Here is a 277474-nt window from a genome sequence, read left to right on the forward strand (position 1 = left end):
TCACGCTAAACGCTGCTGCATGTCGGCCCAATGGGACATTACCTTTACACTTCAAGTATACTATATAGCTGAACTTCGTCGATAAGCAATGAATCCAACCCTAAGTTGTGTAGGAGCTCAAATTAACTATTTTGCAGTACCTTAAAAACATATTCCTAGGTCGTGTTCATTAAGTCATGCAAAGGAAAACATTTGTGTTTTCCAATTGGAAACGGTTGTTTCTTATTGGCCAATAAATGAGTACATACAGCATAAACCTCACATGCACCACAAACACCGAATCATTTATGTGAATGCATTACCAACTATGCTAGACAATCAAACAGCGTTTACAAGAGCAGTTCCCTGCAAGTAAACTTAAAGTTTCCAGAATTGTGTGGTCTGTTCAGGTATGTTATACAATATTAATATATGCATTTTGTAGAGCAGATATGATTTTCCATCTTGTAAAATAACTCTATTCATTACATTTCTATCTGCAATGTTCTGAGCAGTTTACTTATCCATTGACCTGAGGGCACATTCTGTATAAGGCTTTGTTTCTGTGCAGTGAAAATGTGGCTTGGAAAGGATGACATTTCCATCTACTAATAAATTATATGCTTCCTTTGATACCTCACTGTCTTTGATTGGTGTCTGAGACCAGCGAGCCATGTAGCCCAAAGGCTGGGCAGATGGTGATATTGAATCATTTCACAGTCCAAATGCATTGTATGCAGCCAGACACCCCACAGCCCCCACGAGAGGGGGACCACGAGCGCTGAGGGACCATGTGCCTGACATCGGACAATTTTTATGTAATACATCATTTTGACAGTAACCCTCCTAAAAGTCATTCAGAAACATTTTTTAATTTCCATATGTACTAGGAAGCTAAGTGTTTGTTTCTTGGGCTTCAGTAATGTAACTGAAAAAGTGCCTCCCCACTGGGCACACACTGGTTGAATCAACATTGTTTCCACGTAATTTCAATGAAATTACATCAAATGAACGTTAAATTGATGTCTGTGCCCAAAATAAATATATATATAATAATAACAACCTTACTGGGGTCCAGAGAAACTGCGTATCCCCCATGGATCAGTTTGTACCTAAAACATTCTCTATTCAGGCTGAAAAGTTATCCATTTCCTCCTTAAATATAGTTAATGGTGAGAAAGGGGGGAAAATAGGCACACTTTCTTTATGAAACACCATTTTCCACAATCATGCTAGAGTGGCTAATTCTACTTCATGATGTTGCTCCCTGCATTCAGCCAGGGGTAAACAGACTGCTGCAACCCGATTGGCTGAAAACGATACGCAACATTGGGGACTACCATTCCTAGGCATTTTTGTTGCCTTCTCACCATTAAATATAGTTGAGGAAATTGACAACATTGCGGCCTGAATGGAGAATGTTTTAGGTATGAAGTGGTCCACGAGTGACAAGCGTTATACAATGCGTTTGGAAGGTAAGATTAAACGACTCAATATCGCCAATCTGCTAGCCTTTGGACAAAGAGCCATGGGGCTCCAAGGAGCTTGTCACGTTCCAGGCCGACTACATTGCAGACATGCATTGCATCAACCAATGGTTGTGTGTCACATCATCGGCTGCAGAGTTGAGCATCAGATTAATTTATCATATGACATGGTAAACTAATATTAGGGTTAGGGGTAGTGAGATCTGAATTGCTTCCGTAATATAGTCAGCCTGGAACGCAGCCTTAGTGTTGTGGTAATATCCATACTTTTTGACTGAAAACAGTCACAGAAAACAAAGGTTACAAGTGTTGCAACTCTTGCCCAATTACATTATCGAAGTAAACTCAAACATCCTAAATCCTGAACTTAGTACATCTAATGACACTTTCCTTTGTGAACACAAATATAGACTTATCTTAAGCACTCTTAACACAGAACATCAGCGCAACCGATTATCTAACAAATCTAGTTTTTGCTTAAATTGGCAATACCAATGTAAACATAACTTGTATTACATTATATACAAGAATTCATTGCGCTGTACAAAAGGTCTTGGTAATAATTATAGTAAGGCCGGGATTCAATCCAGAGCATGTTATAGTGCAGCACAGTTGACATGCGACAACGCCCACTTTAAAAAAAGCAATTTCCCCAGTGTTCGTGGAGATAGCATTCACGGCAGTGAAAATAAATTCAGTGTAAATTAACTTTAAAAAAGTGCACTGCTCTATAACAAGCCTCTCAGATTGAATCCTGGTCTAAAAAAGCCATTTGGAGTGAGCGTAATGACCCGTCCCACCTGTAAACAAAAATCCCTTTCTATATGTACAAAAATGTATTTTGTATTATAGTGCACTATAATAACTAATGTCTTCTTGACAACTTTCATTGGTACAGTATTCTGAAAGACTGAATAGGTATACACAGCTTGATTTCAATCGTCTTCCTTTAGGGTTCTAGTCAGTCTGTATCCTGAAGCATTACTGAATTAAAGGTCATTTCCTGTTGAGCCGACATCTGTAGTGTTTACCATGAATGCAGTCTCTCTAACCCGGGAACATCAATCAATTTCTGCAATTAAAATTGAATAGAGCCCTTAAGCACCCTCCTTGTGCAGTATGTCAACATTTGTATTCATGTAATTCATATAATAATTTGTGGATTATTTTCATTTTGCAAACCACATATACACACACAAAAGTATGTGGACACCCCTTCAAATTAGTGGATTCGGCTATTTCAGCCATACAGATTGCTGACAGGTGTATAAAGTCGAGCACACAGCCATGCAATCTCCATAGACAAATATTGGCAGTAGAATGGCCTTACTGAAGAGCTCAGTATCTTTCAACTTGGCACCGTCATAGGATGCCACCTTTCCAACAAGTCAGTTCGTCAAACTTCTGCCCTACTGGAGCTGTCCCGGTCAACTGTAAAGGTTGTTATTGTGAAATGGAAACGTGTAGGAGAAACAAGTGGTAGGCCACACAAGCTCACAGAACGGGACCGCAGAGTGTTGTCCTCGATTGCAACACTCACTCCAGAGTTCCAAACTGCCTTTGGAAGCAACATTAGCACAAGAACTGTTTGTCGGGAGCTTCATGATATGGGCTTCCATGGCAGAACAGCCACACACAAGCCTACGATCACCATGTGCAATGCCAAGCGTCGGCTGCAGTGGTGTAAAGCTTGCTGCTATTGGACTCTGGAGCAGTGGAAACGCGTTTTCTGGAGTAATGAATGACGCATTAACATCTGGCAGTCCGACAGACGAATCTGGATTCTGCGGATGCCAGGAAAACGCTACCTGCCCCAATGCATAGTGTCAACTTGGTGGAGGAGGAATAATGGTCTGGGGCTTTTTCATGGTTCGGGCTAGGCCCCTTAGTTCCAGTGAAGGGAAATGTTCAGCATACAATGACATTCTAGACGATTCTGTGCTTCCAACTTTGGCAACAGTTTGGGGAAGGCCCTTTCCTGTTTCATTATGACAATACCCCCGTGCACAAAGTGAGGTCCATACAGAAATATTTTGTCAAGATCGGTGTAGAATAACTTGACAGGCCTGCAGAGAGCCCTGACCTCAACCGTATCGAACACCTTTGGGATGAATTGGAACGCCAACTGCAAGCCAGGCATAATCGGCCAACATCAATGCCCGACCTCACTAATTCTCTTCTGGCTGAATATAAACAAGTTCCCGCAGCAATGTTCCAACATCTAGTAGAAAGGCTTCCCAGAAGAGTGGGGGCTGAAAGGGGAGGGGGGGGGGGAACCAACTCCATCTTAATGCCTATGATTTTGGAATGAAATGGTCGACGAGCAGGTGTCCACATACTTTTGGTCACGTAGTGTGTATCCTACAGTTACAATTACATCCTGCCTGGCAGATTGTGAAAGCTTAAAACGTAATTATATGGTATATTTACTTGCCAGGAAGACCGCATTTACCCCCTCAGATTTTGTTAAGGAATTAAAGAAGAGGGAATGGCCTAAAAAGGGATGACTTGTTGTGTTCTAGCCAACAGATTTGGCTGTAGTGCACAGAAAGGCTTGTTTTAATTCCAGATTAGTAACCTCTGGCTAGAGTCTTTGGCTCCAGTCATGTTGTTTGTTGGTCTGCCACAAGCTTTTATTCAACACCCCTTAAGCAATAAAGCAAACACCAATTCCATACATGAGCTGGCGACAGGGACATTTGTGCTTTCATATTCACTAATCAAATGATACAGGTTTTGTCCCAAATAGCACCCTATTCCCTATAGTGTATTACTTTTGACCAGGGTCCATAGTGACTATGTAGGGAATGGGGTGCCATTTGGGACACAAGATGAGTCTTCTGTCATGTTGCTGTTGCACATACTGCTGTACTATTGTCCTCCATACTACAGCCTGTCTACAATGGGCATCTCAGAAATCTATTTTCCCTGCTGTTTTGGGGGGATAGAAAACATGTCCTACTGCTACTAATAGTTGCAACTACCATCCTAAGTGATACTTTATTTAACTAGGCAAGTCTGTTAAAGAACAAATTCTTATTTACAGTGACTACTTAGGAACAGTGGGTTAACTGCCTTGTTCAGGGGCAGAACAACATTTTTACCTTGGGGATTCGATCGAGCAAGCTTTCGGTTACTGGCCCAATGCTCTAACCACTAGGCTACCTGCCACGCCTACTAAATCATGACTACATAAAAGCAACACATCTACTTTGAACAGTGGTGTCAAACAGAAATAGGTGTATGTGCTAAATGCCACCCTAATTGATGCACTTAATGGGCCATGGTCAAAAGTAGTGCAATAAAGGGAATAGGGTGGTCAAAAGTAGTACCCTATAAAGGGAATAGGGTGCCATTTGGGACACACTCACAGTGTTACTCATCAAAAGAAAGCGCCTATTAGAAACCATTGAAATCCCATAAGGACTGAGATCCTACAATGCGTATCTGAATCAGCCATGTTGTCCAAGGGGAGATAGAGATATGAACGAACACCAGACTAATCAGTGGAGACGGTGCAGTGCCTTTGTAGAGGCAGTGACAATTTCCTGACGACTCAGCAGCGCACGTTCCCGCACGTCCTTCCACCTCCCCCTGCTTCGGTAGAGGAGGAGCTATAGAGGGAAACCTCAGTCTTCTCTTTGACTTTGACTCATATGGACGGATCAGGTTCGGAGTTAGAGAGACCGGAGGAACGCTGCAAAATGGACCACTTGGGTATAACTAAAAGGGCTGGCACCTTGAGGTCTAAACCAATCAATAGGTTTGTCATGGTGACTGGAGAGATCTACCAGGAAGAATGGAGCTGAGCTGGATAGGGACTGGGCGTAGATATACATACCCTAGAACAGACACTGGACGTACTTCTACCGTATATAACCTAGAACCCATCCCCCTCACTGCCCTCACTGCCCTTCTGTCACTCAAAGCGCTCGTAGTTCCTTGTCTGTTGCACTCGAGGGACCATATCAACCAGCAGCCTGGGACAGGAAAGAGACATTCATATTAATGAAAATCGCTGACATTCACAGGTACACACACAGTGAGAGCTGCAACTCCATTTCATTGCCAATATTAAATTAGTGAAAACCGTTCTTTGTAGTGATATTCTGAAATTAATCTAGTTCAGAATGTGTTGAGTAACTGAATCCATCACATCAGATCATTTTAGTACATTTGTATAACCACTGCAGCTGCTTTTGTTGATTCATTTGTTGATGCACTCTGTGTCGTCATCTTTGTAAATTATTTCTCCCCCGAGTCTCCAATAGCGCCACCTGTGACCACATTTTTTGGGGGGAGGAACTCCTCTTGGACACGGAGACCAAATTTTGCTGTTTTAAAGCTATTTTCCTGCAATTCTACAGATTCTGTCAAAGGACAGAAAAATGTAGGTTTTAAAGCTAATTCCAAGCAATTCTGCAACTTTTGTCGTGGCTTATGCCATCTGAGTGACTCAAACATAACAAAATCAATGATGCCCCATGCTATGATATTTTGGGAATTTTAGATGATTCTCCCTCACTGTCAGGCTTTTATTTTGGTGGTTGTTATTTCAAAGATTATCATATTTAAAAATACACTGAGTATACCAAACATTAGGAACACCTTCCTAGTATTGGGTTGCATCCCCCTCATTTTGCTCTCAGAACAGCCTCAGTTCGTCAGGGCATGGACTCTACAAGCTGTCGAAAGCGTTCCACAAGGATGCTGGCCAATGTTGACTCAAATGCTTCCCACAGTTGTGTCAAGTTGGCTGGTTGTCCTTTGGGTGGTGGAGCATTCTTGAGACACGGGAAACTGTTGAGCCTGAAAAACCAAGCAGCGTTGCAGTTCTTGACACAAAATGCTGCGTCTAACCCATCTTCTTCCCTTCATCTACACTGATTGAAATAGATTTAACACTTGACATCAATAACAGATCCTAGTTTTTATATATATATATATATATCTCCTTCCAGTTCTCTGCTGCCAATGATTGGAACAAACTACAAAGATCTGAAACTGGAAACACTTGTCTCCCTCACCAGCTTTAAGCACCATCTGTCAGAGCTGCTCACAGATCACTGCACCTGTGCATAGCCCATCTATAAATAGCCCAAACAATTACCTCATCCCCTACTGTATTTATTTATTTTGCTCCCTTGCACCCCAGTATTTCAACTTTGCACATTCACCTACTGCAAATCTACAATTCCATTGTTTTTAATTGCTATATCGTATTTACTTGGCCACCGTGGCCTTTTTATTGCCTTTACCTCCCTTATCTCACCTCATATCGTATATAGACTTATTTTTGCACTGTATGTTTGTTTTACTCCATGTGTAACTCTGTGTTGTTGTATGTGTCGAACTGGTTTGCTTTATCTTGGCCAGGTCGCAGTTGCAAATGAGAACTTGTTCTCAACTTGCCTACCTGGTTAAACAAAGGTCAAATAAATAAATTAAATAAAAATTCCCTGGAGAGAGGCCTATACAGTCTGCTGTTTGAATATATGGAACTGCCTCACAGAACACAATATTGCAGAAATCACTGACACTGGTCTTCAGGCCTTCAAAATGCCGAGCACATCGCCAAACCAATGATTACGTCAATTGGGATGTTGTCTGATATTCCTTTTGTTCACAATTACACCCAATTTCTTTAAGCAAAAAAAGATGCCTAAGGCGGTTCAATACTGATGACGATTCTTAAGCCATTATCTTCCAATACTGATATGAAAGCTGATATATCATGCCATCCTGACACCAAAAACACTTTCTCAAGAATCTTTCATAATGGTTCTTCTAGTTCACCAGTAGTGCTGTCAGGGGACATTTGAATTCCCTTCCTCCAATGATCGCACATTAGGGTGAAGCTTATGCAATGTTCTATATTTCCATAGTTTCGCTTTTAGTTTTCTACAGCGCATTAGTTTCCTCTTGTTCAATGTAAATATGCTAAAAGTAACCGTATTTGGTGTGGCCACCACCTGCATTGCTGTGAGATGTTACCCCACTCTTCCACCAAGGCACCTGCAAGTTCCTGGACATTTCTGGGAGGAATGGCCCTAGCCCTCACCCTCCAATCCAACAGGTCCCAGATGTGCTCAATGGGATTGAGATCCAGGCTTTTCGCTGGCCATGGCAGAATACTGATAGTCCTGTCTTTTAGGAAATCACGCACAGAACGAGCAGTATGGCTGGTGGCATTGTCATACTGGAGGGTCATGTCAGGATGAGCCTGCAGGAAGGGTACCACATGAGGGAGGAGGATGTCTTCCCTGTAACGCACAGAGTTGAGATTGCCTGCAATGACAACAAGCTCAGTCCGATGATGCTGTAACACCGCCCCAGACCATGACAGACCCTCCACCTCGATCCCGCTACAGAGTACAGACCTCGTTGTAACCCTTACAGCTGCCTTACAGCAGGCCTACAAGCCCTCAGTCCAGCCTATTGTGGACAGTCTGAGCGCTGATGAAGGGATTGTGCTTTCCTGGTGTAGCTCGGGTAGTTGTTGCCATCCTGTACCTGTCCCGCAGGTGTGATGTTTGGATGTACCGATCCTGTGCAGGTGTTGTTACACGTGGTCTGACTCTGCGAGGACGATCAGCTGTCCGTCCTGTCTCCATGTGGTGCTGTCTTAGGCATCTCACAGTATGGACATTGCAATTTATTGCCCCGGCCACATCTGCAGTCCTCCTTGCAGCATGCCTAAGACACATTCACACAGATGATCAGGGACCCTGGGCATCTTTCTTTTGGTGTTTTTCAGAGTCAGTAGAAAGGCCCCTTTAGTGTCCTAAGTTTTTAGTGTCCTAAGTTTTGTGACATTAATTTCCTACCGTCTGTAAGCTGTTAAGACACTAACGACCCTTCCACAGGTGCATGTTCATTAATTGTTTATGGTTCATTAAACAAGCATGGGAAACAGTGTTTAAACCCTTTACAAATTATCTTTGAAAGACAGGGTCCTGAAAAAGGGACGTTTCTTTTTTTGTCTAGTTTAGTTAATGCCTAAGAGATACCTGAAATCCCAGGTTCTGGTAGCGTGTCCAGCATTTGAGCACATGGAACATTGAGAGAAGATATCACTAGGAGAGCTCCTCTGTCTAGTCAGAAATGCAGTTCCAGTTTACTGAGATGAGTTACTTGGCCTTTGCCATAGTCAACATTCCTCTAGCTGTTCTCAACATATTGGCAAACTTATTTTTGTCCTTCTGCATGCTCCATCCACCGTGAGGCAGAGAGAGACTGAAGCAGCATGTGAAGATACTAGTGGGATCTATGGTGTGATTCACCAGTCTACAGTACCTGGTTTCTGGTATTGTAATTGAAGTCTGCAGCTAGAGCTCATCTTTATCTTTTATTTGGTAGTGAGGTACACTGTATCCGGCAGCATGTCAAACTATTTGGATTAATTGTTTCTTTTACAGCCAAATAATCCCTGCCCAGAGAGCTCTATTCACCTGGGTGAAGAGGAACATCAAAAACATCATCTACTGGGCAATATTTAAATCAACAGGGTGTTGTTCTGTTGGTTTGACTTCGCTGTTGAACTTTCAACTAGTTTTATTTTTCCCTCAAGCTTTATCAGGAAAGACAAACAGCACTTATACTGTGCATCAATAAATGGCCTCGTTTCTGGTCCTCCAAACGTCCTGTTTTAAAAATAATGTAAAAATTGTTTTTGTCTCTCCGATGGTTTGGTTGAGATGTGCTTCCTGGGAAGACACATGAAGAGCATGAAAGAGAGCGGCAGCACCTTCTCTCCCGACTGCACAGTCAGATGAGGGTCACCATCGCTGGGATCCAAGCTCTATTTCTCTGCCACGCTGCGGTTCTACATTCATTACTTCTGCGGCAATGTTTCCCTCTACATACTTTGACATTCCTTTTTTCCCCTGACTGTCCAGAGAATAGTAAAAGTGAAGTAGGTAAAAATCTGTAAAATACCCTTCTATTTTTTTTTTTAAAGTGTGTTATTGGCACTTTATTTTTATTTATTTATTTTACCTTTATTTAACTAGGCAAGTCAGTTAAGAACAAATTCTTATTTTCAATGACGGCCTAGGAACAGTGGGTTCCTAGGCCGTCAGGGGCAGAACGACAGATTTGTACCTTGTCAGCTCGGGGGTTTGAACTTGCAACCTTCCGGTTACTAGCCCAACGCTCTGACCACTAGGCTACCCTGCAGCCCCACTACAGACAATTTCAGACAATATGTTTTTATTTAGGAGCAGTTGATTTACCGTGTAAGGGAAACAATTAACTTTTTTACAGTTAACACCAAAAGTGTCTCCACTAATGTTTACAAGCGTATTGAACGTTTTGGTCTGAATGTTGCTTTCAGCCCCACCAGGAAAACAATCTAAGTGAAACGCTGGCCGTGTTCGTTTTGCATCATTTCATTGATGCAAAACGTGGTGAAATCTCCACCCACTGGGGCACCGGGCAATGTAAAACGTATGTACAATGGAAGTTTCTACTCCAAGGGCCTTCTGAATGGTTACAATTTAAAATGACAACATTTCTGTTATTTAAATAAGTGTATTTCTCAGGGGACATAATGTACGTGTGTGTAAATATTAAGTTTCTTCTAAATACAGATCTAAGATTAGCTTCCCCTCCCTGAATCCTAACCATTGCCGGACAAAACTGACCCAAGATCAGTGTTTAGAGGCAGCTTCCCCCTACACCTGGAGTACTCAACTCTTACCCTACGAGGTCCAGAGCCTGCTGGTTTTCTGTTCTGCCTGATAATTGCACACACCTGGTGACCCAGGTCTAGATCAGTCCCTGATAAGAGTGGAACTGGCTTTGAGGTCCAGAGTTGAGTTTGAGGGCCATACACAAAATGTACCCACTTACTTGACCCCGTAGGCCAGGATGATGAGGCCTATCAGGACCCCTATGGACCCGTCCAGGTACCACACTTTGGGATCGTGCTTGAACACCTTGGCACTGATTAGGATGGAGAAGCCCATGACCCCACCCACCAGGGAGTTGAAACCTGTAGATCGGACAAGACAGGCAGTTTAGTCAACTGTATTTTCCCACAGAGGGAAATAGAAATAGCTTGAACATTAACAACAACGAACACATGTACATATATTTCATGAAAGTACATGTAGTCTGCCACAGAGTCTTAATCCGAAAGTCCATAAAACAGAATGAACAGAGACGATTTTGAATCCTTTTCGATTGGGTCTCCTCATTCGATTCATAAGAGCCCACTCAACTGGCTCTCTCTGCACCTCAAAAACACACCGACTGACAAGGACCTCTGCCAGTTTTTTACATACCGTATGTGTGATAACCAGACTGGGCAGGTCAATTACCTCTGTAAAGAATATCATCTATGGCGCTGTATTCCTAGGGGCAATCTGCAGTACTAACAACAACAAAGGGACATCCCGCCAGTGTTAAACAGCTAAGTGACAGGGCTGGAGAAACGTAACCACTCAAATTGGATGCAAGGACTGAACATCCATGAGATCAAAATTACACGGAGACTACAGTGGTTGTTTACAATGACATTTCTTAAAAACAAGGGAGCAAAACTAGCTTATACTTTGGGCTCCGATGGGGTACAACAGTTGAACTAAGCTTATGAAGCATTTATAAAGTTATATACTTCAAGAATCAATGAGTGATGTATACACTGCTCAAAAAAATAAAGGGAACACTTAAACACCACAATGTAACTCCAAGTCAATCACACTTGTGAAATCAAACTGTCCACTTAGGAAGCAACACTGATTGACAATAAATTTCACATGCTGTTGTGCAAATGGAATAGACAACAGGTGGAAATTATAGGCAATTTGCAAGACAACCCCAATAAAGGAGTGGTTCTGCAGGTGGTGACCACAGACCACTTCTCAGTTCCTATGCTTCCTGGCTGATGTTTTGGTCACTTTTGAATGCTGGCGGTGCTTTCACTCTAGTGGTAGCATGAGACGGAGTCTACAACCCACACAAGTGGCTCAGGTAGTGCAGCTCATCCAGGAAGGCACATCAATGCGAGCTGTGGCAAGAAGGTTTGCTGTGTCTGTCAGCGTAGTGTCCAGAGCATGGAGGCGCTACCAGGAGACAGGCCAGTACATCAGGAGACGTGGAGGAGGCCGTAGGAGGGCAACAACCCAGCAGCAGGACCGCTAACTCCACCTTTGTGCAAGGAGGAGCACTGCCAGAGCCCTGCAAAATGATCTCCAGCAGGCCACAAATGTGCATGTGTCTGCTCAAACGGTCATAAACAGACTCCATGAGGGTGGTATGAGGGCCCGACGTCCACAGGTGGGGGTTGTGCTTACAGTCCTTACAGTGCTTACAGTTTGACATTTGAGAACACCAAGATTGTCAATTTCGCCACTGCAACATCCTCCAGCATGACCGGTTTGGCGGTGGGTCAGTCATGGTGTGGGGTGGCATTTCTTTGGGGGGCCTGTGCTCGCCAGAGGTAGCCTGACTGCCATTAGGTACCGAGATGAGATCCTCAGACCCCTTGTGAGACCATATGCTGGTGCGGTTAGCCCTGGGTTCCTCCTAATGCAAGACCTCATGTGGCTGGAGTGTGTCAGCAGTTCCTGCAAGAGGAAGGCATTGATGCTATGGACTGGCCCGCCCGTTCCCCAATTGAGCACATCTGGGACATCATGTCTCGCTCTATCCACCAACGCCATGTTGCACCACAGACTGTCCAGGAGTTGGCGGATGCTTTAGTCCAGGTCTGGGAGGAGATCCCTCAGGAGACCATCCGCCACCTCATCAGGAGCATGTCCAGGCATTGTAGGGAGGTCATACAGGCACGTGGAGGCCACACACACTACTGAGCCTCATTTTGACTTGTTTTAAGGACATCACATCAAAGTTGGATCAGCCTGTAGTGTGGTTTTCCACTTTAATTTTGAGTGTGACTCCAAATCCAGATTTGATTTCCATTGATAATTTTTGTGTGATTTTGTTGTCAGCATCAGCAACTATGTAAAGAAAAAAGTATTTAATAAGAATATTTCATTCATTCAGATCTAGGATGTGTTACGTTAGTGTTCCCTTTATTTTTTTGAGCAGTGTATATATATATATCATTACCTTAAGTCTAAAAATGTATGTGGCAATCACAGATTGCCCCTTTGATGGCTTGTTTCATGTCACATCGAGACAAATCTGGTAGGCAAATAACTCCTACTCTATTCTGCTAGCTGTCACTCTCACATACAATTTAACGAACCCCACACACTTTAATGAGCAAGTGTCTCCATCCAAAGCTGACCTTTCAAACTGGTTTGACGCCAGCCTGTTTGCCACAAATCTCTTATTGAAACGAGAAGGGACATTAAGAGCTCAGCAGCTACGGAGTTGTCAATAAAGACTCATAAGTAGTGAACAACTTTCTCAGGTGTAGAAGTAAATAGATGTGCGGCCCAGTACCTGAGGGTGGCCTTGCTGTTAAGGCCGCCGCCCTCAGCACATACTATATGCAATTCACCGTCTGTGTGGGTAAAAACCCAGCACCTGCCGGCTCTAAAAATATAGAAAGAGTGCATATTTGAAATGAAAGGTTTTAGTTATATCTGTTTGGGCTTCTTGCGGTCAATTGCAGTCTAAAAATTATTTGTAATTATACTGAACAAAAATATAAAATGCAACATGCAAAGTGTTGGTCCAATGTTTTATTAGCTGAAATAAAAAGATCCCAGAAATGTTCCATACACACAAAAAGCTTATTTCTATAAAATGTGCACAAATTTGTTTAAATCCCTGTTAGTGAGCATTTCTCCTTCGCCAAGATAATCCATCCACCTGGTAGGTGTGGCATATCAAGAAGCTGATTAAACAGCATCTTGTGATGGGGACAATAAAAGGCCACTCTAAAATGTGCAGTTGTGTTACACAACGCCACAGATGTCTCAAGTTGATGGAGCTGCAATTGGCAGCAATGTCCACCAGAGCTGTTGCCAGAGAATTTAATGTTAATTTCTCTAAATAAACTGCCTCCAACATCGTTTGAGAATTTGGCAGTAAGTCCAACCGGCCTCACAACCGCAGACCATGTGTAACCACGCCAGCCCAGGACCTCGTCTGAGACCAGCCACCTTGACAGCTGATGAACCTGAGTATTTCTGTCTGTAATAAAGCCCTTTTGTGGGGGAAAATTAATTCTGATTTGCTGGGCCTGGCACCCAAACGGGTGGGCCTATGCCCTCCCAGGCCCACCTATGGCTGCGCACCTGACCAGTCACGTGAAATCCATAGATTAGAGCCTAATGAATTTATTTCAATTGACTGATTTCATTCTATGAAATGTAACTCAGTCAAATCTTTGAAATTATCAAATCAAACTATTGGTCACATAGTAGAATGGAGTTGTGATCTGATCTTCCAAAGTGAGGGCTCGGGAAGACCTTGTAGGCATCCCAGAAGGGGGAGTAACAGTGGTTGAGAGTTTTAGCAGCATGAGTACTACAGTTAATGTGTTGATAGAACTTCGGTCGACTTTTCCTCAAAATTGCTTTGTTAAAATCCCCAGCTACAATAAATGTTGTTTCCAGTTTGCACAAAGTCCAATGTAGTTCCTTGAGGGTTGTCGTGTTATTGGCTTGAGGGGGATTATACACGGCTGTGACTATAACCAAAGAGAATTCTGAGGTAATACGGTCTGCATTTGATTGAGGTTTTCTAGGTCAGGTGAACAAAAGGACATGTGTTTCTGTACATTATCACACCATGAATAATTAATGATGAAACATACACCGCCAACTATTTTCTTCCCGGAGAGTTCTTTAGTCCTGTCTGCGTGATGTACTGGAGAACACAGCTGGTTGTATGGACGGGAACAGTATATCCGGAGCGAGCCATGATTCTGTGAAACATTATGTTACGGTCCCTGTTGTCTATCTGAAAGGAGATCCTCACCCTGAGCTCGTCCACCTTATTGTCCAGAGACAGAACATTAGCGAGTAATATACTCGGAAGCGGTGGATGGTGTGCACGCCTCCTGAGTAGGACTAGAAGTCCACTGAATAACTCTTCTCCGCCGGCGGCGTCCTGGAGCAGCCTCAGAGATAAGTTAAATTGCTCTGGATGGTACGAACAAAGGATACAATTTGGGAAAGTCGTACTCCTGGTTGTAATGCTGGTGAATACCGCCGCTCTGATATCCAAAAATGTTATTTACCAGCTGTATGTAATAACAAAACAAACTGGGCTAATGTAAGAAATAAAAAATAAAAAAATTGTGCAAAGTTGCTCAGGAGCTAGAAGCAGAGCCACCATGTCAGTCGGCACAATCTTCAGTATATGTTCCAGCCCCCTGACCATCTGCTCAAGAAAAGAAATTGGCCTGCAGCTGAATCTAATTGATAGTCACTGCCCTATATAGTGTACTAAGTAGTTCCCAATATATTTCACAGATTTCATGATGGTGTCTAAGCCAATAACCTTCCATCTTCGTGCACTATGGGAATAGGGCGCCATTTCAGGCACAACCATAGCCTCCTATACACCATACCTTTTCCCCTTTGAATTTCTCTCAAAGATTCCCTACAGAGTTTTTCACCCTCGTGCTCCACCTTCCCCCAATTCTCTAACTGGCTTGAACTCAAGTGGCCTAGATCAGGCAGAAGTATGCGTTGCTTCCTCAGAGTTGGGTAGCTCCAGGGTGAGGTTTCCCCTAGTTACAGATCAAGGATAAATCTTCTCCTAACGATCCTAATTGAAGAAAAAAAATAACAAAAACTGACTGAAGCTCATTGTCTTGGAGCAACTACCCGCCGAGTTAGGTACCTACCGTCTGTGATGAGGGCTCTGCTGGTGAGCACCCTACCCAGCATGAACTTGACCACGGCCAGAATGACACACATCACGCCACTGACGATGGACACACTGAAGAGGAAGTCATCCTGACAGAGAAGAGTAGATGAGAGGGTGATTGAGAGAGAGAAAGAGAGGTGACAAAGAGGGAAAGAGAGCGGGTAAGTGTTGCAGAGTGCCTCCGCAGTAGCATTAATATTGCACTATGGCCTTAAAAGGCATGAAAAGCTGCATTTCTGCAAGGTTAATAACCTCATCAGTCCCATTAAATCCCCTAGTGAAAAAAATGCACCACTTTCATTAATCTGCTCGCCCTGCCCTCATATTTAGCCTCACATTGAAGTGTTTTACCATTTTATTTTCAGTACAACCATAAAGTTTAATTTATGAGTTTTTGAAAAATGTCAACAAAATAAGGCCGCCAAACAAAAATCGGACAAAATGAATTTATAAGAATGCTGTAAGTACAGGAATTGTCTGCTCAGTGGGGAATGAATATCCAACTAGCCAGTGACAACTGTGTGGAGTTCGACAGCAACTATGTGAGCTTATTACAGTATTAGACACTGTCTTGGGATTTCCAATGATCTTCTATGTAGAAGAACCCCTTACCTTCTAACGATTTGTGTGGCCTGTGAGTGCCAGAGCAAAACAGGTTGCATGTGCATGTTCGTGAGAGTCTTTTTCATATAGGGGTCATAATAGTTTGTAGGTCAAACCGTTCAGATGTTTTTGTTAGACGAACCGTTTTCGGGTCCGCCCTGGTCTCACATACAACACCCTAGCTCAGTCCCCGTTAAATCACACTTATGGTTGGTATCATCATGCAGAAGAAACAGACCAATCAAATGCAACAACCCAGCAGTCTGTAGCTCAAACACACAATGCTTACAAGGGGTTAGATCCTGCCGGTGTGATGGTGGGACTCAAAGCATTTTAAAAACAGGCAAAAAATAAAAGCCAGAGATAATTGTAAACTAAGTAGAAGGACAGTGAAGCCTGCAAGCCCAGTAAACACAGTATATTCCTGAGTCATTGTTGAGCTCAGAAAGAAACAGATGTTAGTGCAGGGGCGCAACAACCACTGCGGACGGTGAAGGTCATGACCCTCACGTTCTAAAATTCCTTTCCTAGTTTTATCAATACACTGATACAAAAAGGACCCGTGTTCTTTAGGACTATGCAGAATACTCGGAGCAGTCGGGCAGGCTGTGTGAAAGCAAACTGAAAGGCTGGCTTTAGGACCATGGGAGAGTTGAGGCAGCTGCTGTCAGTGTATTTTTTTGCACTCTTTTTATGGCAGAGAGCTAGCCAATGGCTAGCTAGCACTAGCTATTAAATTGCCTCACTCTGGACCAGAATCAAATCAAGATAAAACCAGCGGCCAAGCGATTAAAGATTAATATTCAGATGTTTTTTTTTCCACAGCGAGTCGGTTTAGCCATGTATTGATTTACCAGTTTCCCTAGCTAATGCATTTAAACTTTTTGTTCTCACACTGACAATATGCAGGAACTTAGCTTAAGATTAGAAATTGTTTGTCCTCCCCCACTTCTAAACCATTGTTGTGCCCCTGAGTGAATATACGTAGTTAGCTATAAGTATAGTATACAAGGGCTATAAAGTGAATTGTATACATGTGATAAACTTTTAAAAATGCCATTGTTTTCTATGTGGATGTTTAAATTCATGAATTGAATAATTTCACTTCCTGAATTTAGAATTGAATTGACCCCAATCCTCCTATGCTGCGCAGTGCACACCATTTCAAATCTCTTTTATGGGAAGTCTTCAAAAAGTCCTAGCCTGGTCCCAGATCTATTTGATCTTCTATGGCTGTAGAAGCTAGATATACAGCACAAAAGAGACCTGCTCCCCCAATGACTTCTGACACTCCTTTTAATATTAAAAATTCTTAGCACTGAGGTGCTTGGGTTGAACGAAGCACCGGCACATGGCATTTAAAAGCCATCTGAGGAGATGAGAGCTGGCTAAGCAGAGATCAGCGCCGTACAGAGGGTGAGTCACGCTCTCTAATACACCCCCCCCCCCCCCCCCCCCCCCATCTAGTGCACTACTTCTGACCAGGGTCCATATGGCTCTGGTCAAAAGTAGTGCACTATATAGTAGAGAATAGGGGGTTGTTTGGAATGCAGACAGGCACACACACTCAGGTGCGTTTACAGTCCAGGATTTTTTGTGAGGAATCGAATGCACCTCATCTCAAAAGCTGAGTCCCGATTTTCTAGCCTTCTCCTGAAGTGTGCATTTGTCTTACAATGGTAAATCTATTCAGCCAATGCAGAAAGTGTCTCTCCTCTTAAACTGAATTTTAATACACCTGTTTCGGAACAACTCCGGCCCTATTCTCACTACGAGATATGAAGGAGAGAGAGGAGCAGTTCACATTCCATCCTTGCCTTACCATAACTTTCGTTGTGGCTGGCAACACAACATTGGTCCACAGTTCAAATTGACCGTAAATATTACAGTAGCCACTAAGCAAACTATTCAACAATGACAGAAATGTTTCTCCTAAAACATATTAGCTACACTGTTGAATGCAACAATTCACAAACGTGTGCAGACAATTATGGTTTATTTTCTCGTCTGTAGGCTACTCATTACATTTGAGCTTCAAGACATAAGCAGAGTTGCTAACACCATGTCTTCAAGTAACAATAGCGTATTTAAAAAAATTACGATTAACCTTCTCATACTAATATAAAAAGCACAGTAGGCCTACCTTTCAAGATTACAACAAACCAGGCTTAATTTGTATAACTATTATGCAAATCATTACATGTGTAATAGCAAATTGTAACTGAAAACATGGGTATAAGTGAATTCACTGGGAAGCCCATACCAGCATCCCCAAAAACATTTAATAAAATGCCTATTGATGTGTCAACGTGTACACTGTCTGTGCTTCAGTCTGACTGTAGTCTACTGATAACCACAGCTACTAGTAGCCTACGTGCTCTGATCCCATCTGGGCCTGGCCAGGAAAAACATAACGTCATGTTTTTATAGCCTAAAATAGGCCCATTACTTGTGTTCTGAGAAAATGTGAATGTGATCCAACTTCGGTTAATCGAACTGTATGTGGCTCGGCTAACTAGGCCTTTTTAATTAAAAAAAATAATTGACTGGAATTAAATAAACAATAATGACGTGCTGTATGAGTATCGTTTTAATTACAAATGCAAAGGCCTACACAATTCAACCCTGCATACAGCGAGCTCAGCCCTTTTAGTTTTATTGTACAATTGCAATGGTTCTCTTTGTCTGTGTAAAGTGTTTTAATGTTTTCATCAAAGCATTTATGAAACAAACTTTCAAAAAGAATGGAAACGTCTTGGCAGGGAAAAAAACTAAATGTAATAAATGTGGGTTTTGACACTTACAGTATGAAGGTGTCAGCCAGCCATAAAATAACAATATATGCCAGAACCGGTCCAAATATAAGTGTCATGACCATGTTGTGACTATTATAAACAGGTTATGACAAGTTGTCAGCTGTTAAGACAAACTCAGCAAAAAAAAAAAAAACTGTCAACTGCGTTTATTTACAGCCAATTTAATATGTGTAAATATTTGTAGATTCAACAACTGACAACTGAACAAGTTCCAAAGACATATGACTAACAGAAATGGAATAATATGTCCCTTGACAAAGGAGGGGGGGGGGGGGGGGGGGGTGTCAAAATCAAAAGTAAGTCATTATCTGGTGTGGCCACCAGCTGCATTAAGTACTGGACTACACCAGATTTGCCAGTTCTTGCTGTGAGATGTTACCCCACTCTTCCATCAAGGCACCTTACAAGTTCCCGGACATTTCTGGGGGGAATGGCCCTAGCTCTCACCCTCCGATCCAACAGGTCCCAGACGTGCTCAATGGGATTGAGATCCAGGCTCTTAGCTGGCCATGGCAGAACACTGACATTCCTAGCTTGCAGGAAATTAGTCATACTGCTCATTCTGAGCGGTGGCATTGTCATGCTGGAGGGTCATATCAGTATGAGCCTACAGGAAGGGTACCACATGAGGGAGGAGGATGTCTTCCCTGTAACACACAGCGTTGAGGGTCATGTCAGGATGAGCCTACAGGAAGGGGACCACATGAGGGAGGAGGATGTCTTCCCTGTAACACACAGCGTTGAGATTGCCTGCAATGACGACAAGCTCAGTCCAATGATGCTGTGACACACCGCCCCAGACCATGACGGACCCTCCACCTCCAAATTCATCGGGCTCCAGAGTACAGGCCTCGGTGTAACACTCATTCCTTTGATGATAAACGCGAATCCGACCATCATCCCTGGGTGAGACAAAATCACGACTCGTCAGTGAAGCACTTTTTGCCAGTCCTGTCTGGTCCAGCCACGGTGGATTTGCGTCCATAGGCGACGTTGTTGCCGGTGATGTCTGGTGAGGACCTGCCTTACAACAGGCCTACAAGCTCTCAGTCCAGCCTCTCTCAGCCTATTGTGGACAGTCTGAGCACTGATGGAGGGATTGTGCTTTTCTGGTGTAACTTGAACAGTTGTTGCCGCCATCCTGTACCCCAGGTGTGATGTTCGGATGTAACGATCCTGTGCAGGTGTTGTTACACGTGGTCTGATAATGCGTGGACGATCAGCTGTCCGTCCTGTCTCCCTGTGGCGCCGTCTTAGAAGTCTCACAGTACGGACATTGCAATGTATTGCCCTGGCGACATCTGCAGTCCTCATGCCTCCTGGCAACATGCCTGGGCATGTGTTCTTCAGAGTCCGTAGAAAAGCCTCTTTAGCATGGGAAACAGTGTTTAATCCCTTTACAATTAAGATCTGTGAAGTCATTTGGATTTTTACCAATTATCTTTGAAAGACAGGGTCCTGAAAAAGGGACGTCTCTTTTTTGCTGATTTTATAACATGCTTATGAGGGTCATTACCCAGTGTCAATGATTTTTTTTACTATTTCATACCCTACTTTCAAACATTAGCAAAATGACTATACATTTAAACCGTTTCAAAAAGATTGCTCTGCTAGTACCATTTATAATGTAGGAGTGTTGGCTCAACAAGAATTCTGTTTAGGGGGGATAGGGGGATAATTGTCGGGCGAGTTTCGTGACCGACCTCAGGTAGCAGTCGAGGCATAGCAAGTACGCATTTGTACATTTGAGTAATAACTGTAGTCAACAGTGTTTTAATGAAAAGCGTAGCAGCAGTCTAAGGCACTGCATCGCAGTGCTTGCGGCGTCACTACAGATCTGGGTTTGATACAGGCCTGTGTCGCAGCCGGCCGAGAACGGGAGACCCGTGAGGCAGCGCACAATCGGCCCAGGGTTGTCTGGTTTAGGGAAGTGTTTGGCCGGCTGGGATGTCCTTGTCCCATTGCGCTCTAGGGACTCCTATGGCGGTCTGGGCGAATGCAGGCTGACACCTTTGCCAGGCGTATGGTGTTTCCTCTGACACGTTGGTGCGGCTGTGTGTGTTGCAAAACATATCCTTGACACTATCCAAGTTGATGAGCGGGGAAAACGATGCCAGTCAGCCTGCAAATCAAAACTACACCAAAATGAATTTCACACATACGAGTTAGAAAGAGCATATTCTGCAGTTTCTATGACACTCACCTTTGTCAAGTAACTCTAAAAATTCAAGGAGGTGCCGCTCTTGTTCCAATTTCACTTTTGCCAAGAATATCTGTGCATTCAGCACATGACCACTCACGTGGCAGCATTGCTCTGGCTACTAAGCAAAAATGAGTAACAGTAAATGATCCTGTTATCATGTCATCAATGGATGAAAGAAACCTGATAGAAACTGATAATGGTGCATGTGACTTCAGTTAAGTTTTGGTTAGCTGCCTATGTCGAAACCAAGTACTTGCTCAATGGCTTTCCATATCAGTGGAAAAATTAAACCAGCCAGCGACTGGTTTCACATCAATTTCCCTGGCAGACAAGTTGATTGCAAAGGCTAGCCAGTAAAACAACAAGGCGGGAGCTGCCCCTCTCTGCGCAAAACATACCAGCGGAGCAGTACTCCACAGTGATGGAGAGTGGTAAAGCACTCAATGTACAGATGTAGAATAAGAGTGTTTGCATCCTCAGCATCCTCGACTTTGTCACTATATTTATTTATTTTTATTTTTTTTATTTCACCTTTATTTAACCAGGTAGGCTAGTTGAGAACAAATTCTCATTTGCAACTGCGACCTGGCCAAGATAAAGCGTAGCAATTCGACATATACAACAACACAGAGTTACACATGGAATAAACAAAACATACAGTCAATAATACAGTAGAACAAAAGAAAACAAAAAGTATATATACAGTGAGTGCAAATGAGGTAAGTTAAGGAAATAAATAGGCCATGGTGGCGAAGTAATTACAATATAGCAATTAAACACTGGAATGGTAGATCGGCAGAAGATGAATGTGCAGGTAGAGATACTGGGGTGCAAAGGAGAAAAATAAATCAATAAATAAATACCAGTATGGTGATGAGGTAGGTATATAGCCTATCTGTAAACAGCCCATCTAAGTACAGGTGCAGTGATCTGTAAACTGCTCTGACAGCTGGTGCTTAAAGCTAGTGAGGGAGATGTGAGTATCCAGCTTCAGAGATTTTTGCAATTCGTTCCAGTCATGGGCTGCAGAGAACTGGAAGGAAAGACAACCAAAGGAGGAATTGGCTTTGGGGGTGACCAGTGAGATATACCCGCTGGAGCGCGTGCTACGAGTGGGTGCTGCTATGGTGACCAGTGAGCTGAGATAAGGCGGGGCTTTACCTAGCAGAGACTTGTAGATAACCTGTAGCCAGTGGGTTTGGCGACGAGTATGAAGCGAGGGCCAACCAACGAGAGCATACAGGTCGCAATGGTGGGTAGTGTATGGGGCTTTGGTGACAGAACGGATGGCACTGTGATAGACTGCATCCAGTTTGTTGAGTAGAGTGTTGGAGGCTATTTTATAGATGACATCACCGAAGTCAAGGATCGGTAGGATGGTCAGTTTTACGAGGGTATTTTTGGCAGCATGAGTGAAGGATGCTTTGTTGCGATATAGGAAGCCGATTCTAGATTTCATTTTGGATTGGAGATGCTTAATGTGAGTCTGGAAGGAGAGTTTACAGTCTAACCAGACACCCAGGTATTTGTCGTTGTCCACGTATTCTAAGTCAGAGCCGTCCAGAGTAGTGATGCTGGATGGGCGAGCAGCGATCGACTGAAAAGTATGCATTTTGCTTTACTTGTGTTTAAGAGCAGTTGGAGGCCACGGAAGGAGAGTTGTATGGCAATGAAGCTCGTCTGGAGGTTAGTTAACAGTGTCCAAGGAGGGGCCAGAAGTATACAGAATGGTGTCGTCTGCATAGAGGTGGATCAGAGAATCACCAGCAGCAAGAGCAACATCATTGATGTATACAGAAAAGAGAGTCGGCCCGAGAATTGAACCCTGTGGCACACCCATAGAGACGGTCAGAGGTCCGGACAACAGGCCCTCCGATTTGACACACTGAACTCTATCAGAGAAGTAGTTGGTAAACCAGGCGAGGCAATCATTTGAGAAACCAAGGCTGTAGAGTCTGCCAATAAGAATGTTGTGATTAACAGAGTCGAAAGCCTTGGCCAGGTTGATGAATACGGCTGCACAGTAATGTCTCTTATCGATGACGGTTATGATGTCGTTTAGAACCTTGAGTGGCTGAGGTGCACCCATGACCAGCTCTGAAACCAAATTGCATAGCGGAGAAGGTATGGTGGGATTCGAAATGGTCAGTAATCTGTTTGTTAACTTGGCTTTCAAAGACCTTAGAAAGACAGTGTAGGATAGATACAGGGGTAGGGGTAGCCATGTGGAAAGCATGGCCAGCTGTAGAGAAATGCTTATTGAAATTCTCAATTATAGTGGATTTATCGGTGGTGACAGTGTTTCCTAGCCTCAGAGCAGTGGGCAGCTGGGAGGAGGTGCTCTTACTCTCCATGGACTTTACAGTGTCCCAGAACTTTTTTGAGTTAGTACTACAGGATGCAAATTCTTGTTTGAAAATGCTTGCCTTAGCTTTTCTAACTGCCTGTGTATATTTGTTCCTAACTTCCCTGAAAAGTTGCATATGACGGGGGCTATTCGATGCTAATACAGAACGCCACATGATGTTTTTGTGCTGGTTAAGGGCAGACAGGTCTGGCGTGAACCAAGGACTATATCTATTCCTAGTTCTACATTTTTTGAGGGGGGCATGCTTATTTAAGATGGTGAGGAAGGCACTTTTAAAGAATAGCCAGGCATCATCTATTGACGGAATGAGGTCGATGTCATTCCAGGATACCCCGGCCAGGTCGATTAGAAAGGCCTGCTCGCAGAAGTGTTTCAGGGAGCGTTTGACAGTGATGAGGGGTGGTCATTTGGTCGCAGACCCATTACGGATGTAGGCAATGAGGCAGTGATCGCTGAGATCTTGATTGAAAACAGCAGAGGTGTATTTGGAGGGCGAATTAGTTAGGATGACATCTATGAGGGTGCCCGTGTTTACTGATTTGGATTTGTACCTGTTAGGTTCATTGATCATTTGTGTGAGATTGAGGGCATCAAGCTTAGTTTGTAGGATGGCCGGGGTGTTAAGCATGTCCCAGTTTAGGTCACCTAGTAGCACGAACTCAGAAGATAGATGGGGGGCAATCAGTTCACATATAGTATCGAGGGCACAGCTGGGGGCAGAGGGAGGTCTATAGCAAGCAACAACAGTGAGAGACTTGTTTCTGGAAAGGTGAATTTTTAGAAGTAGAAGCTCAAATTGTTTGGGTACAGACTTAGAAAGTAATACAGAACTCTGCAGGCCATCTTTGCAGTAGATTGCAACACCGCCCCCTTTGGCAGTTCTATCTTGGCGGAAAACGTTATAGTTAGCAATGGAGATTTCAGGGTTTTTGGTGGTTTTCCTAAGCCAGGATTCAGACACGGCTAAGACATCTGGGTTGGCAGAGTGTGCTAAAGCAGTGAGTAAAACAAACTTAGGGAGTAGGCTTCTAATGTTAACATGCATGAAACCAAGGCTTTTACGTTTACAGAAGTCAACAAATGAGAGCACCTGGGGGGTGGGAGTGGAGCTAGGCACTGCAGGACCTGGATTAACCTCCACATCACCAGAGGAACAGAGGAGAAGGCCGTCTAGCACGTTCAGAATAGAGAGTAAAGGGAGCAGGTTTCTGGGCACGATAGCATAGATTCAAGGCATAGTGTACAGACAAAGGTAAGGTAGGATGTGAGTACATTGGAGGTAAACCTAGGCATTGAGTAATGAAGAGAGAGATATAGTATAGTGATAGTGTATGAGAAAGTGTTGGCTATGATGGGACCAGAATTTCTATAGTCAGGGCATATTGTTAAAAAAGGGGGGGAAATTCCTCTTGGAAATACTCCTGGGCTTAAGGTGTATGAAAACAAAACCCTATACAGACGAGACAACAGCTGCGATTGGACAAAACAAAAACGAGCTTGCTGTATATGCAAGGTAACAGTGTAGGTCATTGCATTTGTAATTAAAAAGATACTCATACACTATTGTGTTGATTGATTAATATTGAAGCAACATCTCAAGACATCAGTCAAGAAGTTAAAGCTTGGTCGCAAATGGGTCTTCCAAATGGACAATGACCCCAAGCACACTTCCATATTTGTGGCAAAATGGCTTGAGGACATCAAAGTAAAGGTATTGACTTCAAAGCACTGACTTCAATCCTATAGTAAATATGTGGGCAGAACTGAAAAAGTGTGTGCGCACAAGGAGGCCTACAAACCTGACTCAGTTACACCAGCTCTGTCAGGAGGAATGGGCCAAAATTCACCCAACTTATTGTGGGAAGCTTGTGGAAGGCTACCCAAAACATTTGACCCAAGTTAAACAATTTAAAGGCAATGCTATCAACTACTAATTGAGTGTATGTAAACTTCTGAAAAAAAAAAGCTGAAATATATAATTCTCTACTATTATTCTGACATTTCACATTCTTAAAATAAAAGTGGTGATCCTAACTGACCTAAGACGGGGCATTTTTACTAGGATTAAATGTCAGAAATGGTGAAAAACTGAGTTTAAATGTATTTGGCTAAGGTGTATGTAAACTTCCAACTATGTGTGTGATATACACATATAACAGCTTGTCAGTGAATACATTTCTGCCAACGTTTTCAGCTGCAATTACCACATGTAATGCTTTGCATGATATTGCAAAAAAAATTTGCTGGGTTTGTTGTAATATTTTAAGAGAGGCCACCTGTACTTTTTATTCGTATGAGAGGGTTAAATCATACATTTTTTGATAGGCTAATGTTACTTGATGAAGACTATAGCAACTGTGCTTTTGTCTTGAAGCTAAAAATATTTGTAGCATACAGTACAGACGAGAAAACCCTTTGTCTGCACATACAGTGCACAACAAATTCTTATTTACAATGACAGCCTAGGAACAGTGGGTTAACTGCCTTGTTCATCAGCAGAACGACAGCTTTTTACCTCGTCAGCTCAGGGATTCGATCTAGCAGCCTTTCGGTTACTGGCCCAATGCTCTAACCACTAGGCAAGGTAACCTAGTTACTCCTCTGTTTTTGACAAGCAATTTCAGCACACCAACCAGATGTTCATTGGAATCCCTTTGCTGCAGTAAAACCTCTTTGCCAAGGCTGCTGGCACTGCCAAGACTGGTATTACAGTACCCAGAGCTGACCTTAATGAACACCCACATGCCCAGACATGTGGAGCAGAGAGCTTTGTTTCTCAAACAGCACCCTATTCCCATAGGGTTATGTAGCGCACTACCTTTGAGTATTTTCGTTAAGCTGGACCATATGGCACAGGTAGCCTAGTGGTTAGAGTGTTGGGCCAGTAACTGAAAGGTTGCGAGATCGAATCCCCGAGCTGACAAGGTAAAAAAAATATGTTGTTCTGTCCCTGAACAAGGCAGTTAACCCACTGTTGCTAGGCCATCACTGTAAATAAGAATTCATTCTTAACTGACTTGCCTAGTTTATTTTTTAATATATAATTAACCTTTTATTTAAGTTCACCAAAAAAAGCTTTATGTGGCTCCTGCACCTATAGCTCTCAATCCAGGGGTGGCACACTGTGTGCCACCCCTGGACTGAGAGCTATAGGTGCAGTTAAGGGTAAATGCCTTGCTTAAGGGTACAACATCAGGATATGGCATCTTACCACTTCAGGCATTAGCTTGGTAGCCAGGTCATGGATTGCCTTTCCCAGGATACACAGGGAGGACAGGATGAAGACCACACCCAGGATCACACAGGCTCTGTAGAGAGAGAGGGGGTGAGAGTTAGAAGGGGAGCAAGAGAGATGAAGGGAGACAAAGGGGAAATGGAAGGAAATAGAGTCAGAGAACAGTGATTAAGAATATTCTGCTTTGAAAATATACAGTTCCACAAGAGAAAGAATGTGTCAGTCATTTACATTATCCAGTCATTTATATAGATGTCAGTGAGGGATCATATAATGCATTAAAACATTTCTAAAATCATTGCCCACAGGAAGACCTTTCCATGACAAAGGAGACCTAATGCAACTACACATCATACAAGTCCATTGCAACTTACAGTAAGTAATACAATAGCAAATCGTCTCCATTACGTCCATGCACGTGGAAGAGAAAAGGCCTCCATTAAATAAACAACCATTTTGCTTTTCTCTATGGCAGATTTAGAGAGTGAACACAGTCTCAAAGGATCAATTTGAGAAGAGGTTTTTTATTAATTTTTTTAAACAGTTTTATCCAATTAGGTAAGCCCACAAAAAAAAAGTCATCTGGGGTAGTCAGGTTAGCCCACTGTTTATACCGTCTGCCCTCTCCCCTACTTAATCTAGTAGTCTAGCGCAGATTTACTATACCCAGCAAACACATCAAGAGCCCAAAAACAAGAGAAATTGTTGAAAAATAAGTATAGTGTATTATAGATAACATCCATGATGTTCAGACAAAAACAATAATGGATGCCAGAGTGCGCTTACGCTCATAGCTGGCTCGTTCTCAGCAGCACCCAGTCCCCTGGGTCCAAACCGGAAGGTAACTAGGCAACACAAAGTAGCGAGAGGAGAGGAGCCATGTAGGAATGGTTTCAGTGGTGCAGCGGGAGACGGAGACCCAGAGCTCTGTCTGTGAGTGAGAGAGAGACCTCCCAGAGCTGTGTAAAGTGCAATAACAGACTCTCCCTCACAACAAACCTGCCCAACCAACCTTTTTTTAGTCTTGTCGACTCAAGGCAAATTGGCATCAAGCACATTGCAAGATTGATGGTTTTGATATCAAAGTCGCAAGATGCAAGGACTTGACAGAACTGTGGTTGACTAGACTGAGGACAAACGCACGCAGTCCAGTCGGTCGACCCTTTCTCTCCTGCTCCGTGTGTCATGTCAGCAGGTGAATACAGCAACGTTCTTCCAATTACAGTGGGGAAAAAATTAAAAATAAAAGTGCGCAAATTCATGCTGCTCGCTCATTCGTCTCCAAACCTGGTAATTTGATTGTCCGGTGGCCTAGTGACTTACTCCTGCCTGGCCTCTCCCCCGAGGGATCACACATCTACACACACACACATTCACCCCCCACGACACACACCTAGGAGAGGCCAATTACTAGCTGCTGGGTAACAAACCTTCCAATTAGGATTCTGAACCAAAGCAATGTTCACTGCTACAACTGAAGGCTCATATTAGCCTGGTTAAACCAGATTGAATGCTGCCCTCAAAATGGCGAAATTAGCATTCAAGCTCATTTAACCAGGCTATAGGCTAATACACCAGAGGCTCCATGGCGATCTGCATTCACGAAAACATCCGAGACTACAGCAGATGATGTCTGTCAGGACGGAAGAAGGAGGGGGGCAGCTTGCCAGGTCTTCACCTCCTTTGTTTCCCCTCTCCTGCTTCTTGCCTCTGACACCCTGCACATTCATTCACACACACCATAATCAGTTATGTGGTTGCCATGGCGCCGTGAGGAAGCCTGAGCAGGGAGCTCTCTAAATATTGTACATATTTTAAAATGTATTTAAGTGTTTTTTTTATTGCATTTTTAAATAAACCTTTTGAGAGGTTAACTGAACTATATGGTGGTGACCTACGTACTGCAGGACTGATTATGGCAAGTCAGTTTATATTTGGCCTGGCTAGATACTGTAGCTAATAAGATTTGAATGACGCAGCATCCGCTTTTGGCCTGCCCCGGTTCCTAGGGGGAAGTGGACTGCGGTGTGAGGGGACAGATGCTCGCCTTGTAGGGGGCTTTTCTGGACTACTGCCAAAGTATGGAGGTCTTACTGCTACTTTTACAGTCGCCGCTGCATCACCCAGGTGGGTGCTACACTTCTGAGAGTGGACAAGCCAGCCTACCTACGAAAGAGGAGCTGTGAACGTCGAAGACGACGTGCCCTGTGAAGAGCACCGGGGGGGCTGTCAGATGTTTTTCTACCTCCCTGCACCATCATTGCACCCTCCACTCAAGATGTTACTTTTCCACATTAAGTTTTGGAAGACCAACACGTCATAAGAACATCCAGATCGGTATTTTTTTTAAGCGACAGATTCTATTTGTAATGAAAAACGCTATATCCATTTATTATTATAATAAAATAAAGGGCTCTGTCTGGGACAAAGGCCCCAGGTGAGACAGTTCTGCCTGGGTCTCGAAGGACCTGCCACTTGGCCTGGCTACATGGGGTGGAGTTGGACGCTGGAGGAAACCAGCGGGGGGCGCATTGCTACTAGCTTTAGCGCAATGACATGCTAGCGGTTCCCATAGACTTCGTCGTTGAACCAAAGACTATCCATTTAAAGGGCGTCTCAGCAAAAATATATATTTTCTGCAGTGGTGTGTGACCGCTGCTAAATGAATGTAGGGGAAACATTCACGTGTGAAGTTTCACATGTTTTATTTAATCCCCACATTTCCTTTTTCACTACTTCCAGCTACAGTGCCTTAAGAAAATATTCATACCCCATGACTTATTCCACATTTTGTTGTGTTAAAGCCTGGATTCAAAGTGTATTCAATTGATTTCTCACCCATCTACACACAACGCTTAGTGAAAACATGTTTTTTTTTTTTTGTTGCTAATTGTTGAAAATGAAATACCTCATTTACATAAATATTCACACCCCTGAGTCAATACTTTGTAGAAGCACCTTTGGCAGCGATTACAGCTGTGAGTCTAAGAGCTTCCCACAACTGGATTGTGGGACATTTTCCCAATCTTCAAGCTCTGAAATTGGTTGTTGATCATTGCTAGACAACCATTTTCAGGTCTTGCCATAAATTTAAGTCAAAACTGTAACTTGGCAACATTCACTGTCTTCTTGGTAAACAACTCATGTAGATTTGGCCTTGTGTTTTACGTTATTATCCTGCTGAAAGGTGAATATCTCCCAGTGTCAGACTGAACCAGGTTTTCCTCAGATTGCCTGTGCTTAGCTCCATTCCATTTCTACTGTATCCTGAAAAACTCCCCAGTCCTTACTGATTACAAGCATACACATAAGTCACCACTATGATTGAAAATATGGATAGTGGTACTCAGTAATGTTTTGTATAGGATTTGCACCAAACATAACACTTTGTATTCAAGACAACTGATTGGCACATTTTTTGCAGAATTACTTTGGTAACTTGTTGCAAAAAGGATGCATGTTTTGCAATATTTCTGTACAGGCTTCCTTTTTTTCACTCTGGATAGTATTGTGGAGTAACCACAATGTTGGCAGCCTTGGCAGTGCCAGGAGCCTTGGCAAAGAGGTTTTGTAACCGTTTTAAGGTCACCATTGGCCTCATGGTTAAATCTGAGCGGTTTAAGAAGGACGGCTGTATCTTTGTAGTGACTGGATGTATTCATACAAGGTGTAATGAATAACTTCACCATGCTTAAAGGGATGTTCCATTTATTTTTATTTTTTTCATTGCTCAACTGAGGGACCACTATCATTTTGCACAGAGTCCATGCAACACACGATCACAGCTTATTGTGAAAGACAAATTACTTATTCAAAATGTACTTTGTGTGTGCCTTTCTTCATAACATTAGCTAGGCAGCTAACGTTAGCTTTAAGGTTAGGGGTTAAAATTACGGTTAGTTAACACGCTAGCTAAGTGGTTAAAGGATTAATGTTAGGGTTGGCTAACATGCTAAGTAGTTGCAAAGTAGCTAATAAGCAAAAATATTAAAGTTATCCGTGATGAGATTTGAACGCAACCTTTGGGTTGCTTGACATTCGCGATATACAGTACACTCACCAATCCTTCCCGACCAACCTCCCTCCTATCGTTTCTATCTTAAGTAACCTACCGTCTTTATCTGCGATTGAAATGCACTGTATACAGAATCATGTATACAGAATCATGTATAGCACCATTTTTGGGGCACCATTTTCCTGCATATGAACCTGAAAATTTAACATTTTCACATGATTAAACTTGCAAAAAGTGACATTTTTAAATGTGGAGTTGTTTTACATGTAAATTTAAGCTCAACATGTGAAAACAGCAAATTCACATGTGAAAACGCACATTTGACATGTATTCTTTTTGTATGGGCACACAGCCATTTACAGTGCACTGAGTAAGGTGGAGGAGAGACAATGCTGGGGTTCTAATACTGTACACTGCAGTCCCAATCTGAAGAGAGCTTAGTGTGCTGAAAAGAACACTGCTAGTATAATTTCAAGGCTTTATATAGTTTTGCTGGTCATCAAAAACAACAAATATGGTGGTGCTATATCTACTCACATGTACTCCCTGTGTGCAGAGTGAACGGCGGAGGCATTACTATAGCGCCACACCACGATGATGGAGGACAGCACGTCCAGGGCGGCATCAAACTGCAGAGGGTAAACATCAACACTCACCAGCTTTTCAGCAGAAACCCATGAGAAATGGGGGTTCACTTATATTATCGTACCCTTCAGTTATCCTTATCCCAATAACTCCAAGACAATGCAAAATCTTGCCTAAATTACAAGCTTAGACTCGATATGGCCAGGCCCTTGTGGAACTAGTGTGTTTTTGAGATCGACTACATTGTAGTTGGTCTGCACGGAATCATCTTGCATCCTAAATACAGTGCGAAAGTATTCACCCCTTTGCATTTTTCCACCTTTACAACATGGAATTAAATTTGAATTTTTTTTTTTTGGGGGGGGGGGTTGTATAATTTGATTTACACATGCTTACCATTGATGGAAACTTTAGTGAAACAAACAAGAAATGAGACAAAAACAGAACTTGAGCATGCATAACTACTCACCCCCCCACAGTCAATACTTTGTAGAGCCACCTTTTGCAGCAATTACAGCTGCAAGTCTCTTGGGGTATGTCTCTATAAGCTTGGCACATCTAGCCACTTGGATTTTTGCCCATTCTTCAAAGCAAAACTGCTCCAGCTCCTTCAAGTTGGATGGGTTCCGCTGATGTACAGCAATCTTTAACTCATACCACAGATTCTCATTTGGATTGATGTCTGGGCATCGACTCCCCTCAAGAATCTCCCTGTATTTAGCGCCATCCATTAATCCTTAAATTCTGACCAGTTTACCAGTCCCTGCCGATGAAAAACATCCCCACAGCATGATTCTGCCACCGCCATGCTTCACTGGTGCTCTCAGGGTGATGAGGTGTTGGGCTTGCACCAGACAGCGTTTTCCTTGATGGCCAAAAAGCTACATTTTAGTCTCATCTGACCAGAGTACCTTCTTCCATATGTTTGGGGAGTCTCCCACATGCCTTTTGGCGAACACCAAATGTGTTTGCTTATTTTTTTCTTTAAGTCATGGCTTTTTTCTGGCCACTTCCGTAAAGCCAAGCTCTGTGGAGTACAAGGCTTAAAGGGGTCCTATGGACAGATAATCCAATCTCCGCTGTGGAGCTTTGCAGCACCTTCAGGGTTGTTTGTTGCCTCTTATTAATGCATTCTGCAGGTTTATTGTGGTGCCATATTCTTTCCATTTTTTTTTATAGATTTAAATGATACTCCGTGGGATGTTCAAAGTTTCAGATATTTCTTTTTTTATAACCCAACCCTGATCTGTACTTCACAACTTTGTCCCTGACCTGTTTGGAGAGCTCCTTGGTCTTCATGGTTCCGCTTGCTTGGTAGTGCCCCTTGCTTAATGGTGTTGCAGACTCTGGGGCCTTTCGACAGATAGACACACACATATACATACATACTGAGATCATGTGAGTCTTAAATAAAGTCCACCTGTGTGCAATCTAACTAATGTGACTTCTGAAGGTAATTGGTTGCACCAGATCTTATTTAGGTGCTTCATAGCAAAGGGAGTGAATACATATGCATGGCCCACTTTTCCATTTAAACATTTTTTTAAACAAAATTCAACAATGACTATTTTGTGTATGTTCATTACATGAATTCCAAATAAAAATCAATTTAATTTACAGGTTATAATGTGACAAAATAGGAAAAAAGCCAAGGGGGATGAATACTTTGCAAGGCACTATAACTAGCTAGAGCTCAAATTGGCCGAATACCTTACAGTGAAATGCTTAACCAACAATGAAGTTAAGAAAAATACCTGCCAAGTAATTAATTTTTTTATTTAAAAAAAGTTAAGAGAAAAGTAACAAATAATTAAACAGCGCCAGTAAAATAATTGTGAGGCTATATACAGGGTGTAGCGGTACGTATTCAACGATGCATGCAGGGGCAGATTCATGCGGGGCACCGGTTATTCAAGGTAATATGTACATGTAGGTAGAGTATTTAAAGTGACTATGCATAGATGGCACTGCAAATAGTCTAGGTAGCCATTTGATTAGCTGTTCTGGAGTCTTATGGCTTGGGGGTTGAAGCTGTTTAGAAGCCTCTTGGACCTAGAATTGGCACTTTTGGCGTGTCCTCTTCACGACAGTCTTGGACCATGTTAGTTTGTTGGTGACGTGGCCACCAAGGACCTTGAAGCTCTCAACCTGCTCCCTGTCGATGAGAATGTGGGCATGCTTGGTCCTCCTTTCCTGTATTCCACAATCTCCTTTGTCTTGATCACATTGAGGGAGAGGTTTTTGAGTTCTCTGACCTCCCTATAGGCTGTCTCGTCGTTGATCAGGCCTACCACTGTTGTATCATCGGCAAACTTAATGATGGTGTTGCAGTCATGAGTGAACAGAGAGTACAGGTAGGGACAGAGAATGCACCCGAGGGCCCCCCCCCCCGTGTTGAGGATCAGTGGTGGATGTGTTACCTACGCTTACCACCTGGGGGAGGCCCGTCAGGAAGTCCAGGATCCAGTTGCAGAGGGAGGTGTTTAGTCCCAGGGTCCTTAGCTTAGTGATGTGCTTCGTGGGCACTATGACGTTGAACGCTGAGCTGTAGTCAATGAACAACATTCTCATATAGGTGTTCCTTTTGTCCAGGAGGGAAAGGGCAGTATGGATTGCGATTGAGATTGCATCATCTGTGGATCTGTTGGGGCGGTATGCAAATTGGAGTGGGTCTAGAGTTTCTGGGATAATGATGTTGATGTGAGCCATGACCAGCCTTTAAAAGCACTTCATGGCTATCGATGTGAGTGCTACAGGTCGGTAGTCATTTAGGCAGGTTACCTTAGTATTCTTGGGCACAGGGACTATGGTGGTCTGCTTGAAACATGTTGGTATTAAAGACTCCGACAGGGAGAGGTTGAAAATGTCAGTGAAGACACTTGCCAGTTGGTCAGTGCATGCTCAGAGTACACGACCTGGTAATCCATCTGGCCTTGTGCATGTTGACCTGTTTAAAGGTCTTACATCGGCTACGGAGAGTGTGATCACAGTTGTCCAAAACAGCTGATGCTCTCATGCATGTTCCAGTGTTACGCGCCTCGAAGCGAGCATAGAAGTAATTTAACTCGTCTGGTATACCAGGCTCGTGTCGACGGGCAGCTAATACTCTTTATGTGATCAAGATCCGTGAACCTGTGCCTCACCTTGCTCAAACTGACCTCAAAACACACTGATTGTAACGTTAGTAATGACATCTGCCCTATAGCACGCAGTAGAAATTAAAATGCATTTTTAAAAAAAGTACCTACAGCGAATCCGAAAGCCGAGGCACTGTGTCTCATGAAGGAAACAGCTGGAAAAAAAACAAGAGAAACAAGTTTTACTATACATGAAGAACATTCATACATGAAATATCAGTGGTACTGTTGTGAATGACTTGAGAATACCCGTTGTACACCAAACACTGACGGCCGGTTAGCTCAAAACCGACTCAGCCTACCAGTAGTCCCTGGAGTCAAACACTATTGGTTCTCTTTTAACTACTTTAGCTGCACTTGATTGAACGCCTGCGACAAATGGGACCAATAGAATAGTCCAAAAAGTGCAAACCCCACCCATCTGGCATTTCAAGATAACAAGACAGGCTCAATTAAATGCTCAAAGTAATTAAACCCAGGTCTCATATGGCGCAACTACAACACTTAGTTATATTTAGCAGGTGAAGTAGTAAGATATAATGTAGTGCTAGCATTCAGCATCCACACCATAGTCAGTTCACAGGGTTGAGTATGCCACCAGTGTGTACACAGCTGTTTGTAATGTAGCCTCAGACTCTGCGAACACACACAACCTTACCCCAGAGTTGAACTCCAGAGTGATTACCATATTCAGGACATGACATAATGGAATTCAAAACACATCCAACCCCAAACCAGAGGGATTACCCAGCACTGAAGACTACGCAAAGTCCATACTAATGCAGTCCAGGCTAATGACAACTGGCTTTGCTTTCCAAAATAATGGCATCCTAATTCCCAATTTAATGCACGACTTTTGACTAGGGCCCATAGGGCGCTAACCTGTCCCTCAACGTCAACAAAACCAAAGAGCTGATCGTGGACTTCAGGAGATCGCAGAGAGCGCACGCCCCCATCCACAGGGACGCAGTAGATAGGGTGAAAGGGTGAAAAGCTTCAAGTTCATCAGCGTGCACATCACAGACAACCTGAAATGGTCCATCCACACAGACTGAAGGTGGCGCAACAGTGCCTCAACCTGAGGAGGATGAAAAAAAGAAGTGCCTAGCCCCTAAGACCCACAAACTTCTAAAGATGCACCATTGAGAGCATCCTGTTGGGCTGTATCACTCCCTGGTACGGCAATTGCTGTTAAATAGCCAACACTAACCAGCCTCCACCAAATACCATCCCCTGATCTTAGTCACTGTTACTAGCCGGCTACCACCCGGTACCTTTCGAGACCGCTGCCCTATGTTCATAGTCATTGAACAGTGGTCACATTAATCATGTTTACATACTGTTTTACCACTTCATATGTATATACTGTATTCAAGTGTCCGTGGATTGCTATAAAGAAAAGGCATTCTGTTATTTTTTGATTGAATGTTAGAAGAATGGGCAAAACGAGTGATCAGTGCCAAGCGCGCCGGATCCAGTACCTCAAACGGCCGCCCTCCTGAGCTTTTCACACACGACAGTGTCTAAGGTTTCCTGAGAATGGTGCGACAAACAAAAAAGCTCGTTGAGAGAGGTCGAAGTAGAAAGGCAAGAATGGTGCAAGCTAACAAGACAAATGATGGCGCAGTACAACAGTGGTGTGCAGAACGGCATCTCGGAACGCACAAATTGGCGATCCCCGTCACAGACGGGTTAATTGCAGCAGACAACCACACTGGGTTCTACTCCTATCAGCTAAAAACAAGAAGCGGCTCCAGTGGGCAACTGCATGATGCCATCGTGTCCGCATGGACCAACATCCCTTTGGAACCTTGCCGACAAAGAATTCAGGCTGTTCTGGAGGAAAAGGGGGTCCGACCCTGTACTGGATGGGTGTACCTGAAACTGCAGAAATGTAGATTTTTTTTCCCACTGGCCGAGACACAATGCATTGTTTTTACAAATTAATTATGAATTCAAATCTGAAATATCTTGGGTCAATAAGTATTCAAGCCCTTTTTTAGAAGAAGCATAAGTAAGTTCAGGGGTAAACATTTGCTTAACAAGTCACATAAGTTGAATGCTCATTCGGTCTGCAATAGTGTTTAACACGATGTTTGAATGACTACCTCATCTCTTTCCACTACAGTACCATTTTATTTAAGAGACCAATAATGATAAGAGACCAATAAGGCTTTTACTATTCTAGGTAGCGTTCATAAAGGCACCAAACAGAAGAAAATAGACAAACAGGGAGGAACTACATGGACTTGTCCAATAAGAAACTATAATTTAAAAATTATTTAGCTTGCGTGCCCTAATGAACAAGACCCAAGTTCTCTTTCTGAAGTCCTCCTGGGGTGTAAAGCCCCCATCCATTTATCCGTCTAAACAGTGACACACGGTGGGTGACAAACAGATCTTTCTGGGTCATCCCAGTCCAAGTCAAACCTCCCACCCTCCACTCATCGTCACGGTGACAGAGGCTGGCACATCACCCTGACAGAACACCAGCCACACAGAGAACAGAAAGACTACACCCCAAATGACACCTTTTCCCCCTATATAGCGCACTTCTTTTGAACAGGGCCCATAAGGCACTATATAGGGAATAGGGTGCCATTTCGGACACAGCTAGGGTCTCCGTGTGACAGAACAGATTAGGTTAGTGACCAGTCGTTTACAAATGAAGGCAAAAGTGATAAATTCTCCTCACTTTGTCAAGCCAGATCAAGTGTCGCAGAGAAAGGGTTTAAGAGGGCTTAAACCAACGCAGCACAGTAAAGGCATCCATCTTAGTGTTGTCACATTACTCGTAGGTATCATGGTGTAACAGGAGTCACTGATTAAGTAACAGTACCGCTTACTTCCTCAAGAGCCCATACTGATATTCAATGTTTGATCCTCTGGGTGTTTCTCAATATGCATTCTCCAAGGGCGTTCTCTTGAGTACGTTCTTGTGAGGATGTGTGGAGAATGCATAAAAATGTACTTAAAGAAAATGCAACGTTCATAATTATCAGTTATATGTGAATTGTATTAATCAAACTGGCCAACTAGTTTTACATGTAAAAAAAAAAAAAAAGACCTAAACAAAATGTTATGAAAGGTAAATGGCCAGCGTTAGCTACAAATTCTTTGTGGGTGGCTAGCTAGCCACATTGACACATTTTGTCAGTCTTGGCACAGAGGTTATTCTATGGAGTTAAACAGACCAACATTTACACATTATGGTTAGTCAGGCATCATATGAGGAGAGTTAGACAACTTCTCATTCCAATGTCCGAGTTCTCACGTCAGCTCAAAACCAGCCGCCATTGACTTCAGGACATTTTGCGTATTTTTTTTTAGGTGGTTGCGTTATATTACGTCAACAATACTGGGCATATTTCAGTTGAAGCTTGCGTCAATGCATGCTTAGAAATATGTACAAACGAAGAACACATCTGAGAACTGCCCTCCAAGTTCCATTTCTCATACTTTGATTTTGACTCATACGCCGACCTGTCCCGTGGTCCACTTTGCGTGCTCGGAGCATATTGAGAAACCCCTCGTCTCAAACACATGTAACTTACCTATTGACACGTCTTAACCAGCTGCACCACCAGAAAGCTAGGAATTCAATGGCTCAGGCAGCAGTATTTGAGGTTCAAGAGTTAGTTTAACCAATTAATCTTGTTTACGATAGGGGGGAAATGTAAGAGCACTCCATTTCTTGAGAAAAACAGTCCTATTGTTGGAAACAAACAGCCTAATGTTACATTTGTTTACTTTCCAAGCTACAGCACACAGTGACAACACTAATCTCTGTATGATCACATACATGCATATCTTTGTCGTTCTCTTCCGCCCTCTGGCGCCATCTACTCCGGTCACCCAGAGTGACAGAGACATCAGAGCAGATGGGAGATAGGTCTCCGGAGAGACAGTGACACAAGTCAGTCCCTTTCCACATTATAGACGAGAGTTCTTTGGATCCTCAACCACTCCAGATTACTTCATTTCTGTGTCAATTCTCTTTGTAAGTGTCAATGCAGACAGGATCTGACTATGATCAAATACTTTGACAGGGATCAAAGATCTGACAAAAATATGATATGCAAGTGTTAAGATATACCCATGTGAAATGTACAAGAGAACACCATCTCACAGTCACAGGAAATATGTCAAGAGTGGAGAGAGTTTTAAACAAATATGCTAGCTCTGCCTAGGTTTTGAAAAGAACCTTAAGGTTCAAAGATCCTATATGGGACAGTGGGCAGAGTCAGAAAATACACTGGACAGAGTAGCTACCCAGACAGACTGTTGCAGTAGCAGTGTGGGGGTTATAAATAAATAAATATAGCTGGGGAAGCCAAGCATGAATGCAATATTACAACCTATGTGTTGTGATCTTTGTGTTTGCTCTAATAACCTGTTAGTTCATATGCCTTGCCACTGTGATATATACAGTAAGCCTAAGGCAGAGACAAGAAGACAGAGTGGCAGAATAAATTCAACAACAACTTTGTTTCATCACAAAACTGGAGAGCAACATCTGTCCACAAAGCATATTGCATGTAACAAACAGTTATGACCTACAGCAAGGTCAATCAAGTTAATGTTTCCTACATTTTCAGACTACTAAATAACTATTGATTTAGAACCACGGAGAGTTACAAGTCACGAATAAAACAGGGGCTGCCTCCACTCTTCCAGCACCATTTCAACTTGCTCAAAATCACCTATGCTTAGTCTAACAGTGACAATTAAAAAAAGGTAGCTAAAACAATTTCGTCCAATCAACGTAAGCTAAATATGATATGGCTGGGAGGTGAAGTAGACATGACAGAAGACAATCACTTTGTCAACTCCATAGCCCTACACCCACTACTCTGAGCCTCCGTCCCCTTCATCCCTCAGACTGCTCCTGCTGTTCGTGTGAGAACAGATAAGGGAGAGCTCCCCTCCCTCTTTCTCTCAAAATGCACCTCCTGCAGCCCTACTTTTTTTTTTTAGACTGCAGACTCTTTGGGGGCTTGCGCTCCAGCTTATAGACGCGCACAGTTCTGAATGCATTTAGATTGTTCCTTTTTGGTTTGTTTTTACTGTGCATGTGGCCTTGAAGTTCTATATAGCATCTCAATTGTATGTCTGTGTGGTTGGTTGTGCGTGCATAACTGCATGTGCGTACGTCTGTGCATATCGCTGTGTCTCCGTCTCTCTCCAGGGTACACAGAGCGATGTTATCTGTATTCAGGGTGTGCCTCAGGGCTGTAAGCCCTGGCATCGATCGCTCAACCACCATCCAGACCGGTAGGGCACTCCCACTCAAAACACAGGGAACAGACAGCATGGTGACATGTGGCTGGTATTTCACTAAGCCCTGTGTTGGGTAATGTGATTTGTTGTGAAATTGATATTCAGGCTACCCAAAAAGCAGTCAAATGGAAAAAAGGTATTTGTAAAGCAAACCAAGGAAAAGCTATTGAAATTCAAAAAAGGTATTATTTAGTGTAATCCAACAAGCACGACACATTTTCAAAGAGGGAACACACACGGCAATTGCGGAACCGGCTTATGCTGCGACATCCAACGAATGAGGGGGCAGGAAGAGCGAAACAGAAGCTCCACCTGGAACAGGGGTGGAGAAATCCACATTGTCAAAACAGTCAGAGTTGAGTCAATTGACAGACACACGAGAGAGAGAGAGCGAGAGACTGGCCTCAAATGGAATGCAAATGAATCTGCCATTTGAGAGCCGATGACGTGCCACTAAACGCTTGTTAATTGGACGATGTGAAGTATCTGGGACATTTTTGGCGCACGTTTTCTTCCCTACCTCCTTCCCCCTTAACCTGTCACAGATGACAAGCAGCTTAGAAAATGCCATTTCCATAGTGTGATTTAATTGTGGTCAAGTATCTTTGAAATCACATAAAGACTCAGCAAGCAGAGGACAATTAAATAACACAAGCAAGCTAGCTGTGCTTTCCACGTTGATAACCTTGAACACATCCCTATTGATCTGCGCACCAAGGAATCTATATGACCCAAGGCAAATGTATTTGTGCAACTGCACGCATCACTGAGGATGTGCACAAAAAAAACTACAAAACTGGTTGAGACAGTGTTTCCTTAATGCTAATGTTTTCCTGTTTGCATGCCCCAGTTGCCATCGTTCAGGTAGACATCTACAGTACATAGAAAGACCCTAGGTGCAATAGATATCCATAATAGCCAGTCACTTTTCTTACACAGAAAAGATACACTGATGATACAGTGCACACCAAAACATCTGTTTTGGATTACACACAAAAATCCAAAAAGGGTAGCAGAGCCATATTGTCCCATTTAATCTCAATGTCAAATAACGTTAATTACTTAACCTACACCACTGGTGTGATAATGCAATATGATCAATCAATATTGGCTTTCATTGAATTCAGAACTGCGAAGGGGTGTGTACATATGGTTAATGTACAGTACAAGTCAAAAGTTGAGAATGCCAAGAGTGTGCAACGCTGTCATCAAGGCAAAGGGTGGCTACTTTGAAGGATCTCTAATATAAAATATTAATTGATTTGTTTAACTTTTGGTTAATACATGATTCCATGTGTGTTAATTCATTGTTTTGATGTCTTCACTATTACTCCACAATGGAGTGGACAGCTCTTTTCACCCCCAAAAATGCAAATTACATAACATTCTCAGTACCATTTGAAACGTCATGACCTAACCGACTTGGAAATATAGTATACAAGCATGTCTCGTGAACTGTAATAAGAAGGGTTGAGATTCATACACTGGCTGGGGGAAAAAAGCTGATTCCATACTCAACACTGCAACCCCAAAGCACAACACGAGTCATCCTGAGGAAACCTTGTGGAGCTATATCACACAAAAGAGATATTGTGATAACTATAGAACTTAATGTATACTAATACAATACAGAGATATCGGAGCTTTTCAATAACTATTTGAACATGCTTTGTTTGCTTTATTGTCAATGTGTCCACCACAGATGATGTCTAATGTTACATGGAGGAAAGTTGAACAGAAACAAACTAGTAACAGTCTAGAAATAACTCCTTGACCCCCAGCAGAACTGTGTGCTCGATTTTATACACCTGTCAGCAACAAGTGTGGCTGAAATAGTCAAATACACTCATTTGAATGGGTGCCCACATATACTTTTGGCCATGCAGTGTGTTTAGTAAACATGTGCAATATGGTATGTGTACCGTATATTATGTGTTAGAGTAGATATACCCATACAGCACTCCACATGTTATCAATAAGTCATAAGATTTGAAAAATTGACAGGTTCATCAGAGTCTAAAGGGAACTGTTGCATAGAAAAATCATCACCAGGAAGACATTGCCTGGTCACAGATCTGTTTGTGCTGTCTTATCAACACAACAGAAACAGATCTGGGACCAGGCTTATTCCCTCAGAGAGAACAAAGTAACGTATGCTCACTGAAAGCTGCTACTGCCAGGATCAGCGTCACAAAGATGGAAACCCAGGAGACCCACAACGCTTTCTTGCGGTATCTTTGAGCTTCGTGGGGCTTCAGCCTCATGCTGCTCTCCAGTAAGCCTGTCAAAAGCAACACAGTAATAAGCAGGGGTGAGATTCCAGAACGCTTTTAGCACTCATATCCTAATTTGTCGATTGCATAAAATAGACTTATGATTATCTACGTGCCATGAAGATTCCTGGTTTCTGAAACAAAAGAAAAATGAAACAATGCACAAATTTGAAGGATCGTTGTATTGTAGTCTACTGAAAGCCCAGGTGTGAGGACTGGCACTGGTGTGATAGTAGTGTATGGTTACACAGTCAACTACAGTCTCACAATAGTGATAATGAGGTCCTGTGGGCCATCATTTTTTTTTTTAAATTCTAGACATTAAATCAAGTTGGTCACTAGCCGATCATTAGGTCTAACAACAAGAAACTATTACCGTTTAAGAACCAATTGGAAGCAAACAGAAGAAAAAAAACCTACCTGAATGCAAAACTTTTTCAGTTTGGAGTAAACGGTTTCTGTTGCGAAATGTTTTGCAACAGAATTGGCATAATAAATACATACAGTCACCTAAAATGTGTTTTGAACAAGGTTAATTGCATATAGGAGCTAGAGGGTGTGGACATTTTCAGTTTGGAGTCCGCATGTAGGCTATATACTATGATGGTCATTGAGACCTCTCAGATGCATTTCTTAGATGTGTAGGATCAGTGATGGAGTTAGTGCCCTGATATTATCAAGCAGCTTGTCTGTCAGTGTAAAACTAAATAAATGTGTTATGGCTGCCTTACTATACCCCCTTCAAGTAAAGTCGTATCCATAATTGTTTCAGGTATCCAGTCTGCTAAGAGACAATGTATAATGGAAATTCGAAACATGCTGGGAGTAGCCTATAAGCGTTCTGAGTAACACAAATGCATTGCATTGACAGTTTAATTTGTGGAGATATTTCTGCTAAAGTAGCCTAGTCTAAGTGTAAATAGTATGCGTATTCTATTTTTGTTTGATTTGTCATAGATATCGGCCTACCTTGCCCCTCCACGCTATCGCTAATTTTCATCTCCTGGTCCATCTTGAATTTAGGGTGGCTGTTGATTTTGGGTGACAGTTGATGTGTCGGGTCGCACTGGCCGTTTACAGTCGACTGATCGACAATAATTGGATCCGGGATGGTGTTCACCCGGTCTGAGGCTGTTGAGTCCGTCATTGTTCTAAATTGCGGTTCCAATTAGGCAACTCCAAAAACGGTTCCAATTAGCACAGGATGCCGTGCGGTGAAACACCACTTCCCATTCATTCCAACGGAAGGAAAGCTGAGAGTGCCTGGTACCTTTAGGCGGTGAAAAATATAAACTTTTCCCAACGTTATGCAAATCACCAGCGGCGACCGCTGGGCGATGACCAATCATAGGGAGCAGTTCCCATGACGAATTTGACGCTATGCGTCCCAAGGCTGGAGACTTTCTTCAGCGAAGATGGCTGACAAAAATACTAGAATGGATTCAAATGAAAGTGATTCAAACGTCATAACGAATCATGCAAAAAATATGTACAGTTGACAGGAATATGTTAGTTAATGTAGAGACAAACGATTATGCATATTTTAAAGTTAATAAAGTTAATAAAGTTAATTTTCGAAAATCGCGATTTAGCAAGCTAGCTAACATTAGCTGGCTAGCTTTATGGGTGTTGTGACGTGAGTATGAAATTGTAATTCTGGTTGTTTAATGTTTTAGGGACTCCTGAAACAACCAGCAAACCAGGCTGTCGTCTCGTGAAACAGTGAATGTAAAGAATCTAGCTAGATAAAGCATTTACTGCTAATTGAATGTACAAAGGTTTAAGCTTGCCTTGCTGATATTTTCCATGCAATGCATATAGATGAAATAAAGTAACTAGCTATGTTCTTGCTTATTGTGCAGTGGAGGATAAAAATACCTGTATGCTTCTGGATCGGCTATCTAGCCCTTCTATGGACACAAACGTTTGGTATACATATTAGTTCAGAACCTAGCTATGAACCTCATATCATAGCCAGTTGTATCAACTTCAAAACAGTCTGAATGACATTAATGAAGCCTATGGATTGAGTAGAATATAATATAACTTGTATAGGATGCAACTCGTATATACATGTAGTTATTACCATGCATGAGATCCCCACATAGTAGCTTGTATATTCACTGATCATGTAACCTACCTTGGCAAATAAAGGTGCAGTTCATGTATGAATGTCTGAGATGATTTTTCAGTCATATCCAATACCAGGAGTATCAAATTCCAGTCTTTGAATGATGCTGTGTCTGCATGTATGTATTACAATTATACATGTCAACAGTGTTTACCAATCTTCTCACTGGTTACACATTGTAACTAATAGACTAGAAACAGGATTTAACTAGTTAAAGGCTGATTTGTAATTCATATATACAGAAATATATATTTTTTTAAACAGTTCACTACACTTCCTAAGCATCATGTAAATACTCTACAACCAGTTCATCTCTATCTAATGCCCTTCATCTGCATTGATCTGATAAACACAGGATAGGTGTGGCATTTCAACCAGGAGAGAATGTGAAACGCTTTATTGAAAGAAGTTAATTATCCAAGTGTTATAAATACATGCATTACAAATATTATAATTGTAATATTATAAATACAAGTTCAATCTGTACTTCAATGCACATCTGTTGTGCATTATAAAAACAGGAAGAAAGAGGCAGTGAGAGAGGTGTAAAAGACAGGGAAAGAGGTAAGAACATAGGAGCAGGGAAGGCAGCATATGATTAATGATTAGTGCTACCCAAATATTCTCTCAGTTCATAACAATTACCTAAGTGTCTAGGCGGCACGAAAGTTGAGGTGGCGATGGTGGGACGGGGTTGGCATCCTCTCAAATAAAAACATATCTGCAGGAGAGAGACAGCATGTTTAAGTTTTTGTTTTATTCTAACATTATCATAAATCAAGAGGTGAAACGCAAAACTGACCTTGGATCATTAACTCTGGGTCTACTGCATCTCTTATCTGTATTTCAATGTAAAGCATCTCTTTAATAATACTTCCTGTTGACCTGACCAAGTGACCTCTCACCTCTGATCATGCTGTGCCATCTATGAAGCCAGTTCAAATGTGGGAGGGTTTCACCGACACAGCTGATATAACCTAGAGGATTTAGGGAGAAGAGGAAAGAGGGATGAAGTGAAGGAGATAGACTTATTGAGAAAATAAGGTAATTAAAGAGACAGTGTTCAACAGGAATCTGTGTGGCTGCAGATACTTTCTGCCAAAAAACATGAGCGGACACACGAGGACAAACAATATAGCGTAGTTATAGAAATAATGAAGTGTCTTACTATTCGCCATGGTTGGCCCTCTTGCCTATTCTTTGAAGGTGGAAGGAGCCACAGTTATACACCTGAGCCTGTTTACTGCACAACACAATCCATCAATCAGATTGATACATGAGTGTAGGTATGGGTTATAGGGTGTCTAATTGCTCTACATTTTTTCAATATGGGTGATTTTAAAATAGCCTGTTTTGTTTTTGTACAGACAATCACACCCTTACCTAAACAGCACCCTCACCTTAGAAGCAGAACTCAAAGGGAGAGAAACTGGAAATTGAATAACTGCAATTGACATAGCTAAGTAAATGGAAGACTACTCTTATTGCAATGTGAATGGCTCTTAAAAGAGCCTTTGGTTGTGCATAGTGTAGTCTATTGTGTTGCCAGGGAACAGCACCATCTTCAAAGAAGTAGGAGGTGAAGATGTCCCGCACACGGATTGCCTCTCTTGCTGTGTTGTTGTACCCCATCCTTGAAACATCCTGCAGAGCAGCAGACTTCTCCTCTGGCACACGGCAGCTGCATATCCCCTCCTGGTCCTCATGTCCATCCTCATGAAGTTATGCAGGACACAGGTAGCCTTCACACACCTGAATTCCTCAGTCCCAGATGGCCCTGGTCACCCAACCGTGCAGTGCCCTACACGTTAACTGTAGGCAATAGCTTTGAATGAATCTCCAGTTACAAGGTATCTGTAGGAATATGGAAGACAATTAATAATAATGTAATTATTAGAGTTTTACATCACCAGATCATTGTTGATTACTAAAGTATAATATCCCTGATAACAAATCATGATAACATTGGATTGATAGAGGCATGGCCACACATATGTGCATGTGACAATAACAGGATCATATCAAGGATAGGGTCACAAAAGAATACATAAATACCACTTGAAGCTTGATGAGGAGTTGATCATTTGAATCAGCTGTGCAGTGCTAAGACAAAAACAAAAATGTACATCCCTTTGAGCCCCCAGGACCAGGACTGAGAACAACTGCTCTTCATTGGGACCTCTTCATATATAGACAGGCTTTCATATCTCTCTTTATGAGGACAGAAAACCTCACAAGAAACCGACTTCATTATAGTCAAATTACACCACACTGAATATTATGTTACTATTATCTCCATCCTCACTTCTAGGGACAGGAACTATACAAAGTGCCTGCCTTATCCAGAATAGCCTACTCTCTCACTGACAGTTGGGGCTAACGTTAATGTTCTGTCATCCTCCACCATGGCTGTTAACTAGCTAACGTAAACTCACAAACTTTTGTACATCGCCTTGGTCCATACAATTTACCTTATTTTAGCGCCCCAAAAACGTAATACTTCCAGATCAACTGTAATGTCAATACCATTGTAAAGCACAATTTCTCCCCTTTCCAACATAATCAATTACATGACCCCCACGCTGTCCGTTTCTGCATAATTTAAGAAGACAATGAGCCCCGTCGGGTCTTTTTAAAAATGGCGGGTGGGGAAATGAAACTAATGCGTGATAGTGAGAAGGAGAGATGTGTGGGAAAATTGCTTTTTTTCCCTCGATCTGTCCAACTTATCACCTTATCGCCTCTAAAATGTAAATAAAACACTATAAAGAGTTTATATAATGTGTCATTACATACCTATTTGAAGGTTTGTGTCGAATTTGAATCGGGTTTTTAGGGCAGCGCTAAAGTGATCTTAGAAGTAAAACAGCCACTTTGAGAATGATGATCGCATGCAATGATGACGCAAAAAAATGACTAGGTACACCCCCCCCCCCCCCCCCCTTCACTGTCCATTTCTTGTTTTTAAAGGATGAGAGAAGTGCTACACCTGGTGGAGAGAGATTGTAAGACAGAAATAGTTGCTTTATGCGTGCTGTACGTTACGGCATGACACGTCACAATGTAACTGAAGGTCAGTTTTTTCAACTTTTCTCCAATACTATAGAGCCATTACCATGTCGATCAACACTTGAATAGAAACCTAGTTCACACCCTCGATTTTGAAGTCAACACAGTCGCTACAATCCCATCAGTTCTTTGTAGCCTCGTTTGAATGTTGCGGTTGCGCACATTTGTACGGAATGGGGTGAGTTTACGTTAGCTACCTACAAATGCATTTGGGGTTTGTTTTTAGTGATAAATATATCAAGATTGCTAGCTAATATGAAGTTAGGTAGATAGTGATATACTGATATTTCATTCACTTAGCTAGCTAACGTTATCTATACAGTATGTGAAGTTGGGTAGATAGCTAGCCAACTAGCTAGCCCATTTGAGTTAACCTACACTGTTGCTAATAGATTGTTTGTTTTATACTTTCGAAAATGTATTTACTTACTTAGGTTCTCCCAGCCATGTGGACAATTGGAAACAGGGCAGCAAAGTGTGTTTGTCACCAGAGCGTTTTAGAGTATATTACTATTGAACTATGTTGAACTAACCCATTTAATAACCAGACCTTCATACAAACTTGCTATGCTGAATTCTTGACATACAGCCGAACATGCTGCTATATGCCGCCAGCACGCCCACAAGTGACGGCGCATGTACACTAGATAGCGGTAAATTGCCGCGTGTCGCTTAGGCCACCCATTGTGACTCGATTGTGAGCGTTCTGGCAGCATACGGCAGCATATAGCAAGCAGCATGTTCGATCGTACGTCAATAATTCAGCATAGCAAGTTTGTATGAAGGTCTGGCTATTAAATGGGTTTACAAATAAGGTACTCAACACGACCTATGACCCTGCATCTTCTTTCCCCTTGCTCTAAGGATATGCTGTATCACCCCTTTAGAGGTGTAAAAGCATCATTATTAAACATTGTTTTTTGGACACAGTGTTCAATACTGAAAGGTTTTACTATATGTGGGTATATGTACTGTATTGTCATCAGTGTCTACGAACAGAAGGTATAACTGTTATAACTTCTGTAGTTCATCTCTATTTTGCAGGTTTGTCCACAATTAACAAAATATTCACAAATGGTTTTAAGTCATGTTGGCTTATAGTTGAATGAAAACAAACGCACACAAAATAAAATGACTGACATTAGATTTACACTGAAATTGGGGAATAAAGGCTCACAATGAAATTACAAGTGATAGCTTTATAAATGAATGACTTATTTATTGATTAAAGAGAAAGTGAACATGAATAGGCAAAGCAGTGCACACATATAAAGATTAAAGCTGAAATTTAAAAAAAGGTCGTATTGAATCGAAATTGCATTTGTGAGACTTACATATCATGTGTACTACGTATCATGTGTGGTGGTATCCATGAGTTCATCTGACTCTGGGTAAGTAGAAAAAAGGGCTTGATTGCCAAAATATCGCACTATCCCTTTAATGTGAGATAGTTAGGCCTACTGTATGCTGCAAGGCTAGACTTGGCAGTCACACTTTATTTGCATAGATTGAAAATCATTTGAAATGTTTGAAACCCTGCAGCAAGCAATACCATTCACCTGAATCCCACTTTGTTATTATACATATGAAAAATACTGCATAGGTCCAAGATAAAACATACAGTACACTCATTCCCACAGACATTCTTTTCTACCCCGCACTAACCTCTGGAAGAGCAATGCTTCTTTGTTGGTTATCAGATCTTTCTTGTAGCCTGCCCTGAAGTGGTTGATCCGCGTGTCACAGCTCAGCAGCTGCTTGGGCTTTGTAGCAGGACAGGGTTCCCCTGTGCAGGGATCTGTGTAATTGCCCAGCGGCTGCTGGTTGGTTGGCCGGCACAAGTTACACATGGTGGCCTCAGACAGTAATCCAGAACGGAATAGGCTCTTGTAAAGAACCCGGTCTGTCCGTTCCTCATGTAAGCGTCGTAAAACACGAACTGCCTCACTTGAATGGACCACTGTCACCTCCACCTGTACAGACCCTCCCACAGTAATGGAAAAATTGTAGAGTAGGTCCCGTTCCGGTGGTCTAGCACCTGCCCTGCAATGCCCACCCCCAACTGTGGGGAGTGCAGTTCGGCCAGCAGGACGTCCCCACCATGGCTCTTGGGTCGCCCCTGGAACTCGTTCACAATGACAAGAGCCTCTGCTGGTCCCCCGCTACAGAAGCACCGCTTGCGGTCCAGGAGAATAGGGCCCATTGAGTGGATGCTACAGACGTCCAAGATGCAGTTGAGCTTCCACTGTGGGGGAGAGTAGAGGTCACTAAAGGTGAAAGGGTGGTAGGCTAATGTGGATAGTGATGGATGAAAGATAGTGTTGGAAGCAAGGTTGAACTTGTTCTGGGGGAAGGTCACCTTTCCTCCTCACCTCCAGAACGTTGATGTTGCGGAACAGGAAGAAGAGGCCTGACAGGGCCAGCAGGAGGAAGATGCAGACATATTTGGACAGGCAGTTCAACATGGCCCCTGTCTCCCGTCCCCCTGACATTGACACATAGAAGCTGGTAACTGTACTATTGCTCTGCGTTTGCATTGCGTCGCTATCAGATGAAAACATCTTATCTTAAAACCAGTTGCGAAGAGCAAACCCGGATCCGGGATCCTATTTATAGCCTCAAGCTCATTACCATAACGCAACGTTAACTATTCATGAAAATCGCAAATGAAATGAAATAAATATGCTAGCTCTCAAGCTTAGCCTTTTGTTAACAACACTGTCATCTCAGATTTTCAAAATATGCTTTTCAACCATAGCAAAACAAGCATTTGTGTAACAGTATTGATAGCTAGCGTAGCATTTAGCGTAGCATTTAGCATAGCATTCAGCGTGCAACATTTTCACAAAAACAAGAAAAGCATTCAAATAAAATCATTTAACTTTGAAGAACTTCAGATGTTTTCAATGAGGACACTCTCAGTTAGATAGCAAATGTTCAGTTTTTCCAAAAAGATTCTTTGTGTATTAGAAATCGCTCCGTTTTGTACATCACGTTTGGCTACCAAAAAAACCTGTATCCAGGAGTGTAATTATCCCTGCAAGCTCATTAGCATAACGCAACGTTAACTATTCATGAAAATCGCAAATGAAATGAAATAAATATGCTAGCTCTGAAGCTTAGCCTTTTGTTAACAACACTGTCATCTCAGATTTTCAAAATATGCTTTTCAACCATAGCAAAACAAGCATTTGTGTAACAGTATTGATAGCTAGCGTAGCATTTAGCGTAGCATTGAGCGGGCAACATTTTCACAAAAACAAGAAAAGCATTCAAATAAAATCATTTACTTTTGAAGAACTTCGGATGTTTTCAATGAGGAGACTCTCAGTTAGATAGCAAATGTTCAGTTTTTCCAAAAAGAGTCTTTGTGTATTAGAAATCGCTACGTTTTGTACATCACGTTTGGCTACCAAAAAAAAACGAAAATTCAGCCATCAAAACGCCGAACTTTTTCGTGACAAAGCATCTTTTCGTGACAAAATATTGTGCTTAAAACGGGAACGTTTTTTTTATCCAATAATGATTACTATTGCAACAACACATCATCAGTAGGGTAAAACTAACCTGTCTCACGACAGTCCCCCATAGTTACAACAGGTTAAACTTTTAAGGAAATTGAAAGAACTGCCATAATTGGTAGCACTTTATAATAACACCTGGTAGTAAAGCATTGATATTGCATGAATAAATAGTTCAAGTATTAATCAATATTCCTAAATGTTTAAATGTTAGTAAACTATTCATAAATAATTGTGGAAGTCCTACACAGGGACACTCAAAGACAATCTTAAATTAGAAATTCTTTATTATCAGTGCGCTGGAGAGGTTCCAACCAACTCAATGCACCAAGTACACATGTCGATCAGGAGCTCTACCCGGGGCAGTCCTGTTAGTTATCTTATATACAGACAAGTTATATTTGCATGATTTAGCTTATTCATCATTCATAATTAATTCATCATTAACGTTTACTTCCTTCATGTGACCGACCAATACAGGGTCATGACAGACTGATACCTCCCAAGGCTGCTTTTCTCTAAGCTGAGACCTTGAAACTGAGATATCTCTTTCTCAAAATAAGGTTCTGGACGTACCGTACTGCCAAATTGCAGATACTGATAGTTAGGATTCGTTCAATGAGTCACTCATGATCACAGAAATTGGCTATTAGAAAAGCACATTAATAGAACAGAGAAATTGATTATTAGAAAAGCACAAACAAACATTTCCACCAAACAGTATTTTAATAAACACTGTAACAACATATTTTGTCATGTTTAATATAATAAAATGATGACTAAGGTGTCTGTTAATTGCATTTTTATACTTTCTAAATTATTTATTATTTCAATTACAAACCAGTTGTAAATGAGTTATTGGTTCATGAGATCAGTTAGAAAACATACACATAATGAATTGGATATTCACTAATGGTTATTAAGTGTGATTAGAACTATTATCATCAACATTTACTAATAGTGCAATTGATGAATAGACATGGAAAACCAATCATTATTATTTAACTGTCATTTTCGTCAGTATGCTAGCTAATGCTAGAAGTATTTCAATCTTCTTGATTTTCCCATATCGGAAAATGGGATCATTAGTACAGGCACATCTTCCATCCCTGGATTGGGGTAGGTTTTCTAGCCATATCCGCATTCATCACCGTGGTACAAACATTATGGCTGAGGATCGTTTTGACTTGAAGGGGAAGATGTATTTACTGCTGAACCTCAAGTCGAAACATATCGGCTAGTAGAAACCCTAATACCAAGGCCTCAGTCTTTCTGTCTCTCTCTGAAGCTGGTCTCTCTCTTTAGTCAGGTTGTTGTGGCTGGTCTATAGTTGGTCTCTCTCTTTAGTCAGGTTGTTGTACTCATCACAGCAGGCACATTGGCCTATGATCCTAGCCGGTAGGGGAACACACAGCAGCCCCAGACACACTGCAGCAGCTCCAGAGGGTCTCTTCCAGCACCAGCTCTAACCTTCTTGCTGGGCTTCAAGGTTCTCGCTTTTCGAACATCTCATTCCAAAATCATGAGCATTAATATGGAGTAGGTCCCTCCATTGCTGCAACAACAGCCACCACTCTTCTGGGAGGGCTTTCCACTAGATGTTGGAACATTGCTGAGGGACTTGCTTTCACTCAGTCACAAGAGCATTAGGGAGGTCAGGCACTGATGTTGGGCGATTAGGCCTGGCTCGCAGTCGGAGTTCCAATTCATCCCAAAGGAGTTTGATGGGTTTAAGGTCAGGGCTCTGTGCAGGCCAGCCAAGCTCTTCCACACCTATCTCAACAAACCATTTCTGTATGGACCTCGCTTTGTGCACGGGGGCCTTGTCATGCTGAAACAGGAAAGGGCCTTCCCCAAACTGTTGCCACAAAGTTGGAAGCACGGAATCGTCTAGAATGCCATTGTATGCTGTAGCATTAAGATTTCCCTTCACTGCATAGCCCGAACCATGAAAACCACCCCAGATCATTATTCTTCTTCCACCAAAATTTCCAGTTGGCACTATGCATTTGGGCAGGTAGCATTCTCCAGGCATCAGCCAAACCCAGATGTGTCCGTTTCCACTGCTCCAGAGTCCAATGGCGGCGAGCTTTACACCACTCCAGCCAACACTTGGCATTGGTCACGGTGATCTTAGGCTTGTGTGCAGCTGCTCGGCCATGTATATCGATGTCATTAATGTGCTGATGTTTCTTCTGAGAACAGACCATTTTTATGCCCTACATGCTTCAGCACTCGGCGGTACCGTTCTGTGAGCCATTGTTGCTCCTAGACATTTCCACTTCACAATAACAGCCCTTACAGTTGACCAGGGCAGCTCTAGCAGACATTTGAACTGACTTGTTGGAAAGGTGGCATCTTATGACGGTGCCAAGTTGAAATTCACTGAGCTCTTCAGTAAGGCCATTCTACTGCCAATGTGTGTCTATGGAGATTGCATGGCTGTGTGTTTGATTTATATACCTGTCATCAACGGGTGTGACTGAAATAGCCAAATCCACTAATTTGAAGGGGTGTGCATTCTTTTGTATATATAGTATATTGTCCACATACTTTTGGTCACCTGTACTGCTCTGGTCTGTGTGTGATTTATTGTGAACTATTTTTACATTTTAAACTACAATGAACAGGAAATCAACACACTCTGATCACCTTGTGACTCCTGCCAACCTTAGCTTCCCACAGTGTATTGTAGTTTTAAAACATGCAATTGAAGAATTGAAGTCAATATGTATTAATAGGACACAGTGAAGTGACCAATATAGAATGACTAAGGTTTTGACAGTTCGGCTTGCACATGTGACCAGCCAACAACGGCCATAAAGGGGTCTTTTTTCTATCTATGCGGTCTGTATATGGCAATGACATCTGTGTGAAGATTATTCTGAGATGTGTGTGTCACCATAGCAGTGCAATGATGGTATGTTTTCTAGCCATGCTTCAAACTAAAGGGAAGCCAGTGGAAAAAATTGACATTCTCAGAAAGGCCAAAACATCAACATTTAAATATCTAATTTCATTATTGTTTTCTGTTGGAATATTCATCTTGTTACACCATTAGAAGCCTACACACAGAGAACTGTCAACACAATTATAGTTTTAAGCTTCAAAGCTGTAGGAGGATATACAGTTGGAATAAAACAAAGTGTCTATGATTTCTTACTACAAAAACATGAATGCTGTGCTAGGGTGACACTAGGCTGGCCTAGCGGTCTAAGACCCTGCCCATGGAACACCACTTGCAGCTGCATGGGTTCACATCAGACCCATTGCTATTTCAGCACTCTCTCCCCCGTCTTTCCTCTCCTCCAACAAACAACTCATTATGTCATGATTGGGACTGCCCTACTCCTTAAAAACACAAAATGATGATACAATTTACAATCATGTTTGACAGACACGCACACAAAACATACTTTGATAAAAGGGATTACTTTGGACAAAATCAGACGTGAAACTGCTCAGGTTTTCACAGACAACTTCTCAGGGGCATAAAGTGTTGCAGGCTGACTACACCGCTCTCGTTGCGTGCGCCAGCGTTACAAAATAAATGTAGAAATCCATGTTATTCAATTATTGCACACACACTGCTCGCGCCCGCCAACGAGCGTCTGCGTTGCCAAGGGCTAAAATAGAAGTCAGTTCTATTTCTGACGCAGATCGCGCTGCAAGTCCTGCCTCTCCCATCTCCTCATTGGTTTATAGAAGCAGGTACCCACGTGCCATCTCCTCATTGGTGATACCCACGTGGGTGACTGAAAGACGAACGAGGTCAGTGGCGGTAATGCACCTAATTTATGAAAGTTGCCAATCACTTTATAAAGTCAAGAGAAGAAAAGGCCTGGAAGGTGTAGAAATGACTAGAAACGATTTGGTTGACCGTTTTATGTGTGGATTAATTGGCGGCGTAGAGGACCTTGTGCATTTCAGGTAAAATAACAACTCAATGTTTATATCCTAGGACAAATTAGCTAGCAACAGCAAGCTAGCTAAATAGGACAAATTAACTAGTAAGTGCAAGCTAGCTATCTAAATTGCCATACATGTTTAATGCTTTCGACCTGTTCTCAAATTACTATCAATGGTTCAGAGTTTGTTTTGATATTTTAACCTGTGTGTCGTGATAGCGTTTGGTGTGGGGGGACAAAATACATTTATGCACGATGGCGCACACACGCAGCCGGTTTGGGTTCCGTGTTAGGGTTGGGGTTGTGTTTTCTGAATGACTCTGAGAGCGATACTCTTAAGAGCGAGGAGGGCTTCATTGCAGGCCTTGGAGATTAATGATGGCGGTAGGAGGAAACCATATCGACCACGGTCCTCCAGCTCAAAGGTGAAGGAGTAGTGGATGCCCAGGTTGTAGGCCCAGTCGTCAGAACCTCCAGGAGCTAAGTCTGTAGAAGGACGAAGGAAGAACAAGGAATTTAACTGGTTTTGTAGTGACTGTTTATAAAGAAATAACTTAAAACAGCTTTACAAAGCAATTGTCAGGATTTTATTATGAAACAGCCTGGTCTCATAGACTATCTGGGACACTCAAATTAGTATGATATGTTGCATTTGGTATGGTTACATAAGAGTGATGGTTGCTTAATGAAAAAACGAAAGTAGAATGGTTGGTCAAGGTGGATTGGTGGGCGTCTAGCAACCCAATGGTTGCGAGTTTGAATCTCATCATGGGGAACTTTAGCATTTTAAGCTAATGAGAAACTTTTCAACTACTTACTACTGTTTTGCTACTTTGCAACTACTTAGCATGTTAGCTAACCCATCCCCTAACTCTAACCTTAACCTCAACCTAAATCAAAAAACATTGTACATTTGCACATTCGTAATACCGGGAGCACCCCCCTATCCACATCGACAGGACAGTAGTGGAGAGGGTAGTAAGTTTTAAGTTCCTCGGCGTACACATCACGGACAAACTGAATTGGTCCACCCACACAGACAGCGTCGTGAAGAAGGCGCAGCAACGCCTCTTCAACCTCAGGAGGCTGAAGAAATTCGGCTTGTCACCAAAAGCACTCACAAACTTCTACAGATGCACAATCGAGAGCATCCTGTCGGGCTGTATCACCGCCTGGTACGGCAACTGCTCCGCCCACAACCGTAAGGCTCTCCAGAGGGTAGTGAGGTCTGCACAACGCATCACCGGGGGAAAACTACCTGCCCTCCAGGACACCTACACCACCTGATGTCACAGGAAGGCTATAAGTTTTGGAATTGTTAGGTTAGATTACTCGTTGGTTATTACTGCATTGTCGGAACTAGAAGCACAAGCATTTCGCTACACTCGTATTAACATCTGCTAACCATGTGTATGTGACAAATACATTTGATTTGGATTTGATATATTGTACCTTTTGCAAATTTGTAACATACAGTACCAGTCAAACGTTTGGACACGCCTACTCATTCAAGGGTCTATCTTTATTTGTACTATTTTTTACATTGCAGAATAATAGTGAAGACATCAAAACTATGAAATAACATATGGAATCATGTAGTAACAAAAAGTGTTGAACAAATCTAAATATATTTTATATTTGAGATTCTTCAAAGTAGCCACCCTTTGCCTTGATGACAGGTTTGCACACTCTTGGCATTCTCTCAACCAGCTTCGTGAGGTAGTCATCTGGAATGCATTTCAATTAACTGGTGTGCCTTGTTAAAAGTTAAATTGTGGAATTTCTTTCCTTCTTAATGCGTTTGAGCCAATCAGTTGTGCTGTGACAAGGTAGGGGTGGTATACAGAAGACAGTCCTATTTGGTAAAATACCAAGTCCATATTATGGCAAGAACAGCTCAAATAAGCAAAGAGAAACAAAAGTCCATCATTACTTTGAGACATGAAGGTTGTGCAGTTGCAAAAACCATCAAGCGCTATGATGAAACTGGCTCTCATGAGGATCGGCACTGGAAAGGAAGACCCAGAGTTACCTCTGGTGCAGCTGCAGAGGATAAGTTCATTAGAGTTAACTGCACCTCAGATTGCAGCCCAAATAAATGCTTTGCAGAGTTCAAGTAACAAACGCATCTCAACATCAACTGTTCAGAGGCAACTGTGTGAATCAGGCTTTCGGGGTGGAATTGCTGCAAAGAAATCACTATTAAAGGCCACCAATAATAAGAAGAGAATTGTTTGGGCTAAGAAAAATGAGCAATGGACATTAGACCGGTGGAAATCCATCCTTTGGTCTGATGAGTCCAAATGTGAGATTTTTGGTTCCAACCACCGTGTCTTTGTGAGACACAGAGTAGGTGAACAGATGATCTCCGCATGTGTGGTTCCACGGTGAAGTATGGAGGAGGAGGTGTGATGGTTCTTTGCTGGAGACACTCTGATTTATTTAGAATTCAAGGCACACTTTACCAGCATGGCTACCACAGCATTCTGCAGCGATACGCCATCCCATCTGGTTTGCGCTTAGTGGGACTATGATTTGTTTTTCAATAGGACAATGACTCAACACACCTCCAGGCTGTGTAAGGGCTATTTGACCAAGAAGGAGAGTGAGTGCTGCATCAGATGACCTGGCCTCCACAATCACCTGACCTCAACCTAATTGAGATGGTTTGGGATGAGTTGGACTGCAGAGTGAAGGAAAAGCAGCCAACAAGTGTTCCGAATATGTGAGAACTCCTTCAAGACTGTTGGAAAAGCATTCCAGGTGAAGCTGGTTGAGAGAATGCCAAGAGTGCACAAAGCTGTCATCAAGACAAAGGGTGGCTACTTTGAAGAATCTAAAATAGATTTTGATTTGTTGAATAGTTTTTTTGGTTACTACCTGATTCCATGCATGTTATTTTATAGTTTTGATGTCTTCACTATTATTATACAATGCAGAAAATAGTGAAAATAAAGAAAAACCCTTGAATGAGTAGGTGTGTCCAAACTTTTGACTGGTATTGTATAAACTGAACAAAAAATAAACACAACATGTAAACTATTCGTCCCATGTTTCATGAGCTGAAATAAAAGATCCCAGAATTTTTCCATACGCAGAAAAAGCTTATTTCTCTAAAATTGTGTGCACAAATGTTTGTATCCCTGTTAATTAGCATTTTCCTTTGCCAAGATAATCCATCCACCTGACGTGTGGCATATCAAGAAGCTGATTACACAGCATAATCATTACAAAGATGCACCTTGTGCTGGGGACAATAAAAGTCCACTCTAAAATGTGCAGTTTTGTCATCAAACAATGCCACAGTTGTCTTTAGTTTTGAGGGAGCGTGCAATTGGCATGCTGATTGCAGGAATGTCCGCCAGAGTTGTTGCTAAGCAATTGAATGTTCATTTCTCTACCATAAGCAGCCTCCAATGTCGTTTTAGAGAATTTGGCAGTACGTCCAACCGGCCTCACAACCACAGACTACATATAACCACGTCTGCCCAAGACCTCCACATCCAGCTTCTTCACCTGCGGAATCGTTTGAGACCAGCCACCCAGACAGCTGATAAAACTGTGGGTTTGCACAACCAAAGAATTTCTGGACAAACTGTCAGAAACCATCTCAGGGAAGCTCTTCTGCAGGCAGTTTGAATGCACAGAGATACCGTGACAAGATCCTGAGGCCCATTGTTGTGCCATTTATCCATCAGCATCACCTGAAGTTTCAGGATGATAATGCCCGGACCAATGTCGGAAGGATCTGTACACAATTCCTGGAAGCTGAAAGTGTCCCAGTTTTTCCATGGCCTGCGTACTCACCAGACATGTCCCCCATCGACTTGTACGACAGTGCATTCCAGTTCCTGCCAATATCCAGCAACTTCGCACAGCCTTTGAAGAGGAGTGGGACAATATTCCACAGGCCACAATCAACAGCCTAATCAACTCTATGCTAAGGAGATGTGTTGCGCTGCATGAGGCAAACGGTGGTCACACCAGATACTGACTGGTTTTCTGATCCACGCCCCTACCTTTTTTGTTGTTTAAGGTATCTGTGACCAACAGATGCATATCTGTATTCCCAGTCATCCAATGACTAGGGCCTAATTCATTTATTTACAATGACTGATTTCCTTATTGAAACTGTAACTGAGTCAAATCTTTGAAATTGTTGCATTTATATTTTTGTTTAGTGTTATACGAATTGTAATTCGTAACATATTATATGAATTGGGTGATGGACATCCACAAATTAATACATACTATACGAAAAGTAACATATCATACTAATGGATTTATGTACAGAATACTACTAAATGCTCTGAGACCAGGTTGTATTAAACGGTATATTTGGATCCTGGATGCTGATAGCCAGGAGTTATTCACAATAATTCCCGGGTAATACCTGTTAACATTTCCATTTTAATTATCAATGTGCATCCACTGTCCCACCGCCCAGCCAGGCAATTCATAAACATAATCTCCACTGGAAAAAAGCATCTAAACATTATATCCCCATGCTTCTAGCCAGCATTTGGTTTGCAACAGTGGGGGTTTGTCTGAACCTTGCTGCCTGCCTCACCAACCTATGTGATACAGACAAAATGCTGTGAGTATCACAATGTTGTTTTTGATGGAGACTAGGGTTGGGGTCAATTAATTAATTCCAATGCTTCCTGAGTTGGCAAAATGTAAAATGGAATTGACCCCAACTCTGATGAAGACTAACTCACATATTGTTTTTGCTGATGCACCGTATTTGTAGTTGTTCCTGTAGTATCTTCTGACTTTCATGGCTGCCTCCTGTACAAGCTCAAACTGTTAAAAAAAAACAATGGAACAGAGTTAATAAAAAAGAAAGGCATTTGTTGTTGTTGATTATATACAGTGAAGTCCAAAAGTATTTGGACAGTGACACATTGTTTGCTATTTAACTCTGTACTCCAGCACTTTGGACTTGAAATGATACAATCAGTATGATGTCAAAGTGCAGACTGTCAGCTTTAATTTGAGGGTAGTTACAGCCCTTTTTGTACATAGTTTAGGGAACCAAAAGTATTTGGACAAATTGTATTAAAGTAGTCAAAATGTCAAGCCCTGATCTATTTCACCTGTCTGTGATTGTGTCCACCTACCTCCAGGTGTCTCCTGTTTTCCCCATTAGTCCCCGGTGTATTTATCCCTGTGTTTCCTGTTTCTCTGTGCCAGTTCGTCTTGTTTTGCCAAGTCAACCAGGATTCTCCTAGCTCCTATTTTTCCCAGTCTCTGTTTTTTTGACGCTTGCCTGTCTTGATGCCGTATTCGCCTGCCTGACCACTCTGTCTGTTCTGACCTCGAGCCTGCCTATCCCCTGGTACTGTTTGGACTCGGACCTGTTCACTGAACCCCTGCCTGTCCTGACCTCGAGCCTGCCTATCGCATGGCCCTGTTTGGACTCTGACCTGGTTATGAACTCTCGCCTGTCCCCGACCTGCCTTTTGCCTAACCCTTTTGGTATAATAAGTATCGGAGCTCAACCACCTGCCTCCTGTGTCTGCATTTGGGTCTCGCCTTGTGCCCTTATACAAAAGCTTAGTATTTGGTCCCAAATTCCCAGCACGAAATGACTTCGTCAAGCTATAGACTCTACAAACTTGTTGGATGCGTTAAAGATGATTTTGTGCCAAATAGAAATTAATGGTAAATAATGTAGTGTCATTTTGGAGTCACTTTGCTTGTAAATAAGAATATAATATATTTCTGAACACTTGATTACCATAATTACGGATAAGCCTGAATGAATTGTGAATAATGATGATTGAGAAAGTTAGAGGCACAAAGACACACACAAGACATACTAACCTCTCACCATTACCAATACCAGGGGAGGTTAGCATTTTTTGGGGTAATGATATTTACTGACTGTTCAAAAAACAGTACATGGATCACCATATAGGCATTTATAAGTAGCATCCTATGCCATTTCGGTACTATTAGCCATTTATTGTTTGTGTGAATAGAAAAACACTGAAAAGGCTTAATAAATGGCTAATTATACAGAATATTGGCCTAATTAGCTACTTACAAACACCTTTATCAACTGCAAATTAATGCCTAATATGTGATCCCTAGGATTCATCCGCCCATTCATCTCTTCCAACAACTCACCAACTCGGCGTGGTTAGGCACCTCCTCATTGGAGCAGGAGTATGGGAAGAGCAGCATCTGACCATAGGAATGGATGGAGAGATAGAGCTTTACCGAGTCTTTGTGGCTGCGCAAGAAGTTAGCCACGGCTTCTGCCTCAGGCTCCGACTCTGGGAACTGGCCGCAGTATATCTCATCACAGGGCCTGTTGGAGGCTCCCTTTGCTGCAGAGGGAATATAATAGAGCATTTATTTTCCATTTGGTTAGAACACAAAGTCGTCTTCTGCCTTTTTCCCAACACCCCCAGAAACAAACACACGCGTTGAGCGACACAGAGTCAGTTGCTGTGCAACACCCCTGGATGGAGAGCAATTTTAGGGATAAGAGGCTTGCCCAAGGGAACAACGGCAGTAGTTTGATTGTGGGATCAGAGACCAGTAGCCCTCAAGCTGCCAGTTCAGTTTCCATTTCAGACTTACTGCACCAGTTTGCGTCAAAGTTTCTATTGAGGTCGGTTCCAACACAGTTGCTTTCCTTGCTCAAGGAACGATTCTTTCTCCACATTCGGTTCTGGTCAAATAAAGGAGCACACACAGTATAATCACAAAACAAATACTGACAATACTGTATCCACTCAAAACATATAAAACGTACACTGACGTAAACTCACAAAATAAAAAATCTCTCTGACATTCTGTTTATACATTATGCAGAATAAAGTTGAGTTGTTTAGGAGTGAGTGGAATGGATCTGTGTGTTAGATCATGGATCTTGGCTCATAGATCATTCATATGCACTAAGTATGTCCATATCATGCACAGTGCCCGTAGAGATTACCATTTTTGTGTAGCTCAGATTGACATATTTGTAGGCACTGGCAGCATTCCAGACTGACATTGCAGACTCATGCCAGATCTCACTGGATCGGTGTTTAACATATGAGCTAACCACATCACATAGCAATCTGACGCATGACTGCACAGTCGATGAGGTGGCACACAACTATTGGTCAATACCACGTCTGCAATGTTGTCGTCCCGGAACGCAACCACTGACTCAATTTCTTATTAATCGTCTTGTTCTTTACCGTTGTCCATGTGTACTTGTATCCATCCGGGTTCATGACAGGCAGCACATAGATGTCCATACTGTTCAGCATCTCAGTGATGTCATTGTTTAGATTATAGAAGTTCAAGGACTGAGGAAAGAGCACAAGGAAGAGTCAACAGTTTAATATAGCTGTCTATGTTCCAAATCAAAATAGTGAGCAATACTATTTAATACAATTCCAGAGCCATCATAGACATTTTCATTCCAACTTCATAACCAATGAGTTATGAAGACGCTATATAACCAAATATGTATACAGTAGGGCCTATCAGAATAGATAGAGCATAAGTTGGTAGAGAATCGGGATTTTAGGAACAAGGTACTGACATATTGCACAAACCACAGGCAGAAAGCTGGGGAGATCCACTCTCTAGCATGAATGCCACAGTCAATCCATATTGCTCTCTTTTCAGCTCTCTCTTGTCGTCCAGACAACTGATGAAGACAACAGAGAAATGCAATCATTTGATCAGATGATTTGGATATGACTGTTGCTTGTATGAAATGAATAGGACTTATAAACGGACTATGACAATGACATTACTTTAAAATATAATAATTGTATGAATCATTGCTAAAAAGGCAACTTGGGGAACCTTGAGAACGTAAAGTGGGCGTTTTTCATATGATGAGCCAATCAGGGTGACTTTGACCATGTCTGGGTAGTCCTGGGCAGTCTTGTTGATCCAATAGTAGATCTATAAAAGAGACAGCATGTAAACATTTTCATAATAAATACAAACTTGATATCTAGCAGCTGGGACCACAAAGACCAGGGCCTTATATTCATAAAGTGTTTCACAGTAGTAGAACTGATCTAAGGCTAGCTGCCCCTGGCCATATAAAGTTATTCATTATTATCTAAAAGGCATCATAATGATCCTAGATCAGCACTTTTACACTGAGACGTTGTATGAATACGGGCCCAGAAAAGGTTATGACTTTAAAGTAATGTTAATGGGATGTTACATTGAGATTATGTCAATGTTACATTACATTATGGTTATGTTAATAACAGTAGGAAATGACATGACACAATCCGGTATCTTACGTCCTCCAGAGAATGGTATCTCTCATAATAAGATGCACTGCTTCTAGGGTCCGACGATTCATTCCTGGTCTGCATCTCGATCAGTTCCTCTGTGTTGTCCAGTAGCACTCTGAAACAAACACACATTCCTGCTCTTGGGCATTTCTCTGAACTATTAGAAACATTCTATATGCATTTCATAATACTGATAGCTTATTCAATATCATGGATATGACCATAATATGGGCATAACACAACAAAATCAATATTGAAGTTAAAGCGAAGTCAGCTGGTAGTCCAAACCAGGGCTTGAACTCAATCTCTTGCTACTGTAAACCCAACACCTTAGCCATTAAGCCAATAAAACAGAACTTCTTGATGAGGCAGTTAGGTGGTATGTTAACGTTGCTAGTGTCACTAAAATATGACAATTGATCACATGACATACTGGTGTGTTAGGTGGTGTGTCTGCAGCAGGTCTGTGACAGTCCCCAATTTGTTGGCAGGAACAAACAGGTGCACCTCAGTGTGTGCTCCGATGTACTCAGGTGAAGTAGGTGACCACAAAACTGTCTGGGAGACACACAAACACACATGTTCATACACACACAAATGCATGAATAAACTTTAAAAGAATATATCCTAATTGTGTGTAATATGAAGTCTGAAAACAACACACCGTAACCTAGTACAGAAACAAAAATAGTAATTGGCACAATGTTTTTGGTTTAAGTGAAACGTTTTTTTAAAACAAGATAATTATTAGTTTATTATCACATCATTATCGTACCTCATATTGGCTGGATATGTTCTTCACAATATCTGCTTGTTGATGTGTTGTGACTTGGATTGAGAGAACTTGGTCACTGTGAAAGACAAAGGAAAAATAGGCTAGGTCTCAATAGTCCTATGTGGCTTCCTTTCCTCGTCTCCTCTTCATCTGCACATAGGAAAGGAGATGAGGAGAGGTCACTAGACTATTGAGATATAGAGGAGAGTGAGGTAAGTTGAGCCAAAGGGGTAAGTTGAGCCACCCTTGTTTCTAGGAAACCAAACACAAAATGAATAATTTGACCAAATATTTAGGAAGAGGTCATCATTTCATGGAGTCTGTGAAGGAATAAACCACATGGAAAAAGTGTTAAGCAATTTCGTAAAAAAAAAAAAAAAGATTTTCACCAAGTCAAATTAATTTATTGGGTTACAGGTTTCATGATGCTTGTATCTAAACCAAAGTAGATCATTTTGAGATTGTTCTATACACCAGTTGGGGTCTCTATAAGCTTAAATATGAGGTCTTAAACCTAGCATGAAAGTGCATCCTTGAAGCTGTGTGGGCTAATATAGTCAAAATGTTTGGCGTGGACTAAGTTGAGCCAAAGGCAAATTGACCAAATTGAAGTGTTATCCTTCACAGATTCATGTAGTTCGTTATTCATTACAGTTCTGTATTATAGCAAATACATGGGTTTATATTTATCCTGTCATCTCATGAATTCTTGTGAATGTGAATTCCTTAAATCATATCAATGATGTCAACTTCATGTCAATGATCACTTCATTCTACTTTAAATAAAATACAGAAAACATGTAGGAGGATATACAGTAGAAAGAGTAAAAATTATCATGGGGTGGTCCTTCTGGATCTGTCAATCAAGCGCATCTATTTTTCATTTAAGTTAAGCAAAGTTTCCTAAAAAATTATGATAATGTTTACTGTGGGAAACTTACTGTGTTGAAGCGCAGTCACCTGTCTTAGGGAGCTTGTAAAAGTTCAGCAAAACAGCCCATATTAGAAGAGCCTTCATGTTTAATGTGTCCAAAACTTATGCAAGATGTTTGGTTAACATGAGAGAGAGAGAGAGAGAGAGAGATCTGTGTTGATTTAGCCAGAGTAAAGTCTAAGTTAAACTTTACTTTTTCGAGGAGAGCTTTGGGCTGCTTTGCAATAACAGTGAGCTGTTTACTACACCATGACCCCCCCCCCCCCAAAAAAAAAGATTCAATAATATAGGTCTTTCTTTTCAAACCTTTCCACGCCTTGAAATTATATATTGTAATTTATTTGGGTTAAACTTTATCCTGGAACTGCCTTTAGCCAGAAAAGAATTTTCTTAAGCTAGGCCTAATATTTGCTTTGGTAGGTCTACAGAATATTGTATATTCATTATGCAAAATCTGTCAGCTCACAGACAAATTCACTGTGCTACACCCAATGACGTATATAAACCATAGATTGCAATTTGTTATTTATTGGCCATTGAGAGGCTTTGAAGCCACCAGACGGCCATGTTGGCCACCAGTCGGCCGTATTCTACAGCATTTCAATTTCAAGGTTTCAAGGACATATTACATGTTGTTGTTGTTGTTGTTGTTTTTTTGTAGTGGGGACATTAATATTAGTACTCTTAAAAAAATACTTTAATACTTTTTGATTTATTTTATGTTTAGCACACAGAATATAATTTAAAAGTATGCATTAAGGTGTCTGTAATAGAATAAACGTGAAAAACGAATGTAGACATTAATAAATTACTTTCTATAGCTTCCAAAATATTTGGTACAATTGAGGAGTGCCAAAATGATTTTATGCACATCATTCACTACACCAGGTGGCGCTATGCTCTCACCGAGGTATAATAAGAACGGACGCGCTAACCTAAAATAAAAACCAACCAACCAAACTTGCAGCACAAACATTTCCGGTTTGGAGGTTGTGTTGTCAAGATGTCTGTCCATGATCAACTTGCTCAATGTTTGTGTGATCTAATCAGGTTGGATTTTTTTTTTAATGTACATCTTTATCTAATGATGTTAGATATTTGCCCAGTTAACTAGACAAAACATTGTGCTATTTATTGTTTTAGTCAGCTAGCTAGGCATTATCGCTAACCAGCTGGCTAGCTAATTAGCTGTCAACAGCAGTACATCACCTACGTTACAGTTAGCTAACGTTAAGCCAGCTATTATTTTATCACAAGTAATTCATAGCTTATGTTTATCAATGTCGACTCGTGTCATTTTTCTTAAGTCGTGTCTTGTTGCTCATGGAATGTAGCAAGTCGTGTCTTGTTGCTCATGGAATGTAGCTAGCTAGGTCTCAAACTCTTATTCGTGGCGTAGGGTTTTCAGCGCTTAGCTTCGCCCACGCAGTAAGTTTGGGTGGCTGCATATGAACTACAATTCCGACGCTGTGTGTTTTGACGTTTAGAAACGTCAATCATCGCTTGCAAAATGGTTTTTGAAACACGCTGATATGCCACCCCTTATCTTTCATGTCAACTAGAAAGATGCATACAAAATAGTTACTGTAGTAGTTTTACACATCCATAATCCACATCCCCCATCCCCTTAACACTAGTTAAGTCATAAACCCTGCCTATTTCTACAATGTATCTTTTTAAATATCTGATTTTAAACCTAACCTTAACCTCTAACATTATACCTAACCATAAATTAAGAACACAAAGCACATTTTTTATTTTCATGAATTTTTACAATAGCCAATTTTGACTTTGTATTTGTGGTAAGTGACAACCAGATGTCTGCCTATTTCTTCAGTCTTCTGTAAACAAGCAAAGGTAACATGGAGATATGGCCATGTGAGAACACTAGCACTATCAAGATGTGTAATAATTTAACCATTTTGTTTTTTGAAAATGATTTCTGATATGAAAGATACGTTCATTATGTTTCCATAACCGTACCGCAAGCAATGTGTTTAAGCATTCAGAATGATCGTCGGGGATCTTAACAATCCTCCCCTGGCCAGAATATACTATCCTCAATAGGGTATATCAGCACGTTTTGTAAACCAGTTTGAAAGCCATGATTATTTACGTTTCTAACGTTAATACACAGCGTCGGAATTGGAGCCAATGGTGGGCGATTGTAACCGCTGAAATCCTACGTGCGAAGGTTTTTCTAAAGCAAACTTTTGGTATAGATAGGGTCGGAAACTTTCCAGTAAATTTCCAGATTTCCCCCGGAAATGTTCTATGGGAAGTTAAGTCTGGGAATTTAGCTTAAATTCAACAAAAAAGTTAGCATATAACAGTGAACCTTTTTTGTGGGATACAGGAGGCAATTCTAGGTCTTGTGGCATATTTTGGTTAAACTGTCCCCAATTAAATGGAATTGCAACCCTCTGCATGCACAGTGTATTCTTCCATCACATGTACAGTTGATTCTCAAGATCTTGCACAATAATGAGATGCTATTGAGCCCACACTACTACACTGTCTGAGCCAAGGACTGCATGCTTTCTGGTAAGTTTTGATTACAATGCAGGGTGGGGTGAATATATTTTATGACATGCATGATTTTTTTGTTAACTAGTAAATACAGCCTGGAACTAACTTATTAACAATTTCTGCTAGTTCGTTTTTGCTACCATGTGGGTTTTAGCTTGCTTGAGCTTGCTAACTGAGGAGTGTTACTTCACCTGTTTCCATACATGTTTAATTTTAAAACATGTATCTTACAAAGGAGTTGTTTTAATCTAGCTATCTGTACATGGAATTGTATTTGTTTTGTTTTTTACTCATTTTTTTCTTTGCAGGAAAATGCCACAGGCACTATCTGATGTGTGGAGACATTTCACTGCAGCTAATGTAGACAGAAAAGTGGTGTACATTTGAAAATACTATGCCAAATTATATGTAAAGAATGCAACAAAGATGCAGAATCATCTGGCCAAGTGCATAAAGTTCCCTCAGCGCTCTCAACAAGCAACCTCTGACAAAAGTCCCTCTACTTTTATTCAAGGTGAAAATGATGAATCGACACCTTATCGATAGCAACAGCTCATGGTCCTCCTGGAATTTTGACTCAATGGAGGAACATAGTCAGAGAAATGCTGATGAATGTCTTGCTCGAGCTGTGTATGCAACTGGTTCACCTCTTGATGCTCACAGGCAATGTGTATTGGAAGAGATTTCTGAATGTTCTTCGCCCAGCATACACCCCTCCAACCAGACATTTTCTATCTACTGATTTGCTGGATGCAGAGTTCAAGTGAAGGTCAATCAAATCGAAGAGAAAGCAGACTGTATTGCAATCATCTTTGATGGGTGGTCGAATGTTCGGCCATGGAATAATTAACGACAATCTCCTCCCCTCAACCGGTATTCTACAAGAGCACAGACACACGGGACAACAGACACACCTGTCTCTACGTTGCAGATGAGCTTAAGGCAGTCATCAATGACCTTGGACCACAGAAGGTATTTGCACTGGTGACAGACAATGCTGCGAACATGAAGGCTGCTTGGTCTAAAGTGGAGGAGTCCTACCCTCAAATCACACCCATTGGCTGTGCTGCTCATGCATTGAATCTGCTCCTCAAGGACTTCGTGGCACTGAAGACAATGGGATACACTCTACAAGAGAGCCAAGGAAATGGTAAAGTATGTAAAGGGTCATCAAGTTATAGCAGTAATATACCTCACTAAGCAATGTGAGAAGCATAAGAGCACCACATTGAAGCTGCCCAGCAACACCCATTGGGGTGGTGTTGTCATTATGTTTGACAGTCTCCTGGAGGGGAAGGAGTCTCTCCAAGAAATGTCCATATCACAGTCTGCCGATAAGGACAGCCCCATCAAGAGGATCCTCCTGGATTATGTATTTTGGGAGAGAGTGGTAAGCAGCCTGAAACTCCTAAAACCTATGGCAGTAGCCATTGCATGGATTGAGGGAGACAATACCATCCTGTCTGATGTTCAGACTCTGCTTGCAGATGTAAGAGAATAAATACGTACTGCCCTGCCCACTTCACTGTTCCTCCAAGCAGAGGAAACTGCAGTTCTGAAATCCATCAAAAAGCGTGAAGACTTCTGCCTGAAGCCCATACACGCCACAGCGTACATGTTGGACCCCAAGTATGCTGGCAAGGGCATCCTGTCTGGTGCAGAGATCAATAAGGCCTATGGTGTCATCACTACTGTGTCTCGCCACCTTGGCCTGGATGAGGGCAATGTTCTTGGCAGTCTGGCGAAGTACAATATGGTAGTCGTGCCAACATATCTCATCAGCCACTTGGTGGAAGGGACTTTGTGGATCTGAGGATCTTTCCCCTGTTGCCTCCATCCTCCAAATCCCACCAACATCAGGTGCCTCAGAGCGCAACTGGTCTTTGTTTGGGAACACCCACCAAAGCACGCAACAGGCTGACCAATACAAGGTTTGAAAAATTGGTGGCCATCTGGGCAAATTTGAGTTTTTTTTTTTAGGCTGACAACGAGCCATCCTCAACAAGGTTGGAAAGTGACAGGGAAGATGAGGCCTCAGAGTCTGATGTTCAAGAGGTGGACATTGAGGAGGTCCAGGGAAAAGGCATGGAAGCCTGAGAGGAAGAGCTTTAATTTCTAGACTATCATTTTATGTTTATGTATGTTTATGTATGTTGAAAACACTTTTGGGCATTGGGGGTCATTCAATATCCCTTTCTTTTGGTGTTCAGTGAAATCATCCCATGTGAAGAGTCAACTCATTTAAAGTTCAATTCGTAGCTAAATAATTTTATTTATATTGGGAGGATTTTATAATTTGCAATTAGGTCTACTTATATGGTAAAAGGTTTATGTTTCTGTCTCCATATGATATTGTAAATATATCCAATGCAAAAAACATCTACATTAGATTCCGTAAATTCCCATATATTCCCACGGAAAGTTTCCACCTTAAGTGTAGATTATCAGTTTAACAGGGTTCCTGGGCCTTGTTCAGTAGTAACGTTTGGCAAACGTTGTGGAACGTTGCAGGTAGAAATGTCATGAATAGAGCTGCTATAGCTCATATGGCTCTCTTTTTCTACATGTCAGAGCGGTATGTTTGCTCTAGCTAGCTACATATCTGAGCATTCAGTGGGAAAATAACAGATGGTTGCAGATAGAAATGGCATAAATACAGCTGATGTGATTCCACATTCTACAAGTCAGAGATGCGTGATTGTTCTTGCTACATTATATATTTCTATCTGAACGTTACACAACGTTGTCTTACTGAATTGGCCTTACCTTTTCTGTAGAGCAGGTCTGTCACCTTATCTCTTATAGTTCTCTCATTACCCCAGGTTGTTGTGGACATTGCTTCTGCCATGCGTGTTTCTGTGCATGCTCCTGACCGCCACCCTGGTCGTGCTTGTCATGGGGGTGCGCGTGTGGCTGCAGGCAAACAGGAACGCACGGCGAGCGCGTGATGGGCGTCCCACGGTGGCTTTCTTTCACCCGTACTGCAACGCGGGAGGTGGTGGCGAGAGAGTGCTGTGGTGTGCCCTCAGAGCTTTGCAGAATAGGTAAGGGAAAATTGCACTTTCAATGTATGTCGTTGCACCTTGACTAAGCTAAGCCACACCAGCTAATAATCACCAGTGACTAATAATATTATTATTGTAAACTGGGTGGTTCGAGCCCTGAATGCTGATTGGCTGACAGTTGTGGTGTATACCACCGGTATGACAAAACATTCATTTCTACTGCACTAATTACGTTGGTAACCAGTTTATAATTGCAATAAGGCACCTTGGGGGTATTGTGTTGCGTTGTGCATAAGAAAAGCCTCGGGCCTTATTGCTTAATAATAATATTCCTAGCTATAGGATGTTACTACATATTGCTCAGTGCATTCAGCATGAATAATATACTTTGGTGGATTATCTACCGAATCTCAGCTTGCTACCTGTTTCTCAAGCATTATGTTGATTAGAATGTTCACACAGTGAAAAAACCCATATCCAACAGTAATTCGTTGCCATGTTCATTAGGCACCAAAGGGAAGAAAAAGGATTGGAACAGGGAGGGACTTAACGCCCATTTTAATTTCCCCTTGCGTAACATTTTCTGTATTGTGCCCTAATGAACATCTCCCAGTCTTCCACATTAATTCACTCACCTGGGTCATATTCACTAGGAACCAAATGGAAGCAAACAGACCCACAGGGAAGGGAAGTACAACCAACTGTACTTTTACAATAAACTTTTTTTGTTGCAAAACGTTATCCATTGCAAAGGGTTTGCTACTGTATCCAATAATAAATATGGTCTTCTCCATGTCATAGGTACCAAGATGTCAACTTCATGGTGTACACGGGTGACCAGGGTGTGACGAACCAGCAGATTCTTGATGGCGCCCGGCGGCGCTTCAACATCCTTTTACCTCGACCCGTCCAGTTTGTCTTCCTCAAACACCGCCTGTTGGTCGAGGCCAGCCTCTTCCCCCACTTCACTCTGATTGGTCAAAGTGTAGGCTCAATCTTCCTTGGTTGGGAAGCCCTTACGGAGTTTGTCCCAGATGTCTACATCGACTCCATGGGTTACGCCTTCACTCTGCCTGTGTTTAAATACCTAGGGGGTTGTCACGTGGCTAGCTACGTGCACTACCCCACCATCAGCACAGACATGCTGTCGGTGGTGCGCGAGAGGAACCCCAGGTAGGTAATCGTCTCAGAACCCTGTTTCTCACTACAGACCCCTGGCCCCCGAGACAGTCAAACTAGGATAATATACCCAGGTCCATATCGGAATGCGCTTTAGCAAATGCCTCTCTGCCGATTATTGTCAATGTCACACTCTGACTACCATGGCATGACAATGTTAGTCAGAAAAGTTAGCTAAAAAGTCACCTACAGATCTGGACTAGGCTAAGATCAAATCAGGCTAAGGAGAAATTGGGAATACTCTGGAAACTTACAAGCACTATCTAACACGTAGCACCGCTGTCATTGTTTTGACTGTCATCAAACCTGCATCAATCAGCGTTGTAACTTAGGTCCACTTTCCGCTATATCATTGACATCAGGGTATGACTTCCCCTTGTTGTTTATTCTTCCCTTCACCTGATCCTATCATGTTATCATTTACCATTCCCTAACCAACCTCCCCCCTATGTTTCCAGGTTCAACAACGCAGACTACATCTCCAACAACCTGTTCCTGAGCGCGGTCAAGGTTGTCTACTACTGCCTGCTGGCGCTGCTCTATGGTCTGGCCGGCTCCTGCAGCGACGTGGTCATGGTCAACTCCAGCTGGACCCTGAACCACATCCTGACCCTATGGCGAGCGACCAACCGCACCTGCCTAGTCTTCCCGCCCTGCGACACCCGCGCCTTCCTCCAGCTCCCGTTGGACTCGGACTCGGACCGGAAGTGCCATTCCATCGTTTCCATTGGTCAGTTTCGACCGGAGAAGGACCATCGGCTTCAGATTCGCGCCTTCCGGAAGGTGCTGCAGAAGAAAGAAGCGGGGCTAGTTGCAGGGCCGGGAGGAAGGGAGTCGCTGAGGTTGGTGCTGATTGGTGGATGCCGGAACCAAGAGGATGAGGATAGGGTGTTGATGCTGAGAGGTCTGTGCCAGGAGCTGGGCGTGGCGGACAGGGTGGAGTTTAAACTCAACGTGCCGTTTGAGGAGCTGAAGAGGGAGTTGGGGGAAGCTACGGTGGGACTGCACACCATGTGGAACGAACACTTCGGGATAGGTAAAAACAGAAGTACCATCATTCTATACAACTGTCATTTATATTATTCAACAGCTGGAGTGGCTATTATTCCAAAGCAAAGCACTCGTTCTCTACATTCCCAACATTTAGTACTGTATAATCCTGTACTGACTGGAGTCTCATACGCCTATATTCAACAGCCCATTCTGAAATTGTAGTACATTGTTCTGTTACAATATGCTTTTGTTAATCCTCCTCTTTATAAAAATAAAAGATGAAGGCATACAGGCATTTTTAACACCCATAGCAAGTTTCTCAAAATGTCTGGGTTGCTAGCCAGGTGGCTGTGGATGCTAAAATGCTATTTTCAGTGTTCAATATACATGCAGTATATTGTAATGTAATGTGTCTAACTTTAAAGCCAACACTTACCCTCTGCTCTCCTCTGCTCTCAGGGGTGGTGGAGTGCATGGCGGCTGGGACCGTCGTCCTGGCCCACAAGTCTGGAGGCCCCAGGCTGGACATTGTGGTGCCCTACGAGGGCCGCCAGACGGGCTTCCTGGCCGAGGATGAGGACGGCTATGCAGACGCCATTGAGCGCATCCTGGCCCTGTCACCCTCGGCCCGCCTGGAGATCCGACGCAACGCCCGCCTCTCGGTCACCCGCTTCTCCGACCAGGAGTTTGAGGCCTGCTTCCTGGCCGCCATGGAGCCTCTCATGGGGACACTGGAGCGATGAGGGGGGTGGGTGGAAGTGTGTCACGCTCATGGGTGTGCGCGTGCATGCATACTAGCCATTCTTTTAGTTGACATAGGATACAGTTTGTGTTAAAATGCACCAGGAATACGTTGACTTAAATGAAAGATGTATTTATTGACGCGTCAGTCCAGGCGTCCACTCTCTTTCTAGAGGGTCTTAAATGTTTAGTATTTGTTTTGTTTTCAAGACCCATTACATTTTTCCAGTGTATTTTGTACTTGAGGCATAACATTTTTAGTGCTCGTCTAGCCTCCCAAGTTCCCCGTCTCGATTGTCAACGCATACAGAGAGCTGGCTGGTAGACTAGATTAGTGCTCGTCTAGCAAGGACTGGACAACTGTGATTTTGATGGTATTCCAGGTTGTCTTTTTTTCAGTCAAACTACAAATATCAGAAGATTAAGATAATTAGGTGGGTGCTTACATTTGTATTATTTCACACGTGTGAATTGGAAATTGTTTATATCCAACGCAGTCAGGGATCAGCCGTTATTGACGGCAACCCTGGAGCAGATGCCTTGCTCACGGGCATGTCGACATATTTTTTTCACCTAGTTGGCTCGGGATTTGAACCAGCGACCTCTGTTACTGGCCCAACGCTCCTAACCGCTAGGCTACATATAGTGTTTAATGTGGTTCTTGGGATGTGAAACATCTCTAGGCATTGTGAGATCTGATCTCTTGTGTAGTGTGTGACTACAAAAAAAAGACTACCTGGAATGACAGCAGTGTCTGACTGTCTTTGATGAGGACCAAACTCTGTTCACTGACATCGTTGAGCGAGAGGGTGGTGACGAGCCTGTAGAGACTAACTTTACAAATATGATGACTGCTGTGATATTTAAAAATGTTAAGTAACAATCTTAATTAACTAGAAATGCCGTTCTGTATCCTAAGTAGGAAGTTTTTTTTATATTAAAACGTTTATAAAATACATTGGTTTTGTCATCTTTAGTGCAATTATAAATTGTTCAAGCATTTGAGTGCAAACATGAATAGGACAATCAGAAAACTGTTGTAGCAGTCTACTTGCAAGCAAACTTGTGTTTTTTAGCACTGCCTTCGCACATGGCGGATATTTGAAGGTTTTACTTGCAATTATTGTGAAATGTAGTTGTTTGCACTGATTTGTAAGATGGTAAGTGCATCTGGTAAATGAACATGTGGCAAGTTTAGTTCCAGGAAGAAGACCACTTGAAAGTAATGAGATTTCCGCCTGTAGGTCAATACTGTTGGCATTGAAATAAACCCAAAGCACTAAGGTTAGTGGAAGGGACAGTGCCTGATCGTACTGTATTTAAGGAATGGGGGAGTTGATGATCGAGGTGCTTTGTTTTATGCTAGACAGAAGATGAAGTGGTGTGTTCTCATGCTGGCCTTGCTGCAGTCTTTGTGCTGCTCAGGTAAGTGATATACAATCCTTTCAGGTGTAGAACTCAATTTTGCAGCTGGTTCTAATAGTGCTTCTACACATGCCTCAGTCCATTTGATTTTGTTCATACACGTCATCACATGCATTAAGATCTATCTTCTCTTCCAGGTAGTTAATTTGGGATAAAGGAGACAAACTGTCTGAAGAGCTCTGGAGAAGACTCACAGAGATGTACTTTCAGAGTGGGACCTTTGTGGTGAGACTCGATCCTCGATTATTGGCCAAAGATCTGATTTGTCAGGACCAATTAGAGAAAAAAAAAATCAGAATTGGGCTACATGTGTCATCTCAATCTTCGACCAGACAAACAGCTACATAAACTGCAGTAGCTGTATTTTACATCAATATGAGCAAATTGTTTGGTCGTAGACTACTGTGGTAGTCGGATAAAGGGTTTGTGAGGTTCATCTATAAACTGATGGTTTTTAGGACATTCTCAACTGTTGACAGACTCCACACACTGTTGATTTTGGCATGGGATGCTGTTTGTGTGACAGACAGGGGAGAACAGAATGTCACCAAATTAGTTTCTCTGCCTTGACCATTCCAACAGGACTGGTGCCTGTTATAAAAGCTAGATTTAGAAACGCTAAAGATATAGATTTTTAGATAGAGAAGCCTTCATTGTGTACTAGCATAGTGATCAAAGTGCTTTATTGTATGCCCATTTACTTAACTACCAGTAATCCTCCCCTCCCTCCCACCTCCTGCACAACACGTGTGTGTGCAGAGCTCACTCAGGTTGTGTCCCTGAACTGTGGCCAGGACACCGCCGAGTCCAGTAGTGAAGAGGTGAGAGAGAGAGGGGGGGGGGGGTTGCCCAACAGATTAAGAGAAATAAAGGGTGTTTTCACATTAGTCCTCTTTAAAATAATCCATCTCAGTCCTCTTTAAAGTGAGCTCTGGGGATTTGAATGAGGACTCGGCTCCTTTGGGAGTCCTTTTTGCATTCAAATTGCTATGCTTAGAAAATAACCAAGATTTTTCAAAAATGTACTCATAACATCAGAACCGGTTATCGAACAGCCAGGGGTTTCCCTACATACATTTTGGAAGTTAATGTCGTTTGCATTTAGTTACAAAATTAAATGTACATGTAAAAATTACTGGTAAAAGGATAAATGGCAGAACAATAACTGCAGATTAAATAATGCTGTAATTGGGCTCCCGGGTGGCGCAGCATCTCAGTCCCTGGTTCGAATACAGGCGGTGTCCCATAGGGCGGCGCACAATTGGCCCAGCGTCATCGGCCCGGGGGAGGCTGTCAGAATTTATTCTTAACTGACTTGCGTAGTTAAATAAAAGTTTACATTTAAAAAATAAAACTGGGATAAGCAATTTCCTAAATGTGTCAAGTGCAACATCTGTGTGCGCGTCTCATTACACTACATCAACAACAGGAATCACTACCAAACTTATTGTATGACCTCATACACTATTTTAGGCCCAGCCTTTGGAACTTTAGTTTTCCTAGCTATGGCTACTATACTATGATCACTACATCCAATGGATCTGGATACTGCTTTCAAGCACATTTCTGCAGCATTAGTAAAGATGTGATCAACATGTGCTGTTTAACTACCCTGGTAGGTTGACTAATAACCTGAACCAGGTTGCAGACACTGGTTACAGTTTGAAGCTTTTTCTTGATTGGGCAGCTTGATGAAAGAAAATATACATCTGTTGGTATCACATGCATTTCACACGTTATCCAGATACTGACTGTTAGCACTTGGTGTATAGCAGCTTCTCACAAGAATGGGCTTTAGGTGAGGCAGGTGAACCTGTAGCCATATGACTTCAATAGTATTTAACATGGGATCTCCTCAAATCTGTACAGGAATGTGGTTCTGAATAGAAACACCACCACCACTGGCATTTCTGGAAATGTTTTAACCTTCTATTGCTACCACTATCAAAAGGTATTGTCTGCGTTTCAGAGATACTAGCAAGCTATTCATTTTATTAACCTTGTTTTTTAAGCTACATACAGTGGGGCAAAAAAGTAATTGTGCAAGTTCTCCCACTTGAAAATTACAGGCCTCATCTTTTTATCATAGGTACACTTCAACTATGACAGACAAAATGAGAAGAAAAAAAATCCAGAACATCACATTGTAGGATTTTTTATGAATTGATTTGCAAATTATGGTGGAAAATAAGTATTTGGTCACCTACAAACAAGCAAGATTTCTGGCTCTCACAGACCTGTAACGTCTTCAAGAGGCTTCTCTGTCCTCCACTCGTTACCTGTATTAATGGCACCTGTTTGAACTTGTTATCAGTATAAAAGACACCTGTCCACAAGCTCAAACAGTCAAACTCCACTATGGCCAAGACCAAAGAGCTGTCAAAGGACACCAGAAACACAATTGTAGACCTGCACCAGGCTGGGAAGACTGAATCTGCAATAGGTAAGCAGCTTGGTTTGAAGAAATCAACTGTGGGAGCAATTATTAGGAAATGGAAGACATACAAGACCACTGATAATCTCCCTTGATCTGGGGCCCCACGCAAGATCTCACCCCGTGGGGTCAAAATGATCACAAGAACGGTGAGCAAAAATCCCAGAACCACACGGGGGGACCTAGTGAATGACCTGCAGAGAGCTGGGACCAAAGTAACAGCCTACCATCAGCAAGGGCATTGAAGATGAAACGTGGCTGGGTCTTTCAGCATGACAATGATCCCAAACACACCGCCCGGGCAACGAAGGAGTGGCTTCGTAAGAAGCATTTCAACGTCCTGGAGTGGCCTAGCCAGTCTCCAGATCTCAACCCCATAGAAAATCTTTGGAGGGAGTTGAAAGTCCGTTTTGCCCAGCAACAGTCCCAAAACATCACTGCTCTAGAGGAGATCTGCATGGAGGAATGGGCCAAAATACCAGCAACAGTGTGTGAAAACCTTGTGAAAACTTACAGAAAACATTTGACCTCTGTCATTGCCAACAAAGGGTATATAAAAGTATTGAGAAACTTGTTATTGACCAAATACTTAAATTCATTAAAAATCCTACAATGTGATTTTCTGGATTTTTTTTCTCATTTTGTCTCATAGTTGAAGTGTACCTATGATAAATTACAGGCCTCATCTTTTTAAGTGGGAGAACTTGCACAATTGGTGGCTGACTAAATACTTTTTTGCCCTACTATGTTAACGTGGGCTATTTGTAGACGCATTTCTTGAAATGAGGGCAAAATCGGAATGTAGACAAGACCAGGACAAAGGATTCATGTTTACACCAGGTATAAACAGAGCTAAAGTGTAGCTGGGCCATACAGAAAAAATAACTAAATCCAGATTCTCTATCAACAGAACTCCACGAGTAAGAGGCAGCAGTTGAATGTGTAACAATTTGGGAACAGGGGTAAGCAAACCTAGCCTGTTCCCAGATCTGCTATTGTGGTCTTTATCTCCTTTGGTCAGTCGGCAAGATGGCACAAACAGATCTAGGGACCAGGCTAAAGCAAATCTGCTTCAGTTGACACCAATGTATAGAACACTAAAAAAAATCACTGTGCTAACCAAAATGATGTATTGCTGCAGGCCCTGCCCTGCCTGTGCCTGGCATCTGAGGCCCCTCTCTTTCCCAGCCACACTTTCTCCAGACAGGAAATGGAGCCTCTGCTGTCGCCTCTTGGGATCAGCTTCGGCAACCACCTGGAGTATATTCAGTGATGTGAAACGTTCCGAGTGTTGCAGATAGAATAGTGAATTGTCAGCTCTATACATTACAATTCTGACAGACAACCATATCTGTTCTACACCATACAATTCTATAACGTGACATTCTCCTGATCAGGCCCTGACAGTACTCGTTGGAAAGAAGGGAGGTTCTGATGGTGGCGATGGAACGTGAGCTAATTTCCAATTAAATTGATTACTCGTCTGAATGTGAGTCGTCATTCATTTTCATGTTCAGTAAATGAGACATACAAGCCTCCCGGATTTAATAGATCATTTCTAAGAATGACAAATGATCCACTGTCCATCGTGATTGAAAGACAGATGCAGGGTGATCCTGTGTATGCAGACCACAAGAGAGCACTCAAAGCCCATCAACCCAGAGCTACATTCCCTCTTATCAAAGATAGTGTTTGTCTGCGTTTATACAGGCAGCCCAATTATGATATTTTGCCCCATTATTGGAAATAGAGCTCATTTGACTAGTCAAAAGACCGTTTAATGGAAAATAAGAATTGGATGGCCTGAGTGTACAAAACATTAGGAACACCTTTCTAATATTGAGTTGCAACCCCTTTTGCCCTCAATTCGTCAGGGCATGGACTCAAAGGTGTTGAAAGCGTTCCACAGGGATGCTGGCACATGTTGACTCCAATGCTTCCCACGGTTGTGTCAAGTTGATTGGATGTCCTTTGGGTAGTGGCCCATTCCTGATACACACAGCAGACAGGTGCTTCTACACCTGCATTGCTTGCTGTTTGGGGTTTCAGGCTGGGTTTCTGTACAGCACTTTGAGATATCAGCTGATGTACGAAGGGCTATATAAAAATAAATAACATTAGATATGAAACGGTTGAGTGTGAAAAACCCAGCAGCGTTGCAGTTCTTGACACCCTGATACCTACTACCATAACCTGTTTAAAAGGAACTTAAGTATTTTGTCTTGCCCATTCACCCTCTGAATGGCACACAATCCACATCTCAATTGTCTCTAGGCTTAAAAATCCTTCTTTAACCTGTCTCCTCCCCTTTATCGACATTGATTGAAGTGGATTTTTAACAAGTGACATCAATAAAGGATCATAGCTTTCACCTGGTTCGTCTCATAGAAAGAGCAAGTGTTCCTAAATGTTTTGTACACAATGCTTATCATACCAGTGACGGGTATATAAATTAGCTCTTCTAGAATACAACAGGACACTAAGCCTAATTTAAAAAAAAAAGTTATTTCCTTGAAGTAACCACTGATCCAACATCACTGGATTTGTATAAGCAACCTCTCAATTGCATTGGTTACACTATATACAAAGTATGTGGACACCATTTCAAATGAGTGGAGTTGACCACTTCAGCCACACCTGTTGCTGACAGGTGTATAAAATCGAGCACACAGCCATGCATCCTCTGAAAGGCACACAATCCACATCTCAATTGTCTCTAGGCTTAAAAATCCATAGGCAAATATTGGCAGTAGAATGGCCTTAGGAAGAGCTTAGTGACTTTCAACGTGGCACTGTCAAGTCAGTTTGTAAAATGTCTGCCCTGCTAGAGCTGCCCTGGTCAACTGTAAGTGCTGTTATTGTGATGTGGAAACATCTAGGAGCAAAAACGTCTCAGCCACAAAGTGGTAGGCCACACAGGCTCTCAGAACGGGACCACCGAGTGCTAACGCATGTAGCGTGTAAAAATAGTCTGTCCTCAGTTGCAACACTCACTACCGAGTGTTGCAATATCAGCACAAGAACTGTTAGTCGGGAGCTTAATGAAATGTATTTCCATGGCCCAGCAGCCGCACACAAGCCTAAGATCACCATGCGCAATGCCAAGCGTCAGCTGGAGAGGTGTAAAGCTTTCCGCCATTGGACTCTGGAGCAGTGGAAACGTGTTCTCTGGAGTGATTAATCACACGTCACCATCTGGGTTTGGCGGATGCCAGGAGAGCGCTACCTGCCACAATACTGTGCCAATTGTAAAGTTTGGTGGAGGAGTAATAATGATCTGGGGCTGTTTTTCATGGTTCGGGCTATGCCCCTTAGTTCCATTGAAGGGAAATAACGCTACAGCATACAATGACATTCTAGACGATTCTGTGCTTCCAACTTTGTGGCAACAGTTTGGGGAAGGCCCCTTCCTGTTTCAGCATGACAATGCGTCCTTGCACAAAGCGAGGTCCATGTCGAGATCGGTGTGGAAGAACTTGACCGGCCTACACAGAGCCCTGACCTCAACCCCATTGAACACCTTTGGGATGAATTGGAACGCTGGCTGCGAGTCACGCCTAATCGCCTGGCCTCGCTAATACTGTTGTAGCTGAATGGAAGCAAGTCCCAGCAGCAATATTCCAGCATCTAGTGGAAAGCCTTCCCAGAAGAGTGTAGATAGTTGTAGCAGCAATGGTGGACCAACTCCATATCAATGCCCAGGATTTTGGAAAGATGTTTGACGAGCAGGTGTCCACATACTTTTGGTCATGTAGTGTATGTCAGATCAGTGACTACTTCAAGGAAGGAAGCATTAGATGCTCCAGCCTCAATCTTTAAGTTCCATTCTTTCACAACAGTAGACAAAGGTTAAAGGGACAATCTGAGATTGGTACATCCAATTCGACTTCTAAATCAATTATATATAGCCATTATTTTTGAATAATGCCTTGTGAGCTTAATAACACTTACCAAAATCAAAATATAAGCTTGTTTTACTCCATTGCAAAACGATAAACGCTGCAGATGTCGGTTAAATTGTAAATTACCTTATGGTGCATCGTTGACAGGCACAAGCAGAATGAATCCCAGCCCTGGTTAATCGTTTTAGTGGTTATATTGCTCCAGTCCCATTTCCTTAGCTATTTAGCAACAACAACAAAAAAGCTGTTTGAGTCCCAGATTGCCCCTTTAAGTTAACCAATACATTAACCATGTTGGTGATAAACAAGACACTGGGACATGGTCGAGGTATGATTTGAACATTTATATTGTGATCTTCGGTTTATATGCAAGTAGAGACATTTAGTCTGCAATCTCCCCCCGTTTTCTTCATTTGGCTCCCAAAATCAGAAACAACACTTCAATAATTTAATGCCTACTTCAGTTTGACATACTGCAAACCAACAACCTGAAAAGGATGATATTCAATCATGAAAATGCACAGGCTCTGGGGTGAAGTTTCCCCTAGGTACAGATCTAGGATCAGCTTCCCTGCCCCCAACCATTAGCGGCAAAAACGACCCAAGATCAGCAACTAGAGCCAACTTCACCAATACAGAGCAATGTAGATACGCAAGATTAATATGACAGCATGTGTGTCTAGTAGTGGTCCCTCAACATTCATGGTCCACTTGAGTTCAGTACGGGCAATTCAGCTTCGTGGTTATGGTCGCTATACTGTACCTATTGCTAACAATGGTGGGAACCGTAGCTAATGCTTATATCAATCCAATCCAGGATGTTCACAATTTGGGAGAAGAGTGGAGAATTGGGACAAACCCTACATTGAACATAAGATGTCTGCCCATTGATATCCGGACTTATTAGGATAATAAGCACTAGCACCCTTGAAATGAAGACATTGCTGCGAGAACACCGCCCCCTCTCTCTGCACTGCACTTTGGCAGGAGAAGCAGGAAATTGCACTACACTGGAATGTTTAGGCCATAAAAACAGGATATAGAAAGCAACAGAGTAGAAAGCAACATTCCATTTTAATGCGAGCCAGACAGGAATTTGTGGGTTAATTTTGCCAGTCAGGTCTAGCCTAATGCTAATGACAACATAATTCAATGCTCAGTACCTTCAAGCACCAACGTGTTGCTTCAATTTTAGCCACCATGTTGAGAATAACTGAGTATATAGTAAACTGCACCTGGAGCACAGCTGTCCCCACTCTGTACATTATATTTCTATCATTTTTAGGCCATGTCATGTGACAATTTAAAGGCAGCAGGGGGCAATGGGAGGGAAGCAAGGGCTGTTACTGTACAGAAACAGAAGCAGATGTTCATTAGGCACCAAACGTTTTAGAACATGTAGCAACGAAAAGTGAATGTGTGTGTTTATTGGACAATCCAGTAAGTTCCTCCCTGTTTCACAATCCGTTTTCTTCTGCTTGGTGCCTAATAAACACGACCCAGATGCAGGTCAGGTCAAACAAACACAGCACACACCCCACAGGGCCCTCGAAGACATACACACAATATGCCTCGTGCCATTTCAGTCTTCAGTTAAGCAAAAAAATGGTTACGCATTAAATAAAACATTTATGAACAAAATAATTCCAAGTCACAAACGTTTCCAGTTGCACAGTCATGGCTTCGTGCCTTTAGGAGGAGGGAATTTCCTTTTTTTATTTGGAGATTCTTTCGAGAGGGCAATCGTCTGTGAAAAAAGGCGTCCTGATTCACGTGTCACCGAATGACAGCACAAAGAGCGAGACACTTGTAAAACATTCAGGGAATACTTAGGAAATGTTGGGAATTCATAGCTCATTGATTAAAATAACCTCTCAGCCTATACTCTAAAGTGTTTCGATCTCATGATTTCCAATCAAATTGATTTATCCTACTAGCTTTTAAAAACTTAACAAAAAAATAAGAAAATCCTTTCATGTATTAAATAATTTCATATAAAAACAGAGGCAAAATAACAATCCCTATTACAGAGGCCTTCCATTATGGGCTGTTAACCCATTTCCCCTTCTATCTCTCGCTCTCACACACGGATGCATGTGAACACGCGCATGCACACATACACGGGTACGCACACAAACGGGTCCACATACACTCACCAAAGAGCTTCATGTTTTACAGCATGTCCATGCAGTACCAATGCAGAATGAATCCTAACGTCGTTATTATGGTTTTCTGATTACGTGGCACAAACATATGGCAAAGAAGAAGAAGCGGATACATGGTTTGGCGTTTCCTTATTTACATGGTTAAGTATTCACCATCATAATCATGGAACACGAGGAGTTCAGTTTGTCAATGTCCACTGACGGTCCTGTGTGATAGATAGAAGCTCCTCTCCAAGAGAGGTAATGTAGGCATCATCCAACAGTCTCCTTTTCTACCACTCCCCTGGTCAGTGTGTCAGTTTGGTGTTGCCCCCCCTCTTGGGTGGGGCCGGAGGGGGCCCCCGCCGTAGCGTTGCATAGCCTGAGACGTTCCCCCCCGACAGCAACTCGGGTGGCGGTGGGGGCAGCGCCAACTCCATGTCGTCCATGGTGCCCGCAGCGGGTTCCAGGTTGGGACCGGAGAGGCGGGACGAGGAGAGCGAACCCTGCCGGCTCACCGACTTGCGCTTCAGAGTCCGGTTCAGGTCGTCCATGAAGTTGCCCGGCTGGGGGACGCCATTGTTGCCGTTCCCATTGGGGGGCGAGGTGGGCAGCTTGGGAGGTGGGGACAGGGCCGGGGGAGATGGCTGGTTCCGCTGCAGCGTAGGGGGAGGGGCCTTCTTCAGGGAGCCCTTGCCCCAGGAGGAGTTGATGGTGGCGGGGGGAGGGGGACCCGGGGGGGCAGGCGGTACTTTTGGCTGGGGGTTGACCACTGCCACCTTAGGTGCCCCAACGTGGCCGTCACTGGGCAGCGGAGGAGGGGGGAAGAGATCAAAAGCCGGCGGGGGAGGGGGGAAGTCAGCGGTGGACTGGCGCTGCTGACCCACTTTGGCCTGCAGGGCCAGGTTGGCCAGGTTCAGCTTGCCTGGCTTTGGGGGCGCCGCGGGGCCGGCCGGGGAGGGGTCCTTAGAGGGAAAACTACCCAAGGGGACGGCAGGGGAGGACGGGAAGGTGGAGGGGGAAGAGGACTGGGAGGCAAACTTGCTGAGAAGGTTCATGCGGGACTCCTGGTATTCAGCAGAGGAGTTAGACTTGATGCTGGAGGCCTTCTGGGGGGTGGCAGGCAGGGGTTTCTTGCCCCCCCAGACAGAGGAGCCCGAGGAGGAGGTGGAGGAGCCCAATGGAGATCTCTTCAGGGGCGAGCCTAGGTTGCCGGGGGGGAGAGGGGGAGGCGGAGGGGTGGGGCCAGTGATGGGAGGGGGAGCAGGAGGGGCAGGGCCGGTGACCGGAGCAGGCGGAGGCGGGGGAGGAGGGGGGAAAGGCAGGCTGCTCTCAGAAGGGGGTGGAGGGAATTCTGGGGCCTGTTGCTGGGCCTGTCCACCACCTGGCTGCCATCTTGGTTTGGCCTTCACCGCAGGAGGAGACAGGGGGGCTTTGGGGCTCTCAGTGTGATTGGTAGACAGTGTGGACCCTGGGAACTGGCCTGCCATCTGTTTGACCAGAGAGGTGGTGGTGGGCGGAGCCATGAAGGACAGGGGTGGCGGCTTGGAGAGGCTGTGCTGCTTTGGAAATGTGGGAGGGGGCTGGTTGGGGGTGTGGCCTATCTGTAGGTTGTGCTGCTTCTTCATTGACACCGGCGGAGGCGGTGGTGGGGGAGGAGTTGGGGCAGCAGGTGGGGTGGGAGGGAGAGGGGAAACTGGGTAGGGAGGCTTCCGGGCACCATGGTGGAGCAGAAAGCCTGGGGAGAAGGTTTTGGGTAGGGCAGTGGGGGGAGCAGCTGCGGGCGAGTACTGCTGCTGAGGAGGTGGGGGAGGAAAAGGGGGTGTCTGCACCGAGACCTGCTGGGGAGGCGGTGGGGTAGGTGGGGGAGGTGGTGGGGGAGGAGGAGGAGGGGGTGTCGGCACCGAGAGCTGCTGGGGGGGCAGTGGGGTAGGAGGGGGAGGAGGTGGGGGGGGAGGAGGAGGAGGAGGGGGTGTCAGCACCGAGACCTGCTGGGAAGGCGGTGGGGTAGGAGGGGGAGGTGGTGGGGGAGGAGGAGGAGGGGGTGTCGGCACCGAGAGCTGCTGGGGAGGTGGAGGCGTTGCCGGGGGCGACTCGACCAGTCTGGCAGTGGGGGGAGAGGGGCCCTGGGGGGGACCGCTGGGGAACTTCTGGGCCAGTGCCTGCTGGAGGGCGTTGGCGCCGTAGCGCGATGTACACAGACCTGGCATGGTGTCTGGGTGAAGAGGAGGGGGAGGGGGGATGTCGTTGCTCTGCGGCGGCGGTGGGATGAACTGGGGCACGACAGCCGGGGTGGGGGGCCCGAGCCGGAGTGCGGCCATGGCCGACCCCAGGGCAGGCATGGATGGTGGGGGAGGGGGAGGCGGGGGAGGCGGGACATTGATGTTGTTGACCAGCGGATTAACAGCCGTCTGATGGGGATGTGGCGGGGCTTGAGCTAGCACCCTTGGTGGGCTCTGGTGGTTGTTTTGCGCCCTTTGGAGATTGGCGGCCTGGTGGGCGGCGTTCTGGTTCTGCAGCCGGGTGATGGTGCTGTACTTGGCAAACACGGTGGGGCCCGAGTGGTGGGGGGTGCTGCTGGCAGGCAGGGGCGGCGGGGGAGGAGGCGGCGGGGGAGGGGGCGGCGGGGGAGGTGGGGGTGGAGGGGGTACAGCTTGGTTGTAGCTGCTGCAGGGCTGTGGGGACAGCTGTTGGGGTGGTGCAGGAGAGGGCTGTGGCGGCAGGGAGGGCAAGACCTGGGTGTAACTGCTATGGATGTGGGGGGGCAGCTGTTGGGCTGGTGGAGAAAGTTGGGGGGGCAGGGAGGGTGGTGTAGGGGAGGGCAGAGAGGGCAAGACCTGGGTGTAACTACTGCGGATCTGGGGGGGAAGCTGTTGGGGTGGTGGAGGGGAGGGCTGGCGGGGCAGGCAAGGCAGGACCTGGGTGTAACTGCTGCGTATCTGGGGGGGCAGCTGTTGGGGTGGCGGAGGGGAGGGCTGAGGGGACATGGACTGGGTGTAACCGCTGCGGATCTGGGGGGGCAGTTGCTGTTGAAGCAGGGGGGAGGTGCCCTCCTGTGGCTGGGGGGGTGCAGCATGGGTGTAGCTGCTGCGAGACTGGGGAGGCGGCTGCTGTTGTGGCGGCGTAGCCGACGCAGGGGGCTCCAGTTGTGGGGTCTGGCGGTGCGCATGGACAGGGTGGGGGAGGGTGGCGCCTCTGGTGGACTCCCTCATCTGTGTGGGGACAGAAGTACACACAATGAGTACAGGATCACCATGGACCATCTGTTGATACGCAACAGTTACAGGTAAGGGTTAGGATAAGGTTTAAGGTTAGGGCTAGGGTTAACTTTAGGATAAGGGTTAGTAGATAGTGAAATTAGCCCCCGCGTTATGAGTGGGCATTAGGTGGCCTGGACCGCCCTACCGTACCTCCTTGCCCGTCCAAATTGATAATTTATTTGACCGAGATGAGCGCAGACAGAAAGATGCATCAATCTCAGATAAATCATCAGATCGAGCGAAACAGCGCCCCCTCTGTCTGAGTATGTGTAACCCATGTATGTAATGCTGTCTGGACAAAAATAGTATAGCAGGTCATACTCTTTTTGACCAAACAGCATCACATACATGGGCTAAATAAATCAAATCGTATGGGTCACATACACATATTTAGCAGATGTTATTGGGGGTGTAGTGAAATGCTTGTGTTCCTTGCTCCAACAGGGCAATAATATCTAACAATACACAACATTACACACAAATGTAAAATAATGGAATTAAGAAATATATAAATACTAGGACAAGCAATGTCGGAGTCCGGAGTATAAATATACATGATGGGATGTATAGACATTATTATGGATCGATTATTTAGTACATCTGTAGAATACGTAGGATAGAATAGTATATATACAGCAATAGTTGAATAAGATGGCATTGACTAGAATACAGTATGTAAACATTATTAAAGTGATTAGTGTTCCATTATTAAAAGTGACTAGTGATTCCATGTCTATGTTCATAGGTTAGCAGCCTCTACGGTGCAGGGTTGAGGAGTCGGGTGGTAGTCGGCTAGTGATGGCTATAAAACAATCTGATGGCCTTGAGATAGAAGCTGTTTTTCAGTCCCAGCTTTGATGCACCTGTACTGGCCTCGCCTTCTGGATGATTGCGGGGCGAACAGGCCCGTGGCTCTGGTGGGTTGATATGCTTGATGATCCTTTTGGCTTTCCTGTGACATCAGGTGCTGTAGGTGTCAGGCGGTGATACAGCCCGACAGGATGCTCTCAATGGTGCATCTGTAAAAGTGTGTGATTGTCTTAAGGGGCCAAGCCAAATGTATTCAGCCTCCTGACGTTGAAGAGGCGCTGTTACGTCGTCTTACCCACAATGTCTGTGTGGGTGGACTATTTCAGATTGTCTGTGATGTGTACGCCGAGGAACTCAAAGCTTTTCACCTTCTCCACTGCGGCCCTGTCGATGTGGATGGGGGCGTGCTCTCTCTGCTGTCTCCTGAAGTCCACGATCAGCTCCTTCGTTTTGTTGACGTTGTAAGACAGAGGGGGCGCTGTTTTGCTCGCTCGGATGCTTTCTCTGGTGAGATAGTTGTTTCAGCCACTTGCAAATTGTTGGCAGGTGCACAGTGCACTGTTTGGATGCTGGAATTATTTTAGATGAACGTCCAAAAGGTAACCTACCTTTTGAAGTGATTTGTATGACAAATCAGTTGAAAACATCACGACTGTTTGTGTTCATGCCACATAAGGTAATTTTATTAATTACTCTGACATTTTAAGTCATGCTGCCTTTTGACTTTACCTAAATAATTCTATAAAACACAATGCCATTGTTAGAATCTTAATATCACAAACAGAACTGGTGTTATAACCAGTGTTAGGAGGGCATGTCATTTTCTTTATGGTTTCCCCCATTGCCCTCCCCTCCTCCCGACAGTAGGGCCTGCTTCCCTCCTCCCGACAGTAGGGCCTGCTTCCCTCCTCCCGACAGTAGGGCCTGCTTCCCTCCTCCCGACAGTAGGGCCTGCTTCCCTCCTCCCGACAGTAGGGCCTGCTTCCCTCCCCCCGATAATTAAGGTGCTGTACCCAGTTGATAATTACACCAATAATTTCCTCGAAACTGAACATATACCACAGATGAAAATGGTAAGTACCCGATATCAGTCCACCGAATCCAAGCAGTCTACACCGGCCTACTTGGAGTACACAGTGAGAGTGTGCATAATTTACTATAGCAAGTAGACCAATGGATGCACGTGCAGCGCTGCGGCAAAATCTGAACGAAAGTGGGGAAGAAATGAATCACGATGACATCTCTGATGATTATTCTTCTGATTCTGAGCCTCAGCCTGAATCTACACCTCCGAGGCCTAAGCGCAAAAAAAAGCCAGAACTGGGCGCACTGAGCAGGTGCCCGCGCCACCACCAAATGAAAACGGTGAGACAGGAGAAAGGAAGGCACGGCGCCGTTTGGATAGAACAAGCCAGAGACAATGCAACTGGCCAATTATCACCCCAAAATGTCATCACAGAGAGCAGGCCCTACATCTCAAACAAAAAAACAACGTCAGCAATGCACTCACTAGCTTTCGTTGTTTATGTGACATGCTCCAACATATGCCATTGAGTGAAGACTCACACCATGTAAGCACAAGCTGACAATAATTGATTATTTTGGACTGCGGTCAAATATTCATTAGAATGCCATTTAAGCTTTTGCGATGCTTTTCCCTATTTATCAACCACACTTGGAGCTGATAATAATGTTAAGGCAACTAATGTTTTCATTATTTGACCGTGCATCTTGCTGACTGTGCGTCTTGGTGGTTGGGGTATTATCTTTTTTTGCCCTTGTAAAAGCTGTTACTGCGTTCCAACATATGCTTTTCTGTTTCATATAGTTGTAACAAAGGCCCTCCACAACTAAAATGTGTTTTTACATAAACTAACAAACTAATGAACAGTAACACTAATGAAAACGCCTGTGTGATTTGAAATACCTTTTTTTTTGTACTCTAATGTGACCTTCGTAAAAACAACCAAATTACTCTTTTTTTGAGATTGCATATATGAAATGTATTATTAAACTGTTAGAATGTTGCGGTCCGAATGACTGCACATCAGCTTAAATGGCGGTTCTAGTTTTTCCACGGAAGGAGGTCCTGCAAAAAAAACTTGCCGCCGCCCCCCCTGTTACTGATAGTCCATCTGTAAATGCTCTACAGACTATCAAAATAAAGTGTTACCCTAAAGTAGAACCTTACTAGAACCAGCAGTGAGTGAAAGAAAAATTCAAGCAAAGAGAGAGGAAAAACTTGCGACGGAGACAAAAAATCAACCATTTCAGTAAAAAAATCTGATGGAGACAAAGAGGAGAAATAGAGAGAAGAGAGAGGAAAGAGAGGAAATATAAAGGAGGGATATGCTGGAGTGAAGAGGTCAAAGGGGAGAAGGACTAACCCTGGTGTTCTCCTCCATCTGCGTTCCTCTCTTCCAGGCCTCAGAGAAGATGGAGCTGACCACGCTCTGGGAGCGCCCGTGGCTGGAGGCCGTGTCCACTCCACTGTCTGACTGGCCCGAGTGGTTCGACTGGGACTCTGGGACACACACACACACAGCCATGGAAGAGAGCCGCTAGATGCTGATCTTGGGTCATTGTTGAATATCCCCACTAAGGTTAAGGTTAGGATTGGGCAAGGGGAAGCTGATCCTAGATCTGTACCTAGGGGGAAACTTCACCCCGGAGCATATAAACACTAGATTGCTGACCTATGCATTAGCTAACAAGAGGCTCTGAAGCCACCGAACTGCCATATTAGTACTCGCTATTTTGCAGATTTGAGTAATGGGAGTGAGTGTGTAAAAAAAAGGTGAATCCATGTGTCTATAGATAGATTTAAAGCCACAACAACTGATTCAAGATCAGAACTAGAATCAATTTACCTACTGCTTGACAGGGGTTGTGGTCAATTCCATCTGAACTCCCAATTCAGAAATTGAATCAAAAAGTAGTCTTTGGACTGAATTCGAAATGACAACCAAGCTGATGCCGGATCTGTGCTTGTCTATCACAGTCCCCCAGACACTACCATTCGGCCTCAGTGGACCAACGTGGATTTGAGCAGCTGATCCCAGAGCAGTTGGAAGCCCTGGAAGGCTGACTCACCAGGCAGACTGGCTGACCCGGAGCTGGAGCCAGAGCGGATGCTGGAGGTGGAGAGGGAGGACCAGTCGTAGGCCGCCTCTGTGCGTTTCATGGCCTCCTGGTAGTTAACATACAGCTGTTTCCCGTACTACACCACCGCCATCGTGGGGGAAAGAGAGAGGTCACAGTTGCTAATTGTTTACATCGAATGGTGTATATTTTTTTCCCCCAGTGTATTTTGGTTGCATGCTTCATGTAAATATAGGATTTAATATTGACCAAATCTTGTAAAACACCATCTTTAGTTTTCGGGGAAATTAAAAAAATTAAAATAAAAGCTTTAAGTTTAGGGGACCCCTTTTGGCTTAAGAGCAAAAGTTCTATATAGCCTCTAATAGTCATGTTTGAGAGTGACGAGGAGGTTAAGGTTTACCTTGGCGATGCGAATGCCGTTGAACCATTGGTGGAGGGTCCTGACATCATCACAGCACAGATACTTGATGTACTGGGACTTCTTCTGGATCTGGGGGTGCTGAACACACAGAGACATGCGTGTTACCATGACAACACTACAAATGTAGTTTCACTTCGTTCTTTGGAGGAATGGACAATATGGAATGGCCAATCAGGTCCTTCTGCTGTCCAGAAGTTTGATCCCATGGGCTAAATTGTCCTGATCAGTGGTTTTAAGTTTGTATTTTTTACAAGCTGATCATAGTGAAAAAGGAAACACTTCTACATTTCCCGCTGTGTAAACACATTGCAAATAGATTCAGGATAACTCCTCCGGAAAAAGTTGGGTAGGAGTTTAAATAGCCAAATTGATTACTCACGGGAATCAGGACTAATAAAGACAATGCAACAGACAGTTTATTTATTTATTTTTTACAAACGGTGGGCCTACCCACATGAATGGGCATTCCTAAAATTCCATTGTGGGCCACACGGTAGGCTACACCCCAGTAAGCGTGGACCGACACTGACGTATTTTTGGATCTGTCCGGACGTCTTTTTTGGGTGTTTTACAAACGGTAGGCCCACCACATAGATGGGCATCCTAAAATTCAATTTCAGGTGACACTGTGGTCTATACCTCAATAAACAGGGACCAACACTGACACCTTTTGTGTTTTTTTGGTCCTGTCCAGACGCCTTTTTTTGTGCCGTTTAAAACGGTCTGGATTTCCACGTACGTTGGGTTTTTGGTCCAGTCCGGAACAAATCGAACCAATCATAGATGTCTATGTTCAGATTTTGTCCGGTCTAGACCAGCCTTGATTTGGCCCAAACATAGACAGGCTATAAATTCCATCTGTTCAACTTTCATTCAGAACCGATTTGAACATCCAGAAAATACATATTTACAACGTTCATTCAGCACCTAAATTGAACCCAACTTCAACGTCGGGAACACACATATTTTAGACGTCTTCTCAAAGTCATTTTCCTTTCTAGTTCTATTTGAGTTCCTTTCTAGTTCTATTCTGTCTAGGTGTCGGAGCAGCCATGATCGTTCCGGGAAAAGATATTGATTCCAAAACCATCCTTGATAATTGCCTTTGTGCCTGTTAGTTTGACTACAGCTAAAGACAGATCAACATTAATAATATAGGAGAGTGGCGCCTTAAAACTTATTGTTGGTGTTTTTCAGGGGTTGTGTGATTTTAAAAAGAAGTGGCGTGGAGACAGGCTGAAAGTGACTGATGAGTTTGACAAACGATCTTTCCAGTATGCAGATCGTAATGGTCCTATTAAGTGGACAGGGCATTGGTGTTAAGACCTCACAGGATGGCATTACCCAGACCACATCCACTCACACAGCAGATCCATCTTAATGGGCTTGTCCAGGCTCACCGCAACATCTCTACTCTAAAAATGTGCCACCCCTTGTCTAAAAATGAGTCCCTAATCAATTCTCCACAAGAAGCAGAAGTGGAGTGTTCCATTAGGTGAAAGGGAGGAGGGGGGTTTGGCTTACCTTAAGGGCCAGGCAGTAGTCTGTGGGGGCCTTGTACTTGCTGCGGTAGTCCTGGCCGTAGTACACATTAACGTGGTCCAGCTGTAGAAAGCATACCAGGTCCCGGGAGGCCTATATAGAAGGAGAGACAGGATTCATATCTTTAGATATGATTGGTTATATCATTAATTGCAAGGGTACTCAAATACTATTTGATAAGGTCCGGTCACACAATTTCCTAGGTGGCAAAGGTCTGGATGGATATTGTTGTTTATCGGCATAGCAACAAACCCCCACTCGGGCCACCTTCCAACATTGGGGAACATCCCCCCCGCGCATCTATTTCTACTGGCACAAGCACTGTTCATGACACAAACGGTTCACACCCCTCTTGTTGGTGGAGAGAATGTTGCAACGTTAAAACGTATTTCCTGCAATTCAAACATTATGTCATGGGGTGCAAAGACAGTTTTGCAGTTTTAAAGCACATTTTCTTGCAATTCTATACATTTTGCCATGTCTAATGTGTATTCATGTGATATTTAGTGACATGAAAATTACAACAATATCTATGGGCTACAAAAACGAAATAAAATTGTTAACCGACATGGGCTAGTTGATCTGGACATTTCTATCTCTCTAAAGGTATATAATGACTAACATGACAAGAGGAAGTGATGATACACTACCCAATTTCCAAATTGCACCTTGTGCATTCCACTATTACAAGCGAGTTTAAAGCCGGACTGAATTCCTTTTTTTATTTTTTAGTTTGGGAACAACTGCTCTAAGGTCTGTCAGTGAATGACGAGAGGAAAACTGCCCATGCAATACCACATTTCTAAATACTTCTTGTGCCGTCTACTATTGCAACTCTCAACAGCAGTTCCAAGTTAAAAGGCCGACCGATTTTCGCAAAAACTTTAAATAAATAAATTGTCCGAGGCTTTAGACTAGAGAAGTCTATATGGAGGGAGAAAGAGGAGAGTGAGTAGAGATATACTCAGCAAAAAAAAGAAACATCCCTTTCTCAGGACCCTGTCTTTCAAAGATAATTCATAAAAATCCAAATAACTTCACAGTTCATCATTGTAAAGGGTTTAAACACTGTTTCCCATGTTTGTTCAATGAACCATAAACAAGTAATGAACATGCACCTGTGGAACGGTCGTTAAGACACTAACAGCTTACAGAAGGTAGGCAATTAAGGTCACAGTTATGAAAACTTAGGGCACTAAAGAGGCCTTTCTACTGACTCAAAAACACCTAAAGAAAGATGCACAGGGTCCCTGCTCATCTGCGTGAACGTGCCTTAGGCATGCTGCAAGGAGGCATGAGGACTGTAGATGTGGCCAGGGCAAGAAATTGCAATGTCCGTAATATGAGACGCCGAAGACAGCGCTACAGGGAGACAGGATGAGCAGCTGATCGTCCTCGCAGTGGCAGACCACGTGTAACAACACCTGCACAGGATCAGTACATCCGACCTGCAGGACAGGCAGCTGATCGTCCCTCCATCAGTGCTCAGACTGTCCGCAATAGGCTGAAAGAGGCTGGACTGAGGGCTTGTAGGCCTGTGGTAAGGAAGGTCCTCACCAGACATCACCGGCAACAACGTCATCTATGTTGCACAAACCCACCGTCGCTGGACCAGACAGGACTGGCAAAAAGTGCTTTTCTCTGACGAGTCGTGGTTTTGTCTCACCAGGGGTGATGGTCGGATTCGTGTTTATCGTCGAAGGAATGAGCGTTACACCGAGGCCTGTACTCTGGAGCGGGATCGATTTGGAGGTGGAGGGTCTGTCATGGTCTGGGGCGGTGTGTCACAGTATCATCAGACTGAGCTTGTTGTCATTGCAGGCAGTCGCAACGCTGTGCGTTACAGGTAAGACATCCTCCTCCCTCATCCTGACATGACCCTCCAGTATGACGATGCCACCAGCGATACTGCTCGTTCTGTGCGTGATTTCCTGCAAGACAGGAATGTCAGTGTTCTGCCATGGCCAGCGAAGAGCCCAGATCTCAACCCCATTGAGCACATCTGGGACCTGTTGGATAGGAGGGTGAGGGCTAGGGCCATTCTCCCCAGAAATGTCCGAAAACTTGCAGGTGCCTTGGTGGAAGAGTGGGGTAACATCTCACAGCAAGAACTGGAAAATCTGGTGCAGTCCATGAGGAGGAGATGCACTGCAGTACTTATTGCAGCTGGTGGCCACACCAGATACAGACAGTTCATTTTGATTTGACCACCCTTTGTTCAGGGACACATTATTCCATTTCTGTTAGTCACATGTCTGTGGAACTTCAGTTTATGTCTCAGTTGTTGAATCTTATGTTCATACAAATATTTACACATGTTAAGTTTGCTGAAAATAAACTCAGTTGACAGTGAGGACGTTTCATTTTTTGCTGAGTTTATATTGACATATAATTGATTATATGATATTGGTTACAGGCGGGCCAAGGCCCATGTCTAGAGGCCAACCTGGTTTGTTAAGGTATTAATGTAAGTAGAGGTTGAAATACGCACTGTTTTGCCAACACACAGTGACAGGCTTTTAGTGTTGTGCGTGTGTGTGTTGCAACAACTCAACGTGCCAAATCTTATCAGATTTCTGGTTCATTCACTGCAGAATTAACACCCCACAAGGTGGCATTGTATATACATAAAAAAGGAGACAACTGATGGGATAATCAGAGAGGACAAGAAAGAGAATACAGAAACGGTGTGGGAGTGGGACAAAAAATACGATTTGAACCTCTACTAACCCCAACGCAATGGGAAAACGTTTTGAAAAATACAAGTCCAAGGTTAACTTCTGAACACGACCCTGGGTTAAAAGCTAAAGCACACACACAACACGGGGCTGCAGTTGAGAAATATTGGTCTCAGGGGGTAACCAATGACCCATGATGCAATAGGAGAGGAGGCACATGCTCGGTCGATCCCGGTGGAGTCATATCCCGAAACAGGAAATACCAGAGAGATGGTGTAGATCTGTTTCTCATTAACTGACAACATGTGAACCGAATACACACAATCAGGGACACACACACACACACACACAGGGTTAAACACTTTTTACATCAGCAGTTGTCACAAAGTGGTTATGATCGACGTAGTCAGTGGGTGGCTAACCTTAGCTTTGCCTTTGGGCACGTAGTAGATCCCTGATGCGCGCAGCAGGAAGTATCGTTTCTTCCACGACTTCTTCCCGTCATCCTTCAGCCATAGGATTCCCTCTATTTCTGGTACTGAAACCGAGCTGCCACAGAAACACTCCTGCACAAACACATCATTATTAGCGTAATCAAAGGGGGGGGGGCGAGAGAGATGTGGGTGGTAGATTGGGAGAGACTGTGTGAGTGAGCATGTATGTCTCACCTCCAGTAGGGCCTCTTTATTCCTATCGGCCATTTCAGAGGTCTCCTTCCTCCCCAACAAGTAGTTCTGTAAATAAGTGGGGAAAATAGAGAGAACGAGGCAAGGAAAGCAAAGGAGAATTAGACACGAGTTGAAAACAGCAGATCACACACACTCCTCCAGGCAAGCTGGCTCACCTAGCCTTCTCATGTCCAATGCATTATTCAGTCGTTTATTGCCAGAGCTGTGACCTACTTCTTAAAAACACACACTCAAGGGCTCTTAGCAGGCATAAGAAATGTGTGTACTCCACACTAAAGCTGTGCGAGTAGTGTACACACAACACATTGGGAGGGTTTCCTAGTTCCTACCTGGGGGTTCTTGAAGAGGGCATATTTCTCGATGCGCTCGATGAACATCAGTTTGTTATGGCTGTCTCTGGTCCAATTCAGTAGGTTCTCCACCAAGTTCTCATGGTCCTCAAAGATCCGCTCTGAGGACAGAAAGAGCGAGGGAGTGTGTGTGTGAAACATGATTCAATCCGGACTAAGCATACCCTGGTCACTATAGAAGGAAAAGGGCGCTATGTGTGACGCAGCTTAAATAACCACGCTGCCTGCGCCTAAACGCGAGTGCTTCGTCTAGCATTATAAAGGCTGGGCGCCCATCCCTGCCTCACACCGTCAGACAGATCAACAGTTACAGAGGCACTCTAGGGCAGTCTTGAAAACACAAACGGATACAATACGAGCTACTACCTAGACTACCTAACACTACAAGCTGATACTGTCCGAGTGTCCACGTTTGTCTCAGTGGCACAGTACTTCCCCAGTATGCCTCACTCTCCCCCAGTTTATCCACCAGTATCATCCTCAATATCGCCCCCAGGGTCCTCCAGTATCTTCTCAAGTATCTCCCCAATATCTGACCTCTCCCCCCCAGTATATTCCCAGTATCTGTCTGACAGTATATCCATACCCATTTGTAGCTCGTTGATGGTCTCCACCAGTGCCCAGTCGGGGCTGTAGCCACAGTGGGACTTGTCCAGCAGGCTGTCCAGCACCTGTCTGACAGTCTGTCTCTCATCCACCATCACGGTCTTGGAGCTCTCGTCCGACATGTGCACCCGGATCACCAGCTGAGGAGGACGACGAAGAGGGATGAGGAGAAAGAGGCGGCGGAAGAGGTGCAGAACATTCAGGCTCTTTGTATGGAACAGTTCTCACACTAGCCTGAGTGCCAGGCTGTTTGTATGGAACAGTTCTCATACTAGCCTGAGTGCCAGGCTCTTTGTATGGAACAGTTCGCACACTAGCCAGAGTGCCAGGCTGTTTGTATGGAACAGTTCTCACACTAGCCTGAGTGCCAGGCTCTTTGTATGGAACAGTTCTCACACTAGCCTGAGTGCCAGGCTGTTTGTATGGAACAGTTCTCACACTAGCCTGAGTGCCAGGCTCTTTGTATGGAACAATTCTAACACTAGCCTGAGTGCCAGGCTGTTTGTGCCACCGTGCCAAACCTCTGGTCATAACGAATGTTTTGGCTTGAGAATGATGGCAATGGAGTTAGCAAGAACTTAACCTCGTCCACCAGCTGGCTCCCTCTCGGTTGAGTTTTACAGCGCCTCAGAACAGGACTTGACCGAAAGTCTATGGCAGGAGCGGACTAAACAACCGCTGGTTTTAAATTGGCTGATCTATTAGTCCATCACTATCTAGCATAACCCCTAACTCCCCCCTACATTGTAGACTTCAAAGGACGTGAGTTTGGAAAGTCTGAAAGTACATACCTTAGAAATAGTTCACACATAACAACGCCCTAACAAATGGGTCTTCCCCCAAATAATATGGTCAATGTGATAAAACTTTTATTTTGATTGGCAATTTGCAATTTTTCATCGAATACAAGTCCCATCTAATACATCTAATACAAGTCCCATCTAATACAAGTCCCATCTAATACAAGTCCCATCAAATACAAGTCCCATCAAATACAAGTCCCATCAAATACAAGTCCCATCAAATACAAGTCCCATCAAATACAAGTCCCATCTAATACAAGTCCCATCTAATACAAGTCCCATCTAATACAAGTCCCATCTAATACAAGTCCCATCTAATACAAGTCCCATCTAATACAAGTCCCATCTAATACAAGTCCCATCAAATACAAGTCCCATCAAATACAAGTCCCATCAAATACAAGTCCCATCAAATACAAGTCCCATCTAATACAAGTCCCATCTAATACAAGTCCCATCTAATACAAGTCCCATCTAATACAAGTCCCATCTAATACAGCTGAAGCAGGCTCGCTCCCTCTCCTGCCTCAATTTTTAAAATCACACCCCTTTCAAGTCCCACTTTGTTGCACAGTGTTACCAGGCTCTATGCACCAGATACTTGAGCCTGGGGACGAGGTCAGCAAGAGCATAAACAGATCTTGGACCAGGCTACTTCATAACATAATTGTTGATATGAAATCAATAAGAGGGATGTTTCCATGCCCCCAGGACCACTATTGAGGATGTAATTTGAACCAGTGATATCAAATCAAATTTATTTATATAGCCCTTCGTACATCAGCAGATATCTCAAAGTGCTGTACAGAAACCCAGCCTAAAACCCCAAACAGCAAGCAATGCAGGTGTAGAAGCATGTAGAAGATATGCCACAGCGTGGAGTATGGTGTCACGACATGATGGTTAAAATGCAGGCTGCACCTGAAATGGCACCCTATTCCCTATATAGTGCACTACTTTTGACCAGAGCCTTCATACAGAGAATAGGGTGCCATTTTGGATACAGACACAGTGTATTTACCAAGTGGATCTAAAAAGGTCACGGCTCCAAAGACTGAAACAGTCTTCAAATGAACTTAGTCCTGCCTCCATGCTGCCATCTAGAAAACATATCTAAAGTATACAATGTTCAACCAATTCAGGCCTCTGTTCTGCTGCAGTCCTGGTCTCCAGCGCTGGTTTGGTCCATTGAATGCACCCCATAGGCTTAACCTTATCTGAGACCACTGCGACAAAATCCCCCTTGTGACACAACCGGGCTCCCATAGCCCCAGCAGTGAGAGTCTAGGCGGCAGGTAGCCTAGCAGTTAGAGAGGTGGGTTAGTAATCAAAAAGGTTGCTGGTTCAAATATCAGAGCCAACAAGGTGAAAAATCTGTCAATGTGCCTTTGAGCAAGGCACTTAACCCTAATTTGTTCCAGGGGCGCCGTACTTCTAATGGCTGACCCTGTAAAATACAATTTCACTGCACCTAATCTGGTGTATGTGACAATAAAAATGTTTGTTGTTGTTGTGTGTACGTGCTTATGAGCGTGTGTGACATGGTAGGGAGCAAAAAACAGCAAGCACCCACGGAAGTGCCCAGTAATCCCCTTCCACAGGGACTACAGCATCCAATCACTAAGTTAGTAGAGCCGATCAAATAGATCACTAAACCAAACTGTAGCCAGGAAGCGACTGTGCCCTAGACATGGGCATCCATTGAGTTTGACCTACATCCGCAGTCATGGGTTTAGTCCCAAATGGCACCCTGTTCCCTATATAGTGCACTACTTTTAGTCAAAAGTCATGCACTATATAGGGAATAGGGTTCCATTAGGGACGCTGCCATAGACCCCCCCCCACCCTAAAAAAATCCTCCGATTCTAAATCATAGGAGTCCAAAATCTGCCCTCCTAAAAACAAATCTAAAATCCAAGCCTCTAGCAAAGTGGAGGTGTAATCGGTTTCAATACAACGTTCAATCTTTGCTGCATTTTATATTGCAATACGGTAATATAGAGCCAATTCAACAACACACACAGTTTCAAAGCAAGATTCACAAAATGTCACATATTTTTCTGTGTTCTATACATTTAACATACTATCTACCGTGGTGTAAAACACCAACATATTTGAAAAGGGCACAATTGTTGCATGCTAATATCTTGTGCATTTTGTTGGGCTCAAACAGCTGGCTCAATCAGTCAGTGTGGGCTGAAATGGTGGGTCTGCTCTCTCCATAATGTACTGGGAGAAAAAAAAAACACTGTGTTCAATGGAGCTGTTTCATTCAGAGCAGTTGCACTTCATTCAAGCTCACTCACACTGGTGAACTGGTCCGATGGGCTGAAATGGTGCCTGGTGTGGCTCACAGAACCAATTCACTGACTGGAACACAATGCAAAGGACCCCAGTTGTTCACGAAAACAAGACTTGTTTAAATCAACCCAAAGAATAAGCAGTCTTACGGATGCCAGTGCAAAATGTCTGATTGTCTCTCATTCTCCGTCTCTTTCAGAGGCACACACTGCAGTGACCTATTTTCACAGCGCTTCACTGCAGCTCTCTGAATGAAGTCAGTTCACGCAGTGAATCTGAAGCAGATATGGAGGAGAGGATCTTAGGGAACTATGTATCCCAATGGGAATGTAAAGCACATACTGTGGAAAAACAGGTGTAGAAAAACACAGTGTATACTGTGGGTTAGGTCAGAACTTAGGGTTGCAAAATTCTGGTCACTTTCAATAAATTCCCTGCTTTTACAGAAGTCCTGGTTGGAGGTCTTCGGATTTCCTGCTTATTTCCTCCTGATTCCAGAAATCCTCCAACCGGTATTTTGGGAAAAACCAGAGAATTTATTGAAAGTTCCAGGAATTTTGCAACCCTAGTCAGAACCTTACCTTTTTGACTTGCGCCTCCTTGATCTTCTCCAGGGCCACTCGGATCTTCTCTGCCTTCACTTTGGCCCCCTGCTCCTCCTACAGACACACAGCAACAGTTAACACACACACACACACACACACACACACACACACACACACACACACACACACAGGCAATGGTAAAACACATACATGCACAAAAACCAACAGGAGCCTTCAATACTGAGCCAACCTCCTCCTCTATCACCTTCTCCTACTCGTTCCATACCTCTCCTCATCGTAGGGCAGACAGTTCAGTTGATGCCCTCTGAACTCCATTTGACAGAGTGCGACCAACACCTCACATATCACTTTCTACCTCTCAGTCAGCCAGAGATGCGTAATCGTATACATACTGTGCATTCCATCAATGGCACTGGAATCGTTTACCTGGCCCCTCCAGCAAGACGCCATCACCTCCATCTCTGGTAGCCACAGCACAGAAGGCGTGTGTCCTCACACACAGATCAGCCCAACACTTCCGACTCCAACCCAACGGTAGATTGCCCTAAATCACCAGTGCTCCATTGGTAAAAAATGAGGGGGAAAAAAGCGCTCAAAGATGGCCGCTCTTTCATCCCTTTCTCCCCATTATCGTCCTCTCGCTCTTTCTCTCTACTAGAGCAGCAGCCGAGGTGTGGATTTCCCTTTGGTCTCGCTACACGGTGGATGGGAGACAATAGTGGAGGATTCCCCAAACGGCAAGAATCTGCAGATGATATGAAGTTGGGTCCTAAAAGTATGCGTTTCCTCCACAACAAAACAAAAAAACCAAAGACACTTACATAGTATATAGAGAAAGCCTAGATACTACAAAAACAAATTGATTTTCCCGATGTTGGAATGTCACCATTCCAAAATCCCGATCTTCTCCTTCCAAGACCCTATCGAGTCAAGATGAATGGCAGAAAGCAATGTATTTAAGAAAAGGAAATAAGAACAAGAGCGAAGGAGAGATATTTGTTTAAGTCCTTCGGGAGTAACTGAGACCAATGCAAAGCAACTTCAACCTGCTTCCACTCACAGACTACAGCCAGGAAAGCAAGACCGGAGTGGAGTGTGAGAGTACAGGCTCCTTGGCATACACACACGTACTCTACGCACAGGATGAGCACCACTAACCCCTCTAACTCAGAGAGACTGGGAGGCGAGACGCCCCTCCCCCTTCCATCCTTCCACATTCTCTTGCTTCCCCCCTCTCTCTCTCCCCACTCTCTCTGTGGAACAGCTGCGGAGTCCTGGGAGCGTGCCCAATCGCCGAGCCATAATCCCCATACAAACAGGAGAACCCCTTCACCGGCTGGCGACAGAGGACCCCTCTGTCCCGTCACCCAATCACAATGTGTACCCGCTCTCCTCTCACCAACCAAGGGGACCCATTCGCCAGACCCTCTTCCCCCTTATCTAATCAGTGCAGGGTAGCTGACCCCCCGCCCCCGGATAACAGTAAACAGGGAGCGGTATTAGAGGAGTGGGGCAGTGAATATTTGGAGGGGGGGGTTGTGGTATTAAGATCCAAGCCTCTTATCTGGGCACCCCATCCTTGACCCAGACTACCTTTCTGCATGAGCGGCAGGGGTAATGCAAGAAACGCACTGTTTGGCCAACACGCAGTGACAGGCTTTTAGTGTGGAGTGTGTTTGTATGTGTGCGTGTGTGTAAGGGTTCAAAGGACCAATGGAGGATTACAATATGGAGTCAATCCCAGTCACACTGTTAATTTAGCTTTTGGACTTCCATCCAGAGAGACCGCAAAGCCTCTTCTCCAAGCCGCCCCCCCCTACCCCCGCCTCTACAGCACTTTGCTTCCTGCATGCTCCTCGGTAAACACTGGAAACTAGATATCCCTCAGTCTCTACTGTAGGCACTTTCCTACTGCATTTTCACAGGATTCCATGGAGGCTGAATTCAAAACAGGATTTTCTGCTGCGCCTATAAAAAGCCGGTCTCGCTATTTCCCTTTGAAGTTTGACCCTCTTTCCCTTTCTCTTGTTCCCCCCCCTCTCTCCCTCATCATCCCTCTGTACTTCGTTGTTCTATTCTGACTCATGAAGCAGGGGAGAAGGGATAGTGTGGTGAAACGGCAACCCTTTCTTTCCCTCGCTCTCTCGCCGTCTCTGTGTAAAAGTGTAGTGTAACACTGACATACAAACCCTCCCAATGCCACAAACACCTCAGGCACTCTCGCTCTCCCTCTAAACCCATTTACATGGCATTCTGAATACAGACATAGACGGACGGCTTGAAAACAGCTCATAAACAAATAGCCTTGTGCAACATGGGACTATAATAACTCCATAATTAGTCCATAATTAGTCAATTAAATCATAAGGCCCCAGGTCCTAGCCATGAAATGTTGCGTTTGCATGTGTGTTTAATAATTTGAGATACTATGTCAGAAGACATACAGATGTATGTCTCCTCCTACCCACAATCCTCCAGGTGTTGGCATCCAAAATATTCGAATGAGCAGAAATACAGTTAGCGTCCCCCCGAGAATGACTGCATAATTACGTTCCCATACATTATGATAATTTAGGCCTTCCGTATAAATTAAAAAGTGCTTGACGAATTTGTTTTGGGTCTTTTGTGTAGAGATAATTGTTTATTAACAGATGTACTAATATGTCAGATGGCCTTGGCTAGCGTTTGCGCTAATAAAGGAAAGCTGAAAACAAACGCTCTTGGGTCTGTGCATCCAAAACAATGTTGAAGCATCACAATAGAGAGATTTGTCAAAATGTTGCCTCCTGGGTGGCGCAGTGGTTAAGGGCGCTGTACTGCAGTGCCAGCTGTGCCACCTGGGTTCGCGCCCAGGCTCTGTCGTAACCGTCCGCGACCGGGAGGTCCATGGGGTGACGCACAATTGGCCTAGCGTCGTCCGGGTTAGGGAGGGTTTGGCCGGTAGGGATATCCTTGTCTCATCGCGCACCAGCGACTCCTGTGGCGGGCCGGGCGCAGTGCACGCTAACCAAGGTTGCCAGGTGCACAGTGTTTCCTCCGACACATTGGTGCGGCTGGCTTCCGGGTTGGATGCGCGCTTATTTAAGAAGCAGTGCGGCTTGGTTGGGTTCTGTATCGGAGGACGCATGACTTTCAACCTTCGTCTCTCCCGAGCCCGTACGGGAGTTGTAGCGATGAGACAAGATAGTAACTACTAACAATTGGATACCACGAAATTGGGGAGAAAAAGGGGGTAAAATTGTATTTACATTTTTTTTTTTTTTTTGCCATTTACAGCATTGACAGAAATACAGTATATCTCCATTCTTCACCCTGGAATACAGTATCTATCACTACTGCTCCCTGTGTATCCCAGGACGAGCACTTGGCTCAGCGGCTTTTGTTTTGAAGGCAAAATAAATCATGATCGAAAGTGGCCAACTTTTACAATCCACCAAAGTCAACATCTGACACACAACCATCAAACAAATGCCAAGAATGTACTTTACTGTGCAAAGCTGTGGGGAGGGAGGGGAGAAGGGGTTCTAGATTAAAGATGATGGATAAATAAACACACATGATAGAGAGAGAGAGAAAGAGAGCGAAGGAATAGTGGAGCACCGAGAGGGGGAGAGAGCGACCCTCTTTTCTAACCCGAAAGAAGATTAAGGCCGATTCAAATGAAACAGGCCAGCTATTTGAGACAAATATCTTAAACATACTACACTGCTCCTTATTTTCTTCATGGAAATGTCCCTGTGTCATTTCACTGCACCAGACCAGTCAGTCATCTATAAAATGACCGGGCTTGTTATTTCTCTTTAGCTTTGGAGAGGAGGGCTCAGGTCAAATCCATTGACGTTTTCAGCTAAGTAGCCTTGTAACAATGTCAAAGTCTCAGCTCCTGTTGGTTTCAGGATCATGCTTACCATACCAGACAGGGTTGGGGTCAATTCCATGAACATTGTCTCAATTCAGTAAGAAACAATAAAGAACATTGGAATTTGAATTTCTGTTAACTTCCTGGATTGATCTAATTGAAATGGAATCGACACCAACCTTGATACCAGTGTTTCTCAACCTTTTTTGGACCAGGGGGCTGCAAGCTACTGTTTACGTATGTAAAATAACCATTCTTCCCTGGTTGACCACTTCCATTAAACCGAGCACTGGAAAGTTGACCGAATCAGTGTCCGACAACTAACCGCCTGAGGGACCGGTAAGCAACATCCCAAGGACCAGACCCGGCCCGTGGACCGCAGGTTGAGGAACACTGGTTTATACCATAGCATTAGTGGCTCACACATCAAAGACTTCATAATATAAAAGGGAGCGTTCAGTCACACACACACACACACACACACACACACACACACACATCTAGCTCCATTTCTCTAAGCTCAGGCACATATCAACCAGCATCGACGCACACAGGCATGCAGTCATGCTCCAGACCTAGTGCAACTGAACGCAGCCCATATGTATGGGGTTATTATAAAACAACACTCCAGATTTGGGTCAAACGCATGTCACGTACTTTCAAATTCAACTCAGGAAAAGTATGGTCGGTAGGTGTGCTTGGTTTTGCACTTTTGGGATTATGTTGGTTCTATTGTCCCAGGCAAATCAAGTCAAGAACATTTGAAAGTCTTTTACATAAGTGTATATTGACCCAGGTCTGTCTGCAAGACTGTCATGACAGTGAAGTTAGATAGAGTGCAAAACTGTACTGAGCCGCAGTGCCAGTTACCTACCCTACATTTCTTTCCCCCTACTAGAGGAAAGGAGGGCAGGTAATAAAATGGACACATCAGCACAGGGAGGAACACGAGAAAAATAAAATGGACAAAGGAGGGATATAAGCAGGGGGCTGCATACAGGAGAAAGGCGAGAAAAGAAAGCTACGGAAGGATGAGAGAGAAGTAAAACAAGCCAAATCAGGTCAATCAAGCATTGTGGGTGGGTGTTGGCACTGTGGGAGGAGCTTAGGGAGATGGTAAAGAAGTGTAGTTCAATCACAAGCAAGCATAAGCAAGCGAATGAGGCGTCACCTTGGTCAGCAGGTGAGAAGGCTTTCCTGCAATGCTTTTCAGAATGAGGGACGTTTCTCTGTCCAGATAAGAGTGCTTGGTGGCGCAGAGGTGAGGAGAGAAACAGATAAGACAGTCAGGGCAATGATTCTCAATGGCTCATTAAAAATGCTTTTGAAAGGGGGGGGGTTAAAGTGTGGAAGCAAGAGAGGTCCAAAAGTTGGAGCATTGTTTGTGGTGGTAGTCATATTAGATCGCTGTGGATGGGGAAGAGAGACGATTTATCAAAAGCATATTTTCTAAAGATTATACTGCTGTGATTACTGAAGTTGATTGCTAATACCCACCTGTACACAATCACACACCTACTGTATACTACATACAGGTCTTGCTTTTTCTCCAGCACACGCACACACACACACACACACACACACACACACACTTACAGTGTCCAGATCCACTTCACCCTCCCGTGAAGTGAAGTCAAGCTGCCGTCTGGCCGGCTTACCATTGGCCCGTCGCAGTAGTGAGGCATGCTGGGAAATGGGGAGATGCATTATGGGTGCAGAGAGGATGCAAACACACACAAACAGTAAACATGCAAGGGGACGGGGGAAGGTGCACTTTATTCAAGTAGGCGTTAAGCTCTCTTTCTCCATTTAAAATGTTCACATTATCCTTTCAACACCTTACCTTCCACTTATTCAATCTCTCCATCGCATACTGATTCTATATGTGGTCATGTGTGGCGTTAGCAATGCCAGGGTGTGGGTTCAAATAGTGACAACATACTACATACTGTATGTATGCAGGCACTGTTCTGTTAGTCGCTTCGGATAAAAGCCTCTGCTAAGTGGCATATATATTTTCTCCTTTCCATCTTGTAAACCTAAACTAAGTTCCCGTACTTAAGTCAAGCAGGTTGAGTTTACAGCAAAACGGGTACAGTAGATACATTGTAATCCATATCACACATGCAGACTTCAGTGATTACAATGATTACAATGCATTCGCTGTACTGTAAATGTATACTACCCATGTTTCCAATGGGTAGTATACACACACACACACATAACATTGCGTGTTACACGGATAGCAAACAAATGTAATACAATGAGTTGTACGGTGCACACTTGACATGCAGTTGGGACGTGAAAGTGGAAGTGTACCATGCAAGGAACTAGAGAGGGTGGTTTCGAGAGGACGTGCGTACACACACACACACTCATCATCATACCATTCATCATCATTCATCATATTTGAACAAACAAACCACTGCAGCAGTTTATTTCCCCCCCTAACCAAACAGCCTTTCACTGTCATAACTCAGACAGCCAGCCCACCCTTTTAGTCTGAATAAAGGAAGTCCCACAATGCCCCATAAACGGCAATCATTACCCTGCCCGAACTAAAAGCCTGCACATGAAAAAGGGCTTTTGATAGGCTGAGATAACTGGGCCTTGTTTGCAGGTTGACTCTCATACAGACAACAGAGGATAGAAATGAACTATCAGTGGTAATAATGTTTCACGAAGAGATATTGCTATTCATGGTACATTTTAGTTAGTTTTTAGGAAACAATTGGGAAAAGAGGATTGTGAAGATTGGAGTGTGTGTATGAGTGTGTGTGCCTTACCTCAGTACTGGCCGGGCCCTGTGGCGGCTGGGGGCCTTGTGAACCCCCGTCCTGCTCGGGCCCTCCTACTGTCTTAGACAGCACCTTGTCGATATCCAGAGAGTCCATGCTGGACGCGGATGCAGAATTAACACTGGACCTCGAGGAGTGGCCCCCCGCCTCGTGTTCACTAACCGTGCCCACCGAGCCCGTCCTCCGGTGCTGCGAGGACGAGGAACCTGCCGAGGAGCGCCGGAGGGTGGTCGAGGTGTAGGAGGAAGAAGTCTGGTGCGCCGCCTCATCCATGCTGAGTGACGCCTGCTCCAACTGGGCCGTGATGTCGTCCAGCGAGAGGTTCGATGCCGACGGGCGCCCGTGGGAGTTGGAGCTGCCCCCTCGGACGGTGGAGGCCGGTGAGGCCCGGGTACTACTGCTGGTGCTGCCCCCGCTGCTACTCCCCCCACCACTGCCAGTTTGCTTGACACTGGCGCTGCGACCCCCCGGGCATCGCTGTTGGCATTTAGCCTGGCGGGCGGTGCCGGTGTTGGGCTTGCCGATGGTGCTGAGCTCCTGTTCTATGGAACACAGGTCAGCCATCAGGGCATCCAGGTCTACGGTCTCTGTCGTCTGGTTCAAAGCCTCTGTAAGGAGGGGGAAAAGGGGAGTGTGAATCCATGTTATTTTGTATACACACATGCTAGTACACACACACACACACACACACACTAAATAGAAGCTAAAATATTGATTTCATGAAAGTGTGACAGTTGAAAAGGTACTTTTGCACAGCAGTAAAGCAATGGTTGTGTGGGTCACACAGGCATGTCACAGACACCATTGCTCTGCAGGAAGTAGGTAGGGCATATAGGTCTGAGTGTGTGTCTTACCGTTGATGTTGTACATGGAGAAGCGGTACGAAAAGTTAGCCATGTTGGTTTCCTGTCTGAGAGGGGCCTTCTGGACCAACTTCTGTGGCTTCCCGTCATCCAGACTCTGTAGAGGACAAATCACACTATCAAAATCCCCAACATCTTAAAGATGGTCTCTGATACTTTTTAGCCACTCGTTCTGAATAGTCACCGAATATTGCGTACTACCTCACAAATTATTGCCCTCTCGCTCTACTGTGTGTGCGTCTTGCTAGCTGTCACTCAAATGGCGAGGGGCGGAAGCTCATTGGCTGAAACGCAAATTGCTAGGGGACTGGCCCACGTGGGGGTAAATGTAGGGAAAATGGCACCCCACGGATTCCAGAAAACAGTCGCTGTTCAAACTAGGGATTCCATGGCTAATTGAGGTAAGACATTCTCATAGATTATGCATGTATGAACTACACAGAGGTTGACCGATTAATTAGCATGGCCGATTAATTAGGGACGATTTCAAGTTTTTCATAACAATCGGTAATCTGCATTTCTGGACACCGATTATGGCCGATTACATTGCAATCCACGAGGAAACTGCGTGGCAGGCTGACCACCTGTTATGCGAGTGCAGCAAGGAGCCAAGGTAAGGTGCTAGCTAGCATTAAACTTATCTTATAAAACAACTATCAATCTTAACATAATCACTAGTTAACTACACATGGTTGATGATATTACTAGTTTAAATAGTGTCATGACGTTGGCCTGGGGGTAGGTTTATGACAGTCAAATACCTCTCACCCCCTTTTTCCTCTCTCTACCCTACTGATGTTACATTTGCAAAGTTAACAGAGATTCTGGGAACATCAGAAGGTGGGGGGAAATGAACTATATTCTGGTAATCCGACCAATTGAACATATGCGGTGGTACTTAATAAATATGATGTCAGTTCGGTTGTCAATTGAGATATTCTCATCAATGATAAGATGACAAACTCTACAGTGGAAAGTCTACACATCAGAGTTATCGGATTCACATGGAATTGTTGTTCAATTTAAATGTTTGAATATGAAATTATTCGTGATGGGATGAAATGTGATTTTAGCATCTAAAATGTGAGATTTGGGTTTTCATAAGATAGGGCTCTGCTCAATCAGTGGCCCGCCCCTGTGACGGGACATGGGCTATGAAACTTTTCAAACACACCCTCCTCTTCCTTCCTATATAAGCCCTTGACGACAATATAACCTCCTGTTCCGAGGATGTAGGACGGCGGTCCTATGTCAGAATGGTTCTGATAATAACTACAGAACGAAGCCAACATCAGCGTGAGCTTTGGTTGTGAATGGTATGAACTTTGCACTCTTATTCACTACAGAAGTGATACCTCCTAGCCGTTGAGTTAGCAACAGCAGCTGCAGCGAGGGTTAGGAAGGAACAGACAGAGTATTCCGTCTATCACCCAGCGACGTTACTACAACGTATCCAATTGACAACCAGAGACATTCTTCAAAGGACTCGGTTTGGCAACACGGACTTCCATCTACCTCCAACCTACCAAAGCGCAGCTCAGAGTAAATATTTATTGCATTTTCCTTTTCCAAATGGTAATTTAGAATGCATCAGATACTGTATTTACGATAGCACAGTTTCTCCCTGTGTCCCTCAGTCTTCCCGCTCTTTCACTCAAACCAAGCCCTTTTCTTTTGTGTAACCAGCTGTCATATCTGTTCCGCCCGCTAGGGAAGTTTCCTTTATGACATAATTTGTAATCAAGTTATGATTTAATTATGTGTAATTCTGTGTGATTAGTTAGGTATTTAGTAAATAAATAATTAAACCCAATTTTGTATTGCTGATTCAAATTGTTAACCAGGGTTCGTGCAGATAACCAAGAATTTACAACTTTCAGATGAGACTGAATTAAGATGACGATTGATATTGACTGCTATTGATGTAAAATATTACTAGGTCTTATATTACAGCTCTATAAATATTATGTTGTGGTGCCCGACTCTCTAGTTAATTACATTTACATGATTAGCTCAATCAGGTAATATTAATTACGGAGAAATTATTTTATAGAATAGCATGTCTTATCACTTAATCCGGCATAGCCAAAGACACGACACTAGCTTGTCCTGAGTTGCATATAATCAATGCGGTGCCTGTTATTTCATCATCGAATCACAGCCTATTTCGCCAAATGGGTGATGATTTAACAAAGGCGCATTCGCGAAAAAAAGCACAATCATTGCACAAATGTACCTAACCATAAACATCTTTTGCTGTTTTAAATCGGTATCGGCGTTGAAAAATCAGAATCGGTTGACCGCTACTACACATAAAACAAAGTACAGGAGCAAGTCTTTAATGCATAACAATACCAGCTTTAACAGGCTTGAAGGAAGTGGAAGAAAGCTAACATGACTCAGCGAATGGGTGGGAAACTAGGATAATATAGTTGGCGAGATACGGTTACCAGGATACGATTGCAAGGGTACGGTTACTAGGTTACAGTTACTAAGACATGGTTGCATGGATACTATTACTATGATATTGTTACTAGAATATGGTTACTTGGATTTGGTTTGCTAGGATTCCATTGCCAAGATATGGTATCCATGACACGGCTACCAGGATACGCCCATCCTCCCCTACTGCAATACCTGTGTGAGTTTGTCCAGTTCTCCCAACCAGGCTCCAAACATTTTGTCCAGGTCCTGGTCTTCCTTATCACTGTCCTCCTCCTCTGCCCCGTGGTCCAGCTCATCGTCAGACATATCCGCCATCTGTAGGCAGACACAGAGTACCTCATTTGAATACAGGAATCACATTACAATTGAAAGGATTAAAACATTTAAATTCACGTGCACACAAGCATACGCAGACACATTTACTAAGAGAGAATTTCATCGCACAGTGGCCGCGATGAATCCACAACTTCACCAGCTCAACCTTCTTACATGTTACCATGGCAACCGCCAAAAAGAGCTCTATAATGTGGATAGATACGGCTGCGCAACGGCAGGAGGCTATTCCCTGTTGTCTGCCAGAGATACAGTATAACACATGCTGGATGCCATAATACCTATGTTCAGACATTGGCGATAAGAGTCGAAGTGGACTGTCAGCCACATCTAGTCAATAACTGTGTCCCAAATTTCACCCTATTCCCTTATTGTGCACTAGGGCTCTGTAATGCACTATGAAGGGAATGGGGTGCCACTTGGGACGTTATCGTGGTATTCTGTATCACAAAGCCTCGTTGTGCCATCTAATGACAATGACAGAGCGCCCTCTTGTGGACAGATTAGAAAATAGGTGATTTAATTATTTATTTCCCACCTTTTACACTGCTGACTAAATGCCACATCGGTAGATCTTGAGCCAGTGACACTACAAGCCTTTAAAGCCCCTAGAGGTTTTAAAGGCACACACACACACACACACACACACACAGACACACACGTCACCGAAGCCACTTCCCCTAACCCCCACCCACATCTGTGTGACTAAACCAATCTCTGACCACTCCTTTCTGATCCCCTCCAACCTCGGGCAGACAGAATCATATTGGTGTAATAGCTGACCCCTTCACATCCTGTTCCTATTGCATCACTTCCTGGTTGGAGAGGGAAACAGTTTAGTATTAGTGTCACACAACCTTAGGAATGAAAACACAGCACGGGATCCAGTCAGGGGAACGCTTTCTTATCTTTATCTACTGATAGGCTGCATGAGGACATGGGGAGGCACAGCCACACACAGTGGGACACAAGAAAACACTCCCTCACACATGGTCACATGCAGTTGAAGTTGGAAGTTTACATCCACCTGAGCCAAATACATTTAAACTCAGTTTTTCACATTTAATCCTAGTAAAAATTCCATGTCTTAGGATCACCCCTATTTTAAGAATGTGAAATGTCAGAATAATTGTAGAGAGAATGATTTCTTTTAGCTTTTATTTCTTTCATCACATTCCCAGTGGGTCAGAAGTTTACATATACTCAATTAGTATTTGGTAGCATTGCCTTTAAAATTGTTTAACTTGGTTCAAACATTTTGGGTAGCCTTCCACAAGCTCCCATAATAAGTTGGGTGAGTTTAGTTTTTTTGGTGAGCTATATTTGTTTCATCAGATCAGAGGACATTTCTCCAAAAAGTACAAATCTTTGCCCCCATGTGCAGTTGCAAGCCGTAGTCTGGCTTTTTTATGGCAGTTTTGGAGCAGTGACTTCTTCCTTACTGAGCGGCCTTTCAGGTTATGTCAATATAGAACTCTTTTATTGTGGATATAAATCCTCTTGTACCCGTTTTCTCCAGCATCTTATTCTGGGATTGATTTGCACTTTTCGCACCAAAGTACGTTCATCTCTAGGAGACAGAACGCGTCTCCTTCCTGAGCGGTATGACGGCTGCGTGGTCCCATGGTGTTTATACTTCCGTACTATTGTTTGTACCAATGAACGTGATACATTTGGAATTTGGAAATTGCTCCCAAGGATGAACCAGACTTGTGGAGGTCTACATTCTTCTGAGGTCTTGGCTGATTTCTTTTGATTTTCCCATGATGTCAAGCAAAGAGGCACTGAGTTTGAAGGTAGGCCTTGAAATACACCCACCGGTACACCTCAAATTTACTCAAATGATGTCAATTAGCCTATCAGAAGCTTCTAAAGCCATGACATCATTTTCTGGAATTTTCCAAGCTGTTTAATTACACAGTCAGCTTACTGTGTATGTCAACTTCTGACCCACTGGAATTGTGATACAGTGAATCATAAGTGAAATAATCTGCCTGTAAACAATTGTTGGAAAAATGACTTGTGTCATGCACACAGTAGATGTCCTAACCGACTTGCCAAAACTATAGTTTGTTTACAAGAAATGTGTGGAGTGGTTGAAAAACGAGTTTTAATGAATCCAACCTAAGTGTATGCAGCTTCCGACTTCAAATGTACACACGCACGGACGCACACCCTCTACCACTAAACTGTAACCACAGATTTCAATGACTCGCCCCCCCGTTCTCTCTTTTCACACACACACACACACACAACTAGTGAGAAGTGAGACAGAAACAAGCACACACACGGCGACATGGTATCACAGGCATGGCAGCAGTGTGTGACAAAGTAGCCTAAAGACACAAAGGCACAGTGTTATCCCCACAATATTTCCCTGTGTTCCTACAGTACATTAACCCCTACAACAGCCAGACCTGGGTTCAAATACTATTTGAAATCCAGGCAGGCAGGTTTGCAGTTTGGGGTATATTCTATGGGTTCCATTGAGCTCAATCAAGTATCTGAAGCCAGGTCTGATCGCAGCCCATTCAGATGAACAGACTATTTAGAAGCTCAGGCCTCTCATTGGCCAGGCCTAAGGTAATCTCATTGGTCTTCCAGGGGGGTATAGTGCTTCCCCTTAACCGTGCTGTGAGCCCCTTGATGGGTGACTGTACTGTACCAGACAACAGGACCCTTTACAGGTACATAGGGGGGGAAACCCCAAATTGAGCGCTGCTTTTGATACTGTGTGTGTGTGTGTGCGCACTTGTTTTCCTAGCTTAACAGGACCCCAATGCCCTAATAATTCACCCGAATATCTTTAGTGTAGAAAAACACTTTTTTTCAAATGCTATTTTAAAGCTTAAGGGTTAGGTTTATGGTTTTGGGGTTAAGGTTTAGGACTTAGGGATAAATAGGATTGTTAATGGTCAAACATTTTTAGTCAAAAATTCCTGAAATTTCACGAGAATAAAGCTGTGTGTGACCCGCAATCTGATCCAAGATCAGCATTGAGCTTAATTGAGATTGTATCTGTACAGTATAATTTTCTGCAGCATTATGTTGGAGTGTGTGTGTGTGGAAGGTAGTATAATGTAATAGCAATGTCTCAAAGAGAGGAGCAATGTGTTTAAGTGTGGAGGGAGCAGTGGAGAGGAAAGGCAGGAAGGGCTTGCTTTGAAAATCCCCTCTCCTCTTATTCCCCTGAGAGAGAGCAGAAAGAAAAGAGAGCGTACATACTTCGCTGCATTCTCTACCTCCAAATCTTTATTTTCTTCTGTGTTAACAGCTCAAAGAAAGAGTGAGAGGAAGAAGCAGAAGAGTGAGAGAGGAAGGGAGAAAGAAAAGCAGAGAGCAGAGAGCGAGAGAGAGAGCAGGGAGGGATCAGAGTGAGGGAAAGAAGAGAGAACAGGGAGGGATCAGAGTGAGGGAAGGAAGAGAGAGCAGGGAGGGATCAGAGTGAGGGAAGGAAGAGAGAGCAGGGAGGGATCAGAGTGAGGGAAGGAAGAGAGAGCAGGGAGGGATCAGAGTGAGGGAAAGAAGAGAGAACAGGGAGGGATCAGAGTGAGGGAAAGAAGAGAGAACAGGGAGGGATCAGAGTGAGGGAAAGAAGAGAGAACAGGGAGGGATCAGAGTGAGGGAAAGAAGAGAGAACAGGGAGGGATCAGAGTGAGGGAAGGAAGAGAGAGCAGGGAGGGATCAGAGTGAGGGAAGGAAGAGAGAGCAGGGAGGGATCAGAGTGAGGGAAGGAAGAGAGAGCAGGGAGGGATCAGAGTGAGGGAAAGAAGAGAGAACAGGGAGGGATCAGAGTGAGGGAAAGAAGAGAGAACAGGGAGGGATCAGAGTGAGGGAAAGAAGAGAGAACAGGGAGGGATCAGAGTGAGGGAAAGAAGAGAGAACAGGGAGGGATCAGAGTGAGGGAAAGAAGAGAGAACAGGGAGGGAGAAAAGGCCTGCTGTGCTAAGTTGCAGTTAGCATCCTGTGGTTAAACAGCCTGTGATTTGGGCCTAGTTTGGCTGAGTGTGTGTGAGTGGGCCTGGTGGGCACTGGCACAGGCCATAAACACACAGACAGACACGTATACCCTCACTCACAACACACAAAAGTTAATGCGTGCAAAATACGCACAGCAGCTGGAAAGGAGTCTGTTTCGGATCATGGGCGGACACATTCAAGATAGCTAGCTTACACAGAACCACTGTGTTGTGTGTGTGTGTGTGTGTGACTGTGCAAATTTACAGGCATGGACAGTTACACGCACACAGTCTTTCCACACGGTGTCACTTCAGCTGCCCAATCATCGCCTACCTAAAGCCCCTTGGCCATCCCAGTCAACCATTTAGTTGGCATGGCCACCATATATGTGAGATACACAATGTACAGTGAACAGGGCACACACCCGTGTGTATGTAGTAGCTGTGCGCGCGGCAAGTGGGGGGGGGGGGGGGGGACAGGGTGTCCAGAACAGGAAATGGCCTAATTTCCCCCACGGGCTGTTCCATAACAACGCCCAAGCCCAGCAGTCAATCAAAACCCAGCATCGCCATTGTTACAGCGCCGGGGACAGGGCTTCTTTACAGCCATGACATCATGGCTAACCGAGGAGGACAGGAAAATAACAGAATGAAATAAGCCTCCTTTCTGTTTGCAAATACACTGGTGGTGCTATCATATAGACTGCTGTGTCTGAAATGACACCCTATGGGCCCCGGTCAAAAGTAGGACACTATATAGGGAATAGGGTGCCATTTGGGAAGCAAGTACAGAGATGAGCGATCAGCCACCGTCTATAGTCTGACAGCACTCCCCTTGCTGTAATAAAATTATAGACACGCACACTTTTTGGGTTGTTGACCATAAGCTTTAAACAGTGCTGCCAACTATTGAAGATAGGAATTCTCACTCCAAGCTGTTGTCATTGGCTCCACTCCTAACTGGTGGTCTGGTGGTTCCCAAAAATGCCATTGGTTTTTGGTTAGAAAATGCTAATACTAAAAGTTGGTGGCAGAGTCTAACCAATAGGACCATAGAAAATACTGCATAGGAGGTAGCTCTCTAAGAGGGTTCGCCGCCCCTGATCTAAGCTTCCCAAATACTTGGGGTTTGAATATGTCCACGTGACATTTGATTTCTACAAAATTACCCCACATTCAAGAAGAATCTCATGAAAATAAATCTTCAGTGAGTGAGGATGACTGGCAAAACATTGCCACCATCTGACTCTACATAGGCAGGATACGTTGCATTTATGCATACCGTTTCTGCCTAGCAGCTTGTGCACAATACTAAAGACCGGATATTTTAGGCAATGGCCGTTTCAATATAGCCTATTCTCATGACTTCTCCTACACTACCTGGCCAGTGTATTAGGTACACCACCCCGTTAACAAAAAATGGATTGCTCCAACAGTGAGTCACGTGGCCGTGGCTTGCTATATAAAGCAGGCAGACAGGCATCCAGTAACTGTTCGATTGAACGTTAGAATAGGCAAAACGAGTGACATAAGCGACTAATGAAAACATTATGAACACCTCTTTCCATGACAGACTGACCAGGTGAATGCTATGATCCCTTACTGACGTCCCTTCAAAATCAGTGTAGATGAAGGGGAGGTGGTTTGTGGCAAGAACTGCAACGCTGTTTTAAGAATGGTCCACCCACCAAAGGACATCCAGCCAATTTGACAACAGTGGGAAGCACTGGAGTCAACATGAGCCAGCATCCCCATGGAATGCTTTCGACAACTTGTAGAAGATCAGCATCAACTCACCATCAGTACGACCAAGAATATATCCTGTGTGCTGCCCCAGGACAACGGAATCCTATGCAGCGACACAAAAAAACGCTCCGAAAGAGAGGGAAACGAGGCGGTTCTCCGGAGACGGGCACAGCGCGCACCACTCCCTAGCATTCTTCTTGCCAATGTCCAGTCTCTTGACAACAAGGTTGATGAAATCCGAGCAAGGGTAGCATTCCAGAGGGACATCGACGTTCTTTTTCGGAAACGTGGCTTATGGAGAGAGCGAAGCGGTACACTACGCATCGCGCAGACAGGAAAAAACATTGGTAAGGGGCGGGGGCGTATGAACTAACGTGACATGGTGCGATGAAAGAAACATACAGGAACTCAAATCCTTCTGTTCACCTGTGGAATTCCTCACAATCAAATGTAGACCGCATTATCTACCAAGAGAATTCTCTTCGATTATAATCACAGCCGTATATTCCCCCCCCAAGCAGACACATCGATGGCTCTGAACGAACTTTATTTAAGCACACTCCGGAGGCTGCATTCATTGTAGCTGGGGATTTTAACAAGGCTAATCTGAAAACAAGCCAGCATATCGATTAGGGGATGGACCATTGTTACTCTAACTTCCGCGAATCGGAAAAGTTCCCACGCTGAGGTCTGTCCAATCCGACCAAGCTGACTCCACACTCCAAGACGTATTGCGTCAGATAACAACATTGACGAATACGCTGATTCGGTGTGCGAGCGTTGAAGATGTCGTTCCCATAGCAACGATTAAAACATTCCCTAACCAGAAACCGTGGATTGATGGCAGCATTCGTGTGAAACTGAAAGCGCGAACCACTGCTTTTAATCAGGGCAAGGTGTCTGGTAACAAGGCAAGGCTATCAAACAAGCTAAGCGCCAGTACAGAGACAAAGTAGAATCTCAATTCAACGGCTCAGACACAAGAGGCATGTGGCAGGGTCTACAGTCAATTACAGGAAGAAACCAGGTGAGGACAATACAGTGCCACTGACACGGCCTGCAACGAAAACATGCGGTCTCTCCTTCACTGCAGCCGAGGTTAAACGTGTTAACCCTCAAGCCGCGCCCTCAGAGCATGCGCAGACCAGCTGGCCGGTGTGTTTACGGACATATTCAATCAATCCCTATACCAGTATGCTGTCAAGAGGGCCACCCTGTTCCCAAGAAAGCTAAGGTAACTGAGCTAAATGACTACCGCCCCGTAGCACTCACAAAATAATTTTGACTACAGCTCGGCATTCAACACCATATTGCTCGAGTCTCGACCCCGCCCTGTGCAACTGGGTACTGGACTTCCTGACGGGCCGCCCCCAGGTGGTGAGGGTAGGCAACAACATCTCCTCCCCGCTGATCCTCAACATGTACTCCCTGTTCACCCACGACTGCGTGGCCACGCACGCCTCCAACTCAATCATCAAGTTTGCGGACGACACAACAGTGGTAGGCTTGATTACCAACAACGATGAGACGGCCTACAGGGAGGAGGTGAGGGCCCTCGGAGTGTGGTGTCAGGAAAACAACCTCACACTCAACGTCAACAAAACTAAGGAGATGATTGTGGACTTCAGGAAACAGCAGAGGGAACACCCCCCTATCCACATCGATGGAACAGTAGTGGAGAGGGTAGCAAGTTTTAAGTTCCTCGGCATACACATCACAGACAAACTGAATTGGTCCACTCACACAGACAGCATCGTGAAGAAGGCGCAGCAGCGCCTCTTCAACCTCAGGAGGCTGAAGAAATTCGGCTTGTCACCAAAAGCACTCACAAACTTCTACAGATGCACAATCGAGAGCATCCTGGCGGGCTGTATCACCGCCTGGTATGGCAACTGCACCGCCCTCAACCGTAAGGCTCTCCAGAGGGTAGTGAGGTCTGCACAACGCATCACCGGGGGCAAACTACCTGCCCTCCAGGACACCTACACCACCCGATGTCACAGGAAGGCCATAAAGATCATCAAGGACATCAACCACCCGAGCCACTGCCTGTTCACCCCGCTATCATCCAGAAGGCGAGGTCAGTACAGGTGCATCAAAGCTGGGACCGAGAGACTGAAAAACAGCTTCTATCTCAAGGCCATCAGACTGTTAAACAGCCACCACTAACACTGAGTGGCTGCTGCCAACACACTGACACTGACTCAACTCCAGCCACTTTAATAATGGGAATTGATGGGAAATGATGTAAATATATCACTAGCCACTTTAAACAATGCTACCTTATATAAATGTTACTTACCCTACATTATTCATCTCATACGCATACGTATATACTGTACTCTATATCATCGACGGTATCCTTATGTAATACATGTATCACTAGCCACTTTATACTATACTATGCCACTTTGTTTACATACTCATCTCATTTGTACATACTGTACCCGATACCATCTACTGTATCTTGCCTATGCTGCTCTGTACCATCACTCATTCATATATCCTTATGTACATATTCTTTATCCCCTTACACTGTGTACAAGACAGTAGTTTTGGAATTGTTAGTTAGATTACTTGTTATTACTCATTGTCGGAACTATTTCGCTACACTCGCATTAACATCTGCTAACCATGTGTATGTGACAAATAAAATTTGATTTGATTTGATTTAGAGTCCATATGCCCCAAAGAATTGAGGCTGTTCTGAGGGCAAAAGACTCAAGCAGGCATAATCGATTTCAAATAGCCTAACTACACCAGAAAAATTGGTAAGTGAAAATAATAACAAGTAGGTGGAATAACAGTAGTGTTCTTGCTAAGATAAGCACACTCAGTCTATTTTAGCCCGAGCATTGTAACAGTAGCTAATGCAAGTGGTGGATTAAAATAATTTAAATAACTGTATAACATGCTGTAATAAGGAAGCATTCTGCGACAGGGACAGTAGCGACAGCAAATTCATTTGTTGAAAATTGTGTACAAAACAGTGCTACAAGTTGCCGTGCTGCTCTTTTGGAAATTGAATTCATAAAATGCCCGTCTTGTCTGCTGTGGCTGCACACCAGACACGGCATAGAGGGGCGGTTCTTTATAAAATGTGCATCCAATTGCCTTGGCCCCGGACCCTTACTAAACCCTTACAACCTTCAATCTGTCGGGGTACACAGTGCAGTGGCAGGAAGATGGATCTCCCAGGTGAAGCTGCCACGGTTACAAAGCAAACTTTATTTGTCACATGCACCAAATACAACAAGTGTAGAACTTACCGTGAAATGCACTGTTGGTTAAGAAAATATTTACCAAATAAAGTAAAGTAAAAAAAAAGCAAAAAGTAACAAAATAACAATAACGAGGCTATATATGTGGGTATGTGCGGAGGTACTGGTTAGTCGAGGTAATTTGTACATGTAGGTAGGGGTGAAGCGACTATGCATAGATAATAAAACAGCGAGTAGCAGCAGTGTACAAAACAAAAATGGAGGGGCGGGGGGGGGGGGGGGGGGGGGTTAGAAGTCAGGTGGCATTTGATTAATTGTTCAGCATTCTTAAGGCTTGGGGGTAGAAGCTGTTAAGGAGCCTTTTGGTCCTAGACTTGACAATTGTATGGGCTTTCCTCTGACACTGCCTAGTATATAGGTCCTGGATGGCAGGAAGCTTGGCCCCAGTGATGCACTGGGCCATTCGCACTACCCTCTGTAGCGCCTCGCAGTCAGATGCCGAGCAGTTGCCATGCATTGATGCAACCGGTCAGGATGCTCTCGATGGTGCAGCTGTAGAACTTTGAGGATCTGGGGACCCATGCCAAATCTTTTCAGTCTCTTGAGGGGGAAAAGGTTTTGTCGTGCCCTCTTCACGACTGTCTTGATGTGTTTGGACCATGATAGATCGTTGGTGATGTGGACACCGAGGAACTTGAAACTCTCGACCCGCTCCATTACAGCCCCATCGATGTTAATGGGGGCCTGTTCGGCCAGGCTTTTCCTATAGTCCACGATCAGCTCCTTTCTTGCTCACATTGAGGGAGAGGTGGTTGTCCTGACCTCCTCCTATAGGCTGTCTCATCATTGTCGGTAATCAGGCCTAACCCTGTTGTGTCATCAGCGAACTTGGTGTTGGAGTCTTGTTTGGCCACGCAGTTGTGGGTGAACCGGGAGTACAGGAGAGGAACTAAGTACACACCCGAGGAGCCTCTGTGTTGAGGATCAGTGTAGCAGACGTGTTGTTGCCTACCCTTACCACCTGGGGATGGCCCGTCAGGAAGTCCAGGATCCAGTTGCAGAGGGAGGCGTTTAGTCCCAGAGTCCTTAGCTTAGTGATGAGCTTCGTGGGCACTATGGTGTTGAACGCTGAGCTGTAGTCAATGAACAGCATTCCCACATAGCTGTTCCTTTTGTCCTGGTGGGAAAGGGCAGTGTGGAGTGCGATTGAGATTGCGTCATCTGTGGATCTGTTGGGGCGGTATGCGAATTGGAGTGGGTCTAGGGTATCCAGGATGATGTTGATGTGAGCCATGACCAGCCTTTCAAAGCATGGCTACCGATATGAGTGCTACTGGGCGGTAATCATTAGGCAGATTACCGTCGCTTCCTTGGGCACAGGGACTATGGTGGTCTGCTTGAAACATGTAGGTATTACAGACTCAGTCAGGGAGAGGTTGAAAATGTCAGTGAAGACACTTGCCAGTTGGTCCGGGCATGCTTTGAGTACACGTCTTGGTAATCTGTCTGGCCCCACGGCTTTGTGAATGTTGACCTGTTTAAAAGGTCTGGCTCACATCGGTTACCGAGAGCGTTATCACTTAGTCATCCAGAACAGCTGGTGCTCACGTGCATGCTTCAGTGTTGCTTGCATAAAAGGCATTTAGCTCATCTGGTAGGCTTGCGTCCCTGGGCAGCTCACGTCTGGGTTTCCCTTTGTAGTCTGTAATAGTTTTCAAGCCCTGCCACATCCGAAGAGCATCAGAGCCGGTGTAGTAGGATTCAATCTTAATCCTGTATTGACGCTTTGCTTGTTTGATGGTTTATCTGAGGGCATAGCGGGATTTCTTATAAGCATCCGGATTAGTGTCCCGCTCCTTGAATGCTCATGATATAGAATTGCAGATGAATATGATCCCATTTCCAAACACAGTTGATAAGTTAAACACACTGAATTGGATTAATTACAAAATAAAAGCAGTACTTTTTTAATAAGTGAAAAATAAAAAGGTGTGGTGTGTGAAGAGTGTCAAATGCATCTCAAGGTCCAACACGTGAGAGTTGGCCGCACCGTTTAAATCAGCGTCCCAGGTGATAATTCACTTAAAACTGTTAGAACACCTGCTACGAAGGGCATGATTGATTTACAACCGGGGGCATCATCACTACCTGAAACAGACAGCGTGTGGGTGTGTGAGTTATATGTGAGTTATCACAAAAACAAACACCAATCCCTTCTTCACTCCCTCTCACCATCTTTCTCTCCCTGTGTCTCTTTCTCCCTCCATCACTCTCTCTCCAGGCTTCTGTGTCTATGAGAAGCCTGAGCATGACACTCACTCATCTGTCTCCCATCACCACCGGGGTCAGAGCAAAGGGGCCACCTCAGGGTTCAGAGGTCACCCCACTGGGGATGTTGTGGTGTTAAGCCTCTGCCAGAGAGGGAGGGGTACATAGGAAACACACACACACACACACGTCTGCCCCACAGAAGGCCACCAGTTTGGGTTGGCCTGTGCCTCCGAGGAGGGGGATATAGAGGGAGAGAAGAGAAAGAGAAAGGGGGAGAAAGATTGAGGGGACTGTTCTGGAAAAGCACTTCTCTAAATTAAAGAAGGTAATGGCTGGCTTCCAGTTCTTAACCATGAGGCTGGGAATAGAGAACAGAACACAAACTGTCAATGTACTGTTGAGTGCTCAAGCTGGGCAAGGGCGAAGAGTGTTTCATATAGAGAAGGGAAAGGATGCGATGTTGGCCTATGGAGGGTCAACAGGCAGCGTCATTAAAGGTCATACATGGGATGCTCACTGACAGTCAAGTCAGGAGGTGTAGAACCCTAACCTGTAGCCAATGCATCTGTATCTAACCACACACACACCCCAAATGTGAATTTTAAACACTACAAAAATCTCAATGACAGAGATAAATGCAGGCTGATGTTATGTAGCATGTAGCCTAGTAGAACAGTGTTTAACCTAGGTGTTTGGTTGACTTCCGTGTAATCTGAATAGAAATCAGCCAGCCACTCATGCTTCACATGCAAACCAATTGACCTTATATAAGTATATTTGAGAGGGGGAGGGAAGGAGAGAGATAAGAAGCGTTTCCAAAAGAATGGAGAAAAACAAGGATATGAGGATTGATAGAGCAGAAAGTAGGGAGAGAGGGGGAATGGAAGGCAGATAGAGGAGGGGAGGAGAGAGAAAAAGGGAGAGAATAGGAGAGTTAGGCAGAGAGAGGGAAGGAGCATGAGGGAGAGAGAAAGAGGGAGCTAGAGATAATGAGGACGAGAGTGGGGGGGAGAAAGAACAGGAGAAGGCATTCGGACAACTCCACACTAATAGAATGAAACTGGCAGCTTCATTAAATAGTACCCGCAAAACACCAGTCTCAACGTCAACAGTGAAGAGGCGACTCCGGGATGCTGGCCTTCTAGGCAGAGTTCCTCTGTCCAGTGTCTGTGTTCTTTTGCCCATCTTAATCTTTTACTGGCCAGTCTGATATGTTTTTTTCTTTGCAACTCTGCCTACAAGGCCAGAATCCCGGAGCCATCTCTTCACTGTTTAAGGTAAGACTGGGGTTTTTGCGGGTACTATTTAATAAAGCTGCCTGTTGAGGACTTGTGAGGAGTCGGTTTCTTAAACTAGACACTCTAATGTACTTGTCCTCTTGCTCAGTTGTGCACCGGGGATTGCTTTCTATTCTGGTTAGAGACAGTGTGCTGTTTATGACTTCAAGCCTATCAACTCTCGAGATGAGGCTCGTGTAACCGAAGTGAAATGGCTAGCTAGTTAGCATGCGTTAATAGCATTTGAAACGTCACTCGCTCTGAGCCTTCTAGTAGTTGTTCCTGCTGCTCAGCATGGGTAACGCTGCTTCGAAGGTGGCTGTTGTCATAGTGTTGCTGGTTCGAGCCCAGGGAGGAGCGAGGAGAGGGACGGAAGCTATACTGTTACACTGGCAATACTAAAGTGCCTATAAGAACATCCAATAGTCAAAGGTTAATGAAATACAAAATGGTATAGAGAGAAATAGTCCTATAATAACTACAACCTAAAATGTATTACCTGGGAATTTGGAAGACTCATGTTAAAAGGAACCACCAGCTTTCATATGTTTTCATGTTCTGAGCAAGGAACTGAAACGTTAGCTTTCTTACATAGCACATATTGCACTTTTACTTTCTTCTCCAACACTTTGTTTTTGCATTATTTAAAGCAAATTGAACATGTTTCATTATCTACTTGAGGCTAAATGGATTTTATTGATGTATTATATTAAGTTAAAATAAGTGTTCATTCAGTATTGTTGTAATTGTCATTATTACAATGTTTAAAAAAATAATAATAATAAATATATTTTTTTTAAATAGGCCAATTAATCGGTATCGGCTTTTTTGGTCCTCCAATAATTGGTATCGGCGTTGAAAAATCATAAAATCGGTCGACCTCTACTCTGTATACCTATGTAGATATTCCATAAAAAATCCGCCATTTCCAGCTACAATAGTCATTTACAACATCTACACTGTATTTATGATCAATTTGGAGTTATTTTAAATGGACAAAAATGTTGTTTTTCTTTCAAAAACAAGGACATTTCTAAGTGACCCCAAACTTTTGAATGGTAGTGTATGTACTGAAAGTGAATTAATGAAGAGGCCACAGAGTTCCAGAGTTCCAATTTCCAGAGAATTTGACAAAACCCATTTACTTGAAGAACAGTACAGATGCAAAGTTTGGTAACATGATGACGTTTTGTGTGCTTTGTGTCATCATTTTGTTACTGTGGAATTGCCCATTACATCATAGATAAGATTACGTGGAACTCTGCAGTCTCTTCGTTAATTCACTTTGCATCCGAGTAGGAACAGAACACTTGTTTATTTGGTTTGTTCTCAGCTTCGTCCTGGGTCCTGTTCATTAGAGCTTACAGGAGCAGAACATTTTGCCAAGGAAAACAGAGTGTTTCTTGTTTCTTACTGAACAAGTTCAGAATCAGATAGAACATCACTTAGTTTTGGAGCGCTCTCTGACTTTGTGCCCACCGAACAAGACCATGGTAAGGGTGAATGCAAGTGTGCACACGCACACACACACACACACACCTCACCTTTCTACACTAGCTTCACTATCTCCAACACAGAGGATTGATGACCCTTTTATGATTCAGAAAGTGGAAGCTGTAAAGTTTGTGACTATGCCGTAAGCTGTATGAAAACACATCATGACTAATGGCTGAATAGACATTTCCATAAACCAAACTTCTAAATGGGCGTGGATGTAGTCTAATTTTGGTGTCGTACCCCACCACACACACAATGCTCTCACACACACAACCAACTCCCTTGTGTGTGTGTGTGTCTGATGCATGAATGACAGAGGGGCTAATAAAACAGTGGCAGCAGTGACACATCGTCTCAACAGCATCCTCCATAGAAAAACATGACAGCCAGACAACACACAGACCAACCCATAATACTATTTCTCACTCTGCAACTAATTTTCTCTGTCTCTCAAACTACAAACTCCATCGTGACCCCAATGTAGATGAGAGCCTTTTCAAGTCCAAAAATACATCAACATCACATCGTATCACAATGAATGAATTCTCAAAAGGAGAAAAACACACTCTTATTACAACAATGGTAACATTTTAGGAAAATCAGCTACAGGGGAAGTTAATAATAAATGCCAAGTAGAAGGCGCTTTTATCCAAAAATACTTAGTCATGTGTGTACACGTTACTTACGGGTGGCCCCCGGAATCAAACCCATAATCCTGGAGTTGAAAGTGTCATGCTCTACCAACTAAGTCATACAGGATGAGTAACAGTCTTACATTAAGTTGTAAAATGCTGAATTTCCCCTGGAGAGGTTGAAAAAGAGGGGGGGGGGGGGCACATTCCCCCACTATTCCATTCCAGTGTGGAGGAGGTAGAGTGGGTCCCATATTCTCAGCAACGCTAAATTGTCCCCTGGGAAGTGTGTGCGCACATGTGTGAGCACATTGCTATAGAAGACAGTGGCTTGAGCACACATTCTGTCTATAACATTTAACTGTAGGGCTCAGCTGTAGTCTGGCCTTGGGTTCTGTTCTGTTCTGGAGAGGAACATAGATAAGGGTGTGGCTGGACTCTCCCAAATGGTAGGAGGGGGTGGGCGGGGGTTATATGAGTAGGCCAAACACAGTTGGTATTACTGCTCTCAAGTGCTTTGATCGCCTATGCGACAAAGCAGGCGGGTGAGCGTGGACGAATGAATAGCGGCTATTTCAGGGCACAAGGCACTGCTCATTTTCTTTTCTTTCAACCCTCTCCATCCCCTCTTCTCACCCTCTCTCCCGAATCCCCTCTGGGCAAACAGGCCTCATCCATCATGCTCAGTCAGTCAATAAAAGGGCCCATTTGCACACTGAGGGAGTGGCCAAAGAGATCATTAAAAACGTAGGCTGAGAACGTCATCAGTTCATAACTGTAAGACTACTGTATACGGCTAGTAGGCTACAACCCCATACGGTGTGCAAAAAGGAGAATATCGTCTCCACACTGGCTATGAAAGAGACCCATTGACAACGGCAACAAGTCTAAAGTAAATTTGGGTGTGGATCACTCCTGGCCCCGCATTCAAAAAGCGTCTTGGCGTAGGAGTACAGTTCTAGGATCCGTTTGTCCTTTTAGATGATAACGAATACGATTACGTGGACAGTGAGGACCTAATCCTAGATCAGCACTCTTAGTCTGAGACACTTTATGAACACAGGCCCTGGAACCTTTGTGCTCGGGAGAGTAATTCGAGAGGAACTCACTCCAGGCCAAGGTTGTGCTCATTAGGGCACACCGTAGACATGTTCTGATGGTACCCGAAGGTTTAGTGCCTAATGAACATGACCTTGCTTTGATTCAACATCATACAGTATATCAACATCCCCTGGTAATATCATCAATGGGAAAACCGCACAAAATTACATACAGCCTAGATATAAAATCAACAAAATGCATACAATGAAGCAGAGATCCAATACAGAGACATTTTGCCATCTTTGTGCCATTAAAGAAAGCCAGAACACAGCACTTCCTACAATAAGCAGATAAAGGGAAGGATGGGCAAGTGGGAGAGAGGAAGACAGAGATGGTGAGATGATGGGGGAGGGAATGGACCATTGTAATATGTGTAGGGGGAGGGCCAGACTGACAAAACAGCATCAGTCAAGCACAACTGACAGCCAGCAGACAGAGAGGAAAAGAGGAGAATGGAAAGAGTAGGAGGAGAGGATCACTCAGAGTGACTCTGGCATACGCTGCCAATTAAAACAGGGGGGGGGGAGAAAGGAGAGAGCAAGAAAGCAAACTAACAGAGATATAGAGGAGAGAGAAAGAGATGAGAAAGACAGAGGGATACGGGAAAAGAAAGAAAGACTAAAGAAATAAGGAGCGAGAGGAGCTGACCAGCTGATATGTTCCCATCCAGAGGCAGCAGCTAGAGGCAGCAGCTAGAGGTCAGCAGGTTTCTCCATAGTAACAGCAACAGCCCATAGTAACAGCAACAGCCCAACCCCCATAGCAGCCGTCTTACTGTGCAAATACAGTGTCTTCAGAATGTATTCACACCGCTGGACCTATCCCGCATTTTTCTGTGTTACAGCCTGAATTTAAAATGGATTCAATTAAGATTGTGCTACTAATCTATACAAAATACCCAATAATGTCAAAGTGTAATTATGTTTACAAATGCATTAAAAAAAAATCAATTAAAAAAATGTCAATAAGTATTCAATCATTTCATTATGGCAAGCAGAAAAAAGTTCAGGAGTAAACATTTGCTTAACCTCTTGAAACTAGGGGGCACTATTTTCATTTTTGGAAAAATAACGTTCCCAAAGTAAACGGGCTATTTTGTCAGGACAAGATAGAAGACACTAAAGTTTCCAAAAGTGTACAAATATTGTCTGTGAGTATAACATAACTGATATTGCAGGCGAAAGCCTGAGAAAAATCCAATCAGGAAGGGACTCTTATTTGGAAAGCTCTGCGTTCCTATGCGTCCCTATTGAGCAGTAAATGAGATATCAACCAGATTCCTTTTTCAATGGCTTCCCTAATGTCACAATACCTATTTTCAGGATTTGATTTTGAAAAATGAGCCTGAACGACAACATTGCGTCAGTGGTCAGCTGGAGGCTCGGAGTGTTTTGTGCGTAAAAGACAAATGCGGCCATTGTTTCTCTCTTTCCTACTAAGAAGCCACCTGTCCCGGTTGATATATTATCGAATAGATATTTGAAAAACACCTTGAGGATTGATTTTTTTGCCATGTTTCTATCGAAATTATGGATCTAATTTGGAATATTTTTCGGCGTTGTCGTGACCTCAGTTTCCGGTGGATTTCTCAACCAAACGTGAAGTACAAACAGAGGTGTTTCAGCTATAAAAATAATCTTTATGGGACAAAATGAACAATTGCTGTCTAACTGGGAGTCTCGTGAGTGAAAACATCTGAAGCTCATCAAAGGTAAACGATTTCATTTGATTGCTTTTCTGATTTTCGTGACCAAGCTGCCTGCTGCTAGCTAGGCATAATGCTATGCTAGGCTATCGATAAACTTACACAAATGCTTGTCTAGCTTTGGCTGTAAAGCATAATTTCAAAATTTGAGATGACAGGGTGATTAACAAAAGGCTAAGCTGTGTTTCAATGTATTTCACTTGTGATTTCATGAATATGAATATTTTCTAGTAATATTTTTTGTCTGTTGCGTTATGCTAATTAGTGTCAGTTGATGACAATTATCCCGGATCCGGGAGAGGGAGTTCCAAGAAGTCACATAATAAGTTGCATGGACTCACTGTGTGGGTGCAATAGTGTTTAAAGTGATTTTTAAACGACTACTTCATCTCTGTTCCCCACACATGCAGATAAGTGTAAGGTTCCTAAGTGGAGCAGTGAATTTCAAGCACAGATTCAACCACAAAAGACAGGAGGAGAGGTTTTCATTTGGATTGTAAAAAGGGGCACCTATTGGTAGATGGGTATTATTATTAATAGCCATTATTATTTTTACTTTTACAATTTGGGTGGTGTATCAATACACCCAGTAACTACAAAGATACAGGTGCTCGTCCTACTAACTCAGTTGCTTGAGACGAAGGAAACAGCTAAGGGAGTTCACCATGAGGCCAATGATGATTTGAAAGAGTTTAAAGACCTGTGATAGGAGGTAACTGAGGATGGATCAACATTGTAGTTACTCTACAATACTAACCAAATTGACAGAGGGAAAGAAAGAAGCCTGTACAGAATGCATTCTGTTTGCATCAAGGCACTGAAGTAGTACTGCAAAAAATGTGGCGAAAACATTTATAAAAGCGTTACGTTTGAGGCAAATCTCTTCATATTGTCAAGATTGGTGGTGGCTGCATCATGTTATGGGTATTCTAGGGAGTTTTTTGGGCTACAATAAACAGAATAGAGCTAAAATTCCTTGAGGAAAACCTGGTTGTCTGCTTTCCAACAGACAAATTCACCTTTCAGCAGGATAACCTAAAACACAATGCTAAATATACACTGGAGTTGCTTACCAAGACAACATTGAATGTTTTGACTTAAATCTACTTGAAAATATGTCAAAACATGAAAATGGCTGTCGAGAAACAATCAACCAACAACCAACTTGACAACTTTGTTTAAGAATAATGGGCAAATATTGTACAACCCGGGCATTCAAAGCTTACTAGTAACTTAGCCAGAAAGACTCACAGCTGTAAATCGCTGCCATAGGGGATACTAACATGGATTGACTCAGTGGGTTGAATACTTATCTAATCAAGATAGTGCTGTATTTTCCATTAAAAATAATAATAATTGTCTACCTCTGTGCTGTTATGTAGCTCTGCTAAAAATGGCACATAGTATACAATTCATTTATGTTGTGCATGGTCCTTGGAAATGCAAATTACTATGGAAATGTATGATGCAGGAATAAATAGGCAATTATGTATGAGAACCACTAGCTCTGTAACCATAGACTATCTGATATCAATCAAATCCATTTATAAAGCCCTTTTTACATCAGCGGATATCTCAAAGTACTGTACAGAAACCCCAAACAGCAAGCAATGCAGGTGTAGAAGCACGGTAGCTAGGAAAAACTCCCTAGAAAGGCAGGAACCTAGGAAGAAACCTAGAGAGGAACCAGGCTCTGAGGGGTGGGCCAGTCCTCTTCTGGCTGTAATGGGTGGAGAATAAAACATAACATGGCCAAGATGTTCAAATGTTCATAAATGACCAGCAGGGTCAAATAATAATAATAATCACAGTAGTTGTCGAGGGTGCAACAGGTCAGCACCTGAGGAGTAAATGTTAGCTGGCTTTTCATAGCCGATCATTCAGAGTATCTCTACGGCTCCTGCTGTCTCTAGAGAGTTGAAAACAGAAGGTCTGGGACAGGAAGCACGTCCGGTGAACAGGTCAGGGTTCCATAACAGCAGGCAGAACAGTTGAAAGTGTATCATTAATATCCTTGGGTAATGAATAACACATAGTTTCCAGGCTCATAACAACCATCAGTTTGTTCATCGTGGGCAAGTATCATTTCTGGGTTTGATTTTCAAATTTAGCAATCATCATTAAGCCAATTTAGACAGAGAAAGAGACTACTCACTAGGGTAACAAAAAACACAGTCACACACACACAATAGAAGTGCAGTCACCCAGCACAGACATAACCCATTAATGTGTTAAAAGTCCTCAATCTCCTTGCAGAGTAACACTAACTTGGCAACTTAGGATATTGGCTCAATAACAACCTTGCTGTACGTTTATATTTGTACTATTCGGTCTCTTTTACTAGTTATCCTAGTATTTAAGTATCAGTGTCAAACCGTGGTGTGTCCATAGTAGACAGATTGTGCATGAGACACACCTATTTGGGAACAAAGAGCACAGTGGGTATAGAGCTGTCCAATCCACACCCGACCTGTGCACAGGCTCGGCGTCTCCCTATCGGCCGACAGACAGACAGACTGACACCACAGCACAGATCCCAGAACAGCTGGGAATGTCTTCATTCATCCCAGCAGCCCCAGCTCCTGCCAGCTGCTCCAGCCAGCCTCTGACCTCTTGACCTCTGGCAGCTGGCTGGGAATTGGTAACTGGCACATTGCACACGCGTACATGGGGTGAAACACACGCGCACAGGCAAAATGCACTTGTTATGCCTCCTGACTCTAGCAACTGTCGGGTAGTATGTCACTCTGTCCATTCGTCTGTCTGTCCGCCAGCAGTGCCACCTCACGTCCACCACGCCACCTCCGGCTTTCCGGGCCATTCCGCACCGTCCATCTCTGGCGTTCCGTAATATTCAGGAATGCCAGCTTGCCCCTGAAGGGTGTGCAACACGCCTCCACAACATTCACATGAAATTTGGGACGTACCCACATATACACACAAACAACTATACTGTTCCCCCACTAGTTCATTTTCAGCTCCAGGGGGCTTACTCTCCATCTTCAAGAGTCAGATTCCCTCACCACCAAAGGGGATGGTTAGCTTTTAAAGGACACACACAAACAGTCAACGTCACGCACACACAGTACACACGCAAACACACCCTCCAATAGCACACAATACATGTGTTTTTTTATCTCCATGGAGACCATAGCAACAACAGCATCCTGCCAGTCAGAAGCAGACCTGCTAACCCTGTCCAAATTTCCTCAGTTCCTCTGTTTGCCACAGAAACCTTTTTGGTAACGAGGGCACTCAGCATGTCTGTACTGAGGGAGGCTTTGTACTGGGTTTTGTTCTTGGAAACAGGACTGAATATTTGTTCGTATTGCTATGGAATATGACCAATATATGACCAATAATATAGCCTGATAGAGTCTAAACTCATCTTCCACCAGATCAACAGAGGCTCCCTCAGGGATAATGTAGGGAAAGCATGCCATGAAAAAGTTGAGGGATGAGAACATGGCAGCCTGCCTGTTGGCAACGTCAGCGACCACTGCATGCTGGAGGAGCACATCTCCAAATGGAAATGTCGGCAATATGTAGTCTACTGTAGTCTACTGCAGAAGAAAATACATTTCTGACATCTGCAGAGAACGTCTTCAGATCCAGCTTGCCTTGGCTTTTTTGGTTTTTTTTTGTTGAATTTTACCCCTTTTTCTCCCCAATTTCGTGGTATCCAATTGTTTAGTAGCTACTATCTTGTCTCATCGCTACAACTCCCGTACGGGCTCGGGAGAAACGAATGTGTCCTCCGATACACAACCCAGCCAAGCCGCACTGCTTCTTAACACAGCGCCATCCAACCCGGAAGCCAGCCGCACCAATGTGTCGGAGGAAACACCGTGCACCTGGCAACCATGGTTAGCGCGCACTGCGCCGGCACGCCACAGGAGTCGCTGGTGCGCGATGAGACAAGGATTTCGGCCAAGCCCTCCCTAACCCGGACGACGCTAGGCCAATTGTGCGTCGCCCCACAGACCTCCCGGTCGCGGCCGGTTACGACAGAGCCTGGGCGCGAACCCAGTGTCTCTGGTGGCGCAGCTGGCGCTGCAGTACAGCGCCCTTAACCACTTCCTCCCCCAGGAGGCCCTTAGTCCAAGGCAAGCTAAGGAGGTGGCCAATAGACAGCTCCTAGTCAGAAAGCTGGTTGTGTCTCTCCAGGTAGAGTGTAGGCTTGACACCACTATTCCCCCCCCAATGAGCACATGTGATTAGACAAACATTACAGATCACACCTGGTTCAGTTCAGTCTTCTGAAAAGGTATTTACAAAACATAAATAAAAAGATTCATACTGATAAGTACAGAACATATGAAATAAATATGTTTTGTGGAATTAGCACAGGTTGTCTGTATGTTTATTCCATTACATGTACAGTGGAGAGAATGGAGATAATTATCGATGACGTTTTTCTTAGCACATGCCTCCAAGTTTAGTCTCTATAGTAGAGGAACGTTTGTCACCTCCCAAACAGGGCCAATCAACATGGCCAGCTTATTTATTTTTTAATTTATTTTACCTTTACCGCAAAGGGAATCTTTTTATTTATTTATACCTTTAGTTAACTAGGCAAGTCAGTTAAGAACACATTCTTATTTTCAATGACTGCCTAGGAACGGTGGGTTAACTGCCTTGTTCCGGGGCAGAACGACCGATTCTCACCTTGTCGGCTCCAATCTTGCAACCTTAGTTACCTAGTCCAACACTAACCATTGCACTCCACAAGTAGACTGCCTGTTACGCGAATGCAGTAGAAGCCAAGGTAAGTTGCTAGCTAGCATTAAACTTATCTTATAAAAAACAATCAATCAATCATAATCACTAGTTATAACTACTAATCCAGTTTAGCAGGCAATATTAACCAGGTGAAATTGTGTCATTTCTCTTGCGTTCATTGCACGCAGAGTCAGGGTATATGCAACAGTTTGGGCAGCCTGGCTCATTGGAAACTAATTTGCCAGAGTTTCACGTAATTATGACATAACATTGAAGGTTGTGCAATGGAACAAGAATATTTAGACTTAGGGATGCCACCCTAAAATACAGAACAGTTCCGTATTTCACTGAAATAATAAACACTTTGTTTTCAAAGTTATAGTTTCTGGATTCGACCATATTAATGACCAAAGGCTCGTATTTCTGCGTGTTATTATGTTATAATTAGGTCTGATTTGATAGAGCAGTCTGACTGAGCAGCAGCGGGCTCGTAATCATTCATTCAAACAGCACTTTCGTGCGTTTTGCCAGCATTTCTTCGCAAGCACAGTGCTGTTTATGACTTCAAGCTTATCAGCCTGATGGCTGGTATAATCGATGTGAAATGGCTAGCTAGCTGGGTGTGCGCTAATAGCGTTTCAAACGTAACTCGCTCTGAGACTGAGTAGTTATTCCCCTTGCTCTGCAAGGGCCGCGGCTTTTGTGGAGCGATGGGTAACGATGCTTTGAGTGTGGCTGTTGTCGATGTGTTCCTGGTTCGAGCCCAGGTAGGGGCGAGGAGAGGGACAGAAGCTACTGTTACACTGGCAATACTATAGTGCCTATAAGAACATCCAATAGTCAAAGGTATATGAAATACAAATGGTAGAGGGAAATAGTCCTATAAATACTATATTAATTACAACCTAAAACCTCTTACCTTGGAATATTGAAGTCTCATGTTAAAAGGAACCACCAACTTTCATATGTTCTCATGTTCTGAGCAAGGAACTTAAACGTTAGCTTTTTTACATGGTACATATTGAACTTTTACTTTCTTCTTCAACACTGTTCTTGCATTATTTAAACCAAATTGAACATGTTTCATTATTTATTTGATGCTAAATTGATTTTATTGATGTATTATATTAAGTTAAAATAAGTGTTCATTCAGTATTGTTGTAATTGTCATTATTACAAAAAAATATATATATATATTTTTTTTAAACATTATTCGGCCGATTAAATCGGTATCGGCTTTTTTGATCCTCCAATAATCGGCATTGAAAAATCATAATCGGCCGATCTCGAACTAGGACATCTGATTTGACTTATCAAAGGCTCAATGATTAATTGGGTGTGTTAGTGCGGGGCTAGAACAAAAAAAACGTGCACCCCTCTGGGTCCCCCCTAGAGAACCAGAATTGGGACGGACACACACACACACACACACACACACACACACACACACACACACACACACACACACACAGCGTGACAGCCAGGAAACACGAGAGAGCAAGTTCTCCACAGTGGCGGTGGAAGGGACAAGACAGTGCAGGACACAAACTCTCAAAACATGCGTGACAATTTACTTCAACGCTACTTCTCCACTCTCCGGGAACAGGCCAGTGCGGGGGAGAAAACTTGTTCATTACACCCCTCAGGAAGCCACAGAGACTATATCCCAAATAGCACCCTATTCCCTACATAGTGCACTACTTTAGTCCTGGTTGTGAACTATGTAGGGAATGATGGGACATTTGGGCCACAAGCAAACATAATTTGAGTCCACCCCTTCACATGGTTCCACTTTAGCCTGACTGGAATTATCCCAGGGCCCAAAGACAAGATCCTCGCCTTAACTCCTTTTTCATTTGGACCTTATTTACGAGGCTAGCTCAGGGAGGCTCCCCTCGCCTGGGACCCCCTGGCTGTGTTTCATTCCAGGAAGATGTTCCCTCCTTTCTGCACTCGTTCACTCCCCTTCGTGGCTCCTGAGTCGCGCAGCGGTCTAAGGCTCTGAATCTCAGTGCAAGAGGTGTCACTACAGTCCCTGGTTTGAAACCAGGCTGTATCACATCCAGCTGTGATTGGGAGTCCCATAGGGCGGCGCACAATTGGCCCAGCATCGTCCGGGTTTGGCCGGGTTAGGACGTCAATGTAAATAAGAATTTGTTCTTAACTGACTTGCCTAATTAAATGAAGGTTCAATAAATAAAATGAGAAAACGACTCCACCCAGTTTCCACTATATTGCTTTCAAATATACAGTCCTATTAGATCTGTGAAGGGGAGTGTATGGAGGGCAGAAGGGAGGGAACATGTTCATGGGATGAAACGCAGCCCCTCTCTCCCCCAACTCCCTCCCCTGTCTGGCCTCTATCTTTCCTGGGTCTGCTCTTCAACTTACAGAAAAAAAATCGCCACGCATGGAGCAAGAGCATTGGAATAGAATAACAGAACATTGACTTGAATGGGAATGGCCATTCTAGTAATTATATTTCTATGCGTAAGAGCCTCTCACTGTGGAGTTCTGTCAGAGTCTTGGTACAGCCATGATAAAGTGTCCATGACTGGTTCCAATGGCTCACTGAGCTAGAGCATGCTGCTGGCAACACCAGGGTTGTGGGTTCCATCTTCTAAAATGTCCATATTATTATACAATAACAACAGGGGTCAGAAAGTATCGAAAGAATTGCAAGAGGAGCCAATTTATTGGCTAGCCTGGGAGTTGCAGATTGGTTTGTGTCGTCTTGCCATGTCATCAACTAACATCCATGACCACCTAGCTATGTGGCGGTGGCTGGCAACTGACTAAACATCAAGCTAAAGGAAGGCGTTAAAAGTGCATCTTACCTCAGGTGTCTCTCTCCCTTTGTCCCACTCAGGTCAAAAAGGTCAAATGAAGCCAATGCAACAGTCAGGACCAAGCTTTTATGCCCTGGAGAGAAGAGAAGAAAGAATATCAAGCAGATTTGATTCACCATCTATTTTTGTTTTAAAGTGGAGACAGAAAGGGTGGCTGAAATTCAGCTCAGCAAGGGCCATTACTTAGTGAAAAAAGGAAACTGTGGATCGATGATGCTTGTTCTCATAGTGCTGTGGAGAAATCACATGGACTGTCGCTGTACACACACACACACGAACAGAGAGAGGGATCAATCTTACCGCCACAGGGATTAGCTTCAGAGCAAGCCTGGGTGTGGAGCGCTCATAGAAAGGTACACTGGGTTGAGCAATTGCATCAAGCTTAGAAACTAACACATGCACTGTGGCAGGGTAGCTTGTGACAAACACACACACACACACATTTAAATGAGGAGCAACGCACTTCCACGTGCAGATATTCACAGAGTCACATACCAAAAACTACAATGCTAATCAAAACCCTGACACACATTATGATTCACTAATCACCAGGCTTGTCCCGTATGCTGATTCAGACGAATGTGTCTCGTCCAAAAAGAATGCCGACCCATTTGTTAAACATGATTCAAATGAATCATATAGATGGAAGACTAGGCTCGTGTAAAAAAAAAAAAAATGCTGACTCATGGCCTGGCTGGTCAACCTCTAGCATACGTCTACAGTGTTGGGATAGGTTTGAATTTGGCCTAATGCCATTTGACACAACCTCTATCTTTCCCCACAGTCTTCCTCTATCTGTTCTTTATTTCTACATTGTAGAATAATAGTGAATACATCAAAACTATGAAATAACACATATGGAATCATGGAGTAAGCAAAAAAGTGTTTTATATTGAGATTCTTCAAAGTAGCCAACCTTTGCCATGATGACATCTTTGCACACTTTTGGCATTCTTTCAACCAGCTTCATGACATAGTCACCTAGAAGGCATTTCAATTAACAGTTGTGCCTTGTTCAAAGTTAATTTGTGGAATTTCTTTCCTTCTCAATGCGTTTGAGCCAATCAGTTGTGTTGTGACAAGGTAGGGGTGGTATACAGAAGACAGTCCTATTTGGTAAAAGACCAAGTCCATATTATGGCAAATAACCAAAGAGAAAAAATGACAGTCCATTACTAAGACATGAAGGTCAGTCAATCTGGAAAACTTCAAGAACTTTGAAAGTTTCTTTAAGTGCGGTCGCAAAAACCATCCAGTGCTATGATGAAAGTGGCTCTCATGAGGACCGCCACAGGAAAGGTGGACCCAGAGTAAGATCGTGAAAATAACTGCACCTCAGACACATCAACAGCATCTGTTCAGAAGAGACTGTGTGAATCAGGAAAGAAAGCACTACTAAAGGACACCAATAAGAAGAAGAGATTTGCTTGGCCTAAGAAACAAGGAATGGAAATTAAACCGGTGGAAATCTGTCCTTTGGTCTGATTAGTCCAAATTTGAGATTTTTCAAACCGCTGTATTTGAGACGCAGAGTAGGTGAACGGATCGTCTCCGCATGTGTGGTTCCCACCATTAAGCATGGAGGTGGTGTGGGGGTGCTTTGCTGGTGACAATGTCAGTGATTTATTTTGAATTCAAGGCACACTTAACCAGCATGGCTACCACAGCATTCTGCAGAGATACACCATCCCATCTGGATTGCACTTAGCGGGAATACCATTTGTTTTTCAACAGGACAATGACCCAAAACACACCTCCAGGCTGTGTAAGGGCTATTTAACTAAGAAGTAGAGTGACGGAGTGCTGCATGAGTTGACCTGGCCTCCACAATCACCCGACCTCAACCCAATTGAGATGGTTTGGGATGAGTTGGACTACAGAGTAAAGGAAAAGCAGCCAACAAGTGCTCAGCATGTGGGAACTCCTTCAAGACTGTTGGAAAATCATTCCAGGTGAAGCTGGTTGAGAGAATGCCAAGAGTGTGCAAAGCTGTCAAGGCAAAGGGTGGCTACTTTGAAGAACCTCCAAAATATATTTTGATTTGTTTACTACATGATTCCATAAGCGTTATTTCATAGTTTTGATGACTCCACTATTATTCTATAATGTAGAAAATAGTCAAATAAAGAAAAACCCTTGAATTAGTAGGTGTCCAAACTTTTTACTGGTACTGTATACATTTCAATACTGACTCATATGTTAAACATTATGTTCAACATGATTCAAATGAATCACATAGATGGACCATTAGGCTGGTGTGAAAATTAGCTGACTCGTGTGGTGAACAGGGCCACACGGTGGGTGTTTGTTTGCCTCGGGGGAGTACACACACTCTAGCCTTCGCTATCCCAGCTGGCCTCAGCTGTCCCTTTGTAGAACAACTGTGCAGACGGACTGTCCACACGAAGCATGTGGCTCCCACTCAAAACACAGGGGGTGTGTTCTTTCATGGTGCGTGTGTGTCTGATACACACACAGACATGAAAACACCTCTCACACACACACTGTGTTAGCGTCTGTTTTTGATACTATCACTCAGCTTGACTTACAGTGAGTGATCAAGTCTTCTCTGTGTGATATCTGCCCAGCAATTATGCGTGTCTGTCAACACTGACATTGTATTGGAGGTGACATGTAGGTTTGAACAGCTGTATGCGCTGCAGTAGCAGCAGTGACGCCCAAAGCGGCTGCCGCTTCTCTCTCAGCACACAGGAAGTAAACAAGTGTGACATCATTATCCCAGGTGCTAGAGAGGGAGGATGTGTGCGTAGGGAGTGGACATTTCTCCCAGGATCCAACAGAGCAGGACCTTAATCGTCAATCTCTTACACTGGGTGTATTCTAAGTGCAGGAGTTGAGTTTCAAGAGCCAAAGCCAAGGTTGGAGAATCAAGTCCTCTATTTGGGATAGGGTTGAAAAACATCTCACAAAACCAGTATTTATCCCCTACAGCCACTAAGGCTGCACATCTAGTCTCTGTTGATTTCCATTCAGACAAGTGTTGATGTTGGTGTAGGCTTCTGCGCTCCACCAAAAAAACAAAATGTAGGGGTACACTTCCTGTACTGTATATTCAAATGTCCCTGGGATACAGGTGTTTCCTTCTCCCACCCATACTTCCTGCTCTGGCACAATCCCACATTTCCTGTCTGAGCAGGAAGCAGGAAAGAGGGCACTATGCAGAGGTGATGTCAGAGGATAATAAAAACTTGTATTGTTACATAGAGGAAAGTGAGAGAGAAATTGGGAGTGTGTCCTGATGTGGCTATGCTAAATGGCTGTGGGCTACACTAGTTCATTTAGCAGACAAGATTAGCTTAGAATTCAGTGGCATTATTGTATAGTATGAAGAATACAATTGAACAAAGCTGAATAAAATATACATATTTTTTCCAAACAATTTGAGGGAGTGCGGCTATTCTGTGTTGAACAGTTAACAAAGAAATAGGTACTCTTATATGCTCAATTTAGAGTTAATGTAACTTAGTTCTACAATTATTATTGATTTTAATACATTTTAAGGCTGCATGATGCAACTACAGTGCCTTGCGAAAGTATTCGGCCCCCTTGAACTTTGCGACCTTTTGCCACATTTCAGGCTTCAAACATAAAGATATAAAACTGTATTTTTTTTGTGACGAATCAACAACAAGTGGGACACAATCATGAAGTGGAACGACATTTATTGGATATTTTAAACTTTTTTAACAAATCAAAAACTGAACAATTGGGCGTGCAAAATTATTCAGCCCCTTTACTTTCAGTGCAGCAAACTCTCTCCAGAAGTTCAGTGAGGATCTCTGAATGATCCAATGTTGACCTAAATGACTAATGATGATAAATACAATCCACCTGTGTGTAATCAAGTCTCCGTATAAATGCACCTGCACTGTGATAGTCTCAGAGTTAGGTTAAAAGCGCAGAGAGCATCACGAAGAACAAGGAACACACCAGGCAGGTCCGAGATACTGTTGTGAAGAAGTTTAAAGCCGGATTTGGATACAAAAAGATTTCCCAAGCTTTAAACATCCCAAGGAGCACTGTGCAAGCGATAATATTGAAATGGAAGGAGTATCAGACCACTGCAAATCTACCAAGACCTGGCCGTCCCTCTAAACTTTCAGCTCATACAAGGAGAAGACTGATCAGAGATGCAGCCAAGAGGCCCATGATCACTCTGGATGAACTGCAGAGATCTACAGCTGAGGTGGGAGACTCTGTCCATAGGACAACAATCAGTCGTATATTGCACAAATCTGGCCTTTATGGAAGAGTGGCAAGAAGAAAGCCATTTCTTAAAGATATCCATAAAAAGTGTTGTTTAAAGTTTGCCACAAGCCACCTGGGAGACACACCAAACATGTGGAAGAAGCTGCTCTGGTCAAATGAAACCAAAATTGAACTTTTTGGCAACAATGCAAAACGTTATGTTTGGCGTAAAAGCAACACAGCTGAACACACCATCCCCACTGTCAAACATGGTGGTGGCAGCATCATGGTTTGGGCCTGCTTTTCTTCAGCAGGGACAGGGAAGATGGTTACAATTGATGGGAAGATGGATGGAGCCAAATACAGGACCATTCTGGAAGAAAACCTGATGTAGTCTGCAAAAGACCTGAGACTGGGACGGAGATTTGTCTTCCAACAAGACAATGATCCAAAACATAAAGCAAAATCTACAATGGAATGGTTCAAAAATAAACATATCCAGGTGTTAGAATGGCCAAGTCAAAGTCCAGACCTGAATCCAATCGAGAATCTGTGGAAAGAACTGAAAACTGCTGTTCACAAATGCTCTCCATCCAACCACACTGAGCTTGATTAGATTTTTGAATACATTTGCATTGATGTCAGAGTGATTAGAGGGACAATACAGTGCTGAGTACCAGGCAGTTAGCAAGTTTGGTAGACTACTAATGACCATCAGCAGCAACAGCCTTGGTTACAAGTCATAAGGAAATCATTCCATTTAAATAAATAAATTAGGCCCTAATCTATGGATTTCATATGACTGGGAATACAGATATGCATCAGTTGGTCACTCATCCTTTTTTTTTTTTAAGGTAATGCAGTGCGACATTTCCTTCACATAGAGTTGATCAGGCTGTTGATTGTGGCCTGTGCAGTGTTGTCCCACTCCTCTTCAACGGCAGTGCGAAGTTGCTAGATGTAACACTTCACATGTTGTGTAAACGTAAAGGGTATTGTCACAAGTGACCATAGAGCACGAGTCATCATAACCAGAGAAATGCATGGCCATCACTGGATTAGGGTGAAGTTGCGTCGATCTTAAGTTAATTTTGAGACCACCCTTTTTTATCAAAACAGCATGAGTTGTTTAGTCCACTCCTGAGTGCAGATAGTTCAGTGTGAAAACACTAAAGGGGTAAACGCACCAGAGTTCCAAAAATCTGCACCAAACCAATTTGGTGTTAAAGACCCCTCAGACTAGGAGCGCTAGGATCAGGCCCTCCCGGTCCATTATGACAGAAAAATCTAAATTGATCCAAGAGCAGCACTCCTACTTAGAAGATTAATGAATATGGGCCTTGACTCTCACTCTCTGTAAACTTCACTTGTTGCAGCAACAGGTTCATTCATGTTGGCTGGCCCTCTGATGCCCCATATAACCAATAGGGATGATAAGCTCGGCAGCTGATCTGGAACCAGGCCACACTACATTTGGCACGACAGTGTGTAATCAGGATCACTACACAACAAACCAGGCCCCAGCCAAGAGATTAGCCCAGTCAGCCCAGCGGGTGAGTCAGGGAGTTGGACTCGGTAAGGCAGAGTATTAGTCAATGAGAGTGCGTGAGAGTGAGCCACTCACACACACTTAACATGAGCTGGTGTTCTCACTCACACACACACACACACACACACACACACACACGTCAGAGAAACAAATGAGTGCATGCACACGCACGATGACTGTGTGTGAGTGGTAAAACACTCATGTGCCTCTCCAGTGTGAGTGACTAAAGCTACAAGTGTTGGTTTGATACGAGTCACCATCTCTTTTCTGGAGAGAGGGGCGTAAGGTGAAGTGAAATATCTACAGTAGGCTAGCCAAAGCAGTTGAAACCTTTTCAAATTACATTAATGGCCTGGTCCACCTTTATTCAAAGCCCAGTGACATCCCTGTGCAAGGGAACAGCACGCTGTTGCATAACATTTAACATTCAGTCGTTGACCAATATAACTCCCTCTGAAGTTTGGACTACAGTGGTATACCTTGGTCACATTCATTAGGGACTAAATGTTTTTAAAAAATACAGACAAACAGGGAGGAACTACCTGAACTTGTTCAATAAGAAACCCTAATTTTCTGTTGAAAAGCTATTTGTTCAGTGTTCCCTAATGAACACCACATAATGAACACTGGTATTAAAGCTGCAAAGCATTACAAAGTGAAACTGCTACACAGCCAAGTGTTCCAGATGTTGACTGTGTGAAACTGATCAAATGACTTGAGGAAAAATGATGAGAATGACCTCAGAGTTCACAAGCACGCATTTCCGGATGACATCACTTACACTAAGAGCAGCACGGTCTTGCTCAGACATCTCACTTTTATTAATTTCTTTCTCTCTTCTCTCCATCTGATCACTTGGGTCATTTTCATTATCACTAGGCACCAAACTGAAGGAAACAGATTGAAACAGGGAGGGAGGGACCACTTGGACATGTCCAATAGGAAACGCTCAATTTCCTTTTCTTTTTCAAAACGCTTTAAAAAAAAATGTGACGGTGTGCCCTACTGGAAATGACCCAGTTCCCAACCACTGCCAGTTCCCAACCACTGTCTTCTAACTACTGAGGTGGCAACTTGGTAGCTGAAGGTTGAGGAAAACCCCTAGTGAGGTTATTGGCTCAATGATGTGCGTCGGACCCAGAAACCGTGGATAGATGGCAGTATTCAGAAGGTTGCAAGTTCAAATCCCAGAGCTGACAAGGTACAAATCTGTCGTTCTGCCCCTGAACAGGCAGTTAACCCACTGTTCCTAGGCCGTCATTGAAAATAAGAATTTGTTCTTAACTGACTCGCCTAGTTAAATAAAAGGTAAAAATAAAAAAATTCACGCAAAACTGAAAGCGCGAACTACCGCATTTAACCACAGAAAGTTGGCTGGGAATATGGCCGAATACAAAAAATAAAGTTATTCCCTCCGCAAGGCAATCAAACAAGCGAAATGTCAGTATATAGAGACAAAGTGGAGTCGCAATTAAACAGCTCAGACAAGAGACGTAGGTGGCAGGGTCTACAGACAATTATGGACTGCAAAAAGAAAACCAGTCACAGACACCGACATCTTTCTTCCAGACAAGCTAAAAACACCTTCTCTGCCCACTGAGGATAATACAGTGCCACCGACACGGCCCGCTACCAAGGACTGTGGGCTCTCCTTCTCCGTGGCCGACGTGAGTAAGACATTTAAACGTGTTAACCCTCGCAAGGCTGCGGCCCAGACGGCATCCCTGGCCGCGTCCTCAGAGCATGCGCAGACCAGCTGGCTGGAGTTCACAGATATATTCTCTCTCTCCCTATCCCAGTCTGTTGTCCACACATGCTTTAACTTCTTCGATATAGGGGGTGCTCTTTTAATTTTTGGATGAAAAACGTTCCTGTTTTAAACCAGATATTTTGTCACGAAAAGATGCCCGACTATGCATATAATTGACAGTTTTGGAAAGAAAACACTGACGTTTCCAAAACTGCAAAGATATTGTCTGTGAGTGCCACAGAACTGATGTTACAGAAAAAACCCAGATAAAGATACAATCAGTAAGTGCCGCATTTTTTGAAACCGCCTCATGGCAATGACTCCTTATATGGCTGTGGAGGAGCTAGGAGTCAGCTTACCTTTTCCACATTTTTCCCAAGGTGTCTGCAGCATTGTGACGTATTTGTAGGCATATCATTGGAAGATTGACCATAAGAGACTACATCTACCAGGTGGTCGCTTGGTGTCCTCCGTCGCAATTATTGCGTAATCTCCAGCTGCAGTATTTTTCCGTTTTCTTCTGATGAGAAGGCAACTGCCACCACTGATAGATTATCGAATAGATATGTGAAAAACACCTTGAGGATTGATTCTAAACAACGTTTGCCATTTTTCTGACGATATTATGGAGCTAATTCGGAAAACAGTTTGGCGTTGTAAGTGACTACATTTGTTTTTTTTCTTCTTAGCCAAACGTGATGAACAAAACAGAGCTATTTCTCTTACACAAATAATATTTTTGGAAAAAATGAACATTTGCTATCTAACTGAGTCTCGTCATTGAAAACATCCGAAGTTCTTCAAAGGTAAATGATTTTATTTGAATGCTTTTCTTGTTTTTGTGAAAATGTTGCCTGCTTAATGCTAGGCTTAATGCTATGCTAGGCTATCAATACTCTTACACAAATGCTTGTGTAGCTTTGGTTAAAGCATATTTTGAAAATCTGAGATGACAGTGTTGTTAACAAAAGGCTAAGCTTGTGTTTCAATATATTTATTTCATTTAATTTGCGATTTTCATAAATAGGAAACGTTGCGTTATGGTAATGAGCTTGAGGCTATGATTACGCTCCCGGATACGGGATTGCTCGACGCTAGAGGTTAAGATTGCCACCATTGTTCCTGTACCCAAGGCGGCATAGATAACTAAATTACTATTGCCCAGTAGCCCTCACTTCTGTCATCATGAAGTGCTTTGAGAGACTAGTCACGGATCATATCACCTCCACCTTACCTGTCACCCTAGACCCACTTCAAATTGGGTACCGCCCCAATAGGTCCACAGACGATGCAATCGCCATCACACTGCATATTGCCCTATCCCACCTGGACAAGAGGAACACATTTGTAAGAATGCTGTTCATTGACTACAGCTCAGCTTTCAAACACCATTGTATCCTCCAAGCTCATCATTAAGCTTGAAGCCCTGGCTCTCAACCCCGCCCTGTGCAATTGGGAACTGGACTTCCTGACAGGCCGCCCCCAGGTGGTGAAGGTAGGAAACAACATCTTCACTTCACTGATCCTCAACACTGGGGACCCGCAACATCGCGTGCTCAGCCCCCTCCTGTACTCCCTGTTCACCCATGACTGCATGGCCATGCACACCTCCAATTGAAATCATCAAGTTTGCAGACAACACAACAGTAGTAGGCTTGAATACCAACAACGACAATACAGCCTATAGGGAGGAGGTGAGGGCACTCCGAGTGTGGTGTTTTTACTTTTACAGACAGACAATCGAGAGCATCCTGTCAGGCTGCATCACCGCCTGGTAAGGCAACTTCACCGCTCATAACTGCAGGGCTCTTCAGGGGGGTGGTGTGGTATGCACAACGCATCACCGGGGGCAAACTACCTGCCCTCCAGGACACCTACAGCACCCGATGTCACAGGAAGGCCAAAAAGATCATCAAGGACAACAACCACCCGAGCCACTGCCTGTTCACCCCGCTATCATCCAGAAGGCGAGGTCAGTACAGGTGCATCAACGCAGGGACCAAGAGACTGAAAAACAGCTTCTATCTCAAGGCCATCAGACTGTTAAAACAGCCATCACTAACACAGTGAGGTTGCTGCCTACATACAGACTTGAAATCGTTGGCCACTTTAATAAATGGATCACTAGTCACTTTAATAATGTTTACATAGCTTGCATTACTCATCTCATATGTATATACTGTATTTTATACCATCTATTGCATCTTGCCCATGCCGCTCGGTTATTGCTCATCCATATATCCATATATATATCCTTATTCCATTTCTTTTACTTAGATTGTGTGTATTTGGTAGTTGTGAAATTGTTAGATGACTTGTTAAATATTACTGCACTGTTGGAACTGGAAGCACAAGCATTTCGCTGCACTTCCAATAACATCTGCTAACCATGTGTATGTGACCAACACAATGTGATTTTTAAAAAGAGCCATGAGCGCATGGAACTCCCATCTCAAACAGCGTGAGTGAACAGCAAACCTGGTTTCAAAAGACAAATAAAGCAACACCTCACGGCACAAGTGATCTACTTTTTGTGTGTACGCACTGACCTGTGTAACTGATAGATGCAAAACACACACACTACATGTTCATGTTTTTAAATGCATGTCAATTGTAAAGTCTTCTGTCTAATGTCGTTTTCGCTGCGTGTCGGACCCCAGTAGGACTAACTGTGGCCATTGGCGTCGGCTAACGGGGATCCTAACAAAATATAAATCACTCCCATCCGTATGGCCATTCGCCACATCTGTAAAGTGAATTCTATTCCACAACGGATGTGAAGAGATTAATGTGTGTAATGCATCTTGCATGTTTTAAATAGGTCATATTTGCCTGGGCCTGGAAAGCCAAGAAAGTGAAGGCAAGTTGTACATCTTTAATGGATAATGGAGGTTTTCTATTCTAGACTGAGCCCAGTCTCAGCTCATAATATAGAGCATGCTATAAGAGACTCTGTGGAAAAAACTAAAACGTACAACAGACCAGAGTCCTTCCACCTCAAAAAGGACGAGAGGATTTTGTCACCCACCATCTAAGATTATTCTGAAACCGTTTCTGTAGTTAGAAACAGATGAGACCATCATTCCTGAAACCTTATTTTGTTGAAATATAATTTGATCTGAGCAATTAAAGCTGATTGATTGCACCCAAATTGCCCATTTTAAAATGTATAGGATTCATAAAATCTAAAATAAATACAGTACATAACATAACACGCAGGTTAAAATATCAAAACAAACTCTGAACCGATTATATTAATTTGGGGACAGGTCGAAAAGCATGAAACATGTACGGCAATTTAGCTAGCTTGCTGTTGCTAGCTAATTTGTCTTATTTAGCTAGCTTGCTGTTGCTAGCTAATTTGTCCTATTTAGCTAGCTTGCTGTTGCTAGCTAATTTGTCTTGGGATATAAAACATTGAGTTGTTATTTTACCTGAAATGCACAAGGTCCTCTACTCCGACAATTAATCCACACATAAAACGGTCAACTGAATCGTTTCTAGTCATCTCTCCTACTTCCAGGCTTTTTCTTCTCTTGACTTTATAATGCGATTGGCAACTTTCATAAAATAGGTGCATTACCGCCACTGACCCCGTTCGTCTTTCAGTCACCCATGTGGGTATCACCAATGAGGAGATGGCATGTGGGTACCTGCTTCTATAAACCAATGAGGAGATGGGAGAGGCAGGACTTGCAGCGCGATCTGCGTCAGAAATAGAACTGATTCTATTTTAGCCCTTGGCATAGCAGACGCTCACTGGCGCGCGCGAGCAGAGTGGGTGCAATCATTGAATAACATGGATGTCTGAATTTATTTTGCGACGCTCGCGAACGCGATGTGTCCGGTCTGGTCAGCATGTAATTCTTCCCAACAATGAGTAAGACATGAGGAATCCAATAAAATTATCAATAGCCACCTACAGGCCAACCCCACCCTTACAAACAGTATCAGTCTCTGTCTGGCAAGAGGTATGGAGCTGCTGATTGAAATCTGGCTTCTTCAACCTTTGTAATGTGTTCTCTGTGAATCTGGTGAAAAGTTAATTAAATGGAAAAGGGTACTACCTGAACTTGTCAATTTCCTTTGCAAAAAGTTTTGCTAAAGTGTAACTTTACTGAACACCACCCCTATAGCTAATGTCTAGATTCTATGGTAAGAGAGAATCATCCAAGTGCCAAAAGTACAAAAGGCTGTTTACAGCCATTCAGCTCTTCCAAGACAAATACATGCTGAGCATAGCCATACACACACACACACACAACCCCAATAGAAAAGAGCAGTGTCGCAAAGAAAGACAATTGCCCACTCATTTTTTCTTGAATAACAAAAACACATCTACAAAAATGCATGTATTCATAGGACAAAAACAGTTGCCTGAGGATTTAAAAGGAATGTGACCAAGAGACCACTCAGGGGAAAAAGAGAAAACAAAAAACTACGGGCAAGATAAATAGCGGAGGACTTTCACAGTGGGGTGAATGGAAGAGCTAGCTTAATCTGCACCGCTAATGACCTGATACTAGAGTTCACAGAGTTCGCACACACACAGACAAACGCAAATCTCAGGCAAATCCTGGCTCCTCTCTACCACTCCATATCAACACAACAAACAGTCAGAACCTCACAGGGTGTGTCTTTCTCCTCATCTCCCTCACCTCCTAATGTCAATCTTGGCTTCTCTCTACCACCCCATACATAAACACACATCAGTGCTGCTCTCAGTGTTCCATGAGAACCAGCTGAACTCTGGGAGGGGAGAGCAGCGAGCACACAGGATGGGAAGGATAATGATGTCTATTCCACCTGGCTGATGGGAGACTGCCTGTTTCCATGGCAACGAAGAAAACATCACAGGGGTCATAGGAAGTCACTCAGAACAGAACTTCTCACAGGAGGGAAAGAGGACATACTGCATCCCAAAAATGGCACCTTACTCCCACTACCTTTCCTGCGGACACCATAGATCTCATTTGGGACACAACCAGATCGGAGAACCCAGCACAGGCTGGGCTCAAACACCTCAACTAAACCACTGATTTGGTCCGTTGGGTCTTCTTAGATTGTGCTCTGCCTCGAAAACAATCTAAAGGCCATCAAAAGCTACATCCACGCCCTTTGGCATCAAAACTGCCAATTGAAACCAATAGAATAGACTGACTAGGCTAAAAATAAAAACATGTGATCTCGTTTCCCGGACTGGATTGGTGAAAGCAATATGGAAGAGTGCAACCTTCAGGTTATTAGGCCTATGTTATGGTGGGAAAACAGTCATAATGCTTACTCTGACTTGGGCATGGGTCAAGGCTTCATTGCTTCTTGAGCTTCCGTGCCTTGAAGAATAATTTAGGTAAAAGAGATGGGCCATAGGAGAGACCTTTTCAGTTTTGGAATGCAGCCATTCTGTACTTCAGACCTGGATCATACTCGTTAGAACAAAGCCTAGCAAAATGTTTTGCAACGGAAACGGAGTTCAGGTTACAGTCAATTTCCAACATCCTGTCACATGACACTAATGGCAACACTGATTGGACCACAGTAGGAGCAAGCAGAGGCCATCTGCCTGTAGCTAACAGAGGGGGGCCTTTGAGGACACAGGCTAAAGGCGTCCGCATGCTTCCTATCCGAAACAGTTTGCATACAGTTGAAGTCGGAAGTTTACATACACTTAGTATGGAGTCATTAGAAATCATTTTTCAACCACTCCACAAATTTCTTGTGAACAAACTATAGTTTTGGCAAGTGGTTTGGGACATCTACTTTGTGCATGAGAAGTAATTTTCTCCAACAATTGAATACAGACAGATTATTTCACTTTAAATTCACTGTATCACAATTCCAGTGGGTCAGAAGTTTACATACACTAAGTTGACTGTGGCATTAAACAAATTGAAAAATTGTAAAGATGTTGGAGGAAACAGGTACAAAAGTATCTATATCCACAGTAAAACGAGTCCTATATCGACATAACCTGAAAAGGCGCTCAGCAAGGAAGAAGCCACTGCTCCAAAACCGCCATAAAAAGCCAGACTACGGTTTGCAACTGCACATGGGGACAAAGATCATATTTTTTGGAGAAATGTCCTCTGGTCTGAAGAAACAAAAATAGAACTGTTTGGCCATAATGACCAACGTTATGTTTGGAGGAAAAAGGGGGAGGCTCTCAAGCCAAAGAACACCATCCCAACCGTGAAGCACGGGGGTGGCAGCATCATGTTCTGGGACTGGTACACTCCACAAAATAGATGGCATCATGAGGTTGGAAAATTATGTGGACATATTGAAGAAACATCTCAAGACATCGGTCAGGAAGTTAAAGCTTGGTCGCAAATCGGTCATCCAAATGGACTATGACCCCAAGCATAACAACAAAGTCAAGGTATTGGAGTGGCCATCACAAAGCCCTGACCTCAATCCTATAGAAACGTTGTGGGCAGAACTGAGAAAGCGTGTGCGAGCAAGGAGGCCTACAAACCTGACTTCGTTACACCAGCTCTGTCAGGAGGAATGGGCCAAAATTCACCCAACTTATCGTGGGAAGCTTGTGGAAGGCTACCCGAAACATTTGACCCAAGTTAAACAATTGAAAGGCAATGCTACCAAATACTAATTGAGTGTATGTAGACTTTTGACCCACTGGGAATGTAATGAAAGAAATAAAAGCTGAAATAAATTATTCTCTCCACTATTATTCTGACATTCTTAAAATAAAGTGGTGATCCTAACTGACCTAAGCCGAAAATTTTACTAGGATTAAATGTCAGGAATTGTGAAAAATGTTTAAATGTATTTGGCTAAGGTGTATGTAAACTCCGACTTCAACTGTATATGATGACGACATTTTGGTCTTCGGTAAGGTTTTTTTTGGGTGGTTGCAAGCATTTTCTTCCTCTAGAGGCAAGCTGAAGTTCAGAGCAGAAGTCTACGCCCCTTCATTGGTCATTGGTCAACAGTAGGGCTTCTTCAACTAAGTGTTTTGTTGTCATTCAACTATATGACTCGTTTCCATGCACATTTTTTCACTTGAGAAATACTGCACCAAACATCTTAGTTAGATGTAAAATTGTGTGACTAAGATCTCCTATGCAAAAATGTCTAAATTAATGACAGATTTCTTGTGTTATCTTACACTGAACAAAAATAAAAGGAAATCAGTTAATTGAAATAAATTCATTAGGCCCTATTCTATGGATTCACATGACTGGGAATACAGATATGCATCTGTTGGTCAGAGATACCTTAAAAAAAAAAATTAAAGTAGGGGTGTGGATCAGAAACCAGTCAGTATCTGGTGTGACCACCATTTGCCTCATGCAGCACGACATCTCCTTCAAAGTTGATCAGGCTGTTGATTGTGGCCTGTGGAATGTTGTCCCACTCCTCTTCAATGGCTGTGCGAAGTTGCTGGATAAATGGAACCCCAAACATGCTCAATGTGTGACATGGCCTGCATACTCACCAGACATGGAAGAACTGGGACATTTTCAGCCTCCAGGAAATTTGTACAGATCCTGGTGACATAGGTCCGTGCATTATCATGCTGAAACATGAGGAGATGGCAGCGGATGAACAGCACGACAATGGGCCTCAGGATCTCGTCACGGTATCTCTGTGCATTCAAATTGCAATCGATAAAATGCAATTGTGTTCGTTGTCCGTAGCTTATGTCTGCCCATACCATAACCCCACCGCCACCATGGAGCACTCGGTTCACAACGTTGACATCAGCAAAATGTTCGCCGACGCACTGTTTGCCATCTGCACAGTACAGTTGAAACCAGGATTCATCCGTGAAAAGCGCACTTCTCCAGTGTGCCAGTGGCCATCGAGGGGGGAGCATTTGCCCACTGAAGTCGGCTATGACACCGACATGTAGTCAGGTCACGACCCTGGTGAGGGCGACAAGCACACAGAGGAGCTTCCCTAAGATGGTTTCTGACAGTTTGTCCAGAAATTCTTTGGTTGTGCAAACCCACAGTTTTATCAGCTGTCCGGATGGCTAGTCTCAGACGATCCCGCAGGTGAAGAAGCCAGATGTGGAGGTCCTGGACTGGTTACACGTGGTCTGCGGTTGTGAGGCCAGTTGGACATTCTGACAAATTCTCTAAAACAACGTTGGAGGGGGTTTATGGTAGAGAAATCAATTATCTGGCAACAGCTCTGGTGGACATTCCTGCAGTCAGCATGCCAAGTGCACACTCCCTTAAAACATCTGTGGAATTGTGTTGTGTGACAAAACTGCACATTTTAGTGGGTCTTTTGTACCCAGTGTAATGATCATGCTTTTTAATCAGCTTTTTGATATGCCACACCAGTCAGGTGGATGGATTATCTTGGCAAAGGAGAAATGCTCACTAACAGGGATGTAAACAAATTTGTGCACAACATTTGATAGAAATAAGCTTTTTGTGAGTTTGCAAAATATATTATATTTCAACGCATGAAACATCAGACCAGCCAAACCTAAGCATGCGGAAGCTTTAAAATCAGCCACCATTGTGCTCATGCTATTGACTGATTAATAACTACACAAGCTGCTTATAATGACACTATATGGAGAGAGGGAGGGAGGAAGGGAAAGAGAAGGTAGAGAGAGGGGGAGGGGGAGAAGAGAGATGTACAGGGTAGAGGGGGGAAGAGAGCATTTCCTTTCATTGTGGGGCAACACTGCCTCTGCCTCACTTTGTTCATCACTCCTGTGCGGCCTGCATGGCATCGCTTGAGTGCTCCTGCTAAATGAGAACCCAGATGTATTCCTGCATTCCCCTCAACACTGGCAAGGGTGCCCTCCTTCTGCCTGTTCCAATCAGACAGACAGAACAGAGAGTCTGAACACCAGCCCTTTAACAGTCTGAAAACATGATCTAGACATGGACCCACAGATGTGTGCTGCCGATCCATTTAAAACATCCAGATAAGAACCCCTGTTCATTTCTTAGTGCAAAGAAATCAAAAACGACACACGTGGATTACAGTATCAATCAAATAACACTATGTAAATAAAAAATATTGATGTTCTTGTTCATTTCATTGAGTCAACTAGATTTGGATTTTGTTCATTTCTGTGAACAATTGGTCAGTGAAAATGTCCTTCTCCATCTTTGTCCATAGGAGGGGATCTAGGGCAGGCAGGCGGGTGGCTGGCTGCCTTTGTTCCAAAATAGCAGCTGCAGCTGTCCTCAAAAGGTCAAGAAAATGCTATATGAACCCTAAGGGACCTAAGAGACAGAGGCCATGTACCAGGGCAAACTACAATAGGGGAAACTCACGCCTATGAAAGCAGGGTGGGCTCCGGTTTGTATGAGGGTAGCACTCGGTCGGGCACCATGGCGCCAGCTGCCCTTCGCAGGCCCCTACCACGCCCACTACCAAACCCCCAACCCTGCCCAAGGCACTGGCAGCAGGGATATCTCCTTTATCAGCAGGCCCCGTCACAGGTTTCCCTGCCCTCCCCCCACCAGCTCTTTATCACAGTAAGTTATGAATATCTTTGAAGTGCCCCCCACACCCCCTCTGGGTGTAACACATCCTGGGTAAGCCTACACCCGTCATCTCAGTGGCATTGCTGCTCTTTATGTGGCTCGAGGGCTGACTTTTGTGCCTAGGGACATGTGGTGGGTGGCAGAGCAGAGGGCCTTCTACATGTGCTTCACTACTTTCACTGGAACATGAAAATCAAGAGGGAGTTAGTATATTTGGCTTCCTTGTCCCTGCTGTATAGCGCCTTGCACAGAGGCCTTTCCATTCTTTTTGTATATTTGAAAGGGGTAGGGGGATTTTTTTTTTTTAAACAGGTGGTACCTTTTTACCACTAAAAACTACTTTCACTGTGAAATGAAAGGGAAGAGGGTGAGATAAATATGGGAGCAGACAAGATAGAGAACTTTTTTTTTAAACAAAAGTAGTGAATGGGAAAACCATGCAGTGGTACCTTTTTACCACTAAAAACTACTTTCACTGTGAAATGAAAGGGAAGAGGGTGAGATAAATATGGGAGCAGACAAGATAGAGAACTTTTTTTTTAAACAAAAGTAGTGAATGGGAAAACCATGCAGTGGCTGTAAGATGTGGTTTTTGTCGTGCTCTGCAGTTCTCTCAGACATGCAGTCTCTCTCTTGTTTTCCTCCCACTCTTCTCCCTCCCTGGCCTCGGGGAAAAAGTGGAACACTGAACTCACTTACATCTGCCCTTCAAAAAAGAGAAACTAAAATGACACCAGGTTTGCATCCCAAATGGCATCCTATTGCCCATATATTGCACTACTTTTGATCAAAGCACTATGGGCCCTGATCAAAAGTAGTGCACTACATGGGGAATAGGGTGCCATTTGGGACACTCGCCAGCTCCTCCTGACAGATGGTCCCCCACAATCAATGGAAAACTTAAACCATGACTGTGCTGTTTACGTACACAAAGCCTGGGTCGTGTTCAGTAGGCACCAAATGGAAGGGGAATGGAGTAAAACGGGAATGGAATACCTGAATTTGTCAAATAATAAGTGCATTTACATTTTTTGTTGCACAACGTTTTGAACTAATGAACACAACCCAGGCTACATCAGCCCCAAAGAACACAGCTAACAAAGTCCTTTGGCTTTCAAAATAATGTGGCCACACAGCTGCCTGCCGATGTAAGTTGCAATGCGATCCTTCATAAACAAAACCACACAGCTACCCTAATAACATTTATTGTCAAGACTGACAATCAAGCCGCCATCTCAAGTCAACCAGCCCCTACCCCCTAGACCAGTGGTACCCTTAATTTGCAGATCACAGTGATTTTCCATTCATAACAATGATACAATTTCAAATCAATATGTTTAATGCAGGCCTGAATCACTTCATTGAATATATCTATTGTTCCCTGGACGGCAAATAGATGGAAGTATAGCGCAGCTGTTGAACAAATCCCCAAATAGAACATTTACCGAAATAGAACGCAACTGCACAGCTACCGACCTATATCAGTTTGCGACCAGCTAATTTTACAGTCTGGTAGACATGGATCGATTTATTGTAAAAAAAGAAACGTAAATCTATTGACAAGGAAAATGAGGGGGAAGAGCTGGAGAACAACGTGGCAGCTGTGAACGAACAACCATCAGAGAACCAGGAGAAAACAAAAATGTATCTGCAAATGGCAGCAGGAAAATGCAGCTAGCTAACGTAGCGCCGGTGGCTAAGACAGGGATACGGTCGATTCAAGAAGAACACAGAAAGTTCCAAGAGAAATGGACAGACAAGTATTCTTGTACTGCATGATGGGACGAGCTCAATGTCTTATTTGCCAGAAGGCAGTCAATTGTTTTAAACGAGCAAATTTCCAGTCACACCATGGCCACTTGGATAAAACATATCCGTCACAAAGCAACAAAATAGCGCAACTCAAAAGGACAGGTCAAAGAACAACAAATGGACAGATCTAGCACTGTTGCAGAGAAAACGTCAGACAACATATGAGATTGCTTGGATACTCGCAAGAAACAAGAAGGCCTTCAGACGTGGAGATTGTCAAATAATGTTTTTTGCCCTCAGACAAAACATTGCATCCCAGGATATAGACATATCTGATATAGGCAGAAAGCTTAAATTCTTGTTAATCTAACAGCACTGTCCAATTTACAGTAGCTATTACAGTGAAATAATACCATGCTATTGTTTGAGGAGAGTGCACAATTATGAACTTGAAACTGGATTAATAAACCATATTAGGCACATTTGGGGAGTCTTGGTAAACAATTTTGAACAGATATGCAGTGGTTCATTGGATCAGTCTAAAACTTCAAACATACGCTGCTGCCATCAGTGGCCGAAATCTAAATTGCGCTTGGGCTGGAATAATACATTATGGATTTTCTCTTGCATTTCAAAGATGGTACAAAAAAAAAAGTTTTTTTTCTTTGTATTATCTTGTAGTAGGTCTAATGTGTTAAATTCACCTACATTACTTTCACATTTCCACAAACTTCAAAGTGTTTCCTTTTAATTGGTATCAAGAATATGCATATCCTTGCTTCAGGTCCTGAGCTACAGGCAGTTAGATTTCAGTATGTTATTTCAGGCGAAAAGTGGGAAAAAAAGGGGGGTCACATCCTTAAGATTAAGGGACTGAAACTCTCACAGAGACTCGACCATAACAATAGGCAGAGAAGACATCAGCAAGCAACTGATTACTGACAACCATGGAGCAGTGTTTTAGTACTGCACTTGACAAAAGCACTGATTTAAGTGAAATTGCCAAATTGTGTGTTTGGGTCTGCTTCCCTCAAAATGAGTCATTCAGAGAGTTACTTTTATGTTTACTGCCCCTTCAGGTACAAACACGAGAGGAGATTCTATTTTTTTCTAATAATATTGACTGGTCAAATCTGGTATCTATGTGCACTTCCGGCGCCCCAAACATGCGAGGGAAAGAGAAAGGACTCAATGAACATTGTGAAACAAAAACAGAGAAACAGACTGACCAATGCACACCTGGATTGCCTCACAAGGATAGCAACAGACTATAAATTTAAAATTAATTCAGCCAGGGAGCAGAAGGGACATCTTCACTCATCCAACTACTGAGGTAACCCTTAATATGGGGAAAATACATGTGATGTAGCCTATTTAATGTATGTATATATTTGTGATGTGCTGGAAAGCAAAACAATTGCATGTGCTCTATTGCTCTGAAATTGCTCTCAAAAGATATTGAAAGAAAAATTACAACAATCTGTGCCCCCTTACAAAAAATAGTAACTGCCCTAGACACTTGTGGAGATCTGTGAGGACTGGATAGGAGCACGCAATAACAACAAAAATTCAATCTAGCCTATTGAAAGGCAAGGTGGAACTACTAGAAGTTCTTTCAGAACTCCAAAGGTGAACGGGAGGTAGGGGTCAGCTTAAGATTGCATACGTCTTTGTTGTGATATGCACAGCACTTCACTTATGCGCTTCCTTCCATTATTTTCCCTGTTCTTTTGGCATGACAGTGAAATCTCTGTCAAAAGTGAAACCACAACTCCTGCTGCTTGCTGTCCTTGTAAATGTAAACAGCGTTCACAAGAAAACTATGAAACCACCTAGTGATAGTTGGTTGTTATCATCTGGCCCGTAACTTAGGTGTATTCACCTAGAACCAAAGCAAACAGTCCCAAATGGGGAGGGACCTACCTGTATGTGTCCAATATAGGTGATAGGACTTCACTGCCTATAGAAAGGTTACTGTGGAAAGGTTACTGTGGCAGTTTCGGTGTTTCCGTGCCTCGTGGAGGTAAGGTAGGCTACATTACATGCTTGCCTAAAAAAATACCATATGGTCATAAAATGTTGGACAGATAGAAAGGCGTCATAAGTTCTCGTCAGCTTCACCCAGTAGGACTCGTTTCACTATCAATCTTACAGCGTGCCAGCAGTGCTTGTGCCCCCTCACAAGAGGAGCTCATCAAAAAGAAACCTCTGCTTTCCACACCCTACTAGAGGAACAAATGCCCACCCAACACATGTTTGTTTTGATATTTTAGCAGGTATTGGGAACCTGGGTACATATGACATCCAGAGAGAGGCCTTGCACTCTGCTCCTCTTTGCAAAATAAGCTATGAACTCTACATTCAATGAAGAGTCATTAACTTTACAGTGTGAATGTCTGTCTGAAGCTATGAGCAGAGAAACCCAGTCATACTCTCAATTCTGTGTTTGTCTTGGGGTCTATTGCCAGAGTCTACTTAGCCAAGAAACACTCGTATACATACAGTACCAGTCAATGACACACCTACTCATTCCAAGGTTTTCCTTTATTTTTACTATATTCTACATTGTGAAGACATCACAACTATGAAATAACACATATGGAATTATGTAGTCACCAAAAAATGTGCTAAACAAATAAAAATCAAAAGCCCTGCGTGCTAGCTAACAAAAATAAATGAAATATCACATTTACAGACCCTAAACTCAGTACTTAGTTGAAGCACCTTTGGCAGCGATTACCACCTTGAGTCTTCTGAGGTATATGACGCTACAAGCTTGGCACACCTGTATTGGGGAGTTTCTCCCATTCTCAGATCCTCTCAAGCTCTGTCAGGTTGGATGGGGAGCGTTGCTGCACAGCTATTTTCAGGTCTCTCCAGAGATGTTAGATCAGGTTCAAGTCAGATCGAAGAACATTCAAGGACATTCAGAGACTTATGCCGAAGCCACTCCTGCGTTGTCTGTGTTGTCTGTTGGCTGTGTGCTTAGGGTCTTTGTCCTGTTGGAAGGTGAACCTTCACCCCAGTCTGAGGTCCTGAGTGCTGACACCACCATGCTTCACCGTAGGGACGGTGCCAGGTTTCCTCCAGACTTGACGCTTGGCATTCAAGCCTTCGGAAAGTATTCAGACCTCTTGACTTAACTACTTTTTGCTACGTTACAGCCTAAAGCTAAAATGGATTAAATAGGGTTTTACTAGGTGGCTAATGTTAGATAGCTGGCTAACGTTAACCCCTAGAGCTAAGTTAAATGGTTAGGGTTAGCTAACATGCGAAGTAGCTAAACATGTAAGTAGTTGCTAATTGTCCATGATGAGATTTGTGCACCACCTTTGGGTGGCTAGACGTTCGCGTTATATGTCCAGGACTGGGAGACAATATCTCCACAGGGAAAGTATAATTACATCAACTTTTCATAGTGCCGTTAGTGCTTTCAGATTTCTATCACCTGAAGCATGTGCAGAACCATGTAAACACGTGCACGAACTCAGCAAGTGTGCATGTATTTTTATCTACTGATCATGCTTCAGGTGATATAAATCGGAATGCACTACCAATGCTTTGAAAAGTTCATGTAATTATACTTTCCTGTGGATGTATCATCTCACATTCCTACCACCGAAAGGACCAGCCACAAGAACCGGTAAATGTATGTTAATATATAATTTTCTGGCTTGGAGAAATCGTGAGAGCAACTTCCCAGATTCAAACGCTCATTTCTGCCAGACATATAATTTAATGCAATTCAACCTCACGTATCCAGAGAACATACAAATTTGGTGTCCCAAATGTACGTTTACTATTGTCTAGTCCGAGACCAGTCAGAACAGGGTGGGGACACTGGCAGCAATATAGCTGTTCAACGAGACACTAGGCCTATCATAATATGTCGCTGAAAATGGCATGACATTGCGCAGTAGGCTGTTCTCCGTTACACAAATCGACTTTGATGAGAGACGATGTCAGCAAATTTGCATTAAAACATTTTACCCATCCTAGACCATCATCAACTGACATTCATGAGTAATTCACACAGACAGTGCTACTTTGTATCCCCGGCCTGTTCATAAAAAACATTCACTAGTATGACGACCTAACAACAGTTGTCCAGTAATCTTTTTCAATAGGTCATGGTCAGCCCGTGGTGTTCCCTAATCTGGCCAGCCACACACACCCTTTATCCAAGGAGTGTTCAATGGCCGCATAAGAGCACCGCAAAAGCATAACTCTTTCAAACATACCACTAGTTTTGACATCATAGACTTTATAAAAAAGGTAAATGTTTAACTAAAAACATAGCCATATTTCAAATGTGAGGTCCTATACAACAAACTACCCTTCCTCCACAAACAATTCACACCCAGCAGGCTATCAATTCCCGTCTCTCGGCCCTTTTTTCATGGAGACGCTACAATAAGGATCACCTAGGCTGGTCCACCATAACTCGTGGTATTTTTTGTTCAGTAGATTGTTAGTTTTTAATCAATAAATAAATCCTAAACACATCTATAGGTGAGAAAAACTGATTTCACAACCCACTTACAGTCAAATTGGGATTTAACAGCGGCTCCTCTTCTGTATTCCCACCAATGATTGATGAAAACCAAACGCAGAAATCACGGTATTTGTTCCAAAAACTTAATGGTCCAAATAACACGCTTCTGTGAAACAGTTTAAATAATTGTAGTGCCCGTTGTCCTCATCTTTTTTTAACTAACCGCTCGTCGTGCAAATACATACATATTCCCATCCTCATTCTCTTCCCCAGGATTGTTGCGCGAGGCACGCCAAGCGTCTCCTGTTTCCTGTCCAGCCCAGAATTAGGCTCGACTAATCAACAGCGCTATCCTGGGAGTGAGCAAGTACCTCTCCAACCCAGTGTACTGGTGTGCAACTGCAGCATGCAAATAGGGGCGTTCCTGCATGTGGGCATTTCTGCATCTGCAGGAACATTCCTCTCGAGCATCCCATTGGTTCCTTCACGACCCCCCCTCGATCATCCCATTGGTTTCTGCATGACTGCCCTCCCCACCCCCCTTGTATACCCATTGGTTCCTGTATGAAGGCCCCCCTCCAAGCAGGACATTTTCATGCTTGGGTATGTCGTGTGGCGCTTTCGAATGTGGGTCAAAATGGAAATATGTTTTTTTCGACCACGCCTCCTGGTTACCGGAGTCCTCTTTGCTAACTGGACATTGTCCTTCTCTCCTCGTTGTGAATAGAACTGCAGGAAGCCGTACAGCAGGCGGGAGCTACACGGTGTTCTAGCTAACACAAGGTTTCGCACCCTCCTCCCGCCAGCTGTGTACCCAAGAAAACCATGGCTGACAGGCGGGTCGCCCCTGCCACCCGCTACCCCTGCAGGCGCGAGCCACGCCGTGGCTTGTGCTAGCTAATATGCGGTGTCAAGTCAGCACACCTTGTTGCCTCCCGCATGCTGCGTACCGGAGAAAACCGTACCTAAAAGGCGGGGGCGAAAGATACATCTACCGGTGTCGCCCCCGCCTATCGCTAGCGATAGGCCGGGCAAAACTATCTAAACTTGTTGTCATGGTCAAATTACCCCCTTTGATTTTGTTGGCCAGTCTCACTCAGATATCATTCAACTTAATTTCTCTCCACTCTATGGCAGACTTAAGTGGAATTCTACTAAATTAACTCTAATTGTAAAATTGTCTCCTGTTTTGGTTGCAGTGTGTATTTGGGGGTATGGAGTGAAGTTGCACCCTTCTCAACCAGACTGCTGAAGAAGCCAATTCCATGTACCATGTTTTGCAAATTCATATGGACTGATTCATTATTATCAAACCTCATTCATTATCCTGTCAAGTTCAAATTAAAATCATTTTTTTTGCAAATTCTTTCTAAAATGATTTACCATTTGTTGGTGTTTCTATTCTACCAACCCCAGACCCTTGTACAGTTCACATTTTATTGGTCACATACACATTTGTAGCGAAATGCTTGTAAAAAAATAAGTTATTTCCAGCTGTATGTAATAACACAAAAAATGTCTGGGCCAGTAATGTAAGAAATAACACACAAAAAAACAAAATACTGCAAAGTTGCTTAGGAGCTAGAAGCAGAGCTGCGATATCTGTCGGCGCCACCTAACCCAGTTGTAGGATACTGCAAGTTAATTAACACCGTTGACCATTACCTAATTAGGCTAAATCTGAAAGTGGTAACCCAGTAAAGTGGCAATGGTGTACAAAGGACTTATGTGATAATACATATAATATATATAAGTGCTTGAAAAATCATTTGTCAAAAGTGTGTTTAAATGTGTCACACAAATATAACTATCAACAGCAGAGATACATCTAAACGAATTATGCCACCTAGTGGACAATATTGCCATGACATTTTTTATTCCTTCTCCCTGGCTCTGGGCCAGAGAGAAACATTTGTTGAGCTGAATACTTGAATCTGGGTGTGTCAGGCTGCATTTAGATAGTAAAAAAATCTGAATTGGACTGCCTAACTGTTTTTTTGACAAATCAGATTTGAAAAATCTAATTAAAAACACAATTGGTCAAAAGACCAATAAGTTGAAAAAATATCAGAATTGGGCTGCCTGTCTAAACACAGTCTGACAGTGATGTGCAAGCACCAGTTGGCTCTGGTTTTGATACAATCAGCATTTTCAATCGGTGATGTTTTGACCCATCACTGGCCTTTACCATTGCTCTCTCCTCTCTGACATGTCAGTCCCTCAGTGTTTCAGAGAAAGAGATGAGAAGATATTAGGCTTTGTTCAATAGCATCTTTCATAAAACGGAACATTCTACTGGCTGTTCTGATCGGAACCATCCATGCTGTCAAAGAAGGCTATGAAAAGCAGAAGTTATGTGAGCTGTGTTCAAATACCCATAGTAACATACTGTATACTGCATACTTAATGAGTATATACACTACAAGTTAATTGTAGTATACTGTAAACAAACGGTATCCTTTCAGTTAAGTGTACTAGCACTTCACCTGTCTACCGGAAGTTGATGCTGTTGCTATGCAACTTCTTGCTAGCTAGTTAGCATAGAAAAAAAAATACTAGCACGACATCTTACGACTTCATTAACACTGTCCATTGAGAAGCTAAGCTAAGAATGACATGAATGATCAAGTCAAAACATTGGGTAGTTGGTTAGTTAGTATATAGTTAATATACTGGCAATTTCAATGTATTAGTAGCCAACTAACGTTAGGGGAAAGGGTGATACCTAGTCAGTTGTACAACTGGACGGTAGCTAGCTAACATACCGGTACATACAAGCAACTGCTGTAATGATGTGCTATGCGGTTCATAAGGCTAGTGAAGCTAATTGTCATACAACATGTAATGTAACTTATTTGAAAATACATTACTTTATTATATTGCTTAACATTTGTCATAATTTGTTAAAGCAATTCATTTGTATCTGCTCTTGACAGACTTCGGCTGCATATTTTCTGCCATTTTCTTCAAATCTGAAAATGATGTGAAGCCACGCCCACTTCTGAAGAATTGCATTATGGACCCCAAAAGCACAGAAATATTGTCCACTGATTGTATACTTCGCATTTTTGCAAATGTAGTACGACGTCTGGGAACTTTTGGCATATTAACGATATCCATACTATGACCAATAAGCATACTACATACTCAATTTACATCACAAATAGTGCTGTTAGGATGAGTATTCGAACACAGCTATGGTCTAGACCAGGCTTATTCAACTCTTACCCTACAAGGTCCAGAGCCTGCTGGTTATCTGTTTGCCCTGATAATTCTTTACACCCACCTGGTGTCCCTGGTCTAGATCAGTCCCTGATTAGAGGGGAGTAATGAAAACTTGCTTCAAGGTCCAGAGTTGAGTTTAAGGGGTCTAGAGCAGGCCTTTCCAAGTCTGTTTCTTGAGAGCTACAACGCTGAAGGTTTTTGTCCAGATTCAGCTTAATAACCGGCTAATTATTTGAATCAGGTGTGCTAGACTAGGTTTGGAGTGAAAACCTACAGAACTGTCGCTCACCAGGAACTGGTCTAGAGAGTAGCTCTCTGACCCTGGTCAAGGGAGAAGACCATGATTAGTTGAATACTTGAATCAGGTGTGTTAGTGATGGGAAAAAATGACTCCTCTATATTCTAAATCTATGCCTGCAGCACTTCAGCCTTGATATGATTGACAGTATATAGAAAAGCACAATCATAGAACATATAAATTGGTAAATAGAAAAGCACAAGTATAACATTTCCATCACATTCCATACTCTTATCACTTGTGTGATAATAATCATACCATTTTAATGTAAGCATTTAGATTTTAGCTTCTATATCATAATATTCTTAAAAATCCTTTAACCTGTCTCCTCCCCTTCATCGACACTGATTGAAGTGGATTTAACAACTGACATTAATAAGGGACCATAGCTTTCACCTTGTCAGTCTATGTCATGGGAAAGAGCAGTTGTTTGTGATCTTTTGTATACTCAGTATATGACAGGCACTAATTTGCAATATAGCCTATGTCGGTGGCTTCGCTTTTATAACATACAAGGCTTAAGCAGACAGACAAGAAGAAGCACAGTGTGACCGCAGAGAAGATGCTGAGACAGATAGACAGCACAAGATGGAGGCAAATGAAATGACTAGAGCAAAGGCACAGTTATAGTGATGAGTTAGTTGTATCTCCAGTGGTGTTTTTACACATTGTATTTGTTTTAAACATGAGCTGGTTAAAATAGAGGAGGAGGGACATGTCCCGCCAGTCACTAGAATAGAAATGGTTGAGAAATGCTGAACTGTACTGCCAATATTATTTGTCAGCACCTCTGCCTGTGACTGTGTAGGGTGTGTGGAGATGGGGTGTGTGTATGGCTTGTGACCCGCCTGGGGGTTGTGAGTTGGCTCTTGTTGATAAAATGCCAGGGCCGAATTCTGTGTGTGTGTGTGTGTGTGTGTGTGTGTGTGTGTGTGTGTGTGTGTGTGTGTGTGTGTGTGTGTGTGTGTGTGTGTGTGTGTGTGTGTGTGTGTGTGTGTGTGTGTGTGTGTGTGTGTGTGTGTGTGTGTGTGTGTGTGTTCATTCGTGCTGGGAGAAGCTCTGCATTTGGTGTTCATGTAGGTACTCTGGGAAGACTCCACTCTCTTTAGTCTCAGTTGGTAGAGCTTGATGCTTGCAACCCCAGGACTGTGGGTTCTATTCCCGCTGGGACCACCCATACCAAAAATGTATGTATACATGACTCTCTCTGTGTGTGTGTGTGTGTGTGTGTGTCTATAGCTGTAGTGTGCAGGAGACCAGTAAATCTCTCCGCTCCCCCCAAACAACCTATAACACACTACATTTCTAATGAAGACACCTGTATGATATGAAGTGTCTCTGGATAATGCGTTCACTGGAAAGTTCTTGCACAGAAAAAGCATGACAACCAGGAAATGTTGGCCTATACTGTGACCACAACGAGATGTATTACACCCCTGTCTCTGGGATAATATCAGCGTTTTCCTGACTGTCTGTCGCAGGAGACAGTCACATAGCAACAGAGAAACCCGGGTGGGTCTCTGCGAGTTTTACCAGAAGCAGTGAAATATGATATAGAGGAGAAAATCAAACATGAGTAATGTGATACGAGGTTCCAAGCCCATCAAAGGTCACACACCAGTAGAGGGCAGAAACTTCTTATGACGTTCAGAGTGCACTGCCACAGAGTGTGTTTTTTTTCCTCAAAAGTCTGTGCAGTCTGTCACCCTGTTAGATGTGCAGCAGAGAGTGTTGTTTACAGTTGACGAGGGCCAGATTGTTGGTCACAGTGAAGTGACAGGGAAGGATGTTATGAGATGTACGCTGTCATCGTGTGACGAGCATGTGTTGAGTGATGTCTAGGTAGAGCAGAGCAGTCAATGTCTCGTTCTGTTTGGCATACCGTGTATCGTCACATTTACGCTGATTGTTGTGCACTGTAAAGGGATATCAGGGGAGCTTCAGTTTCACAACAAAACTGAGAACTTTCAAGATGAACGTTTACTGGATACCCACAATCCTCTCCCTCTGCCTCTCCAGTGCTGCCAACATGATAAGCTCCCACAACTGTAAAGGTAAGACCTGGGCCTGCTTAAAAGCTCACGTTCTATAGTAGTTATGACTGAAAACATGATGTATTATGTATACTAAGTACTATCCACCCAGATGTAATGTATGTACATGTAACATCAAAATAAAAACCTGGGGGGGATCGATATGGGCCAAAATTAATAAATAAAAAGCTCTGGGCCAGTTCAGGAACGTTATAAAATGTTCATTTACAAATGTATTATGTAGAATAGATATGAATGTCTGTCAGGCAGAATAGGGAATCGTTTCAGCTCTAATTATTACATTTCTATCTGAATGTTTCACCATTGGACTTTGTCATTTACGTTAATCTATATTCTCAGTATCAACAAATGTCACATCAGGCAGGATCCAAAGCACTACCAGAACATTCTGATAACTGGAACAAAAGCAAAAGGTTGACCAATCAAAGGGTTGCAGATCATTCAAGATTGTAATGCTTGCAGAGTTGCATGGTTTTTCAGGTGGGGATGCTAGTTGAAGTTGTTTGGATCTCTCCAATGCATTACTCAAACTACTGTAGTTAAACCCCTATTACAGATGTGGATATGCTTTTACATCTGTACTGCAGCTATATTATGAATAGAATAAGCAGGTGTATGTAATGCATTGAATTGGTTGTTTCCTCATTTTGATAGGACTTTGCAGAAATGAATGGGCAGGGGTGACAGGGATGAAACTAAGTGACTCACGTTTTCTATTCCACACAGTTCTGTGACTGCATCTCTCCACCACTTTATGATATCTCTTTCTTTCTCTGAACATGTTCAATGTGTGGGTTAAAATACTATGAAATTACAAATCATAAAATGTGAATAATCCAGATTTGGGGCTAGGTAAAATATAGTGTACTGCAGGATTCAGCCTCAGAAACTATTTCCTTTGTGTGTGTTTTTTACATTTCCTACACAAGTCACAATAATGTCCTGACAACATAGGAAAACCAGATAATGTCCTGAATTTGTTGAAATGCTATTTTAGGCTAAAGGAGTTAGGGTAAATTGGATTTTGAATGGGAATACATCTTTACTCCCTAAAAAGTCTAGAGATTTCACATTAAAAAAAGCTGTGTGTGCATGTGTGCACATGATCAAAGTGAAAAGCAATCTGAATTTTTTGAATCCCCTTGAGATTGCTGCCTGTAGCTTCATTGTTTGCTAGAGATGTCAGGTTTTCAGTTGTGATATTACCTTGTAGTTGGGATTTACATTCGGTTGTGAATTCAACATGAAATCCCCCCCCCCCCCAAAAAAAAAAAGTTAGGTTGAAAAAAAAATACTAAATGCTCTTATGATCAGCAACACATTGCTCAGCAACACATTCAACGTCATCACTGTGTAAGGGCTATTGTAAGAGCTATTTGACCATGAAGGAGAGTGATGAAGTGCTGCATCAGATGACCTGGCCTCCACAATCACCTGACCCCAACCCAATTGAGATGGCTTGGGATGAGTTGGACCTCAGAGTGAAGGAAAAGCAGCCAACAAGTGCTCAGCATATGTGAGAACTCCTTCAAGTCTGTTGGTAAAGCATTCCTCATGAAGCTGGTTGAGAGAATGCTAAGAATGTTCAAAGCTGTCATCAAGTCAAAGGGTGGTTACTTTGTTTAACACTTTTTTGGTTACTACATGATACTATATGTGTTATTTCATAGTATTGATGTCTTCACTATTATTGTACAATGTAGAAAATGGTAAAAATAAAGAAAAACCCTTGAATGAGTGTCCCGATGTATACAGACTTTTGATTGGTACTGTATATAAAACGACGAGTTGATATATCAAATGACGGAAGATTCAACATTTTGTTGCTTTTCAGTAAAACCGAATTCTTGCCACCAACAAATGTTGAATATTTGTGGCATACAATCATCGCAGCTCTGCAGATTGTGTTGTGAGGATACAGAATCAATAGACCATTTGTGCTGCCATTTGTGCTGCCGGTTTCTGGTGTCAGTTTCAGGAATGGCTGAAAAGCATAACATTAATCTAAAATTGACCCTAGAAATGCATTGTTGGGAAATTTGGAGAGACCTGGCCAGTCAATTACTAACATACCCATACTCTTAGTAAAAGTATTTATCTTCAACTCACAATCTATCGATTCTATTCAATAGATTCAAAATTCTATGTTAAACATCACAGCATAGTTGAAAGATACAATGCGTGTAGAAATACGAAGAGAGTGGCCAGCAGAGATAGTTGGGATGGGCTGAGGGAAAATGAGGGTTGGGATGTGGAACTGGAGATAAGTGGGAGAGAAGTTGGGGGTTCAAGCTGGGTGGGGGGTTCAATGACAGTTAAAGATAAAAGTCAAAAACAAAGTCAAAATAAGCACAAAATACAAGTTTAAATAACACAAAAAAAAGTCAAATAATGCAATATAGTATTATGTATTTAAAACATAAGTGATGCATGGAGACAGTTTTATGCAACTACAACTACCACTGCATACATATACAAAGCTCACCCTGCTCGCTCTCCACCTCTTTCTGTGTGTTTGATCCTCAGTTCAGACAGAGTGTTCCCAGAGCGACTACATGAGCACCAAACCCAGAGCTCCACTCAGGGGGCCCAGGAAGAAGCAGGGGATCCAGCATCCAATCCAAATGGGACGATACTGACCACAGTCATCCTCAGATCACAATCCTTCTCATACAAAAGCTAAACGAGAATTGAGCCTTAATTTGCCTTTGAGAGCTGACTGCTGAAACACACCAAGTTCTTTATGTAAGCCTGTTCTTTAAGTCACGTGGTGTACATCTAATTGTACAACTGATTGTGTGTAAATAAAGATTGAATTATCTTATAAATGTTAATCAAATAATTATAGTCTGATGTAATATGATCTTCTGGGAAACTATTGAGAATGGACTCTTGAAGTTGTGGGCAGCATACCCCCAACAACAACAAATAATACGAAATGAATGTTCATCTCTCATATCCCCATGCATACGGTAGTCAACGCGCACAGACAAACACACACAGAGACAGGTTAAGCGTATAGACGCAGGGACACCCTCAGTGATACGTAGTGCGCGTGTGGCGTAGCTAGATGAAGACCCTAGTGAATGGGTCTCACATGAAACAGTGGTTTCCAAATACGAGGGGACTAAACCACATGCTCTCTCTCTCTGAGAGCCACTGTGGTTTTCATGTATGGGTCAACATAAGGGACTGTCCTACATTGAAACTGACACACTGAATTACAAATCCCTGCTTGTGCTTTAGGTCATCATGACCTTAATGTAAGGTACATCTCTCTATTTTCACTACGGAACACATTGTGTTAACGTGTGTAACTCGGCCGATAAGAAAACGATAGGAAAAAACTTCTGCAATGACAAAAAAAAACAAAAAAACACTGCATCATTTCCTGTTTAAGGTTCCCTTGGAGGTTGTTTTTTTGTGCCATTGTGCACTTTTGTATGCATAAGAGGCACTCCTCCTCGATGTTGCACACCTTGCAGTTTCTATGTAGTTAGGGTAAACACACTGCAGCAGACTATGAGGGCTGTACAGGTTTCATTTCACAATGTAGTAGTGAGTATGTCCAAAATGGAAACCTTTTCTCTTTCTAGTGCACTACTTTTGACCAGGGAGTGCGCTATAGGGAATAGGGTGCCATTTGGAACGCATTCCGCATAAAAGTCTGAGGTTAACACAAGCTTAGGAGATCTTACACGTTTTATTCTTTGAGATATGATTCAGCTATCGTGAACCTTATGAATTATAAAGCCTTTTATGTGCTGTATGGGATTTTTTTAAATGACATAAATGCTTCAAAATGACCAAGATTATCTCATAGAACAAAACGTATATGATCTCCTAAGCCTGTGTTGACCACAGACCTTATTTTTTGGCAATTACCCAAAAACTCAATACATTTTCCCATAGGCTCTGTCCAACGAACCATGGCTGAGTTAGTGTATAGCAGTATAGTGTAGCAGGGCCGTTAGGATGATCATGAAAGGATCATCTGCATCGCTTCAGCCTTGACATGACTGACAGTCACGTGTGAGTGTAGGATTGTTCTGGGGGAAATTCTGGGTTTGGTGTTTATGTAGTCACTCTGGGAAGACTCCACTCTCTTTAGTCTGAGTTGATGATCATTTACAGACAAATGTAGTAATGAATAATATCCTGTGTGGCCCAGTCAGTAGAGCATGATGCTTTGTATGTATGCATGACTGATAAAAGTGTCTGCTAAATGGCACATATTTTATTATTATTTTATGAAGACGTAAATGTAGAGAGGAAATAGGGTGAGCTACAGTAGGTGTGTGTGTGGGTAAAGTCTACACCTGTTGTATACGGCGCATGTGACAAATCAAATTTGATTTGACTTGTGTGTGTTTGCCTATAGTAGGAGTGGTATTTTTGAGTAAACTTTCCAGTGAGCGTCATTATCCAGAGTCACTTCACATCATACAAATAGATACCTTCATTCATTCCATCTATTTGTATGATGTGAAGTGACTCTGGATAATGACGCTCACTGGAAAGTTTGGCCTATACATTCGGCACAACGTGGTGTATGGTTATAGGATTTGGCGCATTACACGTCTGTGATAATATAAGTGCAACATTATGTTAGTTTATCTGACTAACTGACTGACTGACTGTCTGTTGCAGGAGACAGTCACATAACCACAGACAAACCCCACGTTGTGCGATGGTTGTCACTGACAGGTGCTAGGTAGGCCTATGTAACAACCGCGTGATGAGTAACTCTGCCTGAGACCTGAGAGCTTGCATTAGCTCTAGCTCAGCAGGCTAACACAGTCTTGTGGGCAAGACCCAGGTTCGAACCCCGGTCACTCACATTGGTGCCGTAGCCCAGGTGGGTTTCTGCGAGTTCTACCAGAAGCAGTGAAAGATGATATAAAGTGAATCTACATAACAGTTCTGAGATAAGAAGGGCGAAATCAAACATGACTAATGCGATACGAGGTTCCAAGCCCTAACACACAGAGAAGTATCAAATTCAAAGGGCATCAAAGGTCACACACCGTTAGAGGGCGGATACTTTTGTGAAGTTCAGAGTGCACTGCCACAGAGTGCGGATGTTTTTTCCTTAAGAGTCTGTGCACTCAGTCGCCCTGTTAGATGTGCAGCAGAGAGAGCGTTGCTTACAGTCAACGAGGGCCAGATTGTTGGTCACAGTGAAGTGACAGGGAAGGATGTTATGAGATGTACGCTGTCATCGTGTGACGAGCATGTGTTGAGTGATGTCTAGGTAGAGCAGAGCAGTCACTGTCTTGGTCTGGTTGGCATACAGTGTATCGTCTCATTTACCCTGATTGTTGTGCACTGTAAAGGGATACTAGGGGAGCTTCAATTTCACCACAAAACTGAGGACTTTCAAGATGAACGTTTACTGGATACCCACAATCCTCCTCTCCCTCTGCCTCTCCAGTGCTGCCAACATGATAAGCTCCCACAACTGTAACGGTAAGACCTGGGCCTGCTTAAAAGCTCACGTTCTATAGTAGTTATGACTGAAAACATGATGTATTATGTATACTAAGTACTATCCACCCAGATGTAATGTATGTACATGTAACATCAAAATAAAAACCTGGGGGGGATCGATATGGGCCAAAATTAATAAATAAAAAGCTCTGGGCCAGTTCAGGAACGTTATAAAATGTTCATTTACAAATGTATTATGTAGAATAGATATGAATGTCTGTCAGGCAGAATAGGGAATCGTTTCAGCTCTAATTGTTACATTTCTATCTGAATGTTTCACCATTGGACTTTGTCATTAACGTTCATCTATATTCTCAGTTTCAACAAATGTCACATCAGGCAGGATCCGTAGCACTACCAGAACATTCTGATAACTGGAACAAAAGCAAAAGGTGGACCAATCAAAGAGTTGCAGATCATTCAAGATTGTAATGCTTGCAGAGTTGCATGGTTTTATTAGATGTGGATGCTAGTTGCAGTGGTTTGAATTCCTCCAACGCATTACTCAAACTACTGTAGTTAAACGCATATTACAGATGTGGATATGCTTTTACATCTGTACTGCAGCTATATTATGAATAGAATAAGCAGGTGTATGTAATGCATTGAATTGGCTGTTTCCTCATTTTGATAGGACTTGCAGAAATGAAACGGCAGGGGTGGGGGTGACAAGGATTCAACTAAATGACTCACATTTTCTATTCCACACAGTTACGGGACTGCCTCTCTCCACCACTTTTTGAAATCTCAGGCCACAACAGTTGTTTTGGAGAATGTTCAATGTGTGGGTTAAAATACTGTGAAATTATGCATGTGAATAATCCAAACATGAGAGTATAAAAAGACTAGGTAAGCCTCAGAAGCCATTTCCTGTGTGTGTGTGTGTGTGTGTGTGTGTGTGTGTGTGTGTGTGTGCATGCGTGCGTGCGTGCGTGCGTGCGTGCGCGCGTGCGTGCGTGCGCGTTTTACTATACTTGTGAGTTCCAAAAGTCCTCAGAAGTTTACACCCCATTGCACTCACCAAATATTGCTGTGTCAGATCAGTGATTTCTTCAAGGAAAGACGGAGGGAAGTATTTAAACAGAGCCCTTGTCTACTTTCCCCTGATATAACGCACACAACTGACGGCCTCTGTTTGACTTTTGACCTTCCCTCACCAGACAAGCTCAGAACGTTCCATGTAGTCCGTGTGTCTGTCAACGGCACTGCATCGGTCAGCTGCCCCAACCTGACAGGCAAGGACCAGGAGGAAATGAGATTCCACCTTTACTTGGGCTTGGTCGAAGTTGGCAACCACACTCACGACAGTGCTCACAACCACAACTCCACAGAGACCGTGAGTCCTGTTGGGGAGGGTCTGGGGCTGAGGGTGAACGAACAGGACCATACGGTCAGTTTTGTCCTCTCTGGAATGACCACGGAGCGCGCTGGGGTCTATACCTGTGAGGGGCAACCCATGTACCCACCTCCCATTGAAAAAGTACAAGACGAGACTCAGACTGTGGTCCTGGTTGAAGGTATGTTTACTTCAAAAGGAACTAATCTATTGCAAGCACACACAAATTCACACGCATGCGCGCAGGCATGCATGCACGCACAGTAGTTCAAAATGCTATATCTTGATTTGAAGGAATATACACTGAGTGTACAAAACATTAGAAACACCTGCTCTTTCCATGACAAAGACCGATCAGGTAAATCCAGGTGAAAGCTATGGTCCCTTAATGATGTCACCTGTTAAATCCACGTCAATCAGTGTAGATAAAGGGGAGGAGACCGGTTAAAGAAGGATTTTTAAGCCTTGAGACAATTGAGATATGGATTGTGTATATTTGCCAATCAGAGGGTGAATGGGCAAGACAAAGATTTAAGTGCATTTAGACAGAATATGGTAGTGGGTGCCAGACACATCGGTTTGATTGTGTCAAGAACTGCAACGCTGCTGCGTTTTTCATGCTCAACAGTTTTCCGTGTGTATCAAGAATGTTCCACCACCCAAAGGTCATTCAATTAACTTGACACAACTGTGGGAAGCGTTGGAGTCAACATGGGCCAATATCCCTATGGAACGCTTTCGACACAATGTAGAGTCCATGCTCCGACGAATTTAGGCTGTTTTGAGTGCAAAAGGGGATGCATCTCAATATTAGGAAGGTGTTCCTAATGTTTTATGCATTTAGTGTATATTCTAATTATGTACTTGTGCTTAAAGGCCAAACGGGCCAGTTTCCTGGACCTGGATCATCTTATTTATTTGACTTAAAAAGCACTTTCAGTGTAAAAACTCAAGTACCCCAGGAGTATACTTCATCTGGATCTGTAAAACTACCCCTTGAAGTTAAAACTTACATCTCTCTCTCTCTGATTGGTTGGTCAGCATACCAGTGCCAGGCAGGAAAGCCTGTGGGATGTGTAGGCTCTAGAGTGGATGGTGTCCCTGTTTGGGCATGGGTGCTGGGGTTCTGGATCACCATCATCTATGGCCTGGCTGTCACTGTCATCGCCTTTGTCATCTGGGTAAGTGGCATCTCGCTTCCTTTACTCAGAGAGATGGTAACTTGTCTTACATCCATGAGGTGCTGCCTCCTGAGATAAAAAAATATATATAAGTAATCTCTCAAGCCTTGGCATACATTCAATGCATAATGAACTATTTAGTCCAAGAATGTTATATAGAATACAGGACCAGTCAAAAGTCATCACACCTACTCACCTACTCATTTTTGTTACTATTTTCTGCATTGTAGATTAATTGTGAAAACATCAAAACTATGAAATAACACATATGGAATCATGTAGTAACCAAAAAAAGTTTTTAAAAAATCTAAATATATTTTATATTTGAGATTCTTCAAAGTAGCCACCCTTTGCCTTGATGACAGGTTTGCATAGTCTTGGCATTCTCTCAGCCAGCTTCACCTGGAATGCTTTTCCAACTGTCTTGAAGGAGTTCCCACATGTGCTGAGCACTTGCTGGCTGCTTTTCCTTCACTCTGCGGTCCAACTCATCCCAAACCATCTCAATTGGGATGAGGTCAGGTGATTGTGGAGGCCAGGTCATCTGATGCAGGACTCCATCACTCTCATTCTTGGTCAAATAGCCTTTACATCGCCCAGAGGAGTGTTTTGGGTCATTGTCCTGTGAATTTTCCCACAAAGTGCAAACCAGATGGAATGGCGTATCGCTGCTGAATGCTGTAGTAGCCATGCTGGTTAAGTGTGCCTTGAATTCTAAATAAATCACTGACAGTGTCACCAGAAAAGCACCGGTGGGAACCACACATGCTGGAATCATCCGTTCACTTACTCTACGTTTCACAGACACGGCGGTTGGAACCAAAATTCTCAAATTTGGACTCCTCAGACCAAAGGACAGATTTCCACCGGTCTAATGTCCTCATGTTTCTTGGCCCGAGCAAATCTCTTCTTCTTATTGGTGTCCTTTAGTAGTGGTTTCTTTGCAGCAATTCGACCATGAAGGCCTGATACACGTAGTCTCCTCTGAACAGATGATGTTGAGATGTGTCTATTACTTGAACTCTGTGAAGCATTAATTTGGACTGCAATCTGAGGTGCAGTTAACTCTAATGAACTTATTCTCTGCAGCAGAGGTAACTCTTGGTCTTCCTTTCCTTTGGCAGTCCTCATGAGAGCCAGTTTCATCATAGCGCTTGATGGTTTTTGCAACTGCACTTGAAGAAACTTTCAAAGTTCTTGACATCTTCTGAATTGACTGACCTTCATGTCTTAAAGTAATGATGGACTGTAATTTCTCTTTGCTTATTTGAGCTGTTCTTGCCATAATATGGACTTGGTCTTTTACCAAATAGGGCTATCTTTTGTATACCACCCCTACCTTGTCACAACACAACTGATTGACTCAAACGCATTAAGAAGGAAAGACATTTCACATATGAACTTTTAACAAGGCACACCTGTTAATTGAAATGCATTCCAGGTGACTTCCGCATTAAGCTGGTTGAGAGAATGCCAAGAGTGTGCAACGCTGTCATCATGGCAAAGGGTAGCTACTTTGAAGAATCTCCAATATAAAATATATTTAGATTTATTTAACACTTTTTTGGTTACTACATGATTCCATATGTGTTATTTCATAGTTTTGATGTCTTCACTATTCACTATCTTCACTATTATTCTACAATGTAGAAAATAAAGACAAACCCTTGAATGAGTAGGTGTGTCCAAACTTTTGACTGGTACTGTATGTATTGAAAACACAAGTGATACATAGAGACAGATTTATGCAATTACCACTGCATACATATACAGAGCTCACCCTACTCACTCTCCACCTCTTTCTGTGAATTTGATCCTCAGCTCAGACTGAGGAGAGTGAAGTGTTCCCAGAGCGACTACATGAACATCAAACCCAAAGCTCCACTCTGGGGGCCCAGGAAGAAGCAGGGGGTCCGGCATCCAATCCGAATGGGACGATACTGATCAGTCATCCTCAGACAAAAGCAACACGAGAGTCGAGCCTTTATTGGCCCTTGAGGGCTGACTGGAGAAACAGACAAAGCTCTTTATGTAAATACAAAAGCTAGCTCTTCAAATGATGTGGTTTACATCTAATTGTTCATCTGATTGTGTGTAAATAAAGAGAGTTGTCTTAGAAATGTTAATCAAATAATTATAGTCTGATGTAATATGATCTTCTGGGAAACTATTGAGAATGGACTCTTGAAGTTGTGGGCAGCATACTATATAAGAAAATATCCCCATGCATACTGTAGAGAACGAACACACGCCAACACACACAATTTGGTTATGCGTACAGTCACAGATCTTTGATTTGTAGTGGGTGTGTATGAAGACCCTAGCTCTGTGGTGAATGGGTCTCACAGGAAACAGTGGTTCCCGAATATGAGGGGACTGAACCACATTTTCACACACTCTCTCTGAGAGCCACTGATTGTCATGTACAGTATATGTATCAAAGTAAGGGACTATCTCACATTGAAACTGGCATACTGAATTATTAAATCCCTGCTTGTCCTTTTAATGGACTAATTCTTTGTTACTGTACTTAAGTTTTTTTTTTAAATGTATACCTTTATTTAACTAGGCAAGTCAGTTAAGAACAAATTCTTATTTTCAATGACGGCCTAGGAGCAGTGGGTTTAACTGCCTGTTCAGGGGCAGAACGACAGATTTGTACCTTGTCAGCTCGGGGATTTGAACTTGCAACCTTCAGGTTACTAGTCCAACGCTCTAACCACTAGGCTACCCTGCTGGTGTTTCTGGTGGTTCAAATCGAGCATTCCCCAGTTACAGGCCTCTCTCAACTGTTTCAGTGTATTGCAATATTGTCACGACTTCCGCCGAAGTCGGTCCCTCTCCTTGTTAGGGTGGTGTTCGGTGGTCGAGGTCACCGACCTTCTAGCCATCATTGATCCATTTTTCATTTTCCATTGGTTTTCTCTTGTCTTCCTACACACCTGGTTCCAATCCCATCAATTACATGTTGTGTATTTAACCTTCTGTTTGTCCTTGTCGGAGATTGTTTGTTGTATGTAGGTGTTTATTGTTATTCTGGTGTGCGATGGTTTTTGCACCCTCTATTTGTTATTTTGTTTACTTTGGTTTTCGGAGGTTTTGATTTTTGTTAAACAGCTCCGTTTTTACCAAGTTCATTCTCCTGCGCCTGACTTCCCTGCCACCAGCATGCACCACATTACAAATATTTTAGTTTTAACCATTGTTGAACCAGATTTTTATAGAACAACTTACAACTCGTCCTTTAAGGGTTAACTTAAGTAACTCAGCCACGAGGAAACGTTAAAATACAAAAAAAAATGCTGTAATGACAAAAAAAAAAAAAAAAACACACCTAGCATCACTTCCTGTCTACTGTTTCCTTGGAGGCTTGTGTTTTGTGCCATTGTGCACTAGAGTATGCGTAAGAGGGACTGCACCCTGATGTTGCACACCTTGTAGTTTCTATGTAGATAGGGCAAACGCATTAAACCAACAGACTATTTTCTTTTTCTTTTTACCTTTATTTAACCAGGAAAAGCCCCTTGAGACCCAGACTCTTTCTCAAGGGAGACCTGGCCAAGAAGGCAGCAACAATCAATACATTACATCATTAAAACATACAACAATACAATACAACATGATCCAGCCTAAATAAAAGCATTTACACTCCTCTGTAACAGAGTCTCCCATCAATATTTTAAATTAATTCAGTGGCACTAACATATCTAGATGAAACATGGATTGTAGACTATTCAATGCATCTGGTGCACAACAAGAGAATGCAATCTTGCCTAATACTGTGAATGTCCTGGGGACTTTAAGTAGCAACCACCTAGCAGACCGGGTATGGTAACTGCTGGTGGAGAAGGAGACCAGACTACAGAGGTAAAGAGGGAGTTTAGGGCTTTGTAGATGAACACATGCAAATGTATCTTTCTGCGCATATAAAGTGAGGTCCAATCTAACATTTTGTACAATGTGCAATGGTGGGTGAGTGACTTGGCATTTGTAATAAAGCGCAAGGATGCATGATAAACAGTCCAGTCTCTGTAAGACGGAGGAGGTTGCATGCATATACAACAAGTCACCATCATCAATTACAGCGAGAGGGCTGTACAGGCTATGAGGTGTACAGGTTTCATGTCGCAATGAAACAGTAGCTACATACCAAACGGCACCCTTTTCTCTTTATAGTGCACAATTTTAATATTATATATTACATATACTGTATACTACAGTGCATTCGTGAAGTATTCAGACCCCTTGACTTTTTCAAAATTTTGTTACATTACAGCCTTATTCTAAAATGGATTAAATTGTCCCCCCCCCCCTCCCCCATTGTCCCCCCCCCCCCCCCCATCAATCTACATACAGTACAATACCCTGTAATGACAAAGCAAAAACACGTTTAGACATTTTTGCAAATGTATTAAAAATCAAAACTGAAAATCAGATCAAATCAAATTTTATTTGTCACATACACGTGTTTAGCAGATGTTATTTAGCAGATGTGTTTCTAGCTCTAACAGTGCAGTAATATCTAACCGTAATATCTAACAATTTCACAACAATATACACAAATCTAAAGTAAAGGAATGGAATTAAGAATATATAAATATTTGGGCGAGTAATGTCAGAATGGCAAAGACTAAGATACAGTAGAATAGGATAGAATACAGTATATACAGTGGGGAGAACAAGTATTTGATAAACTGACGATTTTGCAGGTTTTCCTACTTACAAAGCATGTAGAGGTCTGTAATTTTTTATCATAGGTACACTTCAACTGTGAGAGACGGAATCTAAAACAAAAATTCAGAAAATCACATTGTATGATTTTTAAGTAATTCATTTGCATTTTATTGCATGATATAAGTATTTGATCACCTACCAACCAGTAAGAATTACGGCTCTCACAGACCTGTTCATTTTTCTTTAAGAAACCCTCCTGTTCTCCACTCATTACCTGTATTAACTGCACCTGTTTGAACTCGTTACCTGTATAAAAGACACCTGTCCACACACTCAATCAAACAGACTCCAACCTCTCAACAATGGCCAAGACCAGGGAGCTGTGTAAGGACATCAGGGATACAATTGTAGACCTGCACAAGGCTGGGATGGGCTACAGGACAATAGGCAAGCAGCTTGGTGAGAAGGCAACAACTGTTGGCGCAATTATTAGAAAATGGAAGAAGTTCAAGATGATGGTCAATCACCCTCGGTCTGGGGCTCCATGCAAGATCTCACCTCGTGGGGCATCAATGATCATGAGGAAGGTGAGGGATCAGCCCAGAACTACATGGCAGGACCTGGTCAGTGACCTGAAGAGAGCTGGGACCACAGTCTCAAAGAAAACCATTAGTAACACACTATGCCGTCATGGATTAAAATCCTGCAGTGCACGCAAGGTCCCCCTGCTCAAGCCAGAGCATGTCTAGGCCCGTCTGAAGTTTGCCAATGACCATCTGGATGATCCAGAGGAGGAATGGGAGAAGGTCATGTGGTCTGATGAGACAAAAATATAGTTTTTTGGTCTAAACTCCACTCGCCGTGTTTGGAGGAAGAAGGATGAGTACAACCCCAAGAATACCATCCCAACCGTGAAGCATGGAGGTGGAAAAATCATTATTTGGGGATGCTTTTCTGCAAAGGGGACAGGACGGCTGCACCCTATTGAGGGAAGGATGGATGGGGCCATGTATCGCAAGATCTTGGCCAACAACCTCCTTCCCTCAGTAAGAGCATTGAAGATGAACACACAGCAAGGGCAACTAAGGAGTGGCTCCGTAAGAAGCATCTCAAGGTCCTGGAGTGGCCTAGCCAGTCTCCAGACCTGAACCCAATAGAAAATCTTTGGAGGGAGCTGAAAGTTTGTATTGCCCAGGAACAGCCCCGAAACCTGAAGGATCTGGAGAAGGTCTGTATGGAGGAGTGGGCCAAAATCCCTGCTGCAGTGTGTGCAAACCTGGTCAAGAACTACAGGAAACGTATGATCTCTGTAATTGCAAACAAAGGTTTCTGTACCAAATATTAAGTTCTGCTTTTCTGATGTATCAAATACTTATGTCATGCAATAAAATGCAAATTAATTACTTAAAAATCATACAATGTGATTTTCTGGATTTTTGTTTTAGATTCCGTCTCTCACAGTTGAAGTGTACCTATGATAAAAAATGACAGACCTCTACATGCTTTGTAAGTAGGAAAACCTGCAAAATCGGCAGTGTATCAAATACTTGTTCTCCCCACTGTACATATATGTAAATATTATTAAAGTGGCCAGTGATTCCATGTCTATGTATATAGGGCAGCAGCCTCTAATGTGTAAGTGGTGGCTATTTAACAGTAATTAACTGCTTGATGGCCTTGAGATAGAAGCTGTTTTTCAGTCTCTTGGTTCCAACTTTGATGCACCTGTAGTGATCTCGCCTTCTGGATGATAGTGGGGTGAACAGGCAGTGGCTCGGGTGGTTGTTGTCCTTGATGATCTTTTTGGCCTTCCTGTGACATCGGGTGGTGTAGGTGTCCTGGAGAGCAGGTAGTTTGCCCCCGGTGATGCGTTGTGCAGACCTCACTACCCTCTGGAGAGCCTTACGGTTGTGGGCGGAGCAGTTGCCGTACCAGGCGGTGATACAGCCCGACAGGAAGCTCTCGATTGTGTATCTGTAAAAGTTTGTGAGTGTTTTTGGTGACAATCAAAATTTCTTCAGCCTCCTGAGGTTGAACAGGCGCTGTTGCGCCTTCTTCACCACGCTGTCTGTGTGGGTGGACCATTTCAGTTTGTCCGTGATGTGTACACAGAGGAACTTAACTTTCCACCTTCTCCACTACTATCTTGTTGATGTGGATGGGGGGTGCACCCTCTGCTGTTTCCTGAAGTCCACGATCATCTCCTTTGTTTTGTTGACGTTGAGTGTGAGGTTATTTTCCTGACACCACATTCCAAGGGCCCTCACCTCCTCCCTGTAGGCCGTCTCGTCGTTGTTGGTAATCAAGCCTACCACTGCAGTGTCGTCTGCAAACTTGATGATTGAGTTGGAGGCGTGCATGGCCACGCAGTCATGGGTGAACAGGGAGTACAGGAGAGGGCTGAGCACGCACCCTAGTGGGGCCCCAGTTTTGAGGATCAGCGGGTGGAAATTTAGTTTCCTATCCTCACCACCTGGGGATGGCCCGTCAGTATGTCCAGGACCCAGTTGCACATGGCGGGGTCAAGACCCAGGGTCTCGAGCTTAATGACAAGTTTGGAGGGTACTGTGGTGTTAAATGCTGAGCTGTAGTCGATGAACAGCATTCTTACATAGGTATTCCTCTTGTCCAGATGGGTTAGGGCAGTGTGCAGTGTGATTGCGATTGCGTCGTCTGTGTACCTATTGGGGCGGTAAGCAAATTGGAGTGGGTCTAGGGTGTCAGGTAGGGTGGAGATGATATGATCATTGACTAGTCTCTCAAAGTCATTTAGCTCAGTTACCTTAGCTTTCTTGGGAACTGGAACAATGGTGGCCCTCTTAAAGCATGTGGGAACAGCAGCCTGGGATAAGTATTGATTGAATATGTCCGTAAACACACCAGCCAGCTGGTCTGCGCATGCTCTGAGGATGCGGCTAGGGATGCCCCCTGGGCCGGCAGCCCTGCGAGAGTTAACACGTTTAAATGTTTTACTCAAGTCGGCCACGGAGAAGGAGAGCCCACAGTCTTTGGTAGCGGGCCATGTTGGTGGCACTGTATTGTCCTCAAAGTGCGTAACAAAGTTGTTTAATTTGTCTAGGAGGAAGATGTCGATGTCCGTGACGGGGCTGGTTTTCTTTTTGTAATCCGTAATTGTCTGCAGACCCTGCCACATGTCTTGTGTTTGAGCCGTTGAATTGTGACTCCACTTTGTCTCTATACTGACGCTTTGCTTTTTTGATTGCCTTACGGAGGGAATAACAACACTGTTTGTATTCAGCCATGTTTCCAGTCTCCTTGCAATGATTACATGCGGTAGTACGTGCTTTCAGTTTGCGCGAATGCTGTCATCAATCCACGGTTTCTGGTTAGGAAAGGTTTTAATAGTCACAGTGGGTACAACATCTCCTATACACTTCCTTATAAACTCGCTCACCGAATCAGCGTATACGTCAATGTTATTGTCTGAGGCTACCCGGGAACATATCCCAGTCCACGTGATCAAAGCAATATTGAAGCATGGAATCCAATTGTTCAGACCAGATTTGGATAGACCTAAGCACGGGCGTTTCCTGTTTTGGTTTCTGCCTATAGAAGGGGAGCAACAAGATGGTCAGATTTGCCAAAGGAGGGTGGGGGAGGGCCTTGTATGCATTGCGGAAGTTAGAGTAGCAGTGGTCGAGTGTGTTACTCACTCGTGCACTGCAATCGATATGCTGATAGAATGTAGTTCTATCCTTGTTCTTGGATTAGTTTTGTTAAAATCCCCAGCTACAATAAATGCAGCCTCAAGATATGGTTTCCAGTGTGCATAAAGTCCAGTGAAGTTCCTTGATGGCCGTCTTGGTATCAGCTTGCGGGGGATAAACACAGCTATAACGATAACTGAGGAGAGTTCTCTTCGGAGATAATACGGTTGGCATTTGATTGTGAGCAATTCTAGGTCAGGTGAACAAAAGGACTTGAGCTCTTGTATGTTGTTACGATTACACCATGAGTCGTTAATCATCAAACATTCAACCCCACTGTCACATGTGCTCCCTCTCTGGCCTCTAGGTCACCAGGCTGCTTGTTATTGCGCACACCTGTCACCATCGCGTCATCAGACTTACCTGGACTCCATCACTGTGTGCTGTTTGTGTTTCTTGTTTTGTATTATGTTCTGTTTATTTTATTAAAACACTCACTCCCTGAACTTGCTTCCAGACTTTCAGAGCACATCGTTATAGAATGACGCCTCACCTAAGTGAAGCATCAGGGAGTGTTTATTCATTTTTTTATAATAGATTTTTTGGGTGGGAATGACGTCGGGTCCGGGAGCCGTTACAGGCTCTCATGCCTTAGACAGATTGCCAGGCTCCCCTGCCTCCGCCGGCTCGTCAGGCTCTCATGCTTCAGTCGGATTGCCAGGCTCCCCTGCCTCAGCTGGTCTGTCAGGTTCCCTCGCTCCAGCCGGCGACAGGTTCAACTGGTGATGAAGATTGCAACAGAGAACCTGTTGACACAGGAGCTGTGCATGAAGGAGGAGGTGTACCATCAGAGCCTCATCAAGCCACTGCACATACGGATCAGCAGGTACGTTGGGAAGCTAGCTGCGTCTCAATGTGAGGCAGGGCTGGGATCAATTCCATTTCAATTGAGTCAATTCAGGAAGTAAAGTGACATTTCCATTGCCATTGAAAATATTTGAAAATGTTTGTCTCAAATATGTTTGTCTTGTACAGAAGTCATAGGCAGAGGACCTGGCCCTCCCACAGCTCCATAAAGTCACTGTCTACACAGAGCTGCACCAGGCCTTCCAACAAGCACACTTCATCATCCTCCTGGATTTTTTAAACATTTATTTTTACCTTTATTTAACTAGGCAAGTCAGTTAAGAACAAATTCTTATTTTCAATGACGGCCTAGGAACAGTGGGTTAACTGCCTGTTCAGGGGCAGAACGACAATTTGTACCTTGTCAGCTCGGGGATTTTAACTTGCAACCTTTCGGTTACTAGTCCAACGCTCTAACCACTAGGCTACCCTGATACTAGGCTACCCTGACTATCAGGGTAGCCTAACCACTAGGTTAGGAGGACCACTGCCTGAGGACAGAGAGGGTGGAGGACGAGGAAGAAAGCAAGGTATGTAGTTTGAATGGCTCGTGGGTTAGTTAGAGCACGGTGAAAGCAACACCAGGGTTGTGGGTTGGATTCTTGTATCATCCACTCTACATATGCTGAACATATGTCCAGTTCTTTCAGTGTTGACAGTTCTTTAAGTTGCTTTGGATAAAAGTGTCTGCTAAATGAACATATTATTTTTAAGGTGAGAAAGGTGTCGGAGTGTTACCAACCGTATGGGCACCTCAACGACGAAAGGGCGCACATGAACGTGGCGGTGATTGTGGCTGGGAACTCCTCGGTTAACCTGAAGTGCTCCCTTTTGCTAGAGAATGCTCCCTCGGTTGACAGCGGATGCTTTGTGGGCATGGCAAGTCAACTGGAGTACGAGGCGGGCCCACATTGCACAGAAGCTGTCTGTGAAGACTGCAGGTAACAAATCAAAATTGTACATTTACATACATTTTGCTCTCATACTTAGTCAGTGCATTCAACTAAAGTAGACGACAACAACAGTCATTCCAAGTGAAACCTTCCTCAAATCAACTTTTTTTCCTTCATTTTTTCATTACCATTACATTTGTATCTATAAAATGGATAAACATATTCACCTTAAATTGGGAGAAAAAAAAACTCAAACATTCATGTGATTCTTCTTTATCATTTCTGTTAGATGTGACAGATGTCATCGGTTGGGGCAACATCAGCGGCAGTTCCCATGTTGACCTACAGAGGGCGAAGGTTTTCCAATACAAAGGGGCCAGCTGGGGACCATCAGATTTTTCTCAGCCAGTCGTAGAGATTATATATGACAGGTAATTTACATGTCCTTAGGATTTGGCAAGACGGCACCGTCAGATCTGGGACGAAGCTACGGTTCCTGTGCTATTTCATTAAAAAATAAATAAAAGGAGAGCCGCACACTCTAGGAGCTCAGATGCAAAAATTGTATGTCCAACGTTGACAGACAAGCTGTCTTCACCTGTGCTATTTCATACCTATATTCAACTACCATAAAAATACCACTGCACTAAGTTTTGATAATATACCTCCCTGTCATCAGTGCTCTAGTTCTAACGCACACATAGTACACCCAAATTTTGAATATCTTTTCTTTCTCAAAGGAAATGGCTACAGTCTGACTTTCTGAATTTGGTCAGTTCCCAACGTGCCACTGTAGCCTCCAAGTCCCAGAGGGCTACAGCCATATCAGCCACTAATAGGATCATTGCAGTTCTAAAGGCCAGTTCTAAACTGCAACTCTTCTGCTAAGGAGGTCCTCTCCTTTGGCATACTCAGCACAGGTAGGGTTAAAAGTCAACATAGTGACAGCTGCAGGTAGGAGGGAATAATACTAGTCTGGTCCCAGATCTGTTTGTGCAGACGTGCCAACTCCTTTAGTCATTGACATGACTTAGCTATAGAAAGACTGCATCATTAAGCCTGATCCTAGATCTGTTTGTGCTGTAACATTAGCATTGACAACAGCCATAGGATTTGGCTATTGCAGCACCTAAAGATCTGGGACCAGGGTATGTAGTAATTGTATATATTGTATCAGCATTTTATATCATGTGTTTCAGGATAAGTTTCAATGTCACGTGCACAAGTAGAGTGAAATGCTTTTTTTGCAAACTCTTAACCCAACAATGCAGTAATCAACAACAAATGTAATACTAAAAATAACAAGGTATAACAAAAACATACAATAAATAAGAACACAAGAAAGTAAGCATACTAAATAAGTGCTGCCTATGAAGCCTATAGCCTGTATTCATAGTGTCTGAGTATGAGTGCTGATTTAGGATCAGGTCCCGCCCTCTGTTAATTTATTATGATCTAAAAGGTTAAACTGATCCTAGATCGGCACTCCTTCTCCAAGACACTTTATGAATAAAGGCCCTGATGTATGTCTTCTCTTGGCCTCTCTGCAGGACAGTACAACCTCCCAGCTGGTGTAGTATTCTCAATGCCAGTGAGCCTCCAGGATGGTAGATGGTCCGTGTTGTCTGATGTAATTGGTGATGAGAAGAGGGCCACACTGCAGATTGCTGCAGACCAACTCAGGGAGGTGAGTAGAGTAACTAGGACACAGACACAGCAATCACATGGTGTCTCATAGCTAGTATGCTTCTGTGCCAGTGTTTTTAGATTATTTCCCAGGACCTTTAATATTTCAATTGAAACCAATTAAATCCCAAATATTTTTAGGAGGGAGGCACAGTGGTAAGAGTGTGTGTTGGGGGGGGGGGGGGCTGATCTGTATCAATGGCAGGGGAAACATCTGTACTCTCATTCCTTTAGATTAATTGATTGTTCATTAACTTTTAATTGCAAAGTAATGTTTATTTTGTGTTTACACTATTTTGTTTACACTATCCCTAGGAGGAAGATCTTGCATCAAGGAAGGACAAGAAAAGACACTGCATGAATTTACACTATTTTCTGACGCACTTCCTGTCAGAGTTGTAATATGTTTGTTCAAAATAAACAATGCTCTTTATACTTTTTGATAAAGACATCTGATATTTATTTGCGTATTAAAGTTATTCAAGGTTGAATGTTTTACATTTTTGGTGACTAAATAAATAGTGATGACCTCAATGAATTATATCATCATCACTGGACTTCTGGTTGCACCTATCCTTCTTCCCCACGGCATCCTTCTTCCCCACTGTATCCTTCTTCCCCACGGCATCCTCCTTCCCCACGGCATCCTTCTTCCCCACGGCATCCTCCTTCCCCACTGTATCCTTCTTCCCCACGGCATCCTCCTTCCCCACGGCATCCTCCTTCCCCACGGCATCCTCCTTCCCCACTGCATCCTTCTTCCCCACGGCATCCTTCTTCCCCACTGCATCCTTCTTCCCCACTGCATCCTTCTTCCCCACTGCATCCTTCTTCCCCACTGCATCCTTCTTCCCCACTGCATCCTTCTTCCCCACTGCATCCTTCTTCCCCACTGCATCCTTCTTCCCCACGGCATCCTTCTTCCCCACGGCATCCTTCTTCCCCACGGCATCCTTCTTCCCCACTGCATCCTTCTTCCCCACTGCATCCTTCTTCCCCACTGCATCCTTCTTCCCCACTGCATCCTTCTTCCCCACTGCATCCTTCTTTCCCACTGCATCCTTCCCCTTCAACTCATTGTTTGAGCTATGAAGTTATTTTTACATAGTTCATGCCATTCTCAGATTCCATGTCTGTAAGCCTTATGTAACTGGTGGGGTTTGAATCCGAAATCGTCCACATCAGACCTAAGGGCAAAGGCTGGAACGCCAAGGTTCTAGTGAGGAATGTTTGCAGAGTTGCATGTCTCGTTTTCAAGAGGCTCTGCTTACCAAGTGTTCATGTCAGTACTGTAACACAGCACTGGCCAAGATAGTTCACCATTCGTTCACACTGACACCCTTCTAGTGCTTCGAACCAACTAGAAATCATTCATTTTAAACAAGAGGGTCTTAGCTTGCCCATGTTCAACACCTTGAGATGTATTTAGATAGACAAAGCCTTGTTTTTTTTTTTTAGCTCAGGCAGTGCAACTACACTTGAACCCCTGTCAGACAGACAGACTTCCGCAGAGGAAATTCACACCATATGTTAGACCTGCAACTCACCACAGGCGTTTGCATATTTGAGTTTTGACTCAAAATGGGGGGTGCTGTATTGAAGCCACAGCGCAAAAATCTTGCATTTATAAATGACTACTTTCCTTTTTTTCACAATTATTCTATTACAGACACCTTAAGAATTGACTGATTTACACAGGGTTGAATGCAGTGATTTACACAAACTGCAGGTTTGGTACATCAAAACACCTTTAGGGTGAATTTAACCACTTCTGGTTGCTCCAGGAAGCTTAGAATCAACACAGGTTGACCTCATAATGGCCTGATGAATTGTCATCGAAAACAGGTTCATAAGGCATTCATAACCCACATAGGCTTCAGGTGGAATTTAGGGGAGCAGACAATGTATTCCAATGGGGAAAGATGTCATTGTAAACGGTGAGATGAAAAAAAAATGTTTTCACTGTTAAGGGTTAATGCCACACGGTCAAGGTTAGGCTTGCACAGATCGGGAGGACCTCGGGAACGTTCCCGAGGTCGAATTGTGCTTCTAACCCTAACGGTTCTTTCGCTGTCACCCAAAAGCACTTGAAATTTAGGTCCAGGCTTCATTATGGGCCTACCTTTTTTCACGGTCGCTGCGCTCAGACCGAGCTAGAGATTATGGTAATGCCATTGCAGGCTCTGTGTGTCTTTAAGCGCCACACTGTGTCACTCCATCCTTGCTGTGTGTGTGTGAGAGAGTTTTTTTCATTGACATCTGTTGGGAGAAATGACTGATTTACAGTTTGAGGGTTGCCTAATCACAGATACGAAATTTTGGAAACATCTGACCTTTTTAACCCTTCGAAACAGCCCCTATGACCCCAATTTAAGGAACTTCCGGTTGTCACAGGAAGCTAAAAGTGAACGCATATCCTGATTGGGGTAGGCTTTTACAGAATCCTGAGTTTAAAGTCTTTACGTTAATGCATACTTTTAAACTAAACATAATACAAAAATAACTGCATTTTTTTGGGGGGGGGGGGGAGTACTAATTTTACTGTCCCCACAACGGGACTGCAAGGAGGCATGAGAAAATTGCAATATCCGTACTGTGAGACGCCTAAGACAGGTTACAGGGAGACAGGATGAGCAGCTGATCGTCCTCACAGTGGCAGACCAAGTTTAACAACACCTGCACAGGATCGGTACATCACACCTGCATGACAGGTACAGGATGGCAACAACAACTGCCGAGTTACACCAGGAACGCACAATCCTTCCATCAGCACTCAGACTGTCCGCAATAGGCTGAGAGAGGCTGGACTGAGGGATTTGTAGGCCTGTTGTAAGGAAGGTCCTCATCAGACATCACTATGAACAACTTTTAATATTTACACGTGTTAAGTTTGAAATAAACGCAGATGACAGTAAGATATATTTTTTTTGTTGCTGAGTTTACACACACATCATTGCTCACACCCAAGCATTTTTTTCATTTGTATGATAAATCAAATATATTGATTTAGCCAATGAAATGCATGAGAAGACAAATTCCTCACGTGCTCTGAAGCTGTCTTTTCCCTCTCGCGCTCTCTCAACGGCTCGCTAGACAGACGCTTACAAAAAGGCGCGTAGTAAAGATTAAATAGTCGGAAGTTTACAAGTGATCTTGATTCATTTACTCGGAAACTCGATTTCAACATGAGGGAGATTGTTCATCTGCAGGCCGGTCAATGTGGAAATCAGATCGGTGCCAAGGTAAGGTCATTTTTTTAATGAAAATGTATTGCAAACACAGTTGCATTTTTCAAAGTAAGTAACGTTAGCTAGCTAACTTTGTGTCGCTAGCCTGCTCATGAGGTAAATCCAAACTAAGTATTTGCGATTTGTTAGTTAGTTAACGTTAGCTTTGGTTATCTGAAATGTGTGGTTGATATGAAGAGTAAAATTCGGTCAACTTTCGATGGCTGCTCGGCTAGCACCTAACTTTAGCTTGCTAGCTATAATGCTATGAGTAACGTTTACCCGCCCACATGCCACTAACCATTCCAACATACTTTTGCAGTTTTGGGAGGTTATCAGTGACGAGCATGGAATAGACCCAACAGGCACTTATCATGGAGATAGCGATCTGCAGCTTGAGAGAATCAACGTGTACTATAATGAGGCAACAGGTAACTAACTGAAAATTATCCTTTATGTACATAGCAGTATTTTTTTAGATATTGTAACGACCCAGGGTTTATAAGCGTCCGCTCAGCATGCTTTTGCGGCACCACAGTCATAGCGCGCTGCACTTCGGGCTAGAAGGTCGAGGGTTCGAGACCTGCTCCCTGCGGTTTCATTACATTGATGTCAGAAGTGATCGGACCTTGCATCCACGACAGTGCGTGTGCTTGGCCGGTGAGCGCGTTCCTGTAAGACGTTGAATCGCAAGCTAGCGCGAGGACGCGCTCTTTGAAAGGAGGGAGTAGTGTAACGATCTTGGTTTTATAAGCGCGGAAATCGACTCTGCGGCACAGTCAATAGCGCGCTGGACTTCGGGCTAGAAGGTCGAGGCTTGGAGACCTGCTCCCTGCTTGGTTCATTATTGTGGTTTCAGATCTTATATACAAATTGAAAGTAGCTAGTTGAAGTGATTTTAAAGTGTATTTGCGCTTGTAGTAGTGTCAAGTTTTCTAAAAAATTGTGTTCTCTTTAGTTAAAGGCCTTCGTAAGATACACATCGTCACACTGATATTATTAAATTAAAATATTGATATCAACCTGTCCAGATTGTAAGATTTGCTCCTGTTCTGTAGTCACATTCTGAAATTTGCTTGCTGTCAGCTGCAGCATTGTATTTGATATTTTGATCTGGGAATGTGCCAGCAGCTCAAGCTTCTTTGTTTATGTGCCAGTGAAGTGAGTTCTGAAAAACAAGGTATGCATCTTATAAGGTTTGTGAAAACTTTATGTCCAAACTCAGAATAAAATAGGCCTGATTTCAGATCTCAGGTATAAAAGATAATTAGGAAAATCGTTCTTGCACAGCATGTAGGCTGAATGTTTGTTTTAATTTTACTATTATATTAATTGTATTATTGTGTGCATACTCAGTGCCAACCTTGTTCCTATTGGTCAGTCACCAGGATCGTCTCATAACACCAGCCACACACACTACATGATAAAGGCCCCAAAATTTAGACACTGCTAGAATTTTGTCAGAGCCTATGACCGCACGAAGCGGTACTTAAAATTGCCAGACCTAGACCCTGTCACACTGAATGAGCCAAGACGTCAGACAATCGTTGTGGACATTTTGTCTAGGACGGCTAAAATCGTAGTCAGCAAAGGCCTTAAAAAGGTTGGATGGAAACCTGGTAATGCATGTCATGACAGGCCTGATGGAAACAGAATGTCAGTAAACATTCCAAATGTCGACAACAAAATACACTAGACATGGTGTGATCTTTTGGTGTTGGTAAAATAAATTGTCGGTGGAAACGCATTTACGCGCAAATATTGATATAACAACCATCATATCGAAGTAAACTTGGAATCACGCAACATGGTGTGGTCTCCGACTCAAGAGAAACAATGCCATTTATTAGGCTACAGATGAGATCTTTATGCTCCTTTCCAATAAATAGAGGGTCGAATTCTGGTGACTTGATGCTTGTCTGCTTTTTGACAAATACAAATATTCTCACTCTTATCCATAAACAATCTCATGTAGACTAGCCTACGCACTGTATCTGCAAGCTGTTGGCTAGAGTGCCAAGACCAGAGTAGGAACATTTGCTATGTAATTCAACAGTTTACGATGGAAACAGATTGAACTTTAGTTTTTTAGTTTTTTTTTGTATATGGAAGCATGTACTTTTTCTCTTATCACACTGGTTTTTATCCTCAACAATTTGCATGAAAATCTGTCACAAATTATTGACCCATAATGCAATTGTTAATTTATTTCAGGTGGCAAGTATGTTCCTCGTGCCATTCTAGTTGATCTGGAGCCTGGCACGATGGACTCTGTCCGCTCTGGACCATTCGGCCAAATATTCAGACCGGACAACTTTGTCTTTGGTGAGGAAATGCTTTGAAATTGCAAATTCATTTCACCTTGTCATAGTCGATTCTACCATAGTAATACGCCTAGCCTACATCTCATTGCGTTACTTTTTGTTGTTTGTTTAAAGGACAGAGTGGTGCAGGTAACAACTGGGCAAAGGGCCATTACACTGAGGGAGCAGAGCTGGTAGACTCTGTCCTGGATGTGGTGAGAAAGGAAGCCGAGAGCTGCGACTGTCTTCAGGGTTTCCAGCTCACCCACTCCCTTGGAGGCGGCACAGGCTCTGGTATGGGTACCCTGTTGATTAGCAAGATCCGTGAGGAGTACCCTGACCGCATCATGAATACCTTCAGTGTGGTGCCCTCCCCCAAAGTGTCAGACACTGTGGTGGAGCCCTACAATGCCACCCTGTCTGTGCATCAGCTAGTGGAGAACACTGACGAGACTTATTGCATCGACAACGAGGCCTTGTATGACATCTGCTTTCGCACTCTGAAGCTGACAACTCCCACTTATGGGGACCTCAACCACCTGGTGTCAGCCACCATGAGTGGTGTCACCACCTGCCTGCGCTTCCCCGGCCAGCTCAACGCCGACCTACGTAAGCTAGCTGTCAACATGGTCCCATTCCCCCGCCTGCATTTCTTCATGCCAGGCTTTGCCCCCCTCACCAGCAGAGGCAGCCAGCAGTACAGAGCGCTGACGGTGCCTGAACTCACCCAGCAGATGTTCGATGCCAAGAACATGATGGCTGCCTGCGACCCCCGTCACGGCCGCTACCTCACTGTGGCCGCCATTTTCCGTGGCCGCATGTCCATGAAGGAGGTGGACGAGCAGATGCTGAATGTGCAGAACAAGAACAGCAGCTACTTCGTCGAATGGATCCCCAACAATGTCAAGACTGCAGTCTGCGACATCCCGCCCCGCGGCCTTAAAATGGCCGCTACCTTCATCGGCAATAGCACGGCCATCCAGGAGCTGTTTAAGCGCATCTCTGAGCAGTTCACAGCCATGTTCCGCCGCAAGGCGTTCCTGCACTGGTACACCGGAGAAGGCATGGACGAGATGGAGTTCACCGAGGCCGAGAGCAACATGAACGACCTGGTATCTGAGTACCAGCAGTACCAGGATGCCACCGCCGAGGAGGAGGGCGAGTTTGAAGAGGAGGGAGAAGAGGATATGGGTTAGACGGATAAAAGGTATTTTAAAAATCAATTTCAACTGCATTCCATTCCTGGTTTCAGTTTATTATTTTATTCTTTCACTGCACAAAGAGCTGCTGTCAGTGTTTAACCTGTTGTAATTGCAATAAATCTTATCAGCATTTTTTGAACTTGTTTGTGTTCCTTTGTAGATGTAAAAGATCAAACTGATGAGTAGTTTCTGAAAAACAGGAGACATTTTAAAATAGATACCCTTCTTCACAATACAGTTCTTGTTAGGTGCCTTTATAGATTAAGAAGCAGTAGAAGCATAGGCAAACATTTCTATAACACAATTTGTTAATATCATTTTAGTTGGTTACAGTGGGATTACAGCAAAATAAATGACTTTTTAAATGAATCGCACTAAATTGCCTCATTGGCAACGTAGTGTTATCGGAATTCTTTAAGGGACATTGGTGAAATAAAAGCTGCAACATACAAATTGCATGCTTGCCCAAGGTCTTGCTCCCTTCAAGTTGAGAGGACAATTGCATTTTTAATGCTTGGTAATCACATGCAATGTTCCAAATTGCTCTCATTTTGAGGGAAACTTACAGAAGTGCTTGGAAGGCATTGGCCGGGAAAAAGGTTAGTTTATATTACAATACAGTGCACAGGGACAACTTGGGTTGGGGAACTTTAGGCTATACCATTGGTGGACGCCATTTTCTACTTCACATTAATTTTTTGTCTACATATTAGTCTCCATGTGCAACGGTATCTTCCATTGCGCAAACTAAAGTACCTCCCACTCCTTGAGATTCAGATAGGCACACTTGCAGCAACAAAGCTGTCCTAGTTAAATTGGGGTCAAGCTGAATTCCCACTAATGACCAATTTATGAAATTAAGAATTCCTATCATCAGGTTGCAACATTTATAACCCATTGTTACATAGGACCTAGGTAACATACCTTTTTGGGGAGATAATGCAATGCATGTATTCCTATTACCTTCAATAATTTGTCATAGCGAATCGCAGTTGTATGTGGGATTGCCATGACAAAACAAGCATAAATAACCTTTAGATGTAAGGTACCTAGTCTCTAGACAGACTGGTTGCCTCCCACAATGTTACAAATGTTTTTCCCTAGGTCTGGGATTTCCAAGAGTATTAAGTACCCATAACATTTAAGTTGTACACATATTAAGCAATTGGTGGAGGTGAAGTAGCGCTTGCATTAATTTACAAACATTACAGAATACAACTAACAAAGACCTTTGAGATGTTGACAATGAGCAATTGAAAAGGTTGTCAGCATACCACAGTAAGTACGTTTTATATGGGTAAAGAAATTTACCATCACCTGGTTTGGGGATAAAAAGATAATACACCCTAAAATTTAAAGATCTATTATTGTTTGGGAGATTTCACAATTTTGCTGAGTGTGGAACTTACTTGAGGGGCTGCTGGTCATTAAATTGCCTTCGATAAAACTCCCAAACATGTATTTGTGCGTATGATGTCCAACACAAAGACCTATTATTGTGAATCTGAAATGTAATTTTAATAGATGGTTAAAATAAGTCCTTTGTGTATGGCTAATTACTGCAGTACTAAGTTTTGTTTGGAAGATTTCACAATTGAGTGCTGAATTTACTTGAGGGGTTGCTGGTCAATAAACTGCCTTCAAAGAAACTCCCAAATGTACGCATTTGTGCATAAATGATGAAAACGTGTTTTGCTGAAGATCTAAATCCAATGCAGATTGTAGAATCGACTTGGGTTACTGACCATAGAGAATCTTTATTAGTGTAAAATTCCCGCATGACGGCAATAAATAGTTTATATCATATATATATTAATATAATCAAAACAAAAACCTTTTCTTTCTCTCAAAGAATCCATCCACATATAATATGTTAATAATTTCCTTTGAGAAGGGTGGTTGTAGATCTGGTCCCTATAGCCTGGTCCCATTGCAGATTGTGCTGTAATATACCAAACTGCATTTAGCATTACAACATACAGCACAAACAGATTTGGGACAAGGCTCCAAACCCTTCCTCCTGCCACCCAAACACATTACTAGTAGTTCCCAAAACTCAAATGGCTTGTTCCCTTGGTTAAAAGCAATACAACCCTGTCAAACACAGGTGCCATCAAGCCCAAGCCTCGAGAAACACAAGTTTCATCCCAAATGGCACCCTATTCTAGCTATAATGCACTACTTTTGACCAGAGCCCTATGGGCCCTGGTAAAAAAAAGTAGAGCACTGTAAAGGGAAGGGTCCCATTCGGGACTCATCCACAGTGATAGTGTGAAGGCAGAATCAACCACAGTGATCTCAATCACTAACCAACTGCCACTAACCACAGACACTTTGATAAGTGTACATATATATCTGTATAATGTATATCTACATAAAACAAAACAGTAGGGTATGAGCGGTGATGAGGACGCTAGAAGGACTCTGGTTGGTGCGTTGGAGATGGGGGTGTGTCTGTGGGAGTGGCCACTCCCACTATCCCCTGTCCATCAGGACTGAGAAGACCCAGCAGGTCCTCGTCCATCTCCTCCAGTTCACTTTGGTCCAGAAGCTCAAAGTCCTCATCCTCGGTCGGTACAAACATGTCATCCGGCATCTCCTCAGCACTCCTCTCCTCGGTCTCCACAGCGACCTCATCCTGGTCCTTTTCTGCCTCGGCGACATGGGGATTTTCCAGGGTACTGGGGGGCGTGTCGGTGGGCAGGAAATCTGCGATTGAGGGGACCTTGCTGTCCTCGGTGGAGCGTAGCATGGCCGACAGAGTGTTCTGCACCACTGTGGAGATTGCCGTGTTCACAATCTCCTCACTCAGGGCTTCCAGTGACTGCCTCGGGGCCTGGGTCTCCACTTCCCCCCCATGCACCACCTCCTCCGCTGTCCCAGCACCCAGCAGTGGTCCCTGGTCCCCACCTGGTGGCCTTCCACGTCCGTTGAAGTGTGTGTTGACAAAGTGGAGTGGGGAGGCCAGGTGCTGGATGAGGAGGCTGGCCGGGCTCATGGGCTCCCCCCCCTCCGAGGGCCGTATTCCCCCAGCCGTAGCCCCGTCCCCTTGGCCCTGACCGGGGCCCCGCAACGGAAAGTGGAGGAGGCTGTGCTCGATGGGAAACTCGTCAACCGAGGGGAATTCAGATCGGTCCCTTAAGAAGGCCTCCTCTGGGTCATTGTGCACACTCTGCTGGTCTGGGTCTAAACAGTCACAGGAGAGAGAGAGGATGGGGTTAAAAGGTAGTCAGCGATACATGAAGTAAATCGGAATATTGGGTTGACTTCTAAGAGTGTGAATCGCAAGGCTGAACTTCTCTGCTGTTTTGGTCCAGCAGCTGTCACATTGCGGCAGCTTGAAGCTCACATGGCCAGATATTTTTTGTGAGTGAATATCTACAATATCCTGCTTGTGGCAACGCCATGTCGATGAGTCACAGTTTTTATTTCACCTTTATTTAACCAGGTAGGCCAGCTGAGAACAAGTTCTCATTTACAACGGCAACCTGGCCAAAGCAGTGCGACAAAAACAGGAGTTACACGTGGGATAAACAAAGGTACAGACAAAAACCCAATAGAAAAATCTATATATAGTGATTAGAAAATTAAAATTAATATGAAATTCTGATATATAGTGAATGAAGAAGGAGTCAACAGCATATATCAAGATAATGACAAATCAAATTTTGCTAGTGCCGATATTTGATTCACATGATTTGGCCTGTGGAACACATGTAACATGCTGCTCAATTATAAAATCCCTGCAAGCCAATTCTGTCCTTTCTCCGCACACATTTAAAAGCATCAGATTGATCATAATTTTAAGTACCACTATATTTGTTATTACGGTGCTATTACTATTATTAGTGTGCCTTTCACAGGAGTCTTGTTGTTGATTAACCTGGCCTGAGCGCAATGGCAACCATGTATTGTGCTAATACAGTTGAGTAAACGGTGTTAAACAGGAACCTTGTAGTTGTGTAGTATTTCACTTAACATTGGTAGCAGCGGATGGCTAGTACCTACAATGTGCCACCTCACTTCGACGAGAAGAGGTCGTATGAAAGTTGGAAACATTTAACTTGGAATCTGGACACGGGTTACTAATCTGGACAAGAAAAAGTATTTGCGGTTGAATTATCGCTCGAAGGATGAGCGAGAGATACAGCACTGGAAATATCTGTTGAGGATTTGAACAGGGATGACGGTATGGGAACTTTGATTAGAGCACTGGATTCTGTGTTTCTTAGAGAAGAGAAAGACCGTGCCTACGAGGCATATTCAAACTTTGACAGCGTTAGAGACATTTCGGTTGCAATTACGGACTACATAATTGATTTTGAACAAAGATACAATAGGATGCGCAAGTACGAGATGGTTCTCCCGGATGCCGTGTTAGCTTTCTAGTTGCTATATACTGCCTTTCTGGGTGGTAGGAAGAAACAGTTGGCTTCGACTGCTTGTACTGTCCTGACTTTGGCGTCAATGAACACGGCACTAAACATACGTTTTGGTGAAAAATACTTCTGTCGCACCAATAACAAATGGGACGACCTGGGACGAGGCTCCACAACCTTCTCCTGCCAACCAAACACATTACTAGTAGCTCCCAAAACGCAGATGGCTTGTTCCCTTGGTTAAAAGCAATAAAAGCCTGTCAAACACAGGTGCCATCAAGCCCAAGCCTCGAGAAACACAAGATTCATCCCAAATGGCACCCTATTCCAGCTATAGTGCACTACTTTTGACTAGTGGCGAAGCATATTACATAGAGCAGCAGAGAAAAGGCGCCAAAATGTTATTCTCATGACAACCAGACGAGGGCGCCATTGTCCGGCACAAATCCACTGGACAGATATGGCAGGAGATTTAAAATGGGCCATTTGTCAAAGCACTTACCATTGGGTTAAAGACTGTACTCATAAAAAAATGAACAAGTTAAACAGAGGAAAATGCAAACAGAGAGAGCAGTGGAACACTGTTTTCAAACCAATCTGCTTCTGAGTTCTTAGGATCAGCTGTGATTGCTACTGTATGTACACAGACAGTTTATGGCTCAAAATGGCTTGAACTAAATATGAAAGAGGTACAAAATATGATTGACACACCAAGCAACAGAGCTTTCAAATTTGGATATTACTTTTTTTATTTAACTAGGCCAGTACAGTTAAGAACAAATTCTTACTTACAATGACGGCCTAGGAACAGTGGGTTAACTGCCTTGTTTAGGGGCAGAACTACAAATTTTTACCTTGTCAGCTCGGGGATTCGATCTAGCAAGCTTTCGGTTACTGACCCAACACTAGGCTACCTGCCACCCCGAGATAGGGGAATTGTTTATTCTACCAAAAGAGTTAAGATACCAGCAACTATTGGTCAGACTAATAAGTGTCACATTGAAACAGAGGTGGTCCCTACAGACATCCCCTTACTATTAAGCAAAGCTTCCATCAAGAAGTCAGGGGCTGTACTAGACATAAAAAAATGACAAGGCAGTGACGTTTAAACAATCAGTGACCCTTGAACTTACTACCTCAGGCCACTATTGTGTGAACGTTTTAGACAAAGACATCACACAGACACCATGTAAAAATGAGATTCTGACAGACACAGAACACAGGATAAAATGTATTGTTAAAACGTCAAACCGTTTGGACATGCAGTTGACAGACTTCAGAAATGACTCAGCAGTTCTGGGAATAATGATGAGAGTATTTTACATTCTACGGCAGATAGTTAACAGTTGTGAGACCTGTCAGAAATATAGCAAAACTAAGACCAGGCCAGCTGTTGGTTTGCCACTGGCTTCCAAGTGGCTGTAGATCTACATGAGTTGGGACCAAGTGTGTGGTACCTTCACATGCTTCAGTGCTGGAAGCATTGTCAATACAAAGAAACCCAGTGAAAACATCAATTACTTCATTCATTCCTGGATAAGTGTGCATGGCCCGCCCCAGAAATTGTACAGTGACCATGGAGAATTCAATAATAATGAAATAAGAGAAATGGCTGAGAAATTCAACATGTAAAGACAACTGCTGCATACAGTCCATGAAGCAATGGATTTTTGGAGAGACAATCAAACACTCAGAGATTATTCTGAAAGTGAAGCAAGACAATGGATGTGACTGGAAAACAGCCCTAGATTAGGCTTTGATGGCAATAAAAACACAATGCACAATTTTCATGGCTACAGCCTAGAGGTCGACCGATTAATCGGAATGGCCGATTAGCTTGTCCTGCGTTGCATATAATCGATGTGGTCCCTGTTAATTTATCATTGAATCACAGACTTCTTCGCCAAACGTGTGATGATTTAACAAGCACATTTGCGAAAAAAGCACCGGCTTTACACCAATGTGTACCTAACCATAAACATCAATGCCTTTCTTAAAATCAATGCACAATATATATTTTTAAACCTGCATATTTAGTTAATATTGCCTGCTAACATTAATTTATTTTAACTAGGGAAATTGTGCCACTTCTCTTGCGTTCTGTGCAAGCAGAGTCAGGGTATATGCAGCAGTTTGGGCCGCCTGGCTCATTGCAAACTGTGTGAAGACCATTTTTTCCTAACAAAGACCGTAATTAATTTGCCAGAATTTTATATAATTATGACATAACATTGAAGGTTGTGCAATGTAACAGCAATATTTAGACTTAGGGTTGCCACCTGTTAGCTAAAATACTGAACGGTTCCGTATTTCACTGAAAGAACAAACGTTTTGTTTTCGAAATGATAGTTCATTACTATGGTCAAATCCGGAAACTAAGGCTCGTATTTCTGTGTGTTATTATATTATAATTAAGTCTATGATTTGATATAGCAGTCTGACAGAGGTGGTAGGCAGCAGCAGGCTCGTAAGCATTCATTCAAACAGCTCTTTATTGCTTTGCCAGCAGCTCTTCGCTGTGCTTCAAGCATTGCGCTGTTTATGACTCCCGAGATTAGGCTGGCAATACTAAAGTGCCTATAAGAACATCCAATAGTCAAACATATATGAAATATAAATGGCATAGAGCGAAATAGTCCTATAATAACTACAACCTAAAACTTACCATGGAATATTGAAGTCTCATGTTAAAAGGAACTACCAGCTTTCATATGTTCTCATGTTCTGAGCAAGGAACTTAAAACGTTATCTTTTTTTACATGGGACATATTGCACTTTTACTTTCTTCTCCAACACTGTTTTTTGCATTATTTAAACCAAATTGAACATGTTTCATTATTTATTTGAGACTAAATCGATTTTATTGATGTATTAAGTTAAAATAAGTGTTCATTCAGTATTGTTGTAATTGTCATTATTACAAATAAATAAATATATTTTAAAAAATCGTCCGATTAATCGGTATCGGCCTTTTGGTCCTCCAATAATCGGTATCGGTGTTGAAAAATCATAATCGGTCAACCTCTAATGGACACTGAAACTTATACAGGAAATTGAGCAGAGACCTTCAACCACGACACAGGTAATACTGTTGCACATTCAAATTAGGAAAACATTCAACAATAGCCACGTGTTAAGACAACAAGGTTGTTCCCATCTGAAAACTGGGCAAACTGTTAAATACATGGACAAAGAAAGTGGTATTCCACATACAGCAACCGTCACTGGACGAGCAGGAAAAGCCAAAGGAAAACACCAGAACTTGTACTACTTGCAGTACTTTGAACCAGCTACACTTTCTGGTACAACAGGGTCAGCTGATCTGTCACTTAGATAATCTGAGAATTGAACCAATGGAAAAATCAAGAAAAACAGACTGACATTCAAAATGATGATGTACTTGAAAACAAAGGATGTGTCATTTGACTCAGCTAAGCTAGATGAGCTCAGTAAATGGAGTGTTTGAGGAAGTCAAAGACTTTGGCCAAAAATGTCTCAACAAGGTGGGTGAGTGCCCTTAAATAATCCTTAAATGCAATAGGGCCAAAAGCACTTCTAGTGGCTAAATGTTGGGGAGCTAGCTGCTGAAGAACTCCCAAAATATTCACCGACATGCACCTCAGTCACTCAGATTGCTGCTGACAGTGATCTGCCAGAAAAAATGGAAACTTAATTCCATAGACATCAAATCTGCATTTTTTTCAGGGAACAGAGCTGTCAAGGGACATTCACATCTGACCTCCGCCTGAAGCTAAGAGTGAAGGAACACTGTGGAAACAAAAACATGTGTACGGCCTTGCAGAGGCATCACTCTTACTGATACAACAATGTCAAGGCAACAATGCTGAGTACAGGTGGAAAAATGTCACAAGTGGATCCTGCAGGCTTCTAATGCAATGTGACTGGAGTACTTCCCTGTCATGTTGATGACTTTATCTGGGTTGGCTCACGGACCTTTACTCCAACTGATTCCACACCTCAAAGCTGTTTTCCAGGTCAGCCGTGAGGAGCATGATCATTTTTGTTATGTTGGCATAGAGGTTATTACAGCCGATGGAACAATACTGATGCAACAGGAGAGCGAAATCAAGAATCGTCAACCTATCCACATGGATTCTTCAAGAGCCGTAGAATAATTCCCCTCTCGGTGAAATTGAAGTTGATCAATTGAGTTCAAATTCTATATGTTCCTTGACAGAGTAGACCTGACGTAATGTTTGATGGATGCAACTTGGCATCCAACACAAAACACCACTACAAACCATTCACGAGGCAAACAAAGTTGTTCGTAACCTGTAATCACAAGTGACTAAAGTTTCAGCATGTTTGAAAAGATGACTCTGAAACTAGTTGTCTTCAGTGATGCTTCCCTAGGGAACCTAACAGATGGAGGCACACAAGGTGGACATGTAATTGTGTTAATGGGTGAAGGAGGAAGGAGGAAGATTCTCACCTATCTGTTGGCAGTCAAAAAGGATCAGAAGGGTTATCCAAAGCACACTTGCTGGAGAAACACTTGCTCTTGCGGATGAAATTGACAATGCTATCTTTCTTGCAACTCTGTTCTCATCAGAGCTTACCACTGGTGAGACAAAACGGCACATTCTACCTGTAGTTTGTGTCACTGACAACTACTCCTTAGTTGATGCTGTGAATTCAACCAAGTCTGTCACAGAGAAAAGACTGCCTTGAGATAAGCAGAATCAAGGAACTTATTCAAGCATCGAGAATCCAGCGGATTTTGTGGTCGGCAACAAGGGAGCATCCGGTCTTGTGCTCCTAAAGGCACTCAGTAATGGAAAGTGGCAGCTTGAGAAATACAAATAAAAACGTTCTCACACAACCCATTTGTAATGGGGAACTTAAATAATACTTGGGACATTCAATTGTTGTTGATGGTTTATTTGTCTTTAAAAGAAAAAAGTGGGAGATTGTTAAATTCATTTTTTAAGTAAGTATCACTATATTTCTGTTTATGGCGCTATCACTCTGTTATTAGCAGGAGTCTCGTTGTAGATTAACCTGGCCTGAGCCAATTGCAGCCATGTATTGTGCTAATACAGTTGAGTAAACGTTGTTAAACTGGAACCTTGTCGTATTTGAGTTAACACAGAAGTACTTCTAACATCGGGTTATATGCTAGGGCTGGGCATTTAAAATGATTTCACTATTAGAATAACACGATTTTTCAGATAGTCTAAATACATGTTTTAAAGATATATATTTTTGTTTACTTCAATGGAGACTTGCTGGCGTAACTTGAGAGCCGGTGCGCGGCGCTCTGCTTGGAAGTGTGGGGGAGGGGCGATAGGGGAGCAGGGGCCGGTGTGTGTGAATGTCTGTGTGTGTGGTATGGAGGGAGAGAGAAAGATGCCAAAACGACTCGCGCTAGTTAGACAAACTTGTTGCTGCCATAGGTTATCATACCATCTGCAAGTGCCCTTCTTGACTGCATCTAATCTTTGTAAAGAAGCTAGCTACAGTAGCCAGCTAACTAGCTAAAGTAGCAAGGCTTATTGAGGCATCCTTGTGTACAACAACTTTATTCATATGAAACCACAGCCTACCACTTGGTTGATCATTGTAGCCTAATTCCATTTAGCATTGATTAGAAATCTCCCACTTCACTTGCTACACATGGAGCCCCTGACTGTGGTGTCGCTTTGATTGACCGACAATAACAACACGCTAGGCTACCGGTGAGTATTTGTTTATGGGGCAAAACATTTTGCTTCGGTTTGCACTAATTAATACACACCATTTATTTTCTTTTAAATCCAAGTTGCAGGACAGATACTTTGGAGGAAGGGCCTGTTGTGCTTGGGTACTTGCCTTCAGAGACGTCTGTGAGCTGTGGGGTGGTAGCTCTGGATACGGAGAACCCCCCACTCTCCAAAATGGATGCTTCCTCATCAGACAGCTCTGAGTCGGTGATGGCCATAGCCAGGGCTGTGGTCTTTGCATCCACCTGACCAATGACATGGCACAATTTTATGATATCACCATTGTTCTATAGTGAAAGGCTCTCGACAAAACCCATACTAGAGCCCAATTAGGTGATTAGAAAGTCAAGCAATAATATTGTCTTCTCTCAATTGAATGTCAACATTGAAACATGAATTAAACCACATTCTGTAAAAAAACAAATATTTAGCCATTCATTGAGGGGAATGTCTTGGTAAAGTATGAATAATCTCTCATTCCTCCTGAAGTGTGCGTTTGTTCTATTCCATACATATTTAAAATAATTGAATTTATAGGCGTGGGGAGTTTCCATAAACATTCATTTCCTTTCAAATCCATAAGGGGAAGTGAACATGTACACACTTCGGGAGAAAGGAAAGATTATTGGGGTGCAACACTTGTCAAATTTTGAAACAGCATAATTATTTGACATGCATGACTCAGCTAGTACTCTACACAGACCGGTGCGGCATAACCAATCAAAGCTGCGGTAGGCCTATTTCACAAGCATTTCGCTACACCTGCAATAACATCTGCTAAACACGTGTACGTGACAAATAAAATTATATTTTTGATATGCAAATAGACCATTGCCATTTATGGATCTGTGCCATTTACTTTAAACTGAACTGTATTTACAGCATGAGCGGTCGTGAGTAGAATAATCTTGTTTTGTCACCTATGCACATTTTGTTCATATCCTTTTCTAGTGAGTGAGTTATTAGCCCAGTTATAGATAATGTGTAGTCCGCAATGGGGGAGTGACTGCTTCCTACAAGAGCACAACACCTGTACATTTCTAAACATCTTTGAAAAGCAAGTCAGGTAAAGATGTATATATTTTTAAAGGGGCAGTGCTGTTTTTTGAGGCAGGCTTGAATAAGCTAAGTAGACAATAGGCAGCACAATTTGTCTGATTCTCTGTAATAATAATGCATATTATCTTGTAAAGTGGTTTCTTGCATCAGTCACAACATTTTCAGTCACTTCCTTGTCTGACTGGATAAAGATTCATGTCAAGCCCTGCATGTTTATTTTTTTTCAAAAGTCTCATGGAATGTAGGCCTACATTGAACATCACACATTGGCTGAATGATAGAACAGCTATTTCCAGATTGAAATGTTTTGGGATGCATTTTCTCCATTGTTTCTGATGGTAGGTCACTCTGGTAAGACTACATTATGATCAAATAGCCATAGTAGTCTACTTGGCCACTGTTAAAAAACTAACTTAAAGCAGGTACAGCCTCAGTGTTCACAGTAAATTCAAGTTGGGGCTCAGCAGACCTGAAATTTGCTCAGTGACGAAATAAATGAGGGAACATTGCCCCCAACCCTAATTCTAACCTTAATCCCCTAGAAATAGCCCTTTTCCCCTTGTGGGGGCCGACAAAATGTCCCCAGTTAGTCAAATTTTTGTTCTGGTCCCCACAAGTATAGGTAAATATGTCCACACACACACGATCCTAGTGCAAGATGGCAGACGATGTGGTGCTTACCAGGGGGGCAAAGCAGGACAGCTCCTCCTCACTCTCGCTCTCTGTCTCAGCCCTGGGCTCATCCCCTTCCTCCACCTCCTTCTTCACCTCTGCAACACACACACACAGTTTAAAGGGTAACTACAGGATCCAATAAGTTGAATTTAAGACTTAAGGTCTTTTTAATGTCACTTGGCATGCAATTTAATACAAATTGAGGTCTGCGAGTGCCACACGAGCTAATATTCTTCTCCAGAAATGAGCCCATGTTGGCGACAAGTCATATTTTCACCAAGTGGCTCACTATCAGGCAGGTGTGCTATTTTAGCATTGAGCCCGATGAATATAGTAGCATAGTGGCTACTGGCTAGACTATAGATGGCTGAAGCATGGGTTCGTCCATCTGCATTTGTAGGGCTACCCCCAATTGACTAATCATTAACTAAGTTTCCAGAATTTTGGCTTTGATATCAATACCAGCTTAGTATAATGATACTCAATACCACCGATAAAAAAAATGCCTTAAAAAGGTCAAATATACAGCACTGTTACTGTATAAAACACATGGTCAACTCTCGGCCACTGGGTGTGCAGGCTTTTGATCCAGCACTGCTCAAACACATCGAAGTCAGCTTAACAAGGTCCTGTTGAGCAGTTGATTTGTAGAGTCTGGTTTGTTAGAGTGGGGCTGGAAAAAAAGTCTACACACACAATAGCTCTTCTAGGGGTATTATGCTATAACATTAGACTACAACCAAAAAGTTTATTCATTAAGTCAGGTACCAAATGGCTATACTTCGAAGCAAGGTAGCGAAGTGGGAGGGCTCTAGACTGACTTTCCAGTGTCAAGTAAAGAAGTATGCCATTTCATTAACATATTCAGGGAGTGCATGATGGATATTTTGATGTACAATATTTCAAAATATGATCCAGAATAATTTGATATTTTTGTCTCTTTAGAGATGAATTTGCCTGTATATTTGTTATGCATATATATTGGCCTAGGCTATAGCCAATGCTACATACATTTACCAACTGAGGAAGTGGGAACTCAAAACACTTTAGCTAGATTGCTAAATATATGTTAGATTAATTGTATGGCTAAAGAAACTAACAGTAAATGTAACGTTCTACAAAAACTTTCCATTGGTAGCATACTTGATGTATTCACCGTAAAATGCACTGCTCCGTTGGCAAATCATCTCAATTCCATACTGGGTTTGTAAAGTGTTTTTTTCCTCTATATTGACAGTTCAGAAATAGTTGTTACGTAAATAAAGCTGAGTCGCTTAACAACAGTAACAGTAGTTGTTTGAAAAACTGTCTTTCACACAATTATATTTTGAAATGTTGCTCAACTTTCAGTATGCTTGCGCTTATTAGAATACATGTCTCCCTTCAATCCATGTGCAAAGAGGGGAGCGAGAGTGAGAAACATGGACAGGGCAGATACTTTCGTTGCAGGAAGCAGGTTAATGTACATTACAGTTGACCAAATAATGGTTTTTAGAACCCCCCCCCCCAAAAAAAATTATATTAATAAAAATAAAAATAAATCAGCAGGACCGTTGATTAGCCTAATCACCGAAATTACAAACATAAGCAAAGTTGCTTCGGTACGAGCAGGGCAGTAATTTTCAGTTTATCGTCCCATCTCTAGTTAGTGTTGTCTTTCAAATGGCATAGGCTACCTTGCTCTCCCCTCTGGCAACGACGTGACTCAGAGGTGTATATGTGGATAGGTCTTGAAAGTGCGCCCAGAGTATTATCAATGTAATCAATTATCAATCAATTTTGTTTGTTTTTCCAGCGGTGGCAACAACTAAGCAGCTGCATAATATAACGGAAACACTGTAGTCATCTCTGTTGCATATTTTAAAGCACTGTAAAAGTGCAATTTAAGACATTTGAAGACTTAAGGCCTTTAAGGATCCGTGGACAGGATCCTTATATGTCTGAAAATAAATTTGCTCCAGCTGCCACACCAGTGCCACAAACCGGAAGGGAGGAGAACGATTTCCCAGGCAACCCTGACATTCAGTGTTCACAGCTAGAGAGAGGGGACCTGGTGACATGTGAATGATGGCAGGGCACACACACGCACCATCAAACACATACTGACAGGCAACACGCGCGCACACACACAGTGTAAACTCACTCCTCTTATCGTGCTTGCGGTGCTGCGTGTCTCCCTTCATGCTGTAGTCCAGTTTCATCAGAATGGGCTCCAGGCCTGTGTACATCCGTTGGATAAGCTCGTGGTAAACCACCAGAGGCCACACCAACACACTCAGCGCTGGGCACAGGACAAAAAACAACCTCAACATGGCACTTAAATGGCGTTTGACTCACCATGACAAGTACAGCATCCCAAATGGCACCCTTTTGCCTACATAGTGCACTACTTTTGTCCAGGACCCATAGATTTTTGGACAAAAGTAGTGCACTATATAGGGAATAGGGTTCCATTTGGAATGCACACCATCTTTAGTTTAACCAGAGAAAGGGATATACCTCAGGGTTGTATTCATTAGTGAACAACGTAGCAAAACATTTTGCAACTGAAACCATTTACTCCAAACACTACAACTAAGCTGTTCCTATTGCAAATGTTTGGCTAATGTGTGCACTATAGACTAGAACCCTGGAATACTGAGTGTCACATATGGTCGATACATTTCCAGGTTGGGGAAAGGCAACACTATAAATGGTGGTATGAAGGTTGCATTTAGAAGTTATTGGCAATTGTTATGCAGTAGCACTGCATTTCTTAGACAACCACACCCTTTGGCATACTGGTTGGTTGGTTGCCTTTGTGAAAAATAAGGAAAAGTAATTGAAAATGCAAGGCAGCTCACCGATGATATAGGATATCATGATTCCTGGTACGTAGTGTCCCACCACGGCGAGCACAGAACAGCCAGAGCACATCATGGCACAGAACTGGAGGGAGAAAAGAGACGCAGTGTCATTAAACTTGCAAGTTGGCTGAAACTAATGTAGAGGAGGGACAACTACTTCAGCAAATACCTCTTCAGGTCAGAGGAGGATGGTGGGAGGCGCTATAGGAGGAGGCTCATTGTAATGGCTGGAATGGGATTCATGCAACGGTATCTAACACATGGAAATCACATTTGACGCCGTTCCATAAATTCCATTCCAGCCATTACAATGAGCTCGTCCTCCCCTCCTACAGCTTCTGCCACCAGCCTCCTCTGCTTCAGCTATACAAAAAAAATTATTCAACTCAACCAATTTAATGTTTTGATAAACCATGACTTTGAGGCACTTTATAATATGACAATATGGTAACAGTTTTAATACACTTCGACCTCCAGATACCATATGACAATCAGTATATGTGGCCCACGTGGAAATCGAACCCACAACCCTGATGGAGGCAATGAGCTCTAACCCACTGAGCCGCCAACAAACCCAACATACCTTTCCATGGTTCTGCCTTTTGTACTGCAGCATCTCCTGGACGAAGAGGCAGCAGTAGAGGTAGCTCTCCACCAGGTGGTGGCTGAGCTCTGGAATACTGAGGAGCCGGGGTTGCACATTCATGGTCTCTCTGCAGTCAGAGAAAGAGACTGTGGGATGTACACACGAACACAAGCAGTACTAAGCCAGACCTAAAATGATTCAAGCATCTCAGAGTAGGAGAGCTGATCTAGGATCAGATTACAATGGATAGAGTGAGCCTGGTCCTAGATCAGCTCTTCGACTACTCTTTATAAATATGTGCCCTGATGCTATTGACAGGCACAGACCATCAAACAAGTAGGGAAAACGCCTGAATATTCACATGAAGTCACTAACAGTAAAGTGCTTGAAGGTGTTATAGGAGCAGGGTGAGTTAGGATGTGTTTCAAGGCCCAGTGTAGTCAAAATTGTGATTGTCCTGTGTTTTATATTTCCACACTATAGGGTGGGAAATAATAATGTGAAATTGTGAAAATTATGACAATTCCCTTTTAGTGTAAGAGCTGTTTGAAAAGAACGCCTGCAATTTCAGCCTGTTTTGGTGGGATGAAGTTTAGGCCTTCCATGGTGACATCATCATGCATTAAATTAGTTAATAGACCAATAAGAAAGAGAATTCCAACCCTCTGCCAATAACAGCTAATGTTACATGTTCCCCTACCCACTCAGACCCCTCCTAGCTAAATTCTTGCTTGAGAAATTGCTCTTTGCTAAGAAGTGATGTTTATTTTTGTACTATTTTAATTGAAAACAATCACAGTAAGGTACTTAATCGTTACCCAGAAATGATTTGATATTGAGATTAAAACAGCTGCATTGGACCTTTGAATCAAGATGTGTACCTTTCCATTGGGTTGGCCACAGGATACTGAACTGTAGTGGAGAGAGGAGACAGTACAGATTTGTTCATCTAAGTCCAACATCAACAAGACACTTTAGACTTCATAGAGTAGGCTTGGTAATCAAAGTCATCAGAACAATGTTATGTCAAATCAAATCCAAATCGACAGCACTAACATTTAACCATCTTATCAAATCGTGACCTATACTAGCATTTCAGACTTCACACTGACCCCAGGGCCAGGGGTGGCTGTGGCATGAGTAATGCATGCATGCACCTACTAAACTCAGCAACAACAAAAAAAAAAATGTCCCCTTTTCAGGACCCTGTCTTTCAAAGTTAATTCGTAAAAATCAAAATAACGTCACAGATCTTCATTGTAAAGGGTTTAAACACTGTTTCCCATGCTTGTTCAATGAACCATAAACAATTAATGAACATGCACCTGTAAAACAGTCATTAAGACACTAACAACTTACAGACGGTAGGCAATTAAGGTCACAGTTATGAAAACTTAGGGCACTAAAGAGGCATTTCTACTGACTCTGAAAAACACCAAAAGAATGATGCCCAGGGTCCCTGCTCATCTGCGTGAACATGCCTTAGGCATGCTGCAAGAAGGCACGAGGACTGCAGATGTGGCCAGGGCAATAAATTGCAATGTCCATACTGTGAGACGCCTAAGAGAGTGCTACAGGGAGACAGGATGGACAGCTTATCATTCTCGCAGTGTCAGACCACGTGTAACAGCACCTGCACAGAATCGGTACATCCGAACATCACACCTGCGGGACAGGTACAGTTTGGCAATAACAACTGCCGAGTTACACCAGGAACGCACAATCCCTCCATAAGCGCTCAGACTGTCCGCAATAGGCTGAGAGAGGCTGGACAGGGCTTGTAGGCCTGTTGTAAGGCATGTCCACCGTCGCTGGACCAGACAGGACTGGCAAAAAGTGCGCTTCACTGAGGAGTCGCGGTTTTGTCTCACCAGAGGTGATGGTTGGATTTCCGTTTATCGTCGAAGGAATGAGCATTACACCGAGGCCTCTACTCTGGAGCGGGATCAATTTGGAGGTGGAGGGGCCGTCATGGTCTGGGGCGGTGTGTCACAGCATCATCGGACTGAGCTTGTTGTCATTGCAGGCAATCTTAACGCTGTGTGTTACAGGGAAGACATCCTCCTCCCTTGTGTGGTACCCTTCCTGCAGGCTCATCCTTACATGACAATGCCACCAGCCATACTGCTCATTCTGTGTGTGATTTCCTGCAAGACAGGAATGGCAGTGTTCTGCCATGGCCAGCGAAGAGCCCGGATCTCAATCCCATTGAGCACATCTGGGACCTGTTGGATCGGTGGGTGAGGGCTAGGGCCATTCTCCCCAGAAATGTCCGGGAACTTGCAGGTGCCTTGGTGGAAGAGTGGGGTAACATCTCACAGCAAGAACTGGCAAATCTGGTGCAGTTCATGAGGAGATGCACTGCAGTACTTAATGCAGCTGGTGGCCACACCAGATACTGACTTGTTCAGGGACACATTATGGAATTTCTGTTAGTCACGTGTTACGTTCCCCAGTTTCTGTGTTGTTGTGGGTTTGTATGTATGTATGTCAGGAAATGGTTTCCTGGATTCCCCCAAGCAGCTGATTGGTCGGCCCCATTGTAGATTGGAGCTGAACCCCACCCTCTCGTCAGGGGATACAGATTACAGACACCTTGTCCAGCTGTATATAAGCCAGTGTTCCTTTGCTCAGAAAGAAAGAGCTTATTAGTATGTCGTGTTGGTTGTTGCGCAGACATTTTTTGTACAGTATTTAGTAGCCGGTCCTGCTGAGGTATGTTTTTGTCACAAGGACTGTGTTTTGATGATTGAAGTTGTTCACGTTACGTTAGTTTTATTCTGTTTTTGTTCCCAGGGGGAAGGCACCTTGGGAGTGCTTAGGCAAGAGGCCTGCGGGCATACATATACCCCTAGTATGTACTCTGTCGATGCACACTAGGTAAGACCTGGGCAGACCATCCCCTGTATTTTGGTTAGTGTGCCAGGTGTTGCTAGTTAGGTAAGTTGTGGGTAGGAGAGGGGGCTCTAACTTTCTTTGCTTCCGTCCAGCAACTTTTCCCAAAAATTACCGTGTGAAGGAATAAATTCCATGTTAAGAGTAAAATTCTGTGTCATCCTTACCTGCACCTACAGTCACATACCTCTTTCACTCCACAGGGAGTTGTGTTGCATTCCCTCCAAGAGGCATGTGTAACATGTTCAGTTTTGAACTTGTTCAGTTTGTCTGTTGTTGAATCTTATGTTCATATAAATATTTACACATGTTAAGTTTGCTGAAAATAAATTCAGTTGACAGTGAGGACGTTTTCTATTTTGTTGAGTTTATGAACGTACCTGTTGTAAGAGGTAACTTATGCTTCCATCTCTCCAGTTGCATGAGCCCTAGAATGGAAAGACTCAGGAGGAAGAGAGGACGCAGGGACGTCGAAGACAGAAGCCTGTAAAAAATACATTTTAAAATGGTATGGGTTGTTTTCATGTAACCAATGTTAGTCACGTTCCTAACATTAAGTAACGTTAACTAGCTAGCCACACGAGTGAATAGACTGTCAGCTAGCCCCCTGTCCTGGTTCAGGACAATACATAAAACAGAACTCCTGTCAACTTGGCCACGTTCAGTTGTCAAACGTTGCAGATTTAACATGCCATGAATACAGCCGTCATGATTTCTTGGTCTACATGTCGGAGGCACGTTTGTTCTATATTTACTCACACATTTCTATCCGAACGCTCACGTCTTATCTAGATTTGACAGCTGTCAACTAGGTAAGTTACTGTTATTTGAAAGATAGCGCACTTAGAATGTATGTAGAGTATTTAGCGAAACGTTACTCGTTTATTCGATAAGTAGGGTAAACTTTGGCATACCAAACTACCAGCAGACATCATTAAATAGCTAATTAGCCACCTAGCTAGCGCGTCAATGTCGCCCGAGGAGGATTATCGTTGTCATTCAATTTAACTACAGTAAGTAGCTACTACTACTATCAAGCTAGGACATTAGCTACAGTGCATCTTCCTATTCAGTGCAAAATTACATGAGTGATTCTTACTAATTATTTAGCATTACCAGAACAAGGTGTTCAGCGTGAGAGCAACAAAGATGCTGTAGAGCGGCCTTTCCCAAACAAGCAGCCTCTGCATCCATAACAGCAAAGGCTCATATTGCGATAGCCAGCCTTGAAGACGCTCCCGCAGTTGCACGAGCTCAGGGTTCCCATCACTGCATACTTGCTCTGATCCTCCGGCAGAGAACAGGTCCTCGAGTACGGAAGAAACAGAGGTGCATCTAGCCTCCTCTCCGCTCGCCATCTTTCCCCCACTTTGTTGTGTTGTTTTGGTGATCACGGGGTATGGATAGGCTGATAGATCCGCGAAGGCCCGTCATGGATTAAAAAAAAAAAGTAGGAACCGATGTTACTGGTGGTCACTAGTTACTACAGCCACAAAGTCATAAACCCCGCCTATTTCTACACTTGCTCGTCTTAAAATTAGGTTTTAAATCTAACCCCAACCACACTGCTAATATTATGCCTAACCTTAAATTAAGACCAAAAATCTAAAATGTCGTTTTCATGTATTCTTACGATCTAGCAAATTAAGACTTTATAGGGTTGCTATCTAGTGGAAACCCAGTTTACTGGCTCAGCATGTCACGTGCTTCCTTGTTTACTGCGCTTGGTTTTGCGAAAACAATAGCTATTTACTGACATCTGCTGGATAAATTGGATAGTACTATCCATTCTTACGTAAAATACCATTTTTGTTTATATCTCCACTTGTTTCTCTGAAAAGCTTACATAAAACAGTGAAATCCATTGTGCAAGTCCATTATAAAAAAACAAGTAAAATTGATTTGAACATGTTTAATACAGCACAAATTCAGCGCAACACAAAGTAACACAAACTTATATCGTCCATTTGATCAAATGTAACTAATTACTATTGTGATTTATTGAACTCAACTGATACAGCTGATTGTTGCAGATTGTTTTTCTCTACAACAGTATGTTGACATTTTGAAAACGGTCTCCCTTTTCATCCACCATGGACTTCACATTGTCCTCTAGTGATCTCAGTTTGATTTGCTTGAAATCTCTGGAAAAAAAAAAAAAAAACAATAGTGGAAATGCAAAATTATCAAAGATTGGAATGATTGTAACCAAAGCATATGATAAAAAAAAGGTTGTGTGCATCAGTGTGTTATTATATCAGCATAAATAGATAATAAGCTCCATACAGATTCTTGCCGTAGACACAAACCAATCTGAGAGATGCAAATTAACAACAACATGGTTGCATCCCAAACGGCAACCTATTACCTATATATAATGAACTACTGACCGGAGACAGACTAGTGTCCTATCCAGGGGCTGTACTTGTACATCAAGCTGCCTCACGCTACAGAAACAGGAGATTAACCGTTTCGGCTTGCACAAGCCAAGCTATTTATTAATTTTTCACCTAAGTCATATGGACACTGGTCAAAAGTAGTACACTATAGGGAATAGGGTGCCATTTGGCACGCAGATCAAATCAGATATCATCAAATCTTTATGCAGATACATCACCACATTACTCTAGTGCCATACTGTAACTTGGCCTTTTAGCTGCAGATAGTCCATAGAATGTCAACCACAAAAGCTTGGAATCTTCAAGATTCCAGTCCTTTTGAAAGTCATTTGATTTATACTGCTGCCCATGCATCAGGCAAGCAGGGAACGATAGGTCAGAGGTCATCATAATCACCCTTTGCAGAGAAAGTGTGTGTGTCTGCGCATGTGCGTATGTGCCCACTTGCATGTTGATGCTTCAGGGTACGTGGTGGGGGGTTGATATGTGGCTGAAGCACAGAGAAACAGGGTGCAAAGTATAGCAGCTGTTGTTGTGGGGGGTCAAAGAAGTGTGTCGGACAGCCAGTCAATGAGCTGGGGGGATTGGAGAGAGGAGAGAAAAAGGGTGGACATACCTGGGCCAGGAAGGTGGGGCTAGAGGCGGTGGAAGATGGAGGTAGGGCAAGGGGGCCTGACTCCCACAGGTGCTAAGAGGCTAAAAGGGCGTCAATACCTGCCGGGCTTAACACCATGGCCTGGAGCAGGTCAGAGAGAGAGATGATCCCCCTGCACACGTCCTCTTTGTCCACCAGGACCAGCCGATGGACCTGAGGGGAAAGGATGAGGAGTAAAAGGGGTGAGGAGAGGATGGAGAGAGGAATGGGGCAGGATGGGGGTAAGATGGGGACAGGATGGAGAGAGGATGGAGACCGGATGAGGGCAGTAGGGGGAGAGGATAGAGAATGGATGGGGGCAGGATGGGGTAGAATGGGAAGAGAATTGGTGCAGAATGGGAACAGGAGGGGGAGAGGATAGGAGTGTGTGGTGGGAAAGGGTTGGTTACACAACAAGGACTTACCAGTAATTAAGTAGAGTAGAGTAAAGCAGTAAGCAGAAACCTTCATAACTCTATTTATATTTCATTGTGTGGGCTAATAGAGCTAAATGTTACAGCATATCAGCGCCCATTACTTTGATGTCTTTTTTAAACAAACTCGTAGGTGGAGTGGAGAGAGAGGGCCACTGTGATAGAGGACATGACCTTGGTCATATTCAGTAGTGCACACCGTACCAAAAATAACAAGTGTTTCTAATTGGACATGTTCAAGTAGTCCCTCCCTGTTGCAGCCCGTTTTCTTCCATTTGGAGCCTTATGAATACAACCCTGGTGGGAGCAGAGTGGGACACTAACCTCAGCCTTAATTATGCGATCAATGACGGTCTCCAGGGTCTCGTCGGGGAGGCACTTGATGACGCCCTCAATGAAACAGCAGCGCCGTCGGATGGCCTCCTGCATGGACATGTTCAGGTTGTTGTATGTCTTCTGGGCAGCCAGATTCTGTCTCCGAGAAGAAGAGAAGAGGAGAGAACAATAAAAATGTACACAATGCACCAACAAAGATGTGAAGGGCTTTATTTTCTATTGTTTTCAGGTGAATTCAACTGTAACGGGCAGCTTTGGGGTACTTACAATCACATCAAATCTGGAGTAGAGAGCCACCACCTTGCCTTGGTGTACAAAGGACAGTGAGATACATAGCCTACCTACATCTTACAAGTCAAACTTTATTTTTGAAGGGCACCTACGTAAGGACATACACATACTGTACTAGTCAGTGTTCGACTTTGAAAAAGAGATGAGGTTAACCCACCTTGCTCATTTACTACGGGCAGTGCGGAGACCCTCCTCTCTACAAACACAGACAGGGCATCGTAGACTGAGGCCGTCTGCTGGACCGTGGCAATGTTCCGGAATGTCCCGATCCCAACGTCCTTGATCGTCTTCTGCATGAAGCAGGGTTTTGGGACTGTCTCTTTCTGTGTAGAGTACTTTTAAAATAAATTAAAAAAGGAACACAAGGATTGTAAAAGCAACACATACAGTTCACAACACCACTGATTGAAATGGATGACCATATGATATGAGCATAAACACACAGATATCTTCTTCAAGTCATGTTGTCTTACAAATATATGGAGAAACTTGAGGATTCGCTTGTGCGTGAGAATGTGTAAGACATTTCCGGACACGGGATCGATAACCGGCAATCTGTGGATCTTATACCTCAGTAGGGAATAGATGGCGTCGAAGAGGCTGCAGGGGAGAGGAGGGGAGACTGAGTAGGCCTATAGTGTCTAACCCTGGAGAACACAACCAACATCCACACCTGGGTCATGTTGCAAAAAGTTTTGCTACAGTGTGCCGTACTGAACACAACCCAGAACACTGCCTGTAATTGACTGAATCCCAGCCTCAATTTCCTTAGCCTGTTACTCATTTTAAAAAGTTATCAGTAAAAGTAACAACTCAGGCAAAGCCAGGTGACAGGAGTTGGTTTGACTGAGAGCTTGCGTAGATTCACCTGGCGTCTGGAGCGATACTGTGAAGACAGTGGTTGGAGTATTGCAGGTACACATCTGCAGAGAGAGAGAAATAAACAGAATGGAAAGTCACAGAAAGACATGTACGTATATACCATAGACATAGAACACTGTATCATTTGCTTTCTCTAGCTTATTTACTTGAATGAATCACCTCGCCATGTTCCAATTTGATGCCTCTCCAGCTCTTTCATTTGAACCTGTGGGAGGGGGGAAACATATTGGACAAATTATGATGAATGATTTCTGTGTTATTCACACAACCATGATCTTGTCTCCATTGAACATGCTTTATAGGCCAAGACTAGGCTTAAAGGGATAGTCCACCCAAATTACGAAATGGTTTCCTTACCATGTAAGAAATGTATGGACAAGGTAAGACAGCAATCTATGCTTTGGCTTTGCTAACCTGGCCACTGTCACCAAAGGCTAACTTTTAAGAATTTTCGTCCAAAAATCAATGCAGGTCAATATTCCCGTTATTAGCATTTTGTATGTCAAATGTCCAAATCATCTTTAGGATGTTTATTGAGCTACACAATCCATTTCAGACACATTGGGATGACTTGGACATGAAATGTGAAACATGCTTATGACTGGGATATTGACTTGCATTTGGTTCAGATACGCACCAATGGGGACCTGTAGTAACGATGGAGAATGTTGATGAAATCTGTTATAGTCAGCATACCTGTGAGGACAATAGAGAGAGAGAGCTCTTATCACTATTGGCATGGATACGTGCTAGTGTCTAGTCTTCATATCACACTACCCCCAAAACCAGCCCAAGCTTGCAATCATTCAGGACATTGCGTTGCCATAAGCAAGTAGCAAGAGAGCACCCCCTAATCTCTTCACTTACCCACAAACCTCTGTGTCTTGCTATCCCAGAGAGGTGCAGCTCTCAAGCCGTTTGCTACAAGAGCGAAAAAGGCTTTCTTCACCTGCAAACATAGGATTTTTTTAACACAACCAGTTAACACCGGTCTTAGTAGTGAGTATGTTTTAGGGAAGAAGGAATGAGGCTGCACATGAATTATTGCTGCAGGGACAAGGGAAAACCACTATAAGTGACTGTAGCTGTAGTTACAGGAGAGAGGAACTCTGACTTGAAATGTCATACCAAAAGGGACCATGACCTTTCCCTTGGGAAGTGGAGGGAGAATATCTAGGCTGAGTTCAGCAGGAAGAGTATGTTCTGAAACGGGGAGGCACTACGTGAATTTGCCAAATAAGAACACAGATTTTAGTTTCCTGTAACCTGTTGTGAGACGTTTTGCTACGATGTGCCCTACTGAACACTGACCCTGGACTCTTGATTTGGCCCCCAAATTATTGTGTATTGTTCAGTTCCAACATACAAGTGGGTTACAGGACCCTGGACTCTTACTTGTAGTGTTGTGTCAAATATGACCAGTTTACAGCTGGTTGGAATGGCCTCATAGCAGCAATGACTTTTCATGAACTTCATGTACATCTCAGCATCAGCCTCTGAAGTTAACACACACACACACACACACACACACACACACACACACACACACACACACACACACACACACACACACACACACACACACACACACACACACACACACACACACACACACACACACAGTTATAGATCCCCTATACACCTCATTCCATGAAACAGACACACAAATGTACATTCACACACACACAAACACTGAAGGTTACCTGAATTCTTCAATTCTTCACGCATCTCTTGAAACATGATCTAGACCAACAGAAAAAGAACACCAACAACACTCTATAACACCTTGATAAATGTGCTCTAAAATCACTGCTGGAATGAAGCTCGAAGGGATAACATTCGGGATCAAGTTGAACTAAGCTCTAAACCAAAAACAATCCAACCAACTATTTTTTACCCCAGCTTTACTCCTTGTAGTCCTAAATGTTTCAGTCCTACACACACTTCTCAAGAACAAATCTGGCCAACTCGTGTACCATGACTTACCTGCCTGATAAGTATTTTCTCCATGAAAGACTTGGGCACAACTCACCCAACAATAAACGCTAGATCCTGCTACATGCAGGCTCCTCTCCCCCTGCCTGTCCCACAAACCAGTTGGGTCTATATTAGGAGCAGTAGTCTCAAGTGGTATGCAGAGGGCCAAGGGGATGGGGGTGGGGTCTGGGGTGAGGCGCAGGCAGAAAAGGGGTGGGTACATTCCTCTCTGACATATTCTGCATAGTTTCTGTGTGGATTTTAGGAGCATTACATCATGTTGTTGATGTGGTTCCTGAGTTGTGAAAACATTTTGCCTGGCAATGTAACTGATCTGATATTTTGCACAGAAGCAGAGTGTCAGAAATGCTCACGCAGACTTGGCACCGTAGGACGACACAAGGAACAGCAGTCAAAAGGACGTGTTGTGTTGTAATATGGATATGTGCTGAAGTTGTATGCAACGGAGAGGTGCTGCAGTGTTTTGAAAGGATTGCTATGACTCTGGTGATGGGTGTAACTATGTTGACCGTTTTGATTCAGCTGTAATGGCTTCCTGTTCCCATTGGCATTGTGTTGTTCATTGTTATTTGCACGAGCTTGAGGAGGGCAGCAATAACAGGAAACGAGGTGAAGCACACTATGTTGTGCAAAGTTGTTGCTGGGTAGATTGCATTTGAATTGCGTTGCCTTGATTCCTCATGTCCTCTCTCCTCTCAAAACACATTGGAGAAGATTGGGGCTCATATTTACAAAGAGTCTCAGAGTAGGAGTGCTGATCTAGGATAAAGTTGAGCCGAACACAACCTTACAGTGAAATGCTTACTTACAAGCCCTTAACCAACAATGCTATAAGAGGTTAAGAAAAATAAATGTTAAGTAAAAAATTGAAAATAAAAGTAACAAATAATTCAACAGTAGCAGTAAAATAACAATAGTGAGGCCATATACAGGTGATATCGTTACATAGTCAATGTGCGGGGGCACCGGTTAGTCGAGGTAATTGAGGTAATAAACTCAGCCTAAAAATAATTGTCCTCTCACTGTCAACTGCGTTTATTTTCAGCAAACTTAAGATGTGTAAATATTTGTATGAACATGACAAGATTCAACAACTGAGACATAAACTGAACAAGTTCCACAGACATGTGACTAACAGAAATGTAAAAATAATGTCCCTGAACAAAGGGGGGGGTCAAAATCAAAAGTAAGTCAGTATCTGGTGTGGGTAAGTCAGTATCCGGACATTTCTGGGGAGAATGGCCCTAGCCCTCGCACTCCGATCCAACAGGTCCCAGACGTGCTCAATGGGATTGAGATCCGGGCTCTTCGCTGGCCATGGCAGAACACTGACATTTCTGTCTTGCAGGAAATCACGCACAGAACGAGCAGTATGGCTGGAGGCATTTTCATACTGGAGGGTCATGTCAGGATGAGCCTGCAGGAAGGGTACCACATGAGGGAGGAGGATGTCTTCCCTGTAACGCACAGCGTTGAGATTGCCTGCAATGACAACAAGCTCAGTCCGTTGATGCTGTGACACACCGCCCCAGACCATGACGGCCCCTCCACCTCCAAATGTATCCCGCTCCAGAGTAGAAGCCTCGGTGTAACGCTCATTCCTTCAACGATAAATGCGAATCCGACCATCACCCCTGGTGAGACAAAACCCTGACTCGTCAGTGTAGAGCACTTTTTGCCAGTCCTGTCTGGTCCAGCGACGGTGGGTTTGTGCCCATAGGCGATGTTGTTGCCGGTGATGTCTGGTGAGGACCTGCCTTACAACAGGCCTGCAAGCCCTCAGTCCATTCTAGATTTGGCACTCCGGTACCGCTTGCCGTGTGATAGCAGAGAGAACAGTCTATGACTAGGGTGGCTGGAGTCATTGACCATTTTTAGGGCCTTCCTCCGACACCGCCTGGTATAGAGGTCCTAGATGGCAGGAAGGTTGGCCCCAGTGATGTACTGGACTGTACTAACTACTCTCTGTAGTGCCTTGCGGTCGGAGGCCGAGCAGTTGCCATACCAGGCAATGATGCAACCATGCTCTTGATGGTGCAGCTGTAGAACCTTACGAGGATCTGAAGACCCCTGCCAAATCTTTTCAGTCTCCTAAGGGGGAATAGGCTTTGTCGTGCCCTCTTCATAACAGTCTTGGTGTGTTTGGACTATGATAGCTTGTTGGTGATGTGGACACCAAGGAACTTGAATCTCTCAACCTGCTCCACTGCAGCCCAGTCGATGCGAATGGTGCGTGCTCGGTCATCCTTTTCTTGTAGTCCACAATCATCTCCTTTGTCTTGATCATGTTGAGGGAGAGGTTATTGTCCTGGCACCACACGGCCATGTCTCTGACCTCCTCCCTTTTGGCTGTCTCATCGTTGTCGGTGATCAGACCTACCACTATTGTGTCATCGGCAAACTTGATGATGGTGTTGGGAGTCATGCCTGGTCATGCAATTGTGAGTGAACAGGGAGTACAGGAGGGGACTGAGAACACACCCGAGGGGCCCCCGTGTTGAGGATCAGCGTGGAGGATGTTGTTACCTACCCTTACCACCTGAGGGCGGCCCGTCAGGAAGTACAGGATCCAGTTTCAGAGGGTGGTGTTTAGTCCCAGGGTCCTTCGCTTAGCTTTTAGATGACAGAGGTAACCTGATCCTTGATTAGCAATCCTACGCTGAGAAGCTGTGTGAATACGGCCCACAGAACAGGAACCCCATATATTCTGTTCCAATAAAGTTTGAGGAGACAAAGATGAGGAATTTAAGAAATTCAATTGAGATTCCAAAGATGGTGGCTTAGGTGACAGTGCCTTAGCCTGGTCCCGGATCTGTTTGTGTCGTCTTGATAAAGACCATGTGAATTGGCTAAGACAGCCCAAACAAATCTGTGACCAGGTTAATGCTTGCTTGACACCACACATGTAGATCAGTGCCTGTGTGACTGCAGTTCTTAGATGTCAGCTCAAATGGCATATTGCTTTCTAGGGTGTGTGTGCGTGCCCAGATTGTGAGATTAATAGCTCAATGTTGACAACTCACATTACATACTGTATGTCAGTGGACCATGTGAACAGCAATACAGGCATAAATGACAAATGAAAAAAATGTGGTTAAGAGTCAAGCATTTTATTATTATTTTTTACAGATTTCTACACATTGTTTACAAAATTTAAGGATATTGTGCTTCAAAATCTAAGTCTGATTTGAAAAATGTTTAATTTAGATGTTTTCAGCAATTCAACAAAAGCCAAACTTCATGAGTTAATGTCCTAGGGACCACAGTGCCTCCTGGCTGTAAGAAAGGTGTCAATGTAAAAACAAGTCATATGTACAAATATCAAATTCCCTAGCAAGAACCTTCTATCTTGAGTAGAAGAATATGAGAAGAGCCAACTGTTTTTCAGGGATGAGACTGAAATAGTATTACTAGAATTTACATCCCCATTCAATAATGGACATACCCATTCAAGTAAATCTATGGAGAAAGAAGACAAATTGAGCGGGTGGAGAAGACAAATTCTATGCGAGTGATTGAGTGTTTTTTTTATTTTATTTTAATTTTTTACCCCATTTTCTCCCCAATTTCGTGGTATCCAATTGTTGTAGTAGCTACTATCTTGTCTCATTGCTACAACTCCCGTACGGGCTCGAGAGAAACAAAGGTTCCCAACCAGCCGTACTGCTTCTTAACACAGCGCGCATCCAACCCGGAAGCCAGCCGCACCAATGTGTCGGAGGCTACACCGTGCACCTGGCAACCTTGGCTAGCGCGCACTGCGTCCGGCCCGCCACAGGAGTCGCTGGTGCGCGATGAGACAAGGAGATCCCTACCGACCAAACCCTCCCTAACCCGGACGACGCTAGGCCAATTGTGCGTCGCCCCACGGACCTCCCGGTCGCGGCCGGTTACGACAGAGCCTGGGCGCGAACCCAGGCTGCAGTACAGCGCCCTTAACCACTGCGCCACCCGGGAGGCCCCTGATTGAGTGGTTTTTAATGTTTTCATGTTTCCCCAACCAAATTGGTATGTTAAAGAGGGATACTAATTAATTGCATAAATTAAAAAACAGACATTTCTACTTAAAGAAAGTGATGTTTTGCACAATACAACTGTTTCCATGAAAAGGGTAATTGGATGAAAATCGCATTCATTAGATACATTTTCAATCATATTCAAAACTCTTATTTAAAAAACATCAAAACAGTAAACTGGTTATGACCTATTTCAGTTGCGTGGCATTCTGTTGTACAAACATTAAATTAGAGATAGCCACTGCATTCTATCATGGTAAAATAAATAGTTAGAGTTCCATCTGTCCCCCAGTGCTATCTGAGTTTAGGGTCATGTTCAGTAGGCAGGAAATGAAACAAATGTCCCCAAAAAAAGGGGGGGGGGGGGGCGCTCTCTGACCTTGTCCAATAAGAAACTTCTATTTTCGTTTACTATTGCGAAGTGGTGTAAAGCATTTCGCTATGATGTGCCCTAATGAACACGACTTGAGGGGGAGCCAAACCGAGATATGAATTGAACGTTTACTGTTTTTTCACTGGAATAAAAAAGCATTACATCTCTACTATTGTTCAGTGCAGGGACCAGTAGCCATCTGTGCAAAAATATGTTGACATTTTTAAAAATAACTACAGTAAATGAGAGAATAATGACCCAAAAACTCCATGGCAAATCAAATGTAGGCTAGTTGTCTCTAGCTTGAGTGCAAGTCTGTTTGTGCCATCAATCCAACTCCTTCTCACTCATTGTCATGCAATGTTTGGCTTGACAAGGACAGCAATAGAGTTGGCAAGAGCACAAACAGATCTGGGACCAGGCTAAATTGCCTCCCTTCTTAAAGCGCTACAGTACAGTACTGACTTAGAAAGCAGCCATGCTTTTGTGGAGACTTTCTCGACTTTCTCAACACATTCTCAAATAGCTATGATGTCACATCAAAACTTAACTCTTCCAACTAAAAACTTGACTTAGCCCAACTCCCACAAGCCCCCATTTTCAAGCATAGGTAAAGAGTAGGTAGCCTGGTTACCAGTCTGTTTCTTCCATCATGCCACTTTGTCATGCCAAACATGGAGTGTGAGTGGAATGATGACACAAACAAATCTGGTACCCAGGCCAAAGACTAGGTAGTAACAAACGGTGTGTGGGTATGGTAGCCATGCTTAGACATATTTTTGTGTATTTTTTAAAACCAAACAAGAAAGATTAGTTTGCCATGTACACACCTTCTAGACCTCAAACACCTCCTTGACTTTGGAAACACCCATTGTAAAGCGATGTGATCCAACCTCCTTTGAAAAATATACGTTAGAAAAGATACGAGGGTCTGAGCACAGAACTCAGATCTCACGCTGTTATGAGTTCATCTCACTTATTTACACCAATTCAGCTGGCAAACCACTGTACAAAATGTGCTACTCACCTTTAGAGGGCCTAATCTCAAATTTAGACAGTATATGCAACAAAACAATGCACATACAAAACAAAATCAATCCTTTCACTGCAACGGACGCATTCTGAAAAATCGGTTGGTTTAATTTGGAGTCCGGCGTCATAGTCATTGTAGGGTAACGATTGTGGCTTGTTTTGTCCGTCTGTGTCTAGCTGGGCATGAGGAGAGATTGGGCTTTCTCGATGGGCAGCATGAATTGTGGGCAGCAGGGTCCGACACGGAGGGTTGCCATGCCAGTCAGACGGGAGTCCAGGAGCATTGGGATGGCTCCGTAGAGGAGGGGGACAGGGGCCAGCCACGGTGCTGAGGGGTGACCAGGGGTTCCAGGCTCAAGTAGTGGAGCAGAGGTGTTCGATGGGCCGCACTGGATGGAGCCAAGAGGGAGGCTCCCCACTGTAACTGGGCAGCCGGGGTAGTGCAGAGAGGAGGCGGACAAGGCTGGTTCAGTGTCAGGCTGGGGGTGTGGGTCAGTGTGGCTTAGGGAAGTGAGGAGAGAGCCCCATAGACACAGTATAGAGGTCTGGGAGGTGGTTGGCGAGCCGTGGTTGTCGTGGGTGTGGAGAGTGCCAGGTCTGCGTTTGTGACTGTCGTTGCCCAAGACGCAGCAGCGAGGGAGGTCGGATGCTGGACTTGGGGTCTCTGGGACTGGGAGCAGGCCTAGTGGTGGTGGTGGTGGAGAGAGGCTGGAGCTAGGCAGGTGGACTTGGCTGACTGGGGACAGGGGCTGGCTGCTCCTGGGGAGGCTGGTGGCGATAAGGCCCGCGACACTGGTCAGATACACCAGCCCCAGCATGCAGGTCACCTAGAGAGAGGTGAGGACGTGGATTTAGTGGATTTCTTTCAGTGTGTTTTTCCTTCCTTCCCTCCCAAACTAACTACTTTCAAAAGTGTTGTTTCTTTCAATCAACACATAGTTTATGTGGGTTTCTACAATGAGCAGTTTTCAGGAATTGATGTGATGGAAATGTTATACTTGTGCTTTTCTCATAACTAATTTCTGTGTTCATTCATGTGCTGTTCTAATAACCAATTTTTGTGTTCATGTAAGTGACTGATTTAACAAATCCTCACTTATCAGTATCTACAATTTGGCAGTACGCCCAGACCTTGTTATGAGAAAGAAAGGTATTTCAGTTTCAAGGTCACAGCTTAGAGAGAAGAAGCCTCGTGAGGTATTGGTCTGTCACATGTATGACCCAATATTGATCAGTCACATAAATTAAACAAAACTGTAATGATGAATTAATTATGCTAAATCATGCAAATATAACTTGTCTGTGTATAGCAGACAACTGCTAGGACTGCCACAGCAGAGCTCCTAACAGAAATTCACTATGGTGTATTGAGTTTGTTGAAACCTCTCCAGCACGCTGACAATAAACAATGATTCATTTAAGATCGACTTCGAGTATCCCTGTGTAAGAATTTCCATGACATGTTAATTTCAGGGGCGTTTCTGAGACTAGCGTTGTGTCCATTCGGCACAAAACAGGAGAAAACATACTACCTGAACATGTCAAATAAGAAATTCTATTGTCCATTTCAAAATGTTCTGCTACGGTGTGCCCATACTGAGGATTACCCACAACTCAGTCCTTCAGTGCAATGTGGACCCCACTGCCCTGTCCTCTGACCACTGGCCCCTCCTCACCTTGGCAAAGTGCAGGTAGATGGCCGTCAGTGCTTGTCGCCACGCCGCCTGCTCCAGAAGCACACAGAGGTCAGTGTAGGTGAACCAGCCTCGCTTCATCCCCTGGTTCTCTGCAATACTGGAGTCACAACAGGCCAGAGTTAATACACACACACAGTCCACACTCAATGCAAACAGAGAGAGAGACAGAGATGGACCTAGAACAGAGTCTGGCTACGCTCATGTTACTACGCTCATGTGACACACATGACCAACCCTTTGTTTGAACTAGCAGCTCTGTATCAGATCTACCAGCCAAATTACCACAAGAACTTGACATTACTAATTTAATTATTCCCTGAAAAGTCATGGGGCTTACAAAAATAGAAGTCTCTATGACATTCCGAACCCTTCATAGCTTCTTGTGTTTCTAATGGTTCTAATGGGAAACCTGCACCAGAAACCTGCACCAGCACGAAAAACGATCTACGTGAATGACAACAATCACAAACCTGGTTTCTAGTTGATTCAGTATGCCAAAGTAGTCCCCTGGCTCAGTAAAGAGGCTCCACTCCTAAAACACAGAAGTGAGAGCAGCTGTCAGATTGCATATTATATGTCCATACAAATACAGTACAATGGGATTTAAATATTAGTGATGCGCGGGTTGACACAACCTGCAGTCCCCATGGTTATAACCACGGGTGGGTGGGTTTAGGGTCATGAAATATTGTGTGGATGACGTGTGTGTGCTAGCAATATTCCCTCTAAGCTGCAGTTCCCCCGGGACTGTCAAGTAGAATAAATACCAGCGCAGAGAAGCACGAGAATGAATTGAATCAACTTTCTACAGTTTTACCCGTTAGTTAACACTATTAACGTTTCCCTTTACTGTGGGAATTGTGATCAAATCAACACAATTTCAGCCACTTTCAATGCAACAAACCAAAACAAAACTACGCAACACTTAGTATGCAAAACAATCTATGCATGAGATTTTGTAGTAGACAGAAAGGATCAGAGTAGGATACCATTGCATTGACAGGCACAACTCAGGCCGTACTCTACACAGACCGGTGCGCCATAACCAATCAGAGCTTCAGTAGGCTTATATGCAAATAGACCATTGTCATGGATTGGTGCAATTTACTTTCAACTGAACTGTGTGTACAGCATGACCGGTTGTGAGTATATGCTCTTGTTTTGAGATCAAACCAAGCAACCAAGCACAACTGAAATATTTTCAGAAACCCGTTGGATTGTTTACACAGCTTTCTATTTCCTTACAACAAGTCCACCTGATGCCATTTGGAAATTTACACAGAAAATATTTCCTTTTTTTTGTTATTGCATTTTCTCCCGGTTCCTGAACGTCTTTGCTCCGTGAAAGAAGCAAAGACGACCAATGTCAACTAGATTGAAGCATTGATTCTATCGATTTATGATATTCTGGTGAGAAAGGGTTTATTTTGTCTTCTAGGGAAACATAATGATGGAAGGGAAGCTGCATGTATCTAATTATAGACAAGGTGACTAAAAAAGCCTACCAAAATGTCCGTAATTATAAGCAGAAACATACCTAAGTCAGGGAATAAAAAAAATCATGCACCTTCTGTCAAAAAATCGTTCTGCCGTCTCTGACTGTAGCCTACAGCGCATTTTCTATTTTAGCTGGTTAGGGTCGGTCCTCAGACATTCATTGCGGACGGGTACGGGTGAACTAATGGTTGACCCACGCACCACTATTAAATATATGGCTCTGAGTGGGACCACATGTTTCTGAGCCTGTGTGTATGTTGAGCGCGTCTGTTACTTGAACTCTGTGAAGCATTTATTTGGGTAGCAATTTCTGAGGCTGGTAATGTAATATTACGTATAACTTACAATAGCATCGAGGAAATTCATCTCCAGAGTGTTGACAGTCTGGACGTCCAGTTTCCCAGCAGCCCCCCACTCGTCATTGAACACCTCCTCATCCTCCCCTTCGTCGTACAAATATTTGCTGGCAACCATCTGGAGGAAAGGCGAAACAGGATTAGGAGGTTAAGATCAGTCCATATGTCATAGAAAGCTAGATGTATTTGCATCTTTCTCCTCACACATACTACACAGGAGATTCCATCTTATTACTTTTGACGTGACTATTGTTGTTGACTGATGTCCTGCATTGTTGAAGAAGCTATCACGTCAGCATTTTGTTGCTTCTTTTATACCTGCTGTAAACAGTTTGTGACGAATAAAATGTGATTTGATTTAAAAACATTTTCCAGACACACACTTAAGCCTACTCCTGGTCTAAAAAGCACATTGCGGGTGGCTGCGGGAAATTCTAAATTGAACAAGAATTAGGTGTAGAATATGGGTCTGGGCCCTACATGCCCAGCAATTATAGATGCCCATTTTCATAACAAGCTGTTCTGTGCCCATCACATGCATAGCCGTGGCTTACTCCTGTCGAGACGACTAGTGTTTCACAGACATCGCTATGACCTAATTCTGGCGAGAAGACCGGTGCTTTTCAGTCACCCACATGGCCATTGCATAATTCTGGTCAGATGGCCTAATGCTTATCACATAGAATTAGGCAAAGGCTATTTAGCCTAACGAGACAACCCAAATGGCACCCTATTCCAATCAATCAAATAAATATTGTCACATACTTCTTAAACAACCGATGCAGACTAACAGTGAAATGCAGGTCTTTGGTCTGACAATAAGCAGTACACTACAAAGGGAATAGGGTGCCATTTGAGATGCATCCAACCTTTGGCCCACATACCATGGAGATAAGGAAGAGGTCAGAGGAGGAGATCTTTTGCAGGTATTCGGGGTTCCTGTGTCGTAGCCTTTCGATGTAGACCAGGGCCAGCATCATGGCACATGGAGAGATGCACGCCTCCCTGAAAAACAAACCAACTATATGAAGTTATGAAGACCATTAGATGCCCAAAAAGGATAACAAGTGTCAACATTCACTGACAACATACCTCGCGACATGAGCAGCATATTTCTTGTGCAGTTTTCGAATTGGGCTAGGGGCAGATTTCTGAAGGAGTTCCACAGCAATATCTAGAAATAATATTCAGAACATATGAATCAATCATTCAAATTCACAACATAATAAACAACAGTCACACATGGACAGGACACAACCTAACAGACAGATTAGCTAACCTGTAACAGGACAGGAAAGGTTATCTAGAGAGCCGTCTTGGTCCAGGCCATAGTATAATCGCTTCCGCACTCTCTCAGACAGTTTCTGATGTCCAGGAAGAAACTGTGAAGGCAGATCAGAGTTCATTGAGCGAAGGGCCTAATTTCATGACAAAAACGAAACTGAAATAACGTTAGCTAGCTAACTTTACATAAGCAAGTCATGTCAACACGGATGGAATAAGTTAGCTAGCTAACTAGCTATCCCACAAACTCTTATATTCGGTTATCCCAGTGGGTTTGCTGGCTACCGTTTTACGAGGTAACAGTAAACGTTAGGTGACAAGTCATGAAGTTGAAGCTAAGTCCAGAACAACCACATTCACATGTAGCTAACGTTAGCAGGCTGGTTAGCTACGTTACCGCGTGAGCTAGTACAATACTGTACAGTATGTAACGTTAAAACGTTAACTTGGCCGTGTTTTGATGTTCAATTGTAAGAAAGGCATACAATACGTGTTGTTTAACCTGGTATACCTATTTAAAATGCGATTATTACCAAATATGTCTAAAACTCACGTCAACCCGTTTGCTGTCATTTCATTACCTAAACTAGCCAACTCAGCTAGCGTCACTCGCCTTGACAGGCCAACTTACCGTAAACTCCTGAAAGTCAGAAAATTGTAATGTTCGTTCACTAAACAATTCGTTGAAATCCATGATGTCTATCCAACATTAGCCAAATAGAAGAAAGAGAAAATCTAGCTGAATAGCTAGCTATAAAACGGCGCCTGGTTTTACTCAGGCTAGCTAGCACAGCAGTAACCCCCGTCGTGATGGCTGACAAGACAGGAGGGCGGGAACAGTTATGCAATGTACTAAATGGCTACAAAATGTTGTCTAATAATATACATCTAGCAATATGGTAAATTAGTAAAAACAGAGCCCACTTCGTCATAATATATCTTTAATTATACCATTTATTAACATATTCACAAAGAAAAAACAAACCATTTATGTATTTGACATCCAAGCATAGCCTGATGCCACACACATTGGAAGTGTGACAAAGGCAAAGACCACACTACAAAACAAACTATGCCCCCAAATCACATACAAAAGAGTTTGACATTGTGTCTAAGCAGTTATTATCAGAACAAAAATGTTGCATTTCTGGAATGGCACAAATGGAATGGCATCAAACACATGAAAACCAATAGTTTGATGTATTTGATACTATTCCACTCCAGCCATTACCACAAGCCCGTTCTCCCCAATTAAGGTGCCACCAACCTCCTGTGGTGTCAATGTCACTCATTGACACAGAACATTTAAACTCATGGGCATTAGTGTAAATTATTTGACTGCACCAGTTTGCACACCTACAAATGATTGACTGCTGTAGTGGTAGAGCAATGATTTGCTAGCAAAACCACTCTAGCTCTTTGGTATTACTTCTGTAGTCACAAATGCATATGGGATTCATCTATTTATTTCAGTCTGAAATAACTTTTCATGATGTCTGCTGTGCAATATATGGATGGCAAGTATGTCCATTTTCACGTTCCCTTGATTAATGCAGACAGTTTCCAATTCAGCCCCAAACTCGTAACTCTAGGGACTTCGCGTAGATATAAAGTCCACATTCTCTCTCAAATAACTCAAGTTCAGTTAAATGGATAGATCTTCCCTTATGGCCCTTTAAAAAAAATAAACAATAATTTGACAATACGTACTGTAAATGGAGTGTGATTATTATCAACAGATATTGACAAACTCCACACTGCCTTGGGAATGCAAGGCATAGATATTTACAAATTCAAATATACAGACTAATTTCTTCCTTTAAAATAAAGATACACTAACAGTAGTTCTTTACGCAAAACAGGTAGCAGCATAGAAAGGTTTGAGAATTCTGAGTTCATTCATAGATAAAGGTTTCCTTTTCCATCGACTCTCTTCTCTTTAATTTACAGCCAGTAGTTCTTATTGATCACCATTGGTGACAAATAAAAGTTACAGCCAGCTAATTTAGCATGTATCAGTCAAGACCTAGACTGTACAGTACATGATAATGCCCAAGTCTAATTGGAGTAAAACTGATGCAGTTTCGATGCTAAATGGACCAAATACAGACTAAATATCTGTTTTACTAATAACTGAAATTAGATTTTGAAGTTCTTGTACGCATACCTTTGTACTAAGACAAAAAACAATTAGAGTGAAACAGATTTTTTTGTTAACCATTCACATCGGTCTGAATCGCTTCATTTGTCTATTAAGTATAATGTAAGTCTATTGCTTGTATAGTAGCTAACAAAAATTATCCGTCTCATGAGCTAAAAAGTGGGTGTAGTAAAAAATATATATATAATTTACAATGAACCTGTAGATGCTGTAAATAAAACAAATACTTTTCTCTACCACTAAACATTAGTCAACAATTCTAAGTTTTGTGAGACACTGTGCCAAACTGCCTATACCTGCGCTTAAGGGTAGGTATTAGTCTACTTTGGACTTGCTGTCACTTCAAGAGGACGGATTATGCGGAGTCCTGGTCGTGTTCATTAGGCACTAATCTCTCGTGGACAGACGCATGTAACAGAACTGGTATCGTAGTGTATGTCAACAGACTGTGGGATGTGACAACAGCGAGGTGCACAGATTTTTGCCACTGATCATTTAGAGAAATCATGATTTTGCAGGTGTTCGCATCTTTCACATTTTGGAAGGGGAAGGGACATTTGGCCCCTAGACTTGCCCGTAACATGCAGAGAGGGTTGGGGTGGGGCTTAACTTCACTCATAACCGAATGAACCTCAATGGACAGATACCTTAAAAAAGTACAGACAAAACAGCCTTTTGAGGTATCTAATCCTCTCCCTGCGTCCCTCGTCCGTCTCCTCACAATGTCTGCATATCCTTGAACCTCTCACTCTATCCTCAGTGGCTCCTGTGGCCTGCAGTGACTGATGTGGGCTGTAATTTCTCAGACTTCCTGTCTTTGGCTTCTGTGTCAGAGGCTGAGTCTGAGTCCTGGGCATGTTGCTGCTTCATCCACATGTCACAGTACAACCCTCCCTTAGCCAGCAGCTCATCATGCCTGGGAGGGAGAAAGTGGAGAATATGTAGTTACAATGGGGACACACAATCACCATTAAAGTCATCATCAAGTACTATGTCAAGATGTTCCCACATGGGCACTGTATGGTTTTGAGAACAAGACTATAGTGTGACTATAGCATCATAAACATTGGTCTGTTCCATTATTTAGATGTTGGTTTCTTGAAGCGCATAAAACAATATTTTGATTTGAATAGGTTTGTGGAGTGTGCAGAAATAGATCAATCACTCTTTTAACCATTCCCTCACCGTCCTCGCTCTGCTATCTGACCGTCACTTAGAACAAGAATCTGGTCGGCACCGATGATGGTCGACAACCTGAAGACAGACAATTCATAATTAGACGACAGACCACACTGATCCAAACCATACAAACTCAAGCATTAGAGGGGAGAAATGTGTGTGTCCTAATCCCAGAAGGTTGGTTGCACCTTAATTGGGGAGGATGGGCTTGTGGTAATGGCTGGAGTGGAATAGTATCCAATACATCAAACCACATGGTTTCGCTGCATTCCAGCCATTATTATGAGCCATCCTCCCCTCAGCAGTCTCCACTGATCCTAATGTATGGGTTCCCTCTATTCATGCATTTTTGTCCACCTGAGACCCATCCCTTACCTGTGAGCCACGACGATGGTGGTCCGATTGGAGCACACTTTGATGAGCGACGCCTGAATGTTGCGCTCCGTCTGTGTGTCGAGAGCAGATGTGGCCTGTGCAGAGGGAAAACTTCATGAGATAAATTACATGACTAAAATATTCAAGTTCAGTGAACTTGTATTAATCCACTGTAACACAATATGACAGGAGGATCAGTGGTGTGGGGGCAAACATTGGCTCTCATCAAATACGTTAAGAATGCATCCTTGCTTCCTCTCGTCCTTGAAGAAATATCTGATCTGACATGACAGGACTGGTGAAAGCTAAGTGATAGAGCTGTTGATTTCACCTATCATTTTGTGTAAGCTCAGCGATAACTTCAAGGAGAAGAGGGAGAAAGTGTGTGTTTTTAAAGTATTTGAACGCTCCGGGGTGACGTTTCTTCTAGGTAAAAGGTCTAGGACCAGCTTTCCCTCCCCAATCTTAAACTTAGCCAAAAAAATAAAAAAATACATGCTAAACTGACCCAAGATCAGTGTCTCGGGGCATCGTCACCCTACACCTTGAACAGGGTCATTGAGCCTACTGGTAAACCTTCCTGAAAGTTTACCTCATCTAGCAGGATGATCTGAGGGGCCTTGAGGATGGTCCGGGCGATAGCCACCCTCTGCTTCTCCCCCCCGCTCAGCTTCAGACCCCTCTCACCCACCTGGGTGTCATATCCTGGGAGGGGGACAGAGAGAAAACACAGACAAATGTCACTCACGTCATACATTAACAATGCACCTGGGAGCTACTGTGTGTTTCAGGAAATGTAGATGTGCATGTCAAAATGCTTCAGCAAATGTGGTTGGTAAATACAAAACACCTATGCTAACCCTTAAAACAACAACATTGACACCCATAAGCCAACTTCAGGTTAAGTACAGCCAGAACTGGGCCTTCTGGGTGGCGCAGTGGTTAAGGGCGCTGTACTGCAGCGCCAGCTGTGCTACCAGAGATTCTGGTGGCACAATTGGCCTAGCATCGTCCGGGTTAGGGAGGGCTTGGCCGGTAGGGATATCCTTGTCTCATCGCTCACCAGCGACTCCTGTGGCGGGCCGGGCGCAGTGCACGCTAACCAAGGTTGCCAGGTGCACAGTGTTTCCTCCGACACATTGGTGCAGCTGGCTTCCGAGTTGGATGCGCGCTGTGTTAAGAAGCAGTGCGGCTTGGTTGGGTTGTGTATCGGAGGACGCATGACTTTCAACCTTCGTCTCTCCCGAGCCCGTACGGGAGTTGTAGCGATGAGACAAGATAGTAACTACTAACAATTGGATACCACGAAATTGGAGAGAAAAAAGGGGTAAAATGTTTTTTAAAAGTACAGCCAGAACTATAATGGCAGCATATAGCGCTGGTTTCCCAGACACAGATTAAACCTAGTCCTGGACTTAGTAGAATCTCTATTGAAACATTTTTTGGGGTCCAGGACAAGGCATATTTAACCCTTACCGGTAAATTGACTGAGAACACATTCTCATTTACAGCAACGATCTTGGGAATAGTTACAAGATGAGGAGGGGGGCAAGAATGGGCCAATTGGAAGCTGGGGATGATTAAATTGCCATGATGAGGGCCAAATTGGGAATTTAGCCAGGACACCGGGGTTAACACCCAAACTCTTACTAGGGCTGGGTATATCAAATTAATTCAAATGTATGTTTTAGCACAATGTTCCAAAATGCCTGTATCGTAAGAATCAAGGTTATTTTTTAAAATATTTTTTTTATGAGTGTTCTTCTGTCTTTTTGGTCACGTCTCCTTCACTCCTTCTGTGTTGTGTGCACCTTTCCACAGACAGCAAGTCCCTCCCCGCTTCCACTCACAACAACAAAATACAAAAGATAAACTTGCTATTTGCATTTGAAGTTTGGTCCAACAGAAGCGGTAATATGTACACAGAAAAACCTAGACATTTTATTGTAATACATGAGAACTTAACCTTTTTAACGACACCCTTTTTATGTCTCAACTCCCAAAATGTAGAACAGAGCAGACCCTACTAAAACGAGAGTATGGAAAATTAATGCTCAGTTTGTACCGCTAGCAGCATTTTAGCCACATACTTACAGTGGGGCAAAAAAGTATTTAGTTAGCCACCAATTGTGCAAGTTCTCCCACTTAAAAAGATGAGAGAGGCCTGTAATTGTCATCATAGGTACACTTCAACTATGACAGACAAAATGAGAAAAAAAATCCAGAAAATCACATTGTAGGATTTTTAATTAATTTATTTGCAAATTATGGTGGAAAATAAGTATTTGGTCAATAACAAAAGTTTATCTCAATACTTTGTTATATACCCTTTGTTGGCAATGACAGAGGTCAAATGTTTTCTGTAAGTCTTTACAAGGTTTTCACACACTTTTGCTGGTATTTTGGCCCATTCCTCCATGCAGATCTCCTCTAGAGCAGTGATGTTTTGGGGCTGTTGCTGGGCAACATGGACTTTCAACTCCCTCCAAAGATTTTCTATGGGGTTGAGATCTCGAGACTGGCTAGGCCACTCCAGGACCTTGAAATGCTTCTTACGAAGCCACTCCTTCGTTGCCCGGGCGGTGTGTTTGGGATCATTGTCATGCTGAAAGACCCAGCCACGTTTCATCTTCAATGCCCTTGCTGATGGAAGGAGGTTTTCACTCAAAATCTCATGATATATGGCCCCATTCATTCTTTCCTTTACACGGATCAGTCGTCCTGGTCCCTTTGAAGAAAAACAGCCCCAAAGCATGATGTTTCCACCCCCCATGCTTCACAGTAGGTATTGTGTTCTTTGGATGCAACTCTGACCATATGACATTCTCCCAATCTTCTTCTGGATCATCCAAATGCTCTCTAGCAAACTTCAGACGGGCCTGGACATGTACTGGCTTAAGCAGGGGGACACGTCTGGCACTGCAGGATTTGAGTCCCTGGCGGCGTAGTGTGTTACTGATGGTAGGCTTTGTTACTTTGGTCCCAGCTCTCTGCAGGTCATTCACTAGGTCCCCCCGTGTGGTTCTGGGATTTTTGCTCACCGTTCTTGTGATAATTTTGACCCCACAGGGGGAGATCTTGCGTGAAGCCCCAGATCGAGGGAGATTATCAGTGGTCTTGTATGTCTTCCATTTCCTAATAATTGCTCCTACAGTTGATTTCTTCAAACCAAGCTGCTTACCTATTGCAGATTCAGTCTTCCCAGCCTGGTGCAGGTCTACAATTTTGTTTCTGGTGTCCTTTGACAGCTCTTTGGTCTTGGCCATAGTGGAGTTTGAAGTGTGACTGTTTGAGGTTGTGGACAGGTGTCTTTTATACTGATGACAAGTTCAATCAGGTGCCATTAATACAGGTAACGAGTGGAGGACAGAGGAGCCTCTTTAACAAGATGTTACAGGTCTGTGAGAGCCAGAAATCTTGCTTGTTTGTAGGTGACCAAATACTTATTTTCCACCATAATTTGCAAATAAATTCATTAAAAATCCTACAATGTGATTTTCTGGATTTTTTTTTCTCATTTTGTCTGTCATAGTTGAAGTGTACCTATGATGAAAATTACAGGCCTCTCATCTTTTTAAGTGGGAGAACTTGCACAATTGGTGGCTGACTAAATACTGTTTTGCCCCACTGTATGTGCTAGAGGTCTATTCTGTGTTTTTTAGAAATGTGCAATGAGAATAAAAAATATGCAGTTATATAATGAATTGGCAACTCGTTCTCATTCTGAGAAATAAGCATCTTCTCACCAAGTTAGGCCGCTTGATTTCAATATCTAAACAAAGTGAACAGGCTATGTTTTTCAAGCAGTTGGAAGCAGGAAGGTGTGTCCATAACAGTTCAACTGTTCTACGTTGTTAGAAAGAAAATTGATACAGGTACTCACTAGCACATAGGCTTGTGCTTGAGAGATTGTTTATGAGATCTGTGCTAATTTTCCATAACGCCTGCTTCAAGAAGTTGGTCATTATTAGTGGATGTGCATTTTTCATGGTTCTGGTTACGAAAGGGCATTTTTATAGACAAACTTGAAAGCCAGATCAGTGATTATTGCAACAACAACAAAAAGGAGGTTAAACTAATTTGATGAAATAATTCATTACATTATTCCTGACTGTTTGAAATGCAGTGTATTGAGCTTTAATTGTGCAACAACGCCTATTTAGAAAAAAACGTAAAAAAATAAAACGAGATACACAACATGGTCAATGGTATGTGGACACCTGCTCATTGAACATCTCATTCCAAAATCATGGGCATTCATTTGGAATTGGTCCCCCCTTTGCTGCTGTAACAGCCTCTACTCTTCTTGGAAGGCTTTCCACTAGATGTTGGAACATTACTGCGGGGACCTGCTTCCATTCAGCCACAAGAGCATTAGTGAGGTCGGCACTGATGTTGGGCAATGAAGCCCGTCTCGCAGTTGGCTTTCCAATTCATCCCAAAGATGTTTGGTGGGGTTGAGGTCAAGGCTCTGTGCAGGCCAGTCAAGTTCTTCCACACTGATCTCGACAAAGCATTTCTGTATGGACCTCAGTTTGTGCAAGGGGGCATTGCTATGCTGAAACAGGAAAGGGCCTTCCCCAAACTGTTGTCACAAAGTTGGAAGAACAGAATCGTCTACAATGTCATTGTAATGTTAAGATTTCCTGTCACTGAAACTTAGGGGCCTAACCTGAACCATGAAAAACAGCCCCAGACTGTTATTCCTCCTCCACCAATTGTCTGTCGGACTGCCAGATGGTGAAGCGTGATTCATCATTTCAGAGAACGTGTTTCCACTGCTCTAGAGGCCATTGGCGGTGGGCTTTACACTACTCCAGCTGACGCTTGGCATTGCGCATGGTGATCTTAGGCCTTGTGTGCAGCTGTTCAGCCATGGATCCCATTCATGAAGCTCTCGACGAACAGTTATTGTACTGACGTTGCTTCCAGAGGCTGTTTGGAACTCAGTAGGGAGTGATGCAACCGAGGACAGACAATTTCATCATTCATTTATACTTGTACTTTTGATACGTAAGTATATTTTAGCAATTACATTTACTTTTGATACTTTAAGTATTTTTAAAACCAAATACTTTTAGAATTTTACTCAAGTAGTATTTTACTGGCCGACTTTCACTTTTACTTGAGTAACTTTCTATTAAGTTATCTATACCTTTACTCAAGTATGAAAATTGGGTACCTTTTCCACCACTGGTGGCATCCTATGACGATGCCACATTGAAAGTCACTGAGCTCTTCAGTACGGGCCATTCTGCTGCCAATGTTTGTCTATGGAGATTGCATGGCTGTGTGCTTGATTTTATACCTGTCAGCAACGGGTGTGGCTGAAATACCTGAATCCACACATTTGAAGGGATGTCTACATACTTTTGGCCATGTAGCATATTTATCTGATCTTTAGTGACCAGAGAGTCAGGACATCCGTTTAACGACCCATCCGAAAGACGGCACCTTACACAGGGCAATGTCCCCAATCTCTGCCATGGGGCATTGGGATCTTTTTTTAGACCGGAGGAAAGAGTGCCTCCTACTGGCCCTCCAACACCACTGGATCTCCCATCCAGGGACCGACCAGCACCGGCCCTGCTTAGCTTCAGAAGCAAGCTAGCAGTGGGATGCAGGGTGGTATGCTGCTGGCTTAAATCGGTGTTCAACAAACCGTCAAAAGAGACGGTGGTATTTCCGTACCTTCTGGGAACGTCTGGATCTTCTTGTGGATGTCTGCGGCGATGGCCGCCGCCTCCACTTCGTGGTCGCTGGCAGAGATGCGTCCGTAGCGGATGTTGTCGCGGATGTTGTCGTTGAAGAGAACTGTGTCCTGGGGCACCACGCCGATGTGGGCACGCAGAGACACCTGCTTCACCTGCACCCAGAAATGAAGAGTCTCAGATGACACTTAAGCAGTAAAGGGTGAAACGGGGAGGCACTACCTGGACTTGTAAAACCACCAGAGCGCATTGAAAACAAAATGTTATATACAGCATGTGATAAGACAGATAGCCTGGGAACTATTTTCTTGCAACTGGGCAAAATACTCACCTTAGAGATGTCCTGGCCATCGATGCGGATGCATCCCCCCTGGACGTCATAGAAACGGAACAGCAGGCGAAGGAGGGTGCTCTTACCGCACCCTGACTGGCCAACCTAGGGGCGTCCACACACAAACACAGACAATTGAGAAGCGAGAACAATCGACAGATCCAAACCATCACGACTGTTGAGAAAAAGAGAGAAATGAACCACTCTTCAAGACCGAAGTCTAGTATTATTTGCTTTAAGAGCCACTGAACACGCTGATTGGCACGTGCGTTTTTCTGTTGCCATTCAAAAAACAAGATTTCAGTCTCGAAAGTGTGTTTCCTGACCGATTCCGCGTTTGGTTAATGATGTTTGTCCCCCATGAGACACTGCAGATGCAGAAGCCTTTTTCACGTCCTCAAAATCCCAAGAATGAATCTAAGATAATGCAACAAATCTGTAATTAATTTTGATGTTTTTTACTGATGTTTAGGTGGAGCAATTTTACATCTAACTAAGGTGTTTGGTGCAGTATTTCGTAAGTAAAAAAATGTGTGAAGTGTTGTCTTTGATAAACAAAGTCAGAGCCGGTGGGCAGTTCTGTCTCACTGTCTATGCTATTGGATAGAGAGCAATCACCACAGCTGTTCACCCCATGATAGCGGGCAAATGAACGTCGCACACTTTGTAGTCAATTTTGACACTAGAATAACTATTTCAGACTCATATCGATGCCACATAGACTGTTTCCAAAGGGATGTAGTATTGTTTTTTAAAGGCAGTCGCTCTTTAACCTCTGGGTAATGCTTGGAATTCAATCTTACCAATGCAACAGTATGGCCTGGCTGCACAGTGAATGATACGTCCTTAAGAATCTCCTTCCTTAAAAAAAACACAGAAGCACAAAAAATATATGTAATCAAAGGAGAACACTGGAACAACCACAACTATGATTATTCATCAAACTGTTTCTGAATCATTAACTGTGTAAGGCTAGCGGTTAATTTGGAAATTGGGAGGTGCCGGAACAAAAAGTGAGCCGAGGGAGGGTGACCTGGGGGGGGGAACACATGGGGAAAAAAAGAAAATCACCTTTATAATAAAGAATTGCATGCATATAGAGGTGCTTGAAGAAGTTGCACAAATGGGGATTATTTCTTTTTAAGTTTAGGGTCTGGGATTTTTTGTTGCCTTTCATAAACACATTTCTTGCAATTCTACATAATTTTAGATGACTGGGGACTTGAGCAGAATCTTATTTAATACGTCACAAATGATTGAAATGACATTCTACTTTGACACTGACAAACAGAATCTGAGATCAATTAAAAACGACCTTGTATTGAATCCATCAACTCGATTCAACCGCGGGCCGATTATTTCTTAAGCGGATGGTCGGGGGGCCAGAACATAATTACAAATCATTTGTAGACTGCAAAGAATCGATCGCAAGAATCCCAAACAGACATAATGTTTGACTAAAACAAAATCATTTCAAACCTGGCTTGCGTTTGTATACGATCAGGTCTCTATTATGCGTGGGAATACTTGGGAACAAATGTCTTAAATTAAAATCACTTGGAGTGGATTACCCAGAGTTTTTAGTCTTTTATGTCCAACAATGAAAATTCACTCAAAAATGTGTATTATTTGCTCATATAACATGGGGGGGCCAAATAAAACCTTATTCAGCCCACGGGCCGCCAGTTGGCCTAGGTGTGTGGAGTGACACAAATGGTAAAATATGAGGAAATTATAGTCCTAAAAAAGCTTTCCAGTTTCACTGACTCACCCAATGATGCGCAGCTCACTCACCGGCTATGGCAAAATTATAGGCCTACTCCACGGTGTAGTAATCTGAATGATTTCATTTATTTCTGAATAGACAGCAGTAATTCTGTAACTTTGGCAAATGTATTTGCATTTATCAAGGGTGCTCAGGCACGTCCAGCACTCTTCCCAGGGATATGTTTCTACAAGGAAATAAACAAAGTGCAACACTGCAGAGATTAGAGTTGCAGGCTCATGTCTATCAGAGCAGAGAGAGGGAGGGAGATCATAGAAAGTGAATCTCATTCTATTTCCGAGAAAGATACATGCACGCTCCTCTCTCTCACACACACCACAGCAATGGCCACACATTGGTCTATACAGGCTTCAATGTTGCGCAAACCATAAACCTGGACAGGCCCAACACAGATCAATTCTTAGAATATCAGGCACGTTTTCACATTACGGTATGAGATTTACAGGGTAGGCACTTGAATTAACTGATAGATTTTATTATAATTTTGAAATTGCAAACAGTGAAACACAAATATCTAAATGTGTATTTCTTATTTAATGTTTGTTAACAAACTTAACTTTCAATTATGTTTTTTTGTTATTGTGAGATAATATTTGTGTATTATCAATATTTTCTAAAATATTACAAAATGTTTCTAAAATAAATGATGTTTCTTTATACTCTAATTTTGTTTTCTGTGGCACACACTACTGGTCAACATGAGCTACCAAAATGATTCTGAAGTGTGCCAGGCCTTGCAGTCCCAAGATAGATAGTGGGGGGGGGATTTCGGGAGGCAAGAAAATAGTTTTGCCAAAATCCCCCCCCCCCCCCCTTCTAATTTCTTTATGTTTGTGGCTAGATTCAATTACTTTCTGCGGCACACATCAGAGTCACATATTTTCTATAGAAGAAACTTCACATCAGGATAGGCAACCAAAATGAATAATTAATGTATGTGTGTTATATTAAACAGAGGAGGGAGTAAAATGTAGGCAAGCAATAAACATTTCAGAACTACTACTAGTTGATTAAGGGAGAGATGACGAATTTTGGCAAAGAGATATATTTATTGACTAATAAACTTGAAAAAAATAGCCAAACCGAAAACTGCAGACATTACTAGTGCCTCCCCGCAATCAAACCGACATAAAAAAATTAATGAAACGCAGCCTAACGTGATCAGAAATCTCAACTAGCAAGCAAGTCACAGCAATGAAGAATTGAGTGCGGGGGGGGGGGGGGGGGGGGGTTCTGACAGGGGGGAATATTTTCGGCACAACATCAGAAAAAATTGAGAGGTGCTGGATCATTAGTCCAAAGAAGACCTAAAAATACATCTAAGTGATCTAAGCAAGGACTTACCCGTCAGTGTAGCTAAAGTACACATTCTCAAACTCCACTTTTCCCAGTTTATAGAGAAGATTCCCTGCATTCACCACGTCCTTCACCTGAAGGGAAGTTAAAGTAAATCTATTTGACCAAAAAACTATTTCCAATAATGCAGTGCAAAGAAATCCTGACAGACACCAAAATGCTGGTCATTGACTCTCGCGTAATTGGTCAGCTGCTCGATTAAGTTCTAGGTCCACACATGTTAAGAGAAGAAATCAATTGCTAGACCATGGAGTGGAACTGGAACAAGGAGCTCCACTCTCTCTGTTCGCAAATTACGGGCAGAAAGTCTATCCCACTTCTGAAATTCGAAAGTTCCTAAGACCTGCGAAATCGTGATTTGTCCAAATAACCCGTGTCGAAAAACCAAACACTGGAACTACTACTGCTCGTTATCCTACGCATCCCAATCTCTCGGTTAACACGCATAATCTTCCCATGAGAGATTGACTAATGTTGATGATGACCATCGGCAACCAATTTCAAAATTACCTCCTCTTCTTCGGTGAAGAGCTTAAACATGCTCTCCATGTCGATGAAGGACTTCTGGATGATTCTGTGGAGGATGAAGACCAATGTATTATACAGAGCCTGTTTTGCATTAGGGGTACTGTAATACATGATGCCTTTCATAGATTTATCTCAATAGTCTAGCTTCATTTGCTTGTGTCTTTCCTGATCTAGTAACACATGACAGGTGAAGCAATATGCTTTTAGCTGTAAGTGATAGCCATAAAGGAGACTAGGGAAGGATGTAAGGAAGTAGAATTGAAACTCAGCCCATAACACCTCTTACCTGTAGTAGGTTCCAAACCAGTTGAGAGGGGTGTAGAGCTGGATGATGTAGGTGCCAAAGAGGATAAAGTCTCCAAGCTGGGGATAGAGGGCATTAACCTGGTTAAATGTATCATAACACTTCACACACCATATTTATTATTAAGAAAAACATGTAACGTCACTCAGTGTTAAAGGATTTTTTTCTTCGAAAAATGAATTTTTCAAGCATGAAACCATAGCAAGGCTGCTTGGCCTTATAGTGATGCAATACGTCTATGTTTTGATTGATTGATTTGATTTTGATTGATTTTGTTTGTCTGCAAGGCAAGCTGCAAGAATAATTTGCTTATTAGAGTACAATGAAGATTTAGAATCTAATGTAAAACATAGAGACGAAAAACAGCGTAGCCCTAGAATAGTGAAAGAGAAAAGCGGCCTGAGATTGAGGTGAGAGTGTTGAGCTTTTCGCACTACTGAGCCAAACCCAGCTGCAGTGGCCTAGTTATGCCTCCAGACATTCACCGTAGTTGCTGGAACCATGCTGAAAAGCACAATGTGAAAAGAGCCAGCAGTTTGTTTTAGAATGGCTCAATAGTGTGAAAAAGGTAACAAAATGAGTATCTAGGCCCTTAACATGAAGTTGTAAAATACTGAAGTTGTAAAATGGTTTCTCATCCTGAAAGTGTCTGTTTAACAAAAACCAAACCAGTTTTACAGTTTTTCCTGGCTCATTGACTATTATTGTCAGGGTGAGGAACTGTTACATTCATTTGTAAAATGCTGTCATTTCAGCAAGCCAAGACACCCACCTGCTCAGATTTTTCTGAAATTGCTTGTGTAGTTAGAAACAGATAACATTTGCATTCCTGTAAAATGATTTTGTTATATTTTAATCTCTGAGAAATTAAGATAATTAATTTCATCCAAATATGCCCTTTTAATTTTTAGGATTCACATAATATTCAACAAATATAGCAGTGGGGTATGTTGAGACATTTTTTACATTCGCTACGTCAAGGGAAATATACCATTATTTCTGACAAAGATTTCTACAGTACACACACTACATGACCAAAAGTAGGTGGACACCTGCTCGTCGAACATCTCGTTCCAAAATCACGGGAATTATTTTGGAGTTGGTCCCCCCTTTGCTGCTGTAACAGCCGCCGCTCATCTGGGAAACAAAGTACTGAGTAAAGGGTCTGAATACTTAGGTAAATGTGATATAATTATTATTTTTTTATATACATTTCCTAAAAAAAACAGTTTCTGCTTTGTTATTGTGGGGTATTGTGTGTAGATTGTTTTTCCCCCTCATCAATGTAATACATTTTAGAATAAGGCTATAACGTAACAAATGTGGAAAATATATTATTTCATGACAAAGCAAATTTAAAAAAAAATTTTTGCTAATGAAATATCAAGTTTACAAATAAGTATTTGGTCACTAACAAAAGTTTATCTCAATACTTTGTTATATACCCTTTGTTGGCAATGACAGAGGTCAAACGTTTTCTGTAAGTCTTCACAAGGTTTTCACACCCTGTTGCTGGTATTTTGGCCCATTCCTGCATGCAGATCTCCTCTAGAGCAGTGATGTTTTGGGGCTGTTGCTGAGCAACACGGACTTTCACCTCCCTCCAAAGATTTCTATGGGGTTGAGATCTGGAGACTGGCTAGGCCACTCCAGGACCTTGAAATGATTCTTACGAAGCCACTCCTTCGTTGCCCGGGCGGTGTGTTTGGGATCATTGTCATGCTGAAAGACCCAGCCACGTTTCATCTTCATGCCCTTGCTGATGGAAGGTTTTCACTCAAAATCTCAGGATGCATGACCCCATTCATTCTTTCCTTTACACGGATCAGTCGTCCTGGTCCCTTTGCAGAAAAACAGCCCCAAAGCATGATGTTTCCACCCCCATGCTGCACAGTAGATATGGTGTTCTTTGGATGCAACTCAGCATTCTTTGAGTTTTTACCAAAAAGTTATATTTTGGTTTCATCTGACCATATAACATTCTCCCAATCTTCTTCTGGATCATCCAAATGCTCTCCAGCAAACTTCAGACGGGCCTGGACATGGACTGGCTTAAGCAGGGGGACACGTCTGGCACTGCAGGATTTGAGTCCCTGGCGGCGTAGTGTGTTACTGATGGTAGGCTTTGTTACTTTGGTCCCAGCTCTCTGCAGGTCATTCACTAGGTCCCCCCGTGTGGCTCTGGGATTTTTGCTCACCGTTCTTGTGATAATTTTGACCCCACGGGGTGAGATCTTGTGTGGATCCCCAGATCGAGGGAGATTATCAGTGGTCTTGTATGTCTTCCATTTCCTAATAATTGCTCCCACAGTTGATTTCTTCAAACCAAGCTGCTTACCTATTGCAGATTCAGTCTTCCCAGCCTGGTGCAGGTCTACAATTTTGTTTCTGGTGTCCTTTGACAGCTCTTTGGTCTTGGCCATTGTGGAGTTTGGAGTGTGACTGTTTGAGGTTGTGGACAGGTGTCTTTTATACTGATAACAAGTTCAAACAGGTGCCATTAATACAGGTAACGAGTGGAGGACAGAGGAGCCTCTTAAAGAAGAAGTTACAGGTCTGTGAGAGCCAGAAATCTTGTTTGTTTGTAGGTGACCAAATACTAATTTTCCACCATAATTTGCAATAAATTCATTAAAAATCATACAATGTTGTCGTAACTGGCCGCGACCGGAAGGTCCGTGGGGCGACGCACAATTGGCCTAGCGTCATCCGGGTTAGGGAGGGTTTGGCCGGTAGGGAAATCCTTGTCTCATTGCGCACCAACGACTCCTGTGGCGGGCCGGGCGCAGTGCACGCTAACCAAGGCTGCCAGGTGCACGGTGTTTCCTCCGACACATTGGTGCGGCTGGCTTCCGGGTTGGATGCGCGCTGTGTTAAGAAGCAGTGCGGCTTGGTTGGGTTGTGTATCGGAGGACGCGTGACTTTCAACCTTCGTCTCTCCCGAGCCATACGGGAGTTGTAGCGATGAGACAAAATAGTAGCTACTAAACAATTGGATACCACGAAATTAGGGAGAAAAAGGGCTAAAAAATAATAAAATAAATAAAAAATAATCCTACAATATGATTTTCTGGATTTTTTTTCTCATTTTGTCTGTCATAGTTGAAGTGTACCTATGATGAAAATTACAGGCCTCTCTCATTTTTTTAAGTGGGAGAACTTGCACAATTGGTGGCTGACTAAATACTTTTTTGCCCCACTGTATGTCCGGGAGCTTACAGGTGCCTTGGTGGAAAAGGGGGGTAACATCTCACAGAAAGAACTGGCAAATCTGGTGCAGTCCATGAGGAGGACATGCACTGTAGTACTTAATGCAGCTGGTGGCCACACCAGATACTGACTGTTACTTTTGATTTTTACCCCACCTTTGTTCAGGGACACATTATTCAATTTCTGTTAGTCACATATCTGTGAAACTTGTTCAGTTTATGTCTCAGTTGTTGAATCTTGTTATGTTCATACAATTATTTACACATGTTAAGTTTGCTGAAAAGAAACGTAGTTGACAGTGAGGACGTTTCTTTTTTTACTGAGTTTATTATTATTTATTTATTGAAGATGATATAAATCCTATAAATTAAAATAGCCAATTTGGGTGCAATCAATTAGCTTAATTTATCTTAGATCAAATTATACATTTCAACAAAACAATGTTTCAGGAATGCTAATCTTATCTGTTTCTAACTAAAGAAAGATTTCAGCACAATCTAAGAAAGTGGGTGTCAAAATCCTCTTCTCTTTTCGAGGTGGAATGACCCTTAAGCTAGCAAGCACTCTGAGCTCAGTACCTTAAACTTGCCCTCCTGGAAAAAGTAGGCACAGAGCAGTGAGCCTGCCAGTAGGCCTGAGCCAACAATCAGGTTCTGGGTCTGGTTCAGGAAGGCCAGAGAGGCTTGGGTCTTCCATTCTGAAATCTAGGATGGGAGGGGACAGACAGACAGAATGCAAATGCAACTGCAACATTAGTAGAGATGGAGAAGCTCGAACTATGCATGCATCTAAGGTGGTAAAACACATCTACCCGAATAACCAAAGCAAGCACTCTGGTGTAACTTTACACAGATCTACATTCTCAACTCTTCAGCATTTGACATCTATAGTCTAGATTACCTGATACTTCAGGATGGCGTCCTCAAAACGGTTCACTTCATAATTTTCTGCGTTGTAGTACTTCACCTGTTGGAAAAACAGTCATGAAGCAACTTTGAAGCTGCAAAAATGTAATGTGTTTGTGGACAGCTTCATGTGCCAGGTGGGGATTCTGGAATGTGTTCATTAGGCACCCAACAGACTGAAACAGGGAGAGACTACCTGGACTTATTTTTCATTTTCTGTTGCAAAACATTTTTTTTACATTTTCCTTTGTGTGTCCTGTGGTGGTTATTTCTTTATTATCAAATGAGGAGAAACAAACTTATCACACAAGTCAGAGTTGTACTTAAACAAAAATATTTATGAACTTATTAATAAGGAAAGCAGGTCATGATGTGAGTGCTCTGCAATAACAAGGCTGGTCAACCCAACACTCTTGACTGTTGGGTTGTGAGCCCTGACACAAAGAATAAAAATATATTGTATAGCAAAGATACACCCACTTAGTTTACATGACAAACAACAGATATGTGGAATGGGTCACAAGGTGAGACTTGATATAAGAGAAAGGAGTATCCCCCAGCCAAATAGTATTTGTCATGTAGACTTTTCTTATTGTACAGAAACCAGAGTTTGGCCCCTAAGACAAGGTTCCTCTCATACCCGAGGCATCTCTCCCTGGTACCTAACAGTAAACAAACACCAAATCATTCTATGAAATGCATGCTGTAGGAATTAATCACCAAACCATTCATAAATCAAAGGCTCCTCTCAGTTCACACACACAGATAAGCGAGTACTAATATAAGCCTATTCTATTGCATAAAACAACCATTTGATGCAATAACAGTATTATAACTTAATCTTGTAATTTATCCACTATAGTACTAATGAACACGACCCAAGTATTGAGGTTATAAGTCAATGGGAGCATCTCCGTACCGTCTCAAAGTTGAGCAGGGAGTCCACTGCCTTGGACTTGGCGTTGTTGTCCTGGGTGTTCATGTCTCGCCTGTACTTAGTCCTCCATTCCGTGATGATGATGGTAAGGGCTGGAGCAATATATTGATGAACCATTATGAAATATTACATTGTTATTACCAGGGGTTGGAACCCGTTCAGGGAACAGAACCAAAAAAAACTAAAAATGAAGAAGGAAACTGATCTCTAGTGTTCCGGAATATAACCATTCTTTTTAAATCTTGAGAACCGGTTAATAATGAATGTTATTTTTTGTTCCAAAAATATTCCTCCAGATCTATTATGTTTATATAATTCTGTAAAGTTATAATGATAGTTATTGAGTACCACAGTATGAGCCATAATACCCATAAAATCTAGCGGTCAAACAAGGAAATGGTTCCAAAAAAATGGCGCCCAGAAGAAGGCTGACGTGTCTCCAACAGATTGTGTTTTTTTGTTTGTTTATTTGCTCTCGTTTGTAACTTGTTTTTTAAACTTATTTTGTACATAATGTTGCCGTTACCGTCTCTTATGACCAAAAATAACTTCTGGACTTCAGGACTGCGATTACTCACCACAGACTGACAGAATCCTTTTTTTCTCTTAACGAGTCAAACGAGCCCAAAACCAACAACATACTGCTTTCCAGGGAACAGGCCCAGATCCCCGTGATATGCATGAAAAGGAGGTGGAGAAAAAGGGGCCAGAGGGCGGGCTGCCTTTTGAGAATTTGTAGGTGATCGAATAACTCACTTCCATCCATTCTGCTAGCAAACGTGCAATCTTTGTAAATAAAATAGATGACCTATGCGCACGTTTAAACTACCAACGGGACATTCAAAAATGTAATATCTTATGCTTCACGGAGTTGTGGCTGAATGATGACACTATCAACATACAGCTGGCCGGCAGAATAGAACAGCGGCGTCTTGTAAGACAAGGGGCGGCGGTCTATGTATTTTCGGAAATAACAGCTGGTGCACGATATCTAAGGAAGTCTCGAGCTATTGCTCGCCTGAGATAGAGTATCTCATGATAAGCTGTAGACCACACTATCTACTTAGAGAGTTTTCATCTGTATTTTTCGTAGCTGTTTAGACACCCCCACAGTTAGAGGCTGGCACTAAGACAGCATTGAAGGAGCTGTATTCCGCCATAAGCAAGCAAGAAAACGCTCATCCTAGTAGCCGCAGACTTTAATGCAGAGAAACATAGGCAACATCTGCACGGAGCTAAATGGTAGAGCTGCCGTTTTCAAGGAGTGGGACTCTAACCCGGAAGCTTATAAGAAATCCTGCTATGCCCTCCGACGAACCATCAAACAGACAAAGCATCAATACAGGACTAAGATAGAATCGTACTACACCAGCTCTGAAGCTCGTCAGATGTGGCAGGGCTTGCAAACCATTACAGACTACAAAGGGAAGCACAGCCGAAAGCTGCCCAGTGTCAAGAGCCTACCAGACGAGCTAAACTACTTCTACGCTCACTTTGAGGCAAATAACACTGAAAAATGCATGAGAGCACCTGTTGTTCCAGAAGACTATGATCACGCTCTCTGCAGCCGATGTGAGTAAGACCTTTAAACAGGTCAACATTCACAGACAGATTACCAAGACGTGTACTCCGAGCATGTGCTGACCAACTGGCAAGTGTCTTTACTGACATTTTCAACCTCTCCCTGTCAAATTCTGTAATACCAACATGTTTTAACCTTTTGTGACTAGGGGGCAGTATTTTCATTTTTGGAAAAATAACGTTTCCGTAGTAAACGGGATATTTTGTCAGGACAAGATGCTAGAATATGCATATAATTGACAGCTTAGGATAGAAAACACTCTAAAGTTTCCAAAACTGTAAAAATATTGTCTGTGAGTATAACAGAACTGATGTTGCAGGCGAAAGCCTGAGAAAAATCCAATTCGGAAGTGCCTCATGTTTTGAAAGCGCTGCGTTCCAATGCGTCCCTATTGAGCAGTGAATGGGCTATCAACCAGATTACTTTTTCTCCGTATTCCCCAAGGTGTCTACAGCATTGTGACGTAGTTTTACGCATTTATGTTGAAGAATACCCGTAAGCGGCTACATTGCACAACTGGTCACCTGATGGCTCCCAGAGTGACTCTCGCGTAAAATACAGAGGTAGCCATTATTCCAATCGGTCCTACTGAAAAATCAATTGTCCCGATGGATATATTATCGAATAGATATTTGAAAAACACCTTGAGGATTGATTATAAACAACGTTTGCCATGTTTATTTATTGCCATGCATATTTTGAAAATCTGAGATGACAGGGTGATTAACAAAAGGCTAAGCTGTGTCCTTTCACTTGTGATTTTCATGAATAGGAATATTTTCTAGGAATATTTATGTCCGTTGCGTTATGCTAATTAGTGTCAGTCGATGATTACGCTCCCTCATGCAGGATGGGGAGTCACTAGAGGTTTTAAGGAGACCACCATAGTGCCTGCGCCCAAGAATACTAAGGTAACCTGCAAAAATGACTACCGACCCGTAGCACACACGTCTGTAGCCATGAAGTGCTTTGAAAGGCTGGTCATGGCTCACATCAACACCATTATCCCAGAAACCCTAGACCCACTCTAATTTGCATAATGCCCCAACAGATCCACAGATGATGCAATCTCTATTGCACTCCACACTGCCCTTTCCCACCTGGACAAAAGGAACACCTATGTGAGAATGCTATTCATTGACTACAGCTCTGCATTCAACACCATAGTGCCCTCAAAGCTCATCAATAAGCTAAGGACCCTGGGACTAAACACCTCCCTCTGTAACTGGATCCTGTACTTCCTGACAGGCCGTCCCCAGGTGGTAACAGGTGGTAAGGGTAGGCAACAACACATCTGCCACGCTGATCCTCAACACAGGGGCCCCCTAGGGGTGTGTGCTCAGTCCCCTCCTGTACTCTCTGTTCACTCATGACTACACGGCCAGGCACGACTCCAACACTATCATTAAGTTTGCCGATTGAGGCAATAGTGGTAGTGCTGATCACAGACAATGACGAGACAGCCTATAGGGAGGAGGCCCGAGACTTTGCAGTGTGATTCCAGGATAACAAACTCTCCCTCAACGTGACCAAGACAAAGGAGATGATTGTGGACTAGAGGAAAAAGAGCACAGAGCACGCCCCCATTCTCATCGGCGGGGCTGTAGTAGAGCAAGTTGAGAGCTTCAAGTTCCTTGCCGTCCACATCACCAACAAACTAATATGGTCCAAGCACACCAAGACAGTCGTGAAGAGGGCACAACAAAACCTATTCCCCTTCAGAAGACTGAAAAGATTTGGCATGTGTCCTCAGATCCTCAAAGGGTTCTACAGCTGCACCATCGAGAGCATCCTAACTGGTTGCATCACTGCCACGTATGGCAACTGCTCTGCCTCGGACCGCAAGGCACTACAGAGGGTAGTGCAAAAGGCACAGTACATCATTGGGGCCAAGCTTCCTGCCATCCAGGACCTCCATACCAGGCGGTGTCAGAGGAAGGCCCTAAAAATTGTCAAAGACTCCAGCTACCCTAGTCATAGACTTTTCTCTCTGCTACCGCACAGCAAGTGGTAACGGAGCACCAAGTCTAGGTCCAAGAGGCTTCTAAACAGCTTCTTCCCCCAAGCCATAAGACTCCTGAACATCTAATAAAATGGCTACCAAGACTATTTGCATTGCCTCCCCCCTCCCTCTTTTACACCGCTGCTACTCTCTGTTGTTATCATCTATGCATAGCCACTTTAACAACTCTACCCTGCACATCGACTCTGTACCGGTACCCCTCTGGATATAGTCTCACAGCTGTTATTTTACTGCTGCTCTTTAATTACTTGTTACTTTACTTCTTATTCATATTTTTTTTAAACTGCATTGTTGGTTAGGGGCTTGTAAGTAAGCATTTCACTGTAAGGTCTACACCTTTTATATACGGTGCATGTGACTAATAAAATTTGATTAGATTTGAATCATTTTCCCACCATTTATTTTAGAAACACTTAAAATAAGGGTGGTGTTTCGTGTAGGTTTATCCTGGCGTGACGTTTTGATTACCGTGTAAATCTCTCAAAGACTAAGTGACTTTTATCAATATATTTGCCTGTATTTATCACCCAAAAATGAAATGCTAATTAGCTGCTAATGTGGAGATCATAAAGAACTACAAATTGAATGATCTGGATTAGACTGCCAAAAAGAGGCAAAGGTAAGAATCTCTGAATTAACTACCTAATGTTAGCTAAATTGAACAATGAATAAATTGGCAACATTTCTTTAAAATTTACAATTCTTTGAACTGTCTTGTGTAAGTTTTAAAATATACACAATACCTGTTACCAAAGGTGTCAGCGAGAGATGACTTGCAGGAGCTGCAGGGATTTGTAGTCTTGCATGATGTCTACTTTGATGATAATTAGCATTTTTGATTCTGAGAGTAAATAGAGCTGAATTATATGTATTTTGTAAAAAAAAATTAATACAAATACATTGCTGTTACTCAATGTTTATTATCTATGCATAGTCACTTTACCCCTACTTACATGTACATATTACCTCAATGACCTTGATTAACCTGTACCTCCGCACGTTGACTCGGTACCGGTACCCCTGTACAGAATATAGCCTTATTAATGTTATTTGTAGTGTTGTTGTTTTTTTCTACATTTGTTTATTTAGTAAATATTTTCTTAAGTAAGCATTTCACAGAAAGGTTATATTTGGCGCATGTGAACAATTGGAACCATTTCCCTGTTTGACCGCTAGGTTTTATGGGAATTATGACACCTCCACTGTGGGGCTCTATAGCTCAAGCACATTCTAGTTCACGTCATGTCATGATGATGTTCAGCGCTTCAAGCAAAGCACCCTCCATGTCCACCGCTCTCTCTCGCTCTCCCCCACCGGTGAAATTTCAGTCGCATCTCACACCTGCACTTATCTATAATGTAAATCTGACCAATCAAAAATGTAAACTACTAGCTGAAATTTGACTCCAAAAATTGTCATTTTTCATGAAATGTCCTCTTGGATCACTGAGATTAGGATCTGTACTTATCTATTTCATAATTATTAATATGTTTTTTGATCAGATATTATGCATTTTACCACCATTTTTGACAAAATTCACATTACCGCAACAGTTTAAAAAAAGTAATAAACAAATACATTTATAATATTATTTATCATTGATCCCATAATGAAAAGGCCAGAGAACATAACACTGAAAATACATTAAACACTAAAATATATATTTTTTAATTCTCCCAAAAAGTGGATGAAAAGGCCAAGTGGGGTAGAGGGGCTGTTATAGAAGAACAACCTCATTCTGAAGATACACTACCGTTCACTTAGAAATGTCCTTGTTTTTGAAAGAAAAGCCCATTTTCTACACATCAAATTGATCAGAAATACAGTGTAGACATTGTTCCATTTTTTATGGAATATCTACATAGGTGTACAGAGGCCAATTATCAGCAACCATCACTCCTGTATTCCAATGCCACATTGTGTTAGCTAATCAAAGTTTATCATTTTAAAAGGCTAATTGATCATTAGAAAAAACTGTTGTGCTGATTAAAGCAGCAATAAAAGTTGCCTTCTTTAGACTAGTTGATTATCTGGAGCATCAGCATTTGTTGGTTCGATTACAGGCTCAAAATGGCCTGAAACAAATAACTTTCTTCTGAAACTCGTCAGTCTATTCTTGTTCTGAGAAATTAAGGCTATTCCATGCGGGAAATTGCCAAGAAACTGAAGATCTCGTACAACTCCCTTCACAGAATAGCACAAACTGGCTCTAACCAGAATATAAAGAGAGCTGAGCAACAACTGAGCAAGAGGACATATCACATTTGACTCAGATCAGATTATTATTACCTTGTAAATATAACTGAATTGGTTCTGGAAAGGAGGCCTTGTACTCACTGAGGTAGAGGAACATACAGACGAATATGATGAGTCCAAACCAGGCGTTGAAGTAGGTGATGAAGTAGATGATGGAGATGACGATATCTGCGATGGTGGGGAAGATGCTGAATACAATGTAGCTGTGGAGAGAAAGAGAGGGAGTCCAGGTTTACCTCTGGGTTCAGACACAGAAAGTCAGACATTCAGACACAGGAAACTACAGACTGTCCAGAGGTCAGGATAACACTAAGAAACTAAGACATACTACAGTCGTGGCCCAAAATTTTGAGAATGAAACAAATATACATTTTCACAGTCTGCTGCCTCAAGTTGTATGATGGCAATTTGCATATACTCCAGAATGTTATGAAGAGTGATCAGATGAATTGCAATTAATTGCAAAGTCCCTCTTTGCCATGCAAATGAACTGATTCCCCCCAAAAAATTCCACTGCATTTCAGCCCTGCCACAAAAAGACCAGCTGACATCATGTCAGTGATTCTCTTGTTAACACAGGTGTGAGTGTTGACGAGGACAAGGCTGAAGATCACTCTGTCATGCTTATTGAGTTCGAATAACAGACTGGAAGCTTCAAAAAGAGGGTGGTGCTTGGAATCATTGTTCTTCCTCTGTCTACCATGTTGAGTTGCAAGGAAACACGTGTCGTCATCATTGCTTTGCACAAAAAGGGCTTCACAGGCAAGGATATTGCTGCCAGTAAGATTGCACCTAAATCAACCATTTATCGGATCATCAAGAACTTCAAGGAGAGCGGTTCAATTGTTATGAAGAAGGCTTCAGGGCGCCCAAGAAAGTCCAGCAAGGGCCAGGACCGTCTCCTAAAGTTGATTCAGCTGCGGGATCGGGGCACCACCAGTACAGAGCTTGCTCAGGAATGGCAGCAGGCAGGTGTGAGTGCATCTGCACGCACAGTGAGGCTAAGACTTTTGGAGGATGGCCTGATGTCAAGAAGGGCAGCAAAGAAGCCACTTCTCTCCAGGAAAAACATCAGGGACAGACTGATATTCTGCAAAAGGTACAGGGATTGGACTGCTGAGGACTGAGGTAAAGTCATTTTCTCTGATGAATCCTCTTTCCGATTGTTTGGGGCATCTGGAAAAAAAGCTTGTCTGGAGAAGACCAGGTGAGCGCTACCATCAGTCCTGTGTCATGCCAACAGTAAAGCATCCTGATACCATTAATGTGTGGGGTTGCTTCTCAGCCAAGGGAGTGGGCTCACGCACAATTTTGCCTAAGAACACAGCCATGAATAAAGAATGGTACCAACACATCCTCCGAGAGCAACTTCTCCCAACCATCCAGGAACAGTTGCCTTTTCTAGCATGATGGAGCACCTTGCCATAAGGCAAAAGTGATAACTAAGTGGCTAGGGAAACAAAACATTAATATTTTGGGTCCATGGCCAGGAAACTCCCCAGACCTTAATCCCATTGAGAACTTGTGGTCAATCCTCAAGAGGTGGGTGGACAAGCAAAAACCCACAAATTCTGACAAACTCCAAGCATTGATTATGCAAGAATGGGCTGCCATCAGTCAGGATGTGGCCCAGAAGTTAATTGACAGCATGCCAGGGCGGATTGCAGAGGTCTTGAAAAAGAAGGGTCAACACTGCAAATATTGACTCTTTGCATCAACTTCATGTAATTGTCAATAAATGCCTTTGACACTTATGAAATTCTTGTAATTATACTTCAGTATTCAATCGTAACATCTGACAAAAATATCTAAAGACACTGAGGCAGCAGACTTTGTGAAAATTAATGTGTGTCATTCTCAAAACTTTTGGCCACGACTGTACAGCGTGATGGATCATAGTTACAAGTAGAAATGGAATGTGGAATCAATTTTAAGGTGGAAAGGATAGAGCAAACACCAGAGGAAGCCGTATCTAAGCTTTGAGGATAAAGTAAATCAGATCAAATATGTATGTCAAATTCTTCCAAACACTTGAGATACGATTGATACTGAATAGTTCAAAAAGTGCAAAGCTAAGGGCAAGCTCAATCAAGCATACCTCAGACCAATGTTCCCTCAATTTTTTCAGCACTGAGCAAATTTCAGGTCTGCTGAGCGCAAACTTGAACATTGTGAAAATTCTGTGCAACTTCCGGCAGGCGTTAAATGTGAACACTAAGGCTGTACCTACTTTAAGTTACAGTTAAGTGGTCAAGTAGGCTACTGTGGCTATTTGATCATAATGAAGGCCTACCAGTGGCCTACCATCAAAAACAATGGAGAAAATGTATCCCAAAACATTTTAACATGGAAATAATTGTTCTATCATCCAGCCTACAGTAGCAGCCAATGTGTGGTGTTCAATGTAGTCCTACATTCCATGACACTTTTGAAAAAAAAAACATGCATGGCTTGACATGAACCTGTTTATCCACTTGCCCTTCATACAAGGCAGTCTGAAAATGTTGTTGTGCTCTTTGATGCAAGAAACCACTTTACAAAATAAAACAATTATTCCCATACCATTATTATAGAGAATTAGACAAATTGCTCTACCCTCTGCCTATTGGCTACTTAGCTTATTCAAGCCTGTCTCAAAATACAACACTGCCTCTAAGACAAAAAACTTGATCTGACTCACTTTTCAAAGATAGCTAGAAATGCACGCGTTTTGTTCTCTTGTAGGAAGCAATCACTCCCCCATTGCTGACTACAAATTATCGATAACTGGGCTAATAAGTCACTCACTAGCAAAGGATTTGAACAAATGTGCACAGGTAGCTCTCACCTTAATCTCAAAACAAGCACATCTACTAATGACCGCTCATGCTGTAAACACTGTCCAGTTCAAAGTGAATGGCACAGGTTCCATATATGGCAATAGTCTATTTGCATATAGGCCTACTGCAGCTCTGATTGGTTGTGGTGCACCGGTCTGTGTATAGAGTACGGGCCTTGTCAATCCGATGCATTCTCCCTACAACAAAATCTCTTGGATAGTTAGTTTTGCATACTAAGTCTTGCATTGTTAGTTTTGTTTCGCTATGTTGCATTGAAAGTGGCTAATATTGCGTTAATTCGATCGCAATTACAACAGTAAAAGGAAAACGTTGGTAGTGTTATCTGACATGGAAAACTTTAGAAAATTAAGTAAAATTCAATCTCGTGCTTCTCTGCATGGGCTGATATTTCTTCTGCGCAGCAGTCCCAGGGGAGCTGCACACCCATTTTAGAGGAAATACTGCCTTAGACAGTGTTTGACATATACGACCTGTGTCTGAAAGATATCATTAGTAATCTAAGGCAGATGAGTTTCCCACTTATAACGTAAAAACGCTTAGAAAAATGTTATATACAGTTGAAGTCAGAAGTTTACATACACCTTAGCCAAATTCATTTAAACTCAGTTTTTCACAATTCCTTACATTTAACCCTAGTAATAATTACCGGTCTTAGGTCAGTTAGCTAACTTTATTTTAACTTTATAACTTTTATAACTTTATTTTAAGAATGTTAAATGTCAGAATAATAGCATAGAGAATGATTTATTTCAGCTTTTATTTCTTTCATCACCTTCACAGTGGGTCAGAAGTTTACATACACTCAATTAGTATTCGGTAGCATTACCTTTAAATTGTTTAACTTGGGTCAAACGTGTCGGGTAGCCTTCCACAAGCTTCCTACAATAAGATGGGTGAATTTTGGCCCATTCCTCCTGACAGAGCTGAAGTAACGGTTTGTAGGCCTTAAGGAACAGTCACTATTCCTCTTGTAGTAACAATAGTTACAAAAACTCAGCTAATTGCTATGCAATTAAAATACAATATTACCAAAGTATTATGTAACATGCTAATAAAATGCTGCTTCAAACGTAATTAGTTTTATTATACAGGCATAAGAACAGTTTAATGTTGTGTTACTGAGAATGATAACTAAGAAAATATGTATTTTAATGTCGACAGGCAACGAAATATCCAAGAACTACCTTCTTGAATCAACTACAGCCAATGTTTGTAAGTAAAAGCTATTTCTAAGATGCCTACTTTCAGTTTTTCCGAACTCGCTTCACTCGCGAATAAGAGGGAGGCTTGAGCCACCAACGCTGGCACATGTGAGTAAGCTGTTTACATTACTATTTTCATACTCGGCCTACTGCTATTATAATTATTAGTAGGGATGCACAATATATCTGTGAACATATCGGAATCGGACGATATTAGCTAAAAATGCCAACATCGGTATCGGCCGATGTCTAGTTTAACGCCGATGTGCAAAATCAATGTCAAAGCATACCTATATAACGTAATAACGCCACGCCAAATTTTGCTCTACACGTGCAACACAGCATTCCTAACCTAGCCCTCAATGTCTGCAGTGTGGATCGAGCAGTCAACAAGTCGAGTAGTCATTTGAAAGAGTAAGAACATTTCAGCGAGACAACTCGTACACAAAATCGATTAAAGCCAAGATAATGGATTTCATTGCCCTTGACAATCAACCGTTCTCTGTCGGGGGTGATGTTGGCTTTCGCCGACTGGTTGAGCACCGGTACACACACTACCAAGTGAGCTATTTTTCAGATGTTGCACTACCGGAGTTACACAGTAATAGTGTCACTGCTATTAGCTTCACGACATACATACTATGGAACGCCATTTCGGTCTTTGTACGTCAGTAGCACTGTCAAAGCTGTACAACAAATTCTGCAAACAAGCAAACACCGGCCACGAACGATGTGTTATAAATACTGTGTTGGTAATAAAGCATCATTTCTTCGACCACAACTTCTGAGGTAGGAAGCTTTAGCTTGGTACCTAGCTAGCACCAATACAACCAGCCTGAAAACAATGACCAGTAGAAACTGCAGGCATTTTCATTATTCTTAGCAATGATTTAGGAATCCTTGTGAGTAAGTATTGTTGTTCGCCTATTGAAATTGAACTTCAGTTCATGAAAAATAAATTGCTAGCCAGCTACTTAAACCTGTTGCCCAGAGCTAACGTTATAAGCAGCCAGCTAGGTTCATCTGACTAGATATAGGCTCGACCAGACCGGGTTATATGTTGTGAAGCTCGCTACAATAAGGATTAGGCACAATAATGGAATTTGATGTTTGCCTTCAAAAAAAAACTATGTCATTGACAGTGATGCAAATGAATACAAATAGTAAAATTATGCCCTACTTTTATTTTGAAGGGTCCACTATTTTGAAAGGCCACTATTGTAGTTAATCCTTTTGTGGCTAGCTTCACATAGATGGGTCTGACCATTAATCAAATTAGAACTGTCCTATAAATTAGGGTTATTTTAGATGATGACACTTAGCTATATAGTTAGCTAAGCTAGCTAACTACAGCTACTGAAACAGATAATGTAATTTTGCTATGTTTTTGGGGAAGAACATTGTTTGCATCCATGAGCAAGCTAGCTTTTTTTATGACCAGCAATGTAGGTGCGCGAGACAACTTTGCCAGCTTCATAGCACACGTATCGATGAATCATTGTGACATGAAATACGAGTGATAGTGTAATCAACGTGTAATAACTATGTAAAAAATGTATGAATGCGTTAAATCATTATGTGACTTGCAGTCATATTCAGGTCCTGATTGGTCAACAAGCTTATTTGACACGTGAAAGTGTTAAATATTATATTATTTGATACGCAAAAATCCAAACGGCATACCATAGAAATCGTGGTTGAGAATGAAATGACTGAACAAATTAACAATGGCACAGAAAGTAAGTGGCACAGCAAGTAAGTGAAAGAAATAGGTTTTGATGATGTTTTACTGGTAATGGGGACATACGTAAATGCCAACAAAATAACTTGTTGGTCAGTGTGGTGTGTATGTGTGTGTAACTTTTATTTAACTAGGCGAGTCAGTTAAGATCAAATACTTATTTACAATGACGGCCTACCCCGGCCAAACCCGGACGACATTGGGCCAATTGTGCGCCGCCCTATGGGACTCCCAATCACGGCCGGATGTGATACAACCTGGATTTGAACCAGGGACTGTAGTGACACCTCTTGCACTGAGATGCAGTGCCTTAGACCGCTGCGCCCATGTGTGTGTTTTAACTATTTAACTGTACTAGAATGCTTAAAAGGCTGATAAAATTGTAAATATCAGATATCGTCATATCGGTGCATCACTAGTGTGCATGTAAACGTACTCATTGACACACACACAATTTATTATTATGAGACTCACCTGAGCAGGGTGTTGATGGAGGAGGTGCCGCGGTCGATGCTGCGCAGGACGTCCCCGGTGCGTCGGCCCAGGTGCCAGCGCAGTGACAGTGAGTGTAAGTGGCCGAACAGACGCACCTGCACCACCCGGTTGGTGTACTGCTGCACGCGGATCCACAGGAAGGAGCGCAGGTTACTGATGAAGCCAGATGCACCTAGGAAAGAGAGGGGAAAGAAAGAGGGGGAAAGGGGAGAGGAGTGAGAGAGCGAGGGAACAAAAGAGAGAATTCAAATAACAGCACTCAAGGAATGAGTAAAGCGGTAGAGAAAGAAAATATGGGGTGAAAGTCCCACTCACCTGCCCCTCCACCTTGCAGGATCTTGAGCAGGACATAGACACACACAGTGGTGACCAAGGTCTTCCAGCTGCTCCCATCAGTCAGCTCGTTCACTGTGACAGAAAGAGAGGTTTTGAAAAGGAATGACAGTTTCAGGTCATCTTTTCTGCAGTTGTGCTGGGTAGATATTAAGATGTCAGCCTCAATGATATCAAAGCCTTCTGGAAAATAAAGATGACCTGCAACGCAAACAATAAGGCTGTGACAACAACTAAGATCTTAAAAGGTATTCAGAAAAAAGCTGGTTCTTGGGGAGATGTTCAGAAACGAGGGAGGATCTCTCACCGATGTTCTTGTAGTAGATGGGGACAAAGACATTGATGACCCTCTCCAAACCAAGCAGGCACAGGCAGAGCAGCACCAGGCCCTGTAGTAGAATATTGCCCCGGGGCCACATGTAGGGCACCAGCAGACGCACCTTCTGCCCAAAGTCCTGCCAGGTAGACTGGGACTCCTCCGCCCCACTCAACAGGGGCTGAGGTAGAGATAGGGGTTATTATGGGACATGGTGGCACAGACAGACAAACAGACACTCATTACAAACTTACACACATACACAAATTGAATCAGGATATATTCTTATTTATACAGTCATTGGATATTATACACACATAAGGGATGTGTTTACTAGGTTACCTGGCCAGTGCCGCCCTCCACGTCACGTTCGTCCTCGTTGATCAGGAGCATATATGGTCTCCGTGGCAACCCCGGAGCCTTCAGGCCCAGGAAGAAGAGTGTTCCTGTGCCGAGGTAGCGCATCAACCATAGAGAAAACTCCACCTCAGGTAATGAATGAAAAATGCTTAGTCATAACTGATCCTTTAAAGGGGCAATCCGCAGTTGAAACAATAACAAAGTGGGTACCCCGCCTGTTTTGGAAAAAAGCTGAGGGATCGGTCTGGAGAAATGAAACCACTCAAATTCATAGACCAAGCTATGTATGCAAGTACTGACCATCCATAATATAAAAATTAATTTGAATCATGCTTTGAGGCTATACAGTGTTTGTTAATGTTTACAAACATTGGAGTAAAACAATCTTATATTTTGGGTTCTGATGTGGTGTGAAAGTTGAACTAAGCTCATGAGGAATTTATAAACTACACCATCGTTCAAAAGTTTGGGGTCACTTAGAAATGTCCTTGTTTTTGAAAGAAAAGCACATTTTTGTCCATTAAAATAACATAATATTTATCAGAAATACAGAAAAACATTGTTAATGTTATAAATGACTATTGTAGCTGCAAACAGCAGATTATTTTTTATAGAATATCTACATAGGCGTACAGAGGCCCATTATCAGCAACCATCACTCCTGTCTTCCAACAGCACGTTAATATTATCTAATCCAAGTTTATAATTTTAAAAGGCTAATTGATCCTTAAAAAATCATTTTTCAATTATTTTAGCACAGCTGAAAACTGTTGTTCTGATTAAAGAAGCAATAAAACTGGACTTCTTTAGACTAGTTGAGTACCTGGAGCATCAGCATTTGGGTGTTAAATTACAGGATCAAAATGGCCAGAAACAAATACCTTTCTTCTGAAACTCGTCAGTCTATTCTTGTTCTGAGAAATGAAGGCTATTCCATGCGAGAAATTGTCAATAAACTGAAGATCTCGTACAACGCTGTGTACTACTCCCTTCACAGAACAACGCAAACTGTCTCTAACCAGAATAGAAAGACGAGTGAGAGGCCCCTGTGCACAACTGAGCAAGAGGACAAGTACATTAGAGTGTCTAGTTTGAGAAACGGACATCGATCCCGTAGAGGTTAATGATCCCAAGCCCAGAAAAAAAGCCCAAATGATTGTGCCGTTATCCAATACATGCTGTATATGATATAGGTTAATGCACATTACTCATGACAGAAACACATAAAAGCCCATAGATGTAGCTAGCTATATGCTCTCTTCAGTAAATAAATGAAACAAGCTCCACTATGCTAATCTTTGAGTGTGAACTGTATTACTGTACTGTATTTTATGGACTGAAAATACACACATCGTTTAAGCCACGATTAAGCAGGGAGATAACATGCAATTCTGGTGCAGCACATGCGACCTCAAAGTTACAAGTAGCCTATAAGCTAGTGAATTTGATTTGAACTTTGAAATATAAATTAGGGCCTATTTGTATAATTAGTAGGCTGACGCATATATACCTTTCATAATACTTCCCCTAATGTTATTAGCCTACCTCATCTCCTCTTGTTGCGTCATTCCTTCCTCGCATTCAACAGTTGTCCTTTATCTTCATCATTCTAATGACATCCTTAAATAATATAGGACTAGAATTAGATGCAGAAGGCTTTCAATTCTCTTCACGAAGATTAAATGGCTATGGGTCTGAATAAATGACTGCTATAGCCTACCGCCATCGCACGTTCACTCTTCTTTAAAATGACCTGTGAGTTCTACAATGTCCATCAAGCTATTCTAGTCTAGCTTGTCCTGCATGGGACTCCAAAAGCTAAAGAGAGTTGTTTAACGCGAGAGGCCAGTGGCGCACAGGTGAGTGCGTATCGCGCAAGAGAGGCTATAAGTTAGAAGCTTATTACGCATAACCCATCATTAAGTAACTAAATACAGGGCTAATACTGCATTGAATGTATTACCAGAAAGAGGTATGCTAGGACATCTATTTACAGTATACACACTACATCTATACACATATATATATATATATATATATATATACAGTTGAAGTCAGAAGTTTACATACACTTAGGTTGTAGTCATTAAAACATGTTTTTCAACCACTCCACAAATTTCTTGTTAACAAACTATAGTTTTGGCAGGTCGGTTACATCTACTTTGCATGACAGTCATTTTTCCAACAATTGTTTACAGACAGATTATTTCACTTATAATTCACTGTATCACAATTCCAGTGTGTCAGAAGTTCACATACAATAAGTTGACTGTGCCTTTACACGTCACGTCAATGATGTCATGGCTTTAGAAGCTTCTGATAGGCTAATTGACATCGTTTGAGAATCAATTGGAGGTGTACCTGTGGATGTATTTCAAGGCCTAACCTTCAAACTCAGTGCCTCTTTGCTTGACATCATGGGAAAATCAAAAGAAATCAGCCAAGACCTCAGAAAAAAAATGGTGGACCCCCACAAGTCTGGTTCATCCTTGGGAGCAATTTCCAAACGCCTGAAGGTACCTCGTTCATCTGTACAAACAATAGCACGCAAGTATAAACACCATGGGACCAGGCAGCCGTCATACAGCTCAGGAAGAGATGCGTTCTGTCTCCTAGAGATGAACGTACTTTGGTGCAAAAAGTGCAAATCAATCCCAGTACAACAGCAAAGGACCTTGTGAAGATGCTGGAGGAAACAGGTACAAAAGTATCAATATCCACAGTAAAACGAGTCCGATATCGACATAACCTGAAAGGCCGCCCAGTAAGGAAGAAGCCACTGCTCCAAAACCGCCATAAAAAAAAGCCAGACTACGGTTTGCAACTGCACATGGGGACAAAGATCGTACTTTTTGGAGAAATGTCCTCTGGTCTGATGAAACAAAAATAGAACTGTTTGGCCATAATGACCATCGTTATGTTTGGAGGAAAAAGGGAGAGGCTTGCAAGCCGAAGAACACTATCCCAACTGTGAAGCACAGAGGTGGCAGCATCATGTTGTGGGGGTGCTTTGCTGAAAGAGGGACTGGTGCACTTCACAAAATAGATGGCAATAGAAAATGATGTGGATATATTGAAGCAACATCTCAAAACTTCAGTCAGGAAGTTAAAGCTTAGTCGCAAATGGGTCTTTCCAAATGGACAATGACCCCAAGCATACTTCCAAAGTTGTAGCAAAATGGCCTAAGGACAACAAAGTCAAGGTATTGGAGTGGCCATCACAAAGCCCTGACCTCAATCCTATAGAAACTTTGTGGGCAGAACTGAAAGAGTGTGCGAACAAGGAGGCCTACCAACCTGACTCAGTTACACCAGCTCTGTCAGGAGGAATGGGCCAAAATTCACCCAGCTTATTGTGGGAAGCTTGTGGAAGGCTACCCGACACGTTTGACCCAAATTAAACTATTTAAAGGTAATGCTACCAAATACTAATTGAGTGTATGTAAACTTCTGACCCACTGGGAATGTGATGAAATAAATAAAAGCTGAAATTAATCATTCTCTCTACTATTATTCTGACATTTCACATTCTTAAAATAAAGTGGTGATCCTAGCTGACCTAAAACAGGGAATTTTTACTAGGATTAAATGTCAGGAATTGTGAAAAACTGAGTTTAAATGTATTTGGCGAAGGTGTATGTAAACTTCCGACTTCAACTGTGTATTTATTTGAGGGAGTGTCCAGAGGGAGAGGGATGTGGAAGGGCAAGTTGGGGCAGTGACTCAGCACTTCTAGAGTTACTCATAGCTGAATAATGATCATGGCTCCCCTTCCTTCCACTGTTGTGTCATGGTTGGAAAATCAGTTCCTATTTTAGCAGTCTACTTGTGAGAAACTGCTTTGAAATAGACTTTAAAAAAATAACTACAACCACAACACTCATGGTAAATAAGGGATTTAGAGGTTATTAAGTAGGTACTTGAAAATAACCATATTACATCTAGCCTATGTGTCCCATTTACATGGACATCACACCCTATGAGCAGACTAACTTAATTTTTTAGAAAGCCCACTACTACACTTGTGTAATGGAGTGTTGAAACTAAGTTTAGTACTTATATCAAGCAACATTATATGTCAACATTTGAACAACCTCAGCGAAACTATGGAGTGGGATGGCAGTTTATCCTCACTGACGGTTGAGCTGTGGGGTTCATTCCAAATGGGTGAAATGTTTGTAACGTTGCAGATAGAAAGGCAATGAAAATATCTTAACCTGACAGTTAAACATGTATGTTATACAACAATATATTTATTTCTGAAAGTCCTGTAATGCTACACCCTCCTAAACAGACTCCAGTGCATTATGTATAACAGACGTGCCTCTCTGAGTAATTTGTAGATTGAGGACATTCTATAATGTTACACCCTCCTGAACATACCCCTCCTCCTCTCTCACCTGCTTCTGTGTGTTCTCCAGGCCCCACCACCAGTAGGGGCTGGCCCAGGAGACGAAGGCCAGGTTCTCCGCTGAAAATGCCACAGCCCAGAAGAGCAGCAGCACCGTGCTGTGGCCCCGCGTCCGGTCCCTCACCAGCACCCTCCTCCTCTCCAGCCTTAGCAGGGCCAATGCCCAGACCCAGCCCAGTATGGACAGGCAGCCGTACAGCACCACATAGCCGGGGAGCTCCCCTCCTCCGGCTGCCCTCCACACCAGCCCCCCTAGGAACTGCAGCAGGAGGAGCAGGGAGACTGCCAGTTGGAGGCCATAGAGGCGTGAGCGCGGCACGAACTTGGGCTCCATCTCGGTGCCGTAGCGGCGGTAGCAGACGCAGTGGAAGGCGCCGAAGAAGAAGGAGAGGGTAAGCAGGACGGTGGGCACCAGGGTGAAGTAGAAGCAGGGCAAGATCCCGCCCTCCAGCCAGGCTTCGGAGATGGAAGCGCTGGCCTCACAGTAGCTTTGCACTACCACCATGGTGGCAGGGAGCTGGGGAGACGGGGAGGGGAAAGAGAGTATTCACTATAACAGACATATTACTACCACATTAAGCCTACACATAGGGCTCAAGATCAGAAACCTGGTCCGCATGTATGTTAAGAGATTTTAAAAAGGCAGGACAGGCAAAGGAAATCATACATTTGACTGCATGAAATTAGTTTTCAAAAATACATTCTCTGCAGTATTTGCACCAGACCGTATTTGTATCCTATTCTAAACTGCTATTCATGATGACATTCAACTAGTCTAACTTCTTCCATTCATAACTCTCCACGCAGCGATTAAAAGTGAAGTTAGTCAACACAATGAACACCTGTTCATTATTTTGCTATACCCTACTTAATGTATCAGGGTCAAGAACAGATTGAATCTCCTTGAGGTGTGTGTGTTGTACTATGAAGCGCAAAACAGCAAGCATCTCTTCCTAGTCTAAAATCATTCAACAGACTTCAATATGCCTAGGAGATCCATGACAGCCCTGCTATATCGGGCTGTGAACTTTACGATATGGTTAGTGCTTCAGTCATGGCTCCTAACAGCATCCCAGCCAGTCAGGTGAATCCACACCCCACAGTGTCATCTGGGGTGGACGGTGGACCAATTCTGATTCAGTCAAGGCACTTAAGACACCCAAAACACATCACATTTCATCAACTGATAATCATTCAAAATATCACACTAGAATTAGGTCACAGTGGTATGCCGACACATGTACCATGGAGTAGCTTGGCATGTTGGAACAAGCCCTCACAAGCTCCAGTTCAGAGAGAGGTCACTGTGCACATTGTAATTTCAAGTAATACAATTATTAATTTGGATGTACATGACTTAATGAAAGAACAACTGCACTTTATTATCATAACCCCCCCCCCAAAAAACGATTAAACCCTATTACTCCATTGTTTTTGTTGTCATGTGATATAGAACTTTAAACAAATGCTTCAGATTATGTTTTACAAAAACGTTATGTGGCTCTTATGGAATCCTTTCTTGAGCACGACAGATATCATCATAGGAATCAAGATGCATATTCCCCTGTGGTATTGTTTAGCCTGTTTTTCTTGGTGTCCATTTCTTTGACAGACAAATTAAACAGTCACATTAAACAATGTGACTGTGACGACAGAGCGTCAGATTTGCAGTAGTAATTTTTCTCCAGCTACCATTTGTGGGTTTTTCAGTCAGTCAACCTATCAAGATAGCTAGCTAGCTAAATTAAATCTGTTGCTGTTATAACAACACTCACCTTCTCAAGACAAGCTGGTGCTGGAAAGCGATTTAGTGAATTGAAGCTCCCAACAAATAACCCGTTTTACGCGAAGAGATATTAAAAGTAAAAAATAACAATAATGGTCATTTTGTTGTATCCACTTGTAAATTGTCCTTATTCTTCTCGCGGCATACAGGAGCAAAGTATTCCATCACTCGACAATCGACACTTTCCTACAAAACACTGCCTGAACCGGGTCCTAGAGCCCCCTGGATAACAAGCATGTTCAAATATAATGTTACGCAATCTCATATATGACCAGTAGATGACGGCATATACAAAGACATCATACCTCACATCAAAATGCCATCTGAACGCTGGGTCTCATCATAGTTTACAGAGAAGAAAAGGCTGACAGTATACAGTCAGCATACCAACAATTTAGCTACTGAAGATTAAGATGGATAAGAAAAAACATTTGATCATTCCTGCAAGTCCTATCAAAATGAGGAGTAGAAATTTCAATGCATTACAAATCAAATTGTATTTGTCACATGCCTTGTAAACAACAGGTGCAGAAAAACTGTGAAATGTTTACTTACGGTCCCTCCCAACAATGCAGAAAGAAGGAAAATAGAGAAATAATTGAAAAGTTATAAAACGTAATAGTAAAACAAATAATAAATAAACAATGAGTAGCGATAACTTGGCTATATACACAGGGTACCAGTACAGAGTTGATATTAGTTAATTGAGAAAGATCTGTATGTATAACTAGGAATGAAGTCATTAGTCAACCAGACGGATAAGGAACAGTAGCAGCCGCATATGTAATGAGACAAAAAGGGTCAATGGGGTCAATGCAGAAAAGGGTCAATGCAGATAATACGGGTGGCTATTTGGTTAACTATTTAACTAACTATCTAGCAGCCTAATGCCTTGGGGGTAGAAGCTGTTCAGGGTCTTGTTGGTTCTAGACTTGGTGCATCGGTACTGTGCGGTAGCAGAAAGAACAGTCTATGACTTGGGTGTCTGGAGAATTAGCACATTTTTAGGTCCTTCCTCATAAACCGCCTGGTACAGAGGACCTGGATGGAAGGAAGCTCGGCCCCAGGGATGTCCTGGGCCGTGCGCATTACCCTCTGTAGCATCTTGCTGTCGGATGCCAAGCAGTTGCCATACCAAGCGGTGATGCAGCCATTCAAGATGCTCTCAATGGTGCAACTGTATAGCCTTTTGAGGATCTGAGGGCCCATGCCAAATCCTTTCAGCCTCCTGTGGGAGAAGAGGCGTCGTCTTCACGACTGATTTGGTGTGTATGGACCTTGATAGTGATGTGGACACTGAGGAACTTGAAGCTCTCAACCCGCTCCACTACAGCCCGTTCGATGTGAATGGGGCGTCCTCTGTCCTCCGTGTCCTGTACTCCATGGTCAGCTCCTTTGTATTGCTGATGTTGAGGGGGAAGCTGTTGTCCCGGCACTACACTGCCAGGTCTGTGACCTCCTCCATTTAAGCGGTCTCATTGTCATCAGTGATCAGGCCTACCGCCGTTGTGTCATCAGCACTCTTAATGATGGTGTTGGAGTTGTACTTGGCCACGCAGTCATGGGTGAACAAGGCGTACAGGCCTGAGGGGCACCAGTGTTGAGGTTCAGCATGGCAGATGTGTTGTTGCCTACCCTCACCACCTGGGGGAGACCCATCAGGAAGTCCAGGATCTAGTTGCAGGAGGAGGTGTTCAGTCCCAGGGTGCTTACCTTAGTGATGAGCTTGGAGGGCACTGTGTTATTGAATGCTGAGCTGTAGTCAATTAACATTAGTCTCACATAGGTGTTCCTTTTGTCCAGGTGGGAGAGGGGAGTGTGGAGTGCAATAGAGATTTGTGGATCTGCTGGAGAGGTATTTATTTTATTTTTTATTTCACCTTTATTTAACTAGGTAGGCCAGGTGAGAACAAGTTCTCATTTACAACTGCGGCCTGGCCAAGATAAAGCAAAGCAGTGCGACAAAAACAACACAGAGTTACACATGGGATAAACAAATGTACAGTCAATAACTGAATAGAACAATCTACATACAGTGTGTGCAAATGTAGTAAGATTAGGGAGGTAAAGGCAATAAATAGGCTATAGTGGTGAAATAATTACAATTTATCATTAACACTGGAGTGATGTGATGTGCAGATGATGATGTGCAAGTAGAGATACTGGGGTGCAAAAGAGCAAAACAAATAACAATATGGGGAGGAGGTAGTTGGGTGGGCTATTTACAGATGGGCTGTGTACAGGTGCAGTGATCGGTAAGCTGCTCTGACAGCTGGTGCTTATAGTTAGAGAGGGAGGTATAAGACTCCAGCTTCAGAGATTTTTGCAATTTGATCCAGTCATTGGCAGCAGAGAACTGGAAGGAAAGGCGGCCAAAGGAAGTGTTGGCATTGGGGATGACCAGTGAAATATACCTGCTGGAGCACGTGCTACGGGTGGGTGTTGCTATGGTGACCAGTGAGCTGAAATAAGATGGGGCTTTACCTAGCAAAGACTTATAGATTACCTGGAGCCAGTGGGTTTGGCGACAAATATTTAGTGAGGGCCAGCCAACGAGAGCATACAGGTCACAGTGGTGGGTAGTATATGGGGCTTCGGTGACAAAATGGATGGCACTGTGATAGACTGCATTCAATTGATTGAGTAGGGTATTGGAGGCTATTTTGTAAATGACATCGCCGAAGTCGAGGATCGGTAGGATAGTCAGTTTCACGAGGGTATGTTTGGCAGCATGAGTGAAGGAAGCTTTGTTGCGAAATAGGAAGCCGATTCTAGATTTAATTTTGGATTGGAGATGCTTAATGTGAGTCTGGAAGGAGAGTTTACAGTCAAACCAGACACCTAGGTATTTGTAGTTGTCCACATATTCTAAGTCAGAACCGTCCAGAGTAGTGATGTTAGTTGTGCAGGGTTCGGGCAGCAATCGGTTGAAGAGCATGCATTTAGTTTTACTAGCATTTAAAAGCAGTTGGAGGCCACGGATGGAGTGTTGTATGGCATTGAAGCTTGTTTGGAGGTTTGTTGACACAGTCTCCAAAGAAGGGCGAGATGTATACAGAATGGTGTTGTCTGCGTAGAGGTGGATCAGAGAATCACCAGCAGCAAGAGCGACATCATTGATATATATCATTGATGTTTACAGAGAAAATAGTTAGCCCAAGAATTGAACCCTGTGGCACCCCCATAGAGACTGCCGGAGGTCCAGACAACAGGCCTTCCGATTTGGTCCTCCAATTTGACATACTGAACTCTATCTGAGAAGTACTTGGTGAATCAGGCGAGGCAGTCATTTGAGATACCAAGGCTATTGAGTCTGCCGATAAGAATGCGGTGATGATGAAGGTCGATGAAGACGGCTGCACAGTACTGTCTGTTATCGATGGCAGTTATCGTATTGTTTAGGACCTTGAGCGTCTCTGAGGTGCACCCATGACCAGCTCGGAAACCAGTTTGCATAGCGGAGAAGGTACGGTGGGATTCGAAATGGTCGGTGATCTGTTTGTTGACTTGGCTTTCGAAGACTTTAGAAAGGCAGGGCAGGATGGATATAGGTCTGTAACAGGTGGGTTTAGAGTGTCTCCCCCTTTGAAAAGGGGGATGACCGCGGCAGCTTACCAATCTTTAGGGATCTCAGACGCTATGAAAGAGAGGTTGAACAGGCTAGTAATAGGGGTTGCAACAATTGCGGCGGATAATTTTAGAAACACAGGGTCCAGATTGTCTAGCCCAGCTGATTGTAGGGGTCCAGATTTTGCAGCTCTTTCAGAACATCAGCTATCTGGATTTGGGTGAAGGAGAAGCGGGGGGAGCTTGGGCATTCGATGCTAATGCACTACGCCACAGGACGTTTTTGTGCTGGTCAAGGGCAGTCAAGTCAGGAGTGAAGCAGGGGCTATATCTGTTCTTAGTTCTACATTTTTTGACTGGGGCATGCTCATTTAAGATGGCGAAGAAAGAACTTTTAAACAGCAACCAGGCCTCCTCTACTGACGGGATGAGGTCAATATCCTTCCAGGATACCCAGGCCAGGTTGATTAGAAAGGCCTGCTCGCTGAAGTATTTTAGGGAGCGTTTGACAGTGATGGGGTTGGTCGTTTGACCGTGGACCCATTACGGACGCAAGCAATGAGGCAGTGATCGCTGAGATCCTGGTTGAAGACAGCAGAGGTGTATTTGGAGGGCAAGTTGGTCAGGATGATATCTATGAGGGTGCCCATGTTTACAGATTTAGGGTTGTACCTGGTAGGTTCCTTGATAATTTGTGTGAGATTGAGGGCATCTAGCTTAGATTGTAGGATGGCCGGGGTGTTAAGCATATCCCAGTTTCGGTCACATAACAGTACAAACTCTGAAGATAGATGGGGGCAATCAATTCACATATGGTGTCCAGGGCACAGCTGGGCAACAAGCTGCAACAGTGAGAGACTTATTTCTGGAAAGGTGGATTTTTAAAAGTAGAAGCTTGAACTGTTTGGGCACAGACCTGGATAGTAAGACAAAACTCTGCAGGCTAACTCCACCTCCTTTGGCAGTTCTATCTTGACGGAAAATGTTGTAGTTGGGGATGGAAATTTCTGAATTTTTGGTGGCCTTCCTAAGCCAGGATTCAGACAAGGCAAGGACATCAGGTTTTGCGGCGTGTGCTAAAGCAGTGAATAAAACAAACTTCGGGAGGAGGCTTCTGATGTTAACATGCATGAAACCAAGGCTTTTACGGTTACAGAAGTCAACAAATGAGAGTGCCTGGGGAATAGGTGTAGTACTGGGGGCTACAGGGCCTGGGTTAACCTCTATATCACCAGAGGAACAGAGGAGGAGTAGGATAAGAGTACGGCTAAAGGCTATAAGAACTGGTCGTCTTGTGCGTTGGGAACAGAGGTTAAGAGGAGCAGATTTCTGGGCGTGGCAGAATAGATTCAGGGCATAATGTACAGACAAGGGTATGGTAGGATGTGAGTACAGTGGAGATAAACCTAAGCATTGAGTGACAATGACAGAGGTTGCATCTCTGGAGGCACCAGTTAAGCCAGGTGAGGTCTCGACATGCGTGGGGGTTGGGACAAAAGAGCTATCCAAAGCATGTTGAGCGGGACTGCGGGCTCTACAGGGAAATAAAACAATAAGAACTAAACGAAACAGCAGTAGACAAGGCATATTGACATTAGAGAGGCATAAAGCAATCACAGGTGATTGGTCGGGAGAGCTAAGACAACAACGGTAAATGGTGATGAATGGGCATAGAGGGTCAGTTAGGTACACACAGGACCTGAGTTCGAGGCTGGGGCCGACAGATAAACAAAATGAGGTACAGTGTTAATGAATAGTCCAGCAGGCATCAGCTGTGTAGCTGAGTGATCATAGGGTCCAGTGAGCAGCAATAGGTGAGTCAGGGAGCCGTTCGTTAGTCGCTACCACGCTAGGCGAGCGGGAGACACAGTGTTCAGAAAGCTAGCGGGCCGGGGCTAGCAGATGTTAAAACCATATCGGACGATTACGTCGGCAGACCAGTCCTGATGGATCGGCGGGGCTCCATGACGACAATAAAGGGTCCAGGCCAATTGGCAAAAGAGGTATTGTAGCCCAAGAATTTGCTGGTATACTCCGTCGGCTGGCCGGGAGATGGGCCTAGCTTGAGGCTAGCTCAAGGCTAACTGGTGTTTGCTTCTGGACAAGATGCATTAGCCCACAATAACCACTCGGTTGCAGCTAGCTAGCTGCGATGATCCGGTGTAATGGTCCCGAGCTTGCGGCAGCAATTTGATGATGTGGTAGAGAAATATATGCTCTGGGTTGATATCGGTCTGCAAATTGGAGTGGGTCTAGGGTGTCTGGGATGGTGTTGTAACCAGCCTTCCAAAGCCTTTTTATGAATACAGATGTGAGTACTAGTTACACTGCTGTGAAAAAGTATTTACCCACTTTCAAATTTTCTCCACTTTTGCATATCTTCTATACTGCATGTTATCAGATCTTCAACCGCAACCTAGTATTAGATATAGGGAAGCTGAATTAACAAATAACAACATTACATACATACTTCATTTATTGCATAAACAAAGTTATGCAACACCCAATAACCTTGCATGAAAAAGTAATTGCCTCCTTGCACCTAATAACTGGTTGTGCAACCTTTAGCTGCAATGACTCCAATCAAACACTTCCTGTAGTTGTTGATCAGTCTCTCACAATGCTGTGGAGGAATTTTGGCCAACTCTTCAATAAAGAAATGCTTTAACTCAGCGATATTTGTGGGTTTTTAAGTTTTTAGGTTCTTTTCAAGTCCTGCCACAACATCTCAATTGGGATTGGGTCTGGACTTTTACTAGGCCGTTCCAAAACTTCTAATTTGTTGCTTTCAGCTATTTTCATATAGACTTTATGTGTTTTGGATCATTGTCTTGCTGCATGACCCAGCTGCGCTTCAGATTCAGCTCACAGACATTCTCCTGTAGAATTCTCTGATAGAGAGCAGAATGAATGGTTCCCTCTATTAAGGCAAGTCGTCCAGGAGGCAGCAAAGCATCCCCAAACCATCACAATACTGCCCCCATTCTTGACCCGTTGGTATAAGGTTCTTACTGTGGAATGCTGTGTTTGGTTTTCGCCAGGCATAATGGGATCCATGTTGTCCAGAAAGTTATACGTTTGACTCATCTGTCCATAGAACATTCTTCCAAGACTCTTGATGATCATCCAGGTGCTTCCAGGTGCTTTTTGGCAAACTTGAGTCAACTTTTTAGATGAGATGTGACCCATTATGTCTTGTGAAAACCAAACACTGGTGTTAGCTAGCTAGGTGCTGGCGCTGTTGTTGCGCAACCGAAGTGCTTTGGTCTGATTTGAGAATTTTGCGATTCGGCTGAAAAAGATTGTTAGAAATGCTTAAAAAATGTAGCACATCATTGGTTGTTAATGGACAGAAGTACGCACGTGAGAGCGATAAATTATAAATGCAATCAATCAGGCATTTTTTTAAGTCCAATGGTCACTTACTAGAAAAGGTTGAGCGCCACAATGCCTACTCTACCCATGCTCTACCAAGGTTTACATGCACAAAGCTTTGAACTACTACAGTGGGTATGTTGGTCTACTGTACTTCAAACAATGTGTATATCAGGAATCAAGGTAAGAACCAAGTGTGAAGTAACAACGTTTATTGTAACCACAGGGGCAGGCAAACGACAGGTATAAATACACAAGGAATAATGGGGAAGATGGGCGACACCTGCAAAGGGGGTGGAGACAAGCACAAGGACACGTGAAACAGATCAGGGCGTGACAGTGTAGGCAGGTTGCTTAGGATTCAAACCTTCTTCAGATGGATAATGAACTTTACAGTGTCCTGCTATGAAAATGATGTATACAGTGCATTCGGAAAGTATTCAGACCCCTTGACTTTTTACACATTTTGTTACATCACAACCTTATTCTAAAATTGATTAAATGTATTATTTTATCCATCAATCTACACAAAATACCCCATACATTCTAACATTTAAGAATGATGGAGTCCACTGTGTTCTTGGGGACCTTCAATGCTGCAGAAATGTTTTGGTAACCTTCCCCAGATCTGTGCCTCGGCCCATCCTGTCTCGGAGCCATATGGACAATACATGGCAATTTTTTTGCTCTAACATGCACTGTCAACTTTGGGAACTTGTGCCTTTCAAAATCATGTCCAATCAATTGAATTTACCACAGGTGGACTCTCAAGGATGATCAATGGAAACAGGATACACCGGAGCTCAATTTCGAGTCTCATAGCAAAGTGTCTGAATACTTATGTAAATAGCGTATTTCTGTTTTTGTTTTTAATACATTTGCAAACATTTCTAAAAACCTGTTTTTGCTTTGTCATTATGGGATATTGTATGTATATTGATGAGAAAAAATAACAATTTAATCCATTTTAGAATAAGGCTTTAACGTAACAAAATGTGGCAAAAGTCAAGAGGTCTGAATACTTTCCGAATGCACTTTATAGGCCTACATATATTATATACAGTACCAGTCAAAAGTTTGGACACATCTACTCATTCAGGGATTTTCTTTATTTTGTACTATTTTCTACATTGTAGACTAATAGTGAAGACATTTAAACTATGAAATAAAACATTTGTAATCATCTAGTAACCAAAAAAGTGTGAAACATATTTTATATTTGAGATTCTTCAAAGTAGCCACCCTTTGCCTTGATGACAGCTTTGCACAATCGTGGCACTCTCTCAACCAGCTTCATGAATGCATTTGAATTAACAGGTGTAACTTGTTAAAAGGTCATTTGTGGAATTTCGTTCCTTCTTAATGCATTTGTGCCAATCAGTTGTGCTGTGACAAGGTAGGGGTGGTATACAGAAGATAGCCCTATTTGGTAAAAAACAAAGTCCATATAATGGCAAGAACAGCTCAAATAAGCAAAGAGAAACGACAGTCCATCATTACTTTGAGACATGAAGGTCAGTCAATGCAGAAAACTTCAATAACCTTTAAAGTTTCTTCAAGTGCAGTTTCAAAAACCATTAAGTGCTATGATGAAACTGGCTCTCACGAGGACCACCAAAGGAAAGGAATACCCAGATATTACGTTTCAGGTAAGACCCAGATGCAGACAACGTCAAAGCAACAACAGTTTATTAATTGAAAAGGGGCAAGCAAAAAGCAGGTCCAGGGCAGGCAGAGGTCGTTAATCCAGATAGGTGGGGCAAAGGTACAGGACGGCAGGCAGGCTCAGGGCAGGCAAAGGTCAGTAATACAGAAAGGTGGGTCAAAGGTACAGGATGGCAGGCAGGCTCAGGGCAGGCAGAATGGAAAACTAGGAAACAGGAACAGTCGAGAGACAGGTCGCAGAGGGAAAAACACTGGTAGGCTTGACAAAACAAAACAAAATGGCAACAGACGAACAGAGAAAACAGGTATAAATACACAGGGGATAATGGGGCAGATGAGCGACACCAGGAGGGGGGTGGAGACAATCACAAAGAGAGGTGAAGCAGATCAAGGTGTGACACCAGAGTTACCTCTGCTGCAGAGGACAAGTTCATTAGAGTTACCAGCCTCAGAAATTGCAGCTCAAATAAATGCTTCACATAGCTCAACATCAACTGTTCAGAGGAGACTACGTGAATCAGGCCTTCATGGTTGAATTGCTGCAAAGAAACCACTACTAAAGGACACAAATAATAAGAAGAGATTTGGTTGGGCCAAGAAACACGAGCAATGGACATTAGACCGGTGGAAATCTGTCCTTTGGTATGATGAGTCGAAATTTTTGATTTTTGGTTCTAAGCGCTGTCTTTGTGAGACGCAGAGTAGGTGAACGGATGATCTCCGCATGTGTGGTTCCCGCCGTGAAGCATGGAGGAGGAGGTGTGATGGTGTGGGGGTGCTTTGCTGGTGACACTGTCTGTGATGTATTTAGAATTCAAGGCATACTTAACCAGCATGGCTACCATAGCATTCTGCAGCGATACACCATCCCATCTGGTTTGTGCTTAGTGGGACTTTAATTTGTTTTTCAACCTCTCCAGGCTGTGTAAGGGCTATTTGACCAAGAAGGAGAGTGATGGAGTACTGCATCAAGAGACCTGGCCTCCACAATCACCTGACCTCAACCCAATTGACATGGTTTGGGATGAGTTGAACCGCAAAGTGAAGGAAATGCAGCCAACAAGTTCTCAGCATATGTGGGAACTCCTTCAAGATAGTTGGAAAAGCATTCCAGGTGAAGCCGGTTGAGAGAATGCCAAGAGTGTCAAAAGCTGTCAAGGAAAAGGGTGGCTACTTTGAAGAATCAAAAATCTTAAATATATTTTGATTTGTTTAACACATTTTTGGTTACTAGATAATTCCATTCCAAAAACCCTGGAATGAGTAGGTGTGTCCAAACTTTTGACAGATACTGTATATACTGGCCAAAAATATAAACAAAACAATTTCATTGCTTTTACTGAATTACAGTTCATATGAGGAAATAAGTCAATTTAAATACATTCATTAGGCTCTAATCTATGGATTTCACATGACTGGGAATACAGATATGCATCTGTTGGTTACAGATACCTTAAAAAAATGGGCCTCACGATGCGCCTCAGGATCTCGTCACGGTATTTTTGTGCATTCGATAGGGGCCTCCCGAGTGGCGCAGCGGTTTAAGGCAATGCATTGCCTTGTACTACAGAGCCGGGTTCATTTCCGGGCTGTGCCACAACCGGCCGAGGCCTGGAGTCCCATAGCACAGCGCACAATTGGCCCAGCGTTGTCCGAGTTAAGGGTGTTTGGCCGGTTGGGGCTTTACTTGGCTCATTGCACTCTAGCGACTCCTTGTGGCAGGCCGGGTGCCTGTGGGCCGACCCAGATTGCCAATTGAACTGTGTTTCCGCCGACACATTGGTGCTGCTGGTTTCCCGGTTAAGCTGGCGGGTGTTAAGGAGCATGGTTAGGAGAGTCATGTTTTGGAGGACGCATGACTCCACCTTTTGCCTCTCCTGAGCCCGTTGGGGAGTTGCAGCGATGAGACAAGATCAACAATTGGGGAGAAAAAAGGGTTATAAAACATATATACAACAAAAAATAACAAAAAAATACCCTTTATAAAATGCAATTGTGTTCATTGTCCGTAGCTTATGCCTGCCCATACCATAACCCCACAGCCACCATGGGCACTCTGTTCACAACGTTGACATCATTTTTTGTCCCTGGCGGCGTAGTGTGTTACTACGGTCCCAGCTCTCTGCAGGTCATTCACTAGGTCCCCCCGTGTGGTTCTGGGATTTTTTCTCACCGCTCTTGTGATCATTTTGACCCCATGGGGTGAGATCTTGCGTGAAGCCCCAGATCGAGGGAGATTATCAGTGGTCTTGTATGTCTTCCATTTCCTAATAATTGCTCCCACAGTTGATTTCTTCAAACCAAGCTGCTTACCTATTGCAGATTCAGTCTTCCCAGCCTGGTGCAGGTCTACAATTTTGTTTCTGGTGTCCTTTGACAGCTCTTTGGTCTTGGCCATAGTGGAGTTTGGAGTGTGACAGTTTGAGGTTGTGGACAGGTGTCTTTTATACTGATGACAAGTTCAATCAGGTGCCATTAATACAGGTAACAGGTGGAGGACAGAGGAGCCCCTTAAAGAAGAAGTTACAGGTCTGTGAGAGCCAGAAATCTTGCTTGTTTGTAGGTGACCAAATACTTATTTTCCACCATAATTTGCAAATAAATTCATAAAAAAATCCTACAATGTGATTTTCTGGATTTTTTTCCTCATTTTGTCTGTCATAGTTGAAGTGTACCTATGATGAAAATTACAGGCCTCTCTCATCTTTTTAAGTGGGAGAACTTGTACAATTGGTGGCTGACTAAATACTTTTTTGCCCCACTGTAGCTAGTAACTTTACTAAGTACCTGGACAGTTTAGCCAAAACCTGGTTGCCTCTGCTAAGAGGCTGAAACGTGGCTGCAAGTGGATCTTCCAGCAAGACAATAACCCCAAGCACACATCAAAATCCACAAAGAAATGGTTGACCACAAAATCTAAAGAGTGCAATGGCCATCTCAGTCTCCCGACTTGAACCATATCGAAAAGCTGTGGTTTGAATTGAAGAGGGCATTCCAAAAGCACAGACAAATGATATCAAGGATCTGGAAAGATTCTGTATGGAAAAATGGTCTAAATTTGGGGAGTTTCTCCCATTCTTCTCTGCAGATCCTCTCAAGCTCTGTCAGGTTGGACGGGGAGCGTCGCTACACAGCTCCTTTCAGGTCTCCAAGTCAGAAAATTGAAACGTTCATTCACTAAACAATTAGTTGAAATCCATGCGGTCTATTCAAAATTAGCCAAATACTAGAAAGAGAAAACTCTAGCTGAATATCTATAAAACGGCACTAGCTAGCACAGCAGTTACACCCGTTGTAATGGCTTGCCAAGCCCGCTTAGAAACCAATCAACAGCTAAGATGAAGTCAGGGAAGGAACAGTCTTGGGAACAGTTATGCAAGTTACTGTATGGCTACAAAATGTTGTCTAATAATATAAAGCTAGCAATATGGTAAATTAGTAAAAACAGAGCCCACTTCGTCAGAATACACCTTTAATTATACCCTTTATTAACATATAAGACAAAACAAACACATTTTTCTCTGTGTCAATCAGTGGAGGCTGCTGAGGGAAGGCCTGCTCAAAAAGAATAGCTGGAACAGTGCAAATGCAGCGGCATCAAACACATGGAAACCAATAGTGATGTATTTGAACCATTCCACTGATTCTGCTCTGCGCCATTACCACAAGCCCGTTCTCCCCAGTTAGGGTGCCACCAACCTCCTGTGGTGTCAATGTCACTCATTGGCACAGAACATTTCAAACTCATGGTGCATTCGTGTAAGTAATTTGACTGCAACAGTTTGTGCACATTGTACACCTACAAATTATTGACTGCTGTAGTGGTAGAGAAGTGATTTGCTAGCAGAACCACTCTTTGGTATTACTTCTGCAGTCACAAATGCTCAAATGCATTGCGATTCATCTAATTATTTCACAGTCGGACAGCTTTTCATGATGTAAAGTCCACTGTGCACTATATGGATGTTAAGTATGTCAGTTTTCACTTCCCCTTGATTAATGCAGTTTCCCATTCTGATTCAACCCCAAACCCGTAAGCCTAAGGACTTCACGTAGATAAACACTACCATTCAAAAGTTTGGGGTCACATAGAAATGTCCTTGTTTTTGAAAGAAATACACTTTTTTTGTCCATTAAAATTACATCAACTTGATCAGAAATACAGTGTAGACATTGTTAATGTTGTAAATGACTATTGTCGCTGGAAACGGTAGATTCTTTGTGGAATATCTACATAGGCGTACAGAGGCCCATTATCAGCAACCATCACTCATGTGTTCCAATGACACGTTGCCAAGAAGTTCAGCATTCCGGAGTCGCCTCTTCACTGTTGAAGTTGAGACTGGTGTTTTTCGGGTACAATTTAATGAAGCTGCCAGTTGAGGACTTGTGAGGCATCTGTTTCTCAAACTAGACACTCTAATGTACTTGTCCTCTTGCTCAGTTGTGCACCGGGGCCTCCCACTCCTGTTTCTACTCTGTTTAGAGTCAGTTTGCACTGTTCTGTGAAGGGAGTAGTACACAGCGCTGTACAGTGCCTTGCAAAAGTATTCATCCCCCATGGCATTTTTCCTATTTTGTTGCATTACAACCTGTAATTTAAATGTATTTTTATTTCAATTTCATGTAATGGACATACACAAAATAGTCCAAATTGGTGAAGTGAAAGCAAATGTCTTAAAATTACAGAAAAGTGGTGCATGCATATGCATTCACCCCCTTTGCTATGAAGCCCCTAAATAAGATCTGGTGTAACCAATTACCTTCAGAAGTCAAATAACTAGTTAGAGCCAGTTTTCGCTGTTCTGTGAAGGGAGTAT

The 277474-nt window shown here is 43.1% G+C and overlaps 10 protein-coding genes and 2 pseudogenes across 19 annotated transcripts; 5 read left to right on the forward strand and 7 right to left on the reverse strand.

Moving 5' to 3' along the window:
* Positions 1-5333: 5333 nt before the first annotated feature.
* LOC139372547 (transmembrane protein 163a-like) lies at positions 5334-42925 on the reverse strand. The gene is made up of 8 exons (XM_071112285.1): positions 42748-42925; positions 41667-41786; positions 34337-34380; positions 31041-31132; positions 26465-26561; positions 15241-15352; positions 10320-10461; positions 5334-5446 (listed from the first exon to the last, which is right to left on the reverse strand). The coding sequence occupies exons 1-8, from the start codon at positions 42923-42925 to the stop codon at positions 5386-5388; spliced, it is 846 nt and encodes a 281-aa protein (XP_070968386.1). The 3' UTR covers positions 5334-5385.
* A 7836-nt stretch (positions 42926-50761) lies between these two features.
* LOC139373276 (carboxypeptidase B2-like) lies at positions 50762-64511 on the reverse strand. The gene is made up of 11 exons (XM_071113609.1): positions 64394-64511; positions 63453-63528; positions 63111-63235; positions 62684-62792; positions 62229-62330; positions 61960-62067; positions 61610-61720; positions 61002-61092; positions 60543-60745; positions 59129-59213; positions 50762-54893 (listed from the first exon to the last, which is right to left on the reverse strand). The coding sequence occupies exons 1-11, from the start codon at positions 64468-64470 to the stop codon at positions 54697-54699; spliced, it is 1284 nt and encodes a 427-aa protein (XP_070969710.1). The 5' UTR covers positions 64471-64511; the 3' UTR covers positions 50762-54696.
* Positions 64512-64529: 18 nt separating this feature from the next.
* On the forward strand, positions 64530-73787 carry LOC139373275 (GDP-Man:Man(3)GlcNAc(2)-PP-Dol alpha-1,2-mannosyltransferase-like). 3 transcript variants are annotated; one of them, XM_071113608.1, is made up of 6 exons: positions 65361-66930; positions 67224-67429; positions 69738-69959; positions 70722-71093; positions 71558-72135; positions 72552-73787. In XM_071113608.1, the coding sequence occupies exons 3-6, from the start codon at positions 69778-69780 to the stop codon at positions 72833-72835; spliced, it is 1416 nt and encodes a 471-aa protein (XP_070969709.1). In that variant the 5' UTR covers positions 65361-66930; positions 67224-67429; positions 69738-69777; the 3' UTR covers positions 72836-73787. The 3 variants fall into 3 exon arrangements, with proteins under 3 accessions (XP_070969706.1, XP_070969705.1, XP_070969709.1); XM_071113605.1 differs by having other exon boundaries at positions 64530-67429; XM_071113604.1 differs by lacking the exon at positions 67224-67429 and having other exon boundaries at positions 65348-65436.
* A 419-nt stretch (positions 73788-74206) lies between these two features.
* LOC139372280 (secreted phosphoprotein 24-like) lies at positions 74207-77965 on the forward strand (annotated as a pseudogene).
* A 3684-nt stretch (positions 77966-81649) lies between these two features.
* LOC139372281 (ras-associated and pleckstrin homology domains-containing protein 1-like) lies at positions 81650-135279 on the reverse strand. The gene is made up of 16 exons (XM_071112031.1): positions 135136-135279; positions 110027-110149; positions 107381-107486; positions 106458-107134; positions 105325-105501; positions 104900-104974; positions 99885-99962; positions 96180-96339; positions 95573-95694; positions 95223-95288; positions 94977-95120; positions 91859-91969; positions 90314-90412; positions 89902-90028; positions 89192-89332; positions 81650-85514 (listed from the first exon to the last, which is right to left on the reverse strand). Exons 2-16 carry the CDS (start codon positions 110147-110149, stop codon positions 83047-83049), a joined length of 4674 nt encoding a protein of 1557 aa, XP_070968132.1. The 5' UTR covers positions 135136-135279; the 3' UTR covers positions 81650-83046.
* Positions 135280-163929: 28650 nt separating this feature from the next.
* LOC139372548 (T-cell-specific surface glycoprotein CD28-like) lies at positions 163930-173912 on the forward strand. 2 transcript variants are annotated; one of them, XM_071112286.1, is made up of 4 exons: positions 163930-163961; positions 170612-170968; positions 171829-171968; positions 173790-173912. In XM_071112286.1, the coding sequence occupies exons 1-4, from the start codon at positions 163937-163939 to the stop codon at positions 173910-173912; spliced, it is 645 nt and encodes a 214-aa protein (XP_070968387.1). In that variant the 5' UTR covers positions 163930-163936. The 2 variants fall into 2 exon arrangements, with proteins under 2 accessions (XP_070968387.1, XP_070968388.1); XM_071112287.1 differs by lacking the exon at positions 163930-163961 and adding an exon at positions 169179-169430.
* A 7010-nt stretch (positions 173913-180922) lies between these two features.
* Positions 180923-184156, forward strand: LOC139372282 (putative malate dehydrogenase 1B; annotated as a pseudogene).
* Positions 184157-186899: 2743 nt separating this feature from the next.
* LOC139373278 (tubulin beta-4B chain-like) lies at positions 186900-190660 on the forward strand. The gene is made up of 4 exons (XM_071113611.1): positions 186900-187037; positions 187345-187453; positions 189237-189347; positions 189461-190660. The coding sequence occupies exons 1-4, from the start codon at positions 186981-186983 to the stop codon at positions 190519-190521; spliced, it is 1338 nt and encodes a 445-aa protein (XP_070969712.1). The 5' UTR covers positions 186900-186980; the 3' UTR covers positions 190522-190660.
* LOC139373277 (reticulophagy regulator 2-like) lies at positions 190545-210156 on the reverse strand. The gene is made up of 9 exons (XM_071113610.1): positions 209807-210156; positions 209071-209174; positions 206677-206707; positions 205793-205922; positions 205207-205291; positions 204507-204644; positions 202370-202458; positions 200739-200874; positions 190545-193713 (listed from the first exon to the last, which is right to left on the reverse strand). The coding sequence occupies exons 1-9, from the start codon at positions 210046-210048 to the stop codon at positions 192941-192943; spliced, it is 1728 nt and encodes a 575-aa protein (XP_070969711.1). The 5' UTR covers positions 210049-210156; the 3' UTR covers positions 190545-192940.
* Positions 209807-215788, reverse strand: LOC139373280 (5'-AMP-activated protein kinase subunit gamma-1-like). Of its 7 annotated transcripts, none has more exons than XR_011627556.1 (13): positions 215699-215776; positions 215370-215409; positions 215062-215162; positions 214534-214615; positions 214304-214362; positions 213826-213871; positions 213653-213707; positions 213258-213384; positions 212942-213119; positions 212761-212798; positions 212482-212628; positions 211706-211897; positions 209807-210834 (listed from the first exon to the last, which is right to left on the reverse strand). XR_011627556.1 is itself a non-coding variant. In XM_071113615.1 (13 exons), exons 2-13 carry the CDS (start codon positions 215404-215406, stop codon positions 210812-210814), a joined length of 987 nt encoding a protein of 328 aa, XP_070969716.1. In that variant the 5' UTR covers positions 215407-215409; positions 215699-215776; the 3' UTR covers positions 210588-210811. The 7 variants fall into 7 exon arrangements, 3 of the variants coding, with proteins under 3 accessions (XP_070969716.1, XP_070969715.1, XP_070969714.1); XR_011627555.1 differs by having other exon boundaries at positions 212942-213107; positions 215653-215770; XR_011627557.1 differs by having other exon boundaries at positions 213355-213384; positions 213813-213871; positions 215653-215754.
* Positions 215789-218755: 2967 nt separating this feature from the next.
* LOC139373279 (protein CNPPD1-like) lies at positions 218756-226751 on the reverse strand. The gene is made up of 8 exons (XM_071113612.1): positions 226551-226751; positions 225915-226017; positions 225728-225809; positions 225520-225640; positions 224625-224753; positions 223253-223314; positions 222762-222879; positions 218756-221912 (listed from the first exon to the last, which is right to left on the reverse strand). Exons 1-8 carry the CDS (start codon positions 226611-226613, stop codon positions 221259-221261), a joined length of 1332 nt encoding a protein of 443 aa, XP_070969713.1. The 5' UTR covers positions 226614-226751; the 3' UTR covers positions 218756-221258.
* Positions 226752-226877: 126 nt separating this feature from the next.
* On the reverse strand, positions 226878-264227 carry LOC139373282 (ATP-binding cassette sub-family B member 6-like). The gene is made up of 20 exons (XM_071113616.1): positions 264037-264227; positions 262251-262778; positions 257833-257976; positions 257482-257671; positions 257157-257249; positions 256821-257013; positions 250645-250766; positions 244685-244794; positions 243761-243826; positions 243439-243564; positions 239633-239709; positions 239329-239392; positions 238807-238892; positions 236480-236537; positions 235677-235781; positions 235326-235500; positions 230227-230339; positions 229635-229729; positions 229266-229334; positions 226878-228996 (listed from the first exon to the last, which is right to left on the reverse strand). The coding sequence occupies exons 2-20, from the start codon at positions 262764-262766 to the stop codon at positions 228837-228839; spliced, it is 2562 nt and encodes an 853-aa protein (XP_070969717.1). The 5' UTR covers positions 262767-262778; positions 264037-264227; the 3' UTR covers positions 226878-228836.
* Between the last annotated feature and the right edge of the window lie 13247 nt (positions 264228-277474).

Source organism: Oncorhynchus clarkii, chromosome 18 (assembly GCF_045791955.1).
Source record: "Oncorhynchus clarkii lewisi isolate Uvic-CL-2024 chromosome 18, UVic_Ocla_1.0, whole genome shotgun sequence".
Taxonomy (NCBI): Eukaryota; Metazoa; Chordata; class Actinopteri; order Salmoniformes; family Salmonidae; genus Oncorhynchus; species Oncorhynchus clarkii.

What these genes read in the sequence shown, in the direction of transcription:
- LOC139372547 (XM_071112285.1), bottom strand. Translation starts at nt 42,925, where the DNA reads ATGACGGACTCAACAGCCTCAGACCGGGTGAACACCATCCCGGATCCA. An exon ending in TCTGCACACAGGGAGTACAT is followed by an intron (nt 26,562 to 31,040) that starts GTGAGTAGATAT and finishes CTCTCTCTACAG; the next exon opens with AGCCTGTGTGATCCTGGGTG. An exon ending in ATCCTGGCCTACGGGGTCAA is followed by an intron (nt 5,447 to 10,319) that starts GTAAGTGGGTAC and finishes TTCCTGTCCCAG; the next exon opens with GCTGCTGGTTGATATGGTCC.
- LOC139373276 (XM_071113609.1), bottom strand. Translation starts at nt 64,470, where the DNA reads ATGAAGGCTCTTCTAATATGGGCTGTTTTGCTGAACTTTTACAAGCTC. An exon ending in GCCCACTTTACGTTCTCAAG is followed by an intron (nt 62,068 to 62,228) that starts GTTCCCCAAGTT and finishes TGTCTTCATCAG; the next exon opens with TTGTCTGGACGACAAGAGAG. An exon ending in TGCATCAGCAAAAACAATAT is followed by an intron (nt 54,894 to 59,128) that starts GTGAGTTAGTCT and finishes GTCCTTCTACAG; the next exon opens with ACTTAGCTCCTGGAGGTTCT.
- LOC139373275 (XM_071113604.1), top strand. Translation starts at nt 65,390, where the DNA reads ATGTCTGTCCATGATCAACTTGCTCAATGTTTGTGTGATCTAATCAG. An exon ending in CTCAGAGCTTTGCAGAATAG is followed by an intron (nt 69,960 to 70,721) that starts GTAAGGGAAAAT and finishes TCCATGTCATAG; the next exon opens with GTACCAAGATGTCAACTTCA. An exon ending in GTGCGCGAGAGGAACCCCAG is followed by an intron (nt 71,094 to 71,557) that starts GTAGGTAATCGT and finishes CTATGTTTCCAG; the next exon opens with GTTCAACAACGCAGACTACA.
- LOC139372281 (XM_071112031.1), bottom strand. Translation starts at nt 110,149, where the DNA reads ATGGCGGATATGTCTGACGATGAGCTGGACCACGGGGCAGAGGAGGAG. An exon ending in ATAAAGAGGCCCTACTGGAG is followed by an intron (nt 95,121 to 95,222) that starts GTGAGACATACA and finishes GTGTTTGTGCAG; the next exon opens with GAGTGTTTCTGTGGCAGCTC. An exon ending in ACTACTGCCTGGCCCTTAAG is followed by an intron (nt 90,413 to 91,858) that starts GTAAGCCAAACC and finishes CTGTGTGTTCAG; the next exon opens with CACCCCCAGATCCAGAAGAA.
- LOC139372548 (XM_071112287.1), top strand. Translation starts at nt 169,346, where the DNA reads ATGAACGTTTACTGGATACCCACAATCCTCCTCTCCCTCTGCCTCTCC. An exon ending in AAGCTCCCACAACTGTAACG is followed by an intron (nt 169,431 to 170,611) that starts GTAAGACCTGGG and finishes TTCCCTCACCAG; the next exon opens with ACAAGCTCAGAACGTTCCAT. An exon ending in GACTGTGGTCCTGGTTGAAG is followed by an intron (nt 170,969 to 171,828) that starts GTATGTTTACTT and finishes TTGGTTGGTCAG; the next exon opens with CATACCAGTGCCAGGCAGGA.
- LOC139373278 (XM_071113611.1), top strand. Translation starts at nt 186,981, where the DNA reads ATGAGGGAGATTGTTCATCTGCAGGCCGGTCAATGTGGAAATCAGATC. An exon ending in GTACTATAATGAGGCAACAG is followed by an intron (nt 187,454 to 189,236) that starts GTAACTAACTGA and finishes AATTTATTTCAG; the next exon opens with GTGGCAAGTATGTTCCTCGT. An exon ending in ACCGGACAACTTTGTCTTTG is followed by an intron (nt 189,348 to 189,460) that starts GTGAGGAAATGC and finishes GTTTGTTTAAAG; the next exon opens with GACAGAGTGGTGCAGGTAAC.
- LOC139373277 (XM_071113610.1), bottom strand. Translation starts at nt 210,048, where the DNA reads ATGGCGAGCGGAGAGGAGGCTAGATGCACCTCTGTTTCTTCCGTACTC. An exon ending in ACGCTGAACACCTTGTTCTG is followed by an intron (nt 209,175 to 209,806) that starts GTAATGCTAAAT and finishes TATTTTTTACAG; the next exon opens with GCTTCTGTCTTCGACGTCCC. An exon ending in TAAGTTACCTCTTACAACAG is followed by an intron (nt 206,708 to 209,070) that starts GTACGTTCATAA and finishes TCTCCACTACAG; the next exon opens with TTCAGTATCCTGTGGCCAAC.
- LOC139373280 (XM_071113613.1), bottom strand. Translation starts at nt 215,676, where the DNA reads ATGGAGAAAATACTTATCAGGCAG. An exon ending in CAAGACACAGAGGTTTGTGG is followed by an intron (nt 214,363 to 214,533) that starts GTAAGTGAAGAG and finishes TTGTCCTCACAG; the next exon opens with GTATGCTGACTATAACAGAT. An exon ending in TCAAGTTTCTCCATATATTT is followed by an intron (nt 213,120 to 213,257) that starts GTAAGACAACAT and finishes TTATTTTAAAAG; the next exon opens with TACTCTACACAGAAAGAGAC.
- LOC139373279 (XM_071113612.1), bottom strand. Translation starts at nt 226,613, where the DNA reads ATGGATTTCAACGAATTGTTTAGTGAACGAACATTACAATTTTCTGAC. An exon ending in CTGACTTTCAGGAGTTTACG is followed by an intron (nt 226,018 to 226,550) that starts GTAAGTTGGCCT and finishes CTGCCTTCACAG; the next exon opens with TTTCTTCCTGGACATCAGAA. An exon ending in ACCTCTTCCTTATCTCCATG is followed by an intron (nt 224,754 to 225,519) that starts GTATGTGGGCCA and finishes CCTTTCCTCCAG; the next exon opens with ATGGTTGCCAGCAAATATTT.
- LOC139373282 (XM_071113616.1), bottom strand. Translation starts at nt 262,766, where the DNA reads ATGGTGGTAGTGCAAAGCTACTGTGAGGCCAGCGCTTCCATCTCCGAA. An exon ending in TGGAGGGCGGCACTGGCCAG is followed by an intron (nt 257,672 to 257,832) that starts GTAACCTAGTAA and finishes TCTCTACCTCAG; the next exon opens with CCCCTGTTGAGTGGGGCGGA. An exon ending in CAGGCCATACTGTTGCATTG is followed by an intron (nt 235,782 to 236,479) that starts GTAAGATTGAAT and finishes GGACGCCCCTAG; the next exon opens with GTTGGCCAGTCAGGGTGCGG.